We start from the raw sequence: 277272 nt of genomic DNA, 5'->3' as shown, positions 1-277272 counted from the left end.
GCACCAGCCCGCTGCACCCAGAGACAGGTGCCCCGCGGTGGAACTCCTGAGGCCCACAGACGGGCTTGGTGCAGCATGAATGGCCTGGCAGCTGCTGCTCACTCCTCGGGGACTTGCAGCTCAGCCCCCATGGGCACAACCAGCTTCCACCGCCCCCATCCAGGGAGATTGGCTACAGCCACGTCCTTTCCAGCTGCTGTGTTGTGGGGCCTTCCTGGCCCTGGGTGCCACACGGTGCCACACAGCCAGCAGGGGGCAGTCAGTGCATCAGCTCTGCCCACGATGCCGTCAGCTCACACCTTGCACCCCGGGGCTGCATGGAACAGCACTCAGACCGAGGGTGATTTTTAACAAGAGCAGACCCCGCTTCGCTCTGCTCCCTTGTCAACTTCCACCTTGCGCCCCCACCCCCAGGTCCTCGGCAGCACCTCACCCCCCCCCGCCGTGAGGCGCCCCCCCCCCGCAGCAGCTCCCCACCCCAGCTCACCTCTGCTCCGCCTCCTCCCCAAGCACGCCGCCCCCGCTCTAATTCTCCTCCCCTCCCAGGCTTGTGGCACCAAACAGCTGATTGGCGCCGCAAGCCTGGGAGGCGGGAGAAGTGGAGCAGCGACGGCGTGCTCGGGGAGGGGGCGTAGCAGAAGGGAGCTGGGGTGGGGAGCCCTGCGGCAGCTCTCCCCCCCACCCTGAGGCACCCCCGCGGCAGCTCCCCACCCCCCCGGCCCGGGGAGCCATGTGGCACCTCCCCACCCCAGCTCACCTCTGCTCCGCCTCCTCCCCAAGCACGCCGCCCCCGCTCTAATTCTCCTCCTAGGCTTGCGGCGTCAAACAGCTGATTGGCGCCCAAGCCTGGGAGGCGGGAGAAGTGGAGCAGCGATGGTGTGCTCGGGGAGGAATGCTGTAAAAAAAAAATTGGGGGCACCGCTTTTTGGCGCCCCCAAATCTTGGCACCCTAGGCAACCGCCTAATTTGCCTTAATGGTAGCACCGGCCCTGTCCCTTGTGCATCTGCTTGGGCGCGGCTTGGATCTCACAGCGACTCCTGCGCTGCCAGCTACCAAACCAGTGTGAGATTGGAATCAGGCCCATTCTGAGAGGAAGGCAGGATGGGTGAATGGTTAGGGCCTCGCCTGGGACTCGAGAGCGCAGCCTCTGATCCCTTGCTGGGCCCCAGCCCCCTGTGTGACCGGGGGCAAGTTGCTCAGCCTCTCTCGTCCCCAGCTGTCCAATGGGGACATCGGGGTAGCGAGGGGAGATGCCGTGTGGATTGGGCGGTGCTCGGGAGATGGACATGGGTGAGCACCAGTGGGGCACCTCGTGCTGCCTGGCATGCAGGGTCCTCGCAGGCGAGTCTCAGTCACCCCTTGCGTGGCCAGCCCCATTCGCTGGCAGCGGCTCAGGGTGTCTGCCCCCAGCCACGGCTCAGGACTCTCTCTGGCTGTTCTCCAGGAGTCAGACAAAGGCCGCTCCCCCCACACCTCCTCCTTTAGCCCCGCCTCCACCTGCAGCTGGCTCAGCTGATGCCCTGGCCCTGCTTAGCTGCTCTGAACACACGGTGGCGGCTCTAGCCTGGCATCAGAAAGACATGGGCTTTAGGTGACATGCCTGGCCCACCCCTCAGCATCCAGGCGGTCTGGCTGGCCCTGGAGCTGTGGCCCCGGAGCGGTGGCTGTCCGGGGCGAGGGTGCCCTAGCCATGCCAGGGAGCTGGGTATGGGGACCAGGACTCGTGTAAAGAGACCGGCCCCCTTCTGAGGGACAGGACTATTGCAGATCAAGGCAACGGCACCCGCCTTTCCCCTCAGCGGCCCAATAGCGGGCTTCCAGCTCCCCAGCCACTGCCTTTCTTGGGTGGAGACCAGCGTCTCGCTCCCTGGGGTATGTCCAGGTGGCACAGTCCCCTGACTAGACGGCGTTAGCCCCAGCAGACCATGCACACCTGCTGATGGCTTCCTCTAGCAGTGACTGCCCCAGTCCCAGCTACCCCAGCTCGTTCTAGGCCAGCCTGTTGGATTCTTAAGGTAAAAGCATTGCCGAGAAAACATGCCAAACAAAAGAAGCCACCTGCGTGCGAATAAACTCACTAGAGACCCCACTCCCGTCCCAACATGGGCGCTGGCCAGAGCAGCCCTTCCCTACCCCACCCAAGGGGTTCCCTTGTGGTTCGGTTCATCACAGCTTCAGCTCAGAACAAGCACCCGGTAGGCCCAGTCCTTCCAACCCTCCCTAAGGACGTGGGCCCTGCATGGACCTTGAGTCCTGGCCATTTGCTGTGCAAACCCAGGCTCTCCAGCCAATTCCTCTCTGTCTGTTTGTCCCTGGAGAACCCAGGGTGAGCCAGCCCAGGCCCGAGGGTGGCTCACAGGGGCTGAAAACCAGAGGGATTCCATTAGCATCCCCCACCAGAGGAGTTACATGCACTGCCCCAGTAACACCCTTTTAATGCCCTGCCCCCAAGGCGGGAACCCCAATACAATAACATCGCTCTGAATTCCACTGTCAGTCTGTTGCAAGGCCAGCTGGGGCACCCGCGGTGACTCCCTGCTCTGCCCTATGCCTCCTTCCCTCTGTGCTGTGAGAAAGCCTGGCTGAGGGGGGGATGCTGGATGGGGCTGAAACAGACTTGACCCCCCGCCCAGCATGTCTGGGAGGCCCCCTCCCCATATCCCGACTGCCATCAGGGCACAGTACGCCGCTGAGTCTGGCGTGAAAGGTGGGTGCCTCCTGCTGGCATCATGGCAAGATGGGAGGCCAAGGGGATACCACGGCAGAGTCTGCATGAGTGGGGGTGAGTTCTCCACACATCCGCGCGGTGAAATGCAGGGGATGGCCCTGCCCATAGTTGTGTCTCCAGCTCCTCCTGGATTCAAGGGGCCTTGGGGCAGAACGTGCTCGTGGTCCCTGAGTGCGGGCTTGGAGGCCAGTGGGAAGCAGGGACAGAGAACGGACAGAGCTGCGGGAAGTGACCCAGTGGATGGGGACAGGGTCCTGTGCCAGTGATGGATGGGGAAGGCTGGCTGCAATATCAGATCTCCACCAGGCCCAGGCCTGGCCTGCTAAGGGGCGGCAAGAAGAGAACCAGCCCATCCCACTGAGCGATGGACCAAGCCCCCTGTTCACCCAGTGGGGCCCACTCCCATGCTCTGTCTAGGCTCTCAGTGCATCTCCCCCAGCCCCCAGGAGCCCTGCTTAGCAGGGCCAAGCTGCAGCAAATGCAGACAAAATGGACAGCAACCTGGGCTGATGTCCCCGCTGCCTGGTTCTGCACCCTGCTCGGCCCAGCCCTGGGCTTGGAGCCTCGGCACCATGGCGTGCCACCGGACGGTGGATCAGTGTTTAATCTTTCCTGAGTCGATGCATCCCAACAATGCCTCAGGCCTGTTCCTCGGCTGCTGCATGGGACGACGACGGCAACAGGAAAGGGACGGCAGCAGCTCCTGCATCAGCCATCTCTGGCGCCTGCTCTGTTTGCAGTGCAGATAAGGGGGGTTGAGCAATGTGTTAAACTGAGTCGAGCGGGAAACTAGTGAGAGCAAACAGCTGGATCCAAATCCGCAGAGCGCTCTCGGTGCGACTGGCGTGGGCTGTAGTGGCTTGGTGAATCCCCCCCTCACACACGCACATTCCAGGCTTTATAACCCCCACCCATCGGGAGTGTAGCATCCCACACACAGGAGTGTGGAATCACAATCGCGCCCCCATGGTACAAGCGCTGGCTCGCTCACACTCACGCTGTACAACTGCCTTCACTCGCCTTTTGGGAGGAATGCAAATAAGGAAACCACTGAAATAGCTGGGATCTTGGCAGGCATAAATAATGTGCTGCTCTCCCTCCCCCTGCCCTGCAGAGAGCCGCAGAGCCAGGGGCTCATTCCACCTGGGCAGCCCCACTGAATTCACCGGGTAAGGGGGAGCTTGTAGCCCCGTCACACCCTCTCCTGAGCCCCTGGCAAAATGGGGTGTGAAATACCAGCCAGAGCTGCGCTCCCTGGGCCTGGCTCTGCATTCCACGGCTCCAGCTCTCGGCCGGGGAAACTCCGTCCACGTGAGGGGTGTGGAGGAGCGGAGAGTGGGCTGGCTGGAGCTGGAGGGCAGATGGAGCCAATGCTGAGGGTATGCGCCAATCTCCTCCCAGTGGACTAGCCCTGGCAGCAGCTGGAGGTGATGGGGCTACGAGGGGCGCTTTGAAGCCATCCCAAGTTATTCCCCAGCTCGCCTGGGCAGCAGGGAGCAGGGCCGCCTCATGGGGATGGTTTGACTGAGAGAGTTAAGGGGCCCTGTCATATGCTTGTGCAGGCAGCAGCCCCTGGCAGGGGCGGGAGCCAGGCCGTGGTTAGCTGTAGCGGCCCAGTGAGCTGCAAGATGACAGTGTCCAGGGGATGCCCATGCACCCACAGGACATCAAACAGTGGCTACACCTGGCACCATGTCTGCCCAGTGCATGGTGCAGGGTCGAGGTCTAGGCCAACAGGCTTTGGGGGTCAGGGCTCCTCTTGGTTATTCAGGGTGAAGATCCGCCTGTCTGTAGCTGGGGCAGCCTCAGTCTGTCTGTCCGCAGGCTCGGCCGGGCAGGGGCTATGCTGGGAGGGCCCCAGGCTGGAAGTAGACAAGCCGCGAGGATGCTGAGTCCCGATGCTCCCTTGATTCTGCTGACTGAAGCTTCTCCACTCCCTTCTCTGTTGCCCATATTCCAGCATCCTCCACACCTGCCCCCACTTCTGTCCCCACTGCAGCTCCCACATCTATGTGCACCTGGTCACCCCCATCCCAGACACTGGGCAATTTGCGAACAGGGGCTGCTAACAGGGAGTTTCGCAAGGGAGTTCTCCAGGTGAAGGAGGAGCAATACAGCAACCTTTTGGGGTAAGTGACTGTCTGTAGTGTGTGTTTGTTTGTGTTTGAGGGTTACTTGCTGTGTGCTGAGCTTGTGTTTGTCAGTCTGTTTGTTTGTTTTGGTTGTTTGAAGGACCGTGTGCTGTGGCTGGCAGTTGGAAGCTGTGAGCTTCAAAGGAAGGTTTGAAAGCTAGAAGCCTCTGGTAAGTGGCTGAGCCTTAATCAGTGGGCGGGGCATTCATACAGGCCAGGGCTTTATAAAGCAGCGCACAAGCGACCAGGGAGCTTTGCGACCAGGGGCTGCTAACAGGGAGTTTCGCAAGGGAGTTTGGAAGGGGGCGAGGGTCCCTTGCCGGTTCCATCTGTTTTCTCTTGATTCCCCTTAATACCTATAAAGCAACTACATTCTAACTGTTTGCTTAAACAACCCTTTCAGCTGACAGGGGGCTGCAGACGGGAGTTTGACAGAGGGAGGCTTACGATGGTTAGGAAGACCCGCAACACCTGTGCCAGCACTGCTGCTGTCTCCTCCACCTGTGCCTGTAGCCAGAGAGAGTGCCTAAGCATGGATGCCTCTACCCAGATCCTGGTGTGGTTTTGCAAAGACTGTAACTTGCAATTTCCACTTACTGATATCCAGGCTGGGGGGACCATCCAATGTGAAAGGTGCCTGCTGGTGGAATCTCTCAGGCAGCAGGTGGGAGAGCTACAGGAGGAGGTGGCTAGGTTGAGGAGCATCCGTATCCACGAGCAATTCCTCGACAGTGTCCATGTGGAGACAGCTGAGGTAGCTGTCCCAGTACACAGGACTGCTGATACACCACTGGTGGAGGAGGAGATGGCTCAGGGTGGACGCTGGCAGCTGGTTACTTCTGGCAGCAGGCAGTGCTCCACCCTTACTCCGAACCCTCCTGCCGTGGTTATAGGTAACCGTTATGCTCTTCTTGATACAGGAAAGAAGGAATCACTCCCTACAGTAAAGGAGGAGAAGCCTCGTACCCCTAAGGCTGGAGAGTCTGCTGCCACCACTGCGAATAGGAAACGTAGGGTAGTGGTGGTCGGAGACTCTCTGCTGAGGGGGACGGAGGCGCCCATCTGTCGCCCTGACATTTCATCTCGGGAGGTATGCTGCCTGCCGGGGGCCCGTATCCGAGACGTTACGGAGGCATTGTCGAGGATTATCCGGCCCTCTGACTACTACCCCATGCTACTCATCCATGTGGGCACAAATGATACTGCGCGGTGTGACACTGAGCGGATCAAGAGTGACTACAGGGCTCTGGGAGCACGGGTGAAGGAGTTTGGAGCACAGGTGATATTCTCTTCAATTCTTCCTGTTAAAGGTAGGGGCCCGGGCAGAGACAGATGCATCATGGAGGTGAATGCCTGGCTGCGAAGATGGTGTCGCCAGGAGGGCTTTGGCTTCCTAGACCACGGGATGCTATTCGAGGAAGGACTGCTAGGCAGAGATGGCATTCACCTTTTGAGGAGAGGGAAGACCCTATTCGGACACAGACTGGCTAACCTAGTGAGGAGGGCTTTAAACTAGGTTCGACGGGGACAGGTGAGTAAAGCCCACAGGTAAGTGGGGAACATGGAGACCGGGGAAATGAGTCGGAAACAAGAGGGAGTGTGGGCTATATTGGCAGAGAGAAAGGAGAGTCAGGAAAAAACTGGGAGGAAAGATCAAACCAGTATCTTAGATGCCTATATACAAATGCGAGAAGTATGGGGAATAAGCAGGAAGAACTGGAAGTGCTAATAAATAAATACAACTATGACATTGTTGGCATCACTGAAACTTGGTGGGATAATACACATGATTGGAATGTTGGTGTGGATGGGTACAGCTTGCTCAGGAAGGATAGACAGGGGAAAAAGGGAGGAGGTGTTGCCTTATATATTAAAAATGTACACACTTGGACTGAGGTAGAGATGGACATAGGAGACGGAAGTGTTGAGAGTCTCTGGGTTAGGCTTAAAGGGGCAAAAAACAAGGGAGATGTCATGCTAGGCGTCTACTACAGGCCACCTAACCAGGTGGAAGAGGTGGATGAGGCTTTTTTCAAGCAACTAACAAAATCATCCAAAGCCCAAGATTTGGTGGTGATGGGGGACTTCAACTATCCGGATATATGTTGGGAAAATAACACAGCGGGGAACAGACTATCCAACAAATTCTTGGACTGCATTGGAGACAACTTTTTATTTCAGAAGGTTGAAAAAGCTACTAGGGGGGAAGCTGTTCTAGACTTGATTTTAACAAATAGGGAGGAACTCGTTGAGAATGTGAAAGTAGAAGGCAGCCTGGGTGAAAGTGATCATGAAATCATAGACTTTGCAATTCTAAGGAAGGGTAGAAGGGAGAACAGCAAAATAGAGACAATGGATTTCAGGAAGGCAGATTTTGGGAAGCTCAGAGAGCTGATAGGTAAGGTCCCATGGGAATCAAGACTGAGGGGAAAAACAACTGAGGAGAGTTGGCAGTTTTTCAAAGGGACACTATTAAGGGCCCAAAAGCAAGCTATTCCGCTGGTTAGGAAAGATAGAAAATGTGGCAAAAGACCACCTTGGCTTAACCACGAGATCTTGCACGATCTAAAAAATAAAAAGGAGTCATATAAAAAATGGAAACTAGGACAGATTACAAAGGATGAATATAGGCAAACAACACAGGAATGCAGGGGCAAGATTAGAAAGGCAAAGGCACAAAATGAGCTCAAACTAGCTACGGGAATAAAAGGAAACAAGAAGACTTTTTATCAATACATTAGAAGCAAGAGGAAGACCAAAGACAGGGTAGGCCCACTGCTTAGTGAAGGGGGAGAAACAGTAACAGGAAACTTGGAAATGGCAGAGATGCTTAATGACTTCTTTGTTTCGGTCTTCACCGAGAAGTCTGAAGGAATGCCTAACATAGTGAATGCTAATGGGAAGGGGGTAGGTTCAGCGGATAAAATAAAAAAAGAACAAGTTAAACATCACTTAGAAAAGTTAGATGCCTGCAAGTCACCCGGGCCTGATGAAATGCATCCTAGAATACTCAAGGAGCTAATAGAGGAGGTATCTGAGCCTCTAGCTATTATCTTTGGAAAGTCATGGGAGACGGGAGAGATTCCAGAAGACTGGAAAAGGGCAAATATAGTGCCCATCTATAAAAAGGGAAATAAAAACAACCCAGGTAACTACAGACCAGTTAGTTTAACTTCTGTGCCAGGGAAGATAATGGAGCAAGTAATTAAGGAAATCGTCTGCCAACACTTGGAAGGTGGTAAGGTGATAGGGAATAGCCAGCATGGATTTGTGAAGAACAAATCATGTCAAACCAATCTGATAGCTTTCTTTGATAGGATAACGAGCCTTGTGGATAAGGGTGAAGCGGTGGATGTGGTATACCTAGACTTTAGTAAGGCATTTGATACGGTCTCGCATGATATTCTTATCGATAAACTAGGCAAATACAAATTAGATGGGGCTACTATAAGGTGGGTGCATAACTGGCTGGATAATCGTACTCAGAGAGTTGTTATTAATGGTTCCCAATCCTGCTGGAAAGGCGTAACGAGTGGGGTACCGCAGGGGTCTGTTTTGGGACCGGCTCTGTTCAATATCTTCATCAACGACTTAGATATTGGCATAGAAAGTACGCTTATTAAGTTTGCGGATGATACCAAACTGGGAGGGATTGCAACTACTTTGGAGGACAGGGTCATAATTCAAAATGATCTGGACAAATTGGAGAAATGGTCTGAGTTAAACAGGATGAAGTTTAACAAAGACAAATGCAAAGTGCTCCACTTAGGAAGGAAAAATCAATTTCACACATACAGAATGGGAAAAGACTGTCTAGGAAGGAGTACGGCAGAAAGGGATCTAGGGGTTATAGTGGACCACAAGCTAAATATGAGTCAACAGTGTGATGCTGTTGCAAAAAAAGCAAACATGATTCTGGGATGCATTAACAGGTGTGTTGTGAGCAAGACACGAGAAGTCATTCTTCCGCTCTACTCTGCTCTGGTTAGGCCTCAGCTGGAGTATTGTGTCCAGTTCTGGGCGCCGCATTTTAAAAAAGATGTGGAGAAACTGGAAAGGGTCCAAAGAAGAGCAACAAGAATGATTAAAGGTCTTGAGAACATGACCTATGAAGGAAGGCTGAAAGAATTGGGTTTGTCTAGTTTGGAAAAGAGAAGACTGAGAGGGGACATGATAGCAGTTTTCAGGTATATAAAAGGGTGTCATAAGGAGGAGGGAGAGAACTTGTTCACCTTAGCCTCTAAGGATAGAACCAGAAACAATGGGTTTAAACTGCAGCAAGGGAGGTCTAGATTGGACATTAGGAAAAAGTTCCTAACTGTCAGGGTGGTTAAACACTGGAACAAATTGCCTAGGGAGGTTGTGGAATCTCCGTCTCTGGAGATATTTAAGAGTAGGTTAGATAAATGTCTATTAGGGATGGTCTAGGCAGTATTTGGTCCTGCCATGCGGGCAGGGGACTGGACTCGATGACCTCTCGAGGTCCCTTCCAGTCCTAGAATCTATGAATCTATGAATGTATTTGCCCAGGTTCTTGCCAAGCGTTTCCTTCAGCCCCATTTCCTGCTCTGTGCCCCATGGGCTGGGAGGGCAGGGGCAATGGGGCAGGTCTGTGCCAGCTGGGGACCCAGAGCAGAGACTTCCAGTCTGAAGCCCCCTTCCCTCTCCCATAGGGGAGTCCAACTCCCTGCTGCGTTTTGCTACCCTTCCATCAATATCTCCCCCGTCCCAACTCTGCCCCTTGGCCTCATCCCTGGTCCCCCACCCCGAGCAGCACATGTTCTGCCCAGTGTTACACAGCTCGGGATGGGACCTCGGAGCAAAGCGACAAGTGGGTGAATAGCCAGCAGGCAAAGCGAGGAATCGATGGGGTAACGAGGAGGGTGGAAGCCCCTGGGTCCATGCAGCGGTTGGTTTCGTCGCACAGGCCCCCATTGCTGGGCTGGGACTGTGACATGGCTCCAGAGTCTGAGAGCTGTTTGATTCCTGGGCCCGTCATTCCGATCAGGGAGCTCTGAAGCAGCCGGTACACGTGCAGCGCCTGGCACCAGCAGCCTGATCCCAGTGGAGCCCATAGGCCTGCCCGGAGAGACATAAACAACCAGTAATGACTCAACAGCTGCTGGGCTCAGGTCCCCTAATTGGAGCAGGGTGCTGATGATACAGTGGGCAGCGGAAGGCCAGGCCAAGCACCATCTGAATCCCTCCCGGAAAGAGAGGCCTTGGGGAGCGCGCTGAGCAGCAGAGGAACAAACAATCAGGGCTATTCCTGTCGCTCGCACAGACACTTCCTCTGACACGGCCCTGACTGCAGTAGGAGCGCTCTGCCTGGGCCTGCCCTGGCCGCCTACTACGGGAACCCCAGTCCTGAGTGTGTGGGGTCCAGGGGCTCCTTGCACACACCAGTCCCATGGCCTGTTGGGGAAAGCTTAATCCGTCTCCCTACATCCCATTTATTTAGATGTCTCAATAGGTCTACTTACAATAGACAGATTAACGAACCCCATCCTGGGATAGACCCCGAGACCCTTGGTGCTAAAGCACAGGTGTCTACTGCTTGTGTTAAAGGAGGAACTCTGTTAGCTGGTAGATGTAGTGGGCTTTTATCCACTGCCGGGCCTAACCACTGGAGCCAGAGACACACCAAGCTTAATCAGAGCATCACATGTCCTTGGAAGGATTCAGGACTGGTCGGTCAACGTCAGGAATCGTCAGTTTCCACCTTCCACTTAAGCCCAACCACAGACATTTGTAGCAGAGGCCATGGAAACACCCAGTGTGTCAGTGTAAGTCCCACACTGGCAATGCCAGGGTTTGGGGGAGCTGGACAGCCCAGTTAGCCCATTCTGGGGCCCATGCAGGGAACCAGGTAATGGAGGATCAGCACTGGCTGGGAGGTCCCTATGGAGGAAGGACTGCAGGGCAATGGGAGGAAAGCCTACTTGGAAGGGTCCTCCCTTTGGGAAGGAATGAGATGGGCCTGCCGGAAGGAGCTTGTCCTTTGGGACTGTCCCTGAAGCAGGGAGAGGGCAGCTGGGGAGAAGGAGGCCCCTAAAGCAAACCTAGGAGAAGAGCCTCCAGGGAAGATGCCCTGAGGATCAGCGGCTTGAGAGAAGCTGGGCCTCCTGGAAGAAAGCTCTGTGACCGAGGGAGGAGCAATGCAGCAGAGCCCAGGAGAGGGGATTGAACTTGGGAAGGGGGGAAGCGTTTTAGTCCTTGGCGCTGGGCCATTGCCCCAGAAGGGCTGGGCTGGTCAGTGTCACCACACAGCAGGAGGGTGAGGCTGAGGACGTCTATATGAGGTCTTGCCATAAGGAGGCGCTCTGGGATGGTGAGTGTATGACACTCACCCTGCCAGATGGGATGGTGCCTTGGTCAGGTTGCCTGTGAGGACTGAACACCAGACCTCTGGATCTCAAGTCACAAACCGTCGCTGCTGGAGCTAAAGGAGCAGCTCGGAAGTTGGCAGCAGACTCGTAGATGTCTGTGCATGTTGGAGCCACTAGATGGGGACAAGGAGCCACACCGGCTAACATAGGCTAAACTGGCACCTGGCACCTGGCTGATCAGTTCGTAAGAAAGGAATGACAATAAAGGTGAGGCTCAGGCACTGGGGGTTATTTCAGCATCTACAGACAGCAACTGATGGTGAGGGGCTCCTGCCACGGGGTCCGAACTCAGCATTTCTGGGTGCCCAGCTTTTGAGTTCTAGACGTTAAGCACCTGTTTTGGACGGGCTGTGCAGAGCCAAGGGGCCCAGGGTCACCTGGGCACCCAAAGCCTTTGCTCCATGGGGCTGCAGGGGTGGGTGTGTTTGTTTCTTCTGTGGGCTTGGTTTTGTTTTCATTTCCAGCAAGTGCAAAAATTGAAGTTGGTGGAAAGTCAGGAGCAAAACTAACCTGGGCGTAGCGTGGATTTTATGGGGTTCCTGACCCTTCGCTAGCACCTGGCGCAGGGCCAGGGCAGGTTTGTACCGAGCTCTGAGATCTGCAGAAGAATGCAGCCTTCAAACAGAAGAATCAGATAAGCATTCGCCTCTCTATTGTAGATGCCAAGCCAGTGTGCTTATGTTCCAGCAAAATCAATCGAACAGCCTCAAATGGCACGCACACCTTTGTGCACGCGTGGCATGCACACGACTGCACGGGTAAGCGTGAATCTGATCGGCACACACCTGTGACTAGACAGGCGCCCGCCTGGCAGAGCCCTGGTTTACACACCTGGCAGGGAGCGGTGGGGCATGCAGCTTCCAGCTGAACAATGAGGCCCAGAAGCCCGCCCCGCCCCTGCAAACACTGGCACTGTGAGTGTGTTTGTGTCGGGCTGTCTGTGTGTGTTCATTCACCTCGCTGCCCTGCCCGCTCCTCTGCCCCGGGCCAGCCCTGGAAAATCCTGCTTAGACAGGAAAGAGAAGATAAGGCGGAGAGAAAACAAGAGGCTGTTCTGACCCCAGAAAACACCCTCCTAGTCTCAGGGAAGCATTCCTCTCTCCTGTTAACCTCCCCAGTCCTCACAGGCTGGTCCGGATGGCTCTGGAGCCTCTCAGCGCCTGTAATGAGCCGGCTGCAGCCTCCCCAATGGTCTCAAGTTGCAGTGGGGGAGGTCCAGGTTGGATATCAGGAAAAACTATTTCACTAGGAGGGTGGTGAAACACTGGAATGCGTTACCTAGGGAGGTGGTGGAGTCTCCTTCCTTGGAGGTTTTTAAGGCCCGGCTTGACAAAGCCCTGGCTGGGATGATTTAGCTGGGAATTGGTCCTGCTTTGAGCAGGGGGTTGGACTAGATGACCTCTTGAGGTCCCTTCCAACTCTGATATTCTATGATTCTATGATTCTATGATTCCCCGTCCCCAGCCATGAGATGGGAGGCTGGTAGGGCAGGACGCGGCTGCCCCGTTATCCCCAGCCTGAGCCCAGCCAGGGCTTCTGGCTGCAAAAGCAGGCGAGGAGCTGGAAGAAGCAGGATGCTGCTGGATGTGTCTCTCAGGGTACTGGGGCTGAGACAGTCACCTCCTGTCCCGGCAGCTGGGACTGAGCGGGTGGGACGCTGACCTCCCAAGATGGAAGGCAGCACCTTCCCCTTAGCCAGCCTGAGCTGGACTGGAGCTGAGCACCTGCACCCAGGACGCCCAGCCCTCACCCTCCCGCCGCTCCCTGGGGGTGATGGGAATGCTGCTGGCCCGTGAGTCATCAGCAGGGAGCCCAGCCCTGGGGTGACTCCTCCCCAGCACGTAGGTGATGCAGCCGAGCTTGGTAACCCGCTTTCCAGGCCCTTTGCAGTCAGTCCCCACCCTGCCTCTCATCTCTCACCCGCTGCCAAGCCGGCCACGCGCTCCAATAGCCCCTCGTGCTGGGCTCTGCTGCCCGCTTGTTACATTTGCAAACAAGACCCTTATTCTTCCTCCCAGGTGACCCCGCCCACTGGGGTGGAGCTCCCACAACCCCCCACAAAGCTACTGCCTTGTCCTCTTCAAATTGCTCCCTAGCGCTGCCTGCAGACAGGGGACGGCTGTGGGTGTGCCGACACCACCACTGTCCGGCTGCCCAGGACTGTCCCCTTGTTCCGTGGGCTCTCCCCAGTGTCAGTCTGTCTCCCCTTGCACTTGGTGAGATCTTTGGGGCTGTCACCTAGCACCTCGCGCACTGGGGCGTGGGCCACAGAACGGTACCACTTGTGCGGAGGGGACACTAGAAATGGGCCCAAACTGCCCACTTCAGATCTGGATTTCGACTCCCCCAGAGCGCGGGGAGCAGGGTTTTGGTCCCTCCTGTCTGGGACCTTGTCTTCACTAGGAACAAAGGTGCGTTCCTAACACGAGTTAACTAACCAGTGACACCGCAGCAGCATGTGGCTTTCACAGGTGAGAGCAGGTCAAGGTCAAACCTGTGGAGGAGATGGGCTTATCTCGCCCCATGAAAGCTCCCAGCTGCCTTGGCTTCCCAGCTCACGCCAGTCAGTCTCCTCATGTCAGCTCACAGGTGGAAGCAGGTGAGACCCGGAGTCGGGCAGGAAACCTTGAACATTTTCAAGATTTCCATGGTGAGAGCAGCCCCACGCTAGCCGACCAGTGGGTTGGGGCTCACATGGGCTATGGGAGAGCCAGGTTCAAGGCCTGCTCTGCCTAGTTCATAGGCGCTCTAGCCTGGGTCTCATCCACCCCAGCTCAGGAGCTGAGAAACCTTCTCCACAAAGCACCATTTCCCCACATTTTCCTTGCTGGAGGTGACGGGGCAGAGCTCCCCAGTTCACAGCCAGCACAGCCAGCGGAGCTTGCAGATACCCCAGGGTCCGGGGGCTGGCTCCCCTCACTGCTCAGCAGTTCATTACCCTGGACCCCCAGCTGGGCAAATCCAGAGATCACGGCTCATATGCTACGCTAGGCTCTCTCCTCTCCCTGCAGTGGCAGCCCAGCCTTTGCCAACCAACCGAGAGGAGCAATGGCAACTTGCCAGGAGCACGTGGCTGCCCGCTGATGTGCATGAAACGGAAAGGATTGCACCTGCCCTCATCTGACAGCGCGGGTGGGGCCTGCAGGGACACGGCTCTGCAGCATAGGCATGCACATGGGGTGTGCCAGGTGTGCCCAGGCACACCCTAATGCAGGGGTGGGCAAATGACTCCTCTCCCCAGCGCAGCAAGCCACAGGGTCCGCGCTCCTGGGCCAGAGTGCCTGGCCAAGCACAGCAAGCTGCCGGCCCCTCCCCCGCCTTCCCCCCTCTCCTGGAGCCATGCCTCCAGGGCCGGTGCAAGGAAGTTTCGCGTCCTAGGCGAAACTTCCGCCTTGCGCCCCCCCCAGCCCTGCGGCAGCTCCCTGCCCTGAGGCGCCCCCCCGCGGCAGCTCCCCCCCCCGCCCTGAGGCGCCTCTCCCCCCCCCACCGGCAATGACAATAATTGCATGGAGAGGGAGTCTGAGCCACATGTGTCAGCGCGCCGCTGGCAGCCCAGCCCAGGAACGGTGTAAAAAAAATTGGGGGCACCGCTTTTTGGTGCCCCCAAATCTTGGCTCCCTAGGCAACTGCCTAGTTTGCCTTAATAGTAGCACCGGCCCTGCATGCTGCTGCTCTGGGGGCTGGGGCTGCGCACTCCCGTGGGGCAGTGTTTGGCTCCGCGGGGAGGCTAGGAGCCTCATCTCATGGTAAGGAGTCCGGGGCCAGGGGGTTGGATAAGGGGTGGGGGCAGTCAGGGGACAGGGTGGGTTGGATAGGGGGTGGGATCCTGGGGGGTGGTGGTGGTTAGGGGCGGGGGGTCTCTGGAGGGGGCAGTCAGGGAGCAGGGGGGTTTGGATGGGGCATTGGAGTCCTGGGGTCTCTCAGGGGGCGGTGGTGGATAGGGGTCAGGGCAGTCAGGGGACAGGGAGCAAGGAGGGTCCTGGGGGGGCAGATAGGGTGGGGGGGTCTCTGGAGGGGGTGGTCAGGGGACAAGGACCTGGGGGGAGTTGGATGAGTCAGGAGTTCTGGGGGGGGCTGTCAGGAGGCAGGGGTGTGGAGAGGGGTTGGGGGAGGCAGGGAGCGGGAAGGTTGTATGGGTCGGGAGTTCTGGGGGTCCTGTCAGGGGGTGGGGAGCAGTTGAATAGGCGTGGGAGTCCTGGGGGTCTGTCTGGGGGCAGGGGTGTGGATAAGGGTCAGGGGCAGTCAGGAGACAGGTAGGGGGTAGGGTCCTAGATGGGCAGTCAGGGGACAAGGAGCAGGGAGGCTTAGGTAGAGGGTGGAGTCCTGGGGGGCAGTTAGGGGCAGGGGTCCCAGGAGGGGGTAGTCGGGGGGGGCAAGGAGCAGGGGGGGGTTGGGGGTTCTGAGGGGGGAAGTCAGGGGGCGGGAAGTAGGAGGGAGTGGATGGGGGCGGGACTAGGGCAGGGCGGGGCTAGGGCGGGGCTCCCTGGGTGCACACCCTAATGAAATGGGCTGCGCACGCCTATGCTCTGCAGCCTGCTTCACTCGGGGCACAGCCTTGTGCAGGGGCCCTGTGTGATCGAACACTAACTGTGTTATGCTGCTCAGCCACTAAGGGGCACTATGCATAAAACACCTTATTTCATCAAACCTCAGCCATACCTGGCAGAGCATTAAAGGGTCTAGTGATGAACCCAGCTGGGGTATAAGCACGCTCTGTGCCCAGCCCACATCTGATGCAGAAGTACATGACATGGGGTCAGCGGTAAACTATTAGAACAGAAACAGAAGGAACAGCAACAAAGGTTGCAGGATCTCATCAACATGCCATCAGTGCCCCAGAGAACTGAAACAGAAATTAAAAGGTACAGTCCCCAAAGTGAAATCCCTGCAAGCTGCATGGAAACTCTTTAAAGACACCATAACAGAAGCTCAACTTAAATGTTTACCCCAAATTAAAAAACATAGTAAGAGAATCAAAAAAGTGCCACCGTGGCTAAACAACAAAGTAAAAGAAGCAGTGAGAGGCAAAAAGGCATCCTTTAAAAAGTGCAAGTTAAACCCTATTGAGGAAAATAAAAAAGAACATAAACTCTGGCAAGTCAAGTGTAAAAGTATAATGAGGAAGGCCAAAAAAGTATCTGAAGAGCAACTAGGCAAAGACTCAAAAAGTAACAGAATTTTTTTAAAGTACATCAGAAGCAGGAAGCTGCCAAACAACCAGTGGGGCTACTGGACGATCGAGATGCTAAAAGAGCAATCAAGAACGATAAGGCCATTGCGGAGAAACTAAATGAATTCTTTGCATCGGTCTTCACAGCTGTGGATATGAGGGAGATTTCCACACCTGAGCCATTACTTTTAGGTCACAAAACTGAGGAACTGTCCCACACTGAGGTGTCATTAAAGGAGGTTTGGGAGCCAACTGATCAATTAAACAGTAATAAGTGACCGGGCCCAGATGGTGTTTACCTCAGAGTTCTGAAGGAACTCAAATGTGAAATTGCAGAACTACTAACTGTAGTCTGTAATCTATCATTTCAATGAGCTTCTGTACCAGATGACTGGAAGACAGCTAATGTGATGCCAATTTTTTAAAAGGGCTCCAGAGGTGATCCCGGCAATTACAGGCTGGTAAGCCCTTCAGTACCAGGAAAACTGGTTGAAATTATAGTAAAGAACACAATTGTCAGAGACTAACAAATGTATTTGAGCATAAGCTTTCATGGGCTAAAACCCACTTCATCGGATGCATGCAGTGGAAAATACAGTAGGAAGATATATACACACAGAGAACATGAAAAAATGGGTGTTGCCATACTAATCAGTAATCAGTTAAGGTGGGCTATTATCAGCAGGAGAAAAAAACCTTTTGTACTGATAATCAGGATGGCCCATTTCCAACAGTCGACAAGAAGGTGAGAGTAACAGTAGGGGGAAAAAATAGCATGGGGAAATAGGTTTTACTTTGTGTAATGACCCATCCACTCCTAGTCTTTATTCAAGTCTAATTGAATGGTGTCAAGTTTGCAAATTAATTCCAATTCTGCAGTTTCTCATTGGAGTCTGTTTTTGAAGTTTTTTTTGTTGAAGAATTGCCACTTTGAGGTCTGTAATGGAGTGACGAGGGAGGGTGAAGTGTTCTCCGACTGGTTTTTGAATGTTATGATTCCTGATGTCAGATTTGTGTCCATTTATTCCTTTACGTAGAGACTGTCTGGTTTGGCCAATGTACATGGCAGAGGGGCATTGCTGGCACATGATGGCATATATCACATTAGTCGATGTGCAGGTGAATGAGCCCCTGATGGCGTGGCTGATGTGATTAGGTCCTATGATGATGTCACTTGAATAGATATGTGGACAGAGTTGGCATCGGGCTTTGTTGCAAGGATAGGTTCCTGGGTTAGTGTTTTTGTTGTGTGGTGTGTGGTTGCTGGTGAGTATTTGCTTCAGGTTTGGGTGCTGTTTATAAATGAGGACTGGCCTGTCTCCCAAGATCTGTGAGAGTGAGGGATCGTCCTTCAGGATAGGTTGTAGATCCTTGATGATGCCCTGGAGAGGTTTTAGTTGGGGGGCTGAAGGTGACGGCTAGTGGTGTTCTGTTACTTTCTTTGTTGGGCCTGTCCTGTAGGAGGTGACTTCTGGGTACTCTTCTGGCTCTGTCAATCTCTTTCTTCACTTCAGCAGGTGGGTATTGTAGTTTAAGGAATGCTTGATAGAGATCTTGTAGGTGTTTGTCTCTGTCTGAGGGATTGGAGCAAATGCGGTTGTATCTTAGAGCTTGGCTGTAGACAATGGATCGTGTGGTGTGTCCTGGATGGAAGCTGGAGGCATGTAGGTAAGTATAGAGGTCAGTAGGTTTCCGGTATAGGGTGGTGTTTATGTGACCATCGCTTATTAGCACAGTAGTGTCCAGGAAATGGACCGCTTGTGTGGATTGGTCTAGGCTGAGGTTGATGGTGGGATGGAAATTGTTAAAATCATGGTGGAATTCCTCGAGAGCTTCTTTTCCATGGGTCCAGATGATGAAGATGTCATCAATGTAGCGCAAGTAGATTAGGGGCGTTAGGGGACGAGAGCTGAGGAAGTGTTGTTCTAAGTCAGCCATAAAAATGTTGGCATACTGTGGGGGCCATGCCACAAGTACTCCTTGTTCTTTTTGCTGATACAGACTAACATGGCTATCGCTCTGAGAATTGTCAGAGACAGAGATGAACATAATTTGTTGGGGCAGAGTCAACATGGTTTTTGTAAAGGGAAATCATGTCTCACCAATCTACTAGAATTCTTTGAGGGGGTCGACAAACACGTGGACAAGGGGGATCCAGTGGATAAAGTGTATTTGGCCTGTCAGAAAGCCTTTGACAAGGTCCCTCACCAAAGGCTCTTAGGCAAAATAAGCTGTCATGGGCATAGGCGCCAACTTTCCCCGGCGCCAGTGGGTGCTCCAGCGCCCCTGCCCCTGGCCCCACCCCGACTCCACCCTTTCCCTGCCCCTGCCCCTCCCCCATTCCAACCCCTTCCCCAAAGTCCCTGCCCCAACTCCACCCCCTCCCTGCCCCTATTGGACCGCTTCCCCAAATCCCCGCCCTGGCCCCGCCTCTTCCCCGCCTCCTCCCCGACCGCACCACATTCCCCCTCCTTCCCAGCGCTTGCTGCATGAAACAGCTGTTTCGTGGCACAAGCGCTGGGAGCTAGGGGGAAAAGGGGGGCATGCAGCGTGCTCAGGGGAGGAGGCGGAGGCAGAGTGGAGGCGGAGGTGAGCTGGGGTGGGGTGGCGGGGTGGGGAGCTGCCAATCGGTGCTAAGCACCCACCAATTTTTCCACATGGGTGCTCCAACCCCAGAGCACCCGCGGAGTCAGCACCTATGGTCATGGGATAAGAGGGAAGGTCCTCTCATGGATCAGTGATGAATTAAAAAACAGGAAACAAAGGGTAGGAATAAATGGTCAGTTTTCAGAATGGAGAGCGATAAATAGCGGTGTCCCGTAGGGGCCTATACTGGGACCAGTGCTGTTCAACATATTCATAAATGATCTGGAAAAAGGGGTAAATAGTGAGGAGGCAATATTAGCAAAAGATACAAAATTATTCAAGATAGTTAAGTCCAAAGCAGACTGCGAAGAGTTACAAAGGAATCTCACAAAACTGGGTGATTGGACAACAAAATAGGAAATGAAATTCAAAGTTGATAAATGCAAAGTCATGAGCATTGGAAAACATAATCCCAACTATACATAGAATCATAGAATCATAGAATATCAGGGTTGGAAGGGACCTCAGGAGGTCATCTAGTCCAACCCCCTGCTCAAAGCAGGACCAACCCCAACTAAATCATCCCAGCCAGGGCTTCATCAAGCCGGGCCTTAAAAACCTCTAAGGAATGAGATTCCACCACTTCCCTAGGTAACCCATTCCAGTGCTTCACCACCCTCCTAGTGAAAAAGTTTTTCCTAATATCCAACCTAAACCTCCCCCACTGCAACTTGAGACCATTACTCCTTGTTCTGTCATCTTCTACCACCGAGAACAGTCTAGATCCATCCTCTTTGGAACCCCCTTTCAGGTAGTTGAAAGCAGCTATCAAATCGCCCCTCATTCTTCTCTTCTGCAGACTAAACAATCCCAGTTCCCTCAGCCTCTCCTCATAAGTCATGTGCCCCAGCCCCCTAATCATTTTTGTTGCCCTCCGCTGGACTCTTTCCAATTTATCCACAAAATGATGGGGTCTAAATTAGCTATTACCACTCAAGAAAGAGATCTTTGGGTCACAGTGGATAGATATGGCCATTCCTATATTCTTATGTTCTTAACTTCAGCTTTGACAAACCTTCCCAATGGACAGATTGGAAACAATATTTTGCAAGATTTTGGATTGCAAACCAACTCCACAAAGAAACTTGAGATCTTCAGGTATTGTCTCTAATTTATGCTATAGGGAAACAGGCAAAGGATATCTTTAAAGCCATTGACTTTACTGAAGACAGTCATAAGACCAGGGCTGGCTCTACCATTTTTGTCACCCCAAGCAAAAAAAAAAAAAAGCCACTCGGACTGTGCCGCCACAAGAATGGACAGAATGCCGCCCCTTAGCATGTGCCGCCCCAGGCACGTGCTTCCTCCACTGGTGCCTGGAGCCGGCCCTGAGGATGACTATGAAAGGTTCTGACTATGTTTGATGCATATTTTATACCTTAGAGAAATGTGGTTTAGGAAAGACCATGTTTTCACCAGAGAATTAAAGAACTAGAGGAAAACATTGACTGTTTTAGAAGAGGTCTGCATACACTGGCATGGGCGCCAGATTTGTATAATTTTTGGTAGTGCCCAGAACGGGTCCAAGCAGAGCCATCCCGTCCATAGGAATGACTGGGGCACTTTGGGGAGCCCCACACTTCAGGGGGACGTGGGGTCCAGGGCAGCCTGAGGGGTTAGTGGGGGGTCTGGTGCCGGCAGCAGCGAGTGACCCGGCCCCAGTCCACCCCTGTTGTGGCCCCTCCCTGTCCCCATTCCACCCCTTCCCCGAAGCCCCGCCCCACCTCTTTCCAGCTTCCGTCCCCTCCCCCGAGCGATGCCAGGAACCGGTGGGACAGAGTGGAGCAGGGCGGGCTCAGGCCAGGTCACTCGCTGCTGCCAGCACCAAGACCCCCACTAACCCCCCAGCCTGCCCTGGACCCTGCGTCCCCCTGAAGTGCGTGGCCCCCAATGTGCAGTAAGCCCAAACATTGGTGGAGCTGGGCCCATGTTCCTAAATATTGGTGGAGGCCCATAGAACTCGCTGCCTATGTACACTGGCCAAAACTGAGATTTGGGGAATGAAAACATCAGAGTCAGGCTGGTTATTGGGTTAACAGATAAAAGCCTTTCACAGCAGCTCCAGCTGAAGAGATTTAACCCCAGCCACAGCTATACAGAGAGCGAAGCAGTCAGAATTAGTCAAACAACAGGCCAAATGGTGGGGGGAACTTTGAAAAACCTGAAACTAGCTTAGAAGCTGCAAACAGACACTTGGGTGTTATCATAAACCCCAGAGGCCAGGAGAGAGAACTCCTAGGCTAAGAGGGACAAATTCCAGCCTAGTGCCCAAGGTGTGGAAAAAGTCGTGTCCCAAGAGATGATTCATGTCCAGCCAGAGGCGCATGGTGTAATATGTGCATGAAACATGGACATTTTGTGGCTGTTTGCTGCACCAAAGCAGTCAGGGAGTTGACTCATATTACAGATGATCAAGGCAAGCCGTTGTTCTGGGATCTATCACTTGTGATGACACAGAATGTGCCTGGAGAGTGAAACGGACTATTCATGGTGAGACTATTGACTTTAAAATTGACTCAGAGCTGACATCATCTCATCTCAGAAGAGACAGCTCTGACTAGCCCTGAAGGGATTCTGAGCTGCATGGGCCAGCTCACCACCGAACAACTTACAAAGACAAGAGCTGTGTGTTCAGAGTGTATGTGATCCAAGGACACAGACCAACAGCCTTCCCAGCCACAGCGGGACAGCCGTGATGGGCCTAGTGAGAAAGGTGGACGAACTCAATGGAATATTTGATGTTATTGGACGTCTGAAAGGCGATCCAGTGAAAATCAACCTAAAGAGAGACTGGTGAGCCATAGAGAGGGCAAACCCCCCTAGCAGACAGCCCTGGAAAGAGACTAGCTGCAGATTTATGCACATTCAGAGGACATAATTACTTGGTCGTTCTGGATTATTTTTCCAGATATATAGAAATAATGTACTTGAAAGACATAATGTGTCGCAATGTCATGGAAAACCTGAAGTGCACTTTTGCTCACTTTGGAATTCCAGAATACCTAGTGATGGACAATGAACCACAATTCACGGCAGCAGAATTTAAGTCATTCCGAATGAAATATGATTTTGATCATATTATTAGCAGCCCACATTACCCACAAGCGAATGGAGAGGCTAAAAGAGCTGTACAAACATCAGTGAGAGCCATTCCTTGCTCCTCTGAGTTACAGATCAGTGCCAAGAGCGGCTACTGGATATAGTCCAGCATGACTCCTGATGGGAAGACAACTCAGAACAAGAAGCGAGTAGCCAAATCAGATAAAAGAGGCTAGAAGAGCTTATGAACACTTTTGCAACAGACATCACTCAGCTAGAGAACTGCGAGGTCTAGAATGTCCTGTGTTCATAACAAATTGGAAGGGGGAAAAGGATGGACAATTCCAACTATTGTAAAGAAAAAGAATTCCATGCCCAGATCATATGGGATTGAGCTGACTGCAGACAGTTCAACAGAAACCATTGACATCTACATTTTGTTCATCAGAGAGAACAATCAACAGAGCAAACTCTGCAGCTGGCAGATGCAGAACAAGAAGATGGGGACTCAAGGATTCCAACATAGCCAGTCATTGCAACTAATAGACAGCCAGATGACAATGTCGTTATGTGTAATTAGAAAACCAGTACAATTCAGAGACGCTGAACAGATTGATCCGTACTGAACATCAAAGCCAGCGCGACAGTGTAAATACTGTAGCTGGTAGGAAGGTAGAACTGAAAGGGGGAGATGTGATGGAACGCTAAACTGGATCACACTATTCAGCCACTAGCCGATATACCGTTTTAAAGCTAATATTAGCCGTCCCTGGCGGAGCATTAAAGGATCTAACAATGAACACAGCTGGGGTATAAGCGTGCCCTGTACCCAGCCCACATCTGGTGCAGAGACATGACTACCTGGACAGCCAGATTTGCAAATGAGCTCATCTCTTATCAGCTGCCATGGAGTACAGTGGAGAATCCCCTACCCTCCCATTAAGAACAAGGGAGTGGCTGGATGATGAGCTATTCTGAAGTCTGGCCTGTGTGTTTTGCAGGCTGTCTCTCAGTGTGCAGAACGAGGACGGCCATGGAGAACTTGGCAGACCTGCTTTGCCAGTCCTGTGGACCGGTGCCCCAGCTCTGCCAATGCCCCTCAGACCTGACCCACAGTCCCTCTGCTCTTCCAGTCTGGACCTCCATACAGCTCATTAATGCACTTTGTCTCTACCTGCTACCACAGCACAAACGAAGAATAACCTCAATCCTGGCCTGCTGCACCTTGGCCATTGCAGCCCTGGGCTCACACACAGCGCTGCTGCTGCACCTCCGTGCCACCCACAGCCCCCGCTGCTAGTCCAGTCCTGGGATCCCAAAGCACAGCGCTGCTGCTGCCACTCAGTCCTGGCCAATGGCACCTCCAGTCTTGGATCTTTCAGGAACGAAGATCACCAGTCACCATGAATTGGGAGGTGAGGCAGCGTGTGCATGTCTGTGGGTAGGGGTGTGGGCACGTAAATGAGAGAGGAAGGATGAGACACGTTGGTTGTTATTGTCTAGCTCATTTTCCCAGCATTTGGTCCCTGCAGTGTCATGGCTCATTGTCTCCTCTGAGTCTCCGGGGTGCAGCTGCCCCATATGCCCCCCATATTTCACTCTGATGATGAGCCCCCCTCCAAGCTCAGTAGCCTCCCAGGCTCTCCATGCAGCTCAGACATGTGTCACTCAGCCAGGAGACAGCGTCCCTGGTTACGGGAGTTCGTTGAGATGCCACCTCCTACAGATCAGTGCCATGCGGAGTTGGCGCCATTCTTCACTGGCTAGGAGATGCCGTGATCCCAATATAACCCTAAATCACGCTGCCTGGGTTTATATTTCCCCCCTGCGTGTTAGTCTGGGGGGAGATTGGCCTGTGCTGGGATCACAGAGTTAGATCAGCTAATTAAAAAGTAGCCTGTTCTCTCGCCGGGCTGGCGTCTCTGCACCCCCCATGCACAGAGACAGGCTCTGATAGCAGCTAACTACTCACACCTGTGAGGTTCCCAGCTCTCCCCCCTCCCCCCCACATGGTCAATTGCAGGGGGCTGTTAACCCCTCCCTGCCACGCTGGGCACAGAGCCCATCTGGCAGGCTATGCAGGAAGAAGTGACTCACCCACTTGGCATCTCCCAGTGCAATCAGCCCCCGTCTATTTAAAACGGCGAGCTGCAGTTTGCTGTCCGAGCTGCCATCCCGCCGCTGGCCCCACAAGGTTCTTATATCAAGGCAGGGATTTCGCTAGCCACAGGCAGGAAGGGACAGGACTCAGGCCAGGCGTGGTCAGGCGAGATCGTGGCCATGCGCATGAAGCCAGCATGGAGCACTCGAGCTTGCCAGCTGGTGACAAACACCAGCTTGCCTCTGATACTAGGAGCCCCCTGGCCAGGTGAGCACCAAGGGACAGGGTACCGGTGGGGGCATGTCGCAATAAGCTGCCCCAGCCAGGTCGGGGCCTGGCCAGTGGTTTGACAGAGCAGGATTCAGTCAGCCAGAGGGGGGCCTTGGTTTTCACTCAGCGAGGTCGACCCAGGCCGATCAGCAGGGCGGGTGGCTGTAGCTCAGGATGCTGAGCTGGGACACAGCAGCTAATTTCTGGCTCTGTCACTGACTCCCTGTGCTCCAGTTCTCTCTGCCTTGCCTATTGCGGTGAGGGTCTCTCTGGGGCATGGCCTGGGTCTCGCCCACTGTGCAACGTGGCTGTGGAACATCAGAGACCAGGGCAGCACACCCAGACTGCACCCGGCTGGCTAACAGGAACACAGGGGCCGTCTGCAGGCTGTGTTTGTCCAGCCTGGGGGATGCCGCAATGCAGATAAGGAATACTGTTGCCCTTGGGATGCCATGTCCAGGTGAGTTTCTGGGCACCGCATGGCACTGCATTGCCAACCACAGTGTTCAAACACCAGGTGTCAGACCACCACCACCAGGAAACTGTCTTCAAAGCCATGACATTAAAATCAAGAGTCCCCATTTTGCTGTGCTTGGGTTGGTTGGCCTGAAGTCTGCTCTAAATAGCCCCCAGGGATACCCCCAGCTGCACCCCTTTGCCCCTGGCCATGCCCTCTCTGCCTGCAGCAGGGAGATGACTGGTACAGGAGCCATGCTGGGGGCTGGATCTGCAGCTCCATGCGCAGCTGGGCCAGTGTAAAGCAGCCCTGCGCGGAGGGGCGAGGCTGGAACACCGGAGGCCTGGAATCTGCATCCGTTTCCTATTGGGTGCAAAGCGAGTAACACACACGGTGAGCTGGAGGCTGTGCCCGGGGTCCCAGGAGGCAGCCTGCCGTGCACATGTAACCCTCCCTCCCCCACTCCTGGTAGATCCCTGGCCAATGGCACACAGGTCATTCCCATCTGGCATAGCAGCTGCAGGTGAAGGGGTCGATCTGTCCCCTCAGGCAGGTGGAGAGCGAGGGGGTTTACACTGCAGCAAGGCCTGCTGTCCCGTCCCTCACCCTGACAGCTCTGGCATCTGGAGGATGGCACCCAGCGCCTCCATCATGATCTCCCCTGCGCTGGGCACCGCCAGCACTTGGCTGCCGGGAGCGGCCTTGTGTGCAGGGAGCACACTGTCTGAACTGGCCTGAGTCCAAGGGTTTCCAGTGTTTACAGTTGGGAAAGCATCCCATGGGTCCTGACCTGCTCCCAGCCAGCCAGGGGGCCTTCTCCTAGCTCCCTGGTTGGGCTAGAGCGGAGAGCTGCTGAAGGACAGGAGTCCCAGGGATGGAGTCTCCTTTCATGGCCCAGGAATCACTCCAGCTACGCCCACAGGCTCACACTGGGAAACCAGGCTGCTACGGGGAACTGGGGCTGGATCACCCGACCTCATTCAGCCTGGGGCAAAGGGGGGACACAACCCTATTCCCAGGGGGCCACACGAACCCCACTAGTGGTGCCAATGAATTGGGCCTGGTTCCCCCCACTGCGCTCTGCTGGGGTTGTCACTGACCCTGGGGCAGGGCGGCTATAGCGATTGGATATTGCCTCATCCCCACTTTGTTCCAGTGGAAGTGATGCCATTCGGTGCAGGGCAGCAGTGGATTGGGCCCAAACTAGCATGTGCAATCAGCAAGGGTGTTGGCCAAAGCCACCAGCAAGGATCTGGCTGTTCCCGAGTCCAACCTAAGCCCTTTGGCTGGAGTCGGGACTCCGCGTGGCCGTGCCCATAGTGGGTCCGGAGAGGCCAGGGGCAAGGCACCCGAGAGATGGAGCAACGCCTGCACAGCAGCTTCCAGGGCACGGCCTTCACACAGATCCATCCTCCAGGCAGCTCAGAGCCCGGCCCACTCCAGTCCCTGCGGGCGCCTCTCCCAGGGCAGGCCTGGGCTGACAGTGACCTGACTGCATAGCCCCTGGGCCGGGCAGGGTGCAGCCCCCGGTGCTGGTGCGGGAGTGAAGATGCAGCAGAACATGGCCAGGCTCCGGCAGGGCCCCTGAGCACCCAGGGGAGCAGCAGAGGCAGGTTGCAGCTGGCCTCTCGGTACCAGAGAGAGCTGGCCGAGGCCTGTGGAGGCGGAGAGGCCTGGCTGCTTGAATTATTTTGAATTATAATGAACCAGAGCCCAAGAAGGATTCATGAAAGCTTTTTGTGAGTTACTGGGGAGTTCAAGAGGGGAAACTGAAGCAAGGTGCTGCAGAGACTCCCCTGGCCACAAGGGGCGTTCAGGAGGCGGTCAACCTCTTACATAGTCACTGGGTGGGTGGGGGGAGAGAAGGGCAGCACCCTCTCCTAGAAGCCTGGCTGAGGCCTTGTCTGCACCCTGCATGCTGCACCGATGTCAGCCCTGTGTGTCGACAGGCTGAGCTGCAGCAAGCTGTGCCTAGCACTGGTGTAGCCTGGCTCTGCCTGAACCCAGCCCTGCTTGTCTGCACTGGGGGGTTGCACTGGCACAGTGGATGAAACTGGGGCACATTCCCCCCACAAGCAGGCTCAGAGGCATCGAGGAGCAACTATCCTTGCAGCCTGTGTGCAAGCTGTGTGCCCTGGGGAAACAGCCCTCCCATGTGGATGGAGGTGGCAGGTACCTGCTTTTGGTGTGGCGGTTGTGACGGGTTTGATCATAGAGACCCCCTTGGGACTGTCACCTGATGTGCTGAAATTACCTCTGAGCTAATTTCCACTGCTAGCTTGGAACTCCAGAACGCTGCCTTGTTGAGCCAGACACGCCCGTCTGCTGCAACACAGACCCAGGTCTGGTCCACGCCCCCAAAGCTGCAGACTTAACTGAAAACAGCTCAGCAAGTCACCTATCTCCAGCACCCAGACACCCAGCTCCCAATGGGATCCAAACTCCAAATAAATCCGTTTTACTCTGTACAAAGCTTATACAGGATAAACTCATAAATTGTCCACCTTCTATAACACTGATAGAGAGATATGCACAGCTGTTTGCTCCCCCGGGTATTAATCACTTACCCTGGGTTTACTAATAAACAAAAGTGATTTTATTAAGTATAAAAAGTAGGATTTAAGTGGTTTCAAGTAATAGACAGAACAAAGTAAGTTACCAAGCAAAATAAAACAAAACATGCAAGTCTAAGCCCAATACATTAAGAAACTGGTACAAGTAAATCTCACCCTTAAAGATGTTCCAATAAGCTTCTTTCACAGACTAGACTCCTTCTTAGTCTGGGCCCAATCCTTTCCCCAGTACAGTCCTTGTTAGTTCCAGCTCAGGTAGTAACTCAGGGATTTCTCATGACTGGCAGCCCCCTTTGTTCTCTTCCACCCCCTTTTATAGCTTTGGCCCAAGGCGGGAATCTTTTGTTTCTCTGGGTCCCCACTGCTCCTTCTAAATGGAAATGCACCAGGTTTAAGATGGATTCCAGTATCATGTGACATAGTCCTTATGTCCACAAGACCTCATTCTTCATTACCTAGGTCAGGTACACAGGAAGGCTTGCAGGTAAATAGACCCATTCACAACCAATTGTCCTAGTCAATGGGAGCCATCAAGATTCCAAGCTACCATTAATGGCCCACACTTTGTATAATTACAATAGGACTTCAGAGTAATGCTTCATATACAAGAATGATACATTTATACAAATAGGTTGAACACACTCAGTAGATTATAAGCTTTGTAATGATACCTTACAAGAGACCTTTTGCATAAAGCATATTCCAGTTACATTATATTCACACTCATTAGCATATTTCCATAAAAATATGGAGTGCAACGTCACAGCAGTCCCAGGGAGGAGCCTGGCTTCTCAAGGGTGGAGGCAGGCAGTGGTGCATGCCACGGGGTGAATTGCACAGGCTGCACCATATCAAAGGCCTGTGTGGTTCAAAGAGCCTTTATCTGTGGGCCCGGGGTGAGGCAGGATGTGTCTGGGACTGGGACAGCCTCCTTCTGGACCCACAGCAACCTCTGTTCAGTTCCCACCACTTGGAAGCACAAAGGACAATGGGAGGCGGTGGATGGAGGCAGCTGGTCGGCTGGATGGAAGGCTGCTCCAAACGGAAAACATGCACCAGGCCATTGTCTGGAAACAGGGCAAAGCAAATTCATCCCAGAGCGGGATGGGGAGCGAGGGGCTATCGCAGCAGCGTCTGTGTGATGGGAGCACCCAAGAACAGCCACGTCTCTGCCAAGCGGGAGGATCTCACCAGAGGGGGTGGGTACAATGAGCCAGAGCAAACCCCCTCCCCCTCCCCAGCTCTGCAGGGGTGGCCCTGTGCGACCTGGTTAGGAAATTGGGGGAAGGGAGGAGATTGTATCTACATTTGGTCAATTTTTTCACAATTTTTCTTTTTTAAATTTTGAAATTCAAAATGTGCAAATCTGACAAAAGTCTCCCACCTCTGCTGGTCAGTGCATGGACTTATAGCTAGGCTTCTACGAACATAAGAACGGCCAGCCTGGGTCAGACCAAGGGTCCATCTAGCCCAGTGTCCTGTCTTCCGACAGTGGACAAAGCCAGATGTTTCACAGGGAATGAACAGAACAGGGCAATTTCAAGTGACCCAACCCCTGTTGTCCAGTCCTAGCTTCTGGCAGTCAGAGGTATAGCGATACGCAGCATGAGGTTGCGTCCCTGACCATCTTAGCTAACAGCCATTGATGGACCTAACCGCCTCAGTTTTTTTAGGATTTATTAATTTCATTTTTCAGGGTTTATTTTTAGCATTTTCTGAGTTCTGTGTAGATGTTCAGAAATCGGGAGGGGGCCTCAGGGCTTTTTCTTTGTATGTGCCCGTAGCACTGTTGCAAATGGTACCGCTTTAAAGTGAACGAGGGCCCTGTTAGCATGCACCAGCAGGGTGTACACTGACCAGTTGGTGTCCAGCACATTAGTGCACTGTAGAAAACAGAACCCTGTAGTCCGCAGGCCCGCGTTACTGCTTCAGGTAGACAAGCCCTTAGCTCTGAGCTCAGGAGAGGGACATCACCTGCATAAACAAACTGTGCTGGGTGAAGGATGAAGCTACCACGAACCAAGTAATCATTGCCAGGGGATTTCCAGCTTTTAGTGGATGAACACTGAACTCTTGCTTTTGGGCTGGGTTTTTTTTTTTTTTTTGGTATCTAGGGTGTTTTATTGGTTGCATCCTAAAGTATGCAGCCCCACTCATAAACTAGGAGCCCAAGGGTACTTGGGGAATGGCACCTTCTGCGGTTTATATGTAGGCTTGGAAGGATTAGATTTTTATCTCAGCGGTTTGAGCATTGGCCTGCTAAACCCAGAGTTGTGAGCTCAATCCTTGAGGGGGCCACTTAGGGATCTGGGGCAAAATCAGTACTTGGTCCTGCTAGTGAAGGCAGGGGGCTGGACTCAATGACCTTTTAGGGTCCCTTCCAGTTCTAGGAGATAGGTATAGCTCCATGTATTATTATAAACCCACAGAAAAATATTCCATTGGCAACAACTGACATTTACAGACAGGCAAAGTAAGAAAAATAGGGCTTGAGAACTCCTTGGAGTTTGATTTAAGGATAGTTACTTTGACAGCTGATGTTGACAATTTGTTTGAACAGTTACTAAGTGTTAACATTTCCAGGCCTACCTTCATTAAATAGCTACTGTCTGACCTTCCATTCTCTGACCCCCCCATCATTTCCTGCAACTGTAAACATTTCAATCAATTAAAATCAGAAAAATATTGCTTACAAATAACCATCAAAGTTATCCATTAAAACGATAACAACCACCAGTGAATGCTGCCCAGGCCCCAGGCTGTGAGGCTGGGGGTTGGAGAATAGGCAGGGGAGGAGCAGTGTGGCCTAGTGGACACAGCAGTGGCCTGAGACTGCTGGGGTCTGTGCCCTGCCGGGTGACATTAAACATGTGCCTTCCCAGCTCTCGGAGCCTCTGGGCTCTGTGTCTGTGCAGCACCCACCGCCGCAGGGTCCTGCTCTTGGGGGGGGGGGGGATCTGGGTGCTCCTGTGCTGTAGGTAATCTCTGCTCTTGCTGCTTCAACCCACCAGAGAACAGCAGCTCCTCTCTGTCCCGTCACGGGCGAAGGATTTCTTTGCTGCCTGCAGCCCCTGCAGCGCAGCCCAGCTGACAGGAGGCCATGGCAAGAGGGAGCATCTTCTGAGCTGAGTCCCGGGTGCACGTGGGACACTCCATGGAGAGCACAGGCCAGTCCCAGCCCAGCTGGGGGCGTGGGATGACTCCTCACACAAGCAGGGAGAAAAGCATCCTTGGGCGACAACCCGGAGCAGGGTGTTGCACCCCCGCCTACCAGCCACACCTGCTCTGGTGCCCTGTCCCCTTGTGGCTGCAGCCCAGAGCTGCTCTAGGCCCTAGCCCAATCCGTGTCTCTCGGCTCCCGTGACCTGGATTTGGGCTGTGGTCCAGGTTCTGTGATGAGAACACATTGAGCTCTGGGGGGAGGGGGGACCAGAGCCCAGGAGAGCTTATCCACAGAACAGCTTCTCCCCCACGGCTCAAACCAGACTGGTGAGGGGTGGAGGGGGGGTGTCTCTGCTGAGCCTCACACCCCTGCCTGCAAAGGGACAGCACAAGCTCCCCACACTCCTGGGGTTTCCCATACCACTCGGGTGTCTCTCTGCTGCGTGGAAGAAAGCCTGCCCAGAGCTCTTCCCCAGAAGTGGATGCAGTTGGCAGCTCAACACTGCTGGTCCTGGGTAGGGTGACCAGACAGCAAATGTGAAAAATTGGGATGGGGGTGGGGGGTAATAGGAGCCTATATAAGAAAAAGACCCCAAAATCAGGACTGTCCCTATAAAATTGAGACATCTGGTGACCCTAGCCCTGGGCTCCCTGCTCATAGCCCATCTCTCTGCTCTCCCTCTGGTCTGGTCCCTCGGAGGCCTGACAGGGTCTCGATTTAGCACCCTGGGCTGCAGAGATCCCCATCCAGAACCTGAGTCTGGGGCCAGAAGCCTTTGGGGCTGTGGAGACCTGTCTTCTCAGCATTGGGCTGAGCTCCAACAGCTACTGTCACTACTCCCCAGGGAGCTAAAGCAGAACGGTCCCCAGGTCCCTCCTACCATACACCCCAGCCTGGATCCAGCCCACCCCCAGGGCTGGTGTTGGGCTCCCATCTCATTAGCAGTCACTCCTTGCTCTAGCAGTATCTTTTCAGATGGTCCCTGCTCAACAGCTCTGTTTTCTAAAGAGCCCTGAACTTTAGCCCCAGTCCCTTGTTGCCTCTGACCCCCGCTTTAATCTCCCTGGGAATGGCAAAGGAGCCCTCAATGGCAAAGCAGTTTAGCAGAAAATGATTGACCCGACCTCAGTGTTTTTCAACAATAAAAAACACAGAGGCAGAACAAAGGGGGACAATTCCCTTTGGAAAAAGCCCCAGGCCCGGTCCCACCCAGCCAGGGATCTAGGGGAGAGCACCCGGGCTGTAGGACTGTGCGCTCTGCAGGACCCACTGGTCCAAGGGCTGCAGGTATTGCTTATCTTATCTGGCTTGTGCTTCAGACTCTGGGAGCCTCACCAGGGGAGGGGGCGGAGTGTCTCCAGGGGTGGGTAGCCACCTACAGGGCCTTTCACCCAAATGTGACCTGTTCAAGCCAGGCCTGGGTCAGAAGTCCTTGCAGTGGCCTGCCTGGGATGAGACAGGTGCTGTCAGTTCACACCCCAGCAAAGAGGCTGCCTGCCACCCTGGACGGACCTGAGTAGGCCCTTCGCCAGCCATGGCTGGAGATGGAGAGTGAGCCCTTGATTCTCCAGGGTGGGGGAGGCTCACGTATGCTGCTTGTGTGGCTCCGGCCCCATGGACAAAGGAATCCAGTGCTAGGGACCCAGCTCAGAGCTCACAAGAGGCAACCTACCCTTGAAACAGGGCCGCCCGGGGGGGGGGGGGGCAAGTGGGGCAATTTGCCCCAGGCCCCGGGCCTTGCAGGGGCCCCCGGCCCCACCTCCGCCTTCCCCCATCCCCCGGCGCCTCAGCGCGCCGCGTCAGGAGCGGCTCTGGACAGTGCTGCAGCGGCGTGGCTCCGGCGGGGCCTGAACTCCTCCCACTGAGTCAGAGCCACGTGGTAAGGGGCGGGGCTGCGAGCTCCGGTCCCGCCGGAGCCAAGCCACTGCAGTGCTGTCCAGGGGCCAGGGCAGCTCCTGGACGCAGCGCGCTGAGGCTCCGAGAGAGGGGAGAGGCGGCGGTAACCCAGGAGCGGCCCTGGACAGCGCTGCTGGGGGGGTGGGCGGCGGTCAGGGGACGGGGAACGGGGGGTTGGATCGTGGGCGTTCTGGGGGTCTGTCAGGACTCAGTGGGGGGGTGGATGGGGTCGGGGCAGTCAGGGGACAAGGAGCAGGATGGGTCGGGGATTCTGAGGGGGGGAGTCGGGGGGCAGGAAGTGGGTGGGGGGTGGATAGAGGGCAGGGCCAGGCTGTTTGGGGAGGCACAGCCTTCCCTACCCTAATGCTCATTCAGCAGTTTGAGGCTTGCAGACAGCTATTTAACACAAAGGGCCAAGCTGTTACCTTTTCCCTTAGGGCTACCATCCCTTTCACTTCTCAAATGCCAAATTACAATCTATATTTCATTTCAGTGCCATAGGGAGAGTCATGTCATTTCAAATTAGCCACTTTACATTAACTGATAGAGCCAAGAGAGCCATAGGGGTGGGATCACATGAGAAGAGCAATATCCTACACTACCTACCTCCTTCCCAACCCTACCAAGGGAGACCCCCCTCCCCTGCATTCCCCGAGGCTCCAGAGGGGTTAATTCAGTGGTTCTCAAACTTTTGTACTGGTGACCCCTTTCACATAGCAAACTTCTGAGTGCAACCCCCCCCCTTATAAATTAAAAACACTTTTTTATATATTTAACACTATTATAAATACTGGAGGCAAAGCGAGGTTTGAGGTGGAGGCTGACAGCTCGCGACCCCCAGTAATAACCTCGTGACCCCCTGAGGGGTCCCGACCCCCAGATTGAGAACCCCTGGGTTAATTTAATTTTAGCACCCTGTGTCCATTCACAGGCATGTGCTATTTTGAGCATTTCAGTTTTCACAACATAGGCTCATCCTAGATTCTGGAACAAGTTCAAATGCTCAGTTTGTGGAGTATGTATATAAGCTATACTAAAGACAAACCCACAGTAACCGTCTCCAGTTTGTGAGGGACCCCATGGAGCCAGTCTCAAGGAAACAGATAAATTCATGGAGGTTAAGTCCATTAATGGCTATTAGCCAGGATGGGTAAGGAATGGTGTCCCTAGCCTCTGTTTGTCAGAGGATGGAGATGGATGGCAGGAGAGAGATCACTTGATCATTACCTGTTAGGTTCACTCCCTCTGGGGCACCTGGCATCGGCCAGTCGGTAGACAGGATACTGGGCTAGATGGACCTTTGGTCTGACCCAGTGTGGCCATTTTTATGTTCTTATGTTCTAACCTAAATGAACCCAAAGTTATGGAGACAGATATGAGTCAAGGAAGCCAGCAGAGTATCGAAATCTGGACAAATCTCTGACTGGATGGGCTCAGGCATTTGGTCACAAGCTGAGGTGATTCAAAAGTTTTGGATTTTTTTTAAGCAAAATTTTTTTATTGTTTCTTTAAACAATCAAACACAGCAAGCAACAAATATTTGGCCACACACTTCTGAAACCCCAAACCATGGTCAGGTTTTGGCAGATTAAATTCGGCTTTTCAATTAAAAAAAAACACAACAAATTTTGAAGGAAAGCAGACATTGTCAGTGATTTTTTCTGCTTTTTAAAAACCCCTAGTTTTCAATCCAAAAAAAGTTTTGATGGAAAATATTTGTTCAACCCTTTTAATGAGCTTTAGTGCCTTTTAGCACTAGCTGATGCTGAGAACCAGTGATACTTTGTAAAGAAGTTTTCTCAAAACTGGGTTTGTGTCAAGATGCGGAAGGTTTTTAAATGTTTATTTTTCCCGGAAGGGGGGGGGGCAAGTGGGGCAATTTGCCCCAGGCCCCACAGGGGCCCCCACGAGAATATAGTATTCTATAGTATTGCAACTTTTTTTTATGGAAGGGGCCCCCAAAATTGCTTTGCCCCAGGCCCCCTGAATCCTCTGGGCAGCCCTGCCTTGAACCTCTAAGCCAGCATGTGGAAAAGGGGCCACTGGCTTTGCTTTTGGTGGCCTAACTTGAGACCCCTGATTTTCAGGGGAGCCAAGCACCCCTGTGTCCAGCTGAAGTCAGTGGGAGCTGTGGCACAGCACCATCCAGTGGGCCCTGCAGGTATCTGGCAGAAAGTAGGCTAGAGAACAGGGTGACCAGCCATCCGTCTCTAATTGGGTGGGACAGTCCCAAAATGTACATTTCCAAGTCCCGGTCCCGGGCCGAATGACTGGGACAGCATTTGTCCCAGATTCCCTGTAGTGTCACTCCACGCCAGCCTCTTCCCAGTGGAGGGGGCTGAGGTGGGCCTTAGCCCCATCTTGCCACAAAGCCCCGCCCCTGCTCCAGCTCTTCCCCTAAGACCTCGCCCCTGGCCAGGCTGGAAGCCGAAGCCGGACCATGACCATGGTAAGAGCCGCCCAGGGAGTCTAAAGCACAAGCCGCTGTGGGGAGCCTCACCTGTCCTAGGCCACACAACCCAGGCAGCGGGGACACTGGCTGGGAGCTGCTTTTGTGCACCCCGCCCAGGGCAGATGGAAAGGCCGGGGCTCCCCACAGTGGCCCAGGCTCCCTGGGCAGCTCTTACCATGATCCGGCTCTGGCTTGGCCAGGAGGTGGGGCCTTGGGGAGAATAGGGAAGAGCCATGGGGGCGCAGCTCCTGAATGTGTCCCATTTTTACATTTTGAAAAGATGGTCACCCTACTAGAGGCCCGGAGGCAGACAGTTCAGGCGTCTGTGAGTCCATCCTGTTTCACTGTCACCAACCCCGGGCTCATAAATCACGTCAGGGCCAAAAAATCCAGCAAGTCATTAAAATATAGTAAACCTGGTATGCTTTTCTCTGCCTTCTGCTCCTTCAGAGCGCACACTAGTCACCTTTGCAGGGTTTCCTCTGCCAGCAGTATGGCTTGAAACTGACCTTTTAAAAAATGAAAGCTGAGTTCTCACCCATTCCCCAGCCTCCAGGAACTGGGGCTTTACGGGGAACACCAAATACCATGGCATGGCAGCACGGCTTGTCTCTGAGCCTCCTTATGACACAGCACATCTGAGACTTGGCCCCGGGGTCTCTGACTAGGCCCGGACACACCGCTGCTCTCAGAATCATTGAACATATGTAGCCCTTGTGCATCCGCAACCCAGGTGCGATGGGGCTTCCCCAGCTGCGCTGCTGAGACTGGAGGGGACGCACAGGGTGCACCCGGGGCTGATACACAGTGCTCTCTCTGCAAGACCCTTTGTCGGGGATGTCCCGGAGGCTGTTGCCCTCATACCCTTTAACCACTGATGCTCTTGTCCTCCTTCAGCACCCCAGGCTGCATACTGGCATCTCCATCTCCCGCCTGTGAAACACCTGGAGCTCCGGTGCCAGCTCTCTCTTAAGGGCTCTGGCAACCCATTGAGAGAGCCCGCCCTCCTTCCAATTCCACCACTGCACTGCCATCTCTCATCCCCAGCAGCCCCTGAGTGGGGCACTCTCCCAAACCAGGCTCTAGGCAGGAGCACGCAGCGTGGCTGCCTGGCATTGGTGTGCCTATGGGCAGCAGCCTGCCAGCAGCGAGTTGGGGAGTGGCGGGAGGGATCCCCCAGGGCAGCTCGTGCAGGAGCCTCGGCCCCACTCGTCTGGGCAAGGCCAGTGGGGCAGCTCAATGCTGCCTGTCCTGCCCTGTGCGACGTAGGCTTCACGTTTCTCCAGAGAAACCCAGGCTGGGAGCACCTTGGAGGGTTGGATCTTCTCTGGGCAGGGCAGGCGCTGGGGCCAGGGGGCTCAGTGCTGGTGCTGTGGGGGAAGCTGCTGGGGAGGCAGAGGAGAGAGGCTATGAGGCAGTGGAACTCCACGCTCATGGGTGACTTGGCAGAAATCAGTGCTCCCTCGTGTAACCCACTTGTGGCAGATTCATCTCCCCCCACGATGGGGCAGCATTGCTCTGGTGGGGGGGGCACAGCCTCTACTACACTGGGGTGGGCGACTGCACAGGCCTGGCCTTGCTGCTAATCAGTGGAATTGCAGGCTGGGCTTCCCCTGTCCGGGGCAAAGGAACCTGTAGAACAATTGGGGGAAGCTCAAGACAGGCGTGAGTCACAGAAATCCAGACAAGGTCACCTCCGGCCCAGCCTGCTGGGACCAGGGCAGGACAGTTCCCCCTCCCCCTGCTTCACAGGCTGCTCCACATGGCAATGGGTGAGGGAGAGGGAGGGAGTGCCTGGGCCCAACCCACACAGCCGCCAGCCCCTTGTAACTGACCAGAGGAATGTGCCAAGGAGCCAAGCAACTACTCGGAATTAGCTCAGGATGCGAGGAGCCGGGAGGTGGAGGCAGGTCCCTCTGTGTGGGACCTTGCCCAAAGAAGGGTTTGGCTTCCTAGGGCTACTCCTGCTGCAGTTTCCCTCTGGTCACCCTCTCCTCTGCCCCCTGCTCCCCCCAGGGCTGGTACAAAAGGGGGCTGTTCAGTCCCTCATGCAGGAAATCCAGAGTTAATCATTAATGGCACCTGGATCCCTGCAGTTCAAGGGTGTTACACAGGAGGTGGAGGCCCCTCCCGCGCCGGGGGTGTGTGTGTGCAGAGACCTGGGGGGTGCTGGGGAGGTGAAGCAGAACAGGCGCCTTTGGGAGGGGTAGAGCTGCAGAGGCAGAAGTTGAGTCATTGGCCTGTTTCAGAGATGGACAAAGCCAAAGGGAATTAAAACTCCCCAAGAAGAGAGGTTCATTATCGCCCCTTCCCCAGAGTACTAGGCAGTGTGGCGTGGATGGCACGGGGCTCAGGGCACCTCCCTGCTGCGTCCCAGAGCCTGCAGTAACCTCAGACACGCCAGTGGGGTTCCCTGGTTGTCCTCCCCTGCTCAGCAGTTTGCACCGGGGAGGAGCCAGGGTTCACAGAGACAGACAGGTCAGAGGGTTTCATGTGCAAATCTGATGGGCTCCACGACCATAGTGCAGAGGGAATGGGAAAGCCACCTCGGCTTTTTGTAGCAAACCGGCGAGGCTTCCACTGGTCACAATCCATATAGTGCCCCTGGTGCTCCCTGTAACATGCAGGCTGGCAGACTTTGTGAGGAGCTTCTCAGCAATTGTAATGCGGGGGGCGGAGTCAGCGGATGGCTGCAGGGGTCAGGAACCATGGTCACTAGCCGGTGTGGTGTATGTATGGTAGAACAACTGGAGCACATACTTGCCTGTCCAACAGACCTCTCTTTGCCCAAGCCCACACCCTCTTTGCACTCACTGTCCATGCAAGTCCCAGGAGCTGAGTTTCAGCAGCACAAACTTCTCCAAAGACTTGTCTGTGTGGCCAGTGAATTTTTAATTTGCTCGTGCTCACCTGATCAGTGAGAGGGAACAGGGCCATGTGATCTGTTCAGCCAATCACAGCTGAAATTTCAGCTATCGGCCATGGATCCTGAGGGTGAAAATCAGATAGGAGGTTTGCAGAATATGAGATTATGGGATGAAGTCACAGTGGTTGTAATCTGCCCAGAGATGTCTCCTAAATGGGAAAAGGAGCCAAGATTCAACCAGCAGATTATTGGTTGTTAATTATTTGCTCATCGTTATAATGCTGGGCTTTGATTAAATACCTGACATAGGTAAGTGATAGCTTGGCCCATCACTGAAATGTAGCCTCCTCTGGGGTGGAATGGTTAACAGCACACAGCAATGCTGCACGCCACTTTGGGGCAGGAAGTGAAGACAGATACTGTATTCTTTTGAAATGCTGGAGTAGACACAATGACCTCACCAGAGGTAGAAATAGGCCAGGACACATGGTCTCAACACTGTGGGACTCTCCCATTGCCCCCGGTGTGACAGCACCCCCTAGCATAGACGGTGCATTGCTGAGCCATTACAAACATTGAATCTATCTCCCCTTGTAAGTATTCTCACACTTCTTATCAAACTGTCTGTACTGGGCTAGCTTGATTATCACTTCAAAAGGTTTTTTCTCTTACTTAATTGGCCTCTCAGAGTTGGTAAGACAACTCCCACCTGTTCATGCTCTCTGTATGTGTATATATATATCTCCTCAATATATGTTTCACTCTATATGCATCCGAAGAAGTGGGCTGTAGTCCACGAAAGCTTATGCTCTAATAAATTTGTTAGTCTCTAAGGTGCCACAAGTACTCCTGTTCTTTTTGCTCAGCAGTGACAGAGACCCATCCCTGCTGCTCCCAGCCTCCCTGCTTATCTCCTGAGGGTGACAGGCCCCAGACTGGCTGAGGGCTGATCCTTTGCATTGCACAATTGTCCGGGGGTGGGGGAATTGCTTTCCCAACTGCTGGGCATCAGGCATGACTGGAGGCCGCACGCCAGACTGGAAGGAGCAGTGGTTTGATCTGCAGGGCAAATCCTGTGTTCCCCGAGCCAAGAAACATCCTGCATCCTTCCCATGTCGAAGCGCAGCCCTGGGCCGTGTACAGCTCTGGCTGCTATCTCCTGTGGGGGAAGGGACTGGGTCTCACCCCTTATCTCCCCCACTCCCCGGAGACTGAAAGGGGAGGAGGAAAGTCCCTGGGGCTAGGGGATCCTCTCCTGCGATGGAGAACAGTGCTTTGGACAGGCACTGTCTGATGGTGCATGGGGGAGGGGCTCCTGGGTGCAGCCCAGTGAGCAGAGCACTAACCAGTGCCCCATGGCATGGCAGATGGGCACAGCTCCCCAGTGGTGCACGCCTCCTTTCATGCTACAGCTGCCTCCCCGTGTGGCCTGTAGGATGAAGGAGCCCAGCTGGGCAGGAGGAATGTCCTAGCTAAAGCAGCCACAGCGTGACCCCATGCAGCACCAGGATCTGCTGTAGCACTGGGCATTGAGCAGAGCTCCGGCTGGGGAGACTGGGCCAAGGCGCTCAGATGTGTATCAGCCAGCTGGGGAGACTGAGGTGGTAACCCTTACCACAGCTCCCTGCTCAGGCAGCCTCTCCTTTGACTAAGGAGGTCTCTGCTGGAGCAAAGGGTCCATGCTGTAATCCCAGCACTGCTGCTTGTGTGCACAGAGGGCAGTGTGTGTGCGAGAGGCTGGTGCCTCGGCTGCTCCTGCTCTCTGAGAGTCACAGGCCACAGTGCGGCGCACGTGCACAGTGCCAGGGCCTGGCTGTGCTCTTGGACACTGGGGACCCTGCTGGTTTCCGGGGCTTTCAGCAGCAGCAGGCCCCAAGCTCGGTGCAAAAGGCTTTGGTTGTGTCTGCTGGTGTCCGGGGGTCGGCCCCGGCACTGCAGGGACTCGGACACACAGCCGCTGCTGTTCTGGGGCTGGGATCAGTGGACTGAGCACAGGGCTGAGAGTGGGGACGATGGACTCAGCCTCTGCCAGTGATATGCTGCGCGGCCTGAGCCTCTCGCTGGCCTGTACGGAGCCAGCTGAGCTGTTGCCATTATGATTTGTACTGAGCTGCACATGCCTGGGGCCGAGTGCCGGGGATTGGTGCCTGCCCTGGGTTCGGTCCCTCTGTCATTCCCCTGGCTGGGGACCTGAGTTCCCAACTCACCAAACTGGAACCTCAGCTCTCAGGGGAGCACTGTGTCTGGCTGCGCCTAGCTGGGCACCCCATGCCTGGTTCCTGGGGGTGTGGCTCTGACATGGGCTAATTTCCCCAGCTCCATTCTCCCAGGGGCCGGCTCTGCTATGTGTGGTTTGTGCTGTGGGCTGGGGCCACCTGAGGGCTCGTCATCCCCCTCCCCCAGCGCCTGCAATGAGGTGACCATTCTTACCAAAGGTGGGGCCGGGTGTCCTTTCAGGGGGAGCCACAAATTTCCTGATGGTAACACACAATGGCAGAGTGTTGACCTTTGTTTCCCCCTAATGATTGGTCCACATAAGATAAGAGCCTACTACAGGTGCCAACTAATGGAGTTGGTTCCTTTAGCACAAGCGGAAACAGCCCATGCTTGTACTGCAGAAAGTTCTGGGTTCAGACCCGGGCAGGGGGGCTACAGTGTTCCCAGCATCTCCTGGTGCAGCAGTGCACAGGAGTAACTTTGCTGTGGTCAAGTGCCCCATCCCATAGCCTGACACACAGGTGGTTCGTGTGCCCGCTTTTAAATAAATAAATAAATTAATGGAGATATCCCATCTCCTAGAACTGGAAGGGACCTTGAAAGGTCATTGAGTCCAGCCCCCTGCCTTCACTAGCAGGACCAAGTACTGATTTTGCCCCAGATCCCCAAGTGGCCCCCTCAAGGATTGAACTCACAACCCTGGGTTTAGCAGGCCAATGCTCAAACCACTGAGCTATCCCTTCCCCCCAAGAATAATGTATACCTATCTCATAGAGCTGGAAGGGACCCTGAAAAGTCATTGAGTCCAGCCCCCCTGCCTTCACTAGCAGGACCAAGTACTGATTTTTGCCCCAGATCCTTAAGTGGCCTCCTCAAGGATTGAACTCACAACCCTGGGTTCATCAGGCCAATGCTCAAACCACTGAGCTATCCTCCCGTATCACCCTATTTTGGCGATATCATACTCATGTCATCCCCCCAGGAGATATTCCCTGCTCTGCTCACTTACCCAGCAGCTACCACTGCTGAGAGACCTAGCAGGGTGTGATTAAAAGGCCTGTGGAAGAAACCATGGGAAAACAGCCAGTCACTGTGAGAAACGGTGCCCCCAGGAAATTAAAACTGCACTCTGTGGTGAGCTGTACACGATGTTTGCTTTGCCTGCTCGACCCTGCACAAGCCTGGCTCCATGTACCTCCACCAAGCTCAGCAAAGCAGGATCACGAAATGGATCTTGCCGTCAGACCTGCACCATCAGATCCAGGGACCAATTCTATAATGAGCTCTGGGCCGTGGTCCTGCCAGCGATGGGGAAATCAGCACCCGGAGCAGTGAGGAGATCAGTTTTGCACTGTTTTAAAGCGACTCTGAACATTTCCCACATTTCAGCCAAAGCAGTTTGTTTTGTCTTGAGTGGCCCCTGCAGCGTCCATGTCTGAAAACAGTGCAGCGTGTGCCAGGGCTTGAGTGACACAAAGGGGAACCTGGGCAGTTTTATTGAGCTGCCAGTGCAGAAAGGGAGTGAGCACCAGAGCTAGCAGGAAGTACGTCGTTGTTACGTCAAAGTACATAGTACAAAGTACGTCAAAGTTGTTCTTTGCCATGTGGTTTGAGCCTTTGCAGGTCAAGTTTTCAGGCTTTTCTCTGGTCACAGAACAGAGGGCTAGGAACTGACTCTCTTAAAAACTGGAAGGTGAGATTCTCACCCAATCCCAGGACTCCAGGAGCTGGGTATTTAAGAACAAGCACCAAATACAGTGATGCAATGGCAAGAGACAGAAACACTGGATATGGGCCTGGATCTTCCAAAGTGACTAGCGGTTCTGGGTGCCCACCTCAAGACACTAAAAGGGGCGTGGTTCTGCAGGAAGGTCCCCTGGTGTACCACTGGCTTCAGCTGGCAGGAGGAGCTGGGAACCTCACAGTGCAGGGTGAAGTCACTCAGGTGTGTCCTGGTTTGCAGGATCAGGCTCGCCCCCCGCTCAGGATGTGCCCCGCGTTCCTAGGGGCCTGACTGGGACTTCACCCAGCAGGAGTCACTCCTGATTTGCCCCGGCCGCGGCTCCTTCCCCCCTCCCCCGCCCAGCTCCCTTCCGGAGTCCGGACTCCAGGCCGGGTTTGGCCGCCAGCCGGCCGGGAGTGAGGAGCCGAGATTCGAGCGGCGCTGCTGGGACAGGGCAGAGCGCAGGGGAAGAGGGAGGCGAAGGGAAAAGTTGCCAGTGGCCGGAGCGGGCGCCCGGCGGCCCAGCCAGACAAAGGGACGGACCCTGTGCGCGGGCCGGTGCCGGGCGGGATCCCGGGAGCAGGACGCCGCGCTCCCCGACGGACTTTGATTCCTGACCCGGCTGCGCCCCGAGGCGGAACATGGGTCCCCGGCAGCGGCTCCCCGGGGCGCACTGCTCGCTGCTGCTGCTGGCTGCGCTCCTGCGGGTAAGTCCCTGGGCGGGGGACCCCCGCTAACGTCTGCGCGGAGCCTCTGCCCCGAGCCCTGCGGGAGGGCGGAGGTTGGCCCCCGGCAGCCGGCGCGCAGGTCCCCTGGCCTGGGGCCCCTCGGGCTGGAGCCTGGAGGACCGCGCTGGGGGCTGCCAGTGCTCGCTGGCTCTGTCCCCGGCGGGCTGGGAGCGGCTGAGCCGCGAGTGGGGACCGCGTGGTCCCGTGCGAGAGGGAGCGGGGGCCGCGGGGTTCAGCGGCGTGGGGCAGGGCTGGGGCCCCTGCTCGGCGGGCGCCTCCCCCAGGAGGGCTCCCGGGCGGTAGGACGTGGCCGCTCCCCTCGCTCCCTCCTTCGGCGCCAGCTCCGGGTAGGAGCCGACGGGCCCGCGCAGCAGCCAGCCCCGGTGCTCGGAGCGGGCGCGGTAAAAATAGCCGCCTTAAAATAAAGGCACTGCCCCCCCCCCGGTGCAAGACGGGAGCGGCTTCCCCAGAGGCGCTGGGCGCAGAGCCCGGGGTGCCCGGCTAGGGGGTCCCGTCCCCGGGGAGAGCCGGAGTCAGCCCAGGGTCTGTCTCCCCGGAGCTGGGGGCTCCTAGCGCAGCGGGCTGGAGGGAGCCAGGCAGGGACCCGCCGAGGGGCTGGCACGGAGAGCGCTCCGCTCTGCCAGTCCTGCTGTGGAGGGCAGGGCGCTGTTGGGCAGCTCCTGGGGGCGCCAGGGCAGGGAGCTGGAACCTTTCCCCCACCCCCGGCTGCCAAGGGGAAGGCGAAGGCCACTGCCGGGACGGCATCCCCGCAGCGTGCAGGCTGGGGGTCCCCAGGGGACGGGGCTGCCCCCTCCTGCTCACAGCTGGGAGACGATAAAATGTCCTGTACCAGCAGCAGGGAGCAGCCCCTTTCCAGGAGTCTCTGCTCAGCCCCTCCCCCCTTTCCAGCAGCCCCTGCCCAGCCAGCCTCCCCCAGGGCAGCCTGCCTCTCCCCTGGACAAGCACTGACCGCCGTGATTTAGCCCAGGTTAGGTGGGGACCTTACTGCGAGCTGCTCCCATGTTAACAGCCCCTGCAGGGCACTGCTGAGCTTGGCTCCCTCCCCCAATCAGACCAGGGAGCCTGTGCTGGGGAAGGCGCTGTCTGGCACTCCGCGCTGCCCTGCTGTGGGGTCCCTGCGCTGGCAGCGGCAAGGGGACCCAGCGTGGTCTGGGTGCTGGGCCGCTGTTTGTTGCACATGGAGCACTGGGTTTCGCTGTGTGTTTGAGGGGCAGGGAAGCCAAGTTGGGTGAAAGTTGCCCAGAGTATTTTTGGGCCCTTGGCAAGAGCCAGCTCCCCATAGTGCCCTCTACTACTCCCACTGGGCATCACTACCACTGCTGGGTATGGTGCTGTGTAGACACTGCACCCACTCAGCACCACTGATGCTGTTCAGTCCTGACCTGCTGCCTCTCAGCTATCCCAGCCTTGGCCCCCCCAGCCCTGCTGGTGCCCCTCAGTCCGCACCCACAGGCCTCAGCTATCCCAGCCCTGCCGGTGCCCCTCAGTTCCAACCCACAGGCCTCAACTATCCCAGCCCTGGGCCCCCCCAGCCCTGCTGGTGCCCCTCAGTCCGCACCCACAGGCCTCAGCTATCCCAGCCCTGGGCCCCCCCCAGCCCTGCTGGTGCCCCTCAGTCCGCACCCACAGGCCTCAGCTATCCCAGCCCTGGGCCCCCCCCCAGCCCTGCTGGTGCCCCTCAGTCCGCACCCACAGGCCTCAGCTATCCCAGCCCTGGGCCCCCCCCAGCCCTGCCGGTGCCCCTCAGTTCCAACCCACAGGCCTCAACTATCCCAGCCCTGGGCCCCCCCCAGCCCTGCTGGTGCCCCTCAGTCCGCACCCACAGGCCTCAGCTATCCCAGCCCTGGGCCCCCCCCCCCCAGCCCTGCTGGTGCCCCTCAGTCCGCACCCACAGGCCTCAGCTATCCCAGCCCTGGGCTCCACCGGAAGATCTTCAGTGCAGGAGACCTCTGGGGGCTCTGAAGGTTGTTACATAGTCTGCCCTGCCTGCTCTCCACCCACACGGCCCAGGCCTGCATGGGTAACAATGGACAGCTTTGTGTCTGAGAGTCTGCAGGCTCTGAGAAAATGCAGGCAGCTTGAGAGACTCCTGAGCCTGTTCCTGAAGGGTGATTCCGCGAGCTTGCCCATCTCAGGGGTGTGGGGCACCCCTATCCAGGGGGCCTGCCTGCTGCAGAATGGGCGAAAGCCTGTCGAACTTGGTGCTGCAGCCCTGGCCATGCACTGGACACGATACCCAGGGGTGGCCTGGCTCTTGGAGTCGTCCTGGGGGCGCTGGCAGGGGCCCAAGGGCACAGAATATAGAGCTGGAGGCAGGTGATGGTGGGCAGAGGCTGCTTGGACCAGGTGGAGCAGTGCATGCTGGGTAGCTGCACTCTTTTCGAGCCCCCTGCCCTGGGCCTGGCTGTCTGACCTGTGACCTCCCCCAGCCTGGGGCAGCGGAGCCTGGCTGCAGCTGCCTTCTCCCCAGTGGGAAGCTGCTCCCATCCGGCCCCAGATTCAGGAGCGGCTGATGACTTGCCCCATCTAGCATGCTCCATCGCAGGCTCCCACCTCCCCACATGAGACCTGGTCTCTCCCACCCCATTGCACAGATGGGGAAGGTGAGGCACAGAAGGGGGAGGGGATTTGCAAGTCAGTGGCATAGCTGGAAATAGAACCCAGGTGTCCTGCTTCCCAGGCCCTGTTTGGCTGGCCCTGTCCTTAAGCAGTAGGCCACTTACCTGTCTGTGGGCCGGACTCGGGGGTGGAAGCAGGAGCAGGGCTGGTCCGGGGCTCTGCTGGGCAGCGAGTGTGTGGGGACTCTGGGTGGTAGGGTGGAGGAATCCCTAGGGACTTGGGGAGACTGTGTGTGCTGGGACTGGAAGGGGAATGAGGAGGGGGCTTGCAGGGCGGGTGTGCGAATAGTGCACATGGCCACCGACAGCAGAGGGGCCACATTCCCCAGCAGCTGAATGGGAGAGGATCATGTGACAGGCAGATATCCTCCACCCCACCCCCACACACCTGCCCAGGCTTGTTCTCAAAGCAGAGGGTCCACGGGGTGGGATCTGCTCCTTCCTCCCTGGGAAGGGGGTGGGGAGGAGACTGGAGATGGGATGGGATGGCAGGGGGAGAGGAAGTGCGAGGAGGGGGAGGCAGGATTGTAAACATGGCTCTAAATAGAACAGGGATTGAGTGACTCCACTGTAGTATTTATACAATACAGGAATCTCTCCCCGGCACTCTTGTAGGAAGCCCAGGACGCTGGAGTCAGTCTGCTCCTGGGACCTCAGTGGGAGGGAGCCCAGGCTGTGGGATGGCTCCTGGGACCCTGATCTGGTCACAGCTTAGCAGCCAAAAGGGAGCGTGCAGACCTGCTGCCCTCGGATGGGACCAGGCAGTGCGCTTGGTCAGACAATCCCTGGGAAATGTGCTGGCTTCTTCGTGAAGCTAAAGCCCAGTCCCTGGAATCGCCTCTAACCTCCAGCCTAGGCCATTGAGGTCAGGGAGCTTCCCCCCAGAAGGAGGGCTCTGAGCTGCCTGGAGGATCCCTGACTGGAGGTTCCAGTCCTGTGCTCAGGTGCAAACCACCCCATGTTTTCTTGCCCCCCTGCGCCACCCCCTCCCTCAGGGATCTCTCCCTAGCTGGGGTTAGAGAATGTGGGCCTGGTCCTGCCACCACGGACCCCTTCTGGAGACTGGGATAGCCCCCATGCCTGTTCTCTGGAAACCCTGTGCTGGGTGGGGCTGCGAGCCAGGAGAGCTGTCAGGGAGCTGCAGGGAGCGGGGCCCTGCAGAGGTGGAAATGGCTGTCGGGGGCAGTAGAAAGACCCTGAGGCCTAATCTACACTACAGTTATTATACACTGAGTATGTCAGTGTCCACACTGCAGCCGTGCTCCCTACTACACCGACATCACACCTCCACGAGAGCAGCAGGGCTTCTGTGGGTGTCGTTAGGGCGGCGCAGTGTCGGTGTAGAGGCTGCGGGTTACTTACAGTGGTTGTCTGCTGTCATTCTTGTCAATTTCACAGCTCCACACAGAGCCATGAAATTGACAAGAAACCCCGGCTCTCCGCTCTACTCTGGGAGCACAGCAGCCTCCAAGAATCCAGGCTGCACTCAGCGGGGAGCTCCGCGCCTGGAGCTTGGGTGGCTGACGTGCTCCTCCTGGGAAGCAGGGAGCCGAGAGCCCAGGGGGCAGCTGGGTTCCTGGTGGGGAGATCAGTGTCTGGAGCCTGCCATGCTCCTGGCAGAGAGATCCGAGCTCAGGCAGCTGCCGTGCTCCCGGTGAGGGCAGCCAGGCTCCTAGCAGGCAGCCAGGCTCCTAGCAGGAAGCCAAGAGCCCGGGCTCTCAGCCCCCGACACTGCCCCTCTTCAGTCGGTGGAAGTGCTCCTGGTGCGGACGTACACTATGGACAGAAGGAGGGTAGTGTGGACATGGTCCACTGCAGTAATTGTGTAGACATGCCCTGAGTTACAGGGCCGGAGCCCTGCGGGGGAGAGCCTGGGCTAGGAGATGTGCTAAGGTCAGGCTTCCAGCTGGCCACCCCTTCCCACCACTCAGCTCCAACAGCTTTAGATGAGGTATAGTCTCTCTGGGGAAAGGAAGGCTGGGGAATCCGGGATCTTATTCCCATCAGGTGTCTCCCAAGGACACCTCCCTCCCCAGAGGTGTTGACTGCCCCCCAACACCCTGCCAGACACTGACATGCTATCCTGCCAGCGGTGGCTTAATGCAGTTCCCAAAGTGGCCAGAGGGGGAGCTATAGAGCAGTGCATGGTGCTGCCCCAAGCACCTGCCTTCTGCTACCGCGGGGGGACTGGCTCCGTGCTGGTGGCTTCAGCGCTGGGCTCTGGCTCACTTGATTTTTAACCAGGAGGTGGAAATGACCTGCAAGCAGCCACGGTGGGTGGCCAATGCCAGCTCCAGCTCTGGGTGTCATCCCATAGGCCCCCAGAGGAGTCTCAGCAAGAACCCACAGCCTGTGCTTGGGGAGCCCTGGATCCAGCTTAGTAACTGGTGCCTCTGCACTAGGTGCTGCTGGTTCTTAATGGCGGCTCGCCTTTGCTGAAAGGCGGCCAGTCCTGGCGTCACCGGCAGATGGAGCCGCCCCAAAAGGCTGGGAGCAACGGTGCCCATCAGGTGGGGGTGGAGTGGGGGAGGAGGGGCACACTGGGTGTCTCAGTTGTTTGCTAAGGGCAGAGGCAGCCGTGTGTCTGGGAGGTGCACAAACACACCTCTCTTCCGCTGGCCTCCGGGCCTCCCCCTGCCTGCTCTCCCCTCTTCCTCTGTCTTGTGTTCTCCTTTGCACCACAGACCCGGGATTCTTGGACCAAATTAAAGCTGACAGTGGCTGAGAAATATGCCTGGAACTTGGGCTGTAGGAGCCGAGATATTTTCCAAATGAGGCGGTTGTCGGAGCGCTCCCACTTGCCTTCTCCCCTCTTGTCAATTGCTGCTTTGAGGAGCCGGGGTGAGGTGGGGCCGGGGCTGAAAGTGTGTCAGAAATTCAATGGAAAAGCCAGCAGTAAAGCCCGGGGCTCTGTGAGTGCCTGCACCCTGGTTCTGGGCTCCCAGCCTGCTGGGGATGAATGGGTCAGCTGCGCTGTCCCACTGCACCGCAGGGACTTTCCCATGCAGATCTCGGGGAGAGATGGATGGGGAGCTGCAGACAGTGATGTCATGGCTGTGGGTGGGGATGTCATGCTGCTGATGTCACAATGTGAGGGTAACGTGGGGCTGCCCTGTTGGTCTGGCTGAGCGATGTAGAAGGCTCTGGCCGTGTGTATTGCGGTGCCGGCCAAGGCAGGCTCCTAGCAGCAGTGTGGAGCCCCACATGCCCGGCTCCACTCCAGCCCCCTCCCCCAGCACCCTCCTTCACTCCTGTGCTTGTCCTCTTCCACGTTAGTATTTCTGTTACGGTAGCGCCTAGGAACCCCACACAGAGCTCCAGGCCCTGTTGTGCTGGGAGCCGAGGGACTAATGGCAAAGCAGACAGCTCTCTCAGCCCCTGTGATGGGGAGGCCATTGAGGGGAATCCGTGGGCACTGGACCACCCACTGGCTCCCCTTCATGGGCACGCAGCACAGGCCACCATCTGCCCTTTTGGTATGCCTGCTCCCGCTGTGCCCATCTGCCAAGCCTCCATGTAGGCCCTGTGAGCCGCAGTCCAGCAACAGGAATGCCACACACAGCAGGGAAATCAACTGGCACACCCGTGGCATGGCCAAGTGCCGCCAGGTGATTGCTGGCATGTGGCGTGGGCAGGGTGGGGATACTCAGTGTCACCAACCCCAAGCATTCAAAATCCCGAGCCAGTTGACTAGCTTAAAAATCATAAGACTTTTTTTATTGAAGTAAATGTAGGGCTTCTCTCTCTTTGCCTTCTGAGCTTCAGTCACTCTCTGGTCATGTTTTCTCCACTAACATTTGGGCTAGAAACTTTTTTTTTTTAAAAATGAAAACAGAAATTCTCAGGTATTCACATGACTCCAGGAGCTGGGGCTTTAAGAGTAACTTGCAGTGTTGTGAGGCTCCTGCTTAAATGGCGAGAGCTGGCGATGCTGGATGCAGGGCTGGATTCCCCTCTCACTTGTGTTGGGAGTAAATCGAGAGTAACTCAGAATCTCCGTGGTGTGAGAGGAGAACTGTGCCCCTGGGAGTTCTCCCTGCGTTCTCATCTCCTGGAGAAATGAGGATGGTCTCATTGAAACAAACTGCCTGGGAAGGGGGATTCTGCTGCTGACAACCCCAACACAGGACAGCCCGCCAGGCCCCCTGTCAGGGTATAATCCTGCTTGTGGCTGCAGGCTGAAGCCAGACACCTTCAAACTAGAAATAAGAGCAAATGTTTAAGGGCGAGGGGCCTACTGGCCTGGGATGTGGGGGATTCTCCAGCACGTGGCCAGTCTTCCTCCGAGCTCTGCGCTGGCTCCACCAGGAGGTCAGGGCGGGATCACGTGGGAGGCTTCTCGAGTTGTGCTAGGCGGGAGGTCAGGCTCCATCACGCTGGTCCCTTCTGGCCTGATGGCTCGAGCTGCAGAGGTGTGGAGGAGCGAAGAGGGAACTTTGGTCAAGGGGGAATTGCGGGCAAAGCACCCGTAGCGTCTGAGCACTAACAGGTGTAAGCAAGGGGCAGGATTGGACCCTTCGTCCAGCACCGCCAGGACTCTGATGCCCCTGTTACTCGGCTGTCCACGCGGGAGCAGACAGCACAGTTATTGAATTAATGTGTCCCTGTGACTAGCTGCCAGATGCCCCTCGGGGGCCAGGCCAGGCTCTGGGCCTGGTGTAAATGCCCCAGCTCCAGTCTGACCCTATGCCAGGGTGAGCAGAGTCTGGCCCTGGCTGCACAGGGAAGAGGGAAGGTCTGATGTCTTGTGGGTGTGGGTGTGTCCTTGTGGCCAGCCTGCCTGTGTGCAGAGAGACACGTACCCCATGGGCTGTGGGTGGCAGGGCTGCAGCAGTAGAGTGGGGGGGAGGGGCTGGCTCTGACCCTGACCTTTCACTATAGCCCTGCTGCTCCCAGGCCCCCTTCTGTAGTGACCCCTCCCTGCCGGGAGACCCCCGCTCACCCTGGGCAGACCCTTGGACAGCTAATGTTTAGTTCTTTTCCCAGCTCAGGTCTTGAGCTTTTATAGGTTGCTGCGATGAAGGAGATGCCATCACAGTGCCCGGAAGCAGTGCCTGCGGGGCAGGGGGCACCCGGGGGGCCAGTGCTTGCCAGCTGGGTCCCTCTGGGGCCCCCCATGCCCATCCCTAGAAAGGCCCTGCTCCCCTATTCCTTTGGCCAGCACTGAGCCCACAGAGCGCAGTCACCTCTGTGCCTCATGGCTGTCCCTAGATTGACAGTGGGGGTCCCCTCCCTCCCAATAGGGAAGGGCCAGCGATGGCGATGGGAAGGGGCTGAGGAGAGAGTCCCTTTCACTGTGGAAACTGGGGAGGGCCAGACTCCTAAAAGAGCGGGGTGGGGGGGGAATGATGTAGGAGGGCTGGTGCTTACAGAAGATGGGGTGGCGAGCTGTGGGCTCGGAGGTTAAGCTGGGGCTCCCAGGCATGCCGCCCCTCCTTCCTTGCTGGCTGGTGTGAGGACATTCCTGTGGGCTGCAGGCGTGTGTGAAGAGTTTTTCATGTCAGCCCATGGGGCGCTGATCGCCCCTTCATCCCGCTGCCCCCGTGTAGGAAGGGGTTACGGCTCCTCCCTGGCTGGGGGGCCAGGGAAAGGTGAGGGGAGGAATGTTGGGTGAGCAGGCGAGCTGTGTCAAAGCCTGCTATTCCCCTCGCTGAACAGGGTGTGAGCGTGGTGGGGAGGGTGGATGCCAGAATTTGGAGCAGACGGCAGGGTTTCAGGGGCTTTGGCTGGGGCTGTGGCAACCCGAATGCGGGGCTCTCGGGGCTGGGGAATCCATGGCGTGGAACCTGCAGCTGGGCTGGGGGAAGGAACACGACATGCAGAAAGGCATTTGTGTGCCACCACGTCTATCCTGCCCCAGCAGCTGCCATGCTGGGCCAGCCCAAGGCAGGCAGAGAGGGAATCTGCACGGATGGGGGGGCAGGCTCGTGGGCTGCACCGAAGGGGGCCATGTCTTGCTGTGAGTTCTTGTTCTCAGCAGCACACGGAGCCGTCTGAGCCCAGTGCAGTCGCTGCGTTTACAATGTGATTGCTCCGATGTGCAGCTAGAACAGGGATGCCTGGGGAATACCAAGCTCCAGGGGTCCCGTGCTCAGGTCAGGCTGGAAGCACAGGGCCCAGTGGTAGCTCCCACCAGTGCCATGTGGCCTAGGACGCAGCCTGGGAGCTGGATCTTGGAGCATGGTTTGGAGACTCAGCTCCGCCCTTGCCAAGAGAATGCTCAGTGCTCCTGCTTTCCTCATTAACTCCCAGCCCCACAGTGCCCAGACTGGGAGCTGCAGGGGGAGCTGCTGCTGCTGTGGGGGGCTGATTCCATATCTGTTTGTGAGAATCCACCCAGCACGCCTTCTGCCACGAGAGCGGGGCACAGTGATTTTGGGTGACTAGTGATAGTCCATTTGTCCTGCTGGGGTTCTCTGAGTGCCCTCCTCTAGGGCGAAGGGCAGGGCAGGGCAATGGGAAATGCCTTTGGAGGCCCCATTGCTGTGGGTCTGATGTACTCAGTCGAGTGCTGCACCTCTGCCCTGGTGCAGACTCTGTGTAAAGGCTTGTGGGGAAACCAGGATTCTGTCTGGCTTTTCCTTTGTACACCAAAGGCAAGAGACTCTCTGGTAACAAACCAGCCGAGCCCAGTATTTGTGAGCAAACCTGGAGTACAATGGAAGTGAGACTCTCATGGGGAGAGCACAGGCCTCAGTCCCCCGGGGCTATGATAAAAGGTGCCTTAAACCAATTAACCCTGTGGCCGTCTGTATTTCAGACTGTGTGAGAGAGTCATGCACCTTCAGTAGCGCCTCCTGCTGGCCAGCTCAGGAGAGGCTATGCCAGCTGCTGCAGCCTGGTTTGGCCCGGGGAGATGGATGGTCTTGGAGGTGTTGTGTTCTTGGCTATGGAATGATCCAGGATCGCTGTGCAGACTGGAGGGGGCTTGGGAGAATTGGACTTGGCTTTAGTAATTTTGATGGGTAATATTCATGTTTGTTGTCAAACATTTTTTTCTATGTTTATTGATTTAAACTTCCACAGGTGCAGGAAGTTATGGGCGCATCAGGCAGTTGTTTACGGATAGGCCTTGAGATGCACAGAGTTAAAGCTGCTAAAATGCATCAGCATCGTCTGTGGAAACAGACAAAGTAAATAGCCTTAGACCAAACTCTAGCTCGCTGGCTGCATTCTTCTTCCTTTGCCTCTCTGTGACATTTGCGTATGATCAATGGAAATGTTTTCCCCTTCTGTGTGCGGTGAAATTAGGGTGACCAGATGTCCCGATTTTATAGGGACAGGCCCGATATTTGGGGCTTTGTCTAATATAGGCACCTATTACCTCCCACTCCCTGTCCTGATTTTTCACACTTGCTATCTAGTCACTCTAGGTGAAACTGACACCCGCCAATGGTAATCTAATCCTTCCCAGCCTGCACACGTGGGGCAGGCCGTGCGGGCAGGCTGGGTGCACCCGGGGCAGGCTGAGGGATGCGTGTGTCTAGGCATCTCTAGCTGAACTGGGAGCTCAGGGCTTGGGGGGGACTGGTGCTGTATGGAGCTCCCCAGAGCTGTCTGCTCTGCTCTGCCCTCCCCTCCCCTCCTCATCTTTCCTCTCCTTCTGCCCCTGCTTTGATGTTTCTCCTGCTGCCAAGGCAGGCAGGCAGCTGCCTCTGGCCCTTGGAGGTGGTGGTGGCTGTCTCAGCTGGCTGACACCCATGAGAGGCCCTTGGCAAAGGCTGATGAATCTAGAGTTGGTTTGTGAGAGAAGCGACAGCAGCTGTGACCTCTGGGGTGTGGTGAGTTTGTCAGGCCTGGGCTGAGCTCTGCGCACACGCTGCTCGCTGGCTCAGAACCACCAAGGCCTGGAAGCTATCTAGCGCCTGCTCCAAAGCAAACCTGGATGGACTTAGGGCTCATACCTGCCTGCCCCAGGACCCCCTCAATCAGCCAGGGGTCTCGGCCTGCCCTTCTCCTGGGATAATGCACATACCGGGTATTTCTGTGGCCTCTCGCGTCGCTCTGCTCACAGCCACTTGCTGGGTTTGCTGGGAAGAGAATCCTGGAGTCCTGGCACCCAGTCCCCTGCTCTGACCACTAGATGCCACTGCTCTCCCAGAGCTGGGAAGAGAACCCAGGAGTCCTGCCTCCCAGCTCTCTGCTCTAGCTGCCCTTGGAGGTGGGGGATGGACCCTTGCGATGGCTGTTTTGTGCCAGCTGTTGGAGTCCATGCAGGAGCCTTCTACCCTGCTGGGCTGTGTTCCTAGTCACAGAGTTAACGATAAAACCAACTCCTTCTGCTTCTTTCTCCATGGGCATTTCCTTCCAGGGAGGAGCTTTCCCCCACAGCCCCATGGCCAGCTGGTCCCTGGCATCTGATCCGGGTTCCTCTTCTCTCTCTGGCACATGGACTCCGCCAGCTCTTTGGCCAGCACCTGACCCTCTTGATCCCTGCACCCATGGCCCTTGCCCCGGGGTGGCTCTTTCCAGCACCTTTTTGGGCCGCACGGTGGGTTTAAGACCACTGAGCCATGGTCACCATGCAGCCTGTGTGCCCTCCTTCAAGCCTTCCTCACCCCTGCGTACATGGGCTGCTTGTCCTCCCTCCTCTCCCAGCATCCTTGGTGCCTCTCCAAAGGCCTCGCTGGGGCAGGGTGCCCATTGGCTTGTGGGATGTGGTTGCAAGTGTCAGAGCAGATGCGTTAGTGGGGAGGGCAGGGATGGCACTGCCCAGCTCCCCAGAGAGCGGTCGGAGACCTCTGCCAGCTTCACGCCCCCAGGCAGACTGAGCAGAGCTGGGGAAGCCTGATGCTGTTTGTGGTGCAAACTTTTGAGGCTGATGTGGGGGGCAGGGGTGGGGGGCATCTTGGCAGCCAGCAGGAATCCTGGGGCCTCCGAGTCACCTGAGCAATGTGCCTAACTCATCCAGATGAGTCGCTGCGGAGCAGCACCGGCCCCCGCCACGCCCCTGCCCCCACCTCACCTTCAGAGCCAGCAAGCTGAGTCCTGCTGGCACCATGGCATGGGTGCTGTGTCCCTGCACAGAGCTCCCCGCTGGTCCTTGGCCGGATCCAACTTACTGGGCCCCATTTCCATTGGGAGCCTGGACTGGTTTTCTAGGACTCCAGGGTTCTTTTTTAGCTTCCCCATCTCCAAGGGCAGCTAGAGTAGGGCCCAGCAGTCAGGACTCCTGGGTTCTTGTCCTGGCTCTGGGGGGCGAATGTGATTGGGGGCTAGAGCAGGGTGGTCTGGGAGTGTGATTGGGGGCTAGAGCAGGGTGGTCTGGGAGTGTGATTGGGGGCTAGAGCAGGGTGGTCTGGGAGTGTGATTGGGGGCTAGAGCAGGGTGGTCTGGGAGTGTGATTGGGGCCTAGAGCAGGGTGGTCTGGGAGTGTGATTGGGGGCTAGAGCAGGGTGGTCTGGGAGTGTGATTGGGGCCTAGAGCAGGGTGGTTTGGGAGTGTGATTGGGGGCTAGAGCAGGGTGGTTTGGGAGTGTGATTGGGGGCTAGAGCAGGGTGGTCTGGGAGTGTGATTGGGGGCTAGAGCAGGGTGGTTTGGGAGTGTGATTGGGGGCTAGAGCAGGGTGGTCTGGGAGTGTGACTGGGGGCTAGAGCAGGGTGGTCTGGGAGTGTGATTGGGGCCTAGAGCAGGGTGGTCTGGGAGTGTGATTGGGGCCTAGAGCAGGGTGGTCTGGGAGTGTGACTGGGGGCTAGAGCAGGGTGGTCTGGGAGTGTGATTGGGGCCTAGAGCAGGGTGGTCTGGGAGTGTGATTGGGGCCTAGAGCAGGGTGGTCTGGGAGTGTGACTGGGGGCTAGAGCAGGGTGGTTTGGGAGTGTGACTGGGGGCTAGAGCAGGGTGGTCTGGGAGTGTGATTGGGGCCTAGAGCAGGGTGGTCTGGGAGTGTGACTGGGGGCTAGAGCAGGGTGGTTTGGGAGTGTGACTGGGGGCTAGAGCAGGGTGGTTTGGGAGTGTGACTGGGGGCTAGAGCAGGGTGGTTTGGGAGTGTGACTGGGGGCTAGAGCAGGGTGGTTTGGGAGTGTGACTGGGGGCTAGAGCAGAGTGGTTTGGGAGTGTGACTGGGGGCTAGAGCAGAGTGGTGTGGGAGTGTGACTGGGGGCTAGAGCAGGGTGGTTTGGGAGTGTGATTGGGGCCTAGAGCAGGGTGGTTTGGGAGTGTGACTGGGGCCTAGAGCAGGGTGGTCTGGGAGTGTGACTGGGGGCTAGAGCAGGGTGGTCTGGGAGTGTGACTGGGGGCTAGAGCAGGGTGGTTTGGGAGTGTGACTGGGGGCTAGAGCAGGGTGGTCTGGGAGTGTGACTGGGGCCTAGAGCAGGGTGGTTTGGGAGTGTGACTGGGGCCTAGAGCAGGGTGGTCTGGGAGTGTGACTGGGGGCTAGAGCAGGGTGGTTTGGGAGTGTGACTGGGGGCTAGAGCAGGGTGGTCTGGGAGTGTGATTGGGGCCTAGAGCAGGGTGGTTTGGGAGTGTGATTGGGGCCTAGAGCAGGGTGGTCTGGGAGTGTGACTGGGGGCTAGAGCAGGGTGGTCTGGGAGTGTGATTGGGGCCTAGAGCAGGGTGGTTTGGGAGTGTGATTGGGGCCTAGAGCAGGGTGGTTTGGGAGTGTGATTGGGGCCTAGAGCAGGGTGGTCTGGGAGTGTGACTGGGGGCTAGAGCAGGGTGGTCTGGGAGTGTGATTGGGGCCTAGAGCAGGGTGGTTTGGGAGTGTGATTGGGGCCTAGAGCAGGGTGGTCTGGGAGTGTGACTGGGGCCTAGAGCAGGGTGGTCTGGGAGTGTGACTGGGGGCTAGAGCAGGGTGGTTTGGGAGTGTGACTGGGGCCTAGAGCAGGGTGGTTTGGGAGTGTGATTGGGGCCTAGAGCAGGGTGGTCTGGGAGTGTGACTGGGGCCTAGAGCAGGGTGGTCTGGGAGTGTGATTGGGGGCTAGAGCAGAGTGGTCTGGGAGTGTGATTGGGGGCTAGAGCAGGGTGGTTTGGGAGTGTGACTGGGGCTAGAGCAGGGTGGTCTGGGAGTGTGACTGGGGCTAGAGCAGGGTGGTCTGGGAGTGTGATTGGGGCCTAGAGCAGGGTGGTCTGGGAGTGTGACTGGGGGCTAGAGCAGGGTGGTTTGGGAGTGTGATTGGGGCCTAGAGCAGAGTGGTCTGGGAGTGTGACTGGGGCCTAGAGCAGGGTGGTTTGGGAGTGTGATTGGGGCCTAGAGCAGGGTGGTTTGGGAGTGTGATTGGGGCCTAGAGCAGGGTGGTTTGGGAGTGTGATTGGGGCCTAGAGCAGGGTGGTTTGGGAGTGTGACTGGGGCCTAGAGCAGGGTGGTTTGGGAGTGTGATTGGGGGCTAGAGCAGGGTGGTCTGGGAGTGTGATTGGGGCCTAGAGCAGGGTGGTCTGGGAGTGTGATTGGGGGCTAGAGCAGAGTGGTCTGGGAGTGTGATTGGGGCCTAGAGCAGAGTGGTTTGGGAGTGTGACTGGGGGCTAGAGCAGGGTGGTTTGGGAGTGTGACTGGGGCCTAGAGCAGGGTGGTCTGGGAGTGTGATTGGGGGCTAGAGCAGGGTGGTCTGGGAGTGTGATTGGGGGCTAGAGCAGGGTGGTCTGGGAGTGTGACTGGGGGCTAGAGCAGGGTGGTTTGGGAGTGTGACTGGGGGCTAGAGCAGAGTGGTTTGGGAGTGTGACTGGGGGCTAGAGCAGGGTGGTCTGGGAGTGTGACTGGGGCCTAGAGCAGGGTGGTCTGGGAGTGTGACTGGGGGCTAGAGCAGGGTGGTTTGGGAGTGTGACTGGGGGCTAGAGCAGGGTGGTTTGGGAGTGTGATTGGGGCCTAGAGCAGGGTGGTTTGGGAGTGTGACTGGGGGCTAGAGCAGAGTGGTTTGGGAGTGTGATTGGGGGCTAGAGCAGGGTGGTCTGGGAGTGTGACTGGGGGCTAGAGCAGGGTGGTTTGGGAGTGTGATTGGGGCCTAGAGCAGGGTGGTTTGGGAGTGTGATTGGGGCCTAGAGCAGGGTGGTTTGGGAGTGTGATTGGGGCCTAGAGCAGGGTGGTTTGGGAGTGTGAGTGGGGCCTAGAGCAGGGTGGTTTGGGAGTGTGACTGGGGGCTAGAGCAGGGTGGTCTGGGAGTGTGATTGGGGCCTAGAGCAGGGTGGTTTGGGAGTGTGATTGGGGGCTAGAGCAGGGTGGTTTGGGAGTGTGACTGGGGGCTAGAGCAGGGTGGTTTGGGAGTGTGATTGGGGCCTAGAGCAGGGTGGTTTGGGAGTGTGACTGGGGGCTAGAGCAGGGTGGTTTGGGAGTGTGACTGGGGGCTAGAGCAGAGTGGTTTGGGAGTGTGACTGGGGGCTAGAGCAGAGTGGTGTGGGAGTGTGACTGGGGGCTAGAGCAGGGTGGTTTGGGAGTGTGATTGGGGCCTAGAGCAGAGTGGTTTGGGAGTGTGACTGGGGGCTAGAGCAGGGTGGTTTGGGAGTGTGACTGGGGCCTAGAGCAGGGTGGTCTGGGAGTGTGACTGGGGGCTAGAGCAGGGTGGTCTGGGAGTGTGACTGGGGCCTAGAGCAGGGTGGTCTGGGAGTCAGGACTTGAGTTCTCTTCCCACCCTGGAATGTTTAAATTCAAAGGGTCCGATCCTGCTTCTGCTGAACTCAATGGGGTTTTTGCCACTGACTGCAGGGTGAGCAGGCGCAGGCCCCCCTCAGGCCGCTCCAGCATACGGTGTGAGCCCCTCGCCTGACGGACGCCCAGGCGCTGGACTGTTTATTTTGGTAATGCTAGGGGCTTTCCCCCCTTCTTTCTCCGCGGCGGCTGCTATTTTGAGTGAATGCAGAGAAGGAGCTGTGGATAAATTAGGTAAGGTTGATCTGGGAGGAATGTGCTAAGCATGGGGCCGAAGCCTGAGGCAGAGAATAGCCTCGTGGGCAGCTGAGACGGAGCCACGCTGTGGCAGGGCGAAGGGAGTGCACCGGAGCTGGGGGAGCTAGCAGGGCGCTAGGGGCGATTGCTTTGGCCTTGGGGCAGGGCTTGGCCTGCTCTCTGCGCCTGACTGCTGTTCTGGGGGCCCTGGGCTGAGTGCTCTGAGCTGCTGTGGGTCCAGGGCGGGGGCTGAATTCTGCTCATGCAGGGCTGTTGGGGCTGGTTCTCGGTGCTGCCCTGTGGAGATCTGGATTGAGGCCCAGCCGCTGGGAGAGCTGGTTGTTTAAGGTCCACGGGGGTGTGTGTGCGGGGGGTGCTCCATGGCGCCCTCCCCAGCTGGAAGAGGCCCATTGCCAAGGGGCCCTGTCTGGGTAGCTTTTCATAGCATTTCTGCTGCATGGTGGCGGACCCTTACTGGCCCCCTGCTGCCAAAGAGACTTTGCAGGGCAGAGACCGGCTCGGGGGAGTGACTGGGATGTGAGGGCACCACGTGCCCTGTGTATGGCCCAAGGCGAGATGCCATGAGGTTCCCTGAAGCTAGACGGGGCGGGGCCTGGCCTGATCCTGGTGGAGAGGGGCGGGGCGGGGAGTGAAAGTGGCATGTTGGCCTGTCAGCCATCCACTTGCTGAGCTGTCAGTGGGGCAGGGCTGGTGTATGACCGGTGGCAAGGGGCCCTTCCATGCCTGTTTCACACGGGTTGGTGCATCGTATGGACAGCCTGGTGTGCAGGTTCCAGCCCGAGTTAGTTCCACTGTGTGTGTGAGTCCCGCGTTGCACCTGCCTTGGACCCAGCCCTGGACTGGCATCAAGACTCTGACTCATGCCTCTAGGGAAACGGCCAGCCCAGCTGGACAGCGCTTTCCAGTTCCCAGAGTTTTTTGCCTTTCCCCCCATTGTTTCACTGTCACTAAGGAGATTTGATAACACAATCCTGCCCCTTTGCTGGCATCTGCTGTCCAGGGGTCTCCAAGCACTACACAGACGGGAGTGACTCACTCCCCCCAGAGGGGTTGATGGGGAACTGTCACCCCCGTTTTACACCTGGGGAAGCTGAGGCCCAGGGTTGCACAGCAGGTCGGATGCAGATCTGGGACGAGGACCCAGGAGTCCTGATTCCCAGCCTTGTGCCTTCACCATGACCTCATGCTGAAAAGCCCTTCTCCCTAAACCTCTACCTCCTCCCCCCCCCCCCCCCCCGGACACCAGCTGGACCCGGAGACTAGTCCTGTATAAAGGAGAACTGGCTGGGCCAGGCTCCCGGGCAGTGAAGCCCCTTGTGCAGGTAGGCTGAGAGAAGCGGCTGGGCGCGGCCCTGCTCCCTAGTGCCCTGTGAGGACTGAGCAAAGTCAAGGGAGCCGTTGGGAGATCGGACAGTTATAAAGGTCGTGCACTGCAAATGTGGCAGTGGGGGCCAGGGGTGGGAAGAGCCGGGCATGTGATACCGCTGGGTCTTGCCAAAGTGCCAGCATGCTATCACTATTGGCCTGGCCTCTCGGTGCTGTACGGAGATGAGGCCAAAGGCCCCTGCCCTGCTGCTGTGAAATGCTGTTCTGATATTGCCGGGGCTGAACAAACACTGCAAAGCCTCATTTCAGCAAAGCAGCGAAGCGTGTGCATCCGGCCATCCCTCTTCAGCAAAGCACCGAAGCACACACAGCACCTAAAGCGCATGCGTCGGTGCTGCTCAGAAGAGTGGCGGACTGCTGCTCCAGGCCTGGCAGTGCTGCTAGTGGCAGAACAGATAGTGCGGCCACTAGCCTTCAGCTGCAGGGGGTCCGTGGGGAGCTTGTGGGATGAGCTGTTGGCGGTGTTAGGAGAGAGCCAGAGACAGGCAAAGGTTCAGAGCATGTTTGGAGACTCCTACTTGATGCCATTGCTAAGTCTGAGCTAAGACCTAGTGTTGCCGAGCGGGCTGCGCTGATCAGAAATGATACAGCAGCCATATCCGTCCCCACACAGCCACGCGAAAGGCTGCAGAATCGAGTTAAAAGCGCCAGGACTAAGCTTGTCTATGCAACCCTAATTTGGTCCCCTTGTACGTATGTCTTCTGGTATCGTGTTTTAATGCCGTGAACATGCTGTGTTCTCCACAGCGCCCCCCTCGCCCAGTGCACAGGACACACGCCGCTCTCTGAACGAGCAGCTAGGCAATATTTCCTTTTATCTTCATTGCTCCGGGTCTGGCCCCAGGCCTCATTTACTGCACACTGCTCAACCCCTGCTCTGAAGACCAAATTTTATTTCCTCCTGGGCTTTTCTGTGGCTCTCATTGCAGTATTTATTCTCCAAGTGCTTCCCAAGCAGTAAGGAACGGATGTCAATGAAATTATTTCCCCAGCCCCTGGGGGTGGGGGGGTGTTATGATCCCTGTTTTGCAGACAAGGAGCAGAGGCACAGAGAGATTGAGGTCAAAAGCAGGGGTGCTACAGATCACTGCACAGCTGTGGTTCATCCCCAGGGCAGGTCTCGGTGCACTGACTGAGGCAGGGGTGTGTGTGTGATCATGTTACCAGGGGGGCAAAGGGCAGAGGCAGCCTTCATTCCAGCGTTTTCTGACTTTGGGCTGCTTGGCTTTGCAGCCTTAATACCCTTGTCACATGGTCAGTTTGGCTGTGACCAGTAGAATAATGGTTTGCAGGTGGAATTTGATGAACGTTTGAGGAGCACATAGAAGACTTGGGCAAAACACTAGCTGATAAAGCAAGGCCTGGCTTTCCCTGGGGTAGACATTCATCTGGAGTACTGGGTCCAGTTTTGGGCCCCACACTACTTACTGGTTTGAACTAGAGTAAACGATGGATTCTCTGTCTTGCTCAGCCAGAGGTTAGGGGCCCATTCCAGGAGTGGGTGCGTGAGGGTCTGTGGCCTCTGATGTGCAGGAGGTCAGACTAGATGATCACGATGGTCCCTTCTGGCCTTAAAGTCTATGATGCCAGAGTGAGTCTGACTTCCACTGGCTGTCCCTGGGCTGGGCTGGCTCAGCTGCACTGCCAGGGCAAAGAGCAGGGAATGCTTGTATTGAAACCCTCCAGCCAGCTGCCAAGACACCGGGGCATGCCCCGAGGAGCAGATCTGCTGGGGGAGATATGGCCAGCTCTGCACTCTCATATAGACACCATCTGGCCTGAGCAGGATGCATGTATGTGGCGGCAGCAGCTGTGCGGGGCAGGGGTGTTGGGGGGAAAAAGGATGAGCTGCCCCCCACTGAACATCTGAGTTTAAGTTCCACCCTCCTCCCGCCCCAGAGTAAGTTACGTGTTCCCCTGATTCAGCCACTTCTCCGAGCAGCGCCTGTCACCAGGGGTGGGTATACCTGGGCGCTGGCAGCCCCATCGCTGTGCCCAGGGCACTTGTGGAAGAGAAGGTGCCACTCCCCAGCACACACACTCTACAGCATGCAGCAGCAGAACCGCTTAGCACTGGCTGCAGCTCAGGGAAGGTCCCCATTGTGTCCCTGCTAGTCCTGTCTGGGTGCCATTCTCTGGGTTCTGCCTGGGCTACCTCTGCCCAGCACCAGTCCCACCCCATGGCATTGGCCAGGCCTCTTCTCGCTTCCCTCGTTTGCCCCTGAAAGGGAGATTAGGGTTTGTTGTGACTGGGGTCAGTGGGCACTTTGCCCATTCCCTGAGTGCTGGTATCTAGGTGCCAAGTATTTGCTGTCTGCACTTGGCTAAGCCCTGGGCCTTGGCCCCAGGCCCAAGAGAACAGGCCATGTCTGGCATCCTCTGATAGCAGAGGAGATGCTATCTCACCTTTGCCAGTGCACCACCTGAGCGCTTGAGCCTGATCCTGCCAAATGCTGAGTGCCTTCCTCTGGGTGCTCAGCCCCCTGAACTCCTGGCTGTCCCAGCAGCAGTAGGGCAGGCTGACTGGCTTTGCTGGTCTCCGCTGCACAGTATATCGTTGCGTGTTGATGGCCATTCCCACCAGTGCTGCCAAGCTACTGTAGGAAACAGGGAAGGAAACACCTTTAATGCTGCTGAAATCCGCTGGCCTTGGAGGACAATGAGTGAGAGGTTGCTAGGGCTCGGAGTTGGGAGTGGAGATGCTATTAATAAAGTCACGGGTCTATTTCTGGCTGAGCCAGGCTGGTAGGCCACTAATTTTGTTCTTGTCTATTGAGTGTGTTTGGAACGTCAGCATAGACTAGTCAGTGCATGAGCCAGAGAGGTGCTCTACCCCCAGGCCCCCAAAGGTATTTAGGCACTAAATCCCATTGAAATCCATGAGAGCGAGGTGCCGAAATACACAAAACAGCTAAAGGAAGGCGCATTGCCCATTATATAGATGGGGAACTGAGACTCAGAGAAATCAGAGCCAGGAACCAAACCCTGCTGTCCCAAGCCCAGCCTAGTCACAGGGCCATCCGTCGTCACTCAGCAGAGCCTGTAATAAACAGATGTATTGAAGAAAAGGCCATTTCTCTCCTGAATCCTGCCAACCTCTGAGCACCACCCTTCATGTTCCCAGGTCGGTGGGATTCCAGACCCAGGTTGCTGAGAGTGTTTGTAAATGGACAGATTTTCAAAAGAGACGGGCACCCGCCCTGTGCTGAAAATCTAGCCACGGGTTCTGGTGCTTAACTGGGAGCCGTGCTCCAGGGCAACCTGGGCTGTTTTCTCCATTTCGTTAACAGCTATTGAAAAATCATTGGCCTGTGAAGGTTGACAGGTCACTGTGAATCCTAGTGCAATTCCACGTCAAACACCATCCCCGGCTGGGTGGGAAGATCTCTCGCTGTGTAACCTGCCCGTAGAATGTGCATGGGGAGGGAACATTAGAGCTGTCTTTTGACCAAATGAGAAACGATGATCGCCTCCTAAGGTGAGCTTGCAAATGTAAGAGGTGGTTGTAACTCTCCTGGCTCTGTTATTATGTCAGCTCGAAGGAGCTAGAATTCCTTTGAATTCCCTCATAACTACCTCAGATATCTTCCTTTCTGGGGTGAAATTTTGCCCTAGCTGGGCCCATCCAAAGGTGAACTTCTTCAGAAAGTTTGGAGAAAATCCACCCAGTCAATTACCAGTCCCACAAGTGCATGTGCCCCTTTAACAAGGCTTGTGCTGGGTTAGCAGCTCGGCTTATGTGCATCAGGCCTCTGCAAGGAGGTGAGGCTTTGATGGGGTGGAAGGGACTGGGCTGGCAAATGAAAAAAGAGCCCAAACTGGATGGAATACTGCACCTGGGTACTTTGTCACTTGTATTTTCAATTGCTGGCAGCTTTATTTCCATTTGTAGCAGCAGATTTCTCTGGTAAAATCTGTAGGGAGTTTAATGAACTAACCCACTGTTCAGTCACTAAAAAGAGAAGCTCCTTTTAACAATGAAAACAGGCCGTGGTTTCCTGCTTGTGTAACGCAGGGACAGACCTTGGCTTGGATGGCGATTCCCAGACTTTGGGGGGATTAAGGTGCATGATGTCATGTCAGTAGGACTTGGAGGAGTCCCTAAGGCCAGGGACTGCAGAGATATGTGATGGGAGACAGTCCCTGCCCCAAAGAGCTCCCAGTCTCAATAGAAAGGCAAGGCCAAGGTGTGGAAGAGAAATATGGGGAAATGCTGCTGGGCGTGGGAGTCTGAGAGGGGAAGTGAGTGGCCGCGCTGGAGGAGAATCCAGGTGTCCTCCTCCCAGTCTGGTGCCATGTCTTCTGGGCCACACTAGGCAGCGAGCCCTGTCCCATGCCTTCAGGAGGTGATCTCAGCAGCAGCTGGGTCAGGTCCCTGGGCTGCAGCTGTGGAACTGGTGGGGCAGTCCGGCTCTCCTGGGCGGCTTTGAGGCTCCTGCGGTGCTGCCAGGGCAGCGCCAGGCTGGGTGCGGACGGGATGTTCCCTGGGCAAGGGCGCGAGATTCCGAGGTGGAGCTAAAGAACTGTGCTGTTTCCGGTAACCTGAGTCCGAACAAGGCAACTTTTTCCCTTGAGGCTCCTTCCCTCTGCTCTCCCGGCTCTGCCCTGGCAGCCCCCCTCCCTCCGACTGCCCCATGACAGGTGCGTGAGTGATCACTGGAGCAGGCAGCTCTGATTCCCAGAGCTCCTTCCTTCCCTGCCCAGGATCTGGGCTGCAGAGGGCGGGCGGGCTGAGTCCCTGTAGCACCCTGCTTGCTAGTGCTCCAGCCAGGGCCTGATCCTGGGGGGAGCCAAACCCCACAAACTCCCATTGGCTTGAGTGGAAGCAGGCCCAGACCCGGTAACTTCAGCAGCAGGGACTGAGCCCCGTGCAGGGTCAGGCCTGATCACAGCCGGCGGGACTACTCCGAGAGATCCTGCTGCCTGGTCACCTTCTCTCTGCCACTTGGCATGCCAGCCGCCCAGCGTGTGGGGCAGGCGGGGGGCAGGGTATTTGCACTACAGCCCAGGCCTGCGCAGCACTAGGGGGTTAGCAGCCAGCAGCGCTTGGGGAGAATGAGCCCACGGCTCAGGATGAAAGGGGCATGGTGATAAGGGTGCAACCAAGCCCAGCCTGCTCTTCACCTGGGGCTGGTCTACACTGGGGGCGGGGTGGGGGGAATCGATCTAAGATACGCAACTTCAGCTACGTGAATAGCGTAGCTGAAGTCGAAGTATCTTAGATCGATTTACCTGGGGTCCTCACGGTGCGGGATTGACGGCTGCGGCTCCCCTGTCGACTCCGCTACTGCCGCTCGCTCCGGTGGAGTTCCGGCATCGACGGGGAGCGCGTTCGGGGATCGATATATCGCGATTGTGACGTTATTGATATAATCTGGGACCATATAGATCATTGTTGCAACCAAGGTCCTGTAGTGGCACCAAATCTTGTATAAAGGGGGTCAAATGGGGTGTCTAAGACAAGGTTATGGTTTACTGGTTATGATTATGCTGTCTGTATGTGTGTATCAGTTTTGTAGTTGAAGTTATGAATATTGGCTCTATATTGTCTGTATTGCAAACTTATGCTATGCTTCTGGGTGACATCCCAGACAAGCTGGTGTTAGCTCTGCCTAGCCTGCTTGATGGCCCATTAAGGACCATCAGCTATACAATGGACCCATTGAGAGAAGGCAAATATGCCTTGAGACTCAGCAAAGTATGCAGAGACTGGCCCATGTGACTCCAGACTCCATTTTGCTGTAATTTTCCACAGTAAGGACAAAGGGGTGTTCTTAACACCTGGAAAAGACTATATGCCTCATCTCCATTTTGTCTTCAATCCTGCTTCTTACCTCTGGAGGGACTTTGCTACAACTGAAGCTCTGAACAAAGGACTGAGGACCCATCCCAGGTGGGGATGTATTCCAGAGACTTAATTTGAACCTGCAGTTTATTCTATCAATGCTACAAGCCTGAGCCAAGAACTTTGCCATTTCTGTATGTAATTGATTCCATTTAACCAATTCTAACTCTCATCTCTATCTTTTTCCTTCTATGAATAAACCTTTAGATTTTAGATTCTAAAGGATTGGCAACAGCGTGATTTGTGGGTAAGATCTGATTTGTATATTGACCTGGGTCTGGGGCTTGGTCCTTTGGGATCGAGAAAACCTTTTTTCTTTTACTGGGATATTGGTTTTCATAACCATTTATCCCCATAACGAGTGGCCCTGGTGGTGATACTGGGAAACTGGAGTGTCTAAGGGAATTGCTTTTGTAACTTGTGGTTAGCCAGTCGGGTAAGACCAGAGTCCTCTTGGTATGGCTAGTTTGGTTTGCCTTAGAGGTGGAAAACCCCCAGCCATGGGCTGTAACTACCCTGTTTAAGCAATTTGTCCTGAATTGGCACTCTGTTGGGTCCTGCCAGTACCGCATCGTCACAGCGATATATTGATCCCGATAAATCGATCCCGTATCAGCGGGTAGTCTGGACGTACCCTTAGGAGCAAACAGCTTTTGGGACCAGCCAGAGGTGCTGATCCTAGGGGTCAGTGCTGCTGAGTGCGATCCCGGAGACCTCAGCTATGGGTCTGGGAGGGGCACTGCTGGGGTGGGCTGTGAGGGGATGTGGCTGCTGCTGGGTAGAGGGGTCCGTGAGGGGTGCTGCTGCGTGGTGGGGGGCTGTGAGGGGACCCTGCTGCTGCTATGGGGGGGGGGGAATGGTGAGAGGGCACTGCTGGGTTGGAGGGGCCATGGAGGTGCTGCTGGGTTGAGAGGGCTGTGAGGGGTGCTGCTGCTGTAAAAGGGACCTTTGGGCTCCTGATTTTTATCCCTTCGCTGTCTCAGTCACCGGCTCTCCCCCTCGAGCCAGGATTTCCGTGTGTTCCTGGCCAGCTCCCCTCCACCCGCTCCCTGGCTTCAGGCCTGGCTGTGAGGCCTCGCTGTGGCTAGCCCTGCACAGGGTGGGACCCAGGCCTCTGACGTCTCTGGGTTAGGCTCAGGCGGGACATCTGCAGCGTGGCACCGGGGGAGGGGTGAATAATTCCTTCCCACACACTGGATCCCCCACCTCCCCTCTGCCGAGAGCCCCAGATCCCTGGCTCACAGACAGCCCGTGTCTGAGGCCGGCTCCTCTTGCCTGGGGGGACTGGAGCAGAGAGGCCCATGGGCCTGCTCCAATGGGGCAGCTGCTCGATGCTTTCTCATAGCCAGTTTGGGGGTCCATCCCTGGGCCCTTATCAGCCTCAGCCCTTCCCCTACTCACGGCACCCCTGGCCAGGGAAATGGGCAGGCCAGTTTGGGGGGTGGTGGCTCTGCAAGGGCCTCTCCCTGCAGCTGGGCAAGACGGAGTTAAATCCCCCTAAGCTGCCCCAGACTTCACCCCCCACCCCGCCTGTAGCTTCCCCATACCCAGTGCCCAGGAGCAGTTTCCCCTGCTGTGGTTTCAGCCCATCGCTTCTCCTGATGAGGGAGGTTAACTGACCCCGGGGCTGTTTATAATCTGGCCCTGCTGTGGGCTTGGTTCGGGGCCAGGGGGGAGGGCTAGCTCAGTGGTTTGAGCATTGGCCTCCTAAACCCAGGGTTGTGAGTTCAATCCTTGAGGGGGCCACTTAGGGATCTGGGGCAAAATCAGTACTTGGTCCTGCTAGTGAAGGCAGGGGGCTGGACTTGATGACTTTTCGAGGTCCCTTCCAGTTCTAGGAGATAGGTATATCTCCATTAATTTATTTAGAGCCAACAGGCTGAGAGGGGTCGACTGTGTCCCAGCTTAGAGGAGAGACTTCTAATGTGACCCTCTGTGCTGCTGGAATTTACTCAGTCGGGAGTGCTCTCCCTGGCAGTCAGTGCTGACCCAAATAGCCCTGCGTAGCACTAGGGGGCGCTGCGATGCAGGGAGCAGCGTGGGGGGCTCTGCAGGGGGCGCTCTCCCCGGCAGTCAGTGCTGACCCCAATAGCCCTGCGCAGCACTAGGGGGCGCTGTGATGCAGGGAGCAGCGTGGGGGGCTCTGCAGGGGGCGCTCTCCCCTGCAGTCAGTGCTGACCCCAATGCCCTGCAATGATAGGGGCTGCTGTGCTGCAGGCAATGGTGTAGGGGCATGATAGGGGATGCTTTCCCCAGTGCAGCGCTAGGGGCACTGTGCTGCTGGAGCTGCTGTCTTACGGCCGAGGTGTAAAACTGAAGCAGGGTCTTGCCAGGCTAAACTGGCAGCGGCTCGACAGCTGGTGGGGGTTGGTTGGCCCCTTTAAAAGGCAATGCCCCCCATGCACCCCTGCGAGCAGCAGTGCAGCTTCAGTCTGGCCAGGCTGCCCTCCCCTTGCCAGCAAGGCTCTGCCCCATTAGAGGCACAGCTCTCTGGCAGCTGAGTGGCAAGGCAGCAGAGCACAGTGGTGGGGCTGTGGGTCAGTGATCCCCGTGGCGTCGGCTAGGGGGCGGAAGGAACCCAGCTCCGGATTCTCGCCCCGTCCCTTCCCACAGCAGCGTTCTTTGCCTGGCCCGTGGGACGGATGGTTTGTCCGCCAGGCCCTGCTCCTCGGGGCGTTGGGTGGACAGCAGGGCCAGGACACAGGCCTGGCCTAGTTTCCAGAGCCCAGTCCTCCCCTGGCCAGGGACAGGTGGGCAGTTCTGTGTCTCCCATGGACCCCACAGCTGCCCACTCAGTGTGACTGGAGGCCCTTGTGGCCTCCCTGGGTGGGTTCCTGTGAGTGGGGGCTCTCACTGGGGCTGGAATAGGCTCAGGCCTGGGAGTTAGACTCTCCTCCGCCCCCTCACCAGAGCACAGGGTGCCCCTATCCTAATGGGAGCTGGTGGCAGGGCACCGTCCATCCTCCTTAGCACCCAGCCTGAGGAGGTGCTATTCCAGCAAGTAGGGGAGTGGGAGCCTTCTGCAGCCACTCCCCTCATACAGCCCCCATGTCCACCCTTCCCTGGGCAGGACCCTTTCTTGACCCGACACCCTGCCCCCCACCCCCCGCTCCTGTCCTGTCCTCCCGCTCCCTTTCCCTCTCCATGGGTTGCATGGCTGGCTCAGACTGGCGGGCGGCGGGGCTGGGGGGGGCGGGGGGACAGGAGCCCTGCCACGCCCCAGCCTGCTGCAGGCTTGCAGGGTATTTTGGGCTGGGCGGGCCAGCAGGGAGACAGGTTATTTTGGGGATGCTCTGAGCTGATCCATTTTCAGCAGCACTGAGCTCTGCCCCTCCCCCCACCCTGCATGTCAGAGCAGCGTGACTCGGGGGGCCCACAGGTCCCTCCCTCCCTCCCTCTTCTGCAGAGCTGGGGAGTCCAAGAGGGGGACAGCCAGCTCGGATGCGCCCCCTTGTGGCAGCGCTTCCCTCCTAGTGATTGATACCCTCTTCCTGCCCGGCAGGGACAGACAGGAGGCATCGCCCCATGTGCTTGGTGCCAGGGCTGGAAGGTTAGTCCTGCTGGGCACAGTTGCATCTCCTGGGTAGGTCCCCAGACCTCTCGTGCCTTTCACCCTGAGCAGGCAAAGAGACGACTGCAGGGCCATAGGACTGGGAGGAATGGGGCAGAGCGGGTGCTGAGGGTCAGGGAGGTGAAATCCTCAACCCAGAAAAATGGGGGGGTTATCCCCCGATTTCTGCCTGGGTCTCAGGAGTGGAACCTGGTTGGACTCTGGGAAATGGACAGGGGAGGGCGGCCCTGGCATGGTGGTTGCTGAGATGCTCCCCTCTGCCAGTAACAGGAGGGGCTTTGCAGTGCCAGGCCTGGACCAGCAGAGGTGTTGGGGGATGGGCTAGCTGGGGGGCTGATGGTTGGCACTGGGGGCACCGCCAGAGCTGGGCAGGCAGTGCTAAGCTAGCAGGGCTGGTCAGGAGCTCAAATAAATAACTGGCTCTCAGTCCCGCACCCCGCAAATCCCCAGCCACAGGCCCAGGGTGGGGCCAAGCGTGTGAGAAGCAGTGGGGTAAAGGCAGGGCCGAGTGGGCCAGGTTTGCTGCTGATTCACAAACCTCTCCTGAGTTTGCCAAATCCCTGAACCGCCCCCAGCCACATTCACTTCATTCCTGGAGTGTCCCCCCCCCCCCCCGATCTAGAACTAGAACCACTGTCCACACACAGCTGATTGACCTGGACCAGCCCTGACCCCCACCCCCAGTCTGCTCCCCTGCCAGCCTGATTGGCTTGCACAGCCAGCTCCTGAAGGGGCAGCTCTCCGGTGGGTTCTCACCTGGCACCAAGCCTGGTGCATGGGCCACACCATGCGCCCACTCTGGGCTGGTGAGAGGGCTTGGGAGGGGGAGGGGTATATGAGCCAAACCCAGACCTTTTGGCCCTGGAGAAGGGAGCGGGAGCTATGGCAGTGAGGGAAGTGAAGGGGAAATAACCACAGATGCTGTTAGCAGACGTGGGGACAGCAGGGGCTGCAGGTCAGGAGTAAAGGGGGCTGGCAGAGCCATGGGGTGGGGAAGGTCAGGTCAGGACGGGAATAGCCGGGGGGTATGGGTAAGGGATTGAGGAGCACCGTCAGAGCCGTGTGTGGGTAGAGCAGGACTGTAGTAGCCGGGGCGGTGGGGTCCTGTAATGTGAGTTGGAAAATGCTGGGCCGGAGAATGGGCAGGTTTTTCTGGTGGCGAACGAGGGGGAGTTTCTGGGAAGGCTGCAGAGACTGGCAGATTTTGGGATGAGCAACAGGCCATTACAATTACCCTGTGAGCAGCTGTGATGATTTAGGTCCTGCTGGTCCCGAGAGCCAGCTGCACCCAGCAGCTCAGCTCCAGGCACTTGGAAAATTGGTTGTAATTAAGTGGTTATTGGGCCCTGATCCAGCCCCTGGCTGGTGGGGCAGGGGGAGGGCAGGTTGGTGGGAAGGTGGGGCCTGATCCAGGTCTCTGGATGAGGGGGATGGTCGGGCTGGGCTGGGGGTTGGTGGGGCGTTTGCCATTGATTTCGGGCTTGAGCACCGTACTATGTGTGGGGACCCTCATCCTGGGTTGGCTGCAGCTTAGGAAGCTCAGATGGGCTCTTCCAGAGGCAGCAGTGGACCAGAGGTTTCCTGTAGCTCCAGCGATTGGGCCCTGTGTTGGGAGCCGTGGGGCCTGGGTTCTCGGAACCGGGGGCGGGTTTATTTTGGCGGGGAGATCTGGTCCTAGTTCATGTTACCGCAGGGGCCTGCTCTCCGGCAGCCCTTGCCCTGGTGAGCTGAAATAGGAGTTTGCCTCCCTACTAAGAGTTAGGTGTTCAGTGGCCAGCGCCGGATTTCCGAGGCCCTGAGCACTTTGTTTCCTGGTGCTTGGCTGGGGGCTGTCAGTGACCTGGACGAGGCACAGGGCTGGCATTCGGCAGCGGGGGTTGGTTTTCCAGCTCGATTTCTGGAGTAGAGTCAAACGGCAGGAATTTGGGTCGGGGAGGGCTGCACCAATGGGGGCAAAGGGAGCAGTTAAGGAGGGTGAGGACGCTGCAGGGAAGCTCCCTGATTTCTCTGTGCCAGCCTTCAGCACAGCGGGGTGGGAGATGCCTGGACCCTCCACCCTGACCAAAGAGAGGAGTTGGCACAATGCGGTGTGTTAGAGAGCAGCAGATCGCCAGCAGCTGCTGGGACGGGTGTTGGGCGATGCTGGCCAAGTGTTCTGAGCGGCTGTCGCTGAGATCAGGGGATGTGGCAGTGAAGTGGCTGAGCTGCTACCCAACCCATGCGGGCTCGCCACTAACGCCAGCTCCCGTAGCGGGGGGCGGGTGGGCAGTGACCCTGGGGATTGCAGTTCACTGGGACTCGTGGGCGTACTGGGTACGCTGGCTGGGATTTGCCCAGGTGCCCTGACGGCCATGAGCTGAGAGTGAAACCGACACAGCTGCTAGGAGGGCAAGCCAGGCCGGGGCGTGGCATGGGCTGCCCCAGGTGGGCGCTAACAGGGCAGTTCCTGTGTGCTTTTAGCGGGGCAAGGGCGGTGAGCTCTACGGCTTTGCCAACGATTGTGGCGCTGGCTGATGGGAGGATGCAGGCGGGTTAATCCAGTCGCCCTCTGGGCGGGTTCCTGGCCCTGCCTCAGCAGCGCTGGTGCTGCTGCTGTTGGGGCAGACTGGCCTGGCTGGGCCCCTGGCTGACCCCCACTGGCAGGTCCGGGGTCCCATGGCAGTGGGCCTGGGCTTGGCACAAGCTGGAGACGCCCCTGTTCTGCCCCTGGGTTGGGCTTCAGGCTGCCTTGGGGCAATTCAAGGAGAACCCTCCAATCCCCTGGCCTGGGCCCTCCTGCCCATCTGGCCGGGGTGCTGGTGGAGCAGGGGGCAGTGGTTGGAGATGAGTGGCGAGCAGGGACACGCAGGAGGGTTGGATGTCTGTGTTTGGGGTGGGGGCCCTCTGCTAGTCCCTGCTGAACCGCCTGCTGGCTGGTGTGCTCTGTTCCAAGCACAATTTCAGGAAGTGTCTCATTCCTGCCGAGGCCTGGGGCGGGGGCAGGGGCCTGGTGCTGCCCGGAGCTTTAAATAACCCCTGTGCCGGCTCTCAGGCTTGGGAATAGCTGCCATTGTTCTGGTGGCGGAGGGGTCCTGGCTCCCACATGGGGCCAGGCTGTCGGGGGCTGATCTCTCCCGGGGGAACCCCCATCCCCATCCTGCAGGAGTGGGATCCAGGGGACCCGTGGGGGTGCTGTGCATGGCACGTGGTGCATTGGGGTACATGGGTGTGACTCGCACTCTGGGGCTGAGGGGCGGGCATATGGACAGCAGGCCCTGGCTTCCTAGCCCCTCTCCTGGGGGTTTAACACCCTTCTGCCTCTCTGGCGTGTCGGTTACACTCCCTTACCTCCATGTGCATCAGCTCAGCTGTCAGGCCAGGCCCTGGATGGTGACCAGGCTGGAGGGGGCAGCTTGGGGGAGAACTGGTGTAACACAGTGCCCGGTGAGATTCCAGAGCCCTGCGTTCAGGCCTGGGGCTTTGCTCCTCGCCTGCTCTGGGCGATGACCCCCCCCAGATGTTAAACATAGCCCAGAAGTCAGCCGTGATGTCAGTATTTCCTGGCTGCAGGGCAGGAGCGAGCGAGACAGTGGTGCGTGTGTGTGCGTGTGCATGGCTGACGGCTACGTGGGCGCCCGCCCGTCTGTGGGCGTGCCGGGCCTGTGCACTTCTGCCCACCGCTGCCTTTGCATGCGGCTGCGGCCCATCCCCGTGCCCGGGCGCCCGGGCTCTGCCATTAGCGCTCCTTTGTAGCCAGTGGGTTGGTGTCTGGGCTGCAGTGTCTCTTGATTTTTGTCACAGCCGCAGGGCAGGGATTTGCAGCCTAGCGCTACCGAGGCATTTCCAGCAGCTTCCTGGGTTCATTTCTTTTTCTTCTTTATTAGCTATACAGCCGAGCGGTGAGCTCAGGGCCCATTGTGCTGGTGCTGCACAGACACAGAGTAGGCCAGTCCCAGCCCCCCAGAGCTGACAAGACAGAGACAGGCTGGGAAGGGAAACTGAGGCTTTCTTTCTTTCTTTCTTAACGTATCCTGGTGAATTTTGGGGAGGGGGGCAGTTTCCAAACTGGCAGCCCCTAGACAGTAGAGTTCCCCTTTGCTGTGGGGTGGTGGTGCCTGGGGCTTGGGTGTGTATTGGGCCCAGAGCAGCGATGCTGCAGCAGGATCTGAACGGGACACTGAACCACCAACCAGCTCCAGTACCCCAAGATTCCAACCCAGTGGCCCTGCAGCATTACCCCACTGCAGAAATGTTGCCCCTTGCTCAGCTGAACTTCCAGGTCTCCTCTGGGGACAGGGCCAAATTAAAGCTGCCCAGGGCCATAGGCACACCCCAGATAAGACTCCCCCTGGCATGGGCCTGTCCCTCACTGGAATGGCAGCAGGTTTCAGTAGCTCTCAGAGCTACTGGTTCAGGCTGCTTGCAGACTCAGGCAGGCAATGCTCATACTCAGGCCTTGGCTTCAAGCTTTTCTTTGCCACGGCGGAGTAGGAACAAATAGATCTGTAAGTGAGAGCTGAGGCTGTGAGCTCAGCATGGGACTCTAAGAACCGGGGCCTTTCTCTGGTCTGAGAGAGGCTGAACCTGCAGGGAGATGGTGCTGGCACCCGGCCGCTAGAGGAGGATATGGGGCTAGAGTCCATCCATCTGCCAGGCCGACTGAGTGAATCTGTGCCCCTTGCCTGCTGCCTGCAATCCCAGAGCCCCTGTGAACCCTGAACCCGGACTGGCTGGAGGGAAGGTCTGAGTCACAGGGCCTGATTGTGGGGGCCTCCTGGGAGGAGCTGTGCCCCCTAGCTCCCAGCAGGTCCACTCTGAGAGGCACTGACGGTTCCCCCGCATGGGGCCATGAAACCACTTGACTCCTGAGGGAAAGTGTCCACATGGGTCTAATGCACTTTACGCTGGCAACGCGGCACCTTGAGCTGACCCCCCCTTCACGTTCCTGGGTGCAGACAAGCCCCAAGGGTCCCTAGCAGCTGGGTGTGGCATGGCTTCTACCTGCTGCTCTCTCCTCTGCGGCCGTGCTGCCCCTGCCCACAGGATGGTGGTCTGCGCTGGGGTCTTGTTCCCGGGAGAGCCGGTCTGCGTGGGGGTCTCACTCCCTGGCCCTTTCAAAGGAGGCCTGGGGGAGGAGGGGCTGGTGTCCAGGCCAGGGCCTCATTGGGGAGATGTAGCAGTCCTGCCCAAAGGACACACGTTTCTTCCTCTGGGGGACTGGGGCTGCGAGTCGGGATTGAGGGGCACTGGCAGAGCTGGGCGTGGGGAGCGCAGGGCCGGGCGGGCCGTGGGTGAGGCATGGGGGGCACTGGCAGAGCTGGGCGTGGGGATCTCAGGGCCGGGCGGGCCGTGGGTGAGGCATGGGGGGCACTGGCAGAGCTGGGTGTGAGGAGCTCAGGGCCAGGCGGGCCGTGGGTGAGGCATGGGGGGCACTGGCAGAGCTGGGTGTGGGGAGCTCAGGGCCGGGCGGGCCGTGGGTGAGGCATGGGGGGCACTGGCTGTGACGGAGCAGGGAGCGGGGCAGATTTGACCTGGGAATGTTGCAGGGGGGTTGCAGTGGGGATGTGGGACTTCCCTTGAAGGAAGCTACCTGAGCTGTAACCTGAGCCAGGAGGGGGTGGGGAGAATTAACACCTTCTGCCTGGGAGACTGAACAAAGGAGAGGAGGAGCTGAGGGGAGGGGGAGAGAGGAGCTGCAGGAGGAGTTTTGGTTTGGTTTCAGTTTGGGCTGGGTGGTGCAACGCAGGGAACCCCAAGCTGGGGTCTAAGCTCCCTGAACCTCCCAGAGGGACCTAATTGAGGGGGTCTGGTCGTACCTACACGCTCTGCTTGAGACTGTGTTCCTGTCCTTAAATAAACCTTCTGCTTTACTGGCTGGTTGAGAGTCACAGTGAATCTCAGGAAGAGGGGTGCAGGGCCCTGACTCCCCCACACTCCGCGACAACTGGTGGCAGCGGCGGGATCTACTGCACCCCGTGGACGGCGCTTCCTGCAGTAAGTGACTGGGGAGCAGTAAAACGAAGGGGGATTGACGGGGACCAGGCGTGCTGAAGAGTGAGAGAGAGACGGTTATTACCCCTGGGAGTGTGTGACCAGCGAGAAGGACTTTTGCAGTAACAGGGTCCCCCAGGGGGATCGCAGCGAGTGGTCCCAAGGGCAGAGGAGTCTGCAGCTCGACCCTGGCAGAGAGGTGGTGACCTCGAGAAGGGCTGGCACACTAGGGGGCCCCTGGGAACTGTGGGGAGCTGTGAGCACACAGGCCGGTGAGTGGCCAGCAGGAAGATGTATGCCAAGCGGCTTAAGAGCGACCTGGTGGAGCTGTGCAGGCAGAGGGGGCTGCGCAGTGGGAGGCTCACCAAAGAACAGCTCATTGCCCAGCTAGAGGCGGGAGATCGCGCGAATGAACTGATCCCTGTGTCTCAGGGAAGCAGCCTGGCAAATGCAGCGCAGGCACCAGTGTCTGTCCCAGCTGGGAGTGGTCAGCCGGCTGCTGAGGGCTTCCCGAGACCCCTCCTTCCTATGCCTAGGGGAAGGGTGGGGAGGAGCCCAGCAAATACCGAGGGCGCCGTGACCCCCCCGGCCAGCAGGGGACCCTCCCGGCGAAGCTCGCCGGCCAGCAGAGGATCCTCCCGGCGACGTTCGGCATCCGTGGAGCGGAATTGGCTGGAATGGGAGAAAGAGCTAAAACTGAGAGAGCTGGAGGATCGTGAACAACAGAGACAGCATGAAAGGGAGGAGAATGAGAGACAGAGACAGCATGAACTGGAACTGGCGAGACTGAGGGGCAGCGAACCCCCGGCTGCGGTGAGTGAGGGGGGACCCAGGACTGCACGGAGCTTTGATAAGTGCATCCTGGCCCCACGCAAGGAGGGGGAGGACATGGATGACTTCCTGGATGCCTTTGAGACGGCCTGCGAGCTGCACCGGGTTGATCCCGCGGACAGACTCCGGGTCCTTATCCCCTTACTGGACCCCAAAGCCGTGGCATTGTACCGCCAACTGGAAAAGGCAGAGAAAGGGGACTACGAACTATTCAAAAAGGCCCTGCTACGAGAGTTTGGGCTGACTCCTGAGATGTACCGGGAAAGGTTCCGGAGTCAGGATAAAACCCCTGAGATCTCATATCTGCAACTAGCCGTCCGCATGGAAGGATACGCCAGCAAGTGGGCTGATGGGGCCCAGACGAAGGAGGACCTGGTTAAACTGCTGGTACTGGAGCAACTGTATGAGCAGTGCCCATCCGACCTAAGGCTGTGGTTGGTGGACAGAAAGCCAGAGAACCCGCGACATGCAGGGCGGCTGGCCGATGAGTTTGTGAAGAGCCGGTCAGGGGGTGGCGGGGAGGAGCCCCAAAGGAACAGGCCCGCCGCGATGCAGAGAGAGAGTCACCCGGGTACCTCCCAAAGGGGGAATATGGGGAATCCCCTCCCAAGGGGAATGCCCAGCGTCAGGGACAACCGACCGGCTCGAGGGGACCCACGGGACATGAGCTGCTATTACTGCGGCCGAAGAGGCCACGTTCGGGCCCAGTGCCCCAAGCTCAAGGACAGACTGAGCAGACCAAACCCGCACTGGGTTAACTTGGTAGAGGCCCAGACGGACGAGGGGCAGGCTTCTCACGCAAGAGGGGCTGGCAGCTTATCAACTGCTCAAGAGAGAGAAGGGCCCCAGGCCAGCTTCTCTGGGGGGCCAGATGCTCCGGATTCAAAGTTCTCCGTTTACAGGGTTGGCGCGGGGCTGTCCCTGCGGAGCGAGTGCCTTGTTCCCCTGGAGGTGGATGGGAAGAAAGTTTATGGATACTGGGACACGGGCGCAGAGGTGACACTGGCCCGGCCCGAGGTGGTGGCCCCAGATCGGGTGGTGCCCAACACCTTCCTGACCCTGACAGGGGTGGGCGGGACCCCATTCAAGGTTCCCGTAGCGAGGGTACACCTGAAATGGGGGGCCACGGAGGGCCCCAAGGACGTGGGAGTGCACCACCATTTGCCCACTGAGGTGTTGATGGGGGGGGACCTAGAGGACTGGCCAAGCAGCCCCCAGACCGCCTTAGTCGTGACCCGTAGCCAGAGCCGGCGAGGGGCACTACGCCCTGACCTTGGGAAGGATGTCACACCGGAGGCACCGAACCCTACCCGGGTGGGGAGGGAACACCCAAGGACAAGGCTCAGGGTGGCTGGGGCTTCCGACCTAGCCGACGAGAGGGAGCAGATCCCCATCCCTTCCCCAGCCGCCGAGTTCCAGGCCGAGTTGCAGAAGGACCCCTCCCTGCGGAAGCTAAGGGGCCTGGCTGACCTCAGTGTGGTACAGACCATGATAAGAGGATGCAAGGAGAGGTTCCTGTGGGAGAAGGGGTTCCTGTACCGAGAGTGGGCTCCCTCAGGGGAAGTGGAGTCGTGGGGGATCAGGAGGCAGCTGGTGGTTCCCCAGAAGTTTCGCCACAAGCTACTGTACCTGGCCCATGACATCCCTCTCGCAGGGCACCAGGGGATCCGGCGCACCAGGCAGAGGCTGCTACAGAACTTTTACTGGCCCGGGGTCTTCACCAACGTCCGGCAGTACTGCCGATCCTGTGACCCCTGCCAGAGGGTGGGGAAGGCCCGGGACAAGGGGAAAGCAGTGTTGAGACCTTTGCCCATCATAGAGGAGCCTTTCCAGAAGGTGGCCATGGACATAGTGGGACCTCTCAGCAAGACGACCCGGTCTGGGAAGAAATACATCCTGGTGGTGGTAGATTTCGCCACCCGCTACCCCGAGGCAGTGCCCTTATCGTCCATCGAAGCAGACACTGTGGCAGATGCACTGCTGACCATTTTCAGCCGAGGGGGGTTCCCCAAGGAAGTCTTGACGGACCAAGGGTCCAACTTCATGTCGTCCCTACTCCGGTGCTTGTGGGAGAGATGTGGGGTCCGGCACAACTGGGCCTCAGCATATCACCCCCAATCCAACGGGCTGGTGGAGAGGTTCAATGGGACGCTAAAAATGATGCTGAAAACATTTATGAATCAGCACCCGCAGGACTGGGACAAGTACTTACCTCACCTGCTGTTCGCGTACAGGGAGGTACCCCAGGAGTCTACCGGGTTTTCGCCTTTCGAACTGTTATATGGAAGGCGGGTAAGGGGGCCCCTGGCCCTGATGAGAGACGAATGGGAGGGGAAGGCCACTCCTGATGGAGAGTCGGTGGTGGAGTATGTCCTGACCTTCCGGGAACGACTTGCCGAGCTCATGGGCCTGACCAGGGAGAATCTGGCCAGAGCCCAGAGGAAGCAGAAGGTCTGGTATGACCGCACAGCACGGGCCCGCGCCTTCGCCACTGGGGATCAGGTGATGGTCCTCATCCCCGTGAGGAAAAACAAACTCCAGGCCGCCTGGGAAGGGCCCTTCAAGGTTGTCAAGCAACTAAACGAGGTAAACTATGTGGTGGAGCTGTCGAACCGGGCACACCACCACCGGGTGTACCATGTGAATATGATGAAGCCATATTATGACAGGGGGAATGTGGTGTTGGCCATGTGTGGACATTGGGAGGGGCAGGGAGATGACCCTTTAGTAGATCTATTCCCTGGGACAAGAGCTGGCTTCCCCCTGGAAGCAATTCCCCTCTCTGATCGGCTAACCCCTGCCCAGCAAGCTGAGATCGGAGCGGTGCTGCATCTGTACCAACGGCTGTTTTCCAACCAGCCTGGACGCACTAATCTGACTGTCCACCGGGTGCAGACAGGATCACACCCGCCTATAAAATGCTCCCCCTTCCGAGTCACAGGGAAAACTGCTCAGGACCTGGAAAGAGAGGTCAATGACATGCTGGCTTTGGGGGTGATCCAGCCGTCTTCCAGCCCTTGGGCCTCACCGGTGGTGCTGGTCCCCAAAAAGGACGGGTCGATCCGGTTCTGTGTGGACTATCGGAAGCTCAATGCCATCACTGTAGCCGATGCCTACCCCATGCCCAGGCCTGACGAGCTCCTAGACAAGCTGGGAGGTGCTCGGTACCTTACCACCATGGATCTTACAAAGGGCTATTGGCAAGTGCCGCTGGATGCAGATGCCAGGCTGAAATCGGCCTTTATCACCCCTCTGGGGCTCTATGAGTTCCTGACCCTGCCCTTCGGCCTCAAGGGAGCGCCGGCCACCTTCCAGCGCCTGGTGGATCAGCTACTGAGGGGGATGGAGAGTTTTGCCGTGGCGTATATCGATGACATCTGTGTCTTTAGCCAGACCTGGGAGGACCGCATGTCCCAGGTTAGACAAGTGCTGGACTGACTCCAGGAGGCTGGGCTGACCGTAAAACCGGAGAAGTGCAAGGTGGGGATGGCTGAGGTATCCTACCTAGGCCACCGGGTGGGAAGCGGCTGCCTAAAGCCGGAACCAGCCAAAGTGGAGGTGATCAGAGACTGGCCCGCTCCTCAAACCAAAAAGCAGGTCCAAGCCTTTATTGGGAGGGCAGGGTACTATCGAAGGTTTGTGCCCCACTTTAGCGCCATAGCCACCCCCATCACTGAGCTGTGCAAGAAGGGGAAGCCAGACAAGGTGGTCTGGACCGAGGAGTGCCAGGAGGCTCTCCGGGCGCTGAAGGAGGCTCTGGTCAGTGGCCCAGTTCTGGCAACCCCAGACTTTGACAAGCCCTTTATGGTGTTCACCGACGCCTCAGACACGGGACTGGGGGCGGTGTTAATGCAGGAGGATGAAAAGGGGGAGAGACACCCCATCGTGTACCTGAGCAAGAAGTTGCTACCCCGGGAGCAGAACTACGCGGCCATCGAGAAGGAATGCTTGGCCATGGTGTGGGCCCTCAAGAAACTAGAGCCATATCTCTTTGGGCGACACTTCACCGTGCACACCGACCACTCTCCCCTGACCTGGCTGCACCAGATGAAAGGAGCCAACGCCAAGCTCCTGAGATGGAGCCTGCTCCTGCAGGATTATGACATGGACGTGACAACCTGATAGCGGACGCATTGTCCCGGAGAGGGAGCCCTGAACTTCCCCAGGTCACTGGTCAGAGTGACCCCGCTCAGTTCAGTCTCGAAGGGGGGAGAGATGTGACGGAGCAGGGAGCGGGGCAGATTTGACCTGGGAATGTTGCAGGGGGGTTGCAGTGGGGATGTGGGACTTCCCTTGAAGGAAGCTACCTGAGCTGTAACCTGAGCCAGGAGGCGGTGGAGAGAATTAACACCTGCCTGGGAGACTGAACAAAGGAGAGGAGGAGCTGAGGGGAGGGGGAGAGAGGAGCTGCAGGAGGAGTTTTGGTTTGGTTTCAGTTTGGGCTGGGTGGTGCAACGCAGGGAACCCCAAGCTGGGGTCTAAGCTCCCTGAACCTCCCAGAGGGACCTAATTGAGGGGGTCTGGTCGTACCTACACGCTCTGCTTGAGACTGTGTTCCTGTCCTTAAATAAACCTTCTGCTTTACTGGCTGGTTGAGAGTCACAGTGAATCTCAGGAAGAGGGGTGCAGGGCCCTGACTCCCCCACACTCCGCGACACTGGCAGAGCTGGGCGTGGGGAGCTCAGGGCCGGGCGGGCCGTGGGTCAGGCATGGGGGGCACTGGCAGAGCTGGTCGTGGGGAGCTCAGGGCCGGGCGGGCCGTGGGAGAGGCATGGGGGGGCACCGGCAGAGCTGGGTGTGGGGAGCTCAGGGTTGGAGTAGTTGGGGGCTGCAGGTCGGGATTGAGCGGCATCGGCAGAGCCGAAGTGAACTTGCACCATGCTGCCCTCTGTATGTTTGACTCTAATCTAATTTCGCCCATAATTGTTTTAAAGAAGAGATGCCAATGCCCACCCCAGCAGAGCCCCACAGCTCTACCCCCATCTACCTGCAGCTGGGCGATGCTGGAGGCACTGGCAGCCAGTTGTCGTTACCAGTTACTGTTTCTACTTTGCCTGAGTGTCCGGGGGGCTGGGCTCCATTGTCCTGCGGCCTGCAGGTGTGAGAGCCACGGAGTGGCCCTGCTGCGAGCTCCCAGCTAAGGCCCCACGGGGAAGGAGTCCGCATGTCCCACTAGGATGCCTGGCCTGGGAACGCCTGTTCCCACCCCAGCGGCTGGTGTCTGCGGGCGGCCAGAGCTGGGGTGATTTTCCCCTGCTGCTGCGTGATCCCATCCTTGGTGGCCACCAACACCTGCTTTGCCTCTCTGGTGCACCAGTTGTGCAGGGCACGGGGGGGCGCAAGTGCCCATGAGGGGCCCAGAGACAGGATCTCTTCCCCCCTCCTCTGCCCACTCCTTCCCAAGGTCGGCTTGAGCCGGGGAGCCACGGTGGGGGCTGTGGTACCATGGTACACCTCCTCAGATGGCATTCCCAGAGGTCCCATGGCCCTCCACTGATAACACTCTGAAGTGTTATCAGAAAATGGGGGAGGGGGCTGCACCCATTGGGTCACCCTCCTGCAGGCCAAAACCCCCTCTCCATACCTGCGTCTCTGGCGCAATTTTGACAATGGTCACCAGGACCGACACACGGGGCACAGAGCTGGGAGGACATCTCCCGGGCCCCTGGCACAGCCGGGCACGGCTCTGTCCCCCAGCCCCGGTCGACTGGGCAGGGCTGTTACCCCCTGGCACAGATGGGCACGGCTCTATCCCCCAGCCCCGGGCTGCCAGGCAGAGCCCTTGGCTCCCTGCCACTGGGCTCTCAGGGTAAGGCAGGTCTGGAGCCCCGTCCAGGAGCAGGGTTACAATGGGTGTGTCTGTTGGGGTGGAAATTACTCAGAGCCCAGGGGCCCCGGTGCTCAGCCCCAATCTCGCTTCCCAGACTGGTGCCCTGTGCCCCCTCCCCCACTCAGTTGAAAGCGGGCCCTGGAAAGTGTGAGGGAGGGGGAGCCAGCAGTCCGGGATGGGGGGAGGGGAGGGGAAAGGTGTCACAACTGGAGGAGGTGCTGCTACAGGGTAGCCTGGGGCTGGGGTAGGGGAGAGGGGTCTGGAAGCCAGTGCATTTTTCTGGGGGTTGGAGCCTCGCCCTCCTGGCCTGTTTCTGCTGCTGGCCCTCGGCTGGCAGCTACCTGGCAGTGAGGGAGGCGGGCGTGGGCTGATGGTGGTGATGGGCAGGGGTGCAGGGGCTCAGTGTGGGACTCTGGCAGTGATTGAGGCGGGCGCGGGGGCCAGGCACAAGGGAGTGGCGCTAGTCACAATCTCTGCTGTCCCGCAATGACAGCCCAGTCACTCCATGACTGATGCTGAGCAGGGTCTGTTGTCCTGTGGAAGCCTGTGGGCCCATGTACTTGTGTGCCCTGTTCCTGTGGCACTGCCATGGGGCTGAGCCCTGGCTCCTGGCCTGACAACCCAGCAGTTGTTGCAGTGGGAGGGCCGACAACCCGAGGTCACGGTGGAGTTACTCGCCTGGCCCATGGCTGGAGATGGGAGGGTTTAGACTCCTTCTGCCATCTCTTGTCAAGGCTCCTTGTAGGTGCCCAGGCCTGTGTGAAACCCTGCTGGGCTCTTGGCCGCAGAGACACCTTGTGACCATGAGTTCCACAGGCTGACCGCACTGGGGGGCATCAGCTTGTGCCTGGATCGTGGGCCCAGGAAGCGCCCGTTTGCCTGCCCTGCTCCTTTGTGCCATGTCTGGGTCTGCGCATCTCCCATCATTGCTGGCCCTGCCAGGCATGGCGCTCAGGGGCAGTGCATCAGTGCTTTTTGGCTGGGATATGTGGGTTGGGGCGAGGGTGCTTCTGCTGGGGGGAGCCCCCAGGAGCAGGGAGGATCCTGCTGAGAACGGGCTGGACCAGACATCACGTCAGGCTGGGGGCAGCCTCCTCCGAGGGGCTGGGCCAAGCCCCAAGACTAAGATTAGAGCCGGTGATGGGGTCTGCCCTAAGCAGAGCAGGGGGCAGTGTGTGCCAGTCTCAACCCTCAGCCCTGGGCTTAGGGGCCCCTCCAGCCCAGAGCCGCCGGTGCCTTGGGGGTACGGCCAGTGGCCTGTTTTTTTGGGAGACATCTGTGAGCTTTAGACCCATCCATGCAGCCTGGGCCCAGCACCCTCTGGCTGCAGCAGATCAGAGCCCTCCAAAGGGGCTGCTGGGGCGGCACTCCAGGAGAGACACAGAGGGGAGAGCCCCTCGGCATGCCCACCCCATGCGGGCTGGAGCTGGAGCACAGACCAGTTCAGGTGGTTCCAGCTGTGGCCCCTGGCTGGCTGCCCCCTGGGGGGACCCTCAGCCGCAGTGCCGTGCCATGTGCCCGCTGATTGGGTGCCTGGGTGCTGGCTGGCAGACAGTGCAGTGACCCGCCTGCAAACTCCAAGCCACAGTACTGTGGCTGGTGTGCCCCAAGCCTGGCACAGGCCTGGGCATAGCAGCTGGTCCCTTTGAAGTGACCTCTGCCCACTTCCTTGCTGTGCTAGAGGGGCTGCGCTCGCATCTGCTCACTGGGTCAGTGGCTGCCACTTACTGAGGCTTGTGTGCCCAGGGTCTGGGCAGGTCCGTGGGTGGCTGGGACATGTGGCTGTGCCAGGCTGGAGCTTAACCCCAGCTGGGCATCATGTCTTCATTCCACTTTCCGCAGGGCCCCTGTGCCAGGCTGTACCCCAGGCTGGGAGATCATGCCCTCGTCTCCATCCGTGCGTGTGGCATCAGTGCCACAGAGTCCCCTCTACCTGCACCCTGTTGGCACCTGGTTGTAGGAGATGTCATTGTTCCCAGCAAGTTCCGGGAGAGATGCCAAGCTGGCAGAGGGTGGCATGGGGGGTAAATAGGGACACCTAGTGCCATCCAGGTTGGGAGCGCAGCAGTGCTGGGCTCTTGGGGGCTGTGTGCGTGGAGCCTGGCATGGTGCCATGCTGGCATTTGCAGACTGCATGGATCGCCAGCTCCTGTTTCCCCTTGGCCTTTTCATGCCCATTCAGACAGCTGGGGCTGATTAAATACCTTTTCTGTTTCCATCAGGCCTTTGTCCCCGCGCCGATCACCCGGGAATAATGACCCGGTGTGTTTGCACAGGAAAATGCTGCTGTGATGAATTCCTTACTCGTCGCAGTCTGATGCCCCAGGCCACTCGCTGCCAGCGGGGTGGGGGGAGAGGGCAGGGGAGTCGGCGCCCAAGCTGCCCCAGGAGGGGACCCTGCCAGGGCCACCGGCTGGCAGTAGGGGCTGGCTGTGGGCGCGATCACGGTGCTGGGATGTGCCCCCTGTAATGTGATGGGCTGAATGAGGGGGGTCGGGGGGGGAGACTGGGAGCGCTGGCCCTGGGGGTGCAGCAGGGGAGGGGGTTGCTGACCTCTGGGGAGAAGGACAGGAGGAATGGGGGGGGTTGGCCCTCAGGTCATTCTGTGCCCTAGGAGGTGCCCACCCTGCCACCCCAATGCGTCTTCTCTCCCTGCTCCTGGACAGGGAGCTGCCTTGTGGGGCCCCTCCCCCTTCCCTTGCCTGCTGGGGTGGGTGAGCCCCCAATGAGCTGGGCCGTGGTTGGTTCTCCCAGCGCGTGGGCTGGATTGCAGCTGTTCTGGGCGGGGCACACGGTGGGCAGGGGCTGGATGTGCTCAGGGTGGGCACGTGGGCTCAGAGCTGGTGCTAGGTGCTCTGCCAGGGTCATGTCACTCCCTGCCCCACCCAAGCCCCTGCCAAGAGCTCCCACTTCTAGCTTATTTCATGGTGGCTTCAGTCCTGGGCAGGCCCGGGCGGGGCTGTGAGGGATCCAGCAGGGGCGTCCTTCCCTTTGCACCTGCCCAGAGTAGGAAGTGGAGAGACGCTGCTGCAGGGAGCGGGGTGGGTGGCTCTTCCCTTGCAGTCTGTGCTGAACCAATGCCCAGTGTGGCACCGGGGCATGGTGCTGCAGGGACCCAGCGGGGGCACTCTCCCCTCTGAGCCAGGGGCACTGTGCTGCAGGGAGCAGCGTGGGTGTCTCAGGAAGGGGGTTTGCTGCCGCAGGGGGTGTCTTTCAGACACCACGTGAAAAGGGGCCTGTGCCCTGCTTTGGACACAGGAGGGAAGTGAATCCTGCCCCCCGAATCCCCTGCACTTTCATACAGATTCTTCTCCACTTCACATCCTGAAGCAGCATTGGTGTGCACTGTTCAACACCTGCTGCCACCCACCCAGAGCTGGCTGCATTTCTGTGAGCTGAAGCCGTTTCGGCATAGCTTGTGGGGCAGGAGAGAGCCCCTGTCCGTCCCACCACAGGCCCAGGGCTAAGCGGAGGAGTGCAGGCCCCTGCCCCCCACGTTTCCTGCTGACGGCCTGGCCAGCTTGGGGATTTTGCTTTGCTTTAATCATTGTAAGACGAGTCCCGGGTGGAAGTCAGCGTCCCGCTTCCTGCCAGAATGGTGAGGCAGTGCTGGGAGCTGGGTTGGGGGTTCAGCTCTGCCCGGGGGGCACCTGGCCCGGGCATGTGGATCCCCTTCAGCTCCACCCCAGGGCGAGAGACAATGCAGCCACCTGGCTGGTGCTGCCGCCCCAGGGCCAACGCCAGAGACAATGCAGCCACCTGGCTGGTGCTGCCGCCCCAGGGCCAACGCCAGAGACAATGCAGCCACCTGGCTGGCGCTGCCGCCCCAGGGCCAACGCCAGAGACAATGCAGCCACCTGGCTGGTGCTGCCGCCCCAGGGCCAATGCCAGAGGCCAGATCTTGTTTCCTCCAGTCTGAGGTGGGCTCCTCAGCCCTCAGCTCAGGGGCAGGAGCCCGTGCCACAGTTCACCCCTAGGTAGTGGTATGCCAGCCCCCATTCGTGCTGCAGAAGGAGGCTGCAAGGGTGTTGCTGCCAGCATGCCCACTCCCTGCTGCCCCTGGGAGCAGGGGGCACATGGCCATCTGCCCTGGGCCTCTTGCATGACATGCAAAGTGCTGGCCCCAGCGCTGCTCTGAGCTGCACTGAACTAGTTCCCACTGGTGCCGAGTTTGCTGCTGGGGGCCGTCCCCTCGCGCCTTCCTGCCTGAAGAATCTCAAAGGGCTGGACAGTGCGCGGGCCAAACTCCAATCCCTCGGATAGAGACAAGCACCTACAAGATCTCTATCAAGCATTCTTAAAACTACAATACCCACCTGCTGAAGTGAAAAAACAGATTGACAGAGCCAGACGAGTACCCAGAAGTCACCTCCTACAAGACAGGCCCAACAAAGAAAATAACAGAACACCACTAGCTGTCACCTTCAGCCCCCAACTAAAACCTCTCCAGCGCATCATCAGAGATCTACAACCTATCCTGAAAGATGATCCTTTACTCTCACAGATCTTGGGAGACAGACCTGTCCTCGCTTACAGACAACCCCCCAACCTAAAGCAAATACTCACCAGCAACCACACATCACTGAACAAAACCACTAACCCAGGAACCTATCCTTGTAACAAACCCCGATGCCAACTCTGTCCACATATCTATTCAAGTGACATCATCATAGGACCTAATCACATCAGCCATACCATCAGGGGCTCGTTCACCTGCACATCTACCAATGTGATCTATGCCATCATGTGCCAGCAATGCCCCTCTGCCATGTACATTGGCCAAACCGGACAGTCTCTACGCAAAAGAATTAATGGACACAAATCTGACATCAGGAATCAAAATACTCAAAAACCAGTGGGAGAACACTTTAACCTGTCTGGTCATTCAGTGACAGACCTGCGGGTGGCTATATTACAACAGAAAAACTTCAAAAACAGACTCCAAAGAGAGACTGCAGAGCTAGAATTGATATGCAAACTAGACACAATTAACTCCGGTTTGAATAAGGACTGGGAATGGCTGAGCCATTACAAACGTTGACTATCTCCCCTTGTAAGTATTCTCACACTTCTTATCACACTGTCTGTACTCGGCTAGCTTGATTATCACTTCAAAAGTTTTTTTTTTTTTTTTCTCTTAATTAATTGGCCTCTCAGAGTTAGTAAGACAACTCCCACCTGTTTATGCTCTCTGTATGTGTGTATATATATCTCCTCAATATATGTTCCATTCTATATGCATCCGAAGAAGTGGGCTGTAGTCCACGAAAGCTTATGCTCTAATAAATTTGTTAGTCTCTAAGGTGCCACAAGTACTCCTGTTCTTCTTTTTGCGGATACAGACTAACACGGCTGTTACTCTGAAACGGGCCAAACTCTGCTCATGTTTTCCCTGGTGCAAATCTGAGTCACTCCAGGTTCATGGGCCGGGGCTCAGTCCCCCCTGCCATGGAAATGCAGCTGCCTCCGGGGTGGAGGCTGTTGAACAGTGCACAGCGGTGTGTGCCCATGGGGGAGTGGGTGTGAAGAAGACTGACATGGGGTTATCCAGAATGTAGGTGGCCCGAGCTGGCATTTGCCAGGATGCTGCATCTAGCGGCCACGTCCACTCCAGGGAGCAGTGCCAGGGAAGCCTGGGTGGCTGCGGGTGCTGTGGAGCTCAGCTGGAGTGTGGGAGGAGGGAAGGGTGCAGCAGGCCAGGGCCCCCAGTGCGGTGCCCAGAGAGGACAGTCCTGATGCATTGGGGTGCGGGGCCCACTGACATCGGGAGGTTCAAGAAAAGAGGCTGCTTTGGAGCAGGTCTTGTCTGCCCCAGGAGTCTCTGTGGACATCTGGGAGCTGGGGACTGGAAGCTGCAGTCACCACACGGTGGGGGAGAGGAGAGGAGGGGTTTCTGAGCCAGCGGTGCCAGTTTCATGTTGGCACCGAATGAGCAGAGGTAGGAAGGACGTGTCCGGGGAAGACTCGGGGCAAGAGCGCCGAGCACTCAGCCCTGGCTCCCCGTCACCTGAGATCTGTAAGGAAAAACCCGGCAGGCTGACAAACCCATGGACAAATGCTTTCAGGCCTTCTCCGGCCTGCACGGGCACCTCAGTGCCAAAGACGTGTCTCCCCTGCGGGCAGGGCCGGCAGTGGGGCTGGGGGTGACTGCAGCTAGCGGTGGAAGCCCCCACAGTGAGGTGGGGCCAGTTGGAAGGGAACGTGGCTCTGGTGGGCTGAGCTGGGCCCTGCGCCCAGGGGGAGGCGGTTTCAGTGGGGTGAGCTGGGCCCTGTGCCCGGGGGAGGCAGCTCCGGCCGGGTGAACCGGGCCCCGCACAGTGGGCACGTCTCTGGAGCGAGCGCCCAGTGGCCTCCCTTTCTGAGCTCCGTTCAGCCTGTGCCATCTGTGCGGTTGCATAGCCACCCGTGGGGCTGTGTCCGCTCCCCAAGGTCACTCCTGGGGGGCTGGCCATGTGGGGGGAGCAGAGCCTGAGCTGAGAAGAGCCCCCCAGGAGCAGCCGGTGGCAGGGGACGCTCCGACACCACGGGGAGGGGAGGCGCGTGCTGAGCCCTGCTGAGGGGAATGATGCCCCAGCTGAGGGGCTGTCTGGGGATCCCCCCCTCCGCACCGGAATTCCATGGGCTGAGCTCATGGCCACAGCACAGGTCAGCTGCGAGCACGTGCCCTGGGGGGCGGTGGGAACATCCTCCGAGCATCCCAGGAATGCGGGTGGGTGGCTGGAGATGAGCTCACTGCCCCTTCCCCTCCCGCAGAGGCCAGCATGACTTTACTGCTGAGCAATGTCGGTGAGCCCATGCCAGGAGCCTGCAGTGAACACTGGCCCGCGCGGGCGGCTGCCAGGTGGGTGGGTCCAGCTGGCTGCAGTGTCAGTAATGAGCCAGCGCCCGCGTGTTGGCTGGGGCTGAGCTGCTGGGAGCTCAGTCAGTGGGATGCAGCAGCAACGCGCGAGCCCCCAGATCTGCTTCCCACGCGCCCATCCCCAGCTCAGCACTCTCCTCGGGCAGCGCTGCCCTGGCTGAGGTGCCTACATGAGCCTCGGCTGCATAACTGGCTTCTCATGGAGGTTAGAGATGGAGACTTGTGGGCCCGGGCAGGACTCGGCCCGCAGGGCGGGCTGTCGGTCAGAGTCCCCAGCAGAGGGAGGGTCAAAGGCCCCCCACCCCCACCCCAAGGAACTTCCCCTGCTGGTCTGCGTCTCCCTTTCCTTTGCTGCTGCCTGCACTCTGGACAGGGACATATTGTGTTCCTCGGGGGGGCTGATCATTCTGCTCTTTACTATAGTAGCAACCAATTTGCCTGGTACTGAACTGGGGCTGCCTGCGCTCCTGCTCAGGCCCCCGCAGAGCTGGTCAGAACACAGAGCCTGGCAGAGCCTATTCCTCCCCTGGCAGCCCGTCATTGCAGCAGTCCTCAGCTGATTGCCCTGGCCCCAGCCCCCAGCCTGCTCCATGTGGGGTGCTGGCACCTGGCTCCACAGCAGGGGGAGACCTCTGACCATCCCCGATGTCCTGGGGCTGAGGGCCCTCGGGGACTCCCTCTAGCCGGTCACCTCCACACTCCAGGCTCCGTTCAATTGGCAGGGCCTGATTCCCCATTGCTTTGTGTTCTTGCTTTAATGTCCCTAATTAACAGCCTGTCCCCCCACCCCCCGCAGGAATTAGAGACAGCCGAACAAAACAAGATCCAAGGAGCTGCCCCAGATTGAGGGGTCCTTAGAGGAGGTTTTGGAACAAATGCATAAATTAAATAGTAAGGAGTCCCCAGGCCCAGATGGGATTCCCCGAAGGGTTCTGAAGGAACTCAGATATGAAATTGCAGAACTACTAACTGTAGTTTGTAACCTATCATTTAAATCAGTTTCTGTACCAAATGACTGGAGGACAGCTAATGTGATGCTGATTTTTTTAAAAAGGTTCCAGAGGTGATCCCAGCAGTTACAGGCCAGTAAGCCTGACTTCAGTACTGGGCAAACTGGCTGAAACTATAGCAAAGAACAGAAGTATCAGACACATAGATGAACATGGTTTGTTGGGACAGAGTCAACGTGGTCTTTGTAGAGGGAAATCATGCCTCAACAATCTATTTGACTTCTTTGAGGCAGGTCAACAAACATGACAAGGGGGATCCAGTGGATATAGTGTACTTGGCCTTTCAGAAAGCCTTTGACAAGGTCTCTCACCGAAGGCTCTTAGGCAAAGTAAGCAGTCATGGGATAAGAGGGAAGGTCCTCTCATGGATCAGTAATGAATTAAAAAGAGGAAACAAAGGGTAGGAATAAATGGTTAGTTTTCAGAATGGAGAGAGATAAATAGTGGTGTCCCCCGGGGTCTGTACTGGGACCAGTCCTATTCCACATATTCATAAATGATCTGGAAAAAGGGTAAACAGAGGTGTAAAAATTTGCAAATGATACAAAACTACTCAAGAAAGTTAAGTCAAAAGCTGACTGTGAAGACTTACAAGGTATCTCACAAAACTGGGTGACTGGGCAACAAAATGACAGATAAAATTCAATATTGATAAATGAAAAGTAATGTACACTGGAAAACATCATCCCAATTATACATATTTAATGATGGGGTCTAAATTAGCTGTTACCACTCAAGAAAGAGATCTTAAAGAGATAATAAGACAGAAAATATCATATTGCCTCTATATAAATCCATGGGAATTATTGCTTCTTTATAAATCCATCTAGAATACTGCGTGCAGTTCTGGTCACCCCATCTCAAAAAAAGATATATTAGAACTGGAAAAGGTTCAGAAAAGAGCAACAAAAATGATTATGGTTATGGAACGGCTTCCAGATGAGGAGAGATTAATAAGACTGGGACTTTTCAGCTTGGAAAAGAGACGACTAAGGCGGGATATGAGAGAGGTCTATAAAATCATGGCTGGTGTGGAGAAAGTAGATAAGGAAGTGTTGTTTACTCCTTCACATAACACAAGAATTAGGGTCACCAAATGAAATTAATAGGCAGCAGATATAAAATAAACAGAAGGAAGTATTTCTTCACACAACGCACAGTCAACCTGTGGAACTCCTTGCTGGGGGGATGTTGCGAAAGCCAAAAGTAAATCTGGGTTGAAAAAAGAATGAGATAAGTTCATGGAGGATAGGCCCATCAATGGTGATTAGGCAGGATGGGCAGGGATGCCACCCCCTGCTCTGGGTGTCCTTAAATCTCTGTTTACCAGAAGCTGGGAGCGGTGGACAGGAGATGGGGCACTCGATAATTGCCCTTTGAGGCACCTGACATTGGCCACTGTCGGAGGGCAGGAGACTGGGCTAGATGGACCATTGATCTCACCTAGTAGCGCCATTCTTATGTTCTTGAGACTAATTGGAACCAGGTTTCTACACATGGTATTATAATCGTCCAACCTATTTTTCCTTTGTACAATTGATTTAAAGCGAGTTTGGTGTCTGGTTTGGCTTCTGTGGGGCATCCGTTCCCCTGCTCCGTTACTGATGTCCTAGTGCACCTGGCTTGTTACTGCCCCCTTTGCCCCTCAGGCAGCCATCACTCACTGGGCTCTGCTGCTGCCTGGACCTTGGTGGCTCCCACTGGGAATTTTTAACCTGCTGATCTCTGAGCCAGTCCCGGGGGGTTGCCTGCATTTGAATGGCTCAGAAGCGTGCTTGTCTCTTTCACCTGGTCCCTAGAGCTTCTCGGGGAGAGCCCTCCCTCCATCGCAGGCTGCTAATCCCCTACCGCACGCGGCCAAAGAGAGTGTGGGTCAGACACAGGGCAGAATGCAGCCCAGTTGTAAATCCTAGAGCAGCCCGACAGAGGGGCACGGGCACTATCCGGTGTCACCTCCTGTGCTCGACGCCGGGTGGAGCAAAGCCAAGTGGCCTGGGGTGTGCTTGCACCCAGGCAGCTGCACAGTGCCACCCCAGTGCCAGGGAAGTGACTGCATTCCTGCCAGCGCTGCTTGGCCCCTGGAGCATTGTTGCAGTGAGAGGGCGACTCTCCCTCGGCCAGACAAGCCCTGAAGTTTCCCCTGCTCAAGGGAGCACTGGGGCAGTGTGCCGGGTGCACCCTCAAACCCTGCCCCTTGGATCCCTGCACGAGGGGTGCTCTGGGCGCTGATCCTGCCCGGGTTCTGATTTGCCAAGAGGAAGGGCTGGCCACTGACTGATGCTGTCTGGGCTTCTCTCCGGCAGGTCTCTCACGCTGCGCAGGGGCTGAACGAAGCCTCTTTCCCTGAGGACACAGAGTCTGACCCAGCGGGCACACCCTGGTGGAGTGACGCCGATCTCTCTGATGACGAAGACATGCTGGCAGATGAGGCCTCAGGAGGTAGGGGCTGCGAGGCTCCAGCGTGCCCTCCCCAGCCTGGGCTCCGAGATCTGTGCTTCCCGCCCCACTGACCGCCCCTGCTCCTGCTGAGAGAGGGACAGGGCCGGTTCTTGTGGCCCCCAAATGCACGGCTGCTCTCGTATCCCCTGTGCCCCTGCGCCCTGGGGACGTGGGGCGAACGCTCCCACCCAGGCAGGGGCTTTGCAGCCCTGACGTGCTGGGGGGAAGTGCTGGGCTGCCCCGCCTTGGAGAGGGGTCAGTGGATACAGGGGGAGCCCAGCCTTTCCTGACTGCTGCCATCCGCCCTCGGCAGCCTGCAGTGCTGGGCTCCATCCTGAGAGCAGGCATCAAAGCAGGTGGGAGGGAGCAAACTGTCCCCTTCAGAGCAGGCTTGTTAACCCCGCCTGCCCCAAAGAGCTAGATCCTGGCGCCCCTTTGGGCCAGAGAGCCCCAAATCCAGACCTGAGAGAGAGCCCTGGGGGTGGCCGGTGCATGAGCGAGGGCGGGTCTGCACTTAAAACGCTGCGTTGGTGCAGGTGCAGCTGCGCCACCGGACCCCTTTAATGAAGACGCTCTGAACCGACCAGAGAGAGCGTCTCCCCTGGACTTGGTTAATCCACCTCCACGACCCAGCACTGCCTGCCCCAGCACTTAGCTCAGTGCAACTGCGGCTACCCCAGCGCTGTAATACAGAGAGAATTTCTCAGTGGAGAGCAGGGCTGAGTGCGTGTGTGTGTCTGTGTGTAACCCACATGCTTGCATTTCAGGATTTAGTGATGTAAGCAGGAGAGTAAACCGAGTGGTCACGTGGGCATGTATGTACATTTGTGCTTACATGCACGGGCATGCGTGTGTGCACAAGTGTGTGTGCAAGTGTGTACAGATGTGAATGTGCAGAAATGTGTTAAAGCATTATCTAGCGCCCCCCGCTGCCAAGTCCTGAAGGTGTCGTGTAATGGTTCTGGGGTACCGCAGGACTCTTGTCCTCCCAGCCCCTGCCCGTGTGGCCCCGGGGCTCCATGAGCCAGCAGGGACAGACAGCAGGGACATCCCCTCCGGCCGTAGCCAGGACAGGTCCAGATGCCCCCGTGCAGGCCCCCCCAGCGGGCACCTGTGAACCGGCACCATGCCCAGTGCAGTAACAGGCAGTCCTGAGCGGGGGCTGGGCCCTGGCTTGCGAGCTGGAGGGAATGTTTCGGGAGAGAACGAGACGGGCACCTGCTCTGTTTGCACAGCGCTGTCCCTGGGAGTTACCAGCTCCAAGTGCGACTGTTGCCCAGGATCCCCACTCTGGGGCCTGCTCCTCCAGGCAGGGAGCTGAGTAAGAAGATGCCACTTTCACCAGCCCAGCTCCGCAGCAGCCTGGCTGTGGCCCGTGGCTCCCCGGGCCGCCTCTCACCAGAGAGGTGGGTATTCAGTGCCAGGGAGATGGGCCTGGAACCCTGCACGGGGCTTGGTCCTTTCCTCGCTGGCGTGACTGCCCAGGGCGACTGGCCCTGACCCCAGCCGGCCCTGGGGAGCTGGTGCTGCCAGGAGCCCCATGCCGCGGCTGCAGCTCATGGCCCCTGTTCTGTCTGCTTCCATTCCAGATGGCAACGGCAGCGGGGAGAACGGCAGTGGGATCGCACTGCCCGACATGCTGCTGTCCACCAGCCAGACGCCGAGCGTCACACTCTTGTCAATGGGTAAGGGGTGGAGCTGGTGGGTGCTGGTGGGCAGGGCTGAAACTGCAGCCAAAGAGCAGCAACAGAGCGGTCCGGCTTCCTGCTGGGGAGCACCAATGGGCTGGCATGTCATGGGTGTGCCCAGGCCTCAGGGCTGAGATGCCTGGATGGCAGCTCTGAGGGGCTGCTCCGCCTTCCCCAGCATGCTGTGCATCACACATAGCGCTCACTCACCTGGCTGGGCTGGGCTGGGCAGGACAGCTTGTAACAGGCCTGACAATGCTGCCTGTTTGCCTGGGGTCTGTGGGAGAGTCTGAGCCGAGCGTGGAGGGAGGTGGGGGGCATCATGGGGCCTGGATCCACTCTGACCCTAGGGGAGTTACCCGGGATGGGTGTGAGTGGTCATATCCCTGTGCCTTGCCTGGGGCATGGCCTCCATTTATGGGTGGCACAAGCAAAGGAGAGGAGCAGGGGGAACCCGCGGGGGTGGGGCTGGGGTGCAAGCATGGCAGAGAGGCGGGGTGGGCAGGGTTGGCTGCTGGGGCTGTGAAGGCCCTGGCTCGGTGGTGGCAGGAGGCAGCATGGCACTGTGTGGCGGTGACCATTGGAGGCAACATGGCACCGTGTGGCCGTGGCGGTTGGAGGCAGCGTGGCACTGTGTGGCGGTAACGGTTGGAGGCAGCGTGGCACCGTGTGGCCGTGGCAGTTGGAGGCAGCGTGGCACCATGTGGCGGTGACGGTTGGAGGAAGCGTGGCACAGTGTGGCAGTGACAGTTGGAGGCAGCGTGACACAATGTGGTGGTGACGGTTGGAGGCAGCGTGGCACCGTCTGGCAGTGACTGTTGGAGGCAGTGTGGTACTATGTGGCGGTGACGGTTGGAGGCAGGGTGGCACTGTGTGATGGTGGTGGCAGGAGGCAGCGTGGCACCATGTGGCGGTGACGGTTGGAGGCAGCATGGCTCTATGTGGCAGTGACCATTCGAGGCAGCGTTGCACCGTGTGGCGGCGACGGTTGGAGGCAGCGTGGCACCATGTGGCGGTGACGGTTGGAGGCAGCATGGCTCTATGTGGCAGTGACCATTCGAGGCAGCGTTGCACCGTGTGGCGGCGACGGTTGGAGGCAGCGTGGCACTATGTGGCGGTGACAGTTGGAGGCAGTGTGGCACCGTGTGGCGGTGACGGTTGGAGGCAGCGTGGCACTATGTGGCGGTGATGGTTGGAGGCAGCATGGCACCGTGTGGCAGTCACGGTTGGAGGCAGCATGGCACTGTATGGTGGTGGTGGCAGGAGGCAGCATGGCACCCTGTGGTGGTGACCGTTGGAGGCAGCGTGGCACTGTGTGGCGGTGGTGGTTGGAGGCAGCATGGCACCACGTGGCGTTCACGGTTGGAGGCAGCGTGGCACCATGTGGTGGTGGTGGCAGGAGGCAGCGTGGCACTGTGTGGTGGTGGTGGCAGGAGGCAGCGTGGCACCGTGTGGCGGTGACCGATGGAGGCAGCGTGGTACCGTGTGGCGGTGACGGTTGAAGGCAGCGTGGCACCGTGTGGCAGTCACGGTTGGAGGCAGCATGGCACTGTGTGGTGGTGGTGACAGGAGGCAGCATGGCACCCTGTGGTGGTGACCGTTGGAGGCAGCGTGGCACTGTCTGGTGGTGGTGGCAGGAGGCAGTGTGGCACCGTGTGGCGGTGACGGTTGGAGGCAGCATGGCACCATGTGGTGGTGGTGGCAGGAGGCAGCGTGGCACCGTGTGGCGGTGACCGATGGAGGCAGCATGGTACCGTGTGGCGGTGACGGTTGAAGGCAGCGTGGCACTATGTGGTGGTGACGGTTGGAGGCAGCGTGGCACCGTGTGGTGGTGGTGGCAGGAGGCAGCGTGGCACTGTGTGGCGGCGATGGCCTGGCTTTCAGATCGTGGCTGGGGCTCTCCTCTTCTGCTTTGCGGTAGCGTCGTGCCTGTCTCTTGGGTTGCTGGCTCTGACCCTGCATGACCTCGGCTGTAGCTCTTTCTTCTCTCTCAGTAACTGACCATCTTTCTCTCTTTTTTCCTGTCCTGTCCCTCTCCGTGCTCCATCTTCTTCCTCCTCCTGCTCCTGGGGCGCAGCCCAACCAGGTGCAGCAGGGCAGCCCCATCTGGCGGGTATGACTGTGGCTGACCCAGACGATGAGGCCCCGCTCAGTAAGTGAAGGGTTTGGGGGCCCAGACTGTGTGTGGGAAGGGGGCACAGGCTGGGCTAGCTGGGGAGGGGAGGTCAATGGCAAACTTCAGCGTGTTGATAAAAATGTGAATGCCAAAATATTTGAATTCAGAATTGCTGCCGCAGTGCCTCATGGGAGTTGTGGTTGGGCTTTCTCAAGCTCCAATTCTCCTCTGTAGGCCAGGTCTCCTGGTCAGACTACATCTCCCATGATGCACTGTGATCTCCCCTCTTGGTGCAGAGAGGCTGTGCAACATGGGAGTTCCTAGCCATGGTGCATCATGGGAGCTATAGTCCAGATAGGGAGCTGGCCCATAGAGGAGAATGGGGACAACGAGGCATCCAAACTACAATTCTCAGGCTGCACCGCGTCGGCCTCTCCAAATTGAACTGTTGTGGTTTTGGGGATTTTGGACAAAAAATCCTGTTCTGCAGGAAGCTGACGCTATTTGTGAAAAATGTCATTTAGTCGAACCCCGTTTTCTGTTGGGAAGGAGCTGAGATGGAACCTGCCCACCCCAGCCTGTGGTTCCATTGCAGCCGGCATCGTGGGGCAGCAGCCTCCCGCCTGCGGGAGCAGGGTCTCAGTGTGGGGCACCGGGGCCGCCCCGTCAGGGACAGGCTGCCATGGCTGCTAGCAGCAGAGCTGGTTCCCTTGCTGCAGGCCTGGGTGTTTGTTACAAATAAAACATTTTATTCCCTACCCCAGTTGGCCGATCTCTCCACTGTGGGTCGCCGGTAGGCTGGAACTAGGGTTACCATATTTCAACACTGAAAAAAGAGGACACTCCATGGGGGCCCCGGCCCCGTCCCAACTCCACCCCTTCCCCGCCCCCACCCCTTCCCCACCCCTATTCCAACCCCTTCCCCAAAGTCCCTGCCCCAACTCTGCCCCCTCCTCTGAGCACCCTGCATTCCCCCTCCTCCCGCCCACTCTGATCTTGGTTGGGGGTTGCTAAGTGCTTCCCTGCTCCCCACTCGCCCTGCAGCCCCTGCACCCACCGCTCCTGCAGCCTCTGCGCCCCCCGCCTGCCCTGCCCCTGCGCCTCCCTGCCTCTGCAGCCTCTATGCTCCTACCTGCCCTGCTCCTCCTCGCCCTGCAGCCTCTGCACCTCCCTGCCTGCTCTGCTCCCCCGCTCACCCGGCAGCCTCTGCCTGGCGGGAACTTCGGAGGCTCAGCGGCGACTGGGGCGGCGCGGGTCCCTGCAGCCCCGGCACACGCCGCACTCCCTGCTGCCTCACACGTTCCCCGGCCTGTCTGTTCCCGCTGGAACAGCTCCCGCAGCGCCGGGTTCTGAGCTGCACGGGCGACGGGGCCGCAGGAAGGGTCCACCAGTGGCCGGGGGGTCCCTGCCTGCGAGGAAAGCCCGAGCAGCTGGCTGGGCCCGGCCTCCCCGCGGTCCTGTGGGCTCGGCTGGGGCGCGCGGTCCGCTCGGCCTGCGGGGGCAGCAGTGGCCCTTCTGCGGCTGTGCTCCCCTTTCCCCCGCCCGAGCTCGCTACAATGTAGCCGGGCGGCTGGGCTGCGCAGCGGACCCTGTGGATTGTGCTGGGGCCGGGCGGACCCTGGCTTATGCCTCCCTATTTCCCCGGACATGTCCGGCTTTTTGAAAATTCCCCCCAGACGGGGATTTGAGCACCAAAAAGCCGGATATGTCCGGGGAAATCTGGACGTATGGTAACCCTACTGGAACCCTTCCCCAGTCCTCGAGCTACAGGAGTAGCTGCCCGCTCCGGGGCTCAGCTGTTAGCCAGGCTGTAACACTTGGCCAGGGGGCTGCATGTGAAGGGTGGTGATCAGGACTCCTGGGTTCGGTCAGTGGCTCTGGAGGGGAGCATGGGTGTCACTTTAAGATCTAGTCCCAGCTCTGCCTGAAGTGCCCGTGTAGGACGGCCCCATTGGCTGCTGTATAGAATCATAGAATCATAGAATATCAGAGTTGGAAGGGACCTCAAGAGGTCATCTAGTCCAACCCCCTGCTCAAAGCAGGACCAATTCCCAGCTAAATCATCCCAGCCAGGGCTTTGTCAAGCCGGGCCTTAAAAACCTCCAAGGAAGGAGACTCCACCACCTCCCTAGGTAACGCATTCCAGTGCTTCACCACCGTCCTAGTGAAATAGTTTTTCCTGATATCCAACCTGGATCTCCCCCACTGCAACTTGAGACCATTGCTCCTTGTTCTATCATCTGCCACCACTGAGAACAGCCGAGCTCCATCCTCTTTGGAACCCCGCTTCAGGTAGTTGAAGGCTGCTATAAAATCCCCCCTCATTCTTCTCTTCTGGAGACTAAACAATCCCAGTTCCCTCAGCCTCTCCTCATAAGTCATGTGCTCCAGACCCCTAATCATTTTTGTTGCCCTCCGCTGGACTCTTTCCAATTTTTCCACATCCTTCTTGTAGTGTGGGGCCCAAAACTGGACACAGTATTCCAGATGAGGCCTCACCAATGTCGAATAAAGGGGAACGATCACGTTCCTCGATCTGCTGGCAATGCCCCTACTTATACAGCCCAAAATGCCGTTAGCCTTCTTGGCAACAAGGGCACACTGTTGACTCATATCCAGCTTCTCGTCCACTGTGACCCCTAGGTCCTTTTCTGCAGAACTGCTACCTAGCCATTTGGTCCCTAGTCTGTAGCAGTGCATGGGATTCTTCCGTCCTAAGTGCAGGACTCTGCACTTGTCCTTGTTGAACCTCATCAGGTTTTTTTCGGCCCAATCCTCTAATTTGTCTAGGTCCCTCTGTATCCGATCCCTACCCTCTAGTGTATCTACCACGCCTCCTAGTTTAGTGTCATCTGCAAACTTGCTGAGAGTGCAATCCACACCATCCTCCAGATCATTAATAAAGATATTAAACAAAACTGGCCCCAGGACCGACCCTTGGGGCACTCCGCTTGAAACCGGCTGCCAACTAGACATGGAGCCATTGATCACTACCCGTTGAGCCCGACGATCTAGCCAGCTTTCTATCCACCTTACAGTCCATTCATCCAGCCCATACTTCTTTAACTTGGTGGCAAGAATACTGTGGGAGACCGTATCAAAAGCTTTGCTAAAGTCAAGGAATAACACATCCACTGCTTTCCCCTCATCCACAGAGCCAGTTATCTCCTCATAGAAGGCAATTAGGTTAGTCAGGCACGACTTCCCCTTGGTGAATCCATGCTGACTGTTCCTGATCACTTTCCTCTCCTCTAAGTGTTTCATAATTGATTCCTTGAGGACCTGCTCCATGATTTTTCCAGGGACTGAGGTGAGGCTGACTGGCCTGTAGTTCCCCGGATCCTCCTTCTTCCCTTTTTTAAAGATGGGCACTACATTAGCCTTTTTCCAGTCATCCGGGACCTCCCCCGATCGCCATGAGTTTTCAAAAATAATGGCTAATGGCTCTGCAATCACATCCGCCAACTCCTTTAGCACCCTCGGATGCAGCGCATCCGGCCCCATGGACTTGTGCACGTCCAGTTTTTCTAAATAGTCCCGAACCACTTCTTTCTCCACAGATTCATAGATTCATAGATTATAGGACTGGAAGGGACCTCGAGAGGTCATCGAGTCCAGTCCCCTGCCCGCATGGCAGGACCAAATACTGTCTAGACCATCCCTGATAGACATTTATCTAACCTACTCTTAAATATCTCCAGAGACGGAGATTCCACAACCTCCCTAGGCAATTTGTTCCAGTGTTTAACCACCCTGACAGTTAGGAACTTTTTCCTAACGTCCAACCTAGACCTCCCTTGCTGCAGTTTAAACCCATTGTTTCTGGTTCTATCCTTAGAGGCTAAGGTGAACAAGTTCTCTCCCTCCTCCTCATGACACCCTTTTAGATACCTGAAAACTGCTATCATGTCCCCTCTCAGTCTTCTGTTTTCCAAACTAAACAAACCCAGTTCTTTCAGCCTTCCTTCATAGGTCATGTTCTCAAGACCTTTAATCATTCTTGTTGCTCTTCTTTGGACCCTTTCCAATTTCTCCACATCTTTTTTAAAATGCGGCGCCCAGAACTGGACACAATACTCCAGCTGAGGCCTAACCAGAGCAGAGTAGAGCGGAAGAATGACTTCTCGTGTCTTGCTCACAACACACCTGTTAATACATCCCAGAATCATGTTTGCTTTTTTTGCAACAGCATCACACTGTTGACTCATATTTAGCTTGTGGTCCACTATAACCCCTAGATCCCTTTCTGCCGTACTCCTTCCTAGACAGTCTTTTCCCATTCTGTATGTGTGAAATTGATTTTTCCTTCCTAAGTGGAGCACTTTGCATTTGTCTTTGTTAAACTTCATCCTGTTTAACTCAGACCATTTCTCCAATTTGTCCAGATCATTTTGAATTATGACCCTGTCCTCCAAAGTAGTTGCAATCCCTCCCAGTTTGGTATCATCCGCAAACTTAATAAGCGTACTTTCTATGCCAATATCTAAGTCGTTGATGAAGATATTGAACAGAGCCGGTCCCAAAACAGACCCCTGCGGTACCCCACTCGTTACGCCTTTCCAGCAGGATTGGGAACCATTAATAACAACGCTCTGAGTACGGTTATCCAGCCAGTTATGCACCCACCTTATAGTAGCCCCATCTAATTTGTATTTGCCTAGTTTATCGATAAGAATATCATGCGAGACCGTATCAAATGCCTTACTAAAGTCTAGGTATACCACATCCACCGCTTCACCCTTATCCACAAGGCTCCTTATCCTATCAAAGAAAGCTATCAGATAGGTTTGACATGATTTGTTCTTCACAAATCCATGCTGGCTGTTCCCTATCACCTTACCACCTTCCAAGTGTTTGCAGATGATTTCCTTAATTACTTGCTCCATTATCTTCCCTGGCACAGAAGTTAAACTAACTGGTCTGTAGTTACCTGGGTTGTTTTTATTTCCCTTTTTATAGATGGGCACTATATTTGCCCTTTTCCAGTCTTCTGGAATCTCTCCCGTCTCCCATGACTTTCCAAAGATAATAGCTAGAGGCTCAGATACCTCCTCTATTAGCTCCTTGAGTATTCTAGGATGCATTTCATCAGGCCCGGGTGACTTGCAGGCATCTAACTTTCCTAAGTGATTTTTAACTTGTTCTTTTTTTATTTTATCCGCTAAACCTACCCCTTTCCCATTAGTATTCACTATGTTAGGCATTTCTTCAGACTTCTCGGTGAAGACCGAAACAAAGAAGTCATTAAGCATCTCTGCCATTTCCAAGTTTCCTGTTACTGTTTCTCCCTCTTCACTAAGCAGTGGGCCTACCCTGTCTTTGGTCTTCCTCTTGCTTCTAATGTATTGATAAAAAGTCTTCTTGTTTCCTTTTATTCCCGTAGCTAGTTTAAGAGGGCTGGTCACCTTCTCCCCATGCTGTACTGACCAGTGCAGCAATCTGGGAGCTGACCTTGTTCGTGAAGACAGAGGCAAAAAAATCATTGAGTACATTAGCTTTTTCCACATCCTCGGTCAAAAGGGGAGGGGCCTGGTGCTCAACTGGCTGCTAGGGCGAGGGGCGGAGAACGTGGGGAGCAGTCAGAGCTAACAGGTGCTCAGACGGCAGCCAGGAGAGGGGAGAGTAGAAACCATCACTGCACAGTTCAGTGCTGCAGGGGATCAGGGCACTGTGCCCCCAGGCCCTACCCGGGGCAGGGCAGGCCGGGATCAGGGCACTGTGCCCCCAGGCCCCACCCGGGGCACCGTTGGCCTCCCCAGTCCATTCCCTTGCCAGGTTGGGCAGCTCTAGCTCCTTCCGTCTCTCTCTATAAGGCGACCCCCCGGTCACTCTTATTGCTCGCTCCAAACTCCCTGCAGTTTGCTGACCTTGTCCTGGCGCTGAGGATGGGTTCCCATTGCAGTGTAGAGGGGCTCTCTGCCCGCCGGGCCTTTGCCTTCACAGCACCAGCGTGTTGTGGCCACGTCACATGGCCAGACCGTCTCCCCTGGCGGTGTGGGTACACTGGGGCACCACCTGCCTCCTGGCCCTCATCCTGATTCTGGGACACAGCCCCTGTGTGTGAGCTGGGTAATACCAGGCCATCCTGCCCCCTGCCAGTGGCATTCGCTGGACTCATGAGCTCAGAGATCTCCCCAGGGCAGCGAGCTCGGAACAGTGGAGAGCCCCAGGGTCCGTGCTGAGCGTGAGCCCCTGGCTGGGTATGCCACCCCCCACACGCCCTGCCCCACCAGAGGAGCCTGCCACAGGGCTGGACTGGGCTCCTGCTCTCAGCTCCAGAGATCCCAGGCACCATGCGGGGAGGAAGTGGGCCAACCGCGCAGTGTCCTGGGGGTAGGGGAGTGATTTCCTGGGCAGACTCTGCCTTCCACTGGGGCATTGGGAGCCAGGTCTGCCCCAGGAGCCCCCAGCTCCTTGCAGCACGGAGCGGGCGCCCGGGAGGGGCTGACTCAACCGGAGCCGGACGCAGCAGCAGGAAGCCAAGGGCTCTGCAGCCTGAAGCATTTTTTCCATCTCCCTCCCCAGCCAAGTGCAAACAAAGCACAGCCGGGAACCGAGGGCTCCTTAAAAGGAGGAAAAGTGGCTGCTGGGGAAGCCAGGGAGCCGGCTGGGCTTCCTGCAGCAGGCAGCTCTCTGGCCCCCAATGTGCCACTCCTAGTGCCTGGGTACGGACGCAGCTGCCAGCCCTGGGCACGTGGCTGCACCTGCCGATGCCTGGCACTGAGTGTTATGGGCATGTGCCTCTGCCTGGGGCCATTGGGCATGTTGGTAGGGCAGCGTTGCTGGTGCAAGGCTTCCCATGGGCACCCTCTGCTTGCCCACTCCCATTGTACCCCTGTGTGCATCCCCCGTGTGCACACTCCTGCTTTGGCACAGCCAGAGAGCGACACGTCTGACGTGAAAGCCTTTGAGTTCTCGCTCGTGTGCCCAGATGCCCATGGTAGCCAGTGGGCGGTGACAAGGGCACATATCCAGCTGGGGCAGGGCTGAAGCTGCCCTCCTGAGCCCACGGCCTAGGCGCAGTGAGCTTGGAGGCTAGGGGCCAGGGCTGTGCCTGCTGTGAGGGCCATGGCAGAGCCCTGGGGCCTGCTGCAGAGAGACCCAGGGCAGGGTGGATTTTACTAGCAAGCGTCTGGCCCTGGCACTGCTTTCTCGGGTTCCTGGGCTGGAAAAGACATTCAGTTCCTCCCCTGGGCAATGAACCCTGGAGGCACATTGGCAGGGCAGTGTGGGAGGGCAGCTCGCTCTGCCCCTGATTGTGCTGCACCCGTCCTGCGGGTGGTAGGGGGCTCCAGGCCAGAATCTCATGCTGGAGCCTGCGGAGCTGGCCAGCAGGTCCAACTTGATGCCTGGCCTGGCGCTGGTTGGGAGGAGGGGGCCACATCCCCACGAGGCACCCAAGTGAAATCCCCATCCCCGCAGGCCCGTGAGCAGCGTGTCAGCATCTGGCCTCTAGAAGCCATGCGGGCCGGAGCCAGCCACACCCTAGGCTCACCCTGGGGCCCTGGCGCCAGCTATGGGGGCGATCACCCAGTGCCAGCCCCAGGGCGTCTGCAGGAATTGAATTTCACGGGTGAAGAGGTCCCAGCTCCCTGGCGGGAGGGCTGGGGCGTCACCCTGCCTGAGGCCAGGCTGAGGGGCTGGCGGAAGCAGAGCAGTGGCGGAGCAGAGAGCTGGGCTCTGGGCTGGTGGTAGTTAGCCAGGACCAGCGGGGATGCGTTGCAGGCTGAACCCCCCGCCCCAACTGCTGCAAGAAAAGGGGCTTTGTAGCGTGAGCCACACGCTGCCTCCCCCTGAGCTGTTTCCTGGCTGCGCTCTTTGGGGTGAGCTGTGCTGGAGGGCAGGGTGTGAGGGGTGACCCCACCCCCTGGCTGCCCGCCATCCCCGAGGTCACAGGGCACTTTCAATGGGCTCTTTGTGTGCCTGACAAGCACCCCTGTCTTTCCTGGGCTGCGGGAGGGGCATCTAGGCGGGGATTGGCAGCACCTCGCTGTGAAATGCGGCGCTGCAAATGGGGGGAAGCCCCTGTCTTCAGGCAGTGCCTGCCACCCCCAGCCCCAAGCGCTCTCTGGCACCGCCCTCTCTGGTGCTGGTGGCACGGGCTCTCCCGCGCCTGGGAAGGGCCTGGCTGGGAGCAGAAGCAGCCCTGGAACGTGGGGAGAGCTCTGGCTCTGTGTGCAGGCCTGTGAGCCAATGTTGCAAGGCACCACCCCAGGGAGCAGCCCTGGAGCAGCTCCATCCAGCCTGCAGGAGACTCTGGCTCTCCTGGGCTGCTGGGGGGTGCCTGGGAAGGGTGTGTGGGCGGGGTCTGGCTGGGCAGCTGCAGGGGAGCTGCTGCGTTCTGAAAGGGGCCTCTGCCCCACACATAGGGCCCCTCTCCATTCTTCCCAGCCCCTGGGATAGCGAGAAGCCTCGCCTGGCCCCCCTGCCCTGCCCCCAGCTGGTTCCAATACCCTTCAGTGGTCCTGCTGGCACCCCAGCTCCCACGCTATCGGGCAGGAAACAGACTCTCCTTGCAGAATGGCCGCCCACTTCCATGGGGTGAACCAAGCCAGTGGGCACAGCGACAAGCCTGCCCCATCCCTACCAGGATCTCAAAGCTCTGCACAACCTCCCCAACAGGTCAGGATCCTTCTCCCCACTTTATAAAGGGCAAAGTGAGGCACCTTGGGGGAAGGGAGTTCACCCAGTTGCAGGACTGCGAATAAAACCCAGGAATCTGACTCTGACTCCAACCCTCCCCGGCTCTAATCTACTAAATCCTACTTCCCTCCTCAAGCAGGATAGAGAACCCAGGAGCACTGACCCCTCAGCCCACCCCCCACTCTCTACTCCAGGGGGAATTCTGCGCCAAAAAATAAAAAATTATATGCACAATATTTCAAAATTCTGCATATTTTATTTATCAAAATAAAATATTCAGGCCCGTTTCAATTATTTTGGTAATTTATTTCAAAATACTTGTCAGCAAGTATGTCTGTAACAATACAGCAACAAGAAAGATGAACGCAGGGCGGCGGCTGCTGGCCAGGTGCCCAGTTCTGAAGGCAGCACTGCTGCTAGCAACAGTACAAAAGTAAGGGTGGCATGGTATTGGCTTACTTTTGTGCTGTTGCTAGCAGCGGTGCTGCCTTCAGAGCTGGGAGGCTGGAGACCAGATTTCGCTGGGGAAACCACAGTTCACGGTCTGTGATGCGATTTTCATGGCTGCGAATTTGGTAGACCCCCTAAATGTAAGAGGGAGGGCAGCACAGCTAGGGTCAGACACGAGGAAAAAGGAAGCATTTTGGTTGAAATCACAAATTCTGTGTGAAAAAAAAAATCAGTGGGGAACACTAATTCTGCACAAATTCTGCATTGTGCAATGCCGCAGAATTCCAGCAGGATCACAGTCCTCCCAAATCAGGATAAAGAACTCAGGAGCCCTGAGCCCCCAGCTCTAACCCATTAGTCCCTACTCCCCTCCCCAAACAGGAAATTGAACCCAGGAGTCCAGTCTCCCATGCCAGGCCCTTTTCTCCTTGGAGAAGAGCAGGTAGATTGTCCAGCTCTGTCACATGCCCGGGTGGTAGTTTGCTAGTGTCAGACCCCACGCTGGGGAATCTGAAGCAGGCAGGGCCCAGTTTCTCCCTGGCACCCGTGGGTGCATCACCATTGTATGCGGTGGGGGATGGGGCTATGTTCCTGTTACTGACAAAGTGCTGTGGAGCGTGCGGGCGGGGAAGGGCATAGGAACTTCCCTGACACAGTCTCTCTCTCTCCCCTCTGACAAGGCCGAGCCGTGTGCCCCCTTGGTCCCGCACCCTAGGGCGTTTGCTAGCCCAAGCCAGTGCTGCTCTCAGCTGGGGGCTCCCTGCGGGGAGAGCCCGGAGGCCCAGTCAGAGCGCAGCCACACGCTGGAGGAGCTCCCACCCTGCCCTGGGACTCCGGTGGTGAGGGGCTCTATGGGCCTTGCCCCTGCCAATGGGGGGATCTGCTCGGGGGCAGGCCGCAGGGACTCCTGTGGTGTCTGGCCTGTCTGCAGGGGCTGGGGGAGGTGGTGAGCGGGGCTGCTGTTACTGCAAGGAGCTGAGCAACTGGTGCTGGGGAGGGGCCCCCGGCTGGATGCAGGCCGTGTCGCTCCCAGCGCAGGGCAGCTGCGAGCGGGGGATGAACTTTGGCAGCCGCAGCCTGATGCAGGGAGCCAGGGGCTGCTCCTGGCACAGCATGTGTGTGAAGCTCGGGGGTGTGAAGCTCAGGGATGCAGTTAGCAGGACGCCACAAACCCCTCTCCCCGGCCCAGAGCTCCCACCTGGGCCCGGCCCCTGCGGCATGGCCCCCTTCAGGGCTGGCTCTCACTGGAGGGTGCAGCTGGAATTGCAATGGGGGCTGAGGATTTTCCCAGCCCGGGAGCCAGCTGGGCCTGCCCCCTCTACCCCATGACCTGTGGAGCCTGGCCCTGGGGAGAAGGTCAGGGCTCTGCTCCCTCTGTCTGCATGGGCGGCCAACTCCTGAGGGAGGGCTCCTCTGCGCCATCCCCTGCCCTGCTGTGGTCCCAGGGGTCCCGGCTGGTCTAGATGGGAACTGCCTGGGTTGGGCAAATGTCACACTGGGAGGGAGGTGCTGTGCTGCTGGGGGCAGTGTTGGGGGCTCAGTGGGGGGCACTCTCCCACCACAGTCAGTGCTAGCGCCAGTGCTGCAGCACAGCACTAGGGGGCGCTGCGCTGCACAAGGTGCACAGCCAGGGTCCTGTCCCCTTGTGGTCATTAATCATCCCTCGGCTCTTTTTGTCAGAATAAGGGTGTTGGCTCCACTGGCCTGGCCAGGTCCTAACCCAGCGGGAGGCCTTCTGGTGTCCCAGGGTCCTGCAGGTTTCAGTTGGATACCATAGTCTTCCTCACTTCCTGTCCTAACTGTTGCGCTGTGTTGTTATGCGGCTGCAGCAACCCACCCCAGAGGTGGCTACATCTCAGGGCTAGGCAAGGTGATCCCTGGAGATAGCCAGTAAAGTTGGTCGGTGCAGAGGCCCTAGAGTTGGTTCTCCTGGCTCAGCTGCGTCCTGCTCTCACGCTGGCCATCTCTCCTCTCTGCATGCCCAGTCTACTTCCGCGCTCTGGTGAATTTCACCAAGTCCATTGACTACAGCCCGCGGCTGGACGACGCCAATTCGGAGGAGTTCCGGGAGGTTTCGGAGGCCGTGGTGGATACGGTGAGCCCCGGCCCCTGCTACTCCCTGTCCCCTGCTCGGCCCCAGAGGCCTGTCGGCGCTGGCTGCCCAGTCTGGGCGCAAGGGGCTTCAGTCTCTAAGGCCCTTTCCAGGCAGGGTCACTGTCCCAGGGCGAACTGGGGTGGGGGAAGGGCCTGGAGCTGGTGGCTGGGTCAGCAGCTTGGTTCATGGTGCCCTGCGCTCACCATTAGGCCGTGCTTCCCACAGGATTTCCCCACGGCCATTTGCTGATGCTCTCTCTGCCTCTCTCCCCAGCTGGAGTCCGAGTACTACAAGATTGGTGGGGAGCAGGTGGTCAGCGTGGTGTTCATCAAGTGAGTGAGGTGCCCCTGGCAGTGCCATGGGGTGGGGAAGGCAATGGAGGCCCCTCTGCCCCCGTTCTCCTGGGCATGGGGCATTTATCTCTGAGAGACGGCGCTTTCCCTGCTGTCAGCACCATGCCCCTGCTGTGCCCCAAGCACCCTGCGCCAGGGTCCAGAGTGCGCATGGGGAGTCACACACAGTGCTCAAAAAGAGACCCCCCGCCCTCCACAGCTGGAGACATCGCAGGGGACGGGTGGGGGTCACAGCTCAGAGTCCCCTGCAGACTGCAGCTGTTTCAAACACACCTGAGCGTGGGAGCTAAAGGGGCAGCCCCATTAGCACAGCAGTAGTAGGGCTTTCATCATCTGTTGAAGGGGAGGTAACTGGGAACACACGAGACGGGCGGATCCCAATTGGGAGACCCACGCACACGTGTGAATCTGCTTCCATCCAGTACGGAGTAGTGGCCGGAGCACACGCATGGACACACGCACACCTCCCCCCATTCAGCCCTGCCCCCGTTCTCCCCAGGGAAATCGATGGCTATACCTTTGTGGAGCTGGATGTGGGCTCAGAGGGGAACCTGGACGAGGGGGAGATCCGCGAGGTGCTCTACTCTGTCATCGAGAGCGGCTCCATTGCCTCCTACATCACCTCTACGCAGGGCTTCCAGTTCCGGCGCCTCGGGGCAGGTGAGCGAGCCCCTGCCCAGATCCCCAGCTGGGGTCACTGCCCTGCGCTCTGTTGGAGTATGCAAAGGGGGCCCGGAGACGGGGGGGCAGCAGTCTGCCAGTGTGTTTAGAACAGATCCTGGGTGTGCGGGGGGCCCCCTCCCCAGCAGTTGAGCTCTGGCGACTGGCAGACTAAGTGGGGGTGGAGCCTGTGCCCATGATGGGCATGGTACGGTCCCAAGGCCAGTCTGCCCATGTGGTTCACCCCGCAGTGGCTCAGAGGGGCTGGCACAGATTGGCCTGGCCTGCGTGGACAGGACTGGACTGGTTCCGGACGCTCTCCTATAGAACCAGACTGCTCCCTGGGCTGTGTCCGTCCATCTGTCTGCAGTCACTGCGGTGCTGGGTGCCGCGGTGTCACTCTGGACTCCCTAGCCTGTCTGCTCCCCTGCCCAGGCCCAGCAAACCCGCTGGAACCTGGCGCCCGGCACAGCAGGGGCTGTTCCGCTGGGAGGGTCGGTTGGCAGCCCAGATGAACAGGCGAGGGGCAGTGCTCCCTCTGCGGGGCAGTGGCCCTGCCACCCATGGGGCCAGACGGAGGGCAGGTGGGAGGAAGGGCAGTGTTGGCTGGTCCACTGAGCTGCTGTCTGGCCAGGGCTGGGCCGGGCAGCCCCGAGCCAGGGACCCCTGCTCCCCAGGTAGCCTGTGCTTAGGCCGGGGGGGCCCCATCCTCCCCAGCTCTAACCTTGTATTCACTTGCAGCCCAGACCCCGCCTCCCCCCATTGCCAGGGAGTCGCCAGGTGAGTTGGGCGAGGCGGCAGGTGCAGGGGGAACCCAGAGCCTTGGCAGTGTGATTGGCAGCTGGGGGGGGAAGGCAGGGGCAGCCCCTGCTCTCCCCGTTGCCCCTTGCACCGTAGAGGCCCCCCGCTGACTGGCACAAGCTGGTTGGATGCAGGGTTTTGGCATGGGGCTCCTTCGGCCTGAAGAGACTTCCACTGCTGCACCCAGTGCGAGGCCTTTCCACCGAGCACCCGTGGGTCCCAGTTCGTGCCTCAGCAGTTGGCAGTAGTGAGATTAAAGATCCCAGATGCCCAGCCTGTGGGTGAGCTGGTCTGGACTGTGCGAGAGGGTGCAGACAGCTCCTTTCCCCTCCCACGCCAGCTGCCAGCCCCCAGGAGGGCTCTGTACCCAGTGTGTTGGGGGTGCTGCCCGCCTGCTTTCGGCTGGTGTTAGGAGCGTAGACCAATGCTGGCCCCCCTGGCCTGGGCCATGCCCCATCGGCCCCCAGCAGGCTCCAGGTTCCCCTGTGCTGGGTCGTGCCCTGCTGTGCTGTGCTGTGCTGGGCGTGTTTGTGGGCGGCCGGCCGTTCGCGTGCCTCTGGTTGATGCTGCCTGGCTGTTGGCCCTGCAGCTGGGGCCCTGGCAGGTGACATCCCCCTGCAGTTGTCGCAGACGCTGTCCTGTGGCTCGGCGCCGTTGTGCAAGCACATGGAACTGGCTTTCAGCCCAGTGCCGCCACACCAGGAGACACAGGGCCGTGCCAGGGCGCCTGCTTTCGGGCTGGGAACCAGGGGCCCCCTTCCCCTCGCTCCTGGACCAGGTGAGCTCTGGGGCCTGTCTGTGCTGCTCCTGAGATTGACCAGAGGTGGCGCTGCAGAGCACTGGCACTTACCTCCAATGAGGGTGAGCCTGCAGCCTCCACAGCACTGCCCCCTGCTGGTTGCATTGTGCGCTGCTCCCAGACCCCCGCAGACCCGGGCACAAGCAATCCCACCCCCACCTGAGCCCAGCAGACTCAACCAAGGTCAGAGCGGGTGGTTAGTGCAGGGACCCACCAGGCAGGAGTCCAAATCCACCAGGTTCTCTTGGTGCCATTGGCAGGTGGGCCCTGTGCCATGGCATGTCTGCCGCATGGTGTGTGTGCTCCAAGGCATGTGCTGCGTGGTGTGTGCACATGGCGTGTGCCACATGGCACATGCCCCATGGTGTGTGTACCCGCCGCCTGCCTCGAACCGTGTGCAGTGCTTGTTTTGCTTCCTGAACATGTAGCTCGTGGGGTTTCTGGCATTTCCAGTTGGGCAGGGGCTTGCAGGGGGCAGTGAGGGGATTTCTGTGCAGCTGCGCAAGTCCGGGGAGGCGGGAGGAGGCAGAGTAGGGCATCCCTGGGGGTTGGTGGCAGCGAGGGGAACTCCGGGGGCCCCCTGTGAGCCTGCGGAAGAGAAGGGGCTGCGAACAAGCTCTAGCCATCTGGCTGGGATTTGACATCCCAGTAGCTAGCTGGGCCAAGGTTGAACTGGGCTGGCCCTGGAGCCCTGGCCCCCGGGCTGAGAGCTTTCCCCAGGGGTTGGGGCCCTAGTGGCATCTCCCCTCGCCCCCGTGGCTCTGACTCCTGCCCTGTTGCAGTGCCCCCGGAGGTGCGTGCCTGCACCGGGGAGGAGTTCGCCTGCACCAGCGGGGAGTGCATCGACAAGGAGTTCCGCTGCGACCGCCGCCCTGACTGCCGCGACATGTCGGACGAACAGAACTGCGGTAGGGGCGGGGCTACTGACGGGGACAGGGCTATTGAAGGGGGCGGGGCCATTGACTGTGAGGCCTGGACCTGGCTGGATCCTCCCAGCTCATCCCCCATAGTGGTCTCCCGTGTATGTCCTTCCTCTAACCAGCTCCTCCCCTCTGAACTACTCACAGCACAGAGATGGCCAGGCATCCCGCACGAGCCCCCTCAGTGCCCACGGGATCTCTGGTGGGGTTAAATGCCTCCCAGCAGCTTCCAGGCCTCAGCTCCCTCCCTCCCTGCGACCACTGAGACCCAAGGAACCCCCTGCATGTCCCTGGCACCTCCAGCTGAGGGGCTCTCCCACCTTGGAGGTGGGAGGGATTACGCCCCATGCTCCCTAAGGTGCTTTGCAGATGGGAACCTGAGGCATGGAGCAGCCAAGTTGAGAGCTGGGGCTAGAACTTGAAGCTAGAGCCCCGCCCGTCCTTGGTGATCCTAAGGAACAGAGAGCGCTGCTGCCCAGGCTGTGCCCTCTCTCTGTCCTTCTCTAGGCCAGAGCCGGAGAGGAGCAGACCCCTGTGGGGCGGCGGAGGGAGGGATTGCTCTCAGCAAGCTGGTCTCCTGGGCTCAGCTGGTCCCAGGTGATGCCCCCTGGGAGCGGATTGCGCAGCCTGACCGAGCTCCCCCAGCGCTGGTCTGTCCCCTGCTGTGGCAGACCCAGAATATCCCCTGTAACTATGAGTGAGACCCTCTGTCCCCAGGCCTGGGGAGCATGGGGCTGGCCCAGCTGAGAGGGGGCACCTGCTCTGGAGGCCTGGCAAGCTCCCCAGGGCTCTGCGTACAGCAGGACCTGCCTCGACCCCTGGGAACTGGAGGCCTCTGGCTGCAGGGGCCAGGAGTTCCCGGGCGCCCGTGGTCCTAGAGCCGTGGCTGCCTCGGGAACTAGCTGACACCGTGTCCTCCCCCCCCGCCCCCGCAGAGTGCCCCAGCGAGGAGTTCCAGTGCGGCACTGGGGAGTGCCTGCCCTTGGCCTACCGCTGCGACCGCAGCCCTGACTGCAGGGACGGCTCCGACGAGCACGGCTGCGGTAGGGAGCCCGGGGGCCCCAGGACTTTCCCTTGCCACCCGCTGCCATTGGGGGAGGGGCTGGGCACCCCTTTCCCAGGCTTCCAAAGGACCAGCTGTCAGGACAGCCCAAGGCATAGCCAGGCGCTGCCCCTTGCCTGGGCTGGGGAGGGGGCATGTTTTTTTGAAGACTCTTCCCAAGACTCTTCCCTTTTTTGAAGACTCTGCCGACAAGCCCTCCCAGCATGTATGTGCCAGGGACACCCTCAGACTGCCAGGGGCATCCCAATGCTAGCAAAGAGGCCAGGGCCCAGCACCGCCAGTCCTTGCCATGGGACCTCCATGCTGCCATGACCCTGTGACAGGCAGCTGAGATTGGATGGGAGGGAACTAGTAATGTCCTGTGCCCCCCGGCCATGGAGTCCTCATTCCCTAAGGGTGGATCCCACTCCTGCCTATTCTGCAGGCCCTGGCTGCCTGCCTGGTCGCTGCCCCTCCTGCCAGCTGAACCCCCTGTAGCCAGCCTTGCTCTCCTGATCACAGATACCTTCCTTAGTGTCCCTGGCCTTTGAACTAGGATCCCCTGCCCTGCCCAGCCTGGCCCAGGATCTCAGATCCCAGGGCTGGATCCCCTGCCCCCTGGCTCTGGCTCTCAGCCCGTTTCTCTCCGGTCACTAATGTTCTCTTTGTCTGGTCCCAGATCGGCAGGAAACGGTGATCCTCACACCCCTGCCCATCACCACCGCTCAGCCAGCCACCTCCCGGACACCCACAACCACCCCCTTGACGCCCATGGTCACTACCAGGAGGGTGCCGTTCACCACGCCCCCCCGGCTCATCACCTCCAAGCACCCGCCGGTTCGGCGCCCCTTGGAGCAGCGCCCCTGCCGCCGGGACGAGGCCGTCTGCTCCAACAAGCAGTGCATCCCCCGGGACTACCTGTGCGACGGCGAGCGGGACTGCCTGGATGGGAGCGACGAGCTCAGCTGTGGTAGGGGGCGTGCGGGGGCTGGGACGGGCCAGGAGGGGCAGCAAAGGGCAGCCAGACTAGCGGCTGCAGCACTAGCCCAGGACATGGCCCTCACTCGGCTGGCTCCCGCAATTGGCTGACGGATCATTCCTGGGGAATCGGGTCCCTGTGCAGCGCTGGGGAGGGACTGTCACATGGCACGGTGCGAGGGTACAGGCGCAGCGCTGGGGAGGGGCTGTCGCATGGCACGGTGCGGGGTACAGGCGCAGCGCTGGGGAAGGGCTGTCACATGGCACGGTGCGGGGGTACAGGCGCAGCGCTGGGGAGGGGCTGTCGCATGGCACGGTGCGGGGGTACAGGCGCAGCGCTGGGGAGGGGCTGTCGCCTGTTACGGTGCGGGGGTACAGGCGCAGCGCTGGGGAGGGGCTGTCACATGTTACAGTGTGGGGGTACAGGCGCAGCATTGGGGAAGGGCTGTCGCATGGCACGGTGCGGGGGTACAGGCACAGCGCTGGGGAGGGACTGTCGCATGGCACGGTGCGAGGGTAGAGGCACAGCGCTGGGGAGGTGCTGTCGCATGGCACGGTGCGAGGTTACAGGTGCAGTGCTGGGGAGGGGCTGTCGCATGGCACAGTGCAGGGGTAGAGGCGCAGCACTGGGGAGGGGCTGTCATGTTACGGTGTGGGGGTACAGGCGCAGCGCTGGGGAGGGGCTGTCACATGTTACAGTGTGGGGGTACAGGCGCAGCATTGGGGAAGGGCTGTCGCATGGCACGGTGCGAGGTTACAGGCACAGCGCGGGGGAGGGGCTGTCGCATGGCACGGTGCGGGGGTACAGGCACAGCGCGGGGGAGGGGCTGTCGCATGGCACGGTGCGGGGGTACAGGCACAGCGCGGGGGAGGGGCTGTCGCATGTTACGGTGCGGGGGTACAGGCACAGCGCGGGGGAGGGGCTGTCGCATGGCACGGTGCGGGGTACAGGCACAGCGTGGGGGAGGGGCTGTCGCATGGCACGGTGCGGGGGTACAGGCACAGCGTGGGGGAGGGGCTGTCGCCTGTTACGGTGCGGGGGTACAGGCGCAGCGCTGGGGAGGGGCTGTCGCATGGCACGGTGCGGGGGTACAGGCACAGCGCGGGGGAGGGGCTGTCGCCTGTTACGGTGCGGGGGTACAGGCGCAGCGCTGGGGAGGGGCTGTCGCATGGCACGGTGCGGGGTACAGGCGCAGCGCTGGGGAGGGGCTGTCGCATGGCACGGTGCGGGGGTACAGGCGCAGCGCTGGGGAGGGGCTGTCGCATGGCACGGTGCGGCGGTACAGGCACAGCACGGGGGAGGGGCTGTCGCCTGTTACGGTGCGGGGGTACAGGCACAGCGCGGGGGAGGGGCTGTCGCCTGTTACGGTGCGGGGGTACAGGCACAGCGCGGGGGAGGGGCTGTCGCATGGCACGGTGCGGGGGTACAGGCACAGCGCGGGGGAGGGGCTGTCGCATGGCACGGTGCGGGGGTACAGGCACAGCGCGGGGGAGGGGCTGTCGCATGGCACGGTGCGGGGGTACTGGTGCAGCCCTGGGAAGGGGCTGTGTCTGGGTGCAGGCAGCGCTCTTGCTGTAGGGGGCCCAGGCAGCACACTGATGGATTCCCCCGCCCGACAGGCACCCCTACCCCGTGCGAGCCCAACGAGTTCAAGTGTCGGAACGGGCACTGCGCCCTCAAGCTGTGGCGCTGCGACGGGGACAACGACTGTGTGGACGGCTCCGATGAGGTGGACTGCCGTAAGTGTGCTGGCGAGAGTGCCACCCTGCCACCTCGGGCCGTGCCAGAGAGCTCCCAGCCTTCCCCGGGCCCTGCCCAGCTCCCCCAGCCTGGCTCCGTGGAGCCTCCAGGGCACCAGCCCTTCCTAGCCGGGAGTGTGCGGGCACCCAGGCCAGCTCCGGGCTGCTCCCTGGTGCACCTGGAAACGGCCCAGGTTGTTGCTCTGACCTCCTGGGAGCAAAGGAGGCCGAGCCGGGAGGACGAATAGAGCTGTCTCCTGACTCCACAGAGACCCTCGGGACTGGGGGCTTTGGCTGGTGGCAGGTTGGGGCCGAGGCGGAGGATGCTGCATAGAAGGGCACGGCTTGTGCCTGGGTGCCTCTCACCCAGCTGGCGCGCTGTGACCTGGGGCCAGGGAGTGATGGGCCAGAGGAGCTGCCACGTGATGCCAGCTGGGCAGGGGGCGATGCGGGTCAGGCTGGGGGGGGTGATGCCAGTTGGGCAGGGGGCGATGCTGGTCAGGCTGAGGGGGTGATGTCAGCTGGGCAGTGGGCGATGCAGGTCAGGCGGAGGGGGTGATGTCAGCTGGGCAGGGGGCGATGCTGGTCAGGCTGAGGGGGTGATGTCAGCTGGGCAGGGGGCGATGCTGGTCAGGCTGGGGGGGGTGATGCCAGTTGGGCAGGGAGCGATGCTGGTCAGGCTGAGGGGGTGATGTCAGCTGGGCAGGGGGCGATGCTGGTCAGGCTCGGGGGGGGGCGGTGATGTCAGCTGGGCAGGGGGCGATGCTGGTCAGGCTGAGGGGGTGATGTCAGCTGGGCAGGGGGCGATGCTGGTCAGGCTGGGGGGGGTGATGCCAGTTGGGCAGGGGGCGATGCTGGTCAGGCGGAGGGGGGTGATGCCAGTTGGGCAGGGGGCGATGCTGGTCAGGCTGGGGGGGGTGATGCCAGTTGGGCAGGGGGCGATGCTGGTCAGGCTGGGGGGGGTGATGTCAGCTGGGCAGGGGGCAATGCTGGTCAGGCTGGGGGGGGTGATGTCAGCTGGGCAGGGGGCGATGCAGGTCAGGCTGAGGGGGTGATGTCAGCTGGGAAGGGGGCGATGCTGGTCAGGCTGAGGGGGTGATGTCAGCTGGGCAGGGGGCGGTGCTGGTCAGGCTGGGGGGGGTGATGTCAGCTGGGCAGGGGGCGATGCTGGTCAGGCTGAGGGGGTGATGTCAGCTGGGCAGGGGGCGATGCTGGTCAGGCTGAGGGGGTGATGTCAGCTGGGCAGGGGGCGATGCTGGTCAGGCTGAGGGGGTGATGTCAGCTGGGCAGGGGGTGATGCTGGTCAGGCTGGGGGGGTGATGCCAGTTGGGCAGGGGGCGATGCTGGTCAGGCTGAGGGGGTGATGTCAGCTGGGCAGGGGGCGATGCTGGTCAGGCTGAGGGGGTGATGTCAGCTGGGCAGGGGGCGATGCTGGTCAGGCTGGGGGGGGTGATGTCAGCTGGGCAGGGGGCGATGCTGGTCAGGCTGAGGAGGTGATATCAGCTGGGCAGGGGGCGATGCTGGTCAGGCTGGGGGGGGTGATGCCAGTTGGGCAGGGGGCGATGCTGGTCAGGCGGGGGGGTGATGTCAGCTGGGCAGGGGGCGATGCTGGTCAGGCTGGGGGGGGTGATGCCAGTTGGGCAGGGGGCGATGCTGGTCAGGCTGAGGAGGTGATATCAGCTGGGCAGGGGGCGATGCTGGTCAGGCTGAGGGGGTGATGTCAGCTGGGCAGGGGGCGATGCTGGTCAGGCTGAGGGGGGTGATGTCAGCTGGGCAGGGGGCGATGCTGGTCAGGCTGAGGAGGTGATATCAGCTGGGCAGGGGGCGATGCTGGTCAGGCTGGGGGGGGTGATGCCAGTTGGGCAGGGGGCGATGCTGGTCAGGCGGGGGGGTGATGTCAGCTGGGCAGGGGGCGATGCTGGTCAGGCTGGGGGGGGTGATGCCAGTTGGGCAGGGGGCGATGCTGGTCAGGCTGAGGAGGTGATATCAGCTGGGCAGGGGGCGATGCTGGTCAGGCTGAGGGGGTGATGTCAGCTGGGCAGGGGGCGATGCTGGTCAGGCTGAGGGGGTGATGTCAGCTGGGCAGGGGGCGATGCTGGTCAGGCTGGGGGGGGTGATGCCAGTTGGGCAGGGAGCGATGCTGGTCAGGCTGAGGGGGTGATGTCAGCTGGGCAGGGGGCGATGCTGGTCAGGCTCGGGGGGGGGCGGTGATGTCAGCTGGGCAGGGGGCGATGCTGGTCAGGCTGAGGGGGTGATGTCAGCTGGGCAGGGGGCGATGCTGGTCAGGCTGGGGGGGGTGATGCCAGTTGGGCAGGGGGCGATGCTGGTCAGGCGGAGGGGGGTGATGCCAGTTGGGCAGGGGGCGATGCTGGTCAGGCTGGGGGGGGTGATGCCAGCTGGGCAGGGGGCGATGCTGGTCAGGCTGGGGGGGGTGATGTCAGCTGGGCAGGGGGCGATGCTGGTCAGGCTGGGGGGGGTGATGTCAGCTGGGCAGGGGGCGATGCAGGTCAGGCTGAGGGGGTGATGTCAGCTGGGCAGGGGGCGGTGCTGGTCAGGCTGGGGGGGGTGATGTCAGCTGGGCAGGGGGCGATGCTGGTCAGGCTGAGGGGGTGATGTCAGCTGGGCAGGGGGCGATGCTGGTCAGGCTGAGGGGGTGATGTCAGCTGGGCAGGGGGCGATGCTGGTCAGGCTGAGGGGGTGATGTCAGCTGGGCAGGGGGCGATGCTGGTCAGGCTGGGGGGGTGATGCCAGTTGGGCAGGGGGCGATGCTGGTCAGGCTGAGGGGGTGATGTCAGCTGGGCAGGGGGCGATGCTGGTCAGGCTGAGGGGGTGATGTCAGCTGGGCAGGGGGCGATGCTGGTCAGGCTGGGGGGGGTGATGTCAGCTGGGCAGGGGGCGATGCTGGTCAGGCTGGGGGGGGTGATGCCAGTTGGGCAGGGGGCGATGCTGGTCAGGCTGGGGGGGGTGATGCCAGTTGGGCAGGGGGCGATGCTGGTCAGGCTGAGGAGGTGATATCAGCTGGGCAGGGGGCGATGCGGGTCAGGCTGAGGGGGTGATGTCAGCTGGGCAGGGGGCAATGCGGGTCAGGCTGGGGGGGTGATGCCAGTTGGGCAGGGGGCGATGCTGGTCAGGCTGAGGAGGTGATATCAGCTGGGCAGGGGGCGATGCGGGTCAGGCTGAGGAGGTGATATCAGCTGGGCAGGGGGCGATGCGGGTCAGGCGGGGGGGTATGGCCAGGCATTCGCAGGCTTATGCCCGCTAACCCCATCGTCTCATGCCCCCGCAGCCACCAAGGGCCCCGACGACACCTGCAGCCCCGACCAGTTCACTTGCGTGTACAGCCGCACCTGCATCCCAGCCAGCTACCAGTGCGACGAGGAGGCTGACTGCCCCGACCGCTCCGACGAGGTCGGCTGCAGTGAGTGCGGGTGTGGGGTGGGCTGTGGGGCCTTTCCCTCAGGGGGTGAGGGGTGGAATCAGCCAGCTGGCTTGGCAGTGGGGTCTCTGCCCTCCGAGGAGGGGTGGGAGAGCTGTGGTCCTGGGGTGCCCTCCCCTTGGAGCTGCTGTGGGGCAGCCTAGGCCTGGGGTGGGGGTCGCCCGCCTGCCTCACCTGGTTCCTCCCCCAGCACCGCCGCAAGTCATCACGCCTCCCGAGGAGTCCGTGCAGGCCACCCCCGGGCAGACAGTGCGCTTCCGCTGCGTGGCCGTCGGAGTGCCTACCCCCATCATCACCTGGAGACTCAACTGGGGGCACATACCTGCCAACAGGAGGTAGGCTGGGGGTGGCCCAAGACAGCCCCGGGAGTGGGGGAGGTGGTTTCAGAAGAGGGCTCTGCAATATGTGTGGGCTCTGCAGCGGGGAGGGGCGTTGCAGTGGGAATGCAGTGGGGGTTGGCATGAGGGGCTCTGCAGTGCGTGGGGGCACTGCAGTGGGGGAAGGGCGTTGCAGTGGGAGTGCAGTGGGTGTTGGCGTGAGGGGTTCTGCAATGTGGGGGGGCATTGCAGTGGGGGGGCTGTTGCAGTGGGAGTGCAGTGGGGGGTTGGTGTGAGGGGCTCTGCAGCCCATCGGACCCTCTTGCCAGAGCTCCCTCCATTGGGACTTGCGGGCACTGCCCTTCCTCCCCTCCCCAGAGTGTCCATAAGCAGCGAGAACGGCCACGGGACGCTGACCATCCGGGACGTGAAGGAGGCCGACCAGGGTGCCTACACTTGTGAAGCCATCAATGCCCGGGGCATGGTATTCGGGATCCCTGACGGCGTGCTGAGCCTCATGCCCCGGCGTGGTGAGTCTGGGGCTCGACACCCGCCCTTCCCACCAGCTCTGCCAGCCTCAGACCTGGCCAGTGAGCGCAGGGCCTGGGGGATGGTTCACTTGTGTGTGACCTCCCCAGCTGTGGCCTTGCAGTCCCTGGGGAGTGGGGAGTTGAGCCTGGACGGGGAAGCAGGGTGGGCGCATCTGGGGCTCACCTGGGTGAGGTGAGGCTGGATGTTCCTGGTCAGTGATGGTCCCGTCACCCCCACCGTGGGCTCCATGGCACCTCCCTGCCCCGCCCCATTCCCGCGTGGGGCTGCATCGCACCGGGTGGGACGTGGAGCCAGGTCCGTTATGTGCCCCCAGGGCGCCAGGGCCTATCGTGGTCTCTCTCCACTCCCGGCAGGTCCCTGCCCCGAAGGACACTTCCATGTTGAAGGTACCTCCAAGTGCCTGGCCTGCTTCTGCTTCGGCATCACCATGGCTTGCCATGGCACCAGCCGCTACCGGGACCAGATCCGCCTGCGCTTCGACACGCCCAATGACTTCAAGGGTGAGGGGCCGGGAGGGGCAGCTGCCAATACTATCCGGGCCCTGCCGTGCAACACACCCTCTTCCTCCTTGGGCCATGGGCACTGCCCTGTGGCTTTGCCAGGGCGAGAGTCTGGCTGTAGTTTCCCAGCTGGGCAGCACATCTCCCTGGGAGGAATGTCTCCCACCAGGGCTGTGAGCCCACCGAGGTGGCCTAGCCTCAGGCGTAGTGCTGAGGGCCTCGGCCCCCTGCTGCTGCCAGGCTAGCCGGGGAGGGCTGCCGTGGGCCATGGAAGGGTGGCTCAGGTTGGCTGCCCAGCTTGGAAAGCAGGTTAACTAGCAGTTAGTGGAACAGCCTCCAGAGTGGCTGGCTGCAGACAGGGCTGGGGTGGAGGGGTGTGTAGGGCCCTCATGGCTGGACAGTTTTCTCTCAGCTGGCTCCTGGCCAATCAGGCCCCACTCTGGTTCCTGGCTTGTGCAGCAGGTGCCCTCATGATGGGCCAAGGACTGGTACAGAGCTATTCCACGGACTCACTCTGGCAGCCAGACCAGCAGGGTCTTATCAGCCACAGCTCAGCTCTGGGGACAGGAGGAGGCTCGAGGGAGGGCAGCAGGTCTTGTGGTGGGCCCCTCGCAGCAGCCATTTCCCCTTGCAGCCCTGCCCCTCTCCATGTGGGTGAGTGCTGTGCTGGGAGCAGGGGGGCGCTGAGCCTTTCCTCCTCCTGGCCAGGTGTGAACGTAACGACACCAGCGCAGCCGGGGACGCTGCCCCTCTCCTCCACACAGCTCCAGATCGACCCCACCCTGCAGGAGTTCCAGCTCGTGGACCTGTCCAGGAGGTTCCTGGCACATGACTCCTTCTGGACATTGCCCAGCCAGTTCCTGGGCAACAAGGTGAAGGGCCGGGACTGGGCACACCCCAGGGCAGGGAGGGGACAGCAGCCTGGGAGGGAAGGTGGCAAGTGGAGTAGCCCATCCCTCCGCTGGCACTCACTGTCCGTGGCACAGGGAAGTCCCCGCTCTGCTGGGGGACTCTGGAACAGGAACTGTGCCACCGTGCATGGCAGCCCAGTGCCACGTCCCCAGGGACCTGGTGACTGTGCATCCCGGCTGGTGCTGGAGGGCAGAGGGGCCCCTCTAGACACACAGCCAGCAGTAGCCTCGCGTGGGGTTAGAGCAGGGGCGAAGGCTCTGGCTGTACCCTGCCCATGCCCCAGGAGCGCCCCCTGCTGGCTGGCCACACACGACACAAGGTCTGGTGGGGTCCCGTCAGCACCATGATGGCCAGAGGCCCTGTGGAGGGTGAGGGTGGGGCTGGCAGGAGGAGGGACCATCTCTGGGTTCTTTGCCTGGGGCTGCCAGCTCCCGACTGCACGCTGACCTGAGCTCTGTCGCTGGTTGCAGGTGGACTCCTACGGCGGGTACCTCAGCTTCAAGGTGCGCTATGGGCTGGCGCGCGGCCAGTCAGAGCCCGTGCAGAAGTCCAACGTGGTCATTATGGGGAATGGGCAGAAGCTCATCTACCGGGTGCAGGTGCCCACCCAGCCGTCGGTCGTCAACCAGCGCCAGATTCACTTCACAGAGGTGGGTGCTGCTGGAGAGGGAGGGCTGGGGGCATGCGTCCCGTGCGGCCTGCTCTCTCAGTCGCCTGTGGCAATGACCGCGTGTTCAGCCTACTCCCTTGGCTTCCAGTAGGGCTCTTGCACCGTGCGGTGGGTGCTGTTCTGCTGCTCATGCCGGCTGGCACTGCCGTTCCCAGCTGGCCCCTTGCAGCAGCGGGAGGCAGGCCCAGCCGGGCGACCGAGGCTCGTTCTGTGGCTCACCAAGTGCCCCCGCATGCCTGTGGGCAGCTCCAGGGCAGGCAAGGGCAGCGGGAAGCTGGGGTGAAGGAAACGAGATGCTGAGACCCGCCACTCGTCCTCAGCTCCTTAGCGAGACTGTCCCGCACTGGGCGTGATGCCCTCAGGAGAAACAGAGGCTGCCTTGGCTCCTCCCTGGCCCCTGATTGCCAGGAGCACTTGCCAGGGGATTCCCCTGCTCTCCAGTCACCGGGGCAGAGGTATGCGGACATGGTATGTCGCATCCAGTGCAGTTGTCAGTGCCATGAACAGGCTTCTGGAGCTGCGGGGTGCAGTGCTGGGTTGCCCCCCGGTCCGTATTGCCCTGTGTTCCTGGCACACACTTGGGAGGCGAATGCAACATTGTCCCTCCCTGGGCCTTTCCCAGGAGAACTGGCAGCATGAGTCGGGTGCCCCGGTGAGCCGGGAGACGCTGCTCCTGGCCCTGCAGAACCTGGAGAGCATCCTGGTGCAGACGGTCTACGACAACAAGATGGCGAGCGTGGGGCTGAGTGACATCGCCATGGACACCACCACCATGGAGCTCACCAGCCAGGGCGTGGCGCAAGGCGTCGAGGAGTGCAGGTGCCATCAGGAAACTGCCTGGGTTGGGCGGGGGGAGTCGCCTGCTTCCCAGGGAGCTCAGGGCCCCATCGTTCTGGGCCCAAGGAGCCTGGGACTGGCTGGTGCCTCTCTTCCCTGTGTGCACTGTATAGCCAGGATGCACCATTGCTGCACCAAGGCCGGGGCCCAAACTCGGCTTGGTCCCCTGTGACAGGGTTGTGCCCTGCTGCTGTGCTGCAGGCCCCCCTGTGTGCCGTGGGTCCCCCAGTGACTGACACGGGTCCCCCCTGCATGCCACAGGTCCCCCCAGTGACTGATGTGGGTCCCCTCAGCGTGCCGTGGGTCCCCACTGTGTGCCTGGGGTTCCCCAGTATGTGCAATGGGTCCCCCAGGGCCTGACGCAGTTCCCCAGCGTCCGCTGCGGGGCCCCACTATGTGCCATGGGTCCCCCTTAGGTGCTATGGCTCAGGGAGGAGGCAGAAGGGCGCTGCGGGGAGGCAGGGGGGCGCTGCGGGAAAGCAGGGAGGCGCTGCGGGGAAGCAGGGGGTGCTGTGGGGAAGCAGCGCTGCGGGGAGGCAGGGGGGCACTGCGGGGAGGCAGGGGGGCGCTGCAGGGAAGCAGGGGGGCGCTGCGGGAAAGCAGGGAGGCGCTGCGGGAAAGCAGGGGATGCTGTGAGGAAGCAGGGGGATGCTGTGGGGAAGCAGCGCTGCGGGGAGGCAGGGGGGCACTGCGGGGAGGCAGGGGGGCGCTGCAGGGAAGCAGGGGGGCGCTGCGGGAAAGCAGGGAGGCGCTGTGGGAAAGCAGGGGGTGCTGTGGGGAAGCAGGGGGTGCTGTGGGGAAGCAGCGCTGCGGGGAGGCAGGGGGGCGCTGCAGGGAAGCAGGGGGGCGCTGCGGGAAAGCAGGGAGGCGCTGCGGGAAAGCAGGGGGTGCTGTGGGGAAGCAAGGGGATGCTGTGGGGAAGCAGCTCTGCGGGGAGGCAGGGGGGCACTGCGGGGAGGCAGGGGGGCGCTGCAGGGAAGCAGGGGGCGCTGCGGGAAAGCAGGGGGTGCTGTGGGGAAGCAGCGCTGTGGGGAAGCAGGGCGGCGCTGCGGGAAGCAGCGGGGCCCTGTGGGTAAGTACTGGAGACTGTGCAGTACCCTCAGAGCTGGAGCATCCCAGTCCCGAACCAAGGAAGGGCACCTGCCCCAGGGCATGACCCAAGGGACCAGCCTGCTCTCCCCAGCCCCTAGTGAGTTGGGGAGGACCACTCTGGCTGGCTCCCCTCCCCCACTGTGGGGACCCGACCATTGCTGCTCCGTCGCCTGCTGTGCTCTGTCCTGGCTCAGGCTCCATCCCCGCTGGAACCAGGATGAGAGGGCTCCCTGGGCCCACGGGATCACCAGGGGGAATGTCAGCCAAGCCCTTGGCTTTCCGTAGCCTGGGATTGTCCCACTCCCTGCGTCCAGCTCCTCCTGCTCCCTTCCAGGTGCCCCATCGGCTACTCGGGCCTGTCCTGCGAGAGGTGCGATGCCCGGTTTGAGCGGGTACGCGAGGGCCCCTACCTCGGCACCTGCTCCGGCTGCAACTGCCACGGGCACTCCAGCTCCTGTGACCGGGCCTTCGGCTACTGTCTGGTAAGGGACAGGGCCTGGCTACCACCTGGCCCCCCAGCAACGGAAGGGGTGGGGCAGACGCCAAGCGGGCTGGAGCGGGGCTCTGTGCATCACCCAGTCCCGGGCTCTCTCCTCTAGGGCATGTGCTGGCCAGTCCTACACCCGAGCAATGCCAGGTAGACCGTGGATGGGCAGTGTCACTCGTGACGTGCCCAGTCCAGTGCATGCTGGGACATCTGAGCGCAGAGGGGAGTCACGGGGCGGGAGGGGGCGGGCCTGTGCTCCCTTGTTCACGGTGTGGTGCTGCGCAGTGCGGGTGGCATTGCCTGCCGGGGGCACCGTGCCCCTCGCAGCTTCCTGGAGCCTCAGCGACCCATCTCCTCCCTCCCCCAGAACTGTCAGCACAACACAGAGGGGCCTCAGTGTAACAAGTGCAAACCTGGCTTCTTTGGAGATGCCACCAGAGGCAACGCCACGGCCTGTCGGTCCTGCCCCTGCCCCTACACCGTCTCCACGCGCAGGTGAGTGCTGGACGGGCACCACCCATGGCTCGCAGGGCATGGGCGCCCCATTGCTGGGCTGCTCTGCCTGGCTCCATGCTCCCCGGGGGCACGCAGGGCGCTAACCGTCTCTGCTTTGCTGCCTGCAGGTTCTCTGACACGTGCTTCCTGGACACGGACGGCCAGGCCACATGCGATGCCTGTGCCCAGGGATACACAGGGCGACGCTGTGAGAGGTGGGTCCCTGAAGCGCTGGTGGAGCAGGGGAGATGTTAGCCCAGGGCATTGGGGGGTTCTCCTAGATGGGGAGAGGTAAGCTGAGGGGGCCAGCTGGGCCTGGTCTTTGTGTGGGGGGTGGGCAGCAGGGATGGCCCTGGCTCCACAGGAGGGAGAAGGGCAGGGGTTGGCATGGATCGGGGGAGCTCTTGGGGAACAGGACACTTGAGAGCTCTCCCACAGGGGGAGATGGATGGGTGCCCTCTGGGAAGTGGGGGGGTCAGGGAACCTGCCCTATAGAGGGGACACCCATGGCCTTGCTCCAGGAGGGCCCGTCTGACCCGGCGTCTTACTCGATTCCCCTGTAGCTGTGCCCCTGGCTATGAAGGGAACCCCATGCAGCCGGGCGGGAGATGCGTGCCAACTGGTGAGTACCCCCACGTGCCCTCTACCAGTAAGTGCCCCCGGCCCTTGGCACTGTGCTGGTCTCCTTCCCTCCACTGCTCATTGGCATCCTGGGAGAGACACCTCAGCCAAGCAGCCGGGGCTTCCCCAGGGCGTGGTAGCGGGAGATGAGTGGTTTGGAGGGTGGGTGAGTGTCTGACTGGCTGCAAACCCCTCTGCTTCCCCAGGTCAGGAGATCATGAAGTGTGACGAGCGGGGGAGCAGTGACTCCACAGGAGGCGCCTGCCGCTGTAAGGTACGGTGCGGTGTGGTGCTGCGCGGCGCTGTGTGGTGCTGCGCGGTGCTCTGTGGTGCTGCGCGGCATGGTACGGTGCTGCGTTGTGCTGCGCGGTGCTCTGTGGTGCTGCGCGGCATGGCACGATGCTGCGTGGTGCTGTGAGGCACGGTACGGTGCTGTGTGGTGCTGTGCGGCATGGTGCAGTGCTGTGTGATGCGGTGTGACACAATGCTACACTCCCCCTTCCCCGTGCTCCAGGGTCCCCAGACAGACACAGCTCTCCCTAGGGCCCTTGGCACCCAGCGCCAGGACTTGTTGGTGCCATGCCCACCTGAGAGTGGTGGGAGCCCCTTGCCAGAGGCCCAGATCCCTGGAGGACAGGCTGTATTGGAGCCAAGCCAGCGCCCCGGGGCACGCAGGAGCTCTCGGCCCTGCCAGGCTGGGGCAGTGTGTGGGGGGGTGCAGTGGGAGTAGCCCTGCTGCGTGCCCAGCCTGCGCCGTGTTGCTCGGTGCCATCCCTCCATCTCTTCTGCAGCCCAACGTGGCGGGACGTCTCTGCAACGAGTGCACGTCTGGAGCCTTTTACCTGAGCGACCAGAACCCCGACGGCTGCCTGAAGTGCTTCTGCATGGGGGTGTCCCGGCAGTGCGCCAGCTCCTCCTGGAACAGAGAGCAGGTACCGCCCGCGGGCAGCACCTCTCCCCCCCGAGAGCCCCACCAGGCAGCACCTCCCCCCCCCGAGAGACCCCCCTCAGAGCAGGTACCCCCCCGCGGGCAGCACCTCCTCCCCCAGAAACCCCCCTCAGAGCAGGTACCCCCCACAGGCAGCACCTCCCTCCCAGAGACTCCCCTCAGAGCAGGTACCCCCCGCGGGCAGCACCTCCCCCCCCGAGAGCACCTCCCCCCCCAGAGGCCCCCCTCAGAGCAGGTACCCCCCCCCCCGCAGGCAGCACCTCCCCCCCAGAGACACCCCTCAGAGCAGGAACCCCCCGTGGGCAGCACCTCCCCCCCCCAGAAGCCCCCCTCAGAGCAGGTACCCCCCACAGGCAGCACCTCCCCCCCAGAGACTCCCCTCAGAGCAGGTACCCCCCCACGGGCAACACCTCCCCACCCAGAGACCCCCTCGGAGCAGGTACCCCCCACGGGCAGCCCCCTCCCCCGAGACCTCCCTCAGAGCAGGTACCCCCAGCGGGCAGCACCTCCCCCTCCCCGAGAGCCCCACCAGGCAGGTACCCTCCGCGGGCAGCACCTCCCCACCCAGAGACCCCCCTCAGAGCAGGTACATAAGAACATAAGAACGGCCATACTGGGTCAGACCAAAGGTCCATCTAGCCCAGTATCCTGTCTACCGACAGTGGCCAATGCCAGGTGCCCCAGAGGGAGTGAACCTAACAGGTAATGAGCAAGTGATCCCTCCCCTGCCGTCCACTCCACCCTCTGACAGACAGAGGCTAGGGACACCATTCCTTACCCATCCTGGCTAATAGCCATTAATGGACTTAACCTCCATGAATTTATCCAGTTCTCTTTTAAACGCTGTTATAGTCCTAGCCTTCCCAACCTCCTCAGGTAAGGAGTTCCACAAATTGACTGTGCGCTATGTGAAGAAGAACTTCCTTGTATTTGTTTTAAACCTGCTGCCTATTAATTTCATTTGGTGACCCCTAGTTCTTGTATTATGGGAATAAGTAAATAACTTTTCCTTATCTACTTTCTCCACATCACTCATGATTTTATAGACCTCTATCATATCCCCCCTTAGTCTCCTCTTTTCCAAGCTGAAAAGTCCTAGCCTCTTTAATCTCTCCTCATATGGGACCCGTTCCAAACCCCTAATCATTTTAATTGCCCTTTTCTGAACCTTTTCTAGTGCCAGTATATCTTTTTTGAGATGAGGAGACCACATCTGTACGCAGTATTCGAGATGTGGGCGTAGCATGGATTTATATAAGGGCAATAATATATTCTCCGTCTTATTCTCCATCCCCTTTTTAATGATCCCTAACATCCTGTTTGCTTTTTTGACCGCCTCTGCACACTGCACGGACATCTTCAGAGAACTATCCACGATGACTGCAAGATCTTTTTCCTGACTTGTTGTAGCTAAATTAGCCCCCATCATATTGTATGTATAGTTGGGGTTATTTTTTCCAATTCTGAGAATTTACTATTAATTCCTACCCTTTGTTCCCGGTCTTTTAACCAGTTCTCAGTCCATGAAAGGACCTTCCCTTTTATCCCATCACAACTTACTTTACTTAAGAGCCTTTGGTGAGGGACCTTGTCAAAGGCTTTCTGGAAATCTAAGTACACTATGTCCACTGGATCCCCCTTGTCCACATGTTTGTTGACCCCTTCAAAGAACTCTAATAGATTAGTAAGACACGATTTCCCTTTACAAAAAACATGTTGACTATTGCTCAACAGTTTATGTTTCTCTATGTGTCTGACAATTTTCTATGTGTCTGACATAGACTCAGAGCAGGTACCCCCCGCAGGCAGTACCTCCCCCTCCCCGAGAGCCCCACCAGGCAGGTACCCCCCGCAGGCAGTACCTCCCCCTCCCCGAGAGCCCCACCAGGCAGGTACCCCCCGCGGGCAGCACTTCCCCACCCAGAGACCCCCCTCAGAGCAGGTACCCCCTGCAGGCAGCACCTCCCTACCCAGAGACCCCCTCAGAGCAGGTACCCCCTGCAGGCAGCACCTCCCTACCCAGAGACCCCCCTCAGAGCAGGTACCCCCTGCAGGCAGCACCTCCCTACCCAGAGACCCCCTCAGAGCAGGTACCCCCCGCGGGCAGCACTTCCCCACCCAGAGACCCCCTCAGAGCAGGTACCCCCCGATGGATGTGCTCACCCCGCGCCAGACACAGAACCCCCAAGAGGGCAGTGAGGCGCAGAGAACCCAGGTGTCCTGCTCCGGGCGTAGGGCCGCCGGCTGACAGTGTTTGTGTTGCAGGTGCAGGCCATGGACGGTGAGTGGGCGCACTTCAGCCTAGCCAACCTGGCCAACACCCGCACGGTCAGCGAGGGCATCCGCTCCCTGAGCCACGCCGAGTTGGCCTTTTCCACCTTCCACGCCCTGCCCCGCGACGTCTACTACTGGGTGCTGCCTGACCGCTTCAAGGGAGACAAGGTGCCCCCCACACTCCACGGTGCCCATGGCTGACACAGCCTCCCTCATGGCAGGCTGGGCTGGCAGCATCACCAGGCCTCTGTGCCCCATAGTGCAGGGGAAGGGTGGACACAGGGGGAGGGCGGGTGCTCCGGGGGCGATCAAAGGGATGGAGTGGGGGAGGCTATGGGTGGGGCCAAATGGTGGGAAGGGGGAGGGTGTGGGTGGCGGGGGCAGGGGATGCTGTGGGCAGGGCAGGGCGGTGGGATGGAGGAGGATATGGGCAGGGGGCTGGGCGGTGGGGATGGGGGCAGGGAAGACTGTGGGTGGGCCCGGGCCATGAGACCAGGGAGGTTGTGGGCAGAGCCGGATGGTGGGACAATGGAGGCTGTGGGGTCTGGGGTCTGGGTGGTGGGGTCGGGGCAGGATGTGAACAGTGGGCTGGGCAGTGGGTGGGGGTGGCTGTGGGCAGGGCCAGGCAGTGGAAGCAGGGAGGCTGTGAGTGGGGCTGGGCAGTCAGGGCATGTCCATTAGTCCAGCTGAGTGGCGCTGCCCCACGCAGGTGACCTCGTATGGCGGGGAGCTGCACTACACTGTTATGCACAGCGCGGCGCCCGGCGCCCAGCCCCTGCGCAGCCAGCCCGACGTGCTTCTGCGTGGCAACGGCATCTTCCTGGAGCACTTCGCCAAGACCGGCCCCCTGCCGGGGACCCCCACCCGCTTCACTGTCCCCTTCCGAGAGGTGAGAGCAAGGGTGGCCCCTGCAGAGCACCCCCTGCCGGAGCTCAGCCCCCAGGGAGTGGGATGGACCCCAGGACCCCTCACCCATCAGCACCTGCGGTGCCTGGGGGGCCCAAGGCTAACCCATAGTACCCTGCCAGGGTGCCCTGCCCTCACTCCCCAGTGACCTCTGCCCACTGACTGGCCCATCACCCCTGCGGGTGGGAGCGCATATGCCTGCTGCTTGGGGACATGCCACACTATAAAGTACCCAGAATCCCCTGCTCCACCAGCAGCAGCGACTGCTAGAGCGCCCCGGGCTCCAACCTGTTGTAGCCTGTGTGCGGGGAGCGGGGCTGGCACAGATGGCACATGTGGATGGCAAGCGGCTGGTCACCCTGGCGTTTGCTGTGCCCTCCCTAGCGTGCCTGGCGCCGAGCTGATGGGCAGGCTGCCACGCGGGAGCACCTGTTGATGGCGCTGGCCGATATCGACCTCTTCATGATCCGGGCATCGTACACGGACAGGCCGGCGGAGAGCAGGTAACGTGGGCGCCGGGGACCAGCCCTGGTATCGGGCTCCAGCCTGGCAAGAGGCAGCGGGGGGCTCGGAGCAGGGGAGAAGCCGTCTTTGCTGGTGTCCCAGCTGTGCCTGTTCTGTGGGGAAAGGGCCAGTCTGCCAGGCTGAGACACGGTGCCAGCTATGACCGCTCCCCAGCCTTGTGCACACCCCACACGCATGCACCATACATACACACACATGCACCACACGCACACCACACATGCACCAACTGTGCACATGGACATGCCACACACACAAGTGTGCACACCCCACACACACGCACCCCCATCCCAGCCTCATAGACACACCCTCCGCACCAGACCCGAAACTCTCCTGCCAGTACCAGTGCAGCTCCCTGCTGGGGAGCCAGAGGCTGCAAGTTTTGGGCTCCCCCCTTCTTGTCCCCTGAAGCCTTCCTGCTCTTGACCCTGGCAGAGCCTCGGAGGAGGCCCTCCCTGGCAGTGGCTTGGGGCCCAGCTGATCTGGGGGGTCGGAGGCTGTTCCTTGGCCCAACGTGCCAGAGGGCAGTGCGATGGGACAGCAGGAGAGAGGCTGCTCTGAATTCAGCCGCGGTAGCTGCCTCTGCCTGCAGCATGGGTTGCTCCAGGGACCCCCCCCTTCTCAAGCTGCTCTGTACCCCTTTGAAAGGCGGGGGTGCATCCCCTCTGCCGGGACAGGTGGGCATGGAAGGCTCCTGTCCCCCAGACGGGCCCACGCACAGAGGCTCCAGGATGGAGGGTGACCCTCGATCTCGTCGTCTCACCTGGGATCCCGTGAAGTCTGGCTGTGACCCTTGGGAGACCCCGGCCGGGGCCAGGGACTGGCTGTGCCCAGGCAGCCTGGCCCAAGCCTGTCTCCTGGCCTTTTGTCTCCCAGGCTCCCTCCTGGCCTTTTGTCTCCCAGGCTGAGCTCCCTCCTGGCCTTTTGTCTCCCAGGCTCTCCAACATCCACATGGACGTGGCCGTGCCCCATGCCACTGGCCTGGAGCGGGCGGTGGAGGTGGAGGAGTGCACCTGTCCCCCTGGCTACCGTGGCCCTTCCTGCCAGGTGAGTCTGGCCCTGGAGTAGGCAGGAGCCCATCCCCGCACACAGGGCAGCAGCGCCCCCTCTGGCTGGGGGGCAGCCTCCTCCGTGGCATTGGGAGCCATGCAGCAGGGGCATCTCCCAGGTCCAGAGACGACGACGCCTGGCGCTAGATGGCAGCTGTGGAGCGCAAGCCCACTGCTCCTCCCTCCAGCTGCCGGGCAGCCCAGCTGGAGGGGCTGGTGTCCTGCTGGTGCCAGGCCTGGGTGGCAATGGGGCCCTCACCGGCGTACAGGGAGGCAGGGAGCGGTCCCAGTGTTGGGGAGGCGCTACCTGTCACCTTGGGGCAGTGTCTGAGCCGTATCATGGGGGCTGGGCAGCGTGCCCCATGCCAGCATGACAGCTGCACGGGGCACGGAACCAGAGGGCCAGGGGGTCCATAGGCCAATGCTGAGTTAGTCTGATCCATGTGCCAGACCAACCTCACTGCTGCTATGTGTGGCGCTGACTCTGGGGGGGAGGGGCAGGGCGCATGGAGGGCAGGGTTGTAGCAAGAAAGGCCACAGCCTCCCAACCATTCTGAGCACGGAGTCCAAAGGACAAAGCTCCCTGGGAGACCCTCCCTTGGCCTGAGCTGGAGGGAGGGGTCTGGGGGCGGCATACCTTGCCTGGCACCGGAGGAGGGTCCCAGCCCTGCCTGGCGCCGGGGGAGGGTCCCAGCCCTGCCTGGCGCCGGGGGAGGGTGGATTTAGGAACCCACTGGCCCTGTTCTCTCCCCCAAGGACTGCGATGTGGGCTATGCTCGCACCACCAGCGGCCTCTACCTGGGTACCTGCAAGCGCTGTGACTGCAGCGGGCACTCGGGCGAGTGTGATGCCGAGACAGGAGACTGCCAGGTGAGCCCTGCCCCTGTGAGCCGCCCATGGCTGGCGCTGCTGCCCTATCTGGGGCGTGTCCGCGAGGACGTTGTGTGACTCAGCAGGGATGTCCAATGCCATGTGATATCCTGCACTTTGCCCTGGCCTGGCTGCTCCCAGGGGTTTCTGTGGGGCTTGGAGCAGAGGGCCTGTGCCCAGAGCCATGCCAGCCAGCTCCCCTCAGGGACCCCTCGGTGAGCTCCCTGGCTCTGGGGGATGAGTCTGGCCTGGGACAGGCAGTGGGTGCCAGCAACCTGTGCAACACCTTGTGGGGTATCTGGGGCTCCAAGTTCCTGGGCAGATGCCAGGCAGCAGTAAGAGTGAGGGGGCGTCAGGGTGGTGCTGGCAGGGCCTGGCTATAAGAGATAAGAACATAAGAACAGCCAGACTGGGTCAGACCAAAGGTCCATCTAGCCCAGTATCCTGTCTTCTGACAGTGACCAATGCCAGGTGCCCCAGAGGAAATAAACAGAACAGGTAATCATCAAGTGATCCATCCCCTCTCGCCCATTCCCAACTTCTGGCAAACCGAGGTTAGGGATGCCATCCCTGCCCATCCTGGCTAATAGCCATTGATGGACCTATCCTCCATGAACTTACCTAGTTCTGTTATAGTGTTGGCCTTCACAACATCCTCTGGCAAAGAGTTCCACAGGTTGACTGTGCGTTGTGTGAAGACATACTTCCTTTTGTTTGTTTTAAATGTGCTGCCTATTAATTTCATTTGGTGACCCCTAGTTCTTGTGTTATGTGAAGGAGTAAATAATACTTCCTTATTTACTTTCTCCACACCAGCCATGATTTTATAGACCCTTATCATATCCCCCCTTAGTCGTCTCTTTTCCAAGCTGAAAAGTCCCAGTCTTATTAATCTCTCCTCATACGGAAGCCGTTCCATACCCCTAATCATTTTTGTTGCCCTTTTCTGAACCTTTTCCAATTCCAATATATCTTTTTTGAGATGGGGCGACCACATCTGCACACAGTACTCAAGATGTGGGCGTAACATGGATTTATACAGAGCCAATATGATATTTTCTGCCTTATTATCTATCCCTTTCTTAATGATGCCCAACTTTCTGTCCACGTTTTTGTCTGCTGCTCCACATTCAGAGAACTATCCACAATGACTCCAAGATCTCTTTCTTGAGTGGTAACAGCTAATTTGTACCCCATCATTTTATATGTATAGATTCCTTCTCTTTCCTTCTCAGAACTGCCAGGACAACACCGAGGGCACCAGGTGCGAACGCTGCCAGCCAGGTTACTATGGCGATGCCCAACGAGGGACCCCAGCAGACTGCCAGCCCTGCCCATGCCACGGGCCATACGCAACCAGCCAGTACGTCCCCTGACAGCCTGGGGCAGTCCCACCTCACAGGGCTTCTGCTCACTCCATGTCTTGTGTCTGTCGGTCCATGGGGTGGGCTGCGGGGTGGACAAGGCAGGGCTGGGCTGGGCATGACTCTTCTTCATCCTCTTCTCAGGGCCACGAAAACCTGCTTCTTGGACACGGACGGACAGCCCACATGTGATGCCTGCACCACGGGCTACGTGGGACGCCAGTGCCAGAGGTACGGGGGGGTGCCAGTCTGTCCCTGCCCAGACACCACTCAGGGACTGCCCCATGCGCCCTGCTTGGCTCACCTGAGTGTCAGTCTGTGCCCGCCCTGGGGGTCTGGGGCTGTGGAATTGGCACTGACTTCATGGTGCCAGGGGTGCCCCCGAATGCAAGTGTAGGCCCAGCAAGGCTCCTGACACTGGCACTTGGAGAAGGGAACCCCTCTAGGCCCAGCTAGCCCAGCCCAGCCTGTCTCCTGCGAAGTCGAATGGGTCTCGGAGCTCGGGGTGCCAGGGCTCTGGGCTTGGTTAAGGACTGTGGGGCTGGGGCAGGGGGCTCAGGTGGGAAGGAAGCTCCTCCAGCCCTAGTGCTGAGGCCAGGGCTCCCCGTGCTCCTGCCCAGCAACCAGCCCCCGAATGCTCTGCGGGGGCCTGATTCTTCCCCCAGGGGGACGAGTAACCCCCGTCGGGCCAGCGAGAGCCACGCATGTTGGGGGGGAATAGGCCAGATGGAGAGCTCAGGGCGCCCAACTCCAGGCTGGAAGCAGCACGAGGGTAGCAGAAATACAAAGAGCCAGACCAGAGTTGGGGGGGCAGGGAGGGTGGGGGGTGAGGGGCTGTGCGTGAGTGGGCTGTGGAGTATGGGTGTGGGGGGGTGTGGCTATGTGGGAGGTGGAGATGCAGGACTGTGGATGAGGGGTGAGAGGTGGGACTGTGGGGGCATGGGAGGCGGTGTGGGAGGGTATGGGGGGAGGGGTTGTGGGTAAGGGGGCTATATGGGGTATAGGTGTGGGGGTGCAGCTGTGTGGGGAAATGGGGGGTAGGGGTGTGGGGAAATGGGGATGGGGCTGTGGGTGAGGGGACTGTGGGGTATAGGTGTAGGGGGGTGCGGCTGTGTAAGGGGCTGGGGCTGTGGGTGAGGGGGTTGTGTGGGGAAATGGGGGTGGGGCTGTGGGGGGTGCGGCTGTGTGAGGGGGTGGGGCTGTGGGTGAGGAGGCTGTATGGGGAAATGGGGGTAGGGCTGTGGGGTATGGGTGTGGAGGGTGGAGGTGCAGAGCTGTGGGTGAGCAATGGGACTGTGGGGGAATGGGGGGCTGTGAGCGGAAGGAGCGGCCGGGGTTTGGTGGGCACAGCCAGCTCCCCATGTGACCAGGAGGTCTCTTCCTTTGCCCCCAGGTGTGCTCCTGGCTATGTGGGGAACCCCAGCCTGGGACAGCCCTGCAGAGGTGAGTGCCATGGAAGCGAGTGGCAGCTGGTTCTGGGGGGGTCCTTGGGATGAGACTAGGGTTCAGGGCCTGGCGCCAGGGCTGTCTGGAAGGAAGGGGCCCCACTGAGTCGTGCGAAATCCCCAGCGCCCAGGAGCCAACCCATGCAGTGCCCTCGGGGTGATGGGGCCCAGTGCCTGTGAAGGGGCTTCCCTGCGGGGTCCAATTGTGGGGGAGATTGAAGGAGCCCCAGCCTGGGGAAGCCCATCCTGTGGGCAGGGCAGAGCTGGCAGTTACCCCTGGAGCAAGAGGGTGCTGGGCTCGGAGCCCCTCCATTGCTCGGCCCCCAGGCGACCAGGCTCAGGAGTAACAGCTCTTCTCTTCTGCCTCCTTGCTCTAGAGCTCACCGGACACTGCAGCTGTGACCCCCAAGGCAGCGTGAGCAGGCAGTGTGATGCCAGCGGGCAGTGCCAGTGTAAGGTGAGAGAATACCTCCCTGCTAGCAAGTTCCTCCGCCATGGGCTGTGGCTCACCCACAGCCCTGCCAGGGACCCGTCGGGGAACCTAGCTCCACTCCTCCCCAATCGCCACCCCCAGCGCGTCTCCATGGGGGCGGGGGGCTCTCAGGGTGCCGCAGGCTGACGCTCCCAGCCGCTGCTCTCACGCAGGCTGAACTGAGCCAGGGACACACAATGCTGGTGGAGCTGGTGGACCCCAGGAGTCTTGGGCCCAGCCCACTGCTGTAATCTCTTCCCCACTCCCTTCCTAGAGCCAGGAGTCCTCACTGCTCTAACCACCAGACCCCACTGTCACAGATCCACTGGATCAGTGCTACAGACCCAGCTTTGGAACAGTCTCTTGGAGGAACCGTTCAGTGGGCCAAACCCCCAGGGGTCTCACTCTTCCTCCAGGGCAGGGCCTGTGGCCTGACCACCTCCTAGCCTGGACTTCTGGGGCTCCAGTCCCCCTGCTTCACACTGTGAGCTCTGTGCAGCGAGTCCCACTGAGCCAGACTCCTGTGGAGCCTTGTGTGCTGTGCAGGGGTTAACGCCCCTCACCCAGCGCTGTCACAACAGCCGGGTTTATTCAGCAGCTGGAGCCCAGCATGGGAAGTCCCCAGGTTAGCCCAGAGAACTGAAGGTGAAAGCACAGCCCATCCTGGTCAGCCCAGGGCCCAGCCAGGAGAACAGTGAACCCACTGTTCAGGCTCCATCTGTCTCTCCATCTGATTGGGTTGGCCGTTGGCTTCTCACATACTCCACTGATGTGGAATCGGCCATCGCCAATCATTTTTATTGACCGGGTCCAGCTCAGTCAGCCTGGCGACACTCCTACCTGTGTTCCAGCCTGCCCTGAGAGCCCTTCCTCCCATCTGAAAAATATAGGGGAAACTGAGGCACACATAGGAGACATAAATCTTACAGAAATGTCCCACTTTGTGACACCTACTCCCTGTTCTTGTTAACATCGTATGCTAAGCGTAACTGTCTCTCCTGTGTCTGACGCTGAGCTGTCCTCGGTTCCCCAGAGCCGCACTGAGAACAAAATTCCCAAGCTGGGTTGTTCTTTGCACCTCACCCTTGTGCCTGCCCCGTGCTGCTGACAGCTCTCACTGGGCTGCCCTGGCTGTTAGGTAGCTGGCCTATGCCCCCACCAGTGATGGCTGAGATCTTCACCAGTCTGTGTGCCTGAATGCGGGGACTTCCTGCCTGCCCCTGACACGGGGGAGGGGAGCAGGGTCCCTGGGGGAGAGGATCCCTCCACAGCTGCCCCAGGATTCTGCTCCACTTACCATTTCGTTCCTGTGCTCCTGGCCCAGTTCATCGCTGGGACGTGGAGGATGCTTGGGGAATTCCAGCCCTGGGGAACAGGATGGGGCTGGTCGGACCCCCAGCCAGTTGGGGTCACTCAACCATCTCCCCGGCTGTTGGGCCGTTTCCTCAGCCCCTCATCTGTCCCATTCTCTTGCAGCCTCACGTGGAGGGTCCCTCCTGCAGCAGCTGCCGTGCCCACCATTTCCACCTGAGCGCCGAGAACCGCGAGGGTTGTCTGCCCTGCTTCTGCATGGGTGTGACCCAGCAGTGCACCAGCTCCTCCTACTACCGGGGCCTGGTAAGAGCCCATCTCCCCAAGCCTCCCGGTCCAGTCCCGCAGGGTGCCTGGCTTGCAGGGGCCCCTGGTTGGATTCACGTCCCCCGGTGTCTGTTCCCGGCAGGTCACTAGCCCCTTCCTCCCGGGCGACTTCCAGAACTTCGCCCTGGTGAACCGCCAGCACAGCACCCGCGTCGTGACCGGCTTCGTCGTGGAGCTGTCAGCCGAGGGGCCGCAGCTCTCCTTCGGGCGCTTCGGCCAGCTGGGCCAGGAGTCCTACTACTGGCAGCTGCCCGGGCCCTACCAAGGAGACAAGGTATGGCAAGAGCCCAGGGCCCTGCCCGTCTCCCTGCCCCACCGTGGCTGGAGAATGGTTGAGGGGCCTGCTGGGGCCTGGCCCATGGCGCGTGTCTGTGCGAGAGCTCTGCATGCCCGGGGCTGGCACCCTGAGGCCCTGGGCTCCTGCACTGGACCAGTGATGCACCCGGCTCTCCTCCAGCGCTGCCGAGCAGTGGCTCTCATAGTGCTTTACAGAGGGCAGTACTGTGAGCCCTGTGGTACAGATGGGGAAACTGAGGCACAGGCCTGCGCTGTTGTGTCTCCTGGGCCACTGTCATCAGTGTGTGATCCCTGAACCTATGAGCACCCCTGTCAGCCCCATGCTGAGGCCAGAGTCCCGGGCAGGGGATAGCACTGGCTCTAACGGGCCCCGTCCCTGAGGTAAGCAGTGCCATCGCCCCTTGGAGACCCCCCCAGACTCCCACCTCACACGGACCCAGCCGTGCCGACAGCCCAGGGAATGTGACCCATGGGGCTGAGCAAGCACAGAGCCCATCCCCTGGGGATTGCAGCTGAAGGGGGCATGAGCTCTGTCAGGAGCCTGGGGGCTGTGGCTCTGTCTCTGGGAAGGGGATTTGCCCCATGAAGGCAGGGTTGCCTAGTGGATAGGGACTGAGGTGGGACTCAGGAGACTGGGGCTCAGTTTCTCTGGCCTCTTGTGTGACCTTGGGCAAGTCACTTACCAGCTCTGTGGCTTTGCTCTCTGCAGCCTGGGGGCTGTGCCGCCTACTCCCAGCAGGAGCCCACTCTAGGGGCTTCGAGACGAGCAAGGTCCCGGCTCCCTGGTGGCCTCCGTGGGTCTGTCTACACTGTGCACTAACCCCAGGCTCTGACTCAGATTTGAGCCCAAGCCCTTCCTCCGTCCACACAGAAATCAGGCAGATTTAGGCGTGCAAGCCCACAAACCCTGGCTCCTAGGACCCTGCTGGGCATTCGGTCAGAGCCTAGGTCCAGCCGCGACTTGGCTCCAAGTGTGGACACAACTCGAGCTGCAGCCCCGAGGCAGGGCTGTGCAGTGCAGTGTGGACGTGTTCGCACGGGGCCAGCCAGCGCAAGCCCAGCTTTCCAACGAGTCGACAAGCACGGGTCCCAGTCATGGGTTTCCATGCAGTGTAGACACCCCGTGGCATGATGCCCAAGTAGGCAAATCGGCACCCGGCGCTCAGTAGATGTGCTCGCCGTGCGGTGATGTCCCAGGATCACAGGACAGCGTTGTGTCTGGAATGGACTGTACTTACTCCAGACACCCCTTCCCCACAGGGGGCAGCACTGGGCCACCGCAACGGGGGCAGAGCTGGGGGCTGCATTCCACACCCACTGCTCCCCCTGGCTGGGCGTTTGTTCTAGATCAATCAGCTCTGCCCCCCTTCCCTTGAGCCCCAGCAGGTGGAAGAAGAAAATGACTCTGCCCTTACAGGGGGAAAGGGCCCGATTCACTGTCTGTGACCAGGGGAATTTGTTCCTTCCCTGGGTGCTAGCTGTGTGCTGGCAGTGCCCACCGTGTGCTGGGAGCACCAGCCATTTCTCAGGAGTGCCCACCGTGTGCCGGCAGTGCCCGCCGTGTGCCCGGAGCACAGTCCCACATGGGTCCGTCCCTGCCCTGGGCTCACAGGCACATTCAGCACAGACTGTGCCGCATGCAGACAGGGCATGCAGGGGATTGCTGGGAGGAGGGCGTCTGGTTCGCGAGTTGGAGGGTGCGGATGAGAGCGGGAGGTGAGTGCGCAGGGAGGGTGAGAAGAATGAATGGCAGGAAGGCTGGGGGCTTGGCAGTGAGAGGAGAAGCTGGAGAGCGCTGTGGAAGAGCCGTGGGACAGGAGGAGCCAGGTTCGCACTCTGCAACTGGCTCCGAGGAGCAGCTGTCCAGCTGAGCCAGACAGGGAGGGGGGCAGATAGTGTGCCAACCATCTGTCACCAGTTCCTGGGCTCCAGGAGTGGGGAGTGCTCTATCCTGACCCCTCCTGTCTGTTGGCCCCAGGCTGGCCTGGGGCTTTGCTCAGCCCTGCAGTGGAGTGTCCATGGCAAACCTCTGCTGTCTCAGCACCAGGCCGACAGCTGCTGGGCGGGCGGGGGCGGCTCGGCTATTCAGCCATCTGGAAGGGATTTCCTGCGCGTGGGCGGTTTGGCTGGGCCACGCTGGGTGCAGGTGGGCTCCTGGCGCTACTCACTTGTCCTCAGTAACCCCGCTCTCTCCTCTCCCTCCCGCTTGCCCCCTCCGTTAAACAGAGAGAAATCTATTTTGCCCGGATGCGCCGTGCGCACAAGGTACTAGGCATGGGCACCGCATGGTGGGGGCGTGAGCATGGAGTGCACCGTGGGGCTGCCGATCTAACCTGCAGTGTCGGCCTGGGGCAGCCAAGCTCTTGGCTCCCAAGGGTCCTGGAGTCCATTGGCCTGGGGCATGTGGCCCTCCTGGATAACCTGGCAAACAAACGGTCATCGGAGAAGTGGCTGGAAGGGGTGTGACTTACCCACCTGCCAGGGGAGGGGCTCGCCTGCAGGGGGCGTGGCTTACTCACCTTTGAGGGGAAAGGGCCCTGGCTTACCTGCCTGCTGGGGAAGGGGGTGGCTTATCTCAGCCCCTCTCCCCCATCTTTGGGACAGAGCTAATTACATGGAATTTGCATGTTACTAAGCCCCTGGGGGCATTCAGCCAAACCCAGCGCTGGATTGTCTGGGGTGTCCTGTCAGGGGGCCTTGCCAGTGGGAGGGGAAGGGGCATGGCAGGTTCTGTTGTGGCCAGGATAGCCAGGCCGGGGTGGACGTTGCCCATGCCTTTGCCCAGTGCTTGGCAGAGTAGCACCTGGTGTTTCTAACGAATAGTCCAGGCCTCAGAGCCATCTGCCCGGCACCCACCGTGTCCTCGCTCCCAGGGAGATGGCTCGCAGTCACGGGAGCCCTCCAAATTGGGATCCTCATGGCACTGTGCCCTGCTCACCACTGTGGGCAGGGGAGTCAACCTGTCCCTTTCCCCTCTGAGTCGCCCCCACCAATGCCCCCTCCTGGCCTGGGCATGGTTGAGCCTGGCACTGGGTCCCCAGTGTTCATGGGGGGGACATGCCCAGGGTAACCGGCTCTGGGTGGCATTTTTGAGAGCATGGTAGCTTATAGCGATGACAGCAGCGGACACCTTGGTGCCAGTGTGGCTCTGAGTGGAGAATCCCCTCCCCTCCCCAGGCCAGTGTGCAGAGGCAGTGCCACGGGGACTCGCCCACGTAGCTGCTCATGGAGCTGTAGCAAGCAGTGTGTGGCAACCCTGGCCTGTGGCACTGGGCGCAGCCAGGGGCAGGTGGGTAAAGGGTGTGAGGGCTGCTCATGCCCCCTGTCTGGGAGGGCCAGTGGGTTCATAGCCCTCTTGTGCCTCCCATCAGAATGGCACATCCCTTACGGAGGACCAGCTGCGGAAGGCTGTGGCCGCGGGTAGGATCCTGGGCTCTGGAGGGGGCAGCCGCAGGGTTAGACAAGTGGCTAAGGTAATGGGCGAGCATTGGCATGGGCATGCTCTGCAGTGATTGGCAGGTCAGAACCCCTGCTTGGACTCTGTGGGGCTAGAACTCAGAGGGGCTGGGACTAGGGGAGGATCTAGGAGGCTTCGCATTATGCTCTTACTCAGTATTTTTCTGTGCTGCCTGTGCCCACCAATCTGCCAAGCCTGCCCCACTCTCTGACCCAGGCCAGCCAGCCAGTGCCCTGCTCCCCCCATGGCAGCCAGCGCCCAGCCCCACAGCACTCCCTGCCCATTGCAAGCAAGCACCCAACCTACCCGGCTCCCTGCCATGTGCTGTGTGTTTGGCCCCATGCTGGTGACTCTCCCTGTGACCCATGCACCGGTTTGGGGTCCAGCTGGCCATGGCCCACATTGCACCCCCCTTTGGCATCGTGACGGGAGGTGCCATTTGCTGGTGCCACGGAAGCTAACTGTTGCACAGCAGCAGGGTGCGGCAGCCCCAGTGCATGGGGGCCATGCGGAGATGGTGCTGCCCCCACAACCAGAGCCTTGGGCTTCTCCCCAGCTCAGTGGTGGGAACAGCAGGCCAAAGGCAGCCAGGCCATGGCCCTGCCCTACTGGCTGAGGCCAGGTGTCCCAGGCTGGCTATTGCCGTGTGGCATGGAGATCGCCCCTAGACTGCCAGGTGCCTAGCTGTGCTCCGAAGAGACGTCCTGCCAGCAGCTGCTGCAGGGCACCTGAGTGGGGCCCTGCCCTTGAGGCTCCCGCTGCAGGCTGCTTTCAGGGGGTGCTGTTTGGAGAAGGCCCCGCATCCCTGGCTCCATCCTGTCCCCGTGTGGCATGTGGGTTCAGTACCGCCCTTCCTCAGGCTGGGGCGTGGGTGGGTGGGGGTCAGTGCTGTTCTGTCCCGGCATTATGCATGGGCAGTACTTCCCCATCCTGCTGTGGCATGGTGTGTGGGGTTGGCACTGTGCCTGGCGTGGTGTGTGGGGTTGGCACCCTGCCTGGCATGGTGTGTGGGGTTGGCACTGTGCCCAGTGTGGGGTTGGTGCTGTGCCTGGCGTGATTTGTGGGGTTGGTGCTGTGCCCGGTGTGGGGTTGGTGCTGTGCTTGGCGTGGGGTGTGGGGTTGGTGCTGTGCCTGGCGTGATTTGTGGGGTTGGTGCTGTGCCCAGCCTGGGGTGTGGGGTTGGTGCTGTGCCCGGCGTGATTTGTGGGGTTGGCGCTGTGCCCAGCAGGGTGTGTGGGGTTGACACTGTGCCCAGCGTGGGGTGTGGGGTTGGCACTGTGCCCAGTGTAGGGTGTGGGGTTGGTGCTGTGCTTGGCGTGGGGTGTGGGGTTGGTGCTGTGCCTGGCGTGATTTGTGGGGTTGGCGCTGTGCCCAGCGGGGTGTGTGAGGTTGGTGCTGTGCCCAGCATGGTGTGTGGGGATGGCACCGCCCGGCATGGCCACTCCCTGCTCTCAGGTCACTCACTGGCTCTCCCTGTCCATCCCCTCCCCGCCCTCAGGCTGACGAAGCGCAGTGGAGGCTGGATGCTGAGATCTGGGAGCTGCTCTCTGGCTTCGCCGTGGGGCAGGTGGCCTCTCCACACAGCGCTCCGGCCCCCATGGGTAGGGCCGCCCCAAGGCCCCGGGCCCAGCTAGCAGGCCTGCAAGGCCCCCCCGCTGCCCGGCTGGCTCACAGCCCCCCTCCTCGCCCTCTCCTGGCCGCATCTCCCCAGTCCTCCTCCTCCTCGAAGACGTCTTCATCCCCTGCTTCCCTGGCCGCGCCGGGTTCGCCCCTGGCACCGCGGGCCCTGCAGGTACAGCCGTGGCTGTTTGTGACACTGCTCATGGGCACTGGGGAGCAGGGCAGGGGGCTGCCCTGGCTGGGTTCCCCTCCCCTGACTCTGGCTCTTCCCAAGCCCTGGCTCGCTAGCTCACCCCCTCCCCCGCCAGTGCGCCGCATCCTCCCCCCCACCCTGTAGTGTGCACCTCAGCCGCTCTCCCTGGCGTGGGGACTCGGAGTGCTCCCCGATACCCGCCTCCCTCCTGCCCCCCTCCTCACCACCCTCCCCCTGCCTTTGCTGCTCTCCCCCATCCTCTCCCCGCCTTCACTGTCCTCCACCTGCCGTCCCCCCACCCTCTCCCTGCCTTCACTGCCCTCCCCCACCTTCATTGTCCACCCCTTGCCCTCCCCCACCTTCACTGCCTTTGCTGCCCTCCCCCACCCTCTCCCTGCCTTCACTGTCCTCCCCCTGCCCTCCCTCACCCTCTCCCTGCCTTCGGCCCTCCCTCCACCTTTGCTGCCCTGCGTGAAGCTGTTTAAACAGTGTCTGCAAATGGAATCAGTCGTAGGCTCTGCTGCCCCTGTCCGAGGCCCCTCCGGCAGACCAGTGGTCTAAACTCCACCCCACCCGTCTCCGGGGTCTGTGGTCTCCTTCCCCACCAGTCAGTCTATGCCCTGCAGTGCTGTCTCGGGCCTATGGCCTTGCCCCCTTAGACGCTGCCTCCCCGACTGAGCCCTCCCTTGGTCTCTTGTGTTGCTAAAGCCCCAGCGGGAAGCATTGCTCGGACTTCGCTCCCAGGAGTCCAGCAACCTCCTCGCCCAGGGCCCCAGGCTTGCTGCTGTGGCTGAGAAGGTACCGGAGGCCAGGGCATGCCCACCTGCATGGCCTGCGCGGGGCTCTACACGGCAGAGGGGTTTGGTACACACAATGCCGGGGGTGGCACTGCATGTCCCGAGGAATGGCATCTGATACTTGCAGTAGCGTGCCCCGGCCCCTGTTCGGAAGGCAGCCGTCTGTCCGGGGTACCGCAGGCCAGAGGCCAATCTCGCTCTCCCGGCGGGGCTCTGCCGGGGTGAAAGCGCTTGGGAACGAGAGCTTCGTTTGCCAACTGAAGACTATGGCATAGCAGCTCCCCTGGCATCCCCGGCCAGCCCTTCCCAGCTAAGCAGACCTTGCATAGTAGCATGCCCAGGCCTGGGCTGGAGCACCACTGCAGTGGAGCCTAAGGGCCGGATTCAGAGCTGATGTAGATGGTGAAAGCCCAGCACTTTCACCCCATTGACCCAGCCCGTGCATGGGCCTTCCTGCCCATTGCCGTGCCCTGGGAATCTGTCCCGCTCGGGGGTGACGGAGCCTGGCCTGGCTCGGGGCGGTGGAGGTGCCGTCGGGATTGTGTGGTTTGCTGTGGAAGTCCTTGAACTCTGCCTGCGTGTGCATGTGCGTGTGCAGGTGGCTACAGCAGCGCAGTCGTCCCTAACAAGTCTCTGTGGGGCTCCCTGCGGCTGGGAACAGCTGGTGCTCCCTGCTGGTCAACCGCAGACGGACAAGGGGGGACGGGGGTTTCCTAGCTGTGTTCCCTAAGTTGTCCTGCTCTGGGAGGGGATGGGTTAGACTCTCTCCAGGGAGACCCTTGGGGGGGACTTCAGCCCCCAGCATCTTACCCAGGGTCACCCTGCCCCCACAGTGACCAACAGGAGCTCTCCCGCACAGGCTGCCGGGCATGTCTCCTGTGGTGAGGCTGCCCCTCCGCCCCCAGCTGAGCATGGCTCCAGCCCGCAACGCCCAACCAGGCCGCATTTTTTCTAATGAATAGGAAATTCCACCCATCTGGGAAAACAGCCCCTTGCATCAGGCCAATGCTGGCTCCAGCTTTCCTGCCACGCCTCTAGGTACCGCTTCATGACAGGCACAGTCTTCAGCATGGCCAGGGCTCCTCCCTCCTGGGGCTAGTGGCAGTGGAGCTAGAGCACAGCTGGGCCATGGCCAGGGGGAGCTCCGGGAAGCTGGGGCATGGATGTGCTCCAGCCTGGCACTGCTGGAGCCTTGGGTACAATCTTAGCTTGGCTCACAGGTGTGATAACTGCACTGGGTCTCGTCCTAGGCCCTAGTGGCCCCTCCCACCCCCCATTGCAGGGTGACAGGTTTCAGAGCGGAGCCGTGTTAGGCTGTATCCGCAAAAACAACGAGGAGTCCTTGGGGCACCTTAGAGACTAACACATTTACTTGGCCATAAGCTTTCGTGGGCTAGAACCCACTTCATGAGATGCATGGAGTGAAAAATACAGGAGCAGGTATAAATACATGAAAGGCTGGGGGTTGCTTTACCAAGTGTGAGGTCAGGCTAACGAGATAAATCAATTAACAGCAGGATACCAAGGGAGGAAAAATAACTTTTGAAGGGGTAAGAGAGTGTCCCATTACAGACAATTGACAAGAAGGTGGGAGTAACAGTAGGGAGAAATTAGTATGGGGGAAATTAAGTTTAGGTTTGTAATGACCCAACCACTCCCAGTCTTTATTCAGGCCTAATCTATGCAGGGCCGGCTCTAGGATTTTTGCGCCCAAAGCAAAAACAATTCCCCCCCCCTCTTATTTAATTACCCCACCCGGCCCCGCCTCAACTCCGCCCCTTCCCCAAATCCCGAGCCCTGCCTCCTCCCCCCAGGCTCTCAAGCCTAGGGAGGGAGGGGGAGAAGCGGCGCCGCGCCGCGACCGCTCGGGATCTTCCCCTCCCTCCCAGGTTTGAGAGCTTGGGAGGGAGGGGGAGACCCTGAGCCGCCGCAGCGCGCGAAACAGCTGATTCGCGCGCCGCTGCTCCCCCTCCCTCCCAGGTTTGAGAGCCTGGGAGGGAGGGCGAGTAACGGCACGTGAATCAGCTGTTTCGCGCGCCGTGGCAGCAGCAGTGGAGGTGAGCTAGGGCGGCCGGGGCACATTTTTAGGGGCGGCATTCTGGCGCGGCCATGCCGCCCCTAAAAATGTGCCGCCCCAAGCACCAGCTTGTTTTTCTGGTGCCTTGAGCCGGCCCTGAATCTGTGGTATCTAGTTTGCAAATTAATTCCAGTTCTGCAGCTTCATGTTGGAGTCTGGTTTTGAAGTTTTTTTGTTGAAGAATAACACTTTGAGGTTCTCTCTTACAGACGGCCCCACAACCTGAAGCAAATACTCACCAGCAACTACACACCACACAACAAAAACACCAACCCAGGAACAAAACCCTGCTACTAACCCCAGTGCCTACTCTGTCCACATATCTATTCAAGGGATACCATCATAGGACCTAATCACATCAGCCATGCCATCAAGGGCTCATTCACCTGCACATCTACCAACATGATATATGCCATCATGTGCCAGCAATGCCCCCCTGCCATGTACATTGGCCAAACCAGACAGTCTCTACACAAAAGAATAAATGGACACAAATCTGACATCAGGAATCATAACATTCAAAAAGCACTGGTCACTCAGTAACAGACCTAAAAGTGGCAATTCTTCAACAACAAAAACTTTAAAACCAGACTCCAACATGAAGCTGCAGAACTGGAATTAATTTGCAAACTAGATACCATAGATTAGGCCTGAATAAAGACTGGGAGTGGTTGGGTCATTACAAACCTAAACTTAATTTCCCCCATACTAATTTCTCCCTACTGTTACTCCCACCTTCTTGTCAACTGTCTGTAATGGGCCACTCTCTTACCCCTTCAAAAGTTATTTTTCCTCCCTTGGTATCCTGCTGTTAATTGATTTATCTCATTAGCCTGACCTCACACTTGGTAAAGCAATTCCCACCCTTTCATGTATTTATACCTGCTCCTGTATTTTTCACTTCACGCATCTCATGAAGTGGGTTCTAGCCCACAAAAGCTTATGGCCAAATAAATGTGTTAGTCTCTAAGGTGCCACAAGGACTCCTGGTTTTTTTCTCCCCCATTGTTAGTCTGCACTCGGGAAGGCAGCAGGGATAGCAGGGGGCGCTGCAGGTGGGATGGAAGGGCATCAGCAGGGCTGCAATGCAAGGTTGTGCCCCTGCCCATGGGCATCACTGCCTCGCAGCCTAGGCGTGGATTAGAATGAGTGATGCAGAGCAGGAGCGAGGGCTGCCAACCCCAGGATGCCTGGGAGCTGGCATACACCACTCCTGTCTCACCCATGGCCTTTCCCATGGGGGCACGGCTTGTGGTGCCATCTCAGTGCCATGCCTGTGCTTTGTGTGGCTCCCCTCTGCTCTCCTGCAGCTGGCCAGGTGGGGACGCTCAGCTGTGCCCCCTTTGTGACAGGGTGCCATGTGCCCATCTCTCTCCTCTCCCAGTATTCTCTCGTCTACAAGGGTTTCTCTCTGCTTCCTGAAAGTGTTTTCTACTGGCAGCTTCCCGGCACCTTCCTAGGGGACAAGGTAACTGCACTCTGTTCTGGGGAGGGGAAGCACCGCTGGCAGCAGCCACTTTGATCTAGGTCCAGAATGGGGGTGCTGGGATCTGGGGTTCGGCTAATCCCTTGTCCTCAAGTGCTGGGTTGTGTGGCTGAGCAGAGCTCCAATGCCCATGGCAGAGTGGCCTTGGGGAGCCCCCTGCCTTGACACCCTGTGCTATTCCCCACTGGGTCTGCCTGTCGGAGCCTGTAGTCCTGGGGAAGGGCCTGGCCTCTTCTGGGGAGCAAGGGGCTCTGGGCTTTGCCTTGAGGGCTCCAAGGAGGAGCGTCATACTCTCCAGAGCTGTAGATCTCCAAGAAGTCCCCTTCATTTCATCGGCTCCAAGGCCAGGAGGGACCATTGTGATCATCTGGCCCAGAGGGTCCCAAACTCTGCCCTGAGGCCCCCCCATGCAGCGGCATTTGGCGCTGCAGCCACCGTTAGCACTTCAGGAGGAAAATTAGTCACCTGAATGATTACAGACCCATAAACTCTAACCCTGTAAATAAACCATATGTGTGTTACCATGATGGTCCCAATCACACCTTGTCAAGGCAGAAACGGAGCAGCACTGCCGAGCCCCAGTCCCTGGGGGGCTGATACTCCAAGGGGCCTGATTGCCTTGGATTGCAGGGTGCAGTGGCTCGGGGCGGGAATGGCTGGGAACCTTCCAGCCTCCGGGAGCTGTCACCTCTTGGGGCCAGCCCCTTCTCGCCCTCTGCTTAGTAGCTCCACTTCTCTGCCACCTGCCGGAGGCGCTGTGCCCCTCTGGCCCTGGGCAAGGCCATCTCTGGGCACCACTCTGCCAGCGGGGGGGCTGGCGGCCAGCTCCACGCACACGACTCCTCATTGCTTGTCCACTTCCCAGTCAGACATGGCAGCACTGGGTGCCCTGTTAGTGAGACAGGACCTGCTGGGGGTGTGTGACTCGAGCTGTTCGGGGGGCAGCTGAACCTTTAAATTGTGCCCCCCACTACCAACATATACATTGGGGGGGGCAATGCCCCCAACCTCTGCCTGTGGTTGCGTCAGTAGAGTACCCGGGACTGTGTCGTAGCCCACCTTTGGGGTGCATCCCACAGTTTGGGAACCCATGATCTAGCCTGACTCCCTGGATAGCCCAGGCCAAAGACCTGCCCCACAGGAATTCGTAGAGCGGGTCTGTTAGAGAAACAGCCAGGCTGGATTTCCAATGGTCAGAGCTGGAGAATCCACCAGGAAATGGGTCCGAGGGTTAATTACCCTCACACGTGCTCCCACTGCTGGACTGAGGAGCCTGCAGGTCCCTCCAGCCTGCGGTCAAGGCCCTCTGAGCCGGCTCCTTGTCAGGCTAAGGAGATGGAGCTCCCTGGGTCGATCACTGTTGGGCAGGTTTTTGATCCTTCCCCCTGCCCTGCCCCTCTCCTTGTCCCTAGTGCCCCCCTACTGGGCTGACCAAACCAGCCCCAGGGCAGACTCACTTGAGGGACCCTTGGCCTGGCTGGTGGCACAAAGCCCCACCCTGCATGGCCAGGCCAGGGCACCACCAAGTCAGAGCTGAGGTGCTGCAACCTGAGCTGTTCCCTTGCTTTCTCAGGTTGGCTCCTATGGTGGGCGGCTGCGCTACACCCTCTCCTACAGCTCTGGGGGGAGGAGTGCCCCGCTGCCGGATGCCGACGTGCAGATCACGGTAAGGGCTGCCTGGGATGGGGGGGGGGCTGCCTGGGACAGGACAGTGGGGGGTCTGGGAGGCATATGGGCTGTCTGGGATGGGAAGGGGGCTGTCTGGGTGACGGGGTGTCTGGGAGCAGGGGTCTGCAATCGAGGGGCATGCGGAGAGCTGGGAGAAGGGAGGCTGGGATAGAAGGCAGGGAACACAAGTCAGAACAGGGAAAGGTCAAGGTAATGATGCTGCCTTTGGTGGGACACTTCTGAGAGTGTCAATTCAGGACAAACTGCTTAAAGCAGGGCAGTTACAGCCCAAGTCTGGGGTTTCTTCACTTCTAAGGCACCAAACCAGCTAGCCAGAGAGGACTTCGGTCTCACCCCACTGGCGAACCACACCTCACACAAGCAATTCTCTTAGACGCTCCAGTTTCCCAGTATCACTACCAGTGCCACTCATTATGGGGATGAATTATTATGAAAACCAATACCCCAGTAAAAGGAAAAAGGGTCTCCCGATCCCAAAGGACCAAGCCACAGACCCAGGTCAATATACAAGTCAGATCTTACCCACAAATCACGCTGTTGCCAATCCTTTTGGATCTAAAATCTAAAGGTTTATTCATAAAATTAAATTAAATAAATAAATTAATATATGGAGATATACCTATCTCATAGAGCTGGAAGGGACCCTGAAAGGTCATCGAATCCAGCCCCCTGCCTTCATTAGCAGGACCAAGTACTGATTTTGCCCCAGATCCCTAAGTGGCTCCCTCAAGGATTGAACTCACTACCCTGGGTTTAGCAGGCCAATGCTCAAACCTAGAATTGGTTAAATAGAATCAATTACATACAGTGATGGCAAAGTTCTTGGTTCAGGCTTGTAGCAGTGATGGAATAAATTGCGGGTTCAAATCAAGTCTCTAGAACATCCACAGCTGGGATGGGTCATTCAGTCCTTTGTAGCAAGGTTCCTCCAGAGGCAAGAAGCCAAATGGAGGGGTTTCCAGGGCCTTTTATATTCTCTGCCTGTGGAAGGACACCCCTCCCTTCTTACTGTGGAAAATCACAGCAGCAAGGTGGACCCTGGAGTCACATGGGCAAATCAAATGTCCATGCATGACTCAGTGTGCAAGCCGAAGCCATTGTTCACATGTTAGTTTGAAAGTGGACACTCAGATGTGGATTGGTGTCTCTCAAAGTCCATTGTTAGTTAAGTGTTTCTTGATTGGGCACTTACTGAGAATAGTCCTTTCTCAAGTAGTTGACCAAATGCTTCACTGAGGCTACTTGGAATCAAATACATTTGAGTTACAAGTACATAGCCCATATTCATAACTTCAACTACAAAATGATACACACAGATACACACATACAGATAGCATAATCATAACCAGCAAATCATAACCTTTTTATAGACATCTCACACGACAACCTCTGTACAATATTGCTGCAGATATATAACAGTGGTTGCAACAATGATCTCTACAGTCACAGTTTATGTCAATAACGTCACAGATGGGTTCGATGTATTGAAGTCAGCAGGGCCTGGTGAAATGCACCCTGGGGCACGTAGGGAACTAGCTGAAGCCAGCTGGGAACCGTTAGCGACTATCTTGGAGAACTCCCCAAGGACAGGTGAGGTCCCAGAGGACCGGAAATGCGCAGCCTAGTACCTACCTTTGAAAAGGGGAACAGGAAGGACCTGGGGAATTACAGCCCAGGCAGCCGGAGAGATACTGGAACAAATGATTCCAGATCAATCTGTGAGCACCTCGAGGGCAGTAAGGCGATGAGGAACAGCCAGCATTGATCTGTCAAGAACAAATCATGGCAAAGCCGCCTAATTTCCTTCTCTGACGGGGCACTGGCCTAGTGGATGGGGGAAGCTGTAGGTGTGGCACGTCTCGATTTCACTAAGGGATCTGGCACAGTCCCACATGACAGTCTCATAAGCAAACTAGGGAAAGGTGGGCTAGATGAAACTACTCTAAGGTGAGTGCTTTAGAAAGGGGCAGCGGTACCCCGGCACAGAGACAGGCCCTTGAAATCTCCCCCTACAGGGAGGGGCTACATGGGGGAGAGCTGTTCAGGCAGGCTGGGTGAGGAGAGGCCAGCGCCTGCTGGGGGGAGCGCTCACAGCCAGGGCCGGCTTTAGGAAGTGCGGGTCCTGATTCGAACAGTTTTGATGGGGCCCCGACAGGGATGACTTAAAAAAAAAAACCACACAAAAAAAACACGCGGGGCTTGTACTCACCCGGCCGTGCTCCTAGTCTTTGGCGGCGGGTCCTTCACTCACTCCGGGTCTTCGGCGGCACTGAAGGACCCGCCGCCAAAGTGCCGCCAAAGACCCGGAGCGCCTCCAGGTGAGTAAAAATTAAAAAGGTGCCTCTAGCCAGGGAAGGGATTCTCTGCCACTTGCCCCCCACTCTGGGCGGCCCTGCCACTGGATGCGGGGCCCTCTTAGGCGCGGGGCCCGATTCGGGGGAATTGGTGGAATTGGCCTAAAGCCGGCCCTGCTCACAGCACAAGGGCTCTGTAGGTGAGTGGAAGGGGGGTGGCATCTGATGGAGGAAGAGGATCAGAACAGGTCCAGGACAGACTGGCACGGCGAGTGCAGGGAGTGCCCTGCCAACCTGGAGGAGAGGGTGTCCAGAGCCCAGCCTGGTGGTCTGACCAGCCTCCTCTCCTTGCTGTCTGCAGGGCAACGACATTACGCTGGTGGCCTACCAGCCTGAGCTGCTGCCGCGCGACCGGCGGAGCTTCGAGATCATCCTCCGGGAGGTGAGGGCATGGCTCGCAGGGTGTACTGCTCCGGCCCCCCGGCCCTGCCTTGCCAGTGTGATATCGAACCCTGCCCCCCCGGCCCGGCCTGTCTTGCCAGCGTGGTACTGCCCTAGCTCCCCCCCCCCCCCGGTTCTGCCTTGCCAGCACGATACCGAACCCTGCCCCCACCAGTCCTGCCTTGCCAGCGTGATACTGAACCCTGCCCGCCCCCGGCCTATCTTGCTAGCATGGTACTGCCCCAGCCCTGCCTTGCCAGCGTGGTACTGCCCTAGCCCCCCGGCCAGTGCGGTACCGAACCCTGCCCTGCCCCCCTCCCGGTCCTGCCTTGCCAGTGCAGTACCAAACCCTGCCCCCCTCCCACCGGTCCTGTCTTGCTAGCATGGTACTGCCCTAGCCCCCCGTCCTGCCTTGCCAGCGCGGTACCGAACCCTGCCCTCCCCCCGGTCCTGTCTTGCCAGTGTGGTACTGCCCCAGCCCTGCCTTGCCAGCTCAGTACTGCCCCAGCCCCTCCTTCCTGCTCCTGCCTTGCCAGCATGGTACCGCACCCCCACCCCCCAGCCCTGCCTTGCCAGCGTGGTACCACCCCAGCCCCCCTCCCACCTTGCCAGGGTGGTATTGCCCCTGCCCCCCAGTCCCCACCTCGCAAGGGTGGTACCGCGCCTACCCCACTGGCATGGTACCATACCCGCCCCACCCCCATCCAGCCCCACCTGGCCGGCATGGTACTGGTCCTGCCCCTGCCACCACCTCTCTGGCATGCTAGTCCCCCCGACCCAGCACCTGCCTCGGCCCCACCTCAGCCCTGCCCCAACCGCATCCCCACCTTGCCTCCGCCCCTGCCCCCACCCCTGATCAGCCCTGCCTTGCCCTTGCCTCTGCCTCATCTCCAACCCGACCCTGCCTCTCCGTCATTGTACTGCGCCTGCCCCCACCTCACCTCACCCCACTCCCGCCTTCTCCTCACTAGCATCATACCACCCTCGACCTTGCCCCACTGGAATGTACCACCTCCCCCCCTCGCCTCCCGACATTGTCCCCCTGCCCCCTCTCCCAGTACACCCCTCCTCTCCGGTTGGAGCCCCCTGCCCTATGAGCACTGGGTTCAGCGATCCACTGACGGGTCCCTGGGCCTGGGGAAGGTGCAGTGGGGCTCCTGGGCTCCTCTGGACTGAAGCCACTGGCACCCTCATGTCAAGCCCACCCACCCGCCTGTGCCAGGAGAGGGCATGTCCCGAGGGGCTGGGCTGGGATGCCCTCCGGCTCCATGGGGCTGGTCTCTTGTCTGAGCTAGGTTCAGTCTCCATTCGTGCCATGGCGGAGTCTCTGCCCAGAGCCCCCTCCAGCCCCTGCTGCATGAATCCAAGGCAGCCTGGCTGAGCCAAGGTCCGTGGTGCCAGCACATGGGCTTCCCTGCTGGGTGGCCCCGCTGCCCTTGCCTCAGAGCTCGGTGGGCTTCTGGCCAGGCGTGACTCTGCCCCTCTCCCCCACAGCAATACTGGAAGCGGCCCGACGGGCAGCATGCCACACGGGAGCACCTGATGATGGCGCTGGCCGACCTGGACGAGATCCTCATCCGCGCCACCTACTCCACCGACATGGTGTCGGCCAGCATTGCTGGTGTCAGCATGGAGACCGCTGTGCCCACCTACAGCAGCCTGCCACGGGCACTGGAGGTGGAGGAGTGCCGCTGCCCGCCTGGGTACCGAGGCCTCTCCTGCCAGGTGAGGGGGCCCCTTGCCGACCCACATCCACTGGCTTGGGGCCTGGCAGCTGTGCCTGCTCTGGGGGCGAGGCCCCGGACGGCTGTATTGCAGGGTGACGCTGTCTCTCTCCCCTGCAGGACTGTGCTGCTGGCTACACTCGCACGGGAGGTGGCCTGTACCTCGGGCACTGTGAGCTGTGTGAGTGCAATGGCCACTCGGACTCCTGTCACCCAGAGACGGGGGCCTGCTCGGTGAGTGACCAGCGTGGTGCCCCCCGGGGCCTGCCCGCCGACTGGAGCAGCCTTTCCACCCCGCCTCGCAGAAGCAGACACTCTTATTCCTTCTGGGGTCCCCCTGGTCACTGCCATAGGCCAGGTGGATGCCCCAACGTGGGCTGAGAGAAGGGCTGAGACTCCCTCTGGTCCCCCTGGACCTACCTGCGCTGGGCCAGAGCCCCTGGCTTCCTGGGCTTGCACTCTGTGACTCAGGGAGGATCCCCATCTACCCCCTGCCTCCTGCCCCACCCTAGAGGAGGACTCTGCCCCAGGGCAAGCCCCTCGCTATGACCCCTTCTCCCCCAGTGGCTGGGTGTGTAGCTAGCCCTGGTGCACACAGCGCTGTGAGCTCTGTCCCTCTTCCCAGAACTGCTTACACAACGCGGCCGGGGAGTTCTGTGACCAGTGTGCCCCTGGCTACTACGGTGACGCCACCGCCGGGACCCCCGAGGACTGCCAGCCTTGCGCCTGCCCACTCTCCGAGCCTGAGAACCAGTGAGTAGCTGACGCCAGCGGATGGGGTTGGGGGTTAGAATGTAGCAGCCCATGGCACATGTGGGGTTAACATGACTGAGGTCAACCCCCCCCCCCCCCACACACACACACACACGTGGCATCTCCATCTCTGGGTGTTCACACTGGGGCTCAGCCGCTGCCAGCAAGGGGCCAGGCCTGGCCTGGGCAGGGCAGAGGTGGAGGTGGAGCGAGGATGTATAGAGGAGGTGCCAGCTGCTGGCTGCCCTATTGCCAGCCAGGTCTGTTGGCGTCTCAGCACCAGCCCTACTGCTGCTGCCAGCCAGTGTTTCTTGGCAGGGCCCCTGAGAGTCTGTCCTGGGGATGATCCTGAGGGCTCTGTGGTTCACTCAACCTTGTGTGTCTGATAGCTTGAGGGGTATACAGCAGGGACAAGGCCGCTCTTCCTAGGGCAGGGGGCACTGTTCCCGGGGCGGCTGAGCAGAGGCAGGGCTCTGTTCCTGTGGTGGTTCCGGTGTGGCGGAGGCAGGGGGCGCTGTTCCCGGGGTGGCTCAGTGGAGGTGGGAGGGGGCGCTGTTCCCGGAATGGTTTCGCGGGGGCAGGGGTTGTTGTTCCCGGGGCAGCTGAGCAGGGGTGGGGCGCTGTTCCTGCAGTGGTTCCAGGGTGGTGGAGGCAGGGGGCACTGTTCCTGGGGTGAGTGTGGGTGCTGTTCCTGGTCGGGCGCTCAGGTCTCTCTCTCCCTGCAGGTTCTCGCGGACGTGTGAGAGCCTGGGGGCGGGCGGCTATCGCTGCTCGGCCTGCGAGCCCGGCTACACTGGCCAGTACTGCGAGCAGTAAGTCTTTCCCCTAGGGCTGCCACCCAGCCAGTTTTCCCCCAGACAGTCTGGGTTTTGGCATGTGTAGCCTGGTGCCATTTGACAAGGGTCCCCCCCTATTTTTTAAAATCTGGGGTGGGCGGGGAAGAGGCAGAGCAGGGACAGGGACTTTGGGGAGGAGTGGAGAAGGGGCGGGGCCTTGGGGGAAGAGGTGGAGAAGGGGTGGGGTTTGGGGGAGGAGGTGGAGAAAGGGCGGGGCTTGGGGGAAGAGGAGGAACGGGAGGGGACTTGGGAGAGGAGGTGAGAAAAGGGCAGGGCCTTGGGGAAAGAGGCACAGCGGGAGGGGACTTGGGGGAGGATGTGGAGAAGGGGCGGGGCATTGGGGAAAGAGGCAGAGAAGGGGCGGGGGCTTGGAGGAGGAGGTGGAGAAGGGGCGGGGCTTGGGGAGGAGGCGGAGAAGGGGCGGGGCTTGGGGAAGAGGAGGAGAAGGGGCAGGGCCTTGGGGGAGGAGGTGGAGAAGGGGCGGGGCTTGGGGGAAGAGGCGGAGAAGGGGTAGGGCTTGGAGGAGGAGGTGGAGAAGAGGCGGGGCTTGGGGGAGGAGGTGGGAAAAGGGCAGGGCCTTGGGGAAAGAGGCACAGCAGGAGGGGACTTGGGGGAGGATATGGAGAAGGGGCGGGGCATTGGGGGAAGAGGCAGAGAAGGGGCGGGGGCTTGGAGGAGGAGGTGGAGAAGGGGCGGGGCTTGGGGAAGAGGCGGAGAAGGGGTGGGGCTTGGGGGAGGGGTGGAGAAGGGGCGGGGCTTGTGGGGAAGAGGCAGAGAAGGGTGGGTCTTGGAGGAGGAGGTGGAGAAGGGACGGGGCTTGGGGGAAGAGGCGGAGTAGGGGGCAGGACCTCAAAGGAAGAGGTGGGGCAGGGCTTCTGGGATTTGGTTTCCAGCCATTAGAAAGGTGGCAACTCTGTTGTCCCCTGAGCTCCCAGCTGCCCTGGGTCGGGGCTCAGCCCATGGAGCCTGGCCGCATTGCGCCTGGAGCCCGGGGGGGCTGTGCACACTGGGGCAATAACTGCTTCCCACGCTCCTGAGTCCCAGCCTGCAGCGCCGAGGCGCAGCAGACACAAGGCTTTGTTAGGGTGACCCGGCGTCCGGTTTTCAACACTGTTAAAAGTCTGGTCGGCGGTGCTGCAGCCTAAGGCAGGCTAGTCCCTACCTGTCCTGGGGCACTGCGCTGCTTCCAGAAGCGGCCAGCAGGTACGGCTCTGCGGGGAGGGGGTGGCATGGGGCTCCGTGCGCTGCCCCCGCCCCGAGCACCCCCACTTAGGAGCCAGACCCGCTGGCCACTTCTGGGGCGTAGCATGGAGCCAGGAGCAGCAGGCAGCCTGCCTTAGCCCCACTGCGCCGCTGACTGGGAACTGCCCAAGGTAAGCCCCAACCCCCAGCCCTGAGCCCCTCCTCAAACCCAGAGCCCCCTCCTGCACCCCTAACCCCTCATCCACAGCCCCAGCCCAGAGCCCGTACCCCTTCCTGCACCCCAGCCCTGAGCCCCCCAAACCTGGACCCCCTTCCTGCACCCCAAAACCCTCATCCCCGGCCCCATCCCAGAACCCACACCCCCAGCCCAGAACCCAGACCCCCCCACATCCCAACCTCCTGCCTCAACCCGCAGCCCCCTCCCACATTCTGAATCCCTCAGCCCCAGCCTGGAGCTCCCTCTTGCACCCCAAACCCCTTATCCGCAGCCCCACCCCAAAGATTGCAACCCCAGCCGGAGCCCTCACCCGCACCCCAACTCCCTGCCCCAGCCCAGAGCCCCCTCACATCCCCATTTAGAGCCCTCATCCCCTCCTGCACCCCAACCCCAGCCCAGTGAAAGTGAGTGAGGGTGGGGGAGAGCGAGCCACCGAGGGAGGGGGAATGTAATGAGCAGAAGGTGGGGCCTTGGGGATGGGGTGGGATGGGGGCGGGGCCTCAGAAGGGAGGGGCTAGGGTGTTTGGTTTTGTGCCAATAGAAAGTTGGCAACCCTAGGCTTTGTGTGGAACCCCCCCCCCCCCACCCAATAATCATGCTCCCCTGGGAGACCAGTGCCCCCTTCACCTGTCTCTCCTGCTCCCCACAGATGTGCACCAGGCTATGTGGGGAACCCCAGCGTGCGGGGGCAGAAGTGTGTACCTGTGGGTAAGTGCAGGGCCAGGCACTGGCGGCAGGGTCCCCACTGCCCTGGTCTTTGGGCCAGCAGAAGGACAAGGGCTAGTAGCCTGAGGTGGTGAAGGTCCCTTGCCCCTGTCCAGGGTCAGTAGCCAGCAATTTGCTATGTTCACTGGAGTTACCAGCAGCTCAGTTTAAACACAATGCTGCATTGGGTTAGATTAAAAATCAAACCAGTTTATTTAACTACAGTCTGGTGGATTTGAAGTGAGTACTAGTGTAAGGCATCAGTCAGAAATGGGTCCAAGAAACATAAATATAAACCCCTTTCTACCAGCTACAACTGAGTGAGCGAGGCTTGGCTGGAGTTCAGACCTGCGCCAGGCTCCCAGCAGTATGGCTGGTGCAGTTCTCAGGTCCGGCTCTCCCCCGCAGGCAGAGGGCTGGTTCCTGTGCCCTGCAGGTGAGAGAGAGGTGGCTTGGGGTGGTTTTGCCGCTCACTGTCACAGTCCAGACCCATTTTGAAATGCTCTCTGCTGAGGGTCATCCTGGAGAAAGTTCACTCCAGCGGTGAGGCCGGGCTGGGGAGTCCCATGGGGAAAGAGGCTCCATGCTGCTGTTTGCAGATTGATTTGTTCCTACCCCCATCACTGCCAAGGAGCGGCCCCAGGACATGCCAGAGGCACCTGTCCTGTGTCTGAGAAGAGGGTTACCCCGCCCGATTGTTGGGTGAACTCTTCCTACGCGCTTCCTGCATACACTCCCCAAGGACATTAACCTGGGGGGGACAGGGGGGGACTTTAATGATTCCTCCCAAGGCACATTGCGGTGATGTGGGGAGTGTGAAGACAGGGCACTTGGAGCACTGGAGGGCTGTGACTCTGGGCTCAGGTGGCTGCAAGGGGAGCAGGCAACTCCCAGACCACGGGCCAGAATCCCTAACATCCAGCCCCTCATCCCTGCCTTTGCCCCGCCAGCAGGGGTGTCATGGAGTCCCCGGGCGATGCTCGGGAACTGCTCCCTGCGAAGCCCGTCAGGACTTTGGGGAGCCTCCTTTCCCTCGGAGCAGACTGTCTTCAGGTCAAGAAGCTCACACGGCTTCACCTCCTGGGTCTCTCCTGGGAGCATTCAGCATATGCCCCTCCGTGCGCTTCCCACAGCGAGTCTGCCCCAGCGGGGTCCTAGGGAAGCCAGAAGGTCCTGCACGCACCCCCACTTCGCAGTCAAACGTGACTCTCAGCCAGCCAGTAACACAGAGGTTTATTAGATGACAGGACCTCGGTCTAAAACAGAGTTTGTAGGTCCAGCGAACGGGACCCCTCAGCTGGGTCCATTCTGGGGCCCAGCGAGGCAGACCCCCATCTGTCCTCTCTTCCAGTCCCCAGCTAGCTCCAAACTCAAAACCCCCTCCAGCCCCTCCTTCTCTGGGCTTTTTGTCTCTTTTCCCGGGCCAGGAGGTCACCTGATCTCTTTGTTCACCTTTAGCTATTTCCTTGCAGGGAGGAAGGGCCCTTTGTTGCCCAGGGAGACGGAGTGTCAGTGATTTATGCACACTGGCCTTTATTCCACCACCTAGAGATTTAAGAAATGTATAGGGGAAACTGAGGCACCCACACAATATTCAGAGGAAACATTAAGAACAGTCCCACTTCGTCACAAGGGGTCAGCAGAGAGATGGGATCCAGCCGGGAGCTGGGAGAGGGATGAGCCCCTCAGGGCGCAGGTGGATACGACCCCTCACCCCACAGCCCTGGGGGTCCCCGTTGGTGGGTGCAGAGCAGGGTGCGGGTGGATACGGCCCCTCGCCCCAGAGGGCCCCGTTGGTGGGTGCAGAGCAGGGTGCGGGTAGATACGGCCCCTCGCTCCACAGCCTCGGAGGGTCCCTTTGCTCTCACACCAAGAGAGTTCCCATGTGGGGGGGCAGCGGCCACAGCACAATTGCTGATCCCACCCCTATGAGTCTGATGCATCTCCCCAGAATGACTGGCTCCCTCTCTCCTCTCCCCACAGACCGAGCCCCTTTCGTGGTACGAGTCCACCCGCCAAAGACCACGGTCTCACAGGGGGGTGAGGTGACCCTGCGCTGCCAGGCCAGCGGCAGCCCGCCCTACTACTACTCCTGGTCGCGGGAAGATGGGCGCCCCGTGCCCAGCACTGCCCAGAGCAGACGGCAAGGTAACGGTGTGGCCAGGCGTGGAGAGAACAACGAACGTTAGGAACCAGGCACTTCCCCTCCACTGAGGCCGTGGTTGCACTGTGGAGGCTATGGCCGCCTAGCTGTGGTGACTGGCTGTGCCTGCGTAGCTCCGTCATATAGCTGGAAGGGTTTGTCCGTCGCTTTGGGAACTCCCTGAGCGACGGCTGACAGAGGCATTCGTCTGTCGACGTAGCTGTGTCTACCAGGGTTGGGCTGGCATAGTACAACGCTCAGAGGTGTGGATTTTCACATCCCCGAGCACTGTAGTTATGTCAACCCAAGTTATAAGTGTAGACCAGCCCTAAAATGCAGCTGCTTCTGGGGTGGGGCAATATATCCATTTATGCAGAGATCCCTCTCATAGATTCATAGATTATAGGACTGGAAGGGACCTTGAGAGGTCATCGAGTCCAGTCCCCTGCCCGCATGGCAGGACCAAATACTGTCTAGACCATCCCTGATAGACATTTATCTAACCTACTCTTAAATATCTCCAGAGACGGAGATTCCACAACCTCCCTCTCCTAACACTGGGATCCCGCTGTCTCTGGGGTGGGACATGGTAGCTATTTATACAGTCACACTGCATTGCTATAAGACTGTAGGACGGGAAGGGAAGGAGAATCCGGTACCCACATGCCACTGCAGGGTCACTGTGGGGAGTGGGTTTGATGGCGGGTTTACCATGATTAGTACTGGTGTTGGCAGATGCCCAGACCAATGGGGGAAGGTTTGAATCAGCAGGGAAATGGGGGCAGGACAGGGGTCCAGCCCTAGGTCCCACAGACTCAGGGACACATTTGGTTGGGGCCAGCCATTCTGTCGTTCAGCCTGCCCAAAGATGAGGAGACAACAGGGAGTCCAGGAGGGGTCAGATCAAGACACCCCGATCCGGTGCAAATGCAGCCCTATGAGGCCTGAGCAGGTCAGGAGCTCGGATCGATGTTCCTCCAGCTGCAAAGCCGCAAGGGAGAGCACCCCCCATGGAATGACCTAGCACCACGCGGGGGTCTATGCTGACTCGGGCGCATGTGCTCCTCCCAAATCACCAGCCTGAGCATCTCGGGTGTTCTTCAGAGCTCTCCGGCCAGACGCGGCCCCAGGCCAGCCCTGCCTAGCTGGGTGCTGGGGCCACAGCTGGGGAGCTGTGCCCAGTCTCTATAAGCAGTGGGGTGGCAGAGATAGGGTCTCCCTGCAAGCTCCTCAGGCCTGGGGATGTTCTCCCTGGCTGCCAGAGGGCCCCTCTGTGCACACGCTCAGCCCGTGGTGGGCCATGTGTGGGTCTCACACGTCCTTTGTCCCGCCCCAGGTGAAGAGCTCCACTTCCCCAGCATCCAACCCTCTGAGGCTGGTGTGTACGTCTGCACCTGCCGCAGCCTGCAGCACAGCAATGCCAGCCGGGCGGAGGTCGTTGTCACGGGTGAGAGGCTCCGGGCTCGGCCTGCGGGTGGGGGTGGGGGGGGGTGGGAGGACGCTGCTGAGATCAGGTGGGCCTGTGCACTCTGCGGGGCCCTGCCTGGGAGCTGACACCCTTCTTCCCTGGCAGAGCCGTTGTCATGGTGGCTATGCCCTCAGCGGTGGTGGGATAGAGGCAGAGCGAGTGGCACTGCTCCGCCCAGGCAGCCAGGGCAGGGTCGAGGTCAGAGCCTCATACCCCATCCACCACCAGCCCCTCAGGCCTGGGCAACAAGATGGGCTCCTATGGGCAAGGCCCAGGGGTGGGCAGGGCCTGGAGTCCGGGGGGTGAGCAGGGTCTGCCTGGGCTCAGGGGAATGGACAGGTCTTCCTGAGGCTGGGCGGGATCTGTGTGGGGGCCAGGGGGTGCGCAGGGCCTATAGGACGGGCAGGGCATGGGGGCCTGAGGCTGGGCAGGATCTGCATGGGGGCCAGGGGGTGAGCAGGGCCCAGGGGGAGGGCAGGGCCTAGGTTGGGATAAGGAGGCCTCAGAGAGGAAGAGCCAACAAGAAAACCTGAACTCAACCCTCCCACCCCAAGCTCTGCTCCCTGTTGCCCTCCTTCCCCTGCCTGGCCCTGGCCCCAAGGCACCATTAGCCCCTGGTGGCTGGGCCCTGGAGCTGCCGTCCTGCTGTCCATGGCCTGCAGGGTGTGCCGGGCAGGAGTCTTATGTCTCCCTGTCGGTGCAGAGGCCCCCAGCAAACCCATCACGGTCACCGTGGAGGAGAAGAGGGTCCAGAGTGTGAAGCCTGGAGCTGACGTCACCTTCATCTGTACGGCCAAGAGCAAGGTGAGGGCAGGGCAGCTGCCTGGGGCTGTGGGGGCAGCAAGATGGGCTGGGGGTGGGGGAACGAGAACTGCTGCTCCAGATACAGCACAGACCCGGGCAAGGAACCTGAGAGCCTCCTGCAGTGCCTGGAGTGGCGCCGCGAGGCCCTGGCCAGTGATCGGGCTGGTTGTGCCAGGTGCTGCACATCTAGCAAAGAGCCTGTGTCCCAGAAAGCGTGTGCTGGAAAGTCGATGGGAGCCGAGCGAGCGGCTGGCGGTCCTGTGACTGCTTGGTCCGCATGGCGCTTGTCATTGTTTAATGTGGGGTGAAGCCGAGGGTGGGCACGGCGCAGACGCGGGCTCTGAGGGCAGCGCAGACGGCTGACAGCTGCCGGGTTGTAACACAGCCAAAGCGCTGTGCCCACGTTTGGGATAATGGGCAGCTGGCATGGCACATCCGCTGGAGCCCACACGCCCAGGGAAGTCAGGGAAACAAGGCCCGTTCACCCCATCTTAGAGTCTGACCAGGGCGCGATTCCCAGGTGGTGCCAGCAGGACAGAGCCTGGGTTCCCCACGGCGAGAGGAGATGACACCTGCTCGCCCTGCGCTTTGCCCCTCCCGTTGGGGCCTGCCAGCTGCTCCATCCCAGGAGGGAGCAGAGTGACTTGCTGACCTGGGCCTGGGGTCTGACAGTCCCTGAGCAGCCAGGCAGGGAGCCACCCTCCTGATGCTGCCGAGCACAGCCCAGGGGACGCAGCCTTCCCTGCCTCTGCCTGTCTTCAGTGACGTGCCCATCACCATGGTATCTGGGTGCCACTCCTGCGCTCTGCCATCCCCTGCAGTGGCCCTAGCCCTGGCGGGGTGTAGGGAGGGGAGCAGGTTTATTGGCTAGGTGGGGATCGACCCCACGTTGCCCTCCCCGAGGAGCCCACCTAGAGCCGGCTCCCTGGGGTGGGGGAGGGTGGGCTCACGCCCTCCTCACAGCTGTGTCCCCTCTGCTCCCGCAGTCTCCGGCCTACACACTGGTCTGGACGCGCCAGAACCACGGCAAGCTGCCACGCCGCGCCATGGACTTCAACGGCATCCTCACCATCCGCAATGTGCAGCCCGAGGACACCGGCATCTATGTCTGCACCGGCTCCAACATGCTGGACATGGCTGAGGGCACGGCCACACTGCACGTGCAAGGTGCGGGCAGCCCTGAGCTCCCCCTGCACGCCCCATTGCGCCCTCAGGGAGAGCCTGGCCTGGGTTAGTCAGGCGGAGGCAGTTAGGGAGAGCCTGGCTGCTGGCGCCCAGTGTTCACCAGTTCCCAGGAGCCACCCCTGCAGTCCTGAGGCCACCCTCTGCCCAGGACAGTGCCCCCCGATGTGACCTTCTGCTAGCCAGGCTCCCCACTCTGCCCTGGGGGTGCTTGCATTGCTCTGTGGCTCCCACCCCCACCCTGTGGCACTTTCCCTGGCACGAGCAGTGCCCACAGTCAGTCCCCATTCCGTCCTTCTCTGGTTCCATGGTCGGCAGGATGTGCTGGCGCTGCCCTCGCTGGGTGGGTTTTTAATGGGGATGTTCCCCACCAGCTGAGTGCCCGCCATTGGCCTTTACAAAGGCGGATTCCTTCTGGGCGGAGGGGAGAGCTGCATGGGGGGACATGACCATTGAAAAGTTGCACTTGACTTAGGCTAATGCCCCTTCCCCCAATTTCCTCCTCAAACTCTCGTGCAGAATCTGATGGGAGCAGTGTCAGGGTTTAGGATCAGCTTAGGGTGCTGGGAAAGCAAAGTGGAACCCTAATCAAACAGGGTTGGGGGGGTCGAAGGGAAGCTGCTCCAGTTTGGGTTTAAGCACTGACTCTTTGCCGCTGCTGCATGGGAACCAGAAATCAAGAAAGCCAGTTTCTTTGTCAAGATGAGAGAAATACAGGGCAAGAGAAGCTAGGTGTAAAATTCCTACCGTGTCCTGTCTGGGCCAAGCAACACAGGGTCAGAAGCTTGGGCTTGTCGATGTGTTCAATCTGATTTTGGACCCTGCCCCTTTAGTATCACTGCAGGAGAGCTGAACTGCAAGGGAAGATGGTTTGTAGCTAGGGCGCCTGGCTGGGACTCAGCAGATCTGCATTCTTTTCCTGACTCTGCCACAGGGTGTGTGTGAGACCCTGTGCAAGTCATGGAAGCTTTGTGCCTCCGTTTCCCTTTTTGGGAAAATCAGGAAAATGATCCTTCCTTACATCCCAGAGGAGCTAAATTCATCCACATTCGGGAGGTGCTCGGGCACGGCAAGGGTGGGGGTAGAGAAACACCGCCTCGGCCCCTCCCTGGGCACAGAAACCTGACTTGCTGGCTGGTGCCCTCCGGCTGCTCTGCAGCGTTTTGTGAGCTGAGAACAGGCCCGGCGCTGGGTGCTGCCATGCTCCAGCAGGTCCCCGCATGGAGGGGCACAGGCAGCACTCAGTTTTCACGTGGGTTGAAACTGAAAACTGTGATTTGTTTGCAGCCCCTCCTAAGACTCAGATGTTTTATGGACCCATCGAAGTCATGGAAGGCCACAGACCCTGTAAGTTGGCCTGGTGCTGCACGCCCAGCGCTGTGCCGTGGGTTCCCACTCGCTCGCTCTCCCCCGCAGCATGGCAGGGTGGCGTTGCTGCTCTTTGTGCCTCTCTGCCCCATCCCCCCCGTGCGAGTGGCGGGTGGGGCCTCCGGGGGAAGACGCTGAGTGGGGACCTTGGGTCAGAGCAGGGGGAGGTGTCTCAGGGTGGAGCACGGGGCCAGGGCCCACAAAAGGTTAATCCAGCCCTGAGGATACCACACCTGGGGCAGCCCAGTTCCTCTGTCCTCAGTACTCAGGGCTGGAGGCGGGGTTAGACACCAGAGGTCAGTGATGTGGACTGGGCTCCTGAGTGGCCTCTTCTCCTGTGAGTGGCGCTGGGCTGGAGATGGCACAAATGCCAGCAGGGGCAGGAGTCAGAGCGGGTTGAGTGTTTGGGGCTCTGGAACCTGCCTGATGTCAGGCTTCCTGGCCCCTCGTCTCTCTGAAAACTGGCCCGTGGCACAGCACTGCACGGCGCAAGGGAGTGATACACCAGTCAGGGTTCACTGTCCTGGACCCATCTGCACTGGGCTCCAGGGAGAGACCCCACCTGCCTTGTCCTTTGCCTGCATGGGGGGCTTCAGGATTGTTTTCTTAACATCCCACAAGCTGCTCCCCACGCTGGCCCCAGGGGCAGCAATTTGGTCACAAACTGGGGGATCCCAGCCGAGTCATTGCAGGTGCCAAGACCCAGGCTCTCAGCTGTACTCAGCACTTGAGGGAGACACTCAGGGAGTCAGTTCTGGGTCCCTAATTCTCAGTCCTGGCCCTGGGTGCTGGTTAGAGCAACCTAGGGCCTGCTCTAAACTGCACACTTGGCTGTGGTCCATTATGGACCATACACTGTGTTCCAGGGCAGAACGGAGGCTGCCTGGCCGGGACATGGCTTCTGCTCTGTCTTCTGTGGCCGGCGTTACTGTAGATGGGAGCTGGGAGGCCACAGGTAGGCCAGGCCTGGGGCCCATACAGCCCTGAAGCACCCTGAGTAGGCAGCAGGTCTAGGAGACTGGAGCCCCCTGCAGCCCCTACCACAGGGCTCTGGAGGTTTCCTGCCAGTACAAAGTAATTAACCCGCCATCCATCTTGCCGCAGCTGCCACTGCCGTCCTGCCCACGGCCACCATCGAGCCAGCACAGCTGACGGTCCAGCCAGGCCAGCCGGCTGAGTTCCACTGCATTGCCACTGGGAGCCCCCCACCCACTGTGGAGTGGATCGGTAGGTGCAGCAGACCCGCTTCTGGCCGGGCGGGGAACACTGGGGGAGCAGTCAGCACTTCCCCATCCCGGCCCTACCTCCTGCCTGCCAGGGTTCTGTGTTCACCTGGTCACTCGGAGACCCAGGGCTAGGACGAGGCAGATGGAGGAGACGAGAGACGCTCTGCAAACCACTAGACTAGATCCCATTGACAGTGGCCTGTGGCCATGGGTGGCAGGTATCGAAGACCAGGAGATGCTAAGCCTCCCGTAACCCAGGCCATGGCCCCGCCCATGCTCCGCCTTCGCTCCCCCTCTCCTGGAAGCTGCAGGGGGCTCTACTCCAGCTGGCAGCCAAGGGCTGGGGCGGCTCGGCTCGGGCCGGGGATCCTCCAGCCACGGGGGGCTCAGGGCTGGGGCGGGGCCTCAAGCAGAAGGGGCGGGGCTGTGGGCTAGCCTCCCTGAATGGGGGTTCACCTGCTGCCCATGCCTGTGGCTGCATCAGCAGGAGACAGAGGGGTTTGAACATTAGAGGGGGATCCCCAGCCCCTCCCACTTGAGCCAGAGTCGCTCCATCAGCTTTGGGTAGGGGGCAGGCTGCTGTAGTCACTGGGGCTGTTCACTGGATGGCAGCATGCTCACATGTACCCCAGCATGTTTCAGTGACGGGCTCCAGCATGGGCTGCTAGGAGCTATTCTCTGGGCCCCTGGCAATGCGTGGCCAGGCTGTGCTGTGCCAGGCCGGCCATGGACTGTGAGCCCGGCTGCTCTCTGGGCCCCTGGCCAGGGTGAGGCAAGTTGTGCAAGGCTGGGGTGCTGAGAGACAGGGCATTAACTGCTGTATCTCTCCTGGCCTGGCTCCCTGCAGGAGGGCAGGCTGGTGTCATGTCTCGCAAGGCTGTGATCCAGGGAGGGACCCTGCGCTTCCCCGCTGTGGAGCCCTCGGACGAGGCGGAGTATCTGTGCCGTGTGCGTAGCAGTGCTGGGCAGCACGTGGCCCGGGCCTTCCTGCAAGTGCACAGTACGTACACTGCGGCGGTTGCTGCCTGCCCTGGCCCAGAGATATATATGGAGATATATCTATCTCAGAGAACTGGAAGGGACCTCGAAAGGTCATCGTATCCAGCCCCCTGCCTTCACTAGGCAGGATTAAGTACTGATTTTGCCCCAGATCCCTAAGTGGCCCCCTCAAGGATTGAACTCACAACCCTGGGTTTAGCAGGCCAATGCTCAAACCACTGAGCTAGCCCTGTCCAGCTCTGCACCCCTAGACCAAAGCAGCTGCAGTAGGACCCCAGAAGCAACCCTTGCTCTCGCTGGCTGGGGACCCCACCTGACGCTGGCTCCACACACCAAGCGCTGCACAGGCTCCAGCAGTTTGGCCTCTTAGCATGGGCAAAAGCAGCAGCAGTGGGTGCAGGGGTGCAGGATGGGCTAGTGGTTAGAGCAGGGACATTTGAACCTTCTGGTAAGGGGCAGTCAGCGCGTGCCATGGAGAGCGGGTGGCGGGGGCAGGGATGGGCGGTCAGCGCGTGCCATGGAGAGCGGGGGGCGGGGGCAGGGACGGGCGGTCAGCGCGTGCCATGGAGAGCGGGGGGCGGGGGCAGGGACGGGCGGTCAGCGCGTGCCATGGAGAGCGGGGGGCGGGGGCAGGGATGGGCGGTCAGCGTGTGCCATGGAGAGCGCGCGGCGGGGGCAGGGACAGGCGGTCAGCGTGTGCCAGAGCCAGCGCATGGCGGGGGCAGGGACGGGCGATCAACGTGTGCCATGGAGAGCGGGTGGCGGGTGGCGGGGGCAGGGACAGGCGGTCAGCGTGTGCCCTGGAGAGCGGGCGGCGGGGGCAGGGATGGGCGGTCAGCGTGTGCCATGGAGAGCAGGCGGCGGGGGCAGGGACAGGCGGTCAGCATGTGCCAGAGCCAGCGCATGGCGGGGGCAGGGACGGGCGATCAACGTGTTCCCTGGAGAGCGGGTGGCGGGGGCAGGGACGGGCGGTCAGTGTGTGCCATGGAGAGCGGGCGGCGGGGGCAATGACGGGCGGTCAGTGTGTGCCATGGAGAGCGGGTGGCGGGGGCAGAGACGGGCGGTCAGTGTGTGCCATGGAGAGCGGGCGGCGGGGGCAGGGACAGGCGGTCAGCGTGTACCATGGAGAGCAGGCGGCGGGGTCAGGGACAGGCGGTCAGCATGTGCCAGAGCCAGCGCATGGCGGGGGCAGGGACGGGCGATCAACGTGTTCCCTGGAGAGCGGGTGGCGGGTGGCGGGGGCAGGGACGGGCGGTCAGTGTGTGCCATGGAGAGCGGGCGGCGGGGGCAGGGATGGGCGGTCAGCGTGTGCCATGGAGAGCGGGCGGCGGGGGCAGGGATGGGCGGTCAGCGTGTGCCCTGGAGAGCGGGCGGCGGGGGTGGGGACGGGCGGTCAGTGTGTGCCCTGGAGAGCGGGCGGCGGGGGCAGGGATGGGCGGTCAGCGTGTGCCATGGAGAGCGGGCGGCGGGGGCAGGGATGGGCGGTCAGCGCGTGCCATGGAGAGCGGGTGGCGGGGGCAGGGACGGGCGGTCAGCGTGTGCCATGGAGAGCGCACGGCGGGGTCAGGGACAGGCGGTCAGCGTGTGCCAGAGCCAGCGCATGGCGGGGGCAGGGATGGGCGATCAACGTGTGCCATGGAGAGCGGGTGGCGGGGGCAGGGACGGGCGGTCAGCGCGTGCCATGGAGAGCGGGCGGCGGGGGCAGGGACAGGCGGTCAGCGCGTGCCATGGAGAGTGGGCGGCGGGGGCAGGGACAGGCAGTCAGTGTGTGCCATGGAGAGCGGGGGGCGGGGGCAGGGACGGGCGGTCAGCGCGTGCCATGGAGAGCGGGGGGCGGGGGCAGGGACAGGCGGTCAGCGTGTGCCCTGGAGAGCGGGCGGCGGGGGCAGGGATGGGCGGTCAGCGTGTACCATGGAGAGCAGGCGGCGGGGGCAGGGACAGGCGGTCAGCATGTGCCAGAGCCAGCGCATGGCGGGGGCAGGGACGGGCGATCAACGTGTTCCCTGGAGAGCGGGTGGCGGGGGCAGGGATGGGCGGTCAGTGTGTGCCATGGAGAGCGGGCGGCGGGGGCAGGGATGGGCGGTCAGCGTGTGCCATGGAGAGCGGGCGGCGGGGGCAGGGATGGGCGGTCAGCGTGTGCCCTGGAGAGCGGGCGGCGGGGGTGGGGACGGGCGGTCAGTGTGTGCCCTGGAGAGCGGGCGGCGGGGGCAGGGATGGGCGGTCAGCGTGTGCCAGGGCCAGTGCGCAGTTACGCTCAGGGGCGGGCGGAGTGGTGGAAGGATTGCAGGGTGGGATGCTGTGCCAGGCTGACAGGTTGCTGAGTGTCCCGGTCTCACACTGGGCCTCCCCCGCTGGCTGCAAAGGGTGGAGAGGTGCCATGGGGAAGGGCAGAGCGGGGTGGGAAATGGGTGGCATCACATTTGCCAGGCTGGCTCTGCTGTGACCCAGCCAGAGCTCTCACGGGACCTCCCGCAGCTCTAACCCACTGGCTGTTTGCAGCTGCCAGCATGCCGCAGGTGCAGGTGAGCCCGGAGCGGACAGAGGTGCAGGAGGGCAGCACGGTGAGACTGTACTGCAGGGCTGCCGGCTCCCCCACCGCCACCATCACCTGGGAGAAGCAAGGGGGCAGCCTCCCACCCCAGGTAATGTCCCCCGGCCTACAGACCTTCCGGGGGGGGGCAGGGCTGTGGGGCGGAGTGTGTTGGGGGCATAGCCACTTTGGGGGGGAGGGGCATAGGGTGCCAGTGATTGCACTGTGGGGTCTTGCAGTTTGAGAGCGCCAGGGTACAGAATGCTCAGAGTTGGGACATGGAAACTGAGCAGATTGGTTTGGGGGTGCCACAGTTTAGGGGTGCTGTGGGTTGGGGGTGTTTTTCCCCGCAGATTGGGAAGGGTCCCATGGGTTGGGGACCGGCAGGTTTGGGGTGATGCCGTGGCTTGGGGCGTGGGGCCTGGCAGGTTGGGGGTGCTGTGGGTTGGGGCGTGGGGCCCGGCAGGTTGGGAGTGCTGTGGTTTGGGGCGTGGGGCCAGGCAGGTTGGGGATGGGTGCCGGGGGCTGGGGCTTGGGGCCAGGCAGGTTGGGGGTGCTGAGGGCTGGGGCGTGGGGCCAGGCAGGTTGGGGGTGCTGTGGGTTGGGGCGTGGGGCCAGGCAGGTTGGGGGTGCTGTGGGTTGGGGCGTGGGGCCAGGCAGGTTGGGGGTGCTGAGGGCTGGGGCGTGGGGCCAGGCAGGTTGGGGGTGCTGTGGGCTGGGGCGTGGGGCCAGGCAGGTTGGGGGTGCTGTGGGTTGGGGCGTGGGGCTCGGCAGGTTGGGGGTGCTGTGGGTTGGGGCGTGGGGCCAGGCAGGTTGGGGGTGCTGTGGGTTGGGGCGTGGGGCCAGGCAGGTTGGGGGTGCTGTGGGTTGGGGCGTGGGGCCAGGCAGGTTGGGGGTGCTGTGGGTTGGGGCGTGGGGCCAGGCAGGTTGGGGGTGCTGTGGGTTGGGGCGTGGGGCCCGGCAGGTTGGGGGTGCTGTGGGTTGGGGCGTGGGGCCCGGCAGGTTGGGAGTGCTGTGGTTTGGGGCGTGGGGCCAGGCAGGTTGGGGATGGGTGCCGGGGGCTGGGGCTTGGGGCCAGGCAGGTTGGGGGTGCTGAGGGCTGGGGCGTGGGGCCAGGCAGGTTGGGGGTGCTGTGGGCTGGGGCGGGAGGCCTGGCAGGTTGGGGATGGGTGCCAGGGGCTGGGGCGTGGGGCCAGGCAGGTTGGGTGTGCTGTGGGTTGGGGCGTGGGGCCAGGCAGGTTGGGGGTGCTGTGGGTTGGGGCGTGGGGCCAGGCAGGTTGGGGGTGCTGTGGGTTGGGGCGTGGGGCCAGGCAGGTTGGGGGTGCTGTGGGTTGGGGCGTGGGGCCAGGCAGGTTGGGGGTGCTGTGGGTTGGGGCGTGGGGCCAGGCAGGTTGGGGGTGCTGTGGGTTGGGGCGTGGGGCCAGGCAGGTTGGGGGTGCTGTGGGCTGGGGCGTGGGGCCAGGCAGGTTGGGGGTGCTGTGGGTTGGGGCGTGGGGCCAGGCAGGTTGGGGGTGCTGTGGGCTGGGGCGTGGGGCCAGGCAGGTTGGGGGTGCTGTGGGCTGGGGCGTGGGGCCAGGCAGGTTGGGGGTGCTGTGGGCTGGGGCGTGGGGCCAGGCAGGTTGGGGGTGCTGTGGGCTGGGGCGGGAGGCCTGGCAGGTTGGGGATGGGTGCCAGGGGCTGGGGCGTGGGGCCAGGCAGGTTGGGTGTGCTGTGGGTTGGGGCGTGGGGCCAGGCAGGTTGGGGGTGCTGAGGGCTGGGGCGTGGGGCCAGGCAGGTTGGGGGTGCTGTGGGCTGGGGCGTGGGGCCAGGCAGGTTGGGGGTGCTGTGGGTTGGGGCGTGGGGCTCGGCAGGTTGGGGGTGCTGTGGGTTGGGGCGTGGGGCCAGGCAGGTTGGGGGTGCTGTGGGCTGGGGCGTGGGGCCAGGCAGGTTGGGGGTGCTGTGGGTTGGGGCGTGGGGCCAGGCAGGTTGGGGGTGCTGTGGGTTGGGGCGTGGGGCCAGGCAGGTTGGGGGTGCTGTGGGCTGGGGCGTGGGGCCAGGCAGGTTGGGGGTGCTGTGGGCTGGGGCGTGGGGCCAGGCAGGTTGGGGGTGCTGTGGGCTGGGGCGTGGGGCCTGGCAGGTTGCAGGTGCTGTGGGTTGGGGGCCCAGCAGGTTGGGTATGGGTGCCGGGGGCTGGGGCGTGGGGTGGGGCCAGGCAGGTTTGAGATGGGTGCCGTGGGTTGGGGCGTGGGGCCAGATAGGTTGGGGGTGCCGGGGGTCCAGCCGGTGACGCTGGAGCGGAAGCTCTCCATAGGGTTCTTTTCGTGTCTCTTCAGAAGCTGCCTCTTGTCCGTTTCTCGGGCCGTGGGGAACCCGGCAGGTGTGTCCCTGGGGGACGGGGTGTGGCTGGATAGCAGCCAATGGGGCTGCGGCCTCCACCCCAACAAGGCCAGCTGCAGGCAGCCCACTGGTTCTCTTAGGCCCTGGGTAGGGACCTCGATTGGCAGGGGCCTCCCCCACTCGGCCAGGGCCAGAGCCCAGTCCAGCCCTGCCCCCTGGGCACGCGCCCCATGTCTTAGGGGCAGGAGCGCAGGCAGCAGGGCTGGCCCCATGGGCAGGGGCTCGGGCTGTGTCTCAGTGCCTTTGGGCCGGACCTAGGGTCCGGGGGGGTCTCAGGGCTTTGTTGATGGTGCCAGCTCCCAGCTCTGTTCCCATGAGGGAGCCGCTTTCCACTGGACAGGTCGGTCACAGGAGGGGCCTTGCAGACTCTCATGCCCGGCCACAGTCATGCACGCAGGCACACGCACCCCCCACTGGCTGCTGTCGCTCTGTCACTTTGCCGCCCTTTCTCTGCCAGGCTCTCTCTGCCTACGGTTTCCTTCACTTCCAAGGCACCAGCCTGGAGGAGATACAGCAGCGGGTCCAGGAGCTCTGGCAGGTAGCTCGCTTGCTCTTGTGCTTGGCATGGCTGGCTGGGCTGGGCACCGGCTTCCTGCTTTCCCCTGCCGGTTCTGCCTGATGGCTCTTCCTCCCTCGCTGGCCCGGGGTGCTGGAGGTCACAGCGTATGGGCAGCCCAGGCCCAGGGAGCTGCTCTGAGCTCCAGCACAGAGTGCCCCGGCCATGAGTTCATGGGCACAGCTGCGTCCTGAGGAGGGGGGTGGTTTGGCCCCTGTCCTGGTACCACCCAGCCCAGGCTGTCAGGAGATCCTTGCTGTGCAGTGGGTTAGCCCAGGAGAGCCCGCTGACACCCGCAGCAGAGGCCCGAGCCCCAGCACAAGCAGGATGCAGTTCACCATGCCCAGGCTCCCCTCTCTCACCTCCCGGCCCCTCTGAAGGGAGCCACGCTGGGTCCCCTTGTGATGGGATCATAGGGTTGCCAACTTTCTAATCGCACAAAACTGAACACCCTTCTCTGCCCCCTGCTCACTCCATCCCCCCACCCTCACTCACTTTCACCGGGCTGGGGCAGGGGGTTGGGGTGCAGGAGGGGGTGAGGGCTCCGGCTGGGGGTGCAGGCTCTGAGGTGGAGTCAGGGCTGAGGGGCTTGGAGTGCAGGAGGCGGTGTGGGGTGTGGGCTCTGGGAGGGAGTTAGGGTGCGGGAGGGGGTTCCGACCTGGGGCAGGGGGTTCAGGGTGCGGTCTCCAGACAGGCGGTGCTTACCTCAGGCGGCTGGACAAAATGGAAGCAGACAAAATGTCCAACTCCTAGGTGGAGGGGCGACAAGGGGACTCCATGTGCTGCCTGTGCCTGCAGGTGGCACCCCCACAGGTCCCACTGGCTGTGGTTCCCGGCCAATAGGAACTGCAGAGCTGGCGCTCAGGGTGGGGGCAGTGCGCGGAGCCCCCTGACTGCTCCAGTGCCTAGGAGCCAGATAGGCCGGCCGCTTACGGGAGCCCCGTGGAGCCAGGGCAGGCCGGGAGCCTGCCTTAGCCCCACTGCGCCGCCGACCAGACTTTTAGTGGCCCAGTCACCGGTGCTGACTGGAGCCTCCAGGGTCCCTTTTTGACTGGGCATTGCGGTCGAAAACCGGATGCCTGCCAACCCTACAGGATCACCGGGGTACACCCTGGAATTTGGGCAGGGCCGTCCTTAGACATACGCAGCTGTGTAGGGCACCATGAAACTTGGGGCACCAAATTGCCACAAATTTCATGGTGCCCTAGGCAGCTGCATGCTGCATACCCCGCAGCCCCAGCCTCAGCGACCAGCTCTGTCCCTCGGCTGGCCCCCATTGCAAGGGGCAAAGCCATCCCTGGGGGATGTGGGGCCCTGGACAACGCCCTCCACCCTGCCTCTTTATCCTTCTCCCCTGCTCCGCCCCTGGCCTGCCCCCATTCCACCTTTTCCCCCAGAGACCCCGCACTCACCAGCAGCGGCGGGAAGTGGAGCAACCCAGCCCCAGCCCGCTCTACTCCGCCAGCTCCCAGCCACGGCGCTCCGCTTCCCGCTGCCGGTGAATGTGGGGAAAGGATCGCCCCGCACACTCACCAGTGTCAGGAAGCGGAGAGACGCGGCCCCAGCCCACTCCCTTGGCCCGGCCCCAGCCATGTCTCTCAGGTTGGGGAAAGGACCGGCGGCAGGAAGCAGAGCGCCGCGGCTGGGAGCTGGCTCTGCTTCCCGCCGTTGCCAGTGAGTGGGGGATCCCTTCCCTCAAGCCCCCTCCCCAAGCAACACGACTGAGGCCGGAGTGAGGGAAGCAGAGCAGGCTGCTCCCGGCCCTCTGCTAATCCCTTGGGCCACTCTGGGTCTGTGGGGCCCCCAAAAGTGGCCCCCCACAGCTCCTGCCTCCCAGTCCTTGGGGGGGATGCCTGGGGCCCCACACAGCCCCCCCCCCATGGGGGGGGCTGCGTAGGGCACCCAAATGGCTAGGGATGGCCCATAACTTGGGTACCGCTGTGCCCCCTTTACTCTCCAGCCTGGGCTGTCCCTCTCAATGCTTTGCTAGTGACAAGCAGCAAACCCCTCTGGGCACTGTTATCACTCAGCACAACAGGATGTGGAGCCCACACCCAGCTCTATTGCATGAATGCCCCAGAGCCACTCACAAATCACACAGGGAAAGGCACCAGCCAATTCCCTCCAGCTCTCCAGCCTTTCACCCCAGAACTGTACCTGACCAGTATATGTTTATTACCCAATCCACCCCTCCCTTGATGTGGAGAGGGCACATACTAGCCTTTGTAAACTGAGCTGAGATTTCCCAAGCACTTGAAGCAAAACACATCGTTTTAGGTAAAATATAAAACAGATTTATTAACTAGAGAAAGATCGATTTTAAGTGATTATAAGTGTTAGGCACAAAAGGTCACAGCTAGTTACCAAAGAAAACAAAAGGTAATCACACAGTCTATATCTGAAACCTTATTACACTAGGCAGTATTTGGAACAAGCAGTTTTGTCACCCCACTGGATTATACAATTCTTAATACACTGGCTTCTCCCTTGGGCCTGGGACCAGTCTCCTCAGTTGAAGTCTTTGTCTTCCCAGCGCTCTTGTTGCTTCCAGCATAGGTGGGTGTCACGGACTTACAGATCATGCCCACTCTTGGCCCCGTGCGGTCCGTGGGGGGAACCCCCTTCAGTGAGACAGCCCTTCTTGGGGGTCCACTCTCCCTCGGGGGTTAAGCCCCTCCACCTCCTGGAGCCGCACTTCTCTGAGCCTTAGCACACCTGTTTCTCGCCGTGGGCCCCCTCAGGGAGTCCACTCGCTCTGAACCTCCGGGGCCTCCACTCCCAAAGGGAATAACGCCACCCTGTTCTCTAGACCGGAGTGACTCTCAGCCAGCGTAGAACAGGAGGGTTTATTGAGCGTCTGAACACAGCACAGGAAACTCTCAGGGCCCTCAGGCCTGGCCTCCCTCAGCACAGTACATCCAAATCTCCCCTGCATCTAGGGGGGGCTCTGCCTGCTCTCTCTCTCTAGTCCCGAGCCCCCCTGCTTACCAGCTGGGCATCTGAGATCCCCGGCCCCAAGCCCTGCCTCTGTCCATTGTCGTCTCTCCAGGTAAACAGGGTCGCCTGGGCCTCCTCTCCCCTCTTCTGTCCTCTGACCCCTCTGGCTGGAACCGGCCGGTCAGGTCACCAGGGCCCTCTCTTTACAAACCATTGTCCTCCCACTGTCTGGAACAGGCTGTGAGTCCTGAGCTGGACCTCCGGGTCGCCAGGTCACCAGTCGCTGGGGTATCCATTCTCCAGGCCATTGTCTGGAGCCCCAAGTTCCATCTCCGGTCCTCTGTAACAACAAACTCCCTCTCCCATCACCTCATTAAACCAATAACACTCAGGGAAACTGAGTCCCACCCCCTCTGCATGCAAACCATTGAAAAAACAGGGGGAAAAACAAGAAAACCCCCCACTTCGTCGTATCTCTCCCCCCTTCGAGTCTGAACTGAGCTGGGTCACTTAGCCAGTGACCTGGGGAAGTTCAGGGCCCCCGCCCCATCATAAAGCATCGACTATGACATTGGCACTCCCCCTCACATGAACCACCTCCATGTCAAACCCCTGGAGGAGCAGGCTCCATCTCAACAGCTTGGCATTGGCCCCTTTCATTTGGTGCAGCCACGTCAGGGGCGAATGGTCAGTGTACACAGTAAAGCGCCGCCCAAATAGATACGGCTGCAGTTTCTTAAGGGCCCACCCCATGGCCAGGCGTTGCTTCTCTATGGCCGCGTAGTGCTGCTCCCGGGGCAGCAGCTTCTTGCTCAGGTACACAATGGGGTGTCTCTCCCCCTTAGTATCAGTGTGCATCAGTACCGCCCCCAGCCCTGAGTCCGAGGTGTTGGGGAACACCAGGAAGGGTTTGTTAAAATCCGGGTTTACCAGCACCGGGCCCTGGATGAGTGCCCCCTTCACCGCACAGAGAGCCCTCTGGCACTGCTTGGTCCAGACCACCTTGTCCGGCTTTCCCTTCCTACACAGCTCTGTGAGGGGAGCTGCCAGGGAGCTAAAGTAGGGGACAAACATCCGGTAGTACCCCGCCATCCTAATGAAAGCCTGGACCTGCTCCTTAGTCTGGGGAGCAGGCCAGTCCTTGATGGCCTCCACTTTGGCCGGCTCTGGCTTCAGGTGGATGCTTCCCACCTTGTGGCCCAAGTATGACAGCTCTGCCATCCCCACCTTGCACTTTCCAGCTTTTATGGTCAGTCCTGCATCCTGAGGCGACCCAGCATCCTCTTCACTTGGGACACATGTTCTTCCCAGGTCTGGCTAAAGACACAGATATCGTCAATATACGCCAGAGCAAAGCCCTCCATCCCCCTTAGCAACTGATCCACCAGGCACTGGAAGGTGGCAGATGCCCCCTTGAGGCCGAAAGGCAGGACCAGTATCTCACAGAGCCCTATTGGGGGGGTGAAGGCAGATTTCGCCCAATCCTCCATTGTGTGATGCTTGTGCAGCCCTCTTACAGTATTGTAAATCCCTTGTTTACAACTCCCCTGCTGATTAATGGTCGCATAACGCTCCCCAGGGACTGGGTCACCACCTAGCAATAGAGACTCTCAAACTTCCAACACAGTTCAGTAACAACCATACAGCAAAGTCTCATACTAACGATATACAGATTTGGACAGAACAGTGGGTTTCAGCAGATCATGAGCTTTCATATGATATTTACATGGCATGTGTGTTGGGTTGGGGCCTTGGGGTGTCACCTTAGGCCACTGAGTCAGCCTATTCTGCCAGCCTGGGCCCCCTTTACCTGGCCTGGCTGGGCTAGGCTCACAAGCCTCTTCCAGCCAAGCACACAGGCAGGGCCACGCCCAGCTGCACAGAGAGACAGAGATCCGCTCTGGGAAGATTCAGCCTTAGGGGCTTGCCCCAACACTGGTGCCCACTCCCTTTAAGGGGTACAAACCCAAAAGTTTTATGAAATTTGCCCCCTTCCTCAACGTGGAGGGAGATATGCACAACTTCTTCCCCCCGCCCCCCGCCCAATTAGAAATTACAAAAATTGGATTATATTATAAACAAGAAATAAGCTTATTAACTACAAAAGGTGAATTTTAAGTGAATATCAGATAACTGACAGAACAAAGCAGATTACTGAGCAAATAAACCACAGTACCAAGCTAAGTTCAATACACTTAAGAAACAGGTTACACAATGTAACTTCTTACCCTAAATGTTATTTTAGGCAGGTTGCAAAGTTTCTGTGGTTCAGAGTTCCAGTTATATTTCTTTTCAGACTGGACCCCTGTCTCAGTCTGGACTCCCCCGCTGCGTTGCCTTCAGGTGGCTTTTGCAGTCTTTCTTCTTGGGCAGACAGGCCATGGAGAGGAGGAGTCCTGTTTGCCTTCCTCCCCACCCTTCAATAGGATTTACATAAGGCCAGAATCCTTTGTTTCCAAACTTGACCCCCCCCTTCCCTCACAGTGGAAAATTACAAGGAGTCCCAGGTAATGCTTAGTGTGAGGTGACAAGCCCCCCGCCCCTGTAATATCACAGCGTCCAGGAGTCAGGGGCAGTATGGAGTGTCCCCAGGAAGGCTGAGCTTTTCACAGCTGATGGGCCATTCGCCCTGTCTGGCTTTTCCATCGTTCTACCTGAAGGGTTAGCAGGGGGCGTCACCCAAAGTAGCATAGTTGAAATACAGATACACAGTCAATATCCCTAACTTCAGATACAGAAATGATGCAGGCATACACACTGGATAATCGCATTCAGTAAATCAGAACCTTTCCAGTGATATCTCACATGAGCCATCTTGTGTAAAGTATACTCAGTTATGTCATAGTCATGTCATAAGCATATTTTCATAAAGAATATGGAGTGAAACATCACAGCATGCTTGTATGAAATAGATCATAATTATTTGACGGGGTGAATATGGGGGTTCCAGGGTGCTCCAGCTCCCTCACAGGCCCTGTACCACCCAGACAAACCGCCAGTAACCAAGATGGCCACCCAGGAGCCCCTTTCCCGCTCAGCTGGGCACTGATTAACGGTCACCTCAGCGGGGCCTGCTGCTGACCCCGCACTATGGGAACAGAGTCCCAGGTGCCCTCCCCTCTTCCTGCACACTTGGAGCATGTGCCCCTGAGACCCTAGCCCTGACTGCTCCCTTGCTGTGTTTGCAGTCCCGCTCGGAGCGCACCGACATCGCCACTCTGGTGATCCCCTCCATCACGGCCGCTGACAGCGGGGTCTACCTGTGCATCGGGACCAGCCCAGCCGGTGTCGGCAGCGCCAGGATCGAGGTGGTGGTGCTACAAGGTAGGGGCCCAAGGACAGACTTTCACTGCTAACCACTAGGGATGTGCCGGCCGACTGGGCCACCTGCGGGGCTGCCCTGCCACATGCTGTGCAGCGCAGCATTGGGCATCACCCATGTGCCATCCAGCTGGGGGGGGTGTACCTCCCCAGTGCCCAGGGCACGGCTCAGGGAGGGGGGCAAGGCCCCTGCCTTTTAGCTCCTGCAGCTTCTCTCCAGCTGTTGGTGTTGCCAGGACTTTAACAAGAGGCTCCCACCAAAAATCTGCTCCCTTAGGCTGGGCTAAGAGGAGAGGGAAGCAGCTGTGGGGGTCTGCCCCCAAGAAAGGGCTCTGCACTGATTCTGCAGACTAGCCTGTGCTCAGCACAGGCATGTAGCCCTGCCTCCCTCTAGTGGCCAGACCAGTGAAGAGCTTTCCAAGTGCACTGTTCCCCTGCAGGCTGCTGGAGCTGGGTCGTTAGCTCAAGCAGTTGATTGTCTGGCTGTGATATCCCACGACCCCGGTTCAGTCCCTGCAGGGACCCATTCAGGAGCATTGCCCAGCTTGTCTGTGGGCTCCTGCTGTGGGGTGGCCGCTGGGGTATTAACTGGTTGCACTGGTGGAGTCTGGAGTCACTCTGGGGTTGCTGAGCACAGAATGTGGCTGCCAGGGTAAGAAGTGAGACTGGCAAGTATTTGGGGCTGTTGTGCTGGGCCTGATAGGTCAGGTGGTGTTGTGCCTCTGCTCCCAATTGGTGGAACTAAGGCTGCAGGACTGAGCTCTGGGGGCAAATGCTTGAGGGAAGCCAGCTCAGTCTCCCCCCTGCGAGTGGCTGGATGGATGTTTGAGCTTCTGTTAGTAAAACCCCATGGCACAGATGCTTGTGTGAAAGGGGTGTGAGCGTGAGCAGGCCCACACGGAGCTGGCAGCATGTCAGTGGAACGGGTGCTGGCGCCTGGCCAGGGCCGGCTCCAGGCACCAGCCCACCAAGCTTGTGCTTGGGGCGGCACCTGGAGGGGGGCGGCGCGGTGCTCCGGCTCCCGCCTCCGGGGAGAGCAGAGCCCCGGCTGGGCTCTCCAGCCTCCCCCCGGCACTCTGGCCACTGGGGAGAGCGGAGCCCCGGCCGGCACTCCGCCCTCCCCCCGGTGCTCTGGCCACGGGGGAGAGTGGAGCCGCGGCGGGCTCTCCGCCCTCCACCCGGCGCTCTGGCCGCCACTCCGCCCTCCCCCCCCGGCGCTCTGGCCACCGGGGAGAGCGGAGCCGCGGCGGGCTCTCCACCCTCCCTCCAGCGCTCTGGCCGCCGGGGAGAGCGGAGCCGCAGCGGGCTCGCCGCCCTCTTCCCGGCGTTCTGGCCACCGGAGAGAGCAGAGCCCCAGCCGGGCTCTCCGCCCTCCTCCCGGGGCTCTGGCCACCAGCGGAGCCGCGGCAGGCTCGCCGCCCTCCTCCCAGCACTCTGGCCGGTCGGGGAGAGCGGCCTGCGGCCGGGCTCGGTGCCCTCCCCTGCCGCGCGGGGGGGAGGGGTAGGGGGCGGCGGGAGGCTTTTTTGCCTGGGGCAGCAAAAAAGCCAGAGCCGGTCCTGCGCCTGGCCCAGCACTGATCACAGAGCGTGGCTCCCAGCTTGGGCTGCCATGATCCCACCCCTCAGGGAGGTTCTTGGTGCTGCCACCAGTGCACTGTGGCACTTGAAATAAGTGACCAAGTGGGAGGTCAGCCTGGGTGAGTAAATAGATGAGATCAGCCGGAAAAGGCCAAGCATCTCCAGCAGTTGGCCTACAAGACCCCAGCACAGCCAGCCCCCTCCATTGCTAATGCATTTCAACTGCCGGGCCCACCTTTCTGCTCTGTGGCTGTGCAGCACCTGGCATGCGGGGGCCTGTCCCTGACAGGGCACCTGCAGAGAACGCTAGGCTGCAGTAGCTAGGCATGATGATGTGCAGGCTGCATTGTGTGCCCTAGTAGACAAGCTTAGCCATTGATCTGTGCTAAGCTGATTTACCCTGTTCTGTCTCTTCCAGCCTCGGTCACGGCACCCACCATCCGGATCGAGGCCTCGTCGTCTTCCATCGCTGAGGGACAGACCCTGGATCTGAACTGCCGCGTCACGGGCCAGGCACCAGCCACAGTGACGTGGTACAAGCGGGGGGGCTCTCTGCCGGCCAGACACCAGGTACAGCTGTAGGAAATCAGTGTGACTCCATGGACAGCTGTGGAGCTGCACCAGTTCACACCAGCTGGGGATGCGGCCCGTGGCACTGCAGAGCCCCTGTATGGACTCCCTCGGGTCCTGGCACAGATGCTCATGGATCCCAAGGAGGCTTTTCCTTATCCCAGGTCAGGCGGGCAGCTGTGTCAGTCTCTGAGAAAAGGGAGATGGGAGGATGCAGAAATGAGAGGCCAGTAATTGTCAGGCTGAGGCCCAGCGAGTCCCTGGGATCTCCGGGGGGCTGGGCAGGGGACGCAGTGGGGCTGAGGGTTAAGCTCAGGGCTGTTTTCTTCTCTTCCCCCTTGAATTCCCTCATCTCCCTGCCAGGTCTCCGGCTCCCACCTACGCATCTCTCAGGTCTCGGCGGCCGACTCGGGTGAGTACGTCTGCCGCGTGAGCATCGGTGCCAGCTCCCGTGAGGCCTCCATCCCAGTTACTGTCCAGCACAGTGCCGGCTCCCCACATGGTAAGTGTGAGCAGTGTGTGCTGGCTGGCCTGGGGGCAGGAGCTCCCTGTGCTTGCTCCCCTAGTACCAGGGGTCCCTGTGGCCAATGCGCTGGCATCCACTGGGCGAGGGATGGCTCTCACCCACTGCGTCCCCAGGGATGTGCTTTCCAGACCCTGCCTTGCCCTTGGCAGATCCTGCCTTCCACACCCTGCCCCTGCACAGGGCAGGTTTCGGGGCCACCATTCCCCTTCCATAGGTGAGTGGAGGAGTCTGTGCAGGCGGGTGCAGGCTGCAGGGAGTGTGCCACAGGGATCTGCTCTCAGGGACGGTTGCCCTGGGTGCTTTCTCCAGGGGTACCAGCCTCGCAGTGGCACAACCAGGCAGCACAGGGGTTGCTGTGGGGGGGGGGGGGGTGTGGAAGTTTCTGCTGATCTCTGGGGGCAGGAGATCCCCACAATGTATCTGCCCTGGAGGGCGAAGGGCGGGCCGTGGGCTGCCTTCTTTCCCCTTGGTGTTGCCCTGTGGTCTGTGCAGCTGCCTTGCCAGTCCTGGGAGAGCTGCGCTCTGACCCTGTGGGGCTGCAGGCCGGGCAGGTCATTTCCATTGCTTTACAAATCACTTGAGGGTTCTTACCATTCCCCCAGCCAGCGCTGCTCCAGCCTGGCTTTTGGTGATGCTCCGCTCTTGGCTCTACTCCTCCCTCTCTGTTCTTCCAGCCCCCCCCATCCACATTGAGTCCTCCTCCTCCGCCGTCACTGAGGGACAGTCCTTGGACCTGAACTGCCTCGTCCCGGTCCAGTCGCCAGCCACAGTCATGTGGTACAAGCGGGGGGGCTCCCTGCCGGATGGCCACCAGGTATGGGGCCATGTGGGACCACGGGGGGGCTGGCACTGGGGCTGGCACTGTGGCCTGTGCCCGCTCTAGTGTGGAGCTGGGCTGAAATGCCCAGGACTCAGCAATAGCTGCTTGGGGATTCCTTGGGGAACCAGTAAGTCCACAGCGCTGCCTCCCAGTAATGTAGCACCTGGCACCATTGTCCAGCTTACCCACAATACCTTGCTGCTCATGCTTCCGGGAGAGTCTCTCTGGAGTCCTGCCCCAAGAGGTGTGGCATCATAGAGGGGGAGGTTACCGTTGTGACGGGTTCCCCCCGGGGGGGCCACCTCGAACTGGGGTACCACTGAGCCCCCCAGACCGACCAGCCTGGGCTCCCTTTATACTGTACTGCTGCGACAAGCTGCCCACCCCATATACAGGTAGGGACACACCCAGCTGCAGTTACTAGGGAACTTCCCAGCTACTTAGACACGCACCCCTCTGGAGTGTAAACCCAAAATGATACCGTCTTGTGCTGCACAGGGATTCGCCCCCTCCCACAATGTGCAGAGGAATATACAATAGCTTTCGGCCCCGAGTGATGAATCCCACACACTGGTTTTAAACAAAGCAAAAACAAGTTTATTAACTTGTGGGAGGGATAGCTCAGTGGTTTGAGCATTGGCCTGCTAAACCCAGGGTTGTGAGTTCAATCCTTGAGGGGGCCATTTGGGGATTTAGTTGGGGATTGGTTCTGCTTTGAGCAGGGGGTTGGACTAGATGACCTCCTGAGGTCCCTTTCAACCCTGAGATTCTATGACTTCTAACTACAAAACGATCAATTGTAAGTGATGATAAAGGATAGCAAACAGATCAAAGCAGATTACCTAGCAAATAAACAAAACACACCAACTAAGCTTAATATACTACATAGATCAGATATGAACAGCAGATCCTCCCCCTAAATGATGATACGAGCAGGCTGCAGATTCCTAAGGGGAAGCTGCACTAACTTACAGCTTGGAGTCCCCAGGTGTTCCATTCATAGGCTAAAAATCCCTTTAGCCTGGTTCAGCACTTCCCCCAGGTCAGTCTTTGTTCCTCAGGTGTTTCCAGGAGTCTCTTTGGGTGGGGAGTCTGTGAAGAACCATGGTGATGTCACTCCCCTGCCTTATATCGCTTTTGCATGTTGCGGGAATCCTTTGTTTCAAAGCTTGGTTCCCATGCAAGTCAGTGGAAAAATACTGATGTCCCAAGATGGAGTCCAGCACCAGGTGACCTGGTCACATGTCCCTGTAGTGTCACAGCAGCCATGAGTTGGAGGCTGTCTGCAGCCTCCTCAGGAAGGCTCCCCAGGTGGGAAATAAGCTTCTTCTAAGGCCTGTTGGTTTCTCTACTGGCCCTTCCCCACCGAGCTTTTCAGAACGAAAGCATCTTGTCTAGTGGGCGTTCCGCAGGTGTAAACACATTTGTAATACAGATACATAGTCAATATTGCTAACTTCAGATACAAAAATAATACATGCATACAAATAGGATAATCATATTCAGGAAATCATGACCTTTCCAATGATATCTCACATGACTTGCCTTGCATAAAATGTATCATCATTATGCCATAATCATATCATAATATCTATGAAGAATATGGGTGCAGTGTCACACCCGTGTCCCTGGGCAGCCCTTCCCTAGCGCCCCTTCAGGAAAATCAAACCAGCGACACCCCCAGCCCCACTCCCCGGCCATGTGTGGGTGGAGGGTGATACATTCTTGTGTAGGCCTCTTCCTCGCTGGTCCTTCGCCCGTCCCCAACCCACACGCCCTGGGAAAGGCCAGCCCAGATCACCATGCTGTCATGGAGCCAATGGGGCAGTGCAGCCTGGCCTCTGAGTGGGGGCGCCCCAGGCATGATGAAGTGTCTCAGGCTCCCTGCAGACTCAGGCCGAGCCTGTCTCGGTGGCACTCAGGTCATGCTTTCACGATTTTCTGTGCAACCTTCACAGCAAGAGACTGACTCTTTTAGCTGAACTCTGGAGAACCACTGCGAGGTGGGTCCACGCCCCCACCCCCACCCCGGCTTGTCCTTTGCCCCACACTCTGGGGGAGCTGCTTTGGCTGAGGGACGCGGGCGTGGGGTTAGCTCCCCCAGCGGCTCCATTCCGCTTGCCAGTTCCATTCTCTTCTCTCAAAAAGCCCCATTGCTTTCCTGCCCCGTTCCCCGCCAGGTCTCCGGCTCCCACCTGCGGCTGGTCCGGGTCTCAGTGGCCGACTCGGGTGAGTACGTCTGCCGCGTCAGCACCGGCGCTGGTATCCAAGAGGCCTCCATCATCGTCACCATCTACCGCACCACCGGCTCACCCTACTGTAAGTGAAAGCAGTGCCTAGCACGGTGCAGCCCTGGGCTGGCCTGGAAACCCTGGCTCAGGCATGACCTCTGGCCTTAGGGTTCAGGGCAGCTGCTCCTCTGCCTTGCTGCCAGCTGGGCCCAGCAGTGCCAGCTGGGATGCATGGGGCAGGAGGGAGGGGGGTGAGGAGGTCCCGCAGGGCGGGAGGAGGGTTAGGCCAAGGCATCTCTTGTCTCCCAGGAGACGAACAGAGCAGTGAGGAGTGGAAGGAATCTCCTGGGCTGGCCGTGGCCATGAAACAGGCTAACCATCCCTGGGGCGGGGGGCTCCGGCCTGCATCTAGTAGAGAGCTGCTGAGGAGCAAGTGAGCTGCGGTGCTGATCTCCCTTCGCACCCCAGAGTGAAAGGGAGGCCCGTTTGTGCTGCTGGAGGGGAGATGATGCTCCAGGAGAGACTGCACGGCCTGGGCATGGAGAGGGCTCAGGAGACCTGGGTTCTAGCCCCACCTCTGCCCTAGCTTACTTCCCCTCCCTGTGGAATGTGCCTTGGGTTCCCCCTGTTTGGCCAGCGCTTTTCCCCGTCCTTCGATATTTGCAGCTGGAAGGAGCTTCACGGCCCGGTGCCTGGGAGCAGAGGCTACTGGCCATGAGGCCAGAAGCTCAGAGCACAGAGCTCCCACGTGCCAAGCAGGAGGCGCATCCTGTCAGCCGCCTTGGCCTCTCCTGAAAGTCAGACCCTCAGCTCTTCAGGCTCTGCTGACAGAGCTCCTGCTCCGGGCGCGGGGGCTGGGGGTGGACTAGCCGCGTTGGCAGGCTGTTTCTATCTCCCAATTCCTCTGCTATGTGAGGGGACCTCTCCCCCAGCTCTAACCCCCCTTCCCCCGGTTCCTCCAGCCTCAGGTGTCGAGCCCCCTGTCCGCATTGAGTCTTCCTCGTCCTCCATCGCTGAGGGACAGACCCTGGACCTGCACTGCCTTGTCATGGGCCAGGCACTAGCCACAGTCACGTGGTACAAGCGGGGGGGCTCCCTGCCGGCCAGTCACCAGGTAGGAGATCCACACGCCAGACGTGATTGGGGGTTCCTTGGGGCCAGGGAGAGTGGGTCTGGAGGCATTGTTTGCTGCAGATGGGCCCATCTCTGGAGGACGTCCATCTCCCTCCAGAGTTATCTGGTTCCTCACCTTGGTACCCTGGTTAGTACTTGGCAGCTCCATGGGGAAACTGCCCACATCTGCCATAGCCCAGTGCTGCAGTGGTGTGGGAACAACCTGTCACGGGTCCACAGGCTGGCGCTCTCTCATGACTCAGGAACAGTTCCTGGGGGGCCCCTTCAACACATCAGCCCCTGTAGGGTCACACTCAGTCACTGAGGCCACACACTAGACAGAGGATGGATCATGTGATGATTACTTGTTCTGTTCATTCCCTCTGGGGCAACTGGCATTGGCCACTGTAGGAAGACAGGAGACTGGGCTAGATGGACCTTTGGTCTGACCCAGTCTGGCCGTTCTTATGTTCTTATACAAAATACTATGAAAAACTCCCACTCTGTCACATGCATAGCTCGCGTCACCCCTCCTGCGCTACCCACAATGCACTGCTGCTCCCAGGGCGGCAGGGCAGTGGGACTCAGTTTGCTCTCCTAGGAATGGTGACCGGCAGAGCCCTGGCTAACAGGCTGGGATCGTGGCAGCCCTGGTGTGATGGGCCCTTGTGGGGGGAGGGTCGCCCCTCCTGCCCTGAGGAGATGTTATCAGAGCCTGGATGTCAGGTGGGAGGTTTGTCCCTCTCTCTCCTTGACTCTCGCTCTCCCGGCTCCTTGCCCACCAGGTCTCTGGCTCCCACCTGCGCATCCCCCAGGTCTTGGCAGCCGACTCCGGCGAGTACGTCTGCCGCATCAGCACTGGCACCATGGTCCAAGAAGCCTCCGTCATTGTCAGCGTCAGCAGCGCCGGGTCTTCCTACTGTGAGTCCAGGCAACAGACAGCGACGGCCGGACTTCCAGTGTCCCACAAAGGGTGGCTCTGTACATCCGTGGCAGGCAGCCTGGCCTAGTGGACAGAGCACTGGACTGAGGATCTGGGTTCTGTGCTCCCTCTGCTACTGACCTGCTAAATTTCTCCGTGCCTCAGTTTCCCCTCCCTTTTTCTGTTTAGCTCTTCAGGGCAGGGGCTGTCTCTCAGTCTGTGTCTGTGCAGCGCCCGGCACAATGGGCCCTGATCTCAGCTGGGGCCTCGGGTGGCTCCTGCTATAAACAGTAATGATGATGAGCGCGTCCCTCCCTGCTGAAGGCCTGTGTGGTGATGGCTGCTGAGGCTCCTTTGTGGGGAAGAGCCCCCTCCCCCACTGTGGGCTTCCCTCCCCATGGAGCATACTGGGGTGTTGAGCAGGCACTTGGCTCAGGGCAGAGGCAGGATCGGGTGCCACCAGAGACACTATTTAAAGTGGGGATGGGGGCACGTTGCAGACTCTGCTCTGGTTTCCCCAGCCTAGCCTGTCCCATGGGCACTAGCCTTGGGAGAGTGAGCTTTAGAGGCAGCCTCCCCTGTATCTGCACGGCTGAGCTTTGTACCCCAGAACGCATGGCTGAAGCCCTGCACGTGGGGAATCCAATCCCCTGCCCTGCCTTGGGATCTAGGGGGAGGGGAGGGCAGCGTCCTGCTTGCCTTCAGTGCAGGGCCATCCTGCAGGGATCAGGTTGGGGGCCATCCCCTTTGAATTTCAGAGGGAGAGAGGAGGGGTTCAGCTCTGAGAACATTTCCTACCGGGGGAAGCCCCATCACTGGGCTGTTTACAGCTGGGGTGGGCTGGGACCATCTTGGCGTTGGGGTATGAAATGCCCTGAGAATTTGCTGTCAGCCATGCCCACCCCCTTCTCTTGGCTCTTCCAGCCTCGGACATCCGCCCCCCAATTTGGATAGAGCAGTCATCATCCTCTGTCACTGAGGGACAGACCCTGGACCTGAAGTGCCTTGTCGCGGGCCAGACACCAGCCACGGTCATGTGGTACAAGCGGGGGGGCTCCCTGCCGGCGAACCACCAGGTAGGAGAGTGAGGCTGGGCTAGCGGGCAGGTTCCGTCCAGGTTCCCCTGGGTCTGAAGGATGTGGCTATTGGGTGAAAATGGCAGCTCTGGGAATGAGCTGGGCTCTGTCCTGCTGCGGGCTGGCTCCACGGGGGTCCCAGTGCAGTGGCAGGACCCCTAGTCGAAAGAGCAGAGCCGGGAGCGGCATTCTCATCGCTGGCGGCAGAGCAGTTGGGGGCTGGGAGCGTACATGGATAGGAGGGTGAGTCCTGCTCTGCCAGCTGACCAGCAGGGGATCTGGGAGCAGCAGGTGCAAGGCCAGGCAGGCAGCCCCGTGCCATGTGATGCAGGGGTCAGAGGACAGCGACCTGGCTTCCCCTCTCTGACTCCGGGCTCTCCGTGACCCGCCCCCCAGCTCTCCGGCTCACACCTGCGGCTGGTCCAGGTCTCGGCGGCTGACTCGGGCGAGTATGTCTGCCGCGCCGGCACCAAGGAGGCCTCTGTCATCGTCACCATCCAACAGAGCAGCAGTATCTCCTATCGTGAGTTGTGTGTGGCCACCGTGCTCTCCTCTTCCCCAGGGCGGAGGAAGCTCGGTGCCCTCTGGGGATGTGCCTCTAGTGGGCAACCCTGAGCACCCACAGGTGCTGCAATCCAAGGGGAGATCTCAGCCCCCCAACGGGGTGACTAGAATTGATGGGGTGGCTCTGAGCTCCCAAAGGGCGAGGTCTGTGGGTGGTGGGACAGGCCCCTGGGAAGCGGCTGGAGCCCTGAACTAGACCAGACAGGGCATTCAGGAGCTCACTGCCGGTGCTAATCCGGCCCCAGCCCTGGGAGACCTGCCCCCACAGCTCTGCTCCATCTCTTCTCCATGGGAGGGAGCCAGATCCCACAGCTCCAACCCTCTGCCCTTGGCCCCTCCAGCCTCAGGCATCACCCCACCAGTGAGGATTGAGTCTTCCTCGTCCTCTGTCGCCGAGGGACAGACCTTGGACCTGAACTGCCTCGTTGCGGGCCAGGTGCAGCCCAGAGTCACATGGCACAAGCGGGGGGGCTCCCTGCCAGCCAACCATCAGGTAGGAGACATGGGGGGGCCTGGCAGCATTTCCAGAGGGCGTTTCCTGGGCCTTGGACTCCCTTTGCCCTCCCAGGAGGGGGGTCTCGTCCCGGGGGTTCCTGGGATACCGTCTCCTCCCGACCGGGTAGCGGGACTTGGCTCCGGTGTCTCGGGGAGTGGAGATACAGTGAGAGGAGGAGGGGCCCCCTGGACCAGGAGAGCTCAAGGGAGCAGCCCCACCCCACAGCGCAGAGCCTGGGGAGGGGTTGCCCGGGGCCAAGGGGGGGGTAAGGGAGTGGAGGGATCACTGACCTCGCCAGCTCCCCATGCGCTCCCTCTTCTCATGGACCCTTTCTCCATGTGATTCGCTGCCCGCCAGGTCTCCGGCTCGCGCTTGCGCATCCCCCAGGTCACGGCGGCCGACTCAGGCGAGTACGTCTGCCGCGTCAGCACTGGCGCCATCACCCAGGAGACCTCGCTCATCGTCACCATCCAGGGCGGTGCCGGCTCCTCCTACTGTGAGTGTGGCCTGGGCTTGGCTGCGGGCACAGGGATGGTCCGGGAAGCAGGAGGGAGCTTTCTGATGTCCCAGCCTGGGCTGTAGCCTCATGCACCCTGCGGGGTGATCAAAGCTTGGCAGGGCACATTGAGTCCTTCGCCATCTCTGAGCTGAGCCTCTTCTCCCCTTCCAGCTCTGGGCGTCACCCCCCCTGTGAGGATTGAGACCTCTTCCGCGTCCATTGCCGAGGGACAAACCTTGGACCTGAACTGCATGGTCGCAGGCCAGGCACAGCCCAGAGTCATGTGGTACAGGCGAGGGGACTCCCTGCCAGCCAGTAGCCAGGTACGGGGGCTCGTGGTGGCTGGGAATTGATGGCCGTGGCCCACAAATTCTCCCATGCTCCCGGGAGCAGTAGACCCATGGGATTTCCTGGCTGGGGCGGCGACGGGGAGAAGGTTGATGCCCTTGGACAATGAAACGCACAACAGGCAGCAAATGCTTTGGAAACCAAATACCTGGAAAAGTCCGTGGTGTCTCCAGTCCTACCTCAGGAGGAGCCACAAGGGCTGCATGGGGGCTGGGAGACGGTGGGGGTCCGAGACAGTCTGTGCCAGCCTTGTAAGGGCTTGTCCCACAGGCAGGGCTGGCTTTCCCAAGGAGCCCAGCTCCCCGTGGACCCCTGCCTGCCGAGCACAGCTCTCCTCAATGCCTCATGGCCTCTGCCCTCTCTCCCCGCCAGGTCTCCGGCTCCCGCCTGCGGATCCCCCAGGTCTCAGTTGCCGACTCGGGCGAGTACATCTGCCGTGTCAGCAATGGCGCTGGCCCCCTGGAGGCCTCCGTCATCGTCACCATCCCCCGCAGTGCTGGCTCCTCGTACCGTACGTCTGGGCAGGGTGGGGCCCACATGTGGAGGGGCCAATGGGAATGGGACTCAGTGCCAGGGGCCCACACAGGCAAGGGGCATGGACCCAGCGCTAGATTGTATACCCCTCCCAGATTGTATCCTGCCCATCTCCAGGGCCCTGGCCTGGCTCCAGGCATAGCAGGGGCGTCACATAGGAATACACAGGCCAGGAGCCCATGGGGATCAGAGACCCCGGAGTGGTGAGGTGGGCACTGTGGGCTGAGGGATGGGGCCAGGTGGGTGCTATAATCCTAGGGCAGGTATTGGAATCCACGTTGGCTAACCCCAGTGCATTGTGGGAGGGCACAGAGCCTGCCCCAGTGCTGGGTTAGCCATGTGGGGCAGGGTCCGTCAGGGATGCTCCCCGGGCTCTGAGTGCTGGGGTCTGCACAAGGGGGGGAGCCGGGGGCGACAGGACCAAGGAAAGAACAAGGTCGTGCTGGCTGCATGGCGGGGGTCCAATCACCTGGGGGGCCTAGCGTGAAGTCCTTTGGAGCTGGGCGTTGCCCTGGGAACCTTGGCCCCTGCCTAGGGAGATGGACGATGCTGCCTTTGCTCCTTGGCACCATGATGCAATGTTGCACCCGGTGTAACCTTCCCCCTCGGCTCTTCCAGCCTCGGGCCTGGCGCCCCCTGTCCGGATTGAGTCTTCCTCATCCTCCATCGCGGAGGGACAGACCTTGGACCTGAACTGCCTCGTCACGGGCCAGGCACAGCCCAGAGTCACGTGGTACAAGCGGGGGGGCGCTCTGCCAGACAGTCACCAGGTACGGCAGCAAGCAGGGAGCTGGGCTGAGCTCCAGGTTGGTTTCCTTGGGTCCTGCTCCTGGGAGGGCTGTGTCTGGAGCTCCCAGACAGAGGAGCTGCCCCAGGCAGGGAGACGGGCTTCTGGGCTTTGCCAAGAGTGGGGAGACAGGCGACTGAGTCGCTCCGATCGAGGGAATCAAAGCAGCAGTGGGATGCTTAGTGAAGCAGCAATGGCAGCAGATGCCAGCTCTTCCTACCACGGCACCCCACCCGGGGAGCAGGGGGCTCAGGACTGACTGTGGCTGCGGACTCTGGGAATCAGGTCAGGCTGCTACTTGTTTGCAGCTGACACAAATATCGGGCGAGTGGTAAATAAGAAGAGGCCAGGTCACTGACACAAAGCAGTCTGGATCACTTGGTAAACTGGGCGCAAGCAAACAACATGCATTTTAATCTGGTTAAATGTAAATGTAGTCCTCCAGGAACAATGAATGCTGGCCACACTTACAGGGTGGGGGACTCTAGCCTGGGGAGCAGCGGGGACCATGGTGGATAATCAGCTGAACATGGGCTCCCAGTGTGACGCTGTGGTCAAAAGAGCTAATGTGATCCTGGGATGCATAAACGGGGGAAACTCGAGTAGGAGCAGAGAGGTTATTTTACCTCTGTGCTTGGCACTGATGCGACCACTGCTGGCATCCTGGCTCCAGTTCTGGTGTCCACATTTCAAGAAGGATGTTGATACATTGGAGAGGGTTCAGAAAAGAGCCACAAGAAGGATTAAAGGGTTAGAAAACACAATTTATAGTGATAGATTCAAGAAGCTCAATTTATTTTGCTTCACAAAGAGAAGGTTGAGGGGTGACTCGATCACAGTCTGTAGGTATTTACACGGAGAACAAGCATTTAGTAACGGGCTCTTCAGTCTAGCAGCGAAAGGTCTGACCTGATCCAATGGCTGGGAGTTGAAGCTCGGCACATTCAGACTGGAAATAAGGTGGACAGCGAGAGCAATTAACTACTAGAACAATTGACTAGGGTCGTGGTGGATTCTCCAGCGCTGGCCATTTGTAAAGCAAGATGGGATGTTTTTCTAGAAGCTCTGCTCTAGGATTTATTGTGGGCAGGTCTCATGGCCTGGGCTACCCAGGGGGACAGGCTAAGTGATCACAATGGCCTTGGAATCTATGAATCTATGTTTGTCCTGGTCTGTCACGGACCCTCTCCCTGCCAGGTCTCCGGCTCCCGCCTGCGCATCCCCCAGGTTTCGGCGGCCGACTCGGGCGAGTATGTCTGCCGCGTCAGTACCGGCGCCGTCACCCAGGAGGCAGCTCTTGTCATCACCATCGAGGACAGCACCGGCCCATCCTACTGTAAGTCTGCCCGGCCTGCGCTGACGTGCTACCTGCGTCCCAGGAGAGTGCCCCTGCTGTTGCTGCCCCAGGGGGCCATGACCTCTCTGGCAGGTAGCCAGTCCTCTGGGACCAAATCCCGCCAGCCTTTCTACAGGTGGGTGGGCTTTGGGGAGCCAGGACTGGACATGCCCTAACTCGGGGCTGGTGCCTGAGATGGGAGATGAGTGATCTGCTCCCAGGCCGACTCCCACACGGCTCCCTGCCCACAAGCAGCAGTGTCTGACTTTTGGAATACTAGGAGCCAGGCTGTCCTGGGTTCGAATCCCGCCTCTGCCATAGATTAGCTGCATGGCCATGGGCAAGCCTGCCCCTCTCCCTGCCTCAGTTTCCCCACCTGCTGAAGGGGGTGATGATCCTGACCAGCCCCAAGGGGTGTGAGCTTTCGTCTGCAAAGCGCTCTGAGCTCCTGCCGGGAGGGGCTGGAGGAGACGGGTTGGCACTGCAGGGCAGAGCACAGGAAACAGGCGGGGTGGAAACGCAGTATGGGAGTGTCCGGGCAGAGGGGGAGGCTTGGATTCTGCTCCAATGCAGCAGGCGGGGGGTTCTTGGTAACTTTGGCAGGCTCAGGCAGGTGGGGGGAGCAGCATGCAGGGACCCCTCTCCAGCACAGTGGGGTGATTCTGGGACTGAAAGCCCCTGCTGGAGCCCTGAGCAGGGGAGCGTGAGCTGCCTTGCCCAGCCTTAGCTGGGTCTGGTCCTTCGCTTGCAGGGTGCACCCTTCGCGGGGCGCTGGGAGTGGCAGGGTGGAACTGAGGGATCCTGTAGCCGAACACATCACCTGCCAGCAGAATTAAGGCTGCGGTGCAGTTCCCATGGAAGGGCTGGGAGCCGCTTGCCTGGGTCTTTTCAAAGCTGCCTGCACCAGGCCGTCTGGGCTGAGGGGCTCCTGCTCCGGCCGCAGGGGCTGGGGGTGGACTAGCTGCTTTGGCAGGCGGTTCCTATCTCCAATTCCTCTGCTGTGTGAGGGGACCTCTTACCCAGTTCTAATCCCCATCTCCCATGGCTCCTCCAGCTTCGGGCATGGTGCCCCCCATGCGGATCGAGTCTTCCTCATCCTCCATCACCGAGGGACAGACCCTGGATCTGAACTGCCTTGTCGCGGGCCAGGCGCCAGCCACAGTCACGTGGTACAAGCGGGTGGGCTCCCTGCTGGCCAGTCACCAGGTAGGAAGCAGCCCAGTGCCCTGGGGCACTTTCTTTTTCCTGGGGTGTGTGGGGGGATCTTCCCTGGATTGATTTGTCCTGGGGGACAGAGGGAGCTGCTGCTTCAGTCTCCACAGAGCCGTGGCCGGGGCCAGCAGGGCTCTGTCGGTGGCCTGGCTGTCAGCTGGGGTTGGGGAATCCAGGTACGATAGACAGTTGCCAGTGAATGGGGGAGCACTCCCTGACCCGGCCACCCCATGGCTGAGCCCGGCGGCATGGGGAGGGTGCGGGCTGGGGGTAGCCATGGCTCTGGCCCCACAGCGGCTGTCAGAAGTGGGATCAGACTTTCCCAGGGGTTGGCTGCAGACAGACGCTTCAGCCCTTTCTCTCCGACTCCTGGGCTCTCCCCGCCAGGTCTCCGGCTCCCGCCTGCGGCTGGTCCAGGTCTCTGCAGCCGACTCAGGCGAATACGTCTGCCGTGTCAGCACCAGCGCCGGCCCCCGCGAGGCCTCCATCACTGTGAGCGTCCCCTCTGGCACCAGCTCCTCCTACCGTAAGTCTGTCTGGCCTGCTGATAGGTGGGTGGTCCTAGGGCCGGGGCTCAGGGCTCCCCAGGGATAGTCTAACCAGTGACACTCAGACAGGTCATGAGCCGCAAGTGGCTCAAGGTGTTTCCTGGGGCTCTGTGCAGCACATATTAGTAAGCAAGCAGGGCGCTGTTACCCTGTTATTAACCAACTGCAGTTGATAAAATAATAATACTCGGTTAGTCATTTTGCTGCGTGAATGAGATCGAGATAATTTCCCCTCAGACTGTTTCACTCGGAATCTCTAGGGCTCTAGGAAATGAACTGATGGCGTCACATGACTGGGGCTTTTGGGGTAACACTGATGGCTAATTTGGCTCCTGAACCCCTGAGGTCTGGGTGTCATGGCTCTAACCCCATTTCCCTTCCCTGCCTGGCAGGTCTGCAGAGCCCCATCATCTCCATCGAGCCGCACAGCACTGCTGTGCGCCAGGGCGAGGATGCCACCTTCAAGTGCCGCATCCACGGTGGCGCCCGGCCCATCAATATCACCTGGAAGATGGCCCCAAAGCAGCATCTGCAAGGTACAGAGCGGCTCCTTCTCACGCCAGCTCCAGCCGGCTTCCCTGGAACCGCGCAATGGTTCACTGCTGCCGATGTCCCCTCCAAAAACAACAAGGAGTCTGGTGGCACCTTAAAGACTAACAGATTTATTTGGGCATAAGCTTTTGTGAGTAAAAACCTCACTTCTTCGGATGCATAGAGTGAAGAAGTGAGGTTTTTACTCACGAAAGCTTATGCCCAAATAAATCTGTTAGTCTTTAAGATGCCACCAGACTCCTTGTTGTTTTTGTAGATACAGACTAACACAGCTACCCCCTGATACTTGATGTCCCCTCCCAGTACCCCCACCCCCAGCCATACAGGGCCCGATATCCCCCCTCCATCACTGTCCCTTGTCCTCTCTCTGCCCCCACTTCTCTCCGAGATCCCATGAGCGCTAGCCCTGCTCCCCCAGACCCACAGCCCCATGTCTCCTGTGGGGCACTCCCATCCCCTGGCCAGGATGCTGGGCAGCCGTGGGCATTGTCCCTCTCCACTGCAGCAGCCGTCTGCAGGGCCTGTGTCGTGCTCCCTGCCTGTGTGGGGCCATGGGGCCTGGACGCCCGTTAGGCTCTGCAGATCTGGAGTGTGAGCGAAAACAGCCCCCCCTGCTCTAGCCACGGGTCCGGCTCCCTGGGCTCGCACTAGAGTGAGAGCAAACAGCCTGGGGCAGCACAGCCTCTCCACTCCCAGGCTGTGCCAACAGGAGGCGCGGTAGGATAGCGCAGGAACCTGGGTGTGAGGGGTGTGAGGGGGCAGCTCCCAGCTACTCCAGTCCTGGCCTCTCCCAGCAGGGGGCGCTGTCAGTGTTTCGGGTGTTAGGAATCTGGGCGAGATCAGCTGTTTGCTCACCTGTGTCTGTCCCCCTGCAGACAATGTGAAGATCAGCCCCAATGGCTCAGTGATCACCATCTCCAGGGCTCGCCCCAGCAACCAGGGGGCCTATCGCTGTGTGGCCTCCAACCGCTACGGAGTAGCCAACAGCGTGGTTAACTTAATGGTGCAAGGTGAGAAGCCACAAGTACAAGAGGGGGCAGCGCTGGGGACAGGCAGTTGGGATACCCAGCCTGGGTTCCTAGCTCACTGACTGGCCCCCGAGAGCCACTGGCTGGCACCCCAGCATTGTCATTGTATCACATCGGTCCACCTCAGCTGCCCCGGGTGGGCCCTGAGGGTCTCGGTGGCGGGGCCAACCTGAGCTGCTGCTCCAGGACTGGAACCCTGCGTAGGCTGCCTTGCTCTGGCAATGGGGCTGGCGCAGGTGCACTCGGGCTGTCCCTGGTCTCTTGCCCTGGAGCCAGTGAAGCCTGGGGATATTCCTCGAGCCGGGGAGCCCATGGGCAGAGATGGGGGGGCCTTTGGGGAGGGGCAGGTTTAACCCCCCACAGCCTCCCAGCCTGGATTGCACGTCCTTGTCGGGCCCCCCATCCCAGATGCCCCTCAATGCTCAGGGCTTGTGCCGGACTGCCTGAGCACACCCCACGTGGACTCCACAGCCCTGCCCAGCTGCTCCTTGAAGGCTCTTGGGGCCAGCTTTGGGCTGCCTCCTGCAGTCTGCCGTGGCCAGCTCCCAGCTGCTCCATGAGGATTTCTAGCAGCTCTGGCTGGCAGGCTGTGCCCTCACCTTCCCCCCCCGCACCCTCCCAGGCTCTCCTACAGTTTCCGTGATGCCCAAGGGCCCCGTGATGGTGAAGGCAGGCAAGTCCATCAGTCTGGATTGCCTTGGCATGGGCGACCCGCGCCCACTTGTTCGCTGGAGCCGCTTGGGCATGAGGCAGAAAATGGAGCACCAGAAGTTGTTGCCCCTGGAGAGCCAAGCAGTGCTGCAGGTAAGCTGGGCTCTGGGGCCAGGGGAAGGGGGCCCCGCACCATGGCACAGGCAACTTGGCCTTTATTCTGTCCACGTGGACCATGGGGCTCTCGGGGTCACCAGAGGATCCGCCCATGGCTGCACCACAGTCCAGTCCTGTCCTGCCAGGCAGCAGAAGTCCCTTTCTCAGCCAACCATAGCAGGAGCTGAGCAAAGAAACCACCCCTGCCAGTCCCTGATGGGGCATGGGGCAGTTCAGTGCCCGCTCTGAGCCAGGGGGCACCCAGCCTGGCCTCCCCATTGTGACTGAGCTGTCTGCCTGGATTGCACTGGGACAGGGACCTGGCTCGTCCTTCCTCGCAGCTGCTGGGCACAGATGGACCCTGGGTTTCTCTCTGGGTCCCACAGCCTGGGTCCCCACGCAGGTGCCCCTAAATCCTGCCCTGGGCTTGGCGGATGCGGAAGGGGCTGCTGCATTGCTGTCTGCAGTGCACAGTGCTGCACCCCCGGCCAGCTGCAATAGACACGGCTGCGCCCCCTACAGCAGGACCTAGTGCTACCTAACATCACTCCTGTCGCTCAGCCTTGGGGGGACTGGAGGGGGGATGTGGCTGTGTCATACCCCACAGGCCTTAGGCTGCCCGATGCTGTGTCTCTACCCCCAGATCTTGGCAGCCAAGCCTGAAGATGCTGGCACCTACATCTGCATGGCCCAGAACTCCATCGGCTCCGCACAGGTCCAAGTGGAGGTGAGCGTGGAAGCTGCCCACGGAAAGCCCGGCGCCCCTGAAATCACAGTGAAGCCAACACTGACAGTGATAGCTGGAGAAACCGCGACCCTCCAGTGCTCCGCTATAGGTACGTGTGTGCCAGGCAGGGCTGCTGGCTTCCCTGGCGCTGCCCGCTCATAGGGCTGAGCTGGGGAGCAACCTGCAGCCAGAGCCCCAAGAAGGGATGGGAGTTTGGGAGAGGCTCCATGGGAAGGCTGGGGTGGGGCCCACCTGATTTGGGGCAGATATCCATGCCTCCTGTTCTGCCAGCCCCTGCTTGGCCTTCCCATTCCCCATCCCTGGTCTGAGTCTCAGACCTGGCAGCTAAACGGGGTCAGGCCTGCTCATCTGCAGGTGGGAGACCTCAAAGGACAGCCAGAGGACGGGGTGGGGGACCCTCATCTCTTTGAGGCAATGCTCTGTGGGCACCGCTCTGCAGTTGGCACCTCCTCACCCATCACACATCCGACCACAAAACCCGTGTGAGCCCAGAGCCAGTGAACACCTGCTGGAACCACTGCTAGCAATCCCGGCGGGGAGCTGGCTGAGATGGGTGGGCTTCCAGGGGGAAAGCCAGTCCCTGGCGAGAGTGCTGAATTCTCCCTGCATTGTGGAAGGTGGGTTATGCCACTGAATGAGAAGAGAGGAACAGACAGCTCCACTCGGGCTGTTCAATCAAGTTGCCTGAACTACAGATCTGACAGGGTGGGAACGGAAAGGCAAAGCTGCCCAAGTCGGGTACCGGGCCTGTCTGCGTGCACAGGGCCCATTTCTTTACAGTTGGCAGGGTTTTTATGTTTGTTTATCTCACAGGACAATTTGCACTTAGTCCACTTCCCATGGCACGTTTACTGTGCGATCAATCATTTTGACTGTTACTTTTCCATCCTCTTTCACGTTCCCCTCTATAAAGAGTCACAACACCTTTGACCTACTTAAAAGAGCTTAACTGGGGTTTCACCAAGTGTCTTAACCAATTCATTCCATTTGCTCTGTGCGGCCAAGTGCATTTTAAATGGAATCGTTTCCACAAGATGATTTGTGTCTCCAGTAGTACATTCATTTGCTATTAAATTAACAGTATTTTTTCTGTAACAATTTTTTTTACTTTATCCCTTTTTATGGTTTTATTACTACAGTATAACTTGTGATTTTAGTAGTCCAAGCCAAAGTTCAAGCCAGCTGCCAAGACAGGTTACAGAAGGATTATGTACATTCACTTCATGAGCACTTACTTTATCTGCTAGTAATTTTGTTATATTTAGCCTTGGAAGGAGTAGATTTTTATCAGTAAATATCAGTAAATTCACAATATACACACATACGGAGACACAGACACAGACACACAAACAGAGACACAGACACACACAAACATACACACACAAATATTTCCATCAATAATAATTGAAATTCACAGCTAGGCAAAGTGAGAAAAATGCTGCTTGAGAACTAGAGTTTGATTTCAGGCTGTGCAGTTCGTTTTGACACATGACGTTGACAATTTGTGTTTTAACAGTTATAAAGCATTAACTTTTTGAGTCTCAGCGTCGACTGTCATTAAATAGTTATTCTCTGACCCCCCCATTGTCTGATACCCTCCTCCCCCCATATTTTTCCACAACTGTGAAAATGTCTATGGTTACAAATTGAAAGCAATGCTTAACATGACCCGTCGATGATATCCATCAAAATTGTAAAACCTTGCATTCTGCCCAGCCAAGTACATTTTCAGCAATACTTTGTTGCCCAGCCCTACGCTCCTCGCCCTGGCCAGGAGGGAAGCTGGGAACATTAAGCCTAGCTGGGAACAGTTCCTGCAGCTCCATGGCTGTGCAATGCCATCCAGATCAGCAAGGGGAGGAGAGTTCTTGTGGCAGCCCCGTGATGTGGGGAGGGCAAAGGAGGTCTCTCCCCCAGCGGCAGTCTGAGGCAGACGAAGGAACCATCCATTAGCACTGTATGTAGGAGTTAAGTGCCCAGGCCCTAGCACCCCTCTAGCCACCCTCCAATCTGGACCAGACGGGCATCCCTCAGGAGCAGTGTGGACGGCTTGCCCGGCCCGGCCCGGCCCTGGGCCTGTCTCGCCAGCACTTCACTGTCTCTTTGTCCCCGCAGGTGACCCCCCTCCCACCATCCAGTGGTCCAAGTTGAGGGCCCCGCTGCCCTGGCAGCATCGGGTGGTGAATAACACTCTGCTCATCCCCCGCGTGGCCCAGCAGGACTCAGGCCAGTACATCTGCAACGCCAGCAATGCTGCCGGCTTCACCGAGGCCTTCGTCACACTGGACGTGGAGAGTAAGGAGCTCCCACGCCACGGGGTCAGCCCCACGCCCGGGCAGCTGGCACTTCACCTCTGACCTCAGGCCCCGTATTTCTGTGCGATTTCAGCTGGTGGCAGAGTCAGGGGGGGTGGGGGGGTTGGCTCGCCGGCGCATGCCACGGGGGAAGGGGCGGGGTGAAAGATTGGGAGCTGGTGCCATGGGGCTCTAGTGGCTGAAATGTGTGAAGCCCCTGCCTGCAAACTGCGGCCCCTTGTGCCCTGGGGCTCCCTGCTCCAGGCATGGGATGTAGCGGGTGTTTCATTTGGGCACCAGGCTCTCGCTCAGAGCTAGCACTGATCACTGCCCAGTCAAGCCTGGTAAATGCAGGGACTGGAGGAGTGACTCCATTCACCCTGCCATTCCCTCCCCATTTCCCTGCAGGGTCTCGTGGAGTGACACAGGGCTGCCAGCAGGGGGCAGCGCACTGATCACTATGTGCCCCATGCGATATCTGTGGGCAGCCGCCTTAGTTGGGCAAAGTGGGGCCTAAAAGTGGGAGACTCTGAACCAGGGGTGCTGGGGATAGAGACCTGCTCAGCTCCCATCCCTCCTGCTGGCTTTGCCTGCTCCATGGCAGCGTTCAGTGGCCCAAGCTATGGGGCCCCCATCCCCGGGGGAGATGGTGCCACAGCCAGGCAGGCCCATGGGCTCCAGCTCAGGCCTTTCTGTCCCGACGCAGGGCCAGGGCATGATGGATTCAGGGCTGCGGTGGCCCTGGGGGAGGGGGGCACCAGGGGGCCGCAATGGGAGCAGGTGGGGCCCCAGACACAAAGCGCAGAGCAGACACCACCAGGAGGGCCTGTTGCAGGCAGCGCTGGGCTGATCCCCTAATTCCCCTGCGCCTCTCTGCCCCCCCAGCACCCCCCTACGCCACCAGCCTGCCCGAGGAGGTCTCGGTGTCAGCGGGCGAGGCGGTGCAGCTGCAGTGCCTGGCCCACGGCACGCCACCCCTGCACTACCAGTGGAGCAAGGCCAATGGCAGCCTGTCCAGCAACGCCGTTCTGCGGGAGAGTGCCCTGCACATCCGCCCGACAGTGCCCGAGGACTCGGGTACCTATCGCTGCCTTGTCAGCAACAGGGTGGGCTCAGCAGAGACCTTCGCCCAGGTCAACATCCAGGGTGAGTATCGGGGCAGAAGGCACAGGCAGGGCCCAGCAATGGGGGAGCCAGCCCTGGAGAGAGGGTGGGGATGGGCCCACAGTGATTCTCCAACAAGGAGAGAGGGATGGGGTGGCAGTGGGGTGTCCCTGACGGGGGAGGGGGCTTTTGGGGTGGGGGTGGGGTGACCCTGGGTAGTGGGTGGTGCAGGGTGTGGGAGGTGCAGTCCCAGCGGGGAGGGGATGGCGATGTGGCCTTGGGAGGACATGGCAGGGTGGGGGCGGGATGGCCCCAGAGGGGAGGGGGTAGCAGGGTGGAGGAGGGGCAGCCCTGGCGGGGAGCGGGTGGCGGGGCGGCCCTGGGGAGGGTGTGGCAGGGTGGGAGCAGGGCAGCCCCGGCGAGGGGGTGGTGGGGTAGAGGCGGGGCAGCCCCAGCGGGGAGGGGTGGCGGGGCGGCCCCGGGGAGAGGATGGCGGGGTGGGGGCGGGGCAAGTCCCAAGGTTGGTCACAGACTTAGGAGTGGGTGAACAAGGGCACGTTATGGCTTTGCTCCAATTGGCACAGTGCAGGGCAGGCACAGTGTTGCCAGTCCCCGGGCACAGTGCCAGGGCCAGCCGACCCCTGGCATGGGCTCTGCAGCTGCCGGACCCACAGAGCCTCCAGCTTCTGCCCATGCCCAGCATCCCCATGTCAGCTCAGCCCCTCCTGCAGCCGGGGGCTTTTCTCCCCATGCCCATGCCCAGGCAGGGTACCCCCAGGCAATCAGAGAGGTGTTTGCCCTGGGGAGGCTGAAGAAGGCGATGCTGCTCTATCCCCATTGGGGGTTGTGTGCAAGTGATGCTGCCGGCCCCGCTGGAGGTCAGGCGGGGAGAGGCGACGCAAGCCCTGTTTGGGGGAGGGAGTGCTGCTGGCCCAGCTGGCAGGAGAGACGAATGGTGCCAGCCCAGTTGGTGGTTGGGCAGGGGGAGGGGGGACACTGCCTTCGTAGGCAGCAGGGAGTCATGGTGGATTCCAGCAGCCAAGAGCTGTGGGGGCTGCCTTAGGTGCCAGGCTGGAGTGGGTGGGCCATCGGGCAGTGGTTCGGCGATTCCCCTTGAGCTCACCCTGTTGGCTTCAGCACGTGCAGCTCCCCCAGGAATGGAGGTTGGGTGGCTGTAGCTGGTACCGCTGTGCCTCTGCCCCCCACAGGATCCGCCCCCAGTGCCTCCCCGACCGTGCGAGTCACACCCCAGACGGACGTGAAGGGTGTGGGCGGCACGGCCGAGTTCACCTGCTCCGTCACCGGAGACGCCCGGGCGCGGATCGAGTGGTTCAAGGAGGATGGGGAACTGCCCACCAGTCACAGCGTGCGGAACGGGGTGCTGCGGTAAGGAGGAGCAGGGGCACGGGGCCGGAGCACGCAGGTCTGTGCCCTCTCTGGGGCGTGCCCAGGAACGTAACCAGTGGGATTCACCCCCTTGCCCTGTAGAGGGGCTGCCCCCATCAGCCCTGGACCTCTGCTGAGACGGGGGCAGCTAGTGCTCTTGGGAATGGGGTTCTTGGGGCTCGACCCCCTGCCCACCCCCCCAACAGCAGAATTAGGACTCTCCTCCCAGAGCTGATTGCCCCCAGGATCAGGTGGGAATGCCCAGCCCTGCCCGGCGTTGTGTGGTTGGCTGGGTGTGCCATGCGGGGCAGATCCACCCCCAGTGCCTCAGGTATAAGCTGCTGTCTGTGGCTGGGTACCAGACCCAGGGAGGGGGAGGGGCAGCACGGGAGGTCTAACCCTCTGTGGCTTGGAGGCCTGGCAGGGTGGCACCGCTGGGGGGGCAAAGGGGCCTCAGGGTATGTGGGAATCAGTCCATCTCTTTGCTGTTTCACTGCAGAATCCAGAACTTGGATCGTGGTTGCCAGGGGGTTTACACCTGCCGAGTAAGCAGCCCCTCCGGGCAGGCCCAGGACAGCGCAAGGCTGGTGATCCAGGGTACGCAGGGGCCCTGGCACAGGGATGGGGAGACCCTGCCAGATGAATGGGACTGAGCTGGCCACGCAGCCTCCACACTAGTCCCCGCTGCTCCGGAAGAGAGGCCGGGTGTTCCTCCTTGCCCTCCCCTCGGCACAGCTGCTGTGTGCGGGGCTGGCCCTAGAGCTTAACACTGCTCCCATGTTCGTGCCCTCTGTGCCCCCTCGCTCACCTCTGCCATCTGTCCCGCCCAGCTCTGCCCAAGGTGATGATCAACGTGCGCACCTCGGTGCAGTCAGTGCTGGTGGGCGCGGCGGTGGAGTTCGAGTGCCTGGCCATCGGGGACCCCAAGGCACATATCACCTGGAGCAAGGTGGGCAGCCGCATTCGCCCCGAGGTGGTCGTCAGCGGTGGGATGGTGAAGATCGAGCGGGTGGAGCAATCGGACGCGGGGCAGTACCGCTGCACCGCCACCAACGACGTGGGCACCGTGCAGTCCAACGTCATCCTGCACGTGCAGTGTAAGTGCCTGCTCCCCTGCTGGGGGCACCCCGTCCCGCGGCACCTCTCACGGTGGCCCTTGCCCTGTGACGCACTGTGGCACACGCACGACACCAGTGCCCGTCACTGGGGGTCACGGGGCCCTGTGCGAGCGGCCTGCAGAGCAAAGGGTGACGCATCCCCGCCCATCAGATGGGCTGTGGGTGGGTTGGCGGCTGGGCACTGCACTGACGGAGGCCTGAAGAATGTGTTCCTTCACTGCAGCCATCCCCCAGATCGCAGCTCAGCCGGAGGTCAAGGAGGTCACCACGGGGTCGAGGGCAGTATTCCCGTGCCTGGCGTCTGGCTTCCCCGTCCCAGAGATCAAGTGGACCAAGGTAAATCACTGATCTCTAGGAAATGCCCCCCGCCCTCCAGCCCTGGGCAGTTACTCCCCTGGCACTCTCCCAATGAGCAATGAGAGAGGAGGGCAGCCTGGGCTTGCCAGCGACAACCGCTCTCTGCTTCACCAGAATGTGCAGTGGGGATGGCAGCAGGGTGCGCCCCTGTTGTGAGAATTCTCTGGTGTCAGTGGAGTTTGAGTGTCAGGGGCCACTGGTGGTAGTGAGGTCACTGCTCAGCCCAGAGGGGTGGGCATGATGAACCGAGGGGGAATGGAAGAGTGGGTAGATGTGTGGATGCATAGATGGAGAGGTGGGTGAACAGTAGGTAATGAGTGGAAGGGTGGATGACAGATGGACAGACAGATGAGTGAATGGATGGATAGGCGGGCAGATGGTGTACAGATGGGTGCATGGGGGATGGATGGGTGCGGGGGTGGATGAGGGATGGATAGATGGAGAGGTGGATGGACAGGTAGATAGGTGGGGGGATTAATAATGGGTAGAAAGGGGAGGGATGGGTCAGTGGGTGGGGAATGGATAGGTGGGGGCATGGATGAGAGACAGATGGATGGGTGGATAGGTGGGCTGGAAGGGGGACAGATGGGTGGATAGATTGAGGGGTGGATGATGGGTAGATAGGTCAGTGGATGGGGGATGCATGGGTAGATAGGTGGGGGTGTGGATGATGGACAGATGGGTCAGTGGATAGGTAGGGGGTGGTTGATGGGTGGATAGGGAGAGGGTGGTTGATGGGTGGATAGGGGACAGATGAGTGGATAAGTGGGGGCATAAAGTTGGATGGATGGGGGACGGATGGGTGGATTGGTGGGTGGGGTGGATGATGGGCTGATGGGGGATGGGTGGGTGTAAGGGGTCAGACTCACTCCTGCGGTGCCTCCTGCTGGTCTCTCGGGGAATTAGCTCGACCCAGCCTCCGGAACACCCTCTGCAGGCCGGTGATCCGCCTTGTCATTTCTACTGGGCCCCGTGTCCCTCCCAGGACCCCGGTGCCCCTTGCTCTGGGTGCTGCCCCCTGGCAGTACCCACACCCACTGGGTCTCCCAAAGCCCGGAGGTAAGTGGGGAAATGGGATCCTGGGAGGAAGCACAAGCAGGAGAATGGAGGACTCCTGTCTCATACTGAGAAAGAGGGACGATCGATGAGTTATCTTAAGTGCCTATACACAAATGCAAGAAGCCTGGGAAACAAGCAGGGAGAACTGGAAGTCCTGGCACAGTCAGGGAACTATGATGTGATTGGAATAACAGAGACTTGGTGGGATAACTCACATGACTGGAGCACTGTCATGGATGGATATAAACTGTTCAGGAAGGACAGGCAGGGCAGAAAAGGTGGGGGAGTTGCGTTGTATGTAAGAGAGGAGTATGACTGCTCAGAGCTCCGGTATGAAACTGCAGAAAAACCTGAGTCTCTGGATAAAGTTGAGAAGTGTGAGCAACAAGGGTGATGTCGTGGTTGGAGTCTGCTATAGACCACCAGACCAGGGGGATGAGGTGGACGAGGCTTTCTTCTGACAACTAGCAGAAGTTGCTAGATCACAGGCCCTGGTTCTCATGGGAGACTTTAATCACCCTGATATCTGCTGGGAGAGCAATACAGCGGTGCACAGACAATCCAGGAAATTTTTGGAAAGTGTAGGGGACAATTTCCTGGTGCAAGTGCTGGAGGAACCAACTAGGGGCAGAGCTTTTCTTGAGCTGCTACTCACAAACAGGGAAGAATTAGTAGGGGAAGCAAAAGTGGATGGGAACCTGGGAGGCAGTGACCATGAGATGGTCGAGTTCAGGATCCTGACACAAGGAAGAAAGGAGAGCAGCAGAATACGGACCCTGGACTTCAGAAAAGCAGACTTTGACTCCCTCAGGGAACAGATGGGCAGGATCCCCTGGGAGAATAACATGAAGGGCAAAGGGGTCCAGGAGAGCTGGCTGTATTTTAAAGAATCCTTATTGCGGTTGCAGGAACAAACCATCCCGATGTGTAGAAAGAATAGTAAATATGGCAGGCGACCAGCTTGGCTAAACAGTGAAATCCTTGCTGACCTTAAACGCAAAAAAGAAGCTTACAAGAAGTGGAAGATTGGACAAATGACCAGGGAGGAGTATAAAAATATTGCTCAGGCATGCAGGAGTGAAATCATAGAATCATAGAATATCAGGGTTGGAAGGGACCTCAAGAGGTCATCTAGTCCAGCCCCCTGCTCAAAGCAGGACCAATTCCCAACTAAATCATCCCAGCCAGGGCTTTGTCAAGCCGGGCCTTAAAAACCTCCAAGGAAGGAGACTCCACCACCTCCCTAGGTAACGCATTCCAGTGCTTCACCACCCTCCTAGTGAAATACAGTTTCCTAATATCTAACCTGGACCTCCCCCACTGCAACTTGAGACCATTGCTCCTTGTTTCATAGATTCATAGATTCTAGGATTTATAGATTCATAGATTCTAGGACTGGAAGGGACCTCGAGAGGTCATCGAGTCCAGTCCCCTGCCCGCATGGCAGAACCAAATACTTTCTAGACCATCCCTGATAGACATTTATCTAACCTACTCTTAAATATCTCCAGAGATGGAGATTCCACAACCTCCCTAGCCAATTTATTCCAATGTTTAACCACCCTGACAGTTAGGAACTTTTTCCTAATGTCCAACCTAGACCTCCCTTGCTGCAGTTTAAACCCATTGCTTCTGGTTCTATCCTTAGAGGCTAAGGTGAACAAGTTTTCTCCCTCCTCCTTATGACACCCTTTTAGATACCTGAAAACTGCTATCATGTCCCCTCTCAGTCTCCTCTTTTCCAAACTAAACAAACCCAATTCTTTCAGCCTTCCTTCATAGGTCATGTTCTCAAGACCTTTAATCATTCTTGTTGCTCTTCTCTGGACCCTTTCCAATTTCTCCACATCTTTTTTAAAATGCGCTGCCCAGAACTGGACACAATACTCCAGCTGAGGCCTAACCAGAGCAGAGTAGAGCGGAAGAATGACTTCTCGTGTCTTGCTCACAACACACCTGTTAATACATCCCAGGATCATGTTTGCTTTTTTTGCAACAGCATCACACTGTTGACTCATATTTAGCTTGTGGTCCACTATAACCCCTAGATCCCTTTCTGCCGTACTCCTTCCTAGACAGTCTCTTCCCATTCTGTATGTGTGAAACTGATTGTTCCTTCCTAAGTGGAGCACTTTGCATTTGTCTTTGTTAAACTTCATCCTGTTTAACTCAGACCATTTTTCCAATTTGTCCAGATCTTTTTGAATTATGACCCTGTCCTCCAAAGCAGTTGCAATCCCTCCCAGTTTGGTATCATCCGCAAACTTAATAAGCGTACTTTCTATGCCAATATCTAAGTCGTTGATGAAGATATTGAACAGAGCCGGTTCCAAAACAGACCCCTGCGGTACCCCACTAGTTACGCCTTTCCAGCAGGATTGGGAACCATTAATAACAACTCTCTGAGTACGGTTATCCAGCCAGTTATGCACCCACCTTATAGTAGCCCCATCTAAATTGTATTTGCCTAGTTTATCGATAAGAATATCATGCGAGACTGTATCAAATGCCTTACTAAAGTCTAGGTATACCACATCCACAGCTTCACCCTTATCCACAAGGCTCGTTATCCTATCAAAGAAAGCTATCAGATTGGTTTGACATGATTTGTTCTTCACAAATCCATGCTGGCTGTTCCCTATCACCTTACCACCTTCCAAGTGTTTGCAGATGATTTCCTTAATTACTTGCTCCATTATCTTCCCTGGCACAGAAGTTAAACTAACTGGTCTGTAGTTTCCTGGGTTGTTTTTATTTCCCTTTTTATAGATGGGCACTATATTTGCCCCTTTTCCAGTCTTCTGGAATCTCTCCCGTCTCCCATGACTTTCCAAAGATAATAGTTAGAGGCTCAGATACCTCCTCTATTAGCTCCTTGAGTATTCTAGGATGCATTTCATCAGGCCCGGGTGACTTGCAGGCATCTAACTTTTCTAAGTTTCAGAGTAACAGCCGTGTTAGTCTGTATCCGCAAAAAGTGATTTTTAACTAGTTCTTTTTTTATTTTATCTGCTAAACCTACCCCCTTCCCATTAGCATTCACTATGTTAGGCATTTCTTCAGACTTCTCGGTGAAGACCGAAACAAAGAAGTCATTAAGCATCTCTGCCATTTCCAAGTTTCCTGTTACTGTTTCTCCCTCTTCACTAAGCAGTGTGCCTACCCTGTCATCTGTCATCTGCCACCACTGAGAACAGCCGAGCTCCATCCTCTTTGGAACCCCCCTTCAGGTAGTTGAAGGCTGCTATCAAATCCCCTCTCATTCTTCTCTTCTGGAGACTAAACAATCCCAGTTCCCTCAGCCTCTCCTCATAAGTCATGTGCTCCAGACCCCTAATCATTTTTTGTTGCCCTCCGCTGGACTCTTTCCAATTTTTCCACATCCTTCTTGTAGTGTGGGGCCCAAAACTGGACACAGTACTCCAGATGAGGCCTCACCAATGTTGAATAAAGGGGAACGATCACGTTCCTCGATCTGCTGGCAATGCCCCTACTTATACAGCCCAAAATGCCATTAGCCTTCTTGGCAACAAGAGCACACTGTTGACTCATATCCAGCATAATCAGGAAGGCCAAATCACACTTGGAGTTGCAGCTAGCAAGAGATGTTAAGAGTAACAAGAAGGGTTTCTTCAGGTATATTAGCAACAAGAAGAAAGTCAAGGAAAGTGTGGGCCCCTTACTGAATGAGGGAGGCAACCTGGTGACTGAGGATGTGGAAAAAGCTAATGTACTCAATGATTTTTTTTTTTGCCTCTGTCTTCATGAACAAGGTCAGCTCCCAGACTGCTGTACTGGGCAGCACAGTATGGGGAGAAGGTGACCAGCCCTCTGTGGAGAAAGAAGCGGTTCGGGACGATTTAGAAAAATTGGATGTGCACAAGTCCATGGGGCCGGATGCGCTGCATCCGAGGGTGCTAAGATGAGATTGCAGAACCATTAGCCATTATTTTTGAAAACTCATGGCGATCGGGGAAGGTCCCGGATGACTGGAAAAAGGCTAATGTAGTGCCCATCTTTTAAAAAGGGAAGAAGGAGGATCTGGGGAACTACAGGCCAGTCAGCCTCACCTCAGTCCCTGGAAAAATCATGGAGCAGGTCCTCAAGGAATCAATCACTTAGAGGAGAGGAAAGTGATCAGGAACAGTCAGCATGGATTCACCAAGGGGAAGTCATGCCTGACTAACCTAATTCCCTTCTGTGATGAGATAACTGGCTCTGTGGATGAGGGGAAAGCAGTGGATGTGTTATTCCTTGACTTGTGCAAAGCTTTTGATACGGTCTCCCACAGTATTCTTGCCGCCAGGTTGAAGAAGTATGGGCTGGATGAATGGACTATAAGGTGGATAGAAAGCTGGCTAGATCGTCGGGCTCAACGGGTAGTGATCAATGGCTCCATGTCTAGTTGGCAGCCGGTTTCGAGCGGAGTGCCCCAGGGGTCGGTCCTGGGGCCGGTTTTGTTTAATGTCTTTATTAATGATCTGGAGGATGGTGTGGACTGCACTGTCAGCAAGTTTGCAGATGACACCAAACTGGGAGGTGTGGTAGATACACTAGAGGGTAGGGATCGGATACAGAAGGACCTAGACAAATTAGAGGATTGGGCCAAAAAAAACCTGATGAGGTTCAACAAGGACAAGTGCAGAGTCCTGCACTTAGGACTGAAGAATCCCATGCCCTGCTACAGACTAGGGACCGAATGGCTAGGCAGCAGTTCTGCAGAAAAGGACCTAGGGGTCACAATGGACGAGAAACTGGATATGAGTCAACAGTGTGCTCTTGTTGCCAAGAAGGCTAACGGCATTTTGGGCTGTATAAGTAGGGGCATTGCCAGCAGATCGAGGAACGTGATCGTTCCCCTTTATTCAACATTGGTGAGGCCTCATCTGGAGTACTGTGTCCAGTTTTGGGCCCCACACTACAAGAAGGATGTGGAAAAATTGGAAAGAGTCCAGTGGAGGGCAACAAAAATGATTAGGGGTCTGGAGCACATGACTTATGAGGAGAGGCTGAGGGAACTGGGATTGTTTAGTCTCCAGAAGAGAAGAATGAGGGGGGATTTGATAGCTCCTTTCAACTACCTGAGGCGGGGTTCCAAAGAGGATGGAGCTCGGCTGTTCTCAGTGGTGGCAGATGACAGAACAAGGAGCAATGGTCTCAAGTTGCAGTGGGGAAGGTCTAGGTTGGATATTAGGAAACACTATTTCACTAAGAGGGTGGTGAAGCACTGGAATGCGTTACCTAGGGGGTGGTGGAATCTCATTCCTTAGAGGTTTTTAAGTCCCGGCTTGACAAAGCCCTGGCTGGGATGATTTAGTTGGGAATTGGTCCTGCTTTGAGCACGGGGTTGGACTAGATGACCTCTTGAGGTCCCTTCCAACCCTGATATTCTATGATTCTATTATTCCTCTCCCAGGGGAACCCCCACCCACTAATCCCACCTCACCTCAGTGTAAGACTACTGCCAGTCATCATCTAGCCCCCACTCCCTGGGGCAGACTGCAGTATCAGCCTACTCATCACTGGCAAGGAGGGTTTGGACCTGCTGCCTTGGCCTACCTCTGGGCTGCCCTCTGCAACCCCCAGTACCCTTGGCCCAATGCTAGGCCACAGCCTGGGGCTTTCCAGGCTGGGGCTTTCCAGGCTGGGGCTTTCCAGGCCTGCTCCACTCAGGTACCCTGCCTCAAGCTCCCTGCAGCCAGGCCCTTCTCTCTCTGTGTTCTGCTGAGATCCTGGCTCCCAGCCTCCTTATACAGCCAGCTGGGCTCTGATTGTGGCGTGGCCCAGCTGCAGCTACTTCCCCAATCAGCCCAGTAGCTGTTTCTCCCTGCAACAGCCTTCTCCCAGGGCTTTTCCAACCCCTCAGGGCAGGAGCGGGTGTCCACCCTGCTACAGTGGGTCAGTGGATGGGGGACGGATGGATGGGGACATATGGGTGGCTAGGTGGGGGAGTGGTCAGGTTGGGGGGTGGATGAGTGGATAGGTGGGGGGGTGGATGATGGGCGGATGGGGGATGGATGAGTGGGGTACCGATGGGTGAATAGGTGGGGGGAATGATGGGGAGATGGGTGGGTCAATGGATGAGGGACGGATGGATGGGGTACAGATGGGTGGTTAGGTTGGGGGGTGGATGATGGGTGAAGGGGGGATGGGTGGGTCAGTGGATGAGGGACAGATGGAGAGATAGGTTGCGGGAGTGGATGTTGGGCGGATGGGGGATGGGTGGGTCAGTGGATGAGGGACGGATGGATGGGGGACAGATGGGTGGGGGGGTAGATGATGGGGGATGGATGAGTGGATAGGTGGGGGCAGTGGATGATGGGCGGATAGGGGATGGATGGGTGGTTAGGTGGGGGCGGTGGATGATCGGCATATGGGGGATGGATGGGTCTGTGGATGGGGGACGGATGGGTGGATAGGTGGGTGGGGTGAATGATGGGCAGATGGATGAGTGGATGGAGGGGTGGATGATGGGAGGATAGGGGATGGTTTGGTCAGTGGATGGGGGACGAATGGGTGGATAGGTGGGTGGGATGGATGATGGGCGGATGGATGAGTGGATAGGTGGGGGGGAATGATGGGTGTATGGGGGATGGATGGGTCTGTGGATGGGGGGACGGATGGGTGGATAGGTGATGGTGGGGTGGGTGATGGTGGCTGATGCCCTGGTCTGACATCTGGTTGCAGCTGGAAGGAGACCTCCCAAAAGACATTTGTCTGGAGAACAACGTCTTGACCATTCCATCTGTGAAGCCAGAAGATGCCGGGATCTATGTCTGCACGGCATCCAACAGGCAAGGGAAGGTGACGACCTTCTCCATGCTCAAAGTCCGAGGTGAGCATTCTGAGCTGGGTGCTCATGCTGCACTGGCACCTGCAGGATGTGACCCGTGCAGCTGGGAGGGACATGTTCCTCGTGTCCCGCATTGGTGTCTTCACATTACCGCCATTGTCCTTCCTCCCCGTCCCGGAGGCGCCATGTTACAGAGGGTGTCCTTCCAGCTGAGGGCAAGGTGACGGGATCCCCTTCAGAACTGGTTGGCACCTTAGTAACCTCCCCGTCCTGCTGTGGCATGCACAGTGCACTCCCCACCCTGACCCAAGAGCGACGGGGGACTGAACTTCCTATCGGACAGAGACACCAGGCTGAGCCCTAGACGTGCAGCCCTGAGAAACTCTATCCTTGGTCCCCATGTGTGCTGCCAGTGGGGGCACTGCTGAGCAGGCCGAGGCACTCACTTTTCCTAGGAGGAAACTACCCTGCCTCCATGGCGTTCCGAGCCCCGCTGGGCCGTGGTTACTGAACCTGAGCAATGCTTAGCACCAGGCCTCCAGCCGGGCTGCACCGTCCTCTCCAGCTGCTCTTCGGGGGTCCGGGTTTCTCAGCTCTTGATGGCAGGGGGAACAGGCTCTCTGGCATCTCTCCATCTCTGTCCCCATGATCCGTCAGAGTGGAGTCGGCAGCCACGTGACTGCTCATCGCCCCTCCCATGCACACCCACAAGAGCTGGGTGCCGTGTGGCCCAGCTCTTCCCATGAAGCTGGTGATAGCCGCAGATCCCTCAGGTCTGGCAGGCCAGGATCCCAGACCTGAGCACTGGCAGGGAGCCGGCTGGGAAGGCTCCAGGCATTGGCTCCTCTTCATAAAGGGTGCTGGCAGCCCTGCACGTGGGTCTGTTCCGTCACACACTGACCCACTCTCCCTCCTTCCACAATTCCAGAGCGGGTGGTGCCGTATTTTACTCAGAATCCTCAGACCTTCCTTGCCTTGCCCACCATCAAGGACGCCTACAAGAAGTTTGAAATCCAGATCACCTTCCGGCCAGACACTGCTGATGGTGAGTCAAGTCCATCTGAGAAACAGACACGCCTGCCCACCCAGGGACGCCACCTTCCCGCAGGCGCAAGGGGTGGGGCCCTGAGCTAGGACAGGGCTGGTGGGGGTAAGGGGGTGGTGGGGGGTTTCTGCACTGCTAACTGCATCAGTGAGCCCCTGCCTTTGATTGTAGCCCAATGGCCCCTGTAGCACACGGGTCACTTTCTTCTTTCGCCTGCTCCTGCCTCTTCTCTCCCAGGCAGTCTGAGTGAGCCTGGCTCATTTCACTTACCTGTTCTCCTTCTTCTCCCTTCTCGCTCCGCCTTGTCCCTCTCTTGCCTCATGTGTCTCCTTTTCCATCTCTCCTCTCCCCCTCTAGCTCTCATTCTCTACTCAGGTAAGTCTGCACTCCGTTGCCTGATGCCCTTTACAGCCTCCTGCGGGATTAGCTCTTAACCCTCCACAGCCTGGGGCCAGGAGCGCTGGCCCTCTGGGCACCGGACCCATGCACCCCAAGGGTGCCTTAAACCTGCAAACCCTGCACAGACTAACTGAGTGACTGGGGCAGGCTGGGGGGTCAGCCAGGCTCCCTTGTGTGTCTAACTCCTACTAGCCACAGCTGCCACTTAACCTCCAGCGCATCTTCCTGCCTGTCCCAGAGATGTCACTCTCCAGGAAGTGACATCATCCCAAAACACTAGGTACCCAGGTCACCTTGACTGAAGCTACTCCTACTGGCATTGAGTTACTGTGCTAATCCGTGCTGCCAGCTCCATGCCCGCACCGGGTGGGGGGCCCTTTGGGGAGTGAGCAGAACTGATGGGCTGAGTCTGTTTATGGGAACACTTTCCTCAGATTGCCTTGTCTCCCCTCAGGGGCCTGCAGAGTTACTGGATAAAAACCTACTATTGCTGTCAGTGAATGAAACCCATTGGCATAAGGGGTAGAGCCCTGTGTTGCTGGTTCCATCCCCACCAATGATGCATGGTGGGCGTGGCTCCAAAGGGCCCCCGATAAAGGAGCTGACAGCTGCAGAGGATGGGTTTAACTGATGTTGGTGGGGCCCCAGGCTGCCCTGAGGCTGGACTTTCCCTTGCTCATGGGCTGGGCCTTCCTGCCCTTTGCAGCCCCACTCTGGCTGGGCATGAAAACCCAGAACTTTCCCCCTTTCCCTGCATCCCCCTCTCCTTCACCTGCCTCTGCAGGCTCAGGGAGCCCCCTCCTCCAAGCTTGCAGAATAAAGGCCCTGCCACTAGGGGGAACTAGAGTTCAACACCTGCCTCTGCCCTCCCGATGCTGCCCACATTGACCGACCCCATGGGCCCACGAAGCACCAGGGCTCCCACAGCATCACCCCCTCTCCTGGCTTGGAGGCTCAAACTCCCTCCAGACTTTGGCCCCTGCGTTAGCAGGATATGCCCCACCAGTGCTCGGGGGGTACCCCGAGGCCTAGTGCAGCTCAGCACCTCTCGCCAGGTACGCTCGCCATCAGCTAAGCCATGAGCAGAGGGCAGGGACCTCTCCTTCACCCAGTGCCCTGCTCCCGCCCAGCATAGCAGCTCCAAGCCCTTGGCAGGTCACAGGGGCTCTGTAGGGCCCCGGCTGTGCTGATGTCTAGGGGATGCCCTGCGTTGGGGCTCTGCGACAAGGGTGGAGCTGCCAAGGGGCACACACACTGCCCAGCAGTCTCCATTCCCACTCAAGGGCATGAGGCCAGGGCTGCTCCGGCCAGGTCCCCTCTGCTCAGCTGTGCTCTGGTGTTGCCCCCTCTCCAGCCTGCTGCAGTGCTGTGGTTGGGGCCTGAGCGTCTCTTGTAGCTTGTGGTGAGCTGGGGATGTGGGGCTGAGCAGTGGGTGCTTCTGGCTGTGATCTGGACCCTCCTGGTGTTCGTTGGCTTGGGTGTGGCACTCACATCCCCCCCAGCTCAGCTCCTGTGTGCTTTTGGCAGGGATGCTGCTGTACAATGGGCAGAAGAAGAGCACCGGCGCTGACTTCGTGTCCTTTGGTCTGGTGGGAGGCCGCCCGGAATTCAGGTGAGACCTGGCGATGCCAGCCCTTCCCCAGAGCCACAGCCTGCACCAACCCGACCAGCTCCGAGCCCTTCCTGAATCCAGGCTGCAAAGCGAACAGGCCCCGTCCTGTCTACGGCTCCGATTGGCAGAGCTGTCGAATGGAGTTGATGCCTAATTCTCATTCAGATGGTTGTGAACTGGCCGCCCAGATCCACTCGGTGGCTCTGAAATCCCTGCTGCCCCGATGGTGCCCCCACCCCAGGATCTGCAGTGTGGCAAACACTGGCGATGTGGGGAAAGCCACATAAAGTGCCTCTCGTGACTCAGGAAATGGGTGGCCCAGGGACTGCTTCACCTCATCCTGAACCAGTGCCGTGTGTGGAAGCCAGGCTCCAGGCTGCAGCAGAGCACTGAGAAGTGCCAGGGGCTGGGGGGGTGGGAGGCGGCTCTGCTCCCTTCCGTGTCTCCAACATGCTTGATGTTGCAGATTTGACGCCGGCTCAGGCATGGCCACGATTCGGCACCCAGCGCCAATCCGACTTGGGGAGTTTCACACGGTCCGGCTATACCGGAACCTCACCCAGGGCTCCCTGGTGCTGGACAGCCACCCTCCTGTCAACGGCACGTCCCAGGTAAGAGAACGCTCAGGAGGCCGCATGGTGTGGCGCCAACAAGGTGCACTGCTGCAGCCTGGGAGTGTTGGCCCGCGGAGTGGCAATATGCCTGGGGCAGCTTAGCGGGGGAAGATATGGGGAGGCTGGATGGCTGGGGCTGTGCCTCCACAATGCACGGGGCTCTCCTAGGAACTAAGGAGGGCACAGAGGGTAGCCCTGACCTGCTGTGCCTATCATTCTGTGCCCCCCAGGGTAAATTCCAAGGGCTGGATCTGAACGAGGAGCTGTACCTTGGCGGCTATCCCGACTACATCGCTGTCGCCAAATCCGGCCTCAGCAGCGGCTTTGTGGGTGAGTGCAGGCAGCCTGACTCCCGCTCCCCACGCAGTCCTCAGACACCCGCCCCGGGGCGCCCGGGCTGCGAGCCCTGCATGTGGGTGGAGACACCGCCCTGAGATGGTGATGGAGGGATTCTGAGCCCCTTGCCCAGCACGGTTCCTTCCTTCCTTCATTGCTCCCCAGGCACTCCGCCCTGGCCCCCTGCCGCCCCTCGGCTGGATATTTGCTGTTGCCCCATTGCCCGGTCTGTTCTGACTGCCCCTGCTCCCTTGGTCCCCCCAGGCTGTGTGCGCCAACTGCTGGTCCAGGGCGAGGAGGTGATCTTTAAGGATCTGGACTTGAAAGCTCATGGTGTTTCCAACTGTCCCACGTGCCGGGACCGGCCATGTCAGGTAACTTGCTCCCTTACCCCTGGCCCCTCGGGGCAGAGCTTATGCGCAATTCAGACACATGCTGGGCCCCTGCTTCCCTGGGGTTGTACCGGTATAACTGAGGGGCTTTGGCCCTAGGGGGCTTTGCTTTCCCCCAGGGCATGTGCTGTTGCTGGCCCCAGGGTGCTCCTTGTGTCATGGGATGTCAGCAGCAGCTGGGGGCAGGGCTCTGTCCCCTCTGCAGTTCTAACCTTCTGATTGCTCCTCCCCAGAATGGAGGCGTCTGCCGGGACTCAGAGAGCAGCAGCTACGTGTGCCACTGTCCACAGGAATTCACGGGGAGCAACTGTGAACATTCGCAGGCACTGCATTGCCACCCAGGTACTGCCCCCCGGCACCGCTGCCCCATAGCTCCGGCACTGCCCCCCGGCACCGCTGCCCCATAGCTCCGGCACTGCCCCCCGGCACCGCTGCCCCATAGCTCCGGCACTGCCCCATATCACCACTGCCCCATAACTACGGCACTGCCCCCCCGGCACCGTTGCCCCGTAGCTCCGGCACTGCCCCCCCGGCACCGTTGCCCCATAGCTCTGGCACTGCCCCATGTCACCGCTGCCCCATAGCTCCGGCACTGCCCCCTGGCACCGCTGCCCCATAGCTCCGGCACTGCCCCATGTCACCACTGCCCCATAACTACAGCACTGCCCCATGGCACCACTGCCCCGTAGCTCCAGCACTGCCCCCCCGGCACCGCTGCCCCATAGCTCCGGCACTGCCCCATGTCACCGCTGCCCCATAACTACAGCACTGCCCCATGGCACCACTGCCCCATAGCTCCAGCACTGCCCCATGTCACCGCTGCCCCATAGCTCTGGCACTACCCCATGTCACTGCTGCGCCCTAGCTCAAGTGCTGCCCCCCAGCATCGCTGTCCCACAGCTCCAGCACTGCCCCATTGCACCGCTGCCCCATAACTACAGCACTGCCCCATGGCAGATCAGCTAGGGATCCCCCCATAGCTACAGTACTGCCCCACAGCAGCGCAGCAAGGGGGTGCTGTCACCATCATTGGCCCAGCAGGAGCTTTGCCAGGGGCCAGGGTATCACACAAGTGCCGGGACCCCCCAGCTGCCCCGTCCATGTGAGCCGGGCCTGACCCGTCCAATGGGTTTCCCAGGGTTACTGCGCTAGGAGCCACAGGGGCCACGCTGGGAACAGGTGCTGGCCACAGCCTGACTGCGCCGCATGGGCTGCTCCATGCCCCCACCTGTGCGGAGCAAGGGCACCCCCGCTGCAGCCAGAATGCCCCATCCGGGGGCTGCTGGTGACCCCCCCTCCCTACGCCCCCCGCCTGTCCCTGCCCAGCCTTGTGCTGCCCGGGCGCTGAGTCCTGTTGTACCTGTCTCCCCCAGAGGCCTGCGGACCAGATGCCACCTGCATTAACCGTGCAGACGGGCAGGGCTACCGCTGCCGCTGCCACCTGGGCAAGTCTGGAAAGACGTGCATGGAAGGTGAGTGCGGTGGGGGGGTCTGGCTGGGACCAGTCGGAAGGACCCTGCCAGTCAAGGGCAGACGGGGCCAGTGGCGATCCTCAGTAACCCCCCCACTCCACAGGCGTCATGGCGACCACCCCTTCCTTCAACGGGAGCGACTCGTTCATCTCTTACCCGCCCCTCACCAACATCCACTATGAGCTGCGCCTCGACGCGGAGTTCAAGCCGCTCTCCCCCGACGGCCTCATCCTGTTCAGCGGGGGCTCAGGCACCCCCGTGGAGGACTTCGTGTCACTTGCCATGGCCAGCGGGCATGTGGAGTTCCGCTACGAGCTGGGCTCAGGTAAGGGCGCCGGGCAGTAGGGTGCGGCTGACACTAGCGCCCGCCCCTGAGCGAAGATGCCTGCTGGGGCCATGGCAGGGCTGGGTGTTGGCATCTGCCCACCCACTGGCGCTCCCCCCACCTCCCCCTGGCTGCAGGGCCGGGCCAGCTCTTGACCAGGAGGATCCAGATTCTGTGGCCTCTCTGCTGTGACTATCTGCCTGGAGGCTGCTGGTGCCAGCTGCGGGGGGCGCTGTTCTGGGGGGTGCCTGCTGGGTGAGGGACATTGCCCCACCACGCTCGTTTCATCTCCGGGAAGGCTGGTCAGTTGCTGCTGCCTTGGGCTGCATTTGGGCCATGGCCAATTCCCTCAGCCCCCCAACCCCCACACCCACTGGCTCCCTTTCCTCCCAGCACACAGACCTTTGTAGCCTTTGTAGCCCAGGATCCAGGACCTCGGAGCCATCTGTCTTGTCACTGGCTCCTGTGCATGGCCCCTGCGATGCCCTTTGGCAGGGCATAGGGCTCTGAAAGCACCCGCCATCCTGAGAGGCCTGATATGCCCTGGCAGGGGAGATTGTGGCTACCCAGCCCTCCAGGCGAAGGAGAGACCCCTGGGACGTTCCCTGAGCTCGGCCCCCCGTCTCACCACTCTCTCCCGCAGGCATGGCTGTGCTCCGGAGCACAGAGCCACTCGCCCTGGGCCAGTGGCACAAAGTCTCGGCAGAACGGATCAACAAGGATGGCACCCTGCAGGTGGACAGCAGCAAGCCGGTGAAGAGGTCCTCCCCGGGGAAAAGCCAGGGGCTCAACCTCCGCACGCCCATGTACCTGGGCGGGGTGGACAAATCCGTCACGCTGCCTGCGGCCGCCAGCATCAGCTCCAGCTTCCATGGCTGCATTGGGGAGGTGAGTCACTCCTGAGCCCTGTAAGGAGTGGAGTCAGAGGAGGTGGCGGTCTGGGAGCCAGGACTCCTGGGTTCAATCCCCAGCACTGGAAAGGGAGTGGGGCCTAGTGGGGTGAGCAGGGGTGGGCTGGGAGCCAGGACTCCTGGGTTCTATTCCTAGTGGTGCCATTAACTCTGGAAGTGGTTTACATACACCAGCCGCATAGGGGGCAGACGAACCCCTCCCTATTTAGCAGCGTGGGGGCTGGTGGCTCAGCTTGGGGCAGCCTTGGGCCCAGAGCACTGAGTGGCTCGTGGGCAGCCTGGATCACATATACTGTGTTCTCTACCCAACCCTGAAAGTGCCCTTCTGTACCAGTTTGGGGCAGTGCAGGCCCCAGAGCCCCTGGCTAAACCCAGAGAGGCCCTGGGCACTGAGGCTGACATGGGCTCCTTGCCCCTGCCCCAGGTGTCGATCAATGGGAAGAAGGTGGACATCTCCTACAGCTTCCTGGAGAGCCGGGGCATCAGCCAGTGCTACGACAGCTCACCCTGCGACCGCAGGCCCTGCCTGCACGGCGCCACCTGCATGCCCACTGGCGAGTACGAGTTCCAGTGCCTGTGTCAGGATGGCTTCCGAGGTGGGCACGCCATGGGCAGGGCTGGGAACATCTCGGTGCACCAGGGCACTGCCACCTGCCCTGCCAAGGGCCCAGGGACGGCTCGCAGCAGATTGCAGCCCCACCACTAGAGTGAGGAGGGGCCCTGAGCTGGGCATCCCCGCTCATAGGGTGCCACTCAGGGATGTGCCCAGGGTGGGTCCCCCATAGCTGGGGTTCCTTCTCCCTGGGGATCCGTGATCCGTGACAAGGGGCAGGAGCGAGTGTGCATGCGTGTACACGTGTTTGTGCTCACATGTGTGGGAAGGCCCAGTGAGAGGCTGTGCCCACAACCCCCTGCTGTCTCCCCACAGGTGGTCGCTGCGAGCTCGCTGAGGATCAGTGCCTGCTCAGGAACCCCTGCCTGAACGGTGGGAAGTGCAAAGCAAACCGGTGCCTGTGCCCAGCCGGCTTCTCGGGGACATACTGCGAGCAGGGTACACAGACCTGCCTCCCCCGCCCCAGCACAGCCCAAGAGGACCTGCCAGGGGTCTAGCCAGGCCCTTAGAGAGAGGCAGGAGCTGGAGCAGGGCAGCAGAAGGGCCTCTGGGCGCTGTGGGTGCAGGGGGAGAGGAGGAGTTAGAGTGGGGGTCGGGGGTCTGTAGGGAGCAAGGGAGGGAACCAAAGCTGAGTGTACAGGGGGACAGGGGTGGGCAGCAGCATGCCCGGGGTTGGGGGGATGGTGAGTCAAAGTATCTGGAGCTGGGGGGTCAGGCAGCAGTGCATTGGGGGCTGGGGGTCTTGGAGGAAGCAGTGTGCCATGGCTTGGGAATCTGGGGGGCAGCATGTGCTCGGGGCTGGAGGCAGCGTGTGCTCAGGGCTGGGGCTGGAAGCAGCATGTGCTGAGGGCTGGGGCTGGGGGGCAGCGTGTTCTCAGGGCTGGGGGGCAACGTGTGCTCGGGGCTGAAGCTGGGGGGCAGCGTGTGCTCAGGGCTGGGGGGCAGCGTGTGCTCGGGGCTGAAGCTGGGAGGCAGCACGTGCTCGGGGCGGGGGGCAGCATGTGCTTAGGGCTTGGAGGCAGCGTGTGCTCGGGGCTGGGGGGCAGCGTGTGCTCAGGGCTGGGGGGCAGCATGTGGTTAGGGCTTGGGCTTGGGGGCAGCGTGTGCTCGGGGCTGGGGGGCAGCGTGTGCTCGGGGCTGGGGGGCAGCATGTGGTTAGGGCTTGGGCTGGGGGGCAGCGTGTGCTCAGGGCTGGGGGGCAGCGTGTGCTCAGGGCTGGGGGGCAGCATGTGGTTAGGGCTTGGGCTTGGGGGCAGCGTGTGCTCGGGGCTGAAGCTGGGGGGCAGCGTGTGCTCGGAGCTGGGGGGCAGCGTGTGCTCAGGGCTGGGGGGCAGCATGTGGTTAGGGCTTGGGCTTGGAGGCAGCATGTGCTCGGGGCTGGGGGGCAGCGTGTGCTTGGGGCTGAAGCTGGGGGGCAGCGTGTGCTCGGGGCTGGGGGGCAGCGTGTGCTCGGGGCTGGGGCTGGGGGGCAGCGTGTGCTCAGGGCTGGGGGCAGTGTGTTCTCAGGACTGGGGCTGGGGGCAGCATGTGCTCAGGGCTGGGGGGCAGCATGTGGTTAGGGCTTGGGCTTGGGGGCAGCGTGTGCTCGGGACTGAAGCTGGGGGGCAGCGTGTGCTCAGGGCTGGGGGGCAGCGTGTGCTCGGGGCTGGGGGCAGTGTGTTCTCAGGACTGGGGCTGGGGGCAGCGTGTGCTCGGGGCTGGGGCTGGGGGGCAGTTGCTCTGGTTTGGAGCATAGCACTTAATATCCCCAGGTCTGTGCAGTGCAGGGACCAGCAGGGAGCCAGCACCAGGGCCCGAGCTAGCAGGGCTACAGCCTCTGCCTCCTCCCGGGCATGGAGCAGCGCTTGTGCCATGTGCTACTCCACTGTGCGGTGCGTTCCCTGTAACTCGTGTGTCTGTCTCCATGCAGGCCCAGCCCTGACGGCACTGGACCGTGAGTGGGTCCTGGAGGGCAGCGGGGGAAATGGTACGGTACCCACTGCCTCTCTCCTTCCCCCTTTGTGCTAGCAACCCTGGCCCAGCAGCTCCCAGGCTGACCCTGAGGTTCCCTGCGGGGGGTGACCAAGCGTGGGGTGAGGTAGCTCACGCCGGGTGGGGGGCTCTAATGAGCTGCAGGGGGGGAAGCATCAGGAAGCAGCACTGGCTTCCCTGTGCTCACCCCTTTGCCCCAGGGGATCTGCTCCGTACAGAGGGTCCTGGGTGCAGCCAGGTTAATATTAAGCCCAGGTATGGGACGGGGTGGCTCCCAACACCCCCTGCTGTCTGATCCCAGCTCTCGCCCTGCAGACGCCCCAGGCCAGTACGGAGCCTACTTCCAGGATGGCGGCTACCTCGCGCTCCCCCGGCACGTGCTGCCCCGCAGGTGAGTGGGCCCCCATGCTGTGCAGGGGGAGGAGGGGCATCGCCCCATTGCCCCATGCCGTCTGTGTTCAGGAAGGCCCGGAGCTCCCAGCATGCGCCATTGGGGTGAGCACTGGCTCCGTCTCCCAGTGCCAGCCCCGCGGTGTTCTGCATAGCTGGGGAGGGAGCCTGGAATGGGAGCTGGGCAGGCCGCTCCGTGAGCAGCCATCTGGCTGAGTCCCACCAGGGGCCACATGGCCTGGCTCCGGGGGCCAGAGGAATGGCAGAGCTGGGCCCTGGGCAGGGGGACTGGGGGTTGGTGGGGGCAGGGCTCCCTGGTCTGGTCTCTGCCCCCCCACCATATACCCTGGGGCCCAGGGCTGACGGCCGCTGCCTTCTCCTTGCAGTCACCCCAAGTCTCCAGAGACCATTGAACTGGAAGTGCGCACGCGCTCCCCAAACGGCCTCCTCCTGTGGCAAGGCGTGGTGAGTCGCGCTGGGGGCTGGGCCCCTCGCTATGGGGGGATGCGCGGGGTGAGCACAAGGGGGAGAGGAGCTGGGCAGGGGCAGGTGGGAGCCAGCCAGAGACCCAAGGAGCCAGGCCAGCACGGGAGATGGGTGGGTGATGGGGAGGGGCTGTCTGGGCCAGGATGGAGGCTGGGCCAGGTGAGGGTGACACGGGCAGGAGCCAGAGGGAGAGGTGGGCGGGGGCAGGTCGGAGATGAGGGCGGCCCGGGCGTGACTTGCGGGGCTGGGTTCCAGGGCTGAGGGCGGCACCAGGGACGGGCTGCAGCCACGTCCCTGGCCGAGGCGACTCCCATCTCCAGCACTTGCTGGCCTGGAGTTCTGCAGCAGCGGGTTGAGAGCAGCCAGCAAGGGGGGGAAGAGGGGCCAGCGCGTGAGGCAGGACAGAGCTGGGCACACCCCACTGGGGAAAGGGCCAGGGCATCCCAGATGGCTGAGAGGGCACTGGAGTTACCAGCTTCTCCCTCAGCACTTAGGGGCACAGTGAGCCCCTCAGGGGCCTATGGGCTGGGGGGAGCCAGGATGGAGGGCAGGGCTAGGTGCATGGGCCCCCAGGAAGGGCAGAGCACGCAGAGAAGCCAGCTTCCTGGCTGCCCTCCAGAGAGGAGGGAGAGGGGCCTTCTTCCAGGAAAGGAGCTGCAGCACACGGGAATCTGGGTGCCAGGCGGGTCTGACCGGCAGTGCCCCCTGCTGTCAGTTGCGGGATTGACTGCTGAGTGTGATCAGAGCACCCATCCACGAGCATGGCGCACCAGCCAGCATGCTGGGCTGCTCCCTCCCCGGCTATGGCATGGGCTGGAACCCAGCTCCACTCTGGACTCACATCCCATCCCACCCCCATTGTCTGACCTGCCTGCGCATGCATGAAACCAGCCTGTGCCGCCTGGCTCAGGCCAGAGAGCCAGGCCCATACTAATCTGCCATGCTCAACTATTCATTCCATGCCATGCGGGGCTGGCGTCGCCCTAGGGTGCCGCTCCCTGAGCCGTGCCATGGCTGCCAGGCTCTCCATCACCCCCTGGCGCATGCTGCTTCGCTGTCCGTGGGCATTTCACCGCCCTGTTGCACGTTTCTCCTCCAGGTGACCGGGCAGCCTGCTCTCAAGCCACATGCTACTAACGAGGTATTTACTGCAGGGCCCTTGGGTGCTGGGCCTGGCACCACATGGGGAGCAGCAGTGGGGCTTACGGCCTCCGGGATCACCGGGCTGTGCCGCATCGCAGCCGGGGACACACGTGGAGCCCCGACTGGCGAACACTCCCTGCAACTCGGCTCCCGACAGCCGTGTCCCCCGCTTGTCCCCAGCCGCGCAGGGGTGGGCATTTCCCGAGGCCCGCAGGCAGGGCAGCTGGCTGCCTGTGCAGGCGTTCCCCATTGTACAGGTTCAGTCGGCGCACCCAGCCCGGCGTTGCCAAGACGCCCTGCAGGGGAGCAAGCGCTGCTTGTTGGCTTCATGGGCCCCGCGGCACTGGCTGGCTCATGCCCTGGGCCCAGCTGTGGAACTGGCTCCCAGCTCAGCTGGACCCGTTCCTGGATGGCAGGCAGGGCCCATGGCTCCAGGGCTGGGTCCTGAGCAGGGTCCCAGCCAGACAGGAGCCAGCAGTCTCATAACGTCTCTCTCTGGCAGGAGGAAGGGCAGAACGGCAAAGCCAAGGACTTCATCAGCCTCGGCCTGAGAGATGGACACCTGGTGTTCAGGTGAGCATGGCCTGGTGCCAGCTGAGGAGCAAACGGCTATGTGGCCCCTGACGCACCCCTCCTGCCAGCCAGGGAGCACATCCAGGGCACAAGCTCGAATCCCCAGAGCTCCTGCCTTGGGACTCCAGATCCACCTGCCCTGTACCCACCTTCCCCCTGCTCCCAGATCCATGTTCCCTCTCCCCCCAGCATCCCAGATCCACCTTCCCACCATCCCTAGGACCCTGGACCACCTTCCCCCTGACCTGGGGACCCCGGATCCACCTCTCCCCGGGACCCCAGACCCACCTTCCCTCTCGCCGTGGACTCTCCTTCCCCATCACACTGGGACCTCAGACTCTCCTTCCCCTGGAACCCCGGACCCACCTGCCCCTACACCTGGGACCCTGGACCCACCTGCACCCTAGATCCTCATTCCCCCTGCCTGGGACCCCGGACCCACCTTCTCTCCCCACTTCTTTCATTTCAGATCCACTCTCCCACCTCTAAGACCCAAATGCACGCTGAGCCCCACCCCTAGGGTCCCAGAGCCATCCTTCCCTGGTCTCTCCCAGACCCCATTCCCCCCAAGCACTGGGTAATGTGGACGCTGCCCACCCAGAGTGCTGGGTAATGCAGATGCCCCCATCCCTGAGAACTGACTAATGCAGGCGCTGCCTCCTCCCCCGAGCGCTGGGTAATGCAGACACTGCCTCCCTCTCCCAAGCACTGGGTAATGCGGACACTGCCCCCCAGGAGTGGGTGCTAATACCAGCCGTTCTCCCCGCAGTTACCAGCTGGGCAGCGGCGAAGCCAGCATCGTCTCTGAGGACCCCATCAACGATGGAGAGTGGCACAGAGTGACAGCCATTCGGTGAGGGGCCCCGGGGCTTAGCTCATCACCGTCCTGCAGCCAGACAGCCCCCGCACGGCCCCTTGGGAAGGGATGGGGAGGGAGCCATCCCACTGCAAGGCAGCCCTCCAGCTATTCTGCCAAAGACCTTAGCCCCAGGCTCCCCTTGCAGAGGGGCTGAGCCGGGCTGCAGCCTGGAGCCGGGGAGCCCAGGGGCGGAGCAGGGCTTGTCACCGGTGTCAGTGGGCGCAGCTCCCCCATGGTCGATCGTCCTGCCCCCTCGCTCCCGGCTGGGATGGGAGCCAGCCTTGAACAAATCTGGCTCACGCCTAGCTCTGTGCCCTGCAGGGAAGGCAGACGGGGCTCCATTCAGGTGGACGGCGAGGAGCTGGTGAGTGGGGAGTCGCCAGGCAGCAATGTCATGGTGAACACCCAAGGCAGCGTGTACATAGGTAAGGCTGGGCTGGCGCCCTGGGGACCTGCGGGGCGCGGGCGCCCAGGCTGTGTGGGACTTGGGAGACCTGGGGGTATGTGGTGGGGGGGACTAGGGCTCTCCCCTGCCCCCTGCCTGCTAGCTGGACCCTCCTCTCCAGGAACCTAATGCCCAGGAGCCCTGTCTGAGCCGGCACCGCCGCTTCTGAAACGGAACTAGGAGCGATGGGGGCTGGTCTGGCCCAGGCCGGGCACTTCCCATGGCAGGATGGGCCCAGCTCCCAGGCTCTGCTGGGACCAGGGCCGGACACTAACCGTGGCGGAATGGGGCCGGCTCCCAGGCTCTGCTGGGACCAGGGCCGGGCACTAACCGTGGCGGGATGGGGCCGGGTCTCGGGGCTCTGTGGGGCCCAGGGCCGGGCACTAACCGTGGCGGGATGGGGCCGGCTCTCGGGGCTCTGTGGGGCCCAGGGCCGGGCACTAACCGTGGCGGGATGGGGCCGGCTCTCGGGGCTCTGTGGGGCCCAGGGCCGGGCACTAACCGTGGCGGAATGGGGCCGGCTCTCGGGGCTCTGTGGGGCCCAGGGCCGGGCACTAACCGTGGCGGGATGGGGCCGGCTCTCGGGGCTCTGTGGGGCCCAGGGCCGGGCACTAACCGTGGCGGGATGGGGCCGGCTCTCGGGGCTCTGCTGGGTCCTGCAGAGCCCAGGTGTGTTGCACGGGATGGGACCCTGGTGCGATTCTGCGCTGGGGAGCGGAGGAAGCAACACTCCCGGTTTTGGGATGAGCTGAGAGGATCATAGTCACTTGGGGAATTCCCATAAACCCCCCACCCAAGAAGGGAGGGAAGGTTCTAGTGATTGGAGCAGGGGAGGGGAGGGGGTCCATCACACCGTGTGTGTGACCTTAGCTCGCTCCGTGACTCGGTTTCCCTACCTCTCCATGTGAACGGGACCTACGAGCTGCCGTGCTGGCAGTGCCCGGTGCCTCAGAGGCAGTGAAGAGCAGTGGGCCATGTGGAGTGAGCCAGTCCCGGCTGTGGCCGTTGGAGCGCTAGGGACACCGGAGCATGGGGCTGCCTTTGGGAGCTGACTGTTTCTCCTCTTGCCCCCAGGAGGCGCTCCTGCCATCCAGGCCCTGACCGCCGGCAAGTTCCGCTCAGGAATCACAGGGTGCATTAAAAACCTGGTGCTGAGCAGCGAGCGGCCAGGCCAGCCGCCACGGCAGCCCATTGACTTGCAGCATCACTCGGAGGCGGGAGTTAACATGCAAGAGTGCCCCTCATAGGCTGGCCGCCGCCTGCCCCGCGTCCGCAGGCCAATCGTGGGACGTCGGCTGTTTTATTATTACGATGATTCATTTTTTTAAAGAAACCCAGAGGAAAATGGTGCTTCGCTGCTACCCCAAACCAGTGGGGGATGGGTTTGTTTGTGTGATTGGTGCGTGGCAGCAGGGGGGCAGCCACGCCTCCTGCCAGCCCCATGGGAACGCGGACCCTTCGGAACTGAGACGGTGGAGTCGACCCAACCGCACTGGGCCCGGGGCCATAGAGAGCCGGGAGCCCAACCCAGTGCCGGCCCTCGCTACGTCCTGCCCCACAAGGGCCCCACAGGATGGGGAGCTCACCCCTCTGCCTTCCGGCTTCAGTGCTCAGAGCATGTGCCCCCGAACCGGGCGGGAAGGAGGGTGCCAGCTGGCTCTGCTGTGCCCCATGCCCGCCAAGGGACAGGGGGTCCGGGGAGAGGGGCAGACGGGGCATCGTTTCTCCTCTAGGGAGGGACGGGATCCACATTCATCCTCCAAAGTTAGGAGTGTGGGATCAAAGTCACAGCCTGCCTTGCAGTGGCACGCCTCACCCCGCTCAGGGGGAATAGACAGGAGAGCCTGCCCCCTCTCTCCGGGAGCAGTGAGGGGGCAGGCAGGGGGCTCCCAGCCTGGTCACCCCTCCCACTCCATTTCATGGGCCAGCACTACAGGAGCCAGCAGGCCAGGGCAGGGGTTCCCACCAGGATCTGTCTGTTTACACTGTAGCCATCCCCATTGCCTCAGCCAGGCTCCAGCACCCGCACCACGGCTGCCCCAAGCCACTAGCTGGGCTGTCTCCCTAGATTATCACCTGGAGGGTCGTGCCCGTGGAGCAGGAGGACAGGGGCAGGCCCCGGGAGCCCATACATAAGGGCAGCCCCATGGCTCGCTCCAGGTGCTGGTGGCAGGAGCATCCCATGGCCAGAGGCTGCTACGTGTTCCTGTGGGCAGCCAGCAGACCCCCCCCCCACCCCAAAGATCATTCCTCCCCAGTCAGATGGGCGGACAGACGCAAGTGCCTTACTAGCAGCAGGACCCTCTGGGGTCCGGGCTGCCCCTATTCATCCAACAACCATTGGGCAGACCCTTAAAAGCTGCCCACCCATTCCCTGCCTGGCGGGGGGTGTTCCCTGCTCTGGAGCCATCTGCTCCCAGGACAATCTTCACTCACTGCTCTTGCCGGCTCTGCCAGGTCCAGATCTAAGCACTTGCCCAGGGCCGGGCCCTGTGAATCGCACCACCAGCTGCACTGGCTGGAGCCTGCCCAGCATCACGGCTCCTTTTTCACCACCACCGTCACTTGGTGGGACAGAGACGACTCGGCCTAGGCAGCGGCAGGCCAGGCAGAACAGCCCACTGCAAACAGCCCTTTGCCCCAGCCCACCACCGGCTCCCTGAGCAGAACCGAGAGCTCCAAGGGCACCTCCTCTAATGGAGCCCAGCAAATGTCACCTCTCTGCCTGGGTGACGTCCGGCGGCGGGGCGAGGCGCCAGCACATGCCACAGCTCCCGCTGCCGCTGCCTTGCATTGCCCTTCTGCCCAGGGCGGCTGCCACCCCGGAGAACAGCAGGGAGCCAGGCTGCTTGTGTTCCTGCCGTTCAGATGGCGCCCTGTTAACGCACCCGACCCCAGACCGCGTCCGACTTGTGCTGTTTCACTGGATTCCTATTAAACGACAAATAATGCCTGAGCTGTCTGTTGGAGGGTGAGCTGCGCCTCGCCCCATGTGTCTGTCTCGGGCACCTGCCAGCGGGGCCAAGAGTCAGACCCTGCTCGAAGGGCACAAGCCTGCAGGGGTCGACCCAGCCGCCCCCTGTGGCACTGGTGGGGTCATACCCCTCTCATGCCCCTGTGAGGGCAGATTAGTGTCTCTGGCACCCCAGGGTGCTGGGGAACGGGGGGGAGCAGCTACTTTCTCACCGGGGGGCTTACCAGCCCCCAAATCAGCTGTGAGCTCCAGGCCCTTGGGATCAGGAGGATCTGGCCTGCCCTCCTGGCAGCCCCCAGGCACCTGCAGCCCCTGCCCAGATCCCAGGACCTCTGGCAGGAGTCTGGGCCTGACCTGCGGGGGTGTTTCCCCATCCTGGAGGGCCTGACTGCTGACGCCCTGTGTCCCCACACCCTCCCTGCGCTCTGCTCTCCTGGCCAGCGAAGACCCCTGGCGGGGAATCTGTCTGTGATGCAGGCCCCACGAGCAGCCAACCCCTGGCTTGGGACATGGGATCATGGCCCCTGCTGGACCTGCCAGTCCTGCTTGCCCCCATCCCGAAGCCTACGTGGGGGAGCCCAGCTGCAGCTAGACGGAGCTGGTGGTGGTTGTGCAGGAGCTGGGGGAAAGCCCCAGGGCCCCTTTTGCAGAAGATGGGGGCTGGTCACTGTTCCTAAATAAATCGTGCGGAACCCCCATTGCTCTGCCTCGACCCGCCGGGGGCAGGGGCACTGCATCGCACCAGCTTGGTGGCAAGGCAAGAGGGGCAGGGGCCTGGCCGCTGGCAGAACTGTCCCTGGGGCAGGCTGGAGGGGCCCAGTCATTGCGGTCCATAGCTGGTGTTGGATTCTCCCTGAAAAGGCCCCGAGCCTGCTCCGCTCAGCCTGAACCGTCTCAGGGATGGGAGTGCCCCAGAGTGACAGGCCCAGACTGGTGCCTGGCTTCCCCGCCTCAGCCAGGTCAGGCAGGCTGCAGAGGGCAGTAGTGGCCATTGGTGTCAGCTGTCCTGAGGTTGGGAGCTGCCTGGGCCTGGTTTCCAGTGGGGCTGAGTGCCAGCAGCTCCCGGGGTTGCAGAGGAGTTTGGGGGCTTGGAGCTGCTCCCAAATCTGGCCCTCGACACAGACTGGGCACCTGCAAAAGAAGGCGCCCCAAAGCAGCTGCATATGACAAAGGGGGCGCAGTGCCCCAGGAAAGGGCCAGGCCTGGTCACCCCCAAAGCTCTTGCAGTAGCATGACTAGGCAGCACTAGTGATGCCCACCCATCCCTCCCCGCTTGCAGGGCTGGGCAGACAAGGCTCCAAAGCAAAGGGCCGACTTGTTTTATTAGCTGTGGACAACCTGCTGGGCTCACGTCTCATGGAGGGACAACGTGTTTGGTGCAGCAGGTGTCACGACAACAATCACACGCAGAGAGCTGAGAGGGACTCAGCCTGCCCCCAGCAGCACGGTGCTTGGAGGCAAGGGGCAAATCCCCATTCAAGCCGGTGAATCATTCGCTCCTTCCGCCACCTGCATCGCTCACTGGGGCAACTCCAGGACTCCCTAGCAGCCCTCTGGGCCCTTGTGTTTCGGAGGCTGTTGCCGGTGGGGGGCATGCAGTTGAGCCGATCCATGGGAGGAGCGCATGGGGCCTGGCCTGTCTATGGGAGTGAGCAGAGGAGGTATTGGGAGCTGCCCCGTCCTCTTCCCACCCCACCCCCCCAGCTCGTATCCGCAGCCCGTCCTGCGAGGACCCAAGCCAGCGGAGAGAATCTCTGCAGCACAGACAGGAAAGGTCGGATCCCTGCTCCTCCGGCCAGGGCGAGGATGGCATAGCTGACCTCAGATGGGCAGGTCGGCGCTGTGCTGCGGCGTGACTTTGCTGGAACAGCCATGGTTCCTGTGGGCACAGCTGTGGGGGCAGAGCTGGCACGAGGCCCACAAAGAGTTGCAGCCAGGCAGGAACCGGCAGGCCCCGAGTCTCCAGACAAACCAACCAGGGGACCAGCAGCACCAGAGCAGGAGGGCTGAGCCCACGCCCAGCCCCAGGAGGAGGTAGAGGGCCAGCAGGGAGCATGAGCTCCTCTCACCTGGAGAGGAAGGAAAAGGGCTGGGGCCAGTGAGTGCCAGGTGCCTCCCTTCTGCTCCCCAGCTCCGCTCTGCCCTCTACGTGCTGGAGCCAAAAGCAGACCACTCTGGCACGCCTGCCCTGCCACAGGGTGGGCCAAGCCCTCAGTGCCACGGCCATGGGGCCACAAGGCCTGAGTTGCTGCCACCCTGCTCCTGCAATGTGGCGCTAAGCCAGCTGCACTGCATGGGGGCACGGGACACCAGGGAACAGGGTGGACGCAGGCCCCAGGGGACAGCTGGTAACGCTATCAGGGTCCCAGGCGCTGGCCCCTGGAGGGTCACTGTAGGGGGGGGGGGGGTGTTGGCAGCGGAATGACGCAGGCTCCCGTTGCAGGGCCCAGTCTCTCACTGACCAGCAGGGGTCAGTGAGAGACACCAACTGATCTCCCACTCCCCTGCCGAGGGGCTGCTCCTAGAGCACACATACACATGCCTGTCATCACACACACAGCAACCTGTCATAGCACATGCGTACATGTGTCATTGCAGCCACACGCACCAACCTGTTATTACAAATGCAGCCACCTCTCATTGCACACGCCGGCACATATCTCATAGCACAAGTACACATGCACCTCCGCTATTGCCTACACTTGCACCCACCTGTTGTTGCACATTCCTGCATGCACACCTGTCATTGCGCACACGCACCCACGTGTCATTGCACAAATATCATTGCATACGTACACACACAGCTGTTATTGCATATGCACACATGTAAACATGCAACTACCTGCCATTATACACCCATGCACATGTGTCATCGCACACATGCACATACACGTCTGTCATTACACACACCTGTCATTACACGTCAGATGTTTGTCATTACACATGTACACACACACACCTGTTATTGCATACACATGCATGTCATTGCAAATATCTGTCATTACATACACGTCATTGCATATAGACACACACACACACACGTCTGTCATTACACATGTGCATACACCTGTCATACACACACATGCACATGCACCCACCTGTCTGTGCAAGCACCCACGCACGTCATCACACACACATCCAACTATCATTGGACATGCACACACGCAACCAGATATTTGCTATTGCACACAAACCCATCTGTCATTGCCTATGAGCACAAGTGTCATCACACAAGTACACACTGTCATTGCACATGCGCTCACATTGTTATTGCATATGTACATACGTGCAATGTGTCTGTGCAATAACAGGCATATGTACACATCTGTCATTGCTCACGTGCACCCACTTGTCATTACACACAACCACCTTCACACACACCCACAAACACCTGTCATTACATGCGCACACATCACACATACACACACACCTGTCATTATAGATGCACGCACATGAATCATTGCACACATACACACCCACCTGCCTGTCATTATACACATGCACACGTCATCACACACGAGCACACACATCTGTCATTAGACACATCTCCATGCACACGCACACACGTCAAGACACAGTCTCACTGCACATGCACACGTTTGTCATTGCACATGTGTGTCATTGCACCTTCACACACATCTGTCATTGCACACTGACACATACATCCATCATTACACAGGTGCACGTGTCATAACACGCTCACATGTATCTCATTGCACACATGCACAGCCACCTGTCATTACACACACGTCATCACACATGTCTGTTATAACACACACATAGCTCTCATTGCACACACGCACGTACCCACACATCTGTCAATCCTTTTGCAAAGTGCTGGGTAGATCAGAAGGTTTGGGCTCCCCCCAGGGCATGTCGCAGGGAAGGCTGGTCCAGTGGTTAGGGTACTGAGCTGGGACCTGGTTCAAGTCCCTCCCTGTATAGGATGACCAGACAGCAAGTGTAAAAAATCGGGACGGGGGTGGGGGATAATAGGTGCCTATATAAGAAAAAGCCCCTATAAAATAGGGACATCTGGTCACCCTACCCCCGTGTGACCTTGGGTGCATAGGTACCAACTCCATGGGTGCTCTGGGGCTCAAGCACCCACCAAAAATAACTAGGGGGTTCTCAGCACCCGCAGGACCTTTTGTGGGCTATGGTGCTTGAACCGTGCTCCCGCCCCTGCTCTGCACGCACTCTGCCCTGCCCCGGCTTGGCCTCCCCCCCCACCCTAAGGTCCTGCCCCCCACTCAGCCTCTTCCCCGATCACATGGGGTGGGGGGAGGAGGAGGCAGAGCGGAGCACCCACCGGCAAAAAGATGTCAGCGCCTATGCGTGGGCAGGTCCCAGACCCTGGCCATGCCCCAGTCCCCGTCTGTACCATGGGGAACGGCCCAGCCCTGCCCCCAGCCATTAACAATGCCAGGCACTGAGCACATTTCTAGGCCAGGCCCAGGACTTTGCACTTGGACGTAGGTACCTGCTGCAGGCTCGTCCTGAGGCGCGGTGTCTGGGGCCAAGGGCTGGCTCTTCTCTGCCCCGCCACAGGCTGCCATGCAGGGGGTGACGTGGGCTGCAGGGCTGCTCGCAGGCTGGAGAAATGCTGATGTGGGAGGGCGGCCTGCATGCGGGAGGGGAAGGGGGTGTAATTGCACCAACTGCCGGTGCAGGCGTCAGCCCAGCAAAGAGCCCCCAGGCCAGGAAAGCCCTTGGAGTGGAGCAGCCCTGAGCTCCCCTGTCCTCCCATCCAGAACACTCCCCTGTGCTCCCGAGTGCACCAGGCAGGATCAGGCCCATATTTTCCAGCCCTCTTATCCATTATCTGCTTTCTGGGGCACTCCCTCTATCCCACCCCTGCCTGCCCTGCCCTGGGTTCTCCCCACCCACACTGACCTCTGCACTTGGCAGGGGGGTGGGCTGCCTGGTCCGAGCCATCCCCGCAGTTATCGATGCCCATCCGGTCACACACCAGGCTCATGGGGATGCACTTGCTGTTCCGGCACTGGAAGTACGGCTCCTCGCTGCACTCGGACATGTTGAAGCCTGAAATGGACATGGCCAGTGCTGACAGCATGGCAGCTCCTGGTGCGTCGCACACCCCTGGGGGCAGCTAGTTTCACGCACTGGCATGGGTACGTGACTCAATGGCCGAGAGGGGAATGTGATCAAGCATCCAGGCTCCGAGGGATGAGGAGTTTAGGGTACAGGAGATGGCTCAGGGCTGGGGCAAGAGCTTGAGCTGCGGGCTCCGGGAGAGAGTTTGGGTGCAGGAGGGATTCTGAGCTGGGGCAGGGGGGTGAGGCTCGGGAGGAGGTTTGGGGGTGGGGCAGCTGGGCGGCACTTACCTCAGGCAGCTCTCAGAAGAAGTCGGCATGTCCGGCTCCTAAGTAAAGGGGCCAGGGGTCTCCGTGTACTGCCTGCGCCTGCAGGCACCTCCCCTGCAGCTCCCATTGGCCGCGGTTCCTGGCCAATGGGAGCTGCAGAGCCGGCACTTGGGGCAGGGGCAGCACACAGAGCCCCCTGGTCACCCCAGTGCCTAGGAGCCGGACATGCCAGCAGCTTTCGACAGCCACGCAGAGCCAGGTCAGGCCTGGAGCCTGCCTTAGCCCCGCTGCACCGACTGGACTTTTAGCGGCCTGGTCAGTGGTGCTGACTGGAGCCGCCAGGGTCCCTTTTCAACAGGGCGTTCCAGTCGAAAACTGGGCGCCTGGCAACCTTAGCCATGCCGCAGAGTTTCAGACCCAGGATCTCTGCAAGCTGGGCCCTGCAAGCAGGACGTTAACGCCCCACTAGCCACAGGTGAGCCTGCAGGGCCAGCCATGCCAAGAGGCTAAAGGACATGGCAGCACCCACTGCTCTGGAGAGGAGATGGCCTCTCCAGTCGTGGCGGGGAAGGCATCAGAGCAGCAGGGGTATCTGACCAGGGAGAATGGCCTATGGTTTCTCTTGGAACCCACTGGCTGTGGAACCTGGCGGTGACCACTGAGAGCGGAGCCAGGCATTAACGCCACCAACACCCAGCTCACTGGGGTCAGGGACAGGTCGCCACTGATCTCAGCAGGGCCATGAGTGCACCCTGGCTAAAGGGCTCTTTTCAGGGCCAGGAACCCTATGTCTCAGAGCTGAGACAGTCGGCACGACCTGAAGACCTGAACTAGACTGGCCACAGTGGGCTCGGCTCTGCGGCGGCGGCGGGGGCCGGGAGGGTGAGAGAGAGAGCTTGAGGTTGCATGTGAGAGGACGTGCAACCTTGTGTGAGATTGTGGGTGTGCGCGCGCAGGTGTGTGTGTGTGCAGCTGTTCATGTGCAGCCTTGTGTGTGTGTAGGCATATGTGCAGCCTTGTGTGAGATGTGGTATGCGTGTGTGTGTGTGCGCGCAGCCTGTGTGAGACGGTGTATGTCCAGGAATATACGTGCAGCTGTCCGTGTGGGGCATAGGCACACGACAGTCTGTGTTCCAGGTGACTGTGGTGTCCCTGGCAAATAGGTGCATTTTCCCTGTGCTCTGATGAGTGTTCGGGATGCACTATCACACGCGCTTGCTGCCAAGTCCATGTCACTCCTGATCCACCCCCGCCCCCACTGCCCGTCATGTGGCCTTTTGAATCTGCACCCCCTGGGCATTCATGTGCCAGCCCTGCCTCTGCCCCCCACCTGCACCTGATCCAGCCACCCCGGGACAAGGCTCCTGTGAAGCCTGGCGGAGATTCAGCAGGTAGCACAAATACTCAGTTTATTTCCGCCACTGAAGCCTTTTGCCACATGTGCCCTGTCCCTGTGATGGCCAGTGACCAGGCCCCAGGGCACAGCTGGCAAGGGCCCCTATGCAGGTGTGGTGGGGGGCTGGGCAGCTGCTCTTTGGGCTAGACACTGTGGTTGGAGCTGGGCAGTCTGTCAAGGTCCTTTGGCTTGTGCCCCCTGCAGGCGTTGCCCCTCACCCAGACGGAAGGATGTAAAATCGCCCACGAAATCCACCCGGGGCTGCTGCCCCCGTGTCACCAAGCGCAGGGTCAAGTAGTTCCCGGTGGACAGGATGGGCCTAGGGATGCTCTTCCCACACAGCGGGAACCCCAGAGGCTCGGCGGCGCGACCTCTGCCATCATAGAATTGCACATACGATCCAGCATTACAGGGGTCCTGAAGCTCCCAGTCTCCACCGGATGAGGGCTGCCCAGGCCCCCTTTGGCTGGGCCGGGCGGTCTCTGGGGGCAGAGGCGCTCGGGTGGTGTTGGACGGGGGCCCGCCACTGGGGGCCAGGCGCAGCAGGCTGTACACCAAGAAGAAGCGGAACTGGAACTGGACTTTGTCTTTGGGCGACGCGGCCTGCATGGTGAGGGAGCAGTCCGTCCCCGTAGCCACGAAGTAGTAGCGCCGGGAGTCCCTGTGCGAATTGATAATCAGCCCGTCGTCTCTGATGGTCTGCCCACAAAAATCCACCAGGTTAACTGGGGTGGGGAGAGAGAGAAAGAGAGTCACCATCCGAGCCCCTGAATCCCACTGCCTCTGTCCCTGCCTTGGGAGACGGCAAAGAATGCCAACAGCCCTGGGGTGGGAGCAGGCTCGTCCCGCCTAGCGCCCAGCTGCTCTAACAACGCGCACCAGCTCGGACAGCTGCAGCCTGCTCTGGGGACACAGACGCCGCCTTCCAGGGTTGCTCCTCTGACCCCGATTGCCACGATCCACAAACCCCACAGCAGGCAGGAAGGGTTAAAGAGCAGCTGTGGACCCAGGCAGCCCTGCCCCGCGCACCTATGACTGATGCCAGGTTTGGAGGAGCGGCTTCACCAGGGAGAAGCCCAGCTCAGAGGACCCAGCCCTGGGAGAGCATCAGGCCTCTACCCCTCAGCTCCCAGTGGGGAGCCTAGCTGCTGTCAGGCTCCTGTGCACAGTGGGTGCAGTACGATGGCCGGGTCTCTGGTGGGACAGGAGGCATGGTGCTGGGCTCTATTGCCATTAATTTGGTTTTCATGCTTTGCTGTGGCCATAGGTGCTGGAACTAGGAGGGACTGGGGGGGCTGCCGCACCCCCGGCTTGAAGTGGTTTCCATCGTTTACAGTTTGGTTCAAAGTCTCTCAGCACCCCCTCAACACTATAAAAACTGTTCCAGCCCCCACGAGCCTGGCCCCAGCACGGGCTGGTGCAGGAAGTAGCGGAGGGAAGAAGGAAGTGGGTTGATGAGGCAGAAAACCCACTTGCTGCAGGGTGCCTGGGCTGGATCCAGGGTGGAGGCAGGGACTGGGTCCCTAGGCTCACCAAGGAGGTTGCGTGGAGGCCCCAGACACAGGGGACAGAAGGACTAAGGGGCTGGACCTGGGGCAATGTCATGGCACTGCTGAATTAAGCTCTGGTTCATCCAAAAGGGCTGAGCGTAACCGTGGCCTGGCTGGAGGCCATGGGCGGATGGGACAGCCGGTCGCAGGGGCTATGGAGAGGCAATACCCTGCAACACCGCCCCCAGCGACATGGCAGCATGTCAGCTTGCAAGGCACACCCCTGCAGAGGGGTAACAGCCCCCCAAGGTCACCATGGCTCCCAGGATGAAGTCTGTCTGGGGGGATAATCCCAGGGCTGCTGGGGGCTGGGCCAGCTGAGAGCAGGGGACTGGCAGACCACAAATCTCAGGCGGGGTTGTTGGCACTGGGGCTCGGGCAGTGATTTCACTGCCAGCTGAGACCCTGGCCCTGCTCCGTCTGGGGGGCACCAGGCTTGAGGGGCTGGTGGAAGCTGTTGTCCACAACAACCTGCACCAGTCATGCCTGCTGCTGCCCAACCCTCCAGTCAGGGAGAAGGGGTAGCAGGGAGGAGACCCCAGAGAACTACAGCTTTGACAAACCTTCCCAATACACAGACTGGAAGCAGTAATTTGCAAGATTTTGAACTGGGAAAAAAAAAAAAAAAAAAACACAACTCCACAAAGAAACTGGAGATATTCAGGTATCATCTCGAATTTATGCCATGGGGAAACAGGCAGAGAATATCTTTAAATCTATTGACTTTACTGAAGACACAGTCACAAAGGAGGACTATGAACAGGTTTTGGCTATGTTTGATGCATATTTTATACCTCAGAGACATGTAGTTTATGAAAGAGCATGTTTTCACCAGAGAATTCAAAAACCAGGGGAAAATGTTGACTGTTTTTTAAGAGCTCTGAATACATTGGCTGAAACCTGAGATTTGGGGAATGCAAAACAGGAAAACATCAGAGTCAGGCTGGTTATTGGGTTAACAGATAAAAGCCTTTCACAGCAGCTCCAGCTGAAGAGATTTAACCCCAGCCACAGCTATACAGAGAGCGAAGCAGTCAGAATTAGTCAAACAACAGGCCAAATGGAAGGAGCAACTTGAAAAACTTGAAACTAGCTTAGAAGCTGCAAACAGACACTTGGGTGTTATCATAAACCCCAGAGGCCAGGAGAGAGAACTCCTAGGCTAAGAGGGACAAATTCCAGCCTAGTGCCCAAGGTGTGGAAAAAGTCGTGTCCCAAGAGATGATTCATGTCCAGCCAGAGGCGCATGGTGTAATATGTCCATGAAACATGGACATTTTGTGGCTGTTTGCTGCACCAAAGCAGTCAGGGAGTTGACTCATATTACAGACAATCAAGACGAGCCGTTGTTCTGGGATCTATCACTTGTGATGACACAGAACGTGCCTGGAGAGTGAAATGGACTATTCCGTTGGTGAGACTATTGACTTTAAAACTGACTCAGAGCTGACATCATCTCATCAGCAATTGCCTTCAACCCCTCCCAGAGCTGAATTTACCTGTCACAGCTCTGACTAGCCCTGGAGGGATTCTGAGCTGCATGGGCCAGCTCATCACCGAACAACTTACAAAGACAAGAGCTGTGTGTTCAGAGTGTATGTGATCCAAGGACACAGACCAACAGCCTTCCCAGCCACAGCGGGACAGCCGTGATGGGCCTAGTGAGAACGGTGGAATATTTGGTGATATGTCTGAAAGAAGATCCAATGCAAATGACCTTAAGAGGCAATGCTGAACCATATAGTGAGGGGTGAAAGTAACTTCGGACACTTACCGATACAGGGCCGGGGCTGCCTGGCCCGCACCAGCCCGCACCACCCGGGGCTCCAGTGGTGATTTAAAGCAGGGCTTTGGAGCGGAGCCCAGAGCTGGAGCCCGGAGCAGCTCCGGAGCAGTGGAGCTGCAGGTTTTTACTTGGAGCTGGAGCGGAGCTGGAGCACAGCTCCAAAGCCCTAATTTAAAGGGCCCGGTAGCAGCAGCAGCGTCCGCAGCCCAGGCCCTTTTAAATCACTGGCCCTGCGGCAGCTGCTCCCTTTGCCTCCCCTCCCCCCAACCTGACAGTGGCCGGGGTGGGGGCAAAAGGGGCAGGGATGTTAAAAAGCTGCAGGGTCCTTTGCCACGGCAGCGCTTTAACGTTGCTGCGCTCCCCCCATGCCTCCCTGTTGGTGGCCCTGCCAGTATGGATCCTACCAGCAGGGCTGCCGACGGGGGAGGCAGTGCTTTAATGTGGGGTGCGTACAGGCTGGGTGCGGGGCCGGGGTCTACCCTCCTGCCACTGGTTGACTTCCTCCCCAAAGTGAAAGGAGCTGCAGTGTTCTCCAAGCTGGATGCCTCGAGTGGATTCTGGCAAATTCCGTTAGCCAAAGAAAGTGCTCAACTGACTACATTTATCAGACCCTTTGGGAGATTTTGCTTTCAAAGATCACCTTTTGGAATTGCCAGTGCACCTGAAATTTTCCAAAAACCAATGGCAGAATTGCTAACTAACACAAATGGAGTTGTAGTTTCCATGGACGATATTCTGATATCCTGTCCTCACAGCAGATGGTAACTGGCTCCTCACAGACAAAAGCTGGGCAGACACTCTGGTCCTCTCCTGATCCGTCAGTCCACTATGTCCAATGGAGCCATCGACTCACTCCCGCAGTGTCCTGTCCTGGAGGGGTTGTGCGTGGACCCTGCTTTAGGCAAGGTTACTAAGGCCATCAAGCAGCTGTCCAGGGCCAAGTCTCTGCCCCTGGTTGCATTCCACTTAATGTGTACAAATGTGGAGGTGTTCACCTGGTCAGAAAACTCACCAGCTTTTTCAAGACTATATGGGAACAGGACACTGTGCCCCAGGAATACAAGGATGCCTTCATAGTCCAGCTGTACAAGAGGAAGGGACGCATACCTTGCTGTGAGAACCATCATGGAATCACACGACTGTCTATAATGGGAAGATCCTTGCAGTCCTCAGCAGGCTCATCTCTCACTTAGTGGATTCAGTGAATCCAGAGTCACAGTGTGGCTTTCGGCCTGGCCATGGCACCATGGACATGAGTTTGGCAGAGAAGGCTGGTGAACAGAACAAGGATCTGTATGTGGTGTTTGTTGGCCTGACCAAAGCCTTTGGCACAGTGAATTGCGAGGCCCTGTGGAAACGCCTTAATAATTTTGGCTGCCCAGAGAAGATGATTGCTGTCATCCACTCACTTCATGATGGCATAATGGGCAGGGATAGCTCAGTGGTTTGAGCATTGGCCTGCTAAGGATTGAATTCACAACCCTGGGTTTAAGGGGTCCATTTAGGGAACTGGGGTAAAAATCTGTCTGGGGATTGGACAAGAACCTCTTGAGGTCCCTTCCAACCCTGATCTTTTATGATCTATGACTCATCAGAAGCCTTCCCTGTCACCAATGGCAGTGGCTCTCAACCTGTCCAGACGACTGCCCCCCTGTCGGAGTTGGATTTGTCTTACCTATGCCATGTTTCACCTCACCTAAAAACTACTTGCTTACAAAACCAGACATAAAAATACAAGTGTCACAGCACACTGTTACTGACAAATGGCTTCCTTTCTCATTTCTACCATGTAATTATAAAATAAATCAACTGGAATATAAATATTGTACTTATATTTCAGTGTATAGTATATAGAGCAGTATAGATTTATGGAATTTTAGTTTGTACTGACTTCACTAGTGCTTTTTATGTAGCCTGTTGTAAAACTAGGCAAATCTCTAGATGAGCTGATGTCCCCCTGGAAGACCTCTGCGTACCCCTGATTGAGAATCACTGACCAACGGTACCAAACAAGGATGTGTAATGGCTCCAGCCCTCCTTGGCACTGTCTTTTCAGCCATGCTCTTGATCACATTCCAGGACTTTGACAGAGGCTTAGACCTCTGGTTTATATTGGATGGGGGTCTAGTCAATCTACAGCGACTCAGGGCCTGCACCAAGGTCATTGAACAGCTACTAAGAGATCTCCTGTTTGCTGACAACTGGGCTCTCACTGCACATGCACTCGAGGACATTCAGCTTATTGTGAACCACTCTGCCTATGCCTCAAAATGCTTCGGTTTCACAATCAGCCTGACAAAGGCAGAGGTCATGCACCAGCCAGCACCAGAGCACCCGCACCTTGATCCCATCCTCACAACTGACAACACACCCCTCAGCTCAATCAGGCAATTCTGCGGCCTGGGTAGTATGCTTTCCAGCAAGATCACTCAGCACCTGGCAAAGGCCAGCTTGGCATTTGGCAGGCTCACCCATGAACTCCAAAGGGAGCCTGGAGTCTGCCTCAGAACCAAGATAAAAAACCTACCACTCTGTTGTACTCACCTCACTCTTCCCTGGGGCAACACACGGACATTCCACCGACGCCACATCAAACAGCTGAAGAGCTTCCACTACTCTGCCTAAGAGCCACCTAGTGGCAGGACAGGATCTCAGCACAGAGGCCACTGAGAGGTGCTGAATCCCTGCCATCAAGAGAATGCTAATCAGCACTCAGCTTTGCTGGGTTGGACACGAGGTGTGCATGGAGGTTTCCCATATACCGAAAGCAGTGCTCTCCAGCCAGCTGAGGCAGGAACCTGCTGTAAGGCTCAACCCATCCTCATATACAAAGACACCTTGAAGGCCAACCTCAAAGCATGCAAGATAGACATTAAAACCTGGAAACTGGTTGCACTGGACAGACCCAGAGGGAGAGGTCTGTGCTATGAGGCCATGTCCACATTTGAGGAGTGGTGTGTGAGGTCTTTGCAGGGGAAGAGAACACGTCATTAGGCCAACACCTCAAAACTTCCCCTCAACAACAACTACACTTCCAAGACAGGAGAATGCATTTGCAAATCCAGGATTGGACTCATTTTTCATGTAAGATGTCATAAAAACAAATAAACCCAGAACTTAGGTCACCACTAACTGAACACTCACCTATCAAAGCAATAAGAGAATCCATAAGACTCTGATAAGTGGAACTTCCATGGAAGTGAAGTCCTACGCCTTATCAGGCAGTCTGGACTGAAGCTAAGAAGGAAAAATGCATCTTCCACCTAACCCAAAGAAGTTTTTGAAACAAAGAAAGATGGAATCAGTCCTAGCCCTGAGAAAGTAAAAGCAATTCTAGAATTGAATATAACAATCAATGTACCAAAACTGAGACGTATATTGGGGATGGTACAGTATGTTGGCCAATATCTATAAGAACTTTCTTCAGTGACAAAAATCACTGAACAAACTGTTCAAGTTCAAGACATCTTGGCTATGGGGCCAAACCAAGAAATTGCGTTCAAAAAGGGAAAAGAAATAATCTCAACAGCTCTAGTTCTCAACTACGATGTGAACAAACCCACCCTGGTCAGTGCAGATGCAAGCACCTGTGGCCTAGTGGTGTATTGTTTTAACAACAGGCTCTGAGTGGAAACTAGTGCATTTTGCTCTCGCACACTTACAGAAGCAGAAAAACAGTATGAACAAGGAGTGCCTGGCAAGCATATGTCCATGTGAGAATTGTTATAGATAGCTATGTGGACTGGATTCATTTACACTGATAACATAAACCACCTGTAACCCTCATAAATGGAAAAGATATGGATCAAGCACCAATGAGATGCCAACCTGCATAGGCGCCCACTCTGTGGAGCACCCATGGGGAAAAAATGGTAGGTGCTTAGCACCCACTGGCAGCCATCTTCCCCCCTTCCCTTCAGTGCCTCCCGCCTAGGGTGACTAGACGTCCCGATTTTATCAGGACTGTCCCGATATTTGCTCGTTTGTCCCGCGTCCCGACCAAACATTGGTTGGGACACTGGACAAACAAGCAATTTTTGCCCTCCGCTCCGACTCGCGGCCCCTCCCTCACCACAACTCCACCCCCTCTTTCCCCCATTGGATAGCTCCCCAAATCCCCACCCTGGCCCCACCCCCTCACTGCCCCATTGGCTCCCTCCCCAAATCCCCGCCTCTTTCCGAAGCACGCCGCATTCCTCCTCCCTCCCAGGCAAGCGCTGGAGGGAGGAGGCCCGGGGACGGCGGGGTGAGTCTGGCCTGGCCCTGGCCCGAGTGCAGGCAGGAGGGCGGGGCGGTACATGCATGGGGGCAGCCCCGGGTCCGGCCTGGGGAACCGGCTCCCTACGCGCCCATGGGTAGGAGTAGAGGGGCAGCAGCTGCCCGCGTGGGGACTCTGGTTCCTCGGGGCTTCACCTTCGCCACATGCGCCCCGGCCCCGGAGGGGTGTAGTTGGCGCCGGGTGCCAGGCACATGCCCGTTGGTGTCACTAGGCATAGCTACCAGGTAACCCAGGGGAGTGGAAGGCCAAAAGTGCCGATGAAGCTCTTCTGCTCTGGGCCTACCTGAGCCACAGAACTCCATCTTGTGAACTCTCACCTACTTCTATGCTAACGGCTGACATGCTGAAGCAGAAATGGAAGTCAGCTTTTCTAGCAGGCAGCTGCTGTAACCAGGCCTTGCAAGGCCGAGAGATAAGCAGAGGAATGGGAACTTTTCGAATTGTAACTGCTACAGGAGGGAGGGGAGGGAGGGGTAAGAGGGAGGAACAGAACAAAGGCTTACACACAAACTGCTTGGAATAGAAAAGGGAAAATTTGTTTGTATTTGTTGCACTTGATTTGAGACATGCTGGTCTCCTAGTGCCATTTCAGAGCTCTGAAATAAACTTGGCTTGCTTTCTCCCCTCAGTGTCGTTATTGGTGCCAAGCCCACCAGGCAACGAACCCTGTTTGCTATCTCGGGGCCCAGTTCTGGGCAGGCAACATGCCTCTGCCTGACATGCGGCGAGGGAGAGGCGGAGGAGCGGCTGGAAGGGCCGGTCGGGCTGCGGCTCTGCCATGGTGCTGGGGATAATTAGAATCTGTGAGTCTGTCTGCCTCCGGGGAGCAGGGCGGGGGGAGCAATGCGTGCCTGGCTGGGTGTGCGACCCTAGGTGAGGAGATCCCGTCCCGTGATGCTTGGGCGAGTCCCGGCCTGGGGGCCGCGGCAAGGTCCCGCTTCTCCAGCGGGGTGTAGCCCAGTGGCGTGAAGGTCGCTACAGCTTCGCACTCCTGGGCCCGCGGGGAGCTGGAGCCCGCCAGGGAAGGGGCTGCCCCACGCTGGCGCGCCCGCGGCCAGCCCAGGCCAGTCTCTGCGCAGGGACTTGGCGGGGGCGCTCCCCCTGTCCGTGCCCATCTCCGTGGCCTCGGGGTGTCAGTCTTCAGGCTCCGGGCGGGGGTTGTTGCGTCCCGGGAGCCGCTGTTTACATCTGCGTGTGGCCAGCACCAGCCTAGGCGCTTCCTACTTGCTCGTGCTTTTTTTTTTTTTTCCCCCCTCCCCACCAGCTTTTTTATTTTTTGGCTCCCCCCCCCGCATCCCGATATTTCGCCTCTGTGATCTGGTCACCCTACTCTCGCCCATCAGCGGCCCCACCAATCATCGCTTCCCCCTCCCTCCCAGCCCCTCCTGCCTGCCATGGAATAGCTGTTCTGTAGCATGTAGGAGGTGCTGGGAGGGATGGGCGAGGAGCGAGTGCTAGGTGTGCTTGGGGGAGGGGGTGGAATAGGGTGGGAAGAGGCAGGGTGAGGGTTGAGGGAAGGGGTGGAGTGGAGGCGGGGCCAAGCACCCCCCAGCACATTAGAAAGTTGGCTCTTCTGTCAACCTATATTGCTAAGGTTAATGCAATTTAACCTAAATTGTTAAATACATTCCAGAAAAAAATCTGGTAATAGCAGACACTCTGTCAGAAGCCCAGCATTGTTCTCAACTCCCCTGAACTCGAAAATTACGTCAAGGCGCATATAGACCAATGTCAGAAAAGAGACTAGCTGCAGACTTATGCACATTCAGAGGACATCACTATCTGGTCATTGTGGACTATTTTTCCAGGAATATAGAAATAATGTACTTGAAAGACATAACAATGTCATCGAGAAACTGAAGTGCACTTTTGCTCACTTTGGGATTCCAGAACAACTAGTGATGGACAATGAACCACAATTCACAGCAGCAGAATTTATGTCATTCCAAATGAAATATAATTTTGATCATATTATTAGCTGCCCACATTACCCACAAGCGAATGGAGAGGCTGAGAGAGATGTACAGACAGCCAAGAAAATCCTACAGCAGGAAGATCCAATCCTTGTTCCTCTGAGTTACAGATCAATGCCAAGAGCAGCTACTGGATATAGTCCAACATGACTTCTGATGGGAAGACAACTCCGAATTACTGTTCCAACTTTGGAAAAGAATCTAGCTCCAAAGTGGCCAGACATGAAGAGAGGAGCCAAATAGGATAAAAGAGCTAAAGAACATTTTTACAACAGATATCACTCAGAGAACAGCCAGGTCTAAAATGTGGTGACCATGTTCATATTAAATTGGATACAGAAAAAGAATGGACAACTCCAGCTGTCGTGAAGAAAAATAATTCAGCACCCAGATCACAAGTGCTGACACGAGCTGACAATGTAGCGTTCAAACCATCAACATATGCAGTTTGTTCCTCAAAGAACAATCAACAAAGCAAACTCTACAGCTGGTAGATGCAGAACAAGTAGACGAGGACTCAAGGATTCCAACATAGCCAGTTATTGCAACTAATGGACAGCCAGATGACCAAGTCGTTATGCATTCCGGTTGTGTAATTAGAAACCAATACAATTCAGAGACGCTGATCCGTACTGAACATCAAAGACAGCGCGACAGTGTAAATAATACTGTAGCTGGTAGGAATGTAGAACTTACAGGGGGAGATAGGTTTCAGAGTAACAAAAAGAAGAACAGGAGTACTTTGAATAAGGACTGGGAATGGCTGAGCCATTACAAACATTGACTCTATCTCCCCTTGTAAGTATTCTCACACTTATTATCAAACTGTCTGTACTGGGCTAGCTTGATTATCACTTCAAAAGTTTTTTTTCTCTTAATTAATTGGCCTCTCAGAGTTGGTAAGACAACTCCCACCTGTTTATGCTCTCAGTATGTGTGTATATATATCTCCTCAATATATGTTCCATTCTATATGCATCCGAAGAAGTGGGCTGTAGTCCACGAAAGCTTATGCTCTAATAAATTTGTTAGTCTCTAAGGTGCCACAAGTACTCCTGTTCTTTTTACAGGGGGAGATGTGATTGGACGCTAAACTGTATCACACTATTCAGCCACTAGGTGGCACTGTGTGAGACATACTTTATTTAAGCTAAACTTAGCAGTACCTGGCGAGCGTTAAAGGCTCTAACGACGAACACAGCTGGGGTATAAGCATGCTCTGTGCCCAGCCCACATCTGGTTCCGAAGAACATGATAAGAGGTATCTCAATGGCTTGAATTAGAGTAGCTTTAGTGATCCCTCCCCTGCCACTTCACAGAGCCATGGATTTTTCAAAGAACCTCACCCAGTGACATCTGCATCTCGCTCATTGCCTTTGCTGGAGATCTGGCTTCACTTGCCCACAATCAGTTAAGTCTGTGTGTGGTTCTGAGCAACCTCTCTTGCACAGTGCATCTCTGCAAGCCTTTGACCCTCCTCCCCCACTGCCCCTCCCCATGGAGACCTAGAAAGCTCACAGACGTTTAACACAGGAGTTCCTAGGAGGCCCATAAGGTTGGAATCTGAGTGCACACACAACTTGTGTATTTACATTGTTCCCAGACTCTGCAGAGGGCCTCACTCCTCCAGTCCTGTTTTCCCAGCAAGCAAATTTTAAAAAATAACAATGGTGTCACTTTCCTTTCTGAGTAAAAGCAGTAGAGCTTTGCCAATTAAAATAAGTCCCCTTTGGAAATAATTCCATCCCAGCATTAGTCATACTCTGCTCCCCAGGAGCAGGCAGGCTCTGCACCACATGCTGCTGAGGGTGTATTTTTCACCATTTAAAAATATTTTTAACTTGTTCATATATGATCAACCCTACAATAACAAATCAGCGTGCCCCTTCCAGTGCTCATGACCAACTCAGTGATAACAAAAGAGCATGCACAGCCTGGAACTCAGCAGCAGCAACCCTACAATAACAAACTACCCCATCTTCTGCAATTTCACTAGTAATGTCCCATGTGGAACTGTATCAAATGTTTCTCTTTGTCTACAAAATCAGTTATCTTCTCAAAGAAAGGTCAGGCTGGTCTGGCATGATCTATCGATCATAAAACCATGTTGTAATTTATCCCAGTTACCATTTACCTCTATGTCCTTAACCACGCTCTCTTTCAGACTTTGTTCCAAGACTTTGCATACAACTGAGGTCAAACTAATGGGTCACTTTTTTTCCTTCTCTTAAATATAGAAACTAAATTTGCAATTCTCCAGTAGGTCATGGTTGTGCTGACACCACGGTTACAGTCTACTGGACTGTTCTTGGCCTCCCAACAGTGTTGCCCAATGGCCAGAGTCAAAGCGGCAGCTCTTGGGTTTGGGCTATGTGGCCTAATGGCCCAAGAGAGTATGGCCGCCCACAAGCACAGGGCCATGTGGCCTACTGGCCGGAGTCAATATATTGACCCTCAAGTGTAGGGCTGCATGTCCTAGTTGCCAGAGTCAATAGAGCGGCCCTTGAGTGCAGGGCGGCCTGGTCTAGTGGCAAGAGTCAATAGAGCGGCCCTTGAGTGCAGGGTAGCGTAGCCTAATGACTACAGTCAATACAGCAGCCCTTGAGTGCAGGGCAGCACAGCCTAATGGCAAAATCCAGGGGCTGCCACTAAAGGGGGGGTAGGGTCGGGATAGGGGGACCAGGCCCACCCAACTCCACCGGGTCCTGACCCAGGGCCCTAACAGTGGCAGAATGGTCCGCCACTGGGTCAGCAGGGAATCCACCCGCAACATGCTGACCTTACACAGGTGGGAGATACCACTCACTCCACCTCCTGGGTCACTTCCTACCGGGCTTTCTGAAGCTTCAGTCCAGATGGTATCATGGTCTCTGGGCTCCTCAGCGCATGCGACTCCCTGAGACTCTGACTCCAGCCAGTTAACTGTAGGCAACAGGTCTCCAGCTCTCACAGGCAAGAGCTGTAATGACTCCTGGGCTAGAGCCTCCACCGAGCACCTTCCTTCTTGGCAGTCAACCCAGCCGGAGCTTGGCTACTCTCCTTTATACTAGCACAGCAGTTGGAGCAAGCCCAGCAGGGTCTGCCCATAGTGTGGGATTAAGCCTTTCCTGTCTAGTGTTGGGTATGCACACCCCACCACATCCAGTCAGAGAGTCAGAGTCCCAAGTTTATGGATTTATTAAAAGCCCTTGCTATTGGGCTTGCAATTTCATGTGCCAGTTTCTTTAATGTTCTTGGATGGAGATTATCTGGGCCCGCGATTTAGTCCCATTAAGCTGTTTGAGTTTGACTTCCACCTTGGATGTGTAATTTCTACTTCCATATCCTCATTCCCATTAGCCACCCATCCACTGCCCCCAAGCTCCTCATTTGCCTTATTATAAACTGAGACAAAATATTTGTTTAGGCATTGGGCCAGGCCTAGATTATCTTTAATCTCCACCCCATCCTCAGTGCTTGTGGTCCCATTTCTTCTTTCCTTGTTTTCATGTTATTGATATGACTGTAGAACTTTTTACTATTGGTTTTAATTTCCATTGCAAGGTCCAACTCTGCTTAGCTTTTGGCAGTTCTCACTTTATTCCTACATTCTCTGACCTCCAAGAGGTAGCTTTCCTTGCTGATCCATCCCATCTTCCATTCCTTTCAGGCATTCTACTTTCTCTTAATCACCTGTTTGAGATGTTTCAGAGTAGCAGCCGTGTTAGTCTGTATCTGCAAAAAGAACAGGAGTACTTGTGGCACCTTAGAGAATTTATTTGAGCATAAGCTTTCGTGGGCTACAGCCCACTTCATTGGATGCATAGAATGGAAAGTGTGTTCCGATGAAGTGGGCTGTAGCCCACGAAGCTTATGCTCAAATAAATTTGTTAGTCTCTAAGGTGCCACAAGTACTCCTGTTCTTTTTGAGATGCTTGCTCATCCAGTTTGGGCTGCAAACTTTCCTTAGGGATTTTTCCTCCTTGCTTGAGCTGCAGGCTTCAGATAGTTGGACTTAAAGAAATTCCAAGCCTCCTCCACATTGAGATCCTTGAGTTCTTCTTGAAGATGTGTTGCTCATGTCCATTCCAATGTAGGTGTGTGTTTGCCCGGAGCACCACCACTGGAAAGTTTTTCCCTCAGTGGTATCCATTGGGTTGGCTCTGGTGCCCCCAGGAGTTGCATCCTCATGGTGTTGGTATAAAGGATCCTGCCACCTTGCCACTCCCTCAGTTACTTCTTACTGCCTGTGATAGTCGCTGGAACTGCTGTTGTCCCTGAGTTTTTCCACAAGTATTTCTTAGTGAACTTTGCTTATTTACTGTACATAATTCTTTTTGTAGTGTTTAAGTTTCAGTTAGTTAGTTAGTAAGTTAGTTAGCTGACCCCGCTTAATGGGTGTGATGCTGTACGGCATATGGGTGACCATTTAGAATATGATTGATACCAATATTACAATATTGCATTGAATCTTACAAAATATGCCATGTAAGGTATTAGTGGAAAAGTTATGATTGGTTAAATATGATAATCAAGTTTGTATCATCTTCGTAGTGCGAGTTATAAATGTGTGGTATATTTGTATATCAAACTTGTGCTGTGTTTCTGAGTGACACTCCAGATTGGCATCACCACTATCCAGCCTGCTTGATGGCCTGTCAAGGGCAATCAGCCGTACAATGAACCCATTGAGAGAAGCCAGGGGCTACAACTGTGAGTCAGCAGGACACCTAGGGTCATGCCTGTGGACAGGGGACTCCAAGTGTTTTTCCAGGCCCATGTGCTGTGAGCTTGTGTTTGGGACAGAGGACGTACAAGCCACATGGCAAAGGATAGAAAAGATGCATCTTCTCTATTTTGTCTTCAATCCGGCTTCTTACCTCTGAAGTAACTTCTCTACAAACCGAAGCTCTGAAAACAGGACTGATAGACCCATCCAAGCTGTGGATGTGTTCCAGAGGGTCTTTCAAGCTAGCAAACTCACCAATGCTGCTAAGATCCTGATATATGGACTCTGAAGTCTTACGTATGTATCTGATGGCTTTGACCATTTAACAACTCTCTTCTCATTCTTTTCTTTTCTAATAAACCTTTAGTTTTAGTTACTAAAGGATTGGCTGGCAACATGATATTTCAGGTAAGATCCAAACTAATATTGACCTGGTAACGTGGCTGGCCTTTGGGGATCAGAAGAATATTTTATAGAGTGTGACAAAGCTCTGTCCTTGTCTTTGTGGGTCCTGCGTTTTCTGACGGATTTCGCTAGCCTCAGAGGCTCATTGTGACCCTCCCCTTAACCCGTCTCTCTCTAGAGACAAGGGTCACAGTCTAATGAGCCATTTTCATCATAAGCTAGCAAGGGAGGTGAGGAGAAGCAACCCTCCCTTGCACAGTCTCTGTTGTCTCCCAGTCATTAATCAGGGGGCAAAGGGGGGAGCCTGGGCCTGCCCTCTACTCCGGTCTCCAGCCCAGGGACCCTAATAGTATCAGCTATGGTAGCTGACCTTTTAGGAACAGGACATGTACAATTCCCTGGGCTACTTCCCCACTGCAGCCCCCACTTCCTCAAGCTCCACTTCACCCTTACCTCAGGGCCTCCTTCCTTCTACCTAGTATGGTGTATACAGCTCAGTCTCTCCAACAGCACAACTTCTCAGCTCCTGGCACATGCACTCACCTGAGTGACTGGGAGGCTTTTTAACTAGTTTCAGGCAGCCCCTGACTGGCTTCAGGTGTCCCAATCAACCTAGCAATCTCCACTGCCTTCTGGAAAGATCTTAATTGGCCCCAGGTGCCTTCATTGACCTGGAGCAGCTGCCATTTACTTATTCTGGTACCAGGGATTTGTTTAACCTGGGGCTAATATATCTATCTCCCATTACTTTTCTATAGCCATCTGGCCTTGCCCCGTCACAATAGTGAGCAGAATTTTTTAAATAACTCCTCACCTGACTGGATCTATTTGTTGATCGGGAGCCAGAGAGCTGGAATGCAATAAAGGGGGCTGGATGATTTCTATTGTTTAGCTTCTTGATAACCAATGTGGGGAATCAGGAGCACAGTTTGTGCCTGGTTGGGGCATCTAACTGCCGTGTTAACCCCCAGTTCTGGGGGAACCTGCTCTCCTTCTGCAGCCTGCCCTGCCCTGGGCATTTTCAGTGTGGGCACCTCGGGTCACAGCAGGGTTAGCCCGAACCTGGTGCCGGGGTATGCCTCGATCCCTGGGGTTTAAGACGTGTGTTGTGCCATAAGCCGATGCCGGTTAGTGACCCACAATCCAGCTGCCTCAAGTGTCCGAGGGAGGCCCACATGCAGGAGTATTGCAGGATTTGCAAGGGCTTCAGGCCCCAAACAAAGAAGGACAGGGATACCAGACTGAAGTTCCTCCTTATGAAGGCAGCGCTTTGTCCTCCTTCAGAGCTGAGTCACACTGACCCGGCACCAAGCACCCCAGCATTTCTAAGGGAGGTGCAGCGCTGTTCTGCTTCTCCGGTGCTGAGGAAGGACTCTGCTTCTATGTTCCAGGACTCCTGGCACCGAAAGTCATCCCTGATGCCAAGGAAGACAACGCCAGAGGATCCGCATTTGAACCGCTTGCAACATGCTCTCAGCTCTACCTATCCTGGAAGGTGGCCTTCCTGGGCACCATTACTTCTGCTAGAAGGGTCTCAGAGATCAAAGCTCTTACTTCAGAATCACTGTACATGGTCTTCTTCAATGACAAGTTTCAGCTATGGCTGCACCCGGCCTTCCTACCAAAGGTGGTCTCACAATTCCATCGTAACCAGGTTATCTTCCTACCAGTCTTCTATCTGAAACCACGTGCTAACAGGGAGGAACAGAGACTCCACTCACGGGATATTAAGTGTGCACTAGTCTTTTACATAAAAAGAATTCAACCTTTTGAGACATGCACTCAGCTTTTAGTAGCCATTGCAGACAGAATTATAGGCCGCCCAGTCTCAGTCCAGAGAATTTCATTGTGGATCACTTCCTGTATCCATACACGATATGACCTGGCAAAGGTCCCAGTTCCTCCGCTGACAGCCCATTCTACAAGGGCTCAAGCATCAGAGGTGGCATTTGTGGGGCAGGTTCCAATTCAGGCAGGGCCAGTGTAACCACTAGGCCAACTAGGCAGCTGCATAGGGTGCCAAGATTTGGGAGTGCCAAAAAGCAAGCCGTGGGAAGAGCATCCCCAGCTCCTGTGGGGCCGTGTGCGCCTGTGGCCACGTGGGGGCTGGGGCTGACCGTGGGGAGGGGCGAGGTGGGCTGCGGAGCCAGTACCAGATTTACCATAGCGCCACTGGTACTATGGCGCCGGGCCCATGGTCCAAAGGGGCCCCGACCAGGCCCGCTCGTCTCCACCTCCCCCCCCCCCCCGCCGTGGGGGCAGAAGCTTAGTGCTGCCGGCTCCTGCTGCAGCAGGGCAGGCTCTGCCGGCAGCCAAGCTCCTCCCCCGCCTCTTCCCCCAGCGTGCTACGTTCCCTCCCCCCCCCCAGGCCCCCGATCAGCTGTTGGCAGGAGGGAGGGGGAAGAGCGGAGCCACAGCACGCTCACCGCTCCAGGGAGGAGGAGAAGAGGCGTGGTTGGAGCCTTGGGGAAGGGGCTGGAATCGGGACATACCCCCTCCAGCCTCCTGCGTGAGCACCCCCACGACCCCAGCCCACACCCCCAGCCCTCTGCCCACCCTGACCCCTGACCCCCCTCACACACCCTAGCCCCCTGCCCTGACTCCTGCATCCCCCCTCACACCTCCCCAGCCAGCCCCCTGCCTGCCCTGACCCCTGCATCCCCCTCACACACACCCAGCCCCCTGCCCTGACCCCCCCACACACACCCAGCCCCTACCCTGACCCCTGCACTCACCTCACACCTCCCCAGCCCCCTGCCCTGACCCCCCCCACACATCCCCAGCCCCCTGCCCACCCTGACCCCTGCACCCCCTCACACACCCCCAGCCCCCTCCCCTGACCCACCCACACACACCCAGCCCCCTGCACTCCCCTCACACCTCCCCAGTCCCCTGCCCTGACCCACCCACACCCCCTGCCCACCCTGACCCCTGCACCTCCCCCAGCCCTTACTCCTGCATCCCCCCTCACACCTCCCCAGCCAGCCCCTGCCTGCCCTGACCCCTGCACTCACCTCATACACACCCAGCCCCCTGCCCTGACCCCCCCCACACACCCAGCCCCTACCCTGACCCCTGCACTCACCTCACACACCCCCAGCCCCCTGCCCTGACCCCCCACACACACCCAGCCCCTACCCTGACCCCTGCACTCACCTCACACCTCCCCAGCCCCCTGCCCTGACCCCCCCCACACATCCCCAGCCCCCTGCCCACCCTGACCCCTGCACCCCCTCACACACCCCCAGCCCCCTCCCCTGACCCACCCACACACACCCAGCCCCTACCCTGACCCCTGCACCCCCCTCACACCTCCCCAGCCCCCTGCCCTGACCCCCCCACACACACCCAGACCCTACCCTGACCCCTGCACTCACCTCACACACCCCCAGCCCCCTGCCCTGACCCCGCCACACACACCCAGCCCCTACCCTGACCCCTGCACTCACCTCACACACCCCCAGCCCCCTGCCCTGACCCCGCCACACACACCCAGCCCCTACCCTGACCCCTGCACTCACCTCACACACCCCCAGCCCCCTGCCCTGACCCCGCCACACACACCCAGCCCCTACCCTGACCCCTGCACTCACCTCACACACCCCCAGCCCCCTGCCCTGACCCCGCCACACACACCCAGCCCCTACCCTGACCCCTGCACTCACCTCACACACCCCCAGCCCCCTGCCCTGACCCCCCCCACACACACCCAGACCCTACCCTGACCCCTGCACTCACCTCACACACCCCCAGCCCCCTGCCCTGACCCCCCCACACACACCCAGACCCTACCCTGACCCCTACTCCTCCCCCCACCTCCCCCAGCCCCCTGCCCTGACTCCTGCATCCCCCTCACACCTCCCCAGCCGGCTGAACCCCCCCCCCCCACATCCTGAGCACCAAATGGGAGTTCCTGCACCCCCCCATTCCCACCTGCACCCCTTGCACCAAACAGGAGCTGCCCCATGTAAGCACTTCACAACCCTACCTCCTGCCCCAACCCTGAGCCCCCTCCCTCACCCTAGCTCCTGGCCAGACCCCGCACCTCAACATTTTTTACAATATTTGGAAAGATCATTAAGTGGTCCGTCAAGACCCTCCATGCTTTTCAATTGGTCTGTGGAAAAATAAGTTAGACTACAAGAACAATCAAGGTACCTCACTTTATTTTCATTTACTTGTTATTACTTATAGAAGAAGGATGAAGAAAAAAAGAATGAAAAATGGGGGTGGGAGGAGATAAGAGAGAATGTTCTTTTTCTTGGCTGGGTCCCAAGGAGGGGCCCCAAAAATGGAGCTGAGCACAGGGCCGGGGGGCCCCACTAACTTTAAATCCACCACTGGCTGTCACGTCACATGGGCTGGGGATACTGTGTCAGCTGATCCCCACAGTCTCCAACCTACCTGGGCAGTACAGCAGACATGGCCCTGCCCACTAGCTCAGGGGTCGGCAATCTATGGCACAAGTGCCAAAGTTGGCACATGAGCTGATTTTTAATGGCACACTGCTGCCTGTCGGAGTCCCAAGGACACTCTGCCAGTGAGGGGCAGAGCCCGCGCCGCCCCAGAGAGGAGCCACCTCAACGGCCTGCCTGTGGGCTCCTGCATCTCCTCATCTGGCGAGGAGCCCTGCCCGGGGCATGGAGGGGCCCGCTCACCTGGGCTGCCTGGGTATAGCTGGCCATGGTGGATTGGCGGCGTGCCGGGGGAGCGGGTTGGCTGCCGGACTCGGTCCCAACTCCCGGTGGCAGTAAGCGGGGGCAGTGGAGGCGGGAGAGGCCAGCGTCGGCTGCTGAACATCCCCGGGAGGAGGCGCCCGGCCGCGGCCATGGATCGGTACTTGCTGTTCGTGAGCTGGGAGGAGCGGAGAGCCCCACGGCGCTGAGTGCTAGCAGGTGCAGGCGAGCGGGAATCAATGGTGGCCAGAGAGCCCTGGGGCATGGAGCTCACATAGCTCGGGGTCATGCGCCGCCCGGCGCGGCTCCTCCAGACACAGCCAGAGGGGACTTTCTCACCGGGGGGAGCTAGTTGCGCTCATGCGGTGCACCGTGGGGCCCCGAGTGGGTGAGCCAGTTGGGGGCCGCAGGAGTGGGGGGAGCCCTCTGCCCTGACCCCTCTCACACACACCCAGCCCTGAGCCCTGACCCCCCACACACACACCCAGCCCTCTGCCCTGACCCCCCCACACCCAGCCCCCTGCCCTGATCCCGCCTCACACCCCCAGCCCTCTGCCCTGAGCCCCGCACCCCCCTCCCAAGCCCCTGCCCTGAGCCCTGTACCCCCCTCATACACACCCAGCCCTCTGCTTGACTCCTTCACACACACACCCACGACTTCAGCCCTGACTCTGGCACCCCCACACATACCCAGCACCCCCCCAACACCTGCACCCCCCTCACATGCCCCCAGCCCTCTGCCCTGACTCTTGCACCCCCCCACATACCCAGTGCCCCCACACCCCATGCACCCCCACATCCTGACTCTTGCACCCCCCACATACCCACCCCCACCCTGAGCACCAAACGGGAGCTCCTGCACCCCCCCCACATTCTCACCTGCACTTCTCGCACCAAATGGGAGCTGCCCAGGTAAGTGCCCCACACCCAAATCTCCTGCCCCACTCTGAGCCCCCTCCCTCATTCTAGCTCCTGGCCAGACCCTTCATCCCCAGCCCTGTGCTCAGTGCACTCCCACCCTCAGCTCAGTGCAGAGAGAGGAAGAGAATGGGCCAGAACCAGGGAGAAGGTAGGTACCCACTGTATGTGGGCAGGGCCAGGACCCCAGACCGGCAGCGGGCTGAGCGGGTCCGGCAGCTGGCATCCCGGCTGGCAGGAGCTGGCGGATGGAACCCCTGAGCGGCAGTGGGCTGTGGGGTCCCGGCCACCGGCCCCGCACAGCCTGCTGCCGGTCTGGGGTTCTGGCTGCCGGACCCTTGCCAGCCAGGGTCCCGGCCGCAGGCCCCGCTCAGCCCGCTGCCGGCCTAGGTGAACAGAACCCTAGACCAGCAGTGGGCTGAGTGGGCCGGCGGTGTAAGATCAACATTTTAATTTAATTTTAAATGAAGCCTCTTAAACATTTTGAAAACCTTGTTTATTTTACAATACAACAATAGTTTAGTTATATAATATATAGACTTATAGAGAGACACCTTCTAAGAAACATTAAAATGTATTACCGGCACGCGAAACCTTAAATCAGAGTGAATAAATGAAGACTCGGCACACCACTTTGGAAAGGTTGCCGACCCCTGCACTAGCTCCTCTCCACTCCCTAGCGCACCCACCCCTTGCTTCCCACCACTTAAAGCTTAGCCTTCTCATTTTAAAAATGATTGCTTGCCCCTCCTCTCCCCCCCGCCCCCCGGCTTTTCTGGCAGCCCTGTTGCCAGCAGTCCCAGGCTGGGCATGAGCTCCTTCGCTCGGTACACACACAGACAGGGACACAGACACACCTAGCACACACCCTGCTGCCACACACAGGGACAGACACACACAACCAGCACACCGCCACACACAACCACCTGCTCACACACAGAAACACAACCAGCACACAACCTGCTCACACTCACACAACCAGCACAAAACCTGCTAACACACACAGGGATACACACACAACCAGCACACACCCCACACATGACCACCTGCTCACACACACAAATACAACCAACACACACACTGCTCACACACAGGGACACTTTTACTTTGCAGTCATTGACACAGCAATACATTCGGTTGAAGAAAGATTCACATTGATGCAGCAAGTTAGTTCAGTATTTGGCTTCCTATATGATGTCTACAGTTTACAGATTTTAAGATCCATGCTATGTTGTGCAAAGTGAAAACAATAACAATGTCAACACTGTCAGGTTATTCATTTATTTTCATTAAAGATGTAGACTAAATAATGAAATTAATAATTTTTAAGCCGAACATGTATTAATTCTAATGAACAATGCCACATTATGCAGTATTCATTTTTGAAAGTTTATAATAAGGGATGCTTCAGGAGGAGGGAAGGGGGAGGGGCGCAAGGTGGAAGTTTTGCCTAGTGTGCAAAATATTCTTGAATTCAGGACATCTGTAGAGTGGTGATGTGGTCATCCAGCCACACGTTCAAGTCACACTATGCCATCACCCAGCAAGCTAGAGATGACGCAGGCTTTGGCCGATGGTGCTACACTCAGCATGCCAATGAACTCCAAACCCTCCAGTTGTGCAACTGCTTGGGCGTCACCTCCGTTGGAATGGACATGAGTTGGCACTCAAAGAAAAAACAGTTCCTGACCTTCTGTAACTGTTGTTCTTCGAGACGTGTTGCTCATGTCCATACCAACCCCCACCCCTCTGCCTGCTCCTCTGTCAGAGTTAGCTGGCAAGAAGGAACTGAGGGGGCGGTGGGTCAGTATGGCCCTATATACCATGCCATGAGTGTGTGACTTCAGGAGGTACCAGAACCGACCCGACGGATACCACTGAGGGGAAATCTTTCCAGCGGTGGTGCTTGGGGTGAGCACACAGCTGCATTGGAGTGGATATGAGCAACACATCTTGAAGAACACCAGTTACGGAAGGTCAGAAACAGTTTTTCTTCAGTCCCCAGTCCATTTCCAAACTAATTCCCTTCATTTTTAAAATTTTGCTCTTTTGAAATCAAGGACTCTAGTTGCAGACCTGTTTTCATTTACCCTCCCATTTAGTTTAAACTGAATTAATTCATGATCATTCGAACCAAGGTTGTCCCCTACAACCAATTCTTCTATGAGGTCCTCACTACTTACCAATACTAACTCTAAAACAGCACCACCTCTTGTTGGTACGGTGACTGGTGAAGAAATCTGTCAGCTATCACATCCAGGAATATCTGGGTCCCACCACTATTAGTAGCACTTGTCCTCCAGTCTCTATCTGGGAAGTTAAAGTATCCCATAATCACACAATTCCTGATAGTGTTTATTTCATTAAAATATTAAAGAGGTCTCTATCCATATCCAAATCAGATCCTGGAGGTCTGTACCAGACACCAAACTCTATCCCAGTGGAGCTTCTGCTGGTCCCATTGATGCTCTGACTCTAGCAAAACTGGACAGATCCTTGAGAATTTACCCTGGCTGGCATGCAAAGATGAGACTCTCTTGGTAAGCTCCCAGGGATTAGAGGAGCAAAGGAGAGCGGCAAACTTAAGAACATAATAACGGCCATATTGGCCAGACCAAAGGTCCATCTAACCCAGTATCCTGTCTTCCGACAGTGGCCAATGCCAGGTGCCCCAGAGGGAATGAACAGAACAGGGAATCATCAAATGATCCATCCCATGTCACCCATTTCCATCTTCTGGCAAACAGAGGCTAGGGACACCATTCCTGCCCATCCTGGCTAATAGCCATTGATGGACCTATCCTCCATGAATTTATCTAGTTCTTTTTTTAGCCCTATTATAGTCTTGACTTTCACAACATCCTCTAGCAAGGAGTTCCACAGGCTGACTGTGCATTGTGTGAAAAAATACTTCCTTTTGTTTGTTTTAAACCTGTTGACTATTAATTTCATTTGGTGACCCCTAGTTCTTGTTTCAGAGTAGCAGCCGTGTTAGTCTGTATCCGCAAAAAGAACAGGAGTACTTGTGGCACCTTAGAGATTAACAGATTTATTAGAGCATAAGCTTTCGTGGACTACAGCCCACTTCTTCGGATGCATATAGAGTGGAATAAATATTGAGGAGATATATATACACACATACAGAGAGCATGAACAGGTGGGAGTTGTCTTACCAACTCTGAGAGGCCAATTAAGTAAGAGGAAAAAAAACTTTTGAAGTGATAATCAAGCTAGCCCAGTACAGACAGTTTGATAAGAAGTGTGAGAATACTTACAAGGGGAGATAGATTCAATGTTTGTAATGGCTCAGCCATTCCCAGTCCTTATTCAATCCTGAGTTGATTGTGTCTAGTTTGCATATCAATTCCAGCTAGTTTTTGTGTTATAAGAAGGAGTAAATCACACTTCCTTATTACTTTTTCCACACCAGTCATGATTTTATAGACCTCTATCATATCTCCCCTTAGTCATCTCTTTTCCAAGCTGAAAAGTCCCAGTCTTGTTAATCTCTCCTCATATGGAAGCTGTTCCATATCCCTAATCATTGTTGTTGGCCTGGTCTGAAGCTTTTCCAATTCCAATATATCTTTTTTGTGATGGGGTGACCACATCTACATGCAGTATTCAAGATGTGGGCAGACCATGGATCTATAGAAGTGGCTTCTATCCTCTGGGAGAAAGACAAACATGGCACATCCTGTGCAGGTCACAACAGCTGATTGCTCACTATCCATATTGTCTTCCTTCTAAGAACCTCTTCAGATGTATTTACTGCTCACAGAAGCCTGAAAGGCAAAAACTCTGTGGGAATGCCCCCCAGGCGAACTCCCAGGCAAAATCCCTCTGTTTGCTTCTCCTCTATTTGCAGCTCACTCTGTTCGCAACTGGCTGCTTTTTTACAAGGCTGCTGTCTCAAAGCAGTTGCCCTGGCTCAAAGCCTTCCCTCCAATCAACCACTCAAGGCCCACCTGTAAGAAAGCACTCCCAATTCACACTTTTCAAACAAACAAACACACGGTCAAACAGTCCCTACAACTAGTACCAGTCAAACAAATAGTCACAGCAGATAGACACTCGGATATTCACCCCACCAACTCACAACACAGCTCCCCTAATGTAGGGTTACCATACGTCCGGATTTTCCCGGACATGTCCGGCTTTTTGGGCTCCAAATCCCCGTCCGGGGGGAAATCCCAAAAAGCCGGACATGTCCGGGAAAATCGGACATGCGGTGCTGGGCCGGCGGCTTGGGTGCCGGGCCGGGGGCTCGGGGGCTCCGCCGGCGGTGCTCGGGGGGCCCGGTGCCGGGCCGGGCCGGGGGCTCGGGGGGCCTGGCCGGCGGTGCCGGGCCGGGCCGGGGGCTCGGGGGCTCGGCCGGCGGTGCTCGGGGGAGCCCGGTGCCGGGCCGGGCCGGGGGCTCAGGGGGCCTGGCTGGCGGTGCCAGGCCGGGCCGGGGGCTCGGCCTGCGGCTCGGGTGCCGGGTGCTGGGCCAGGGGCTCGGGTGCCGGGGGCTCGGCCGGCGGTGCTTGGGGGGGCCCGGTGCCGGGCCGGGGGCTCGGGGGGCCCGGCCGGCAGCTCGGGGGCTCGGGTGCCGGGGGCTTGGGTGCCAGGCCGGGGGCTCGGGTGCCGGGTCGGGGGCTCGGCCGGCGGTGCCGGGCCGGGGGCTCGGGGGACGGGCTGGGGACCTGCAGTGCCGGGGGCCGGGGGTGGGCCGCGCCTCCTCCCCCCACACCCCCCCCTTACCTGCTTCAGGCTTCCCGCGACTCAAATGTTCGCGGGAAGCAGGGGAGGGGGCGGAGACTTTGGGGAGGGGGCGGGGTTGGGGCGGGAGCGTGGGCGGGGCTGGGGGCAGGGTGGGGCCCCTTTAAAGTGTCCTCCTTTCGGAGGCACTAAATATGGTAACCCTACCCTAATGCAGCACTCACTGTAGATCCTCTCGGATGGTTCCAAGGTAAACTCCCTCTGTTTGCTTCTCCTCTGTTCGCAGCTCACTCAGTTTGCAACTCGCTGCTTTTTTATAAGGCTGCTGGCTCGAAGCAGTTGCCCCGGCTCAAAGCCTTTTGTATCTTCTGCAAATTTTGCCACCCCACTGTTTACTCCTTTTTCCAGATCATTTATGAATATGTTGAATAGGATTGGTCCCAGCACAGATCCCTGGAGGACACCACTATTTACCTCTCTTCATTCTGAAAACTGACCATTTATTCCTACCCTTTGTTTCCTGTTTTTAATTCATTACTGATCCATGAGAGGACCTTCCCTCTTATCCCATGACAGCTTACTTTGCTTAAGAGCCTTTGGTGAGGGACCCTGTCAAAGGCTTTCTGAAAATCTAAGTACCCTATATCCACTGGATCCCCTTGTCCATATGTTTGTTGACCCTTTCAAAGAATTCTAATAGATTAGTGAGGCATGATTTCCCTTTACAAAAGCCATGTTGACTCTTCCCCAACAAATTATGTTCATTTATGTGTCCAACAATTCTGTTCTTTATTATAGTTTCAATCAGTTTGCCCGGTACTGGAGTCAAGTTTATTGACTTGTAATTGCCAGGATCACCTCTGGAGCCCTTTTAAAAAATTGGTGTCACATTAGCTATCCTCCAGTCATCTGGTATGAAGCTGATTTAAATAATAGGTTACAGACTACAGTTAGTAGTTCTGCAATTTCACATTTGAGTTCCTTCAGAATGCTTGGGTGAATCCCATCTGGTCAGGTGACTTATTACTGTTTAATTTATCAATTTGTTCCAAAATCTCCTCTAATGACACCATAATCTGATACAGTTCCTCAGATTTGTCACCTAAAAAGAATAGCTCAGGTTTAAAATCTCCCTCAGATCCTCAGCCGTGAAGACCAATGCAAATAATTCATTTAGTTTCACTGCAATGGCCTTATTGTCCTTGAGTGTTCCTTTAGCATCTCGATCGTCCAGTGGCTCCACTGGTTGTTTAGCAGCTTCCTGCTTCTGATGTACAGTAGTTAACATGGTTTTTTTTGCTATTACTTTTTGAGTCTTTGGCTAGGTGTTCTTCAAATTCTTTTTTGGCCTTCCTAATTATATTTTTACACTTCATTTGACAGAGTTTATGCTCCTTTCTATTTTCCTCACTAGGATCTAACTTTTTAAAGGATGCTTTTTTATCTCTCACTGCTTCTTTTATTTTGTTGTTTAGCCACGATGGCACCTCTTTGGTTCTCTTACTATGCTTTTAATTTGGGATATGCATTTAAGTTGAGCCTCTGTTATGGTGTCTTTAAAAAGTTTCCATGCAGCTTGCAGGGATTTCACTTTTGGTACTGTACCTTTTAATTTCTGTTTAGCTAGCTTCCTCATTTTTGTGTAGTTCCCCTTTCTGAAATTAAATGCTACCATGTTGGGCTGCTGTGGTGTTTTCCCTGCCACAGGGATGTCAAATCTAATTATATTATGGTCACTATAGCAAGTGATTCAGTTATATTCACCTCTTGGACCAGATCCTATGCTCCACTTAGGCCTAAATCAAGAATTGCCTCTTCTCTGGTGGGTTCCAGGACTAGCTGCTCCAAGAAGCAGTCACTTAAGGTGTCAAGAAACTTTATCTCTGCATTTTGGAGGACAGGGTCATAATTCAAAATGATCTGGACAAATTGGAGAAATGGTCTGAGTTAAACAGGATGAAGTTTAACAAAGACAAATGCAAAGTGCTCCACTTAGGAAGGAAAAATCAGTTTCACACATACAGAATGGGAAGAGACTGTCTAGGAAGGAGTACGGCAGAAAGGGATCTAGGGGTTATAGTGGACCACAAGCTAAATATGAGTCAACAGTGTGATGCTGTTGCAAAAAAAGCAAACATGATTCTGGGATGTATTAACAGGTGTGTTGTGAGCAAGACATGAGAAGTCATTCTTCCGCTCTACTCTGCTCTGGTTAGGCCTCAGCTGGAGTATTGTGTCCATTTCTGGGCACCACATTTTAAAAAAGATGTGGAGAAATTGGAAAGGGTCCAGAGAAGAGCAACAAGAATGATTAAAGGTCTTGAGAACATGACCTATGAAGGAAGGCTGAAAGAACTGGGTTTGTTTAGTTTGGAAAAGAGAAGACTGAGAGGGGACATGATAGCAGTTTTCAGGTATTTAAAAGGGTGTCATAAGGAGGAGGGAGAAAACCTGTTCATCTTAGCCTCTAAGGATAGAACAAGAAGCAATGGGTTTAAACTGCAGCAAGGGAGGTCTAGGTTGGACATTAGGAAAAAGTTCCTAACTGTCAGGGTGGTTAAACACTGGAATAAATTGCCTAGGGAGGCTGTGGAATCTCCATCTCTGGAGATATTTAAGAGTAGGTTAGATAAATGTCTATCAGGGATGGTCTAGACAGTATTTGGTCCTGCCATGTGGGCAGGGGACTGGACTCGATGACCTCTTGAGGTCCCTTCCAGTCCTAGAATCTATGAATCTATCCCATCCTGATGTCACATGTACCCACTTAATATGGGGATAGTTGAAATCTCCCACTATTGTTGAATTTTTTTTATGTTTATAGTCTCTCTAATCTCCTTGAGCATTTCACAGTCACTATCATCATCCTGGTCAGGTGATCGGTAGTATACTCCTACTGCTATATTCTTATTATTCAAGCATGGAATTACTATCCATAGAGATTCTATGGTACAGTTTGGTTCATCTAAGATTTTTACTTTATTTGATTCTACACTTTCTTTGACATATAGTGCCACTCCCTCCCCAGCATGACCTGTTCTGTCCTTCTGATATATTTTGTACCCTGGTATTACTGTGTCCCATTGATTATCCTCATTCCACCAAGTTTCGGTGATGACTATTATATCAATATCTTCATTTAATACAAGGCACTCTAGTTCACCCTGTGACGTTGCAGTCTATTTGGTTTTATAAAAATATGCTAATGGGTGAATATAATGTAACTGAAATATGCTTCATGCAAAAGGTCTCTTGTAAGGTATCATTGCAAGCTTATAATCTACTGAGTGTGATCATCCTATTTGTATAAATGTACCACTCTTGTATCTGAAACTAGAAATATGAAATATAACTCTGAGGGCCTATTGTAATTATGCAAAGTGTGGGCCATTAATGGTGGTTTGGAATCTTGATTACTCCCATTAACCAGGACCATTGTCTGCAGGTGGCTGTGTTTACCTGTAAGTCTTCCTGTATATGTGTGTGCTGGCAAGTGGGCAATGACATCTTGCAGTGACATGTGATCATGTCACCTGAACTGGAATCCATCTTTAACCTGGTGTCTTTCCATTGAGAAGGAGGGGGTGGGAACCCAGAGAGGGACAAAGGATTCCCGCCTTATGCAAAAGATATATAAAGGGCTGGAACAGAACAAAGAGAAGGGAGCCATCATGAAGAATCCCCTACCTACCACCGGAGCTGGAACAAGAGCTGTACCAGGGGAAAGAATTGTGCCCAGGCCTGGAAGGTGTCTAGTCTGAGGAAAAAACTTTCTAAAGCATCTCTGAGGGTGAGATTATCTGTATTCAGTTTCATTAGACATAGATTTGCACGTTTTATTTTATTTTGCTTGGTAACTTACTTTGTTCTGTCTGTTACTACTTGGAACCACTTAAATCCTACTTTCTGTATTTAATAAAATCACTTTTTACTTATTAATTAACTCAGAGTATGGATTAATACCTGGGGGAGCAAACAACTGTGCATATCTCTCTATCAGTGTTATAGAGGGCGAATAATTTATGAGTTTACCTGTATAAGCTTTATACAGGTGTGACAGGGCAGCACCGCCCCGCACCAGCCCCTGCAGCATCAGGCCAGTAGCACCGACGGCGGAAGTCCTGCCCCATCCGTACTAGGCATGCTCCAAGTGCTCTGGGAGTATAAAAGGAGGGAGTCCCGCTCAGTCTGGGCTGGTGGCTGGAGGGGAAGGACCTGACTGGGAAGCGCCTGTGAAAGACCAGCCACCGCCTGTGAAGGCACCGGGGACGGAAGCCTCTCCAGGACTTGAAGCCCTACTACAGGAGGAACCTGGGGAGGCGACTAACCCGGAGGCCCGCAGGGAACCTAGAGACTCGTGGGAGACCTCAATGCTTAAGCTGGTAGGAAGTGACCCGGGGGGGTATGATGGACTGGTACCTTGCCCCCAGCAAGCCTCAGCGTGTTTCAGTAGGACCCCCCTGCTGAGCCAGGGGCAAGGTCCTATGCCGCAGTTAGGGCCCGGAGGCCTGGGCTCGGCAGAGTGGGATAGACTCCGGCCACTAGGCTGCATTGCCCTGCAAGCTGGGGCAACTCTATGGACTCTGGCCACTAGGCTGCATTACCTGGTAACCAGAGGCACAAACTCTCACAACAGGGTAAAATGGATTTATTTGGGTCTAGACCCCATTGGAAGTTGGGCAGCTGAGTGTTAAAGACAGGAACACTTCTGTTAGCTGCTTTCAAGTAAACCTGCAGCTTTGGGGCAAGTAATTCAGACCCTGGGTCTGTGTTGGAGCAGACGGGAGTGTCTGGCTCAGCAAGACAGGGTGCTGGAGTCCTGAGCTGGCAGGGAAAGCAGGGGTAGAAGTAGTTTGGGCACATCAGGTGGCAGCTCCCAGGGGGGGTTCTGTGACCAACCCGTCACACACCCATCTTATTATTTAAGACTCCTAGCATTGGTATATAAGCACTTAAAAATTTGTCACTTTTTAGTTGTCTGCCACTATGTGATGTAATTGAATGGGACTTTTTTCATTTGACTGTTTCTTATCAGATCCTGCCTGTATTTTATCATCTACCATCCTCTCCTCCTTACTAGGACATAAAGAATCTCCATTAATAGATCTTCCCCTAAGGGATGTCTCTGTCCAAACCACGTGCTCCTCCATATCTGTTTAATTTCCCCCAGCCCTTAGTTTAAAAGCTTAGCTGGCTCCATGAACTGAAGATCATTTTCCGAGCGGGCGTGTCCAGCTCTGTTTTGGGTCCTTCACAAGGAGAGCAAGAGCTGCAGTGGATGGTGTCCACACACACGTCCCCGCCATGGCATTGCAGTTACACACCGAGCCCTGAACAATGCTGCTCTGTGCCTCTGGGAGCCCACACAGTGAAGAATTTACACATCTGGGAAGCGCTGGGGAGGCATTTTATGGTGCCAGCATATGTCCGCTCGCCTGCTTGTCAATGCCAAAGGGCTGTGTCTCCTTGATGCCATAACATCTTGTTTCCTATGCAGGTGATCTTTATCCAATTACATCTCAAATTATTGGCTGAGACAGCTCTTTTGGAGCAATAAGCCCTGCAGCCTGCTGTTGAAATACCCTTTGAAGTTGTACAGTGGAGCTTACTTTGCAGAGGGATGAGGGCTTGGCTCCTCCAAAGCCTTCAGCAGCGATTTCCCCAGCAGTGAAGGGGGGCTGGTTAGATTGTCCAGATGATTTTGGGTACAGAGAAGCAGATCAGGTTTTTAGCTCTGGCATTACCTAGGGAGGTGGTGGAATCTCCTTCCTTAGAGGTTTTTAAGGCCCGGCTTGACAAAGCCCTGGCTGGGATGATTTAGTTGGGGATTGGTCCTGCTTTGAGCAGGGGGTTGGACTAGATGACCTCCTGAGGTCCCTTCCAACCCTGAGATTCTATGATTGTTTTAGGCTAGGGTTTAGGGTCAAAGCCAAATCAGGACTAGGACTTGTGTTTGGATTTGACTCAGGGAAATCTCAAACTGATCTTCTAATATTTTGGCCCAAAACATGTAAAACTGTCTGACCTGGTGAGATCTGAGCCATCTTGAGTGGTGCAGCTCGCACAAGACCAGCTGTTCTAATAAGATTTCAGCCGGGTGGGAATTCGAACTAGAGAAATCCAACCCCACCTGAAACACAGGGGGGACTGGATTGGAGGTGCCAGTTCGGATCCATGTCTGGGTGAATCCTGGCCCCACTGACATCAATGGCAAAACTTCCTATGGGACCAGGATTCCCTCTCTAATTTTTTACAGCAAGTCCATTACAGCAGAGAAAACCTTGAACGGGTTAAACATTCTGTACTGTGCTCTGGCGCCCAGTGTGGGGCAGCCAGCACACACAGAGTTACCCAGAGGATAGGACATGGTGATGAGGGCACTCCAAACTCTCCTGGGGTCTATGTGCCCTTGTCCACCTGCCCACGCACCCAGGCGTGCTGGAACACTGTATAGTGGGGTGCTGAGAACCATTGAACCAAACTGTAAACCCCAGATATGATGGAAACCACTTCAAGCCAGGGGATGCGGCAGTTCCAGCACATATGCACCGACCTACGCCCTCCCCTCCCAGTGTAGCCTGTGCCCCTCTCAGATGCTTCCTTGAGGAAGATGTCTTTCTTTCTGTTGACCCCAGTTCATTCCAGTTCCCAGGGGAAGGGAATGGAGGAAACAACCCTGCAAAGTGAACTTCACTGAAACCCAGAGGAAATGGGTTGTGATGGAATTTCCTTCATCACCTCCAAACACTTCCCCGCTTTTCCTCATGGGTATTAAAGTACTAAATCCAACACAAGAAAGCACCTACCGCTCTGTAGCGGGGTGAACACCCACTCCTGCCTGGGAAGGGTTAAAGCCAGCCCTGCAGAGGGCTGGGGCTGTGGAAGAAAAACTACCTAGGCTGATTGGGGAAGTAGCCCCAGCTGGCCAGTATAAAGAGGCTGGGAGCCAGAAGCTCAGCAGTCTCTCTCTGCATTCAGAGAGAAGGGCTTGGCTGCAGGGAGCTTGAGACAGGGTGCCTGAGTGGAGCAGGGCTGGGGAAAGGCAGAGGAGCTGGGGAGCTCCAGCCTGGAAAGCCCCAGGGTGTGGCCTAGCATTGGGCTAAAGGTACTGGGGGTTGCAGAGGGCAGCCCAGAGATAGGCCAAGGCAGCAGGTCCCAACCTCCCTTGCCAGTGATGAGTGGCTGACACTGCAGTCTGCCCCAGGGAGTGGGGGCTAGTTGGTGACTGGCAGTAGCCTTACACTGTGGTGAGGTGGGGTTAGTGGGCGGGGGTTCCCCTGGGAGGGGAGACCCAGTGTGTGTGAGTACTGCCAGGGGACAAGGGGCACCGGGGTCCTGGGAGGGAGTGGATCACCGGCCTGTAGAGGGCGCTTTGGAGGCTGGATCGAAATGATTCCCCAGACAACCAGCAGGAGGTGCCGCAGGGGTGAGTCCGGCCCACTTACGTGCTCCTACCCCAAAGGGTTTGACTCCTGGACTCCGCTCTAGAAACACCCTCTTAATATTTCCACCTCCTGATGGGGAGCCACCACTTCCAAACTAACATTTGCTTAGGCCAGTAAGATTACTGGGCTGGTGAATTACATGCAATGAATGCGTTCATTCTCTATGGTAAGATAGCTATTGATAATTCTAGCAGTACAGCTCCACAATGGACAATAGATAGCTTTCTGTCTATGGTGCTGCTAAGGCACCTGTCACTGTCTTGGCTAACCAGACCTGGATGTGACAGAGAGCCAAAAGCAGCACTTGGTCACACCTATACAAGCTCCTTGTGCAGTTTACTGGGGCTGCACAAGGGTGAGAGAGGGCTGCATTCAGCCACAGGACTAAAGTCAAAATGCTGCTCTCCAGTCCACACTGTGGATCTCTTACCCATGCCGCAGAACAGAGGGGAAAATTTTGTTCCAAGGCAAATTAATAGGTTCTACCTACTCAGTCATGTTTCCCTGGACAGAAGATGCCATGTAGGACTCATACTGCCTGGCTGGACTCATTGAGCCTGATTTTCCTCTAATTTCCACCAGTTTCACACTGGTGGGACTCCATTAACTAGAGCAGTTACTCCTGATTTGCACCTGCAGAAGTGATGGTAACAGTGATTCTTCTTGCACGGTGAATGAGAGTTTGGACTCAACACCCTAGGAAAAATATTAATTTCAAACAGTCTGCCAAGTAGCTGTATGTGAATGCCAACGTGTCATTGCACAGCTCAGCACAACATCAGGGCCCTTGAAGTGTGCCAAGTGTCTTCCATGCTTAGAAAGGTCGCAACTAGCAGTGAGGAGACACAGGCAAATACACACAGGGGCACAGCCAATCATGATTTGGGAAACTACTGATAGTCACCTGCTAGCCACAGGTGCCTGTCTACCCTCAGACCATATGAATCATTCAGTATTATGCAGCCGCCTTTTAAACCAGGAAAAATAGCAGCATCTGTGTAGGCCATGCACATATCTCTCACCATCCTAGTGAAACTGTTTAGCTCTCACCTATGCGAAGATAGGAAGGAGTGTGGCTACAGTGCATGTCAGATATGCACTTTAGATAGGGTTACCATACGTCCGGATTTTCCCGGACATGTCCGGCTTTTGGGGGCTCAAATCCCCGTCCGGGGGGAAATCCCCAAAAGCCGGGCATGTCCGGGAAAATCGGGAGGCTCGGCCGGGGCCTCTTTGTGCGGGGCCGGGGGCATGGTGCCGGGCCGGGAGCCGGGCCCGCGGGTCGGGGAGCCGGGCCGGGGTCGGGGAGCCGGGCCCGCGGGGCGGGGAGCCGGGTCGGGGGGCTGGGGGCTGGGCCGGGGTCGGGGGGCCGGGCCCGTGGGGCTGGGAGCCGGGCCGGGCCCGCGGGTCGGGGAGCCGGGCCGGGATTGGGGGGCCGGGCCCGCGGGGCGGGGAGCCGGGCCGGGATCGGGGGGCCGGGCCCGCGGGGCGGGGAGCCGGGCCCGCGGGTCGGGGAGCTGGGCCGGGGTCGGGGGGCTGGGGGCCGGGGGGCCGGGCCCGTGGGGCTGGGGGCCGGGCCCGCGGGTCGGGGAGTCGGGCCGGGATCGGGGAGCCGGGCCGGGGTCGGGGGGCCGGGCCCGCGGGGCTGGGAGCCGGGCCGGGATCGGGGAGCCGGGGGCCGGGCCCGCGGGGCTGGGAGCCGGGGGGTGCGCCGGGCCGCCGGGGGTGGTCGGCCGGGGCCGGCACCCCAGGGCCCGAGCCGACCCAGGCTGGAGCCGCCGGGGGAGCCAGCCTGGGCTGAGCTGGGCTGGGCCGCACTTCCTCCCCCCCCCACCCACCCCCCCTTACCTGCTTCAGGCTTCCCGCGAATTAAATGTTCGCGGGAAGCAGGGGAGGGGGCGGAGACTTTGGGAGGGGGCGGAGTTGGGGCGTGGGCGTGGGCGGGGCCCCCAGGAGTGTCCTCCATTAGGAGGGACAAAATATGGTAACCCTACTTTAGATTCAAGTGTAAAGTCAGGTTTCTACTAGTAAACCAAACAGAGAGCCCGAGTTCTGGGTCAGCCCAGCTGGGGAGCAAAAGAAGCAGTCTGGAAAAACCACCATACCTGTTTCTATGGATGAGACCTCCAAGGCCGTGAAGTTCAGCAGAACCAGCCACTTTGATAGCATATGCAAGTGTCCCCCCATCTTCGTGTTTCCTTTTTCAGGAGCCCCAAATCCCAACTAGCAGTGAGGAAGTACCGGCCAGGCCAGCAGCAGCTGCTAGACTGAGGAGTGTGGTGACCTCCTAGCTTTCAGTGAGCAAATCAAGCTGGAGGTTGCTGTGACATGGGAACAAAGGGGAGCAGCTGATCTGCTCATTGCGAAAGGCAGCAGCCCCGGTTGTTGATTAAAAGGCAGAGGACTTCTTTCTTGTCTAGGCACAATGACTCCTAGAGCTTTACTTTTGTCCTTGCTTCAGTCTGCTTTTTATGGTCAGGATTTGTGTTGGTGGGTAGTCATGGCAACTATGGGAATTTGATGGAGCAGTAGAAGAGCCAAGGGGAACAATAAAACATGCTGCCCTAGGAACCTCCAATCCATTACAAGACTAAAAGGCATCTATATGGTGCCAGCAAACCGACATGGACAATATCTAGCCAGTGAGGATGAGGGCACAGCTGCTGGGCATGGACATGCCACAGCCCTAACAAGATAGGTATTCGGAGATCCAGGCTGAAAAGGATGGGCTCAGGACTGATTTAGAACTGATGGAAACTACTCAGGCCCTGATTCCGTTAGGTGCTTGAGCACTCCCATCAACGCCGCTGAACACCCCTTCCCCTTGGCTGCCCCAAGCACCTGCTTGTTGGGCTTGTGCCTGGAGCTGGCCCTGGCCAAAAGTGAAATCCCTGCAAGCTGCATGGAAACTTTTTAAAGACACCATAACAGAGGCTCAACTTGCATATCCCAAATTAAAAGCATAGTAAGAGAACCAAAGAGGTGCTATTGTGGCTAAACAACAAAGTAAATGAAGCAGTGAGAGATTAAAAAAGCATCCTTTAAAAAGTGAAAGTTAGATCCTAGTGAGGAAAATAGAAAGGAGCATAAACTCTGTCAAATGAAGTGTAAAAATATAATTAGGAAGGCCAAAAAAGAATTTGAAGAACAACTAGCCAAAGACTCAAAAAGTAATAGCAATTTTTTTTTAAAGTACTGTACATTAGGAGGAGGAAGCCTGCTAAACAACCAGTGGGGCCACTGGATGATTGAGATGCTAAAGGAGCACTCAAGGACAATAAGGCCATTGCAGTGAAACTAAATGAATTCTTTGCATCAGTCTTCATGGCTGGGGACATGAGGAGATTTTAAACCTGACCCATTCTTTTTAGGTGACAAATCTGAGGAACTGTATCAGATTGTGGTGTCATTAGAGGAGGTTTTGGAACAAATTGATAAATTAAACAGTAATAAGTCACCTGACCAGATAGGATTCACCCAAGAGTTCTGAAGGAATTCAAATGTGAAATTGCAGAACTTTGTAATGTGGAAGCAGAGAAAGAACTGACAGGAAGGGGATTGCAATGCATGACAGTTCGTTAGCAAGAGTCAGGCTAACTGTAACCCTAATAACGCGAGATTTGTAGAAGTGAGGAATGTGTGAGGCGAGTGGGAAAGAACTGTGTGAGAAGTTGTTGCGACCTTGTGTAGATAATATAATATAGACTATAGACTAAGAGTCTACATTAGTGAGCAAAACAAGATATCAGAATGACCTTTGTATAAACAAAATGCAGCTGTTGCTCATTATTGTCTGTAACAAAAGGTATAAATGCTTGCTGTAATTGTTTACCTGTCGAGAGACCTGTTTAGCTCTCTCCCTCTATGCAATTGATAGAGAGAAAATAAAGTATCTGACTTGCTGTACCCAAACAAAAAGTGAGAACTCGGTTATTCTCCGACAATTTGGGGGCTCGTCTGGGATGGCAACATCCACAGAGGCACCGGCAGCTGCTACGGATCATTTCCCTTCAAATCCCATGGCGCCACAATAGAGGTAGGAGACCTTTTGAAATCTCTATTGGGGTGTCGGAGGAGGACTGTCCCTGGGGCCGTCTGTCCCTGTTGGGCTCACGCCATCCTAACTTATTGACTGTGCAGCAAGATCAGATGCAGAGCGGTTCTGGGGAATTGTTTTGCCATCCCCATAAGGTAGTTGTATGCGGTTCTGGGGAACTGTTAGTTTGGCCGCCCCCATATGCATAAGAGAGATGCATAGGTATGCACTGGTGCTGAGGGGTTGTTACTGCCTCAAGAGGGGTTGTTACCGCCTCCTAGTGTATTGAGTCCGGACATGAGGTACAGATGCATCGTGGTATTTGGAGATAGAGAGGGGGGGGGGTGTGAATTGAGAGTTACCGGAAGACGCCCAGAGTACTCTGCAAAGTCTTTTGGCTCGTGACCAGAACTACTCTAACGCAAGCCCGGTAACTAGAGGATCTTTTAGGAGATCCGACCCACGGTGGGCTAACTCGGCCTGGCATCGTCCGGCAAGGAGGCTACCTGGGTCTAGGAGTGTGTGAACCCATCTTCCCTCCCCTTTTCCTCTCTGTGTGAGCCACTGACAGTCTGATCATCTCACTGGATGCAACGAGAGTAAGCGGCGCCGTCTCTCAGACTAGCCAACACTCTTTGCTGAAGGGAGGTGTAGGAGGGTCGTGGCCATCCTCGTTAGCCTCTCCTGTGTGAGTACCCTGTAGGGAGAGATCCTTAGTTTATGTGTCGCTAGAGCAGACAGGGCATCCTCCCTGTGTGTGTGATTGGAAAATGGGTGGGGGACAGTCTAAGGATTCCCTCTCACCCCCTAAAGGTGTACCCCAGCTTATTTCATGTACGTACATTATGGTCCTAAAACCTGCAGGTATTTAGAGAATTGGAATCATTACACGCGTGAAAATTCATCTAAACAATGCCCACTAAAAGGTACCTTCAATCTAGATAAGATCATACATCTCAGAGGAGCTTTTAATCACCAAAAAGCCTCTGACACACAATGGGAGCAATTTGTCTATTGAGGAAAGGAACGGGTTAATTTGAAATTCAGCTTGGTCCAGAGATAAAGAGAGTTAATCTGCGTTCAAGGTCAAGAATCAACGCAGACCAGGCTAAGTACAAAGAAAAACTGCTTTCGGCCCCAGCTGGCTGTGGAAAAAAAAATATAGACCTAGTCAAACCAAAGGCAATACAAGTTACAGTGCTGAGATTACATTTGCAAAGCTTAACTGTCCAGTGAGATCCAACAGTCTGCCTTTGCCACCCTGGAGCTGGCGTGGTTTGGGGACGCTGAAGAAGCCACAGGCAGCCGGCCTGGACTGGAATCACTGAAAAGACGCCCCAGGAGACCCCAGGGCGTAAAAGAACTGCCCTCCCAAGAGAGGAAGCAAGTTGGAGATTGCACAGCGCCTTCTCTGAACGTTATACACGTACGTGGCCAGTCTGGATGTACGTGTGTGAGTATGAAAGTGTGCCTACTCTCAGCCGCAGTAAGTCTGAGAACCGGAGAGGGATTTAGCATTCCTCTCTCCACCCTGGTTGACTGGGAAGGGTGTCAGGTGGATCTACCCCAGTCGTAGCAGGACTGGGCAATAGAGAAATTGGAGAAAAGGGAAGAGTTGTGTACTTGATAACTAGAATTGAGCAATTAAGAGCATAGATCATGAACCAGGCAGCAACTCAAACCTACGCCCAGGGCAAGTTGCAAGCCTTGAGACAGGACTTCCAGGCAGAAAAGGAAGCACTGGCTAAGCAAGTACTGGTCCTTCAGGGACTTGTCAGAATTTAACCATTTGTGTTTGCATATACTGTAACAGCAGTGTGTTTGCCACAAGAGAAAATTGAATAGTTAAACGCCAATGGGCCATGCGTTTTGCCCAGGTGGCAAGCCTCACGAGGGAGGACTCGGATAGCCTTGTGAGTAAGAATGTTTAAGGGAAGAGACCAGGAAGGGTGGGGGCTAGTTGACAAGCCCACCCTCCTAGCTAAATTGGTAGTGAAAAAGCCAGTGCCCATGGAAGGGACGGTTCAGCGAGAAAAGCAGGATCGGGACCAAGCGGGCAGGCAACCAATAGAGAGATTGGAAAACAGGTTGGAAACTTTGAGGGCATAGTGGAAGGAAAGGAGTAAATAATTATAAGCATGGGGATTTCAAATCCCCAGGATAATAATTGGAATGGTAAAATGTGTGAAAGATAGAGTCTTTGTACCAAGGTGCAAGGCTCTCCTTTTCTTCTGCAGAATAAAGCAACTCTTCCTCGTCCCTGTCTGGCTGTTATTGGCTCTCAGCTAGGTGGACCCGATATTTCAGTGACTGTTTCTGGCAACTCCGCTGGGACTCTCCTAGCTCAGACATTGGACTCCGGACGGCTGCGGCGAACTGGGAACGGTGCCAACGGGGTGTTTTGCCCCTTTTCTCTGCTTCACCGCAGCCCCCCTGGGGTTCGTGTTCCGATAAGGTGACTCCTAATAGGATAAGGAGACACTGTCTGGTTCTGTTTTGGTTAACCGGTTAATGAATTTCTGTCTTATACATTTGGGCGTTAGGTGTGTGGACAGAACTGAGCCTCTCATTCATAATTCCTCAGAGTGGAAGCCATCGCATGCGATAAAGCTCTGAGGTCGAATTAGGATCCTTCTGTCCCGTCCCCTGTAGCGGTCAGTATTAGTAGAAATTCCTGTAATAGGATCCTATTAGGCCATAATTCCCTCTGTTCTCTGTGTAATTCTCTGTTAGAGTGTCAGCAGGCAGATGGGTGGGTCTCTGGTCTCTGGTCAAACCCTCTGAGGATAGCCCTTTGGATTATATGTTAAGTAAATGGCCTTTACCCGGTGTTCAAAAAAGAAATAGTTACACCTTGTGTAGAAATTGATGTGGCTAGTGTTGTGGAAATTGAATTGTGGAGAGGATGTGCATTTTCCCCAAAACATGTGCAGTGTATATTGTAGTAGAGGTAAAAGAAATGCAAACCTACCAATATAGGTTGTGTTGTCTCTTTCAGATCACTGGGTGTTTGAAAGCAGGAGTTAGAAGTAAAAGGCATTTAAAAGTCTGGGAAAGTTAATTGTGTCCTTTTTTTTTTTTTTTTTTAAGTAAGAATCTTTAAGCTGTGGATAGCTTTGGATCTGGAAGCAAGCCAGAAAGCATCTGTATTAATGCAATTTTCTAACTAATAAGGTAGAAGCCACTGAAACCTGGGCTGCCTGTGAAACAAATACAAGGAAATATGGGGTAATTCCTCTGTTTTGCCTAAAATCAACAAGAGTATGTGTATATAAAGGAAATATTTTAAGCAATGACTGACTGCCCAGAAGGGGTAGACCTCTGGTCTTTTGTCTTTCAGATCATCAGAGAAAACGGATGCCAGCTGAACAGTATTCAATGTACCATGCATTTACTGGTACAATAGGAATTATTTTTGTGTCCTGTCTTGTGGCCAGAATTGTTGTTTAATATTTTCATAAGACAGTCTAATTCAAAATTAAATAGAAGGGTTAAATCAAAAAGCAGATACTTGTTTTATTCAACTTGGAATACAAAGTGTTTGGATAAATCAGGAAAATGTGATATACTAAAGTCTAATACATTTGCTTAAGTAAGAAAAAGAAACTTCATTGGCCAGATTTCTTTTAATTGAAAAATTTTTGTTAAAATTTGCATACCAACAGTCTTTGGAAGCAAGGATATGGAAGGTTAACCCATTCCCCATATTGCCCATGGGATCCTTCTGGCTACCTCAGATTTCTAGCCAGAGGGCTGCGGAGGGAGGAAAGCTATTGGACACCAGAGATTGTACCGAGTAAGTGGACTCCTCAAAAGTGGGTGTTCTCGTCCTGGCTTGTTGCTCCACAGCTCTGTAATAAAGTTATTTTACTGGAAGGGTGTATGTGGCACACGTTGCCATTGTACAGTACATTAGTCTTATTATTCAATGTGTATGTGTTCATTGTGGGAAAAGGTGTATGAGTGAAGAGTGGAAGTTTCCTTTGTAGGCTAAAAGAAGCCAAGAAGGGGAGAAGGAAAAAACAAAGAGTTAACTGAGGGAAAAAAATAGCTAGCAAGCTCAGTTCAAAGATAAGATGCTGGCCCCATCCAAGGACATTGTTCACAGCTAAGACTTGGCTGACAACCAAGAAAAGGGGGGGCCTGAATGTGCCCAAGCAACTGAGATCTGCAAAACACTGCCAGGCATTAATGAAATGTGTTAGGTTTCTTTTCTCACAGATAAAAGAAGTGCTACCAAAGACCCTAGTAGCCCTGCCATTCATTGAAACAAGGAGACTGAGTCTACGTAAAGTTCATCAACGAAAGACTGCTTTGGCTCCAACTGGAAAAGCCCCTTCCAAGTACTGTTAACCACCAACACCGCTGTGAAGTGCCAAGGACTACCTGCCTGGACCCATGCTTCTCACTGTAAAAAGACTCCTCCACCTCAGGAGGACTCCCTGACTTATGATAAGCCTATTTCTCCTTCTAGCTCTGCTTTGCCTTCTGGACAGCAGGAAAAAGGAAAAAAAAGATAAGGTGAAGTGCTAGTAACCTCTCCCTTGTCCACTGACAGACCTGCTGTGCCTTTAGATTTTTCTAGAAGAAGCAAAACCATTACAGGGTGATGTGCTAGTAACCTCTCCCTTGTATGATGCTAAACCACACTGTTTCAGGAAAAGAGAAGAAGGAATACTTGCTTCATTGAAACCACAAAGTCCAGGGATTCCTGACTACAAAAGACATTAAGAACTGACCCTGGTGAAGAAACAAAGAATTATACACTGGCAGGAAGAAACTTGTGGGACCCATGCTTGGGAACATGGTATTGATTGGATTTTGGGGTTTATTCTACAGGCTGCGCCCTGTGTTTTGGATAAGTCCTTCAGCATGTATTGCCCTCCCTAATTGGATTTTAAATTATAAGTACCAAAGGCACTTGTTGCCATTGCCCCTGCCATCTCCTCCATTACGCTATTACCCCTGTAACACATCCAAATACAGACAATGCCATAGATTTGATAAAACCAATGACTAAGGCCTTCACACTTCAGTGATTTATTTAAATATTGTTTGAAAGAAAAATATTTTTAAGGTTCAGGATATCCCATATAAGCGAACAATTGAATGGATCAGTGGAGATAAAAGTATGATATCACTACAAGTGAACCCCAAGAATCTGTAATTGCAATTGATGGGTTCTATAGTGAAGTAGATATGATGGCTGTTCCTGGAATTTGCACTGTGTTAAATGAGGCCCTTATTGTTATTTGGTCACCCAATTAGTGAACAATTAAATGAATACCCAAAGAATTTGTTTTGCCACTGGAAATTTTACCTGCATATAAATTATTCCAGTGACTAATAATGTGACCTGTACCTTATTGCAATACACCCCTTCTTATGCCATTAATATCATGCCTCACGGAAATACATAAAGGTATTCAACCAACAGATGTGGTACAGTACTACACCAAAGAGATGGTACTGAATATCACTGAGGCTGGGAAGGCATTGCAGTGGGATCGAGCATGTTCAGAAATTCAGGATTTCCTGAATGACCAGCTAATGGCCATTCGGAATGATCTAGAGCATCAGGCTTGGCCCACTGCACTTACAGACACATCAGGAGTACCATCTGATCTATGGCCATGGAGACATACTTGGAGACTTTCTGGCTTGAAGTGCAGACATTCTCAGTGCTCCTTCCAAGCATATGTACCGGTTTTGGGGGGGGGGGGGGTGGACTCCCACATACCGAATCCTGCCGGGTCCATAGGGAGGATGCATGTGGGATTGGGTAATTCACCGAGACATCTGGGAAATTAGACTAGTTGGTATGCCCAATCGATTTTTAGTCAGTGCTCCTGGGATTACACCTGACATTTGGATGGGGTTAGGGAGTCAATGGACAGTTTGGCCGTTAGAACCCCCACAGCTTCAGTGTATACATAAACTGAAGCCAGGAGAAGTTGTCACTGTTCATGACTACATTTGCTGGGAGGGTAGGGGACAAGGAACTACCCTGACAGGACATTTACTTTTCCATAGCTGTGCGTATATTAATGCCACCACATTGCACGACAACATTTTAATCTCACTACCACTGCAGGCAATCATATTATCTACTGGCCTGCAGATAGAATTTTGCAAGTAGCCCTTAGGTTCCAGATACCCTTTAATTGGACTAGTTTAGTACCTGATCGATTTCAAAATTTGCTTTCACTGTTACCAGAGGTTCAGAAAATCTCTGCAATACAAGGGCAAATTCACATGATTCAAAATATATATCAAGTTGAAAAGTATGCCTTTCATACAGCTTATAGAGTGTCTACTTTATGTACAAAGTATGATGTATTGTGCTTTATGACTAAAATTGTACAACAACCCCATCATATTATTGCTATGGGAATGTTATTGCTTGTGTTGCTATTAGTTAGTTTAGGATTATGTTATTGTAAAGGATGTAATAATAGTAATACCTTTCATGTCCACACTCATCATGCATTGTCATTACATCCAATCAAAACCCCTAAGGTTGAAGCATCTGAAGTAGAATCTGAATTCCAAGGATATGTCTACACTACGGGATTAATCCGAATTTATATAATTCGAATTTGGAAAACAGATTGTATAAAGTCGAAATGTATGCGGCCACACTAAGCACATTAGTTCGGCGGTGTGCGTCCAAGTACTGGGGCTAGCGTCGATTTCTGCAGCGTTGCACTGTGGGTAGCTATCCCATAGCTATCCCATAGTTCCCGCAGTCTCCCACGCCCATTGGAATTCTGGGTTGAGATCCCAGTGCCTGATGGGACAAAAAACATCGTCGCAGGTGGTTCTGGGTACAGCCTCACCTCCTCCCTCCCTCCCTCCCTGCATGAAAGCAATGGACGGCAGACAACCATTTCGCGCCTTTTTTCCTGGGTGGGTGAACACTGCAGACTCCATACCACGGCAAGCATGGAGCCCGCTCAGCTCAAAACAGCAGTCATGAACATTGTAAACACCTCACGCGTTCTCGTGGAGTTTATGCTGAGCCAGGACCAGAAAAACAAGGTGAGGAGGCAGCGGCAGCGCAGCGACAAGCATGATGAGGACATGGACATGGACATGGACACGGACATGGACACGGATACAGAATTCTGTGAAACCGCGGGCCCCGGTGCTTTGGAGATCATGTTGTTAATGGGGCAGGTTCTATCCATGGAACGCCGATTCTGGGCAAGGGAAACAAGCACAGACTGGTGGGACCGCATAGAGTTGCATGTGTGGGATGATTCCCAGTGGCTGCGGAACTTTCGCATGCGTAAGGGCACTTTCATGGAACTTTGTGACTTGCTGTCCCCTGCCCTGAAACGCCAGAATACCAAGATGAGAGCAGCCCTCACAGTTGAGAAGCGCGTGGCGATAGCCCTGTGGAAGCTTGCAACGCCAGACAGCTACCGGTCAGTCGGGAATCAATTTGGAGTGGGCAAATCTACTGTGGGGGCTGCTGTGATGCAAGTAGCCAAAGCAATCACTCAGGTGCTGCTACGAAAGTTAGTGACTCTGGGAAATGTGCAGGCCATAGTGGATGGTTTTGCTGCAATGGGATTCCCTAACTGTGGTGGGGCGATAGATGGAACCCATATCCCTATCTTGGCACCGGAGCACCAAGCCACCGAGTACATAAACCACAAGGGGTACTTTTCAATGGTGCTGCAAGCACTTGTGGATCACAAGAGATGTTTCACCAACATCAATGCGGGCTGGGCGGGAACGGTTCATGACGCTCGCGTCTTCAGGAACACTACTCTGTTTAAAGGGCTGCAGCAAGGGACTTACTTTCTGGACCAGAAAATAACCGTTGGGGATGTTGAAATGCCAATAGTTATTCTTGGGGACCCAGCCTACCCCTTAATGCCATGGCTCATGAAGCCATACACAGGCAGCCTGGACAGGAGTCAGGAGCTGTTTAACTACAGGCTAAGCAAGTGCAGAATGGTGGTAGAATGTGCATTTGGCCGTTTAAAAGGTCGCTGGCGATCGTTACTGACTCGCTCAGACCTCAGCCAAAGAAATCTCCCCATTGTTATTTCTGCTTGCTGTGTGCTCCACAATCTCTGTGAAAGTAAGGGGGAGACCTTTATGGCGGGGTGGGAGGCTGAGGCAAATCGCCTGGCTGCTGATTACGCTAGGGTGACCAGATCACCAAAGACAAATATCGGGACGTGGGGGGGGCGTGGCGGGGGGCGGGGCCAAAAAAAAAAAAAAAAAAAACCTTCCTCCGCAAGCGCTGGAGGGAGGCCCCGGGAGACTCGGGGGAAGCGCGGGGCCGGGGTGAGTAAGAGCCCGGCCTGGCCCCGAGTGCAGGCAGGACTCAGTCGGGCGGTAGGGCGAGGAGGGGGGCGGCCCGCGGGGCCAGGCGGCGGCTGTTCTCCCCCCCGGGCAGCGGGACTCGGGAGCAGCCGCTGCTGCAGCTCCCACTGCCGCGGGGGAGGAAGCGGCCATGGCGCTCCGCGGCTGCGGCTCTGGCGCCCCCGAACCCCCCGAGCCGGGGCCTGCTGCAGGGACCCAGCAGTGCGCACGCTGGGCCCAGCCCCTGGCCAGTCGCGTCTGGGCTGCTGCCCAGCTGGTGCTATCCCGCGGCGGCCCCCGAGTGGGGGCAGCAGGCCCCAGCCCCCCCGTCCCGCTCGGGTCCCGCAGGGGAACGAACGGGGCTGGGCTGCCGATGCCTCCGCTCCGGGGCCGCCGCGGGATTGCACCAGCTGGGCAGAGCCCAGACGCGACTGGCCAGGGGCTGGGCCCAGCGTGCGCACTGCTGGGTCCCCGCAGCAGGCCCCGGCTCGGGGGGTTCGGAGGCGCCGCAGCCGCGGAGCGCCATGGCCGCTTCCTCCCCCGCGGCAGTGGGAGCTGCAGCAGCGGCTGCTCCCGAGTCCCGCTGCCCGGGGGTGAGAACAGCCACCGCCTGGCCCCGCGGGTCGCCC

At 58.3% G+C, this 277272-nt stretch overlaps 2 protein-coding genes across 9 annotated transcripts; one reads left to right on the top strand and one right to left on the bottom strand.

Moving 5' to 3' along the window:
- The first annotated feature begins 42228 nt into the window (after window positions 1–42228).
- HSPG2 (heparan sulfate proteoglycan 2) lies at window positions 42229–225103 on the top strand. 6 transcript variants are annotated; one of them, XM_054009500.1, is made up of 98 exons: window positions 42229–42530; window positions 91628–91763; window positions 93353–93448; window positions 95529–95603; window positions 106646–106755; window positions 107029–107087; window positions 107608–107768; window positions 110151–110276; window positions 111224–111331; window positions 112010–112300; window positions 113929–114048; window positions 117335–117466; window positions 117675–117819; window positions 118180–118331; window positions 118707–118853; window positions 119562–119725; window positions 120236–120415; window positions 121058–121254; window positions 122699–122846; window positions 123219–123346; window positions 123475–123561; window positions 123910–123968; window positions 124174–124241; window positions 124759–124899; window positions 127182–127358; window positions 127900–128079; window positions 128481–128599; window positions 129554–129665; window positions 130424–130537; window positions 131773–131900; window positions 132046–132132; window positions 133295–133344; window positions 133724–133803; window positions 135295–135435; window positions 135539–135730; window positions 145282–145365; window positions 146957–147049; window positions 149728–149808; window positions 151302–151532; window positions 151652–151765; window positions 152157–152284; window positions 153010–153096; window positions 155190–155248; window positions 157229–157393; window positions 158725–158835; window positions 159560–159660; window positions 160647–160827; window positions 162130–162189; window positions 163315–163437; window positions 164284–164436; window positions 166935–167077; window positions 176023–176158; window positions 178152–178303; window positions 178667–178805; window positions 179504–179643; window positions 181830–181968; window positions 182843–182994; window positions 183779–183914; window positions 184840–184991; window positions 185388–185514; window positions 185897–186048; window positions 186409–186547; window positions 186722–186873; window positions 187271–187409; window positions 188051–188202; window positions 189417–189555; window positions 190610–190761; window positions 191155–191293; window positions 191708–191851; window positions 192743–192877; window positions 193518–193699; window positions 194346–194538; window positions 196566–196745; window positions 197630–197890; window positions 199057–199234; window positions 199734–199831; window positions 200065–200331; window positions 200576–200688; window positions 208456–208603; window positions 209490–209606; window positions 211533–211617; window positions 212084–212228; window positions 212462–212561; window positions 212832–212941; window positions 213193–213301; window positions 214333–214431; window positions 214535–214756; window positions 215400–215644; window positions 216092–216263; window positions 216596–216718; window positions 218190–218246; window positions 218567–218642; window positions 219028–219106; window positions 220227–220268; window positions 220773–220843; window positions 221613–221696; window positions 222024–222127; window positions 223222–225103. In XM_054009500.1, exons 1-98 carry the CDS (start codon window positions 42465–42467, stop codon window positions 223392–223394), a joined length of 12939 nt encoding a protein of 4312 aa, XP_053865475.1. In that variant the 5' UTR covers window positions 42229–42464; the 3' UTR covers window positions 223395–225103. The 6 variants fall into 6 exon arrangements, with proteins under 6 accessions (XP_053865475.1, XP_053865477.1, XP_053865476.1 ...); XM_054009502.1 differs by lacking the exon at window positions 162130–162189; XM_054009501.1 differs by lacking the exon at window positions 220227–220268.
- Window positions 225104–226425: 1322 nt separating this feature from the next.
- Window positions 226426–266648, bottom strand: LDLRAD2 (low density lipoprotein receptor class A domain containing 2). Of its 3 annotated transcripts, none has more exons than XM_054009331.1 (5): window positions 266391–266648; window positions 232063–232569; window positions 230018–230167; window positions 229605–229745; window positions 226426–227026 (listed from the first exon to the last, which is right to left on the bottom strand). In XM_054009331.1, the coding sequence occupies exons 1-5, from the start codon at window positions 266470–266472 to the stop codon at window positions 226611–226613; spliced, it is 1296 nt and encodes a 431-aa protein (XP_053865306.1). In that variant the 5' UTR covers window positions 266473–266648; the 3' UTR covers window positions 226426–226610. The 3 variants fall into 3 exon arrangements, with proteins under 3 accessions (XP_053865306.1, XP_053865308.1, XP_053865307.1); XM_054009333.1 differs by having other exon boundaries at window positions 226426–226761; XM_054009332.1 differs by having other exon boundaries at window positions 226854–227190.
- Window positions 266649–277272: the final 10624 nt, after the last annotated feature.

The sequence above is a fragment of the Malaclemys terrapin genome, chromosome 19, assembly GCF_027887155.1.
Source record: "Malaclemys terrapin pileata isolate rMalTer1 chromosome 19, rMalTer1.hap1, whole genome shotgun sequence".
NCBI lineage: Eukaryota > Metazoa > Chordata > Testudines > Emydidae > Malaclemys > Malaclemys terrapin.
This window is presented reverse-complemented; position numbering and strand designations above follow the sequence as displayed.

Excerpts from the sequence above, each read along its gene's own strand:
- HSPG2 (XM_054009500.1), top strand. The coding sequence starts at position 42,465 with ATGGGTCCCCGGCAGCGGCTCCCCGGGGCGCACTGCTCGCTGCTGCTG. Across the intron at positions 114,049-117,334 it reads CTCCGATGAGGTGGACTGCC|CCACCAAGGGCCCCGACGAC; the intron begins GTAAGTGTGCTG and ends ATGCCCCCGCAG. Across the intron at positions 221,697-222,023 it reads CACAGAGTGACAGCCATTCG|GGAAGGCAGACGGGGCTCCA; the intron begins GTGAGGGGCCCC and ends TGTGCCCTGCAG.
- LDLRAD2 (XM_054009331.1), bottom strand. The coding sequence starts at position 266,472 with ATGGGGGGACACTTGCATATGCTATCAAAGTGGCTGGTTCTGCTGAAC. Across the intron at positions 230,168-232,062 it reads TTTTACATCCTTCCGTCTGG|GCTTCAACATGTCCGAGTGC; the intron begins GTGAGGGGCAAC and ends TGTCCATTTCAG. Across the intron at positions 229,746-230,017 it reads CCCCCCTGCCAAGTGCAGAG|GCCGCCCTCCCACATCAGCA; the intron begins GTCAGTGTGGGT and ends TCCCGCATGCAG.